The sequence below is a fragment of the Triturus cristatus genome, chromosome 6, assembly GCF_964204655.1.
Source record: "Triturus cristatus chromosome 6, aTriCri1.1, whole genome shotgun sequence".
Taxonomy (NCBI): Eukaryota; Metazoa; Chordata; class Amphibia; order Caudata; family Salamandridae; genus Triturus; species Triturus cristatus.
Genome location: NC_140589.1, coordinates 1,815,838,631 through 1,816,126,988, shown reverse-complemented (window position 1 = coordinate 1,816,126,988; position 288,358 = coordinate 1,815,838,631). Strand labels below are relative to the sequence as shown.

The 288,358-nt window shown below is 45.4% G+C and overlaps 1 protein-coding gene across 3 annotated transcripts; it reads right to left on the bottom strand.

Annotated features, from left to right (window-relative positions):
• Positions 1 to 70,145: 70,145 nt before the first annotated feature.
• LOC146822081 (fucolectin-like) lies at positions 70,146 to 190,864 on the bottom strand. Of its 3 annotated transcripts, none has more exons than XM_085613181.1 (4): positions 190,717 to 190,864; positions 179,911 to 179,978; positions 111,484 to 111,787; positions 70,146 to 70,627 (listed from the first exon to the last, which is right to left on the bottom strand). In XM_085613181.1, the coding sequence occupies exons 2-4, from the start codon at positions 179,975 to 179,977 to the stop codon at positions 70,483 to 70,485; spliced, it is 516 nt and encodes a 171-aa protein (XP_085469307.1). In that variant the 5' UTR covers position 179,978; positions 190,717 to 190,864; the 3' UTR covers positions 70,146 to 70,482. The 3 variants fall into 3 exon arrangements, with proteins under 3 accessions (XP_085469307.1, XP_085469308.1, XP_085469306.1); XM_085613182.1 differs by lacking the exon at positions 190,717 to 190,864 and adding an exon at positions 190,114 to 190,676; XM_085613180.1 differs by lacking the exon at positions 190,717 to 190,864 and adding an exon at positions 183,843 to 183,932.
• Between the last annotated feature and the right edge of the window lie 97,494 nt (positions 190,865 to 288,358).

Genomic DNA, 288,358 nt, shown 5'->3' with positions numbered 1-288,358 from the left:
GTAACAGCTCTCCTGTTTACATAAGGGCGTGTTTTCCTTGAGTTATGTAACAGCTCTCCTGTTTACATAAGGGCGTGTTTTCCTTGAGTTATGTAACAGCTCTCCTGTTTACATAACCTCTCAACCGCTAAGCATCCTGGGAGATGTAGTCCGTTTTCGCTGGTTACCGTTTTCCTCCCCTCGCATGACAGGAATTCTTGACACTTTCACTGGCCCCACATGTCCGAAGATACGAAGGAGTTTTGCCGCTCCTGTGTCACTTGCCAAGCCAGTGGTAAGTCAGGTGGCACGACAAAGGCCCCCCTCATACCACTGCCAGTGGTGGGGGTACCCTTTGAACGAGTGGGGATCGACATTGTCGGACCAATGGAACCCCAGACAGCATCAGGGCACAAGTTCATACTGGTGGTGGTGGACCACGCCACCAGGTATCCTGAAGCTATTCCCCTTAGGACCACTACAGCACCTGTGGTGGCACGGGCCCTACTTGGAGTGTTCTCCAGAGTGGGCTTCCCTAAGGAGGTCGTCTCAGACAGAGGTGCAAACTTCATGTCGGGATATCTGACTGCTATGTGGAAGGAATGTGGTGTCAACTACAAGTTCACCACACCCTATCACCCACAATGCAATGGGCTGGTTGAGAGATTCAACCGGACCCTAAAAGGGATGATTCACGGACTACCTGAAAAGCTTCGGCGGAGATGGGATGTCCTGATACCCTGCCTCTTGTTCGCCTACAGAGAGGTCCCACAGAAGGGGGTTGGCTACAGCCCTTTCGAGCTTCTGTTCGGACATCCTGTAAGGGGACCCCTTTGTTTGGTAAAGGAAGGATGGGAGAGACCTCTCAGAAAGCCGGCATCAAACATTGTGGACTATGTGCTCGGTCTCCGCTCGCGGATGGCGGAGTACATGGAAAAGGCGTCTAAAAACCTGGAGGCGAGCCAAGAATTACAGAAAGCTTGGCACGACCAAAAGGCTGTCCTGACTGTGTACCAGCCTGGACAGAAGGTGTGGGTGCTGGAGCCAGTGGCCCCAGCAGCACTCAAAGACAAATGGTCTGGGCCCCACACGATCATTGAGCAAAAGGGAGAGGTCACCTACTTGGTAGACCTGGGAACTCCTCGGAGCCCCCACAGGGTGCTCCATGTAAACAGGCTCAAGGCATATGTCGACAGGGAGGGCATGGGCTTGCTCATGGCCACAGATGAGGGACAGGAGGAGGAGAGTGACCCTCTCCCAGACCTGCTCTCTCAGAACCCTGACGATGGATCAGTAGATGGTGTTGTCTTTTGTGGCAGCCTCTCTGGCCATCAACAAGAGGATTGTAAACAGGTTCTTCAATCCTTTCGACATATGTTCTCTCTGACACCCAGTCAGACCAAGTGGTGTACCCATGAGGTCGACACGGGGGACAGTCTGCCCGTCAAGAGTAAAATCTATCGGCAACCTGATCATGTCAGAGACTGCATCAAGACAGAGGTGCAGAAAATGTTGGAGCTGGGAGTCATTGAACCCTCGGACAGCCCCTGGGCTAGTCCCGTAGTGCTCGTGCCGAAACCTCACACCCAGGGCGGTAAGAAAGAGATGAGGTTCTGCGTGGACTACAGAGGTCTCAATGCAGTCACTAAGACTGACGCCCACCCGATACCAAGAGCAGACGAACTTATCGACCGGTTGGCCTCGGCCAGCTACTTAAGTACGTTTGACCTGACAGCTGGGTATTGGCAAATCAGGTTAGCTGAGGAGGCCAAGCCCAAAACAGCATTTTCTACCCCGGGTGGGCACTATCAGTTCGTGGTAATGCCCTTTGGGTTGAAAAATGCACCTGCCACCTTCCAAAGGCTGGTGAATCGAGTTCTCACTGGGTTGGACGACTTCTGTGCGGCGTATCTGGACGATATCGCTGTCTTTAGCTCCACCTGGGAGGATCACCTGGTCCACCTGAGGAAAGTGTTAGAGGCCCTGCAGAAGGCAGGCCTCACTATCAAGGCCACCAAGTGCCAGATAGGGCAGACACAGGTTGTATACCTGGGCCACCTTGTAGGTGGAGGCCAGGTTCAACCATTGGAGAGCAAAATACAGGCCATCCAGGACTGGGCTCCTCCAACCACCCAGACTCAGGTTCGAGCTTTCTTGGGCCTGACTGGTTATTACCGGAAATTTGTCAGAAATTATGGATCCATTGTGACCCCGCTAAACGACCTGACAAGTAAAAAGAGGCCAAAAAAAGTTCAGTGGACAGCAAGCTGTCAGAAGGCATTCGATGACCTAAAGCAGGCCATGTGCACCGCACCTATCCTAAAGAGTCCAGACTACTCCAAACCATTCATTGTCCAAACAGACGCTTCGGAGCTGGGTGTGGGAGCTGTTCTATCGCAACTGAATTTTGATGGTCATGACCAGCCCATAGCTTTTATTAGCAGGAGGCTGACCCCCAGAGAGAAGAATTGGTCAGCTATTGAGAGGGAGGCCTTTGCTGTGGTTTGGGCCCTGAAGAAGTTGAGGCCATACTTGTTTGGCACTCACTTCAAGATTCAGACCGACCATAAGCCCCTCTTGTGGCTAAATCAAATGAAGGGTGAAAACCCCAAACTACTTAGGTGGTCCATTTCCCTACAGGGGATGGACTTCACAGTGGAGCATAGACCTGGCACTGATCATGGCAATGCAGATGGGCTCTCCAGGTATTTCCACTTAGAGCAAGAAGACTCACCTGGTCAAGGTTAGCTTATTGTCCCAAAGTTTGGGGGGGGGTCATGTAGGAGAGTAGGGTCTGCAATCCTATGATCACCCAGATTTTTTGCTTTTGCTTCATTGGTTTACGACTTTCTCCGGCTGTGGGCCTGCCAATCAGACCCACAGCCTAGCTGTTCTCTCTCGAAATTAACACACATGTACGTTAGGTGCATCCACTAATTGGAACTGGGCCGCCTTGTCAGTCCCTGTCTCAGCATACCACAGGTATCCAGGGCATCGGTGTACCCAGGGCCTACCAGGGGCTGAAGCATGTATTATGCCACCCCTGGAATGGCCGCCCAAATCTGACACAACTGGCTGCACGACAGCTGGGGCCACGTGGTGTAATCACCCGTTGCTGTAGGTGTAGTATTCCTACACCTAAACCCTAACATGGACACATGGGTTCCTATCAGTCACTCCTATGGCAGGCCTTATCAATCCTGAAGGCAGAGTGCAGGGGATCATGTGGGACGGTGCTCTGGCGCGAGCTGAGCCCGTCGACGGCTTGTGGAACCAAGTCCTAATAGCCGTTCCATGGTGACGCGGGCCAACTACTTTTAATGCCTTATAATCCTAGCGGTTATTTGCTAACTTTGGCCTCGCATCACCTACACATGTCGAGTAAGGTGTCATACGAATGGGAATACGAACCCCTCGCCAGTCCGGGTGACGGGGTTGGCATTCCCCCCCTTTTAGAGGGACACGACATGGAAGTAACCTTGAACCCCGGTTAAAGTTGACTCAAGCCTCAGCATCACAAAATGGATGCTGCCACCAGACACAAGTCTGACCTCCCGCTGCTGGGGGACCTTCCAGCAAAGGGAGCTTGGACAAAGGGTTTCCTGTCGAGGGCGGTGTTAGCACCGTCCCAGACAGGGTTTGTGTATCCCAGGTGGGCAGGGCTGAAAGGAAGGTGACTGCAAGTGGCACCCCGGTGCTCACTGTGCATAGCCCGGCTCAAACCAGTTTCGGGGGCACACCGGCCCCTGAGCTGGCGCGAAGCCGGACAAAGGATAGGGGTGTAACCACCCCCCTCCTGGCTCCACCCATAGGTAGAACCTAGTCACGGGCCAGCCCCTTTTCTTAGAATAAAGGTAGGAGCGAGTCCCCTTCCCAAATTGGATAATCGGATAATCAGATAATCGGATACCTCCGAATCACGAACCACTTTCCACGAAAGGAACTCTTGACTATTTCTGAAGACTCTCCCTTGTGGCTAAGGAGTAGCCACCCTGCACCAGCAGGCACCACCTAAGCGCTTGCGGTTTGCTGTAAGTCTCTCCTACGGATCAAGACTGCCCAGCTCGACGAGACCCGAGTTCCCTGCCATCTCTGACCTTTTACCTCCCTCATCAGCTCAGCTGAGAGTCGTAGGTGTGACGAGACCTGCGGGACCGGCTATCTTCAGGACCTGCACGACGCTTATCTAGCACGCCCACCGAGGGACCCTCGAGTGAGTGCACCTAGGGTTTGAGAAACCCTAAACCCTGAGCAGCTCCAGCATCGAAGTCTGTCTCCCCAGCATCCACGAGATCTGCGTGGGGGCCCTTCCGCTCCTTGCTGTTCACCGCGTTGTCCGACCACTTGCCGACCGGCTTGTGGCCCGCTTCACGACGCACCACGTTTTGTTTCATCACTAGTCTGGTTGCTCCAGACTGGCTCTTGCTCCCCTTCAACAGAGGAGTACCCCGGGCCCTCCTGGTCCACTCCCGACGCCATCTTGACTCCCCCGCTTGGGTGGCCGCTGCCAAGATCCGCTGCCCCTTCCTGGGCCCAGCATCATCGACAGCAGACACCTTCGTGGGACAGCTCGCCCTCCATCCTGGTCGCCGCCGCGCCTCCTGGTCCGAGGAACAGCCGAGTCCGACGTCACCCACTCACCTGGTCGAGGTGACTTCCGCCGGTACCCTCCTGGTACCCACACGATCGCTGGCTAGCGGTTGAGAACTGAGTCCCCTCTGCTTTCAGGTTTTCCTTCACCACCGATCCAGGCTTGGATCGCTCTGAACATCGTCACTGGTCGCCTGCCAGCAACTTCTTCTTTCAGGCTCCTGAGACTACACGAGGACTCCCGACATCTTGACGAACTTCACGCAGCCGCAGCCTCCGGGCTAGGTAACTCGAGCATCTCGGTGCTCCATCGCAGGTTCGCTCTACAAGTGTCCAGTTCCTTTTTCGTTTAGTCCCACTGATCGGATCACTCCGGGATCAGTATCTCCAGACTCTAACCATTCGCATTTCACTGTTAGTGTAGGTGGTTTCTCGTGCCCCTCGGGCATTTGTGTAAATTGTGCAACTGAAGTATTTTCCTAAGAGTTTTGTAGTGTGCTTAGCTCCCTGACTCATAAAGAGCCAGGGTAGTCCTGTTATAAATAAATATCCTTTTATTTTCATAACAACTTGTGTGGTGTCCTTTCACTTGGTGTTCAAGGGGTATATGTGATGGTAAACAGCTGGCTTAACACGCCTCTAGAGTTTAGCCTAAGACTGCTCGTATCCACGCTACTAGGATAGCTGGTCTAAAAGGTTGACTTACAACCAATCATCAATAAGGGTCGTTTGGAATGATACACAGTGATCACTAGAATAGTGAGCACTACATATCAGGCCAACTTCTCACACTTTTCTTCTTGAAATAGTCTGTGTTGCGTATTCTATCCTAAATACGAATAAATGACTGAAATCAAAAAAAGAGGTATCTATTTAATTCAAATATAGGACTATACACACTGGAGCAGATTCACGGTGGTCATTTTAGTTCAGAGCAGGTTTTGCCACAAGGAGAAATGTTTCCCCTATACAGATAAAAAAAAAGTGTTTCCAAGGCAGATTGAACTGAGGGTAAACTTCTGCACTGGTGAAAGGCCTACCAAAAAATAGGTTGCATGACATGTACAGACGTATTGCTTGAAACCTTCACCTTGGGCAGTTTGCCAAATGAACAATGGAATTTTCTGTGAATTTGAAAAAATCACATATGTCCATATCTCGGAGTGCATATATATATATTTTTTATTATTTTTTATTATCCACAGTATCAAAAACATCAATGAAATACATACAGAATAAAATAACATGGCAAAAAAACAACAATTGATTTCATTCCATTATACCACAAAACAAGAATTAATTTAATTTGGATTGGTTATCTTTCAACATTTCATATGATCAGCCATTGCCCCCCATATATATAAACCTAATTTGCGTTTCCTTGATCCTTTCACAGAATACAAACTGTGCTCCAAGTTATATATATTATAGAACCGGGCTCTCCACATTTCAAAAGATGGTACTTCCGACTAATAAGGAACTTCAGTTGGATACGCAAAATTATAATGGTAGGAAACCTAGGGTTTTCAAGGCACTATCTCATTTACTTAAGGATCATGGTTTGGTTGATGTGTGGGATTATCTTTGTCCACTTGATCCTGGCTTTACATTCTATTCCCATCCCCATCAAAAGCTAGTACGACTAGATTATTTTTTTGTTTCGCCGACATTATTCACAGAAGCTAAAATCCTAGTTTTTCCAAGAATTAAATCTGACCATGCACCAGTAGTCCTTGATATACCCGCATTAGGCTCTTATGTAAATCTACGAACTTTTACTTTTAATAGGAAATTGCTTCTGGAAAAACTCTTTATAGTTCTGGACCTGGAAATTGATTAATTATATGCACGTTGGGTATAGTTTCCCATTCTGGGTGATGCACATGAGAAATAGATGGAAATTGTACACCAATAAGTACTATGCTCTTGGGAAGCCCTTATTTGTGGCTTCGCTATTTGGGCAGTTTGAACCTGCGAATTGTGAGATTAAATTAATCAGGTCTTGTGTGCATGACATAAACTCTAGGCACTATGGGGCATATGTATCAAATGATTTTATATTCGCAAACGCTGCGATTCGCAAAAAAACAGCGTTTGCGAATATAAAATCGCAAAACGCGATGTATGAGCCATTTTCACTTCGCAATATTAAGGAATCGCTAATTTTGCGATTCCTTAATTTTGCGTAAGCATTTAAGGCATCGCAAATTGCGATTCCTTAAATGCTATGTATAAAGCACCCAAGTTGTGCGATTTCTCCTTAAGAAATCGCAAATTACCACCAACTTCAAGTTGGTGGTAATTTGCGATTTCTTTGAAAAATGCACTTTTTGGCATTTTTCAAAGTGCCAAGTGGCGCACATTCATGCCCTTAGGGCATGTATGTGCGCCATATGCGCACACATGCTCATTTCAGGGGTGCATCAGGGTGTCCTTATGACACCCTTGCACCCTTGAAATTATTCTCAATTTGCGAATCTCTAATTGCGATTCGCAAATTGAGAATGACTTCCCATTCATTCCTATGGGCCTCCTGGCCCATAGGAATGAATGGGAAGGTATTCCTTAATTGCGATTTCGCAATTTGCTAATCGCAATTAAGGAATAACAAGAAATCGCAAAAGATTTGCGAATTATTAAATACATCCCGTTTTGCGATTCTCAAATAGCGATTCTCAAAATATCGCTATTTGAGGATCGCAATAATGGATTTTGATACATATGCCCCTATATTACTATATAAAAGGATATACTGTTGCCTTAGTCAATCAATCATTCCTTTGTTGTTGGTGCAATCATAGTTTTAATATTGGAACAGTAATGCACAGTAAAAAAACGAACCAATCACGTACTAGATGCTACAATAACCCTAGATATTTGTATAGACATCCTTGTCCATGTCAAACCAGCAGTGACCTGTACGTTTCCGGGGAGAGACGCTCAGCCCTCAGAACTATCTTACCAGGCAGTGCTAAACAATCACTTGCCACACATCTGAGCTACACAACTCACAGTGCTGGTTTTCAAAAGCACTCAGTCCCAAGTACGTCTACATCTTTGCAAATTATCTTCCTAATCTGTGCCTTGAGAGAAGTGTACCATTTGCAGAGCACAGCTTTTTCATAAAGTAAACATCTACACAACCCGTGTAAACACGTTTACCAGACCTGCAGAAAGCCTCTGCAGAACATTTACAATGATCACTATCACAAGTAGAAAGGTGCTCCAGTGAACTTGTGCTGTCAGACCCACAGCCTGTCCTCGATGTACTTCAAAGGGAGACAAAAGACATTTCTATCCACTTCCCACAGAATGTGAGGCCTTGGAGTGTGTAGCATTGGTCTCGAAATCTGCATTATTATTATTTTTTTTGTTGCATATTTATATAGTGCGAACTCGACCCGAAGGTATTGGAGCGCTTTTCATGAGCACCGTATTTACATTACATATTCAGGCACGGGGAGATTAAGTGATTTGCCCAGAATCACAGAATGTGGACGCGACCTCGAGGCTCGAACCCTGGTTTCCAGCACCAAAGTCGGCAGTCTAGCCGAAGGACCACATCCTCTCCCAATCAATTATCACACATAAGAAGAGACAATTCGACTCCCCCCCCAAAAACATTGGTCTCCTTCTCTTTATAATGCTAAATAGCAGTAGATGGCATCTTTTGAAAAATGCAAAATATAATACAGTGATGGTAGTTGATATTGCCTTTTTATCTATCTTGGGGGCATATTATCAAGGTCCGGCGTTACAATTATCGCCGCTTTATCGGCAGAAAACTGCCGCTAAAGCAGCGATAATGGGCTTGATAATACGCCCTTGTGAATTCCCATAGAAGCCCATGTTCTGGTGTCAACATGGGCTTCTATGGGAATTCTCCAGGGCAAATTATGAAGGCCATTATGGCCGCTTTAGCGGCAGTTTTCTGCCAATAAAGCGGCGATAATTTTAACGCCGTGCTTTGATAATATGCCCCTTAGTTACATTACGTCAAACAAACTGACGTATAATGTTTACAAGCACTAAAACAGCAAAATTGCCTCATGCTACACCGTGTAAAACCACGTTATAATTTCAACAGCAAGAACATGCTCGTCATAATACGAGCCCTACAAATCAACTTTAAAGAAAATTAAGAAATGAAATCGCCATCCTTTCTCATTGGACAGGTCGAAAAGCAGGGCGTTAGCAGGTCCTTCTAGGCAGAGCAATTCCCTGGACAGCAGTCAAAGTGTTAATGTTTGCAGATCGCAGCCTTTGTGTTTCGGCTGAGCACTGTAGTGTTGCCTGAGTTGGACCCAACCACTGTTGGGGGGTCCCAGGCGTTAGGTAATGAGCCCCCCCCTGAGCGTGCGCACAGTGGACGTGCCCTACGTCCACACGGAAGGCACGTTCGCAAATGAATAAAGAGCCCGGAGAGCTGGGCGTGGACAGGCATTGATCTGACCATTACCTGAGTACACGTGTGGTGTGGTATAATTTATAGGGACGAGGTGGTCTAGCCACCCCATCGCGTGCACCGCCGCCTCACGCTCTTGCCCAAGGAGCGGATCGACTCCCCTCCTCCTGAGGCCGTGCACCTGCCCGCGTGTGGCCCCAGCCGTCTCCAGGCTGTGCACGCCCTGCCCGGACTTGCTGCCTGCCTCCCCCGCCTGGCCGAGCTCATTGCAGCCACTCCAGCCCCCAGCGACTGCCTCCTACCTGCCCGGGAAGCTTCTGTCCCAGCGGAGCCTGCACCCGCGGAACAACGCGACCGGCCTGCCATTCCTCACGCTTCTAGCGTGCAACGCGAGGTCCGGACCTGCCGTTTCTCACACATCTCGCGTGAGACACAAATTCATCCGTTTGGAGGCCTCCGGTCACTCCTCCTACTCCCCTGGACGCCCCTGGGCATCGAGGCAGCCCTAAGGACCCACGCACGACGCCCGGAAGACTGAGGTACCTCCCCCAGAGGTGTGAAGGTGAGGCCCTCCCTGCTGCTGCGCCCATCCTCAACGGCCATGGCCAACGTACCCCCCCTGGAGCCGTTCGCAGTCACCGGCACCTCCCCGTCACAAGCCGCACGGTGGAAGAAGTGGGTGGAACGACTGGAGGACTACTTTGTGGCAGCAGAAATCGCGGCTGAGCGGCGGCGTGCCATGCTTTTACACCTAGGAGGAGGAGCTATTCCCGACATATCGAAAGACGTAAACGAGGCTGGCCCACCCAGAACATATGCCACGTTGCGCGACACCATTACGGCGTACTTTGAACCTCTCGCTAGCGCTGACTATGAAAGATTCCTACTCCGCCAAGCCCGCCAACTCCCGGAGGAGTCGGTAGACGTCTTTTACGCAAGGTTGAAGAAGCTAGCCAGCACGTGCACCCTCCCCGATGTGGACGACGAAATCCGCGCCCAGTTCATCCAGGGCTGTGCGTCTCCGAAGCTGCGCGAGAGAGTGTTGGAAGCGGACAACATGCCCATGCGCGACATCCTCGTACTAGGGCGGTCAAAGGAGTTATCTAAGGCTAGAGCCGCGCACATGGAGCCAAAGCCGGCGGTCGCAGTCAAGACAGAGCCAGTGTGCGCCCTCAAGACCGACACCACGAGAACCACATGAAGCAACCCCGGCGGAGAAACCCAAGACTGGCTCAGCCCCCCCCCGGCCGTGCCTGCGCGTGGTGCGGAGGCGCAACGCCCCACAGTGGAGCATGCCCGGCACAAGGCAAAGTCTGCAGCGTGTGTGGGAAAGCCAACCACTTTGCAAGTGTATGTCTGTCGGCACCCAAGAAGAAACAGAGTGGCCCACCCAATAGGGCAAGACAGTTAGAGCCGCTACCCAGCACATCTACCAGCAGTGACATGGACGATGATGAAGCGGATGCAGCCTCCGTCCATGTCGAGCGGGTGCTTCACACCCTGGCAGCTACACCATCCGCAGGACCCATGTGCAGGGTCAACGTGCGAGACCAAGCAGTGGCGGCCTTGATCGACACAGGCGCGTCAATCAACCTGATGGCCGCCAGCGTGTACCAGACACTAGAAAATGCCCCGGCACTCAATCCCACGAGGGTACAAGTATACGCCTACGGCACCAGTCGCCCGCTACGCCTCTGCGGGATGTTCCGGACGGATCTGTCCCACGACGCCACTCGCCTGCAAACCAAGATCTATGTGTCGCAAGAAGGATCGGGATTCCTGCTTGGTTGCCGAACAGCCCAAGATCTCGGGCTGATCCATTTCGCACTCACAGTCCAAGCGCGCAGCCTTGACCATCTAGTCCTAAAACACACGTCACTGTTCGAAGAGATCGGCTGTTTGAAGGGACCCACCATCCACCTCCACATATACAAGTTGGTCGCCCCGGTAGCCCTCCGTCACCGACGCATTGCGTTCCACCTACGACCCAAGGTTGAAGCGGAGCTGCGGGTACTCGAGCGAGCTGGAATCATCAAAAAGGTAAGCGGGCCCACCCCGTGGGTGTCACCCATCGTGGTGGCCAAGAAGCCGAAACAGCCAGACGCCATGCGGATCTGCGTGGACATGCGCATCCCCAACCTCGCTATCAAGCGCGAGCGCCACCTGACACCAACCATAGACGACATAGTCGGCGAGCTGTCTGGCTCAAAGTGGTTCTCAAAGATGGATTTGAGGTCTGGGTACCACCAGATTCCCCTACACCCTGATTCGCACCCGATTACCACTTTCTCCACGCACGCGGGCCTCTGGCGGTACACCCGGCTCAACTTCGGGATATCAAGTGCAGCGGAGGTGTTTCAAAATATCATCCAGAACGTCCTGCAAGGGCTGGACGGCGTCTTAAATGTCAGTGATGACATTTTGGTCCACGCACCAACTTTGGACTAACACATCCGACGCCTCCAGGCAGTGTTTACCCGGCTTCAGAAGCGAGGGTTGACCCTCCACCGGGAAAAATGCGACTTCCTACGTAAGGACATTAGTTTTTTTGGCTACAGGTTTTCCGACCAAGGAATAGGCCCGGACCCAGAAAAGGTCAAAGACATCCACGCGGCTCCCGCCCCCACGTCGGTGACAGCAGTTCGCAGCTTCCTCGGGATGGTCACCTACTGCGGGAGGTTCATCAAGGATCTGTCTGACCTCACCGGGCCCCTCCGTGACCTCCCAAAAGCTGCTGCCACCTGGGAGTGGGGTTCGGAACAGCAAGAGTCATTCCAGAAGACCAAGGCGGCACTCTCAGCTGACACGACTTTAGCCTACTTCGATCCCCGAAACGAATCACAACTTGTGGTGGACGCCAGCCCGACGGGCCTAGGGGCCGTGCTAACCCAGCAACAGGCATGCGGAGAATGGGCCCCCATCGCATATGCAAGCAGAACCCTCACTCCAACGGAACAGCGATACTCGCCATCGCCATCCTGTGGGGGTGCCGGCACTTCCACATTTATCTGTATGGGCACCCTTTTGTGGTAATCACAGATCACAAACCTCTTGTCCCGCTGTTCCAAGGTTCCTCCTCACGTCCTCCTCCTCGGATCGAAAAATGGGTGCTCCAGCTCCAGGAATTCCAGCTTACCGTGGAGTATCGACCGGGCACCCGAAATCCAGCCGACTTCTTGTCGAGACACGCCCGCCCGGCCACTGACTCGGAAGCTGCAGAAGCCGCGGCCATGGAGGAGTATGTCAGGATGATCGTAGAAAGGTCACGGCCTCTGCCAATCTCCCTGGAGGAAGTGGTGCAAGCCACCAAAGATGACGAATGCCTACAGATCGCCATCCAGGCCGTCACGTCAGGCAACTGGAAGCCACTCCAAAGCCTACGTCATTCCGCACACCTCGTGCCCAAGCAACGCTAAAGGCGCTCTGTTAGAAAACCGGGCAACCGGGTCAGCAGTCACCCGGTCATTCCAAGCATAAAGGGGTAGCTTGGCTCGAGCGGTCGGGGGTCAGGCAGCGCGTTAAGCGTACGTCACACCCTCACAATAACCATGCATTCATCCATTCCAAAAACGACACTACACCGTAAAAATTTATGAAAGAATCTCTTTGTGTTTATCTGAATTTTCTCTTAGTTGCAGGGTTATGTCACAAATACAATACAAAAGGATTTTCTTCAGAAATAGCAGGTCAATTAAATAATAATACTTTGCAGGTGCAATAAATAGGATTAGATCATAAATACACAAGGATTAAATAGAGGTGCGATAAATACATAGGGCAAATAAATACTGTCAGACAATAAATACAAGGCAGGAATAAATACAGTCAGACAATAAATAACACACCTTCAATAAATAATATAAGCAGTCAACAATTGCAAATCAGATCACATTTATGAGGTAGATTGATTTTACCATGCCCAAGTACAGCTTGTGGTCACTGGGGTGGCCTGGGGATGTCCCACCTAGAGTGGTCAAGGCTGGGGTCTAAGCTGAGGTAGAATGAGGGTAACCTAAGGTTCTGGCTCACCAACTACACAGTCCCTCACACAGGTCCCTGCACCAGTCTCAGTTCACCCCCCCTAGCACTCTCAGGTTGGTCCTAACACCCCTCTAGCCCCTAGAATGGTCTTTTAGGGCTCCACAGGGCCTCAGATGCCCTTTCTACCACTTACTGCCCTTTTCTCGGTGTTCGGCTCCGCTCGGCGCCGGGTCGACGTCGATGGGCGGCTCCGGTTCGATGACGAGTCGATCGGTTCCACTTGACGCCGTGTCGATGCCGTCGGGCGGTTCCGATTCGATGTCGCTGGGCGGCCTCGGTTCGATCTTGCGTCGATCCGCTTTACCTGACGCCGGGTCGATGCCGTGAGGCGGCTCTGGATCGATGACGCTGGGCGGCCTCAGCTCGATGTCGGGTTCAGGCGTCACAAGGTCACGGTCTCCCCGCTTCCGGGCGACTCCGGAGTGCGACCTCCACTCCCGACCTCCGTCGGCTCCCATTCGGGTTCCGGCGACTCCGGAGTGCGATCTCCACTCCCGACCTCCGTCGGCTCCACTTCGGGTTCCGGCGACTCCGGAGTGCGATCTCCACTCCCGACCTCCTGCGCGCTTCGCCTCGACCTCAGGCGACTCCGGAGTGCGATCTCCACTCCCGACCTCCTGCGCGCTTTACTTCAGCTTCCGGCAACTCCGAAGGGCGGACTTCACTCCCCCGTCGACGCCTCACCTCGACCTCAGGTGACTTCTACTCGACCTCCGGTGTCTCTCCACGACCTCCGTCGGCGCCCTCACTCGACCTCTAGCGGCTCCGGGTACGACGTCTGCCTTCTGTCAGCGCCACTTCTCCACCTCGGCTCCAGGTCTCCAGTCTTCTCGACGTCGGGTCTCCAGGAGGATTCCACCAAACAGGTCAGAAACTTGCTGTTCTTCTCCTTTAAGGCCTGTTCCGGCTGTTCAGGTCCTTAGGATGATTTTCTGGTCTTTATCCCACACAGGGCTTTAGGCTGGGCTTGGTCAGTAGGGACTAGTATCAAGGGTGGGTTTCTGGACCCCAATCCAGGCACAAGTTTCCACCCCTGCTGCCTTACTCCTTCCTCCTGCTGTTTCTCTGTCCTCACTCTTCACTGGTCAGGTGCCAACTGCTGCCTTCCAACTGCCAACTGCCAACTCTGAGCTGGCTTCCCAACATTCCAAACCTGCCTCACACTGTCACAGGGTTCTAGAATGTTCTGGAAGGTACTAGTAGGTTCCAGTGATGTAACAGGTGACAATGGGTGGCCACCATTTTGTGTTTCAGTCCCTCAGACAGAAGTTCCAGGGGTAGGGAAAATGGCTCACTGACCCTGCATCAACACTAAAAAGTCTGGTGGTTCCCAAAAAGGAAAAATTCTAACAGGGTTTGAGGCAGAAGGGGGACAAAATAAATAATGATGAGGAGGGACCACCCAAAGGGCTGACAGGTCTAACACGCGTCCCCCCCAGCTGAAAGTGGGGAGAGCTACCCAACCCCTTGGGAGTTCTCATCACTAAGGCGGAAATACCTTGAGAGACCGTCTGCATTGGCGTGGTCCACTCCAGGCCGATGTTCCACCTGTAAGTCCATTCCCTGTAGGGAGATAGACCACCTCAACAACTTGGGATTCTCCCCCTTCATCTGCATCAGCCAACGAAGGGGTCGGTGGTCGGTCTGAACTAGGAAGTGCGAGCCAAACAAGTATGGCCGCAACTTCCTCAGAGCCCATACCACAGCAAAGGCTTCTCGCTCTATTGCACTCCACTTCTGTTCCCTGGGAAGTAGTCTCCGGGATAGGAAGACCACGGGTTGATCCAGACCCTCTTCATTGAGTTGCAATAATACTGCCCCAATGCCATGTTCTGATGCATCCGTCTGGACAATGAACTCCTTGGAAAAGTCTGGGGCCCTTAAGACCGGGGCCTCGCACATGGCTTGCTTCAGTCTCACAAAGGCCTGCTGACAAGCCTCCGTCCAGACTACCCGTCGAGGTTGTTTCTTGGACGTGAGCTCCGTGAGGGGGGCCACAATGGTGCCATACCCCTTCACGAAGCGGCGGTAATATCCTGTGAGGCCCAGAAAAGCTCGGACCTCAGTCTGTGTCTTGGGGGGTTCCCAGGCCATGATAGCCTCGATCTTCGCCTGGAGGGGTTGCACCGCTCCCCTACCCACCAAGTGTCCAAGGTACACTACCGACCCCTGCCCGATCTGGCATTTACTGGCCTTGATCGTCAATCCAGCTTGTCTCAGGGCCTGGAGAACAGCTTGCAGGTGACGCAAGTGATCCTCCCAGCTGTTACTGAAGACGGCTATGTCATCCAGATAAGCAGCAGAGAAACTCTCCATTCCAGTGAGGATCTGGTTCACCAGACGCTGAAACGTGGCAGGTGCGTTCTTGAGCCCAAAGGGCATCACGCAGAACTGGTAGTGGCCCTTGGGCGTGGAGAAGGCTGACCTTTCCCTAGCTCCATCAGTCAGAGAGATCTGCCAGTACCCAGAAGTAAGGTCAAAGGTACTTAGATATTGGGCAGCTCCCAGCCGGTCAATCAGTTCATCCGCCCTTGGGATCGGATGAGCATCAGTCTTGGTCACTGAGTTCAGTCCCCGGTAGTCCACACAGAACCTCAGTTCCGGTAGGGCACCCGATGGTACAGCTTTTGGTACTAATACCACCGGACTGGACCAGGGGCTGCTGGAAGGTTCGATCACTCCTAGCTCCAGCATCTTAGTGACTTCACTGTGAATGCTGGCCTTCACCTTGTCTGACATCCGGTAGATCTTGGACTTCACAGGTGGGCTGTCTCCTGTGTCCACATCATGGACGCACAGGTGAGTCCTACCCGGAACAAGGGAGAACAACGAAGAGTACTGTCCCAGGACCTGGCGGCATTCCTCTTGCTGTTCAGGAGTTAGAGATGGGGAGAGAATCACTCCCTCCACCGACCCATCCTTCTCTTGAGACGCAAATAAGTCGGGGAGAGGCTCGCTTTCCACGTCCTCTGCTCCATCAGTCACCATCATCAATATGACTTCGGGCCTCTCGTGGTGGGGTTTGAGGCGGTTGGCATGCAGCACCCGTAGGGGCTGGCGAGGGGTCTTAAGATCCACCAAATAGGTAGCCTTACCCTTCTTCTCCAATACCTCAAAGGGTCCTGACCAGCGATCCTGGAGGGCGCTAAGCTCTCCTGGTTCGATCACCCACACCTTCTGGCCAGGCTCCAATTCCACCGGGTGAGCGTTGTGGTCATACCACGCCTTCATTACTGCTTGGCTGGCTTCCAAGTTGTCAGAAGCTTGCTTCCACAACTTAGCCATTTGGCTCCGGAAGGCCAGCATGTAGCTCACCACATCCTGGGGAAGCTTTCTGGGAGTTCTTTCCCATCCGTCTCTCACCAGGTTGAGAGGTCCACGCACAGGGTGCCCATACAAAAGCTCGAAGGGGCTGAAGCCCACTCCCTTCTGTGGCACTTCCCTGTAGGAAAACAATAGACAGGGTGGGAGGACGTCCCATTTCCTCCGCAGGCTTTCAGGCAGACTTCTGATCATGCCTTTCAAGGTTTTGTTAAACCTCTCCACCAGACCATTAGTCTGGGGGTGGTAAGGAGTTGTGAACCGGTAGGTCACTCCACACTCCTTCCACATGGCCCGCATGTACGCTGACATGAAGTTGGTCCCCCTGTCGGACACAACTTCCTTGGGAAAACCCACTCGGGTAAAGATTCCCATCAGGGCCCTAGCCACAACAGGTGCTGTTATGGTCCTCAGAGGTATTGCCTCTGGGTACCGTGTGGCATGATCCACCAGAACCAGGATAAACCTGTGACCAGCTGTAGTCGGCGGATCTAATGGACCCACAATGTCGATGCCCACCCTTTCAAAGGGGGTGCTAACGACAGGAAGTGGTTCCAGGGGAGCTTTCAGCTTCACCCCTGTTTTCCCACTGGCATGGCAAGACACACATGTCCGGCAGTAGGTATCGGACGACACTTTCATTTGAGGCCAATAAAAGTGTGGGACAAGACGGGCGAAGGTCTTGTCTTGCCCCAGGTGTCCTGCCAAGGGGATCTCGTGAGCCAATTCCAGTAGGAAGGCTCGATAACGTTGAGGGACTACTAAGGCTCGTGACGATCCATGTAGGGGTGCCTTGGGTTCACTGTAGAGGAGGCCATCCTCCCAGTAAACGTTGTAGTTCCCCTCAACGTTCCCTGCTGCCTGGGCTTCGGCCTGTCGCCTCAGTCCCTCAAGGGTAGGGCACACCCTCTGGCCCTTGCAGAATTCCTCCCTGGTCGGCCCTCCCTCCACGTGCCACTCGGCCGGGATGGGTAGGTCCTCCAGTTTGGTAACATCCCCCACCGCGGACTCCTGGTCCACCACCTCCGGTGGCCTATCCGTCACACGGGGCGCAGATGCCAAGGCAGGCTCCTCCTGTCCTCGGTTCCTCCCTTGGTCGGCAGCTGGCTGGGCCTTTGTTCCAGGCTCCAGCCGAAACGAACTCCCTCTCCGGGTAGTCGCAGACCCTGTGCTAACACAGGCCCAGTCAGGTGTACCCAGCATCTCAGCATGAGTCCGGTATTCCACCTCCTTCCAAGCATTGTGCTCCATGTCATTCCCCAGCAGACAATCGACTGGCACGGCAGGGCTTATGGCAACTCGAAGTGAACCTGCAACCCCCTCCCATTCAAAGGGAACCTCGGCCACTGGATAGTGGCCTGTTCTGCTGTCAGCCATCACGGCTGGGTGGAGTACATCGGGAATTACCTGCTCTGGAGACACCAGTTGGCTACGTACCATAGTCATACTGGCTCCTGTGTCTCTCAGAGCCTCCCCTCTTTGGCTGTTGATGGTGACCCACTGCCCATACTTTACGGTATTTGCGGGCACCTGGATCTTAGGAACCATCTCCCGTTCTCCCAGGGACACTAAAGTGACACCCGCCCACTCCCTTCCCTTAGTTAAGGGCATCTCCTCCCCGAGCACTACACTAGCTACTCCGGGGGCCTTTCCTCCGATGGGAGGGGGTGGTCTTTTCGGGCACTTCGCATCTCCCTTATAGTGTCCGACGCCACCGCACTCGTAGCAATGGACAACCCTTGGCTGCTGACTCTGGCCAGGATTAGGGTTTCTGGGTGGGTTAGCCCTAGGGGTGAATCCTGTTCCCTTCCCTTGGAAACTATTTTGGGGGCATTTAGAGAACTCCTTTTTCTTTTCCCCTCCCTCTTTCTTCTGGGGGGCGCCCTGTCCGGCCTTTTGAGTATCCCCTCCAGTCCCCCTTGTGGACACCCGGGTACTAGCCCAAATGTCCGCCTCCTCAGCAAGCTTCCGGGGATTGGTCAGCTTGCTATCCACCAGGTGTTGACGCAGTTCAGGGAAACATTTTTCGAGCAGGTGTTCCTTCAACATTAAATCAAACAACCCCTCGTAGTCCCTCACCTCATTGCCCTGAATCCAACCCTCTAATGCCTTCTTTGCATAGTCCAGGAAGTCCACCCAATTCTGTGTGCCCAGTTTGTGGCTACCCCGGAACTTCTGTCTGTATTTCTCGGGTGTTAGTCCAAACTTTCTCACGAGCGCCACTTTCATGGTGGGGTACTGGGTCTGCTCATCCTGCTCTAGGGCCAATAATGCATCCCTACCAGCTGGAGGCATGTATTTGTACAATCCCCCTCCCCAGTACTTCTCTGGCACCCCATGGGCCCTTAAAGAGACCTCATAGGCCGCTAGCCACTTGGCAATATCATCCCCTGCACTATAGCTAGCTACTATGTCCTTCGGCAGATAGGGTTTGGGTTCCCTGGTGATTTCTCTACCTTCGCTGCCACCACTAGGAACAGTGTGTGCCCCGACTCGTAGGATCTGGAGATCTATCTCCCTCAGCCTCAACTCGTGAGCCATCCTCTGTCCCTCCTTCTCTTTCTCCAGCTTTGCCAACTCCCATGTGAGCTGTCTTTTCTCCCTCCGGTCAGTTAACTCTGCTTCAGATAAGCCACCGCCAGAGACAGTGCTGCCCTTCCTGGAAATGGTTCTGGGCCCCGCTAACAGGTCCCCCACCTCAGGTTGGTACAACCCAGCCCCCTCGCTGTCAGGCTCTCCATCCCTGTCTTCCTGCTCAGCCTTGCTTTCTCGTCGTGCCTCCCCCCAAGCCCTCAAGCTGGTCTGGAGTTCAGCCTTCTTGGCACCTGGGGGACAGTACACCCCCTCTCGCTGACAAAACTCTCTGAGTTGGGCCACAGTATAAGTTTCCAGGTCTTCCAACACAAACTCCATTTTGCCCACTCAGAATAAAGAACAGGTGTTTACAGAAGCTATGCAGGGGGGTACCTTTTGTAATACCTCCTCCCACCACCAGAGTAAATTTGGAAAAAACCAAACTCAGAATTAGGAAGTCCGCTTTGAGAAAACTCCCGGTGTAGGCCTATGGACTACCCACAGTTATTGTCGAGTGGACGCAAGCACAGCTGAATCCCACCGCTGAACACCAATTATGTTAGAAAACCGGGCAACCGGGTCAGCAGTCACCCGGTCATTCCAAGCATAAAGGGGTAGCTTGGCTCGAGCGGTCGGGGGTCAGGCAGCGCGTTAAGCGTACGTCACACCCTCACAATAACCATGCGTTCATCCGTTCCAAAAACGACACTACACCGTAAAAATTTATGAAAGAATCTCTTTGTGTTTATCTGAATTTTCTCTTAGTTGCAGGGTTATGTCACAAATACAATACAAAAGGATTTTCTTCAGAAATAGCAGGTCAATTAAATAATAACACTTTGCAGGTGCAATAAATAGGATTAGATCATAAATACACAAGGATTAAATAGAGGTGCGATAAATACATAGGGCAAATAAATACTGTCAGACAATAAATACAAGGCAGGAATAAATACAGTCAGACAATAAATAACACACCTTCAATAAATAATATAAGCAGTCAACAATTGCAAATCAGATCACATTTATGAGGTAGATTGATTTTACCATGCCCAAGTACAGCTTGTGGTCACTGGGGTGGCCTGGGGATGTCCCACCTAGAGTGGTCAAGGCTGGGGCCTAAGTTGAGGTAGAATGAGGGTAACCTAAGGTTCTGGCTCACCAACTACACAGTCCCTCACACAGGTCCCTGCACCAGTCTCAGTTCACCCCCCCTGCACTCTCAGGTTGGTCCTAACACCCCTCTAGCCCCTAGAATGGTCTTTTAGGGCTCCACAGGGCCTCAGATGCCCTTTCTACCACTTACTGCCCTTTTCTCGGTGTTCGGCTCCGCTCGGCGCCGGGTCGACGTCGATGGGCGGCTCCGGTTCGATGACGAGTCGATCGGTTCCACTTGACGCCGCGTCGATGCCGTCGGGCGGTTCCGATTCGATGTCGCTGGGCGGCCTCGGTTCGATGTTGCGTCGATCCGCTTTACCTGACGCCGGGTCGATGCCGTGAGGCGGCTCCGGATCGATGACACTGGGCGGCCTCAGCTCGATGTCGGGTTCCGGCGTCACAAGGTCACGGTCTCCCCGCTTCCGGGCGACTCCGGAGTGCGACCTCCACTCCCGACCTCCGTCGGCTCCCATTCGGGTTCCGGCGACTCCGGAGTGCGATCTCCACTCCCGACCTCCGTCGGCTCCACTTCGGGTTCCGGCGACTCCGGAGTGCGATCTCCACTCCCGACCTCCTGCGCGCTTCGCCTCGACCTCAGGCGACTCCGGAGTGCGATCTCCACTCCCGACCTCCTGCGCGCTTTACTTCAGCTTCCGGCGACTCCGGAGGGCGGACTTCACTCCCCCGTCGACGCCTCACCTCGACCTCAGGTGACTTCTACTCGACCTCCGGTGTCTCTCCACGACCTCCGTCGGCGCCCTCACTCGACCTCTAGCGGCTCCGGGTACGACGTCTGCCTTCTGTCAGCGCCGCTTCTCCACCTCGGCTCCAGGTCTCCAGGCTTCTCGACGTCGGGTCTCCAGGAGGATTCCACCAAACAGGTCAGAAACTTGCTGTTCTTCTCCTTTAAGCCTGTTCCGGCTGTTCAGGTCCTTAGGATGATTTTCTGGTCTTTATCCCACACAGGGCTTTAGGCTGGGCTTGGTCAGTAGGGACTAGTATCAAGGGTGGGTTTCTGGACCCCACTCCAGGCACAAGTTTCCACCCCTGCTGCCTTACTCCTTCCTCCTGCTGTTTCTCTGTCCTCACTCTTCACTGGTCAGGTGCCAACTGCTTCCTTCCAACTGCCAACTGCCAACTCTGAGCTGGATTCCCAACATTCCAAACCTGCCTCACACTGTCACAGGGTTCTAGAATGTTCTGGAAGGTACTAGTAGGTTCCAGTGATGTCACAGGTGACAATGGGTGGCCACCATTTTGTGTTTCAGGCCCTCAGACAGAAGTTCCAGGGGTAGGGAAAATGGCTCCCTGACCCTGCATCAACACTAAAAAGTCTGGTGGTTCCCAAAAAGGAAAAATTCTAACAGGGTTTGAGGCAGAAGGGGGACAAAATAAATAATGATGAGGAGGGACCACCCAAAGGGCTGACAGGTCTAACACGCTCCATCAAGTCCGGAACGAACTGTCCGTATCTCAGGAAGGATGCCTCCTGAGAGGCCCCCGCCTGGTGCTACCTGACTGTCTCACCCAACAGGCAGCCCTCCTGGCGCATGGCGCGCACCAAGGCATTGTAAAGTCAAAGAACCGCCTTCGGAGCAAACTCTGGTTCCCAGGCCTCGATAAAATAGTGGAAACAATCGTCCAGCGATGTCCGGTGTGTTTAGCGACCAGCCTACCCAACCCTCCGGCACCAGTGATCACCGAGGAAGGACCGACGTCTCCATGGGTGCGAGCCAACGCAGATTTTGACAGTCTCCCCGGGGGGAAGTACATGTTGGTGGTGGTGGATGACTTCTCACGGTAGCCCCAGGTGGAGATCCTGTCCTCGACTGCCGCCTCCGAGGTAGTTCCCAAGCTGGAAAAGATAATTGCCACCCATGGCCTCATTGGGGAACTGCGCACGGACAATGGTCCACCTTTCAATGGCTCGAGTTAGCGGATTACCTGCAATCCCACCGTATCAAGCACCGACGCATAACCCCGAGGTGGCCTCAAGCTAACGGGGAAGTCGAGAGGCTAATGAGAACCCTAAACAAGACCATTCAGATCGCACTGGTGGACGGCCAGGGCATAGAGCTAGCCCTCTATCAATTCCTACGCGAATACAGGCTGTCGCCCCACTGCACCACAGGGGTTTTCCCAAGCCACCTCTGTTTTGGCAGAACAGTCACAGACACCATCCCACACCATCCCATGTGGGCGTCATCACCAACCCCGCCTAACCGGTCCATGGAACACAGAACAAAAACCAATCGCGAAGCATCCCGGAAGAGGAGAGCCGCCGACAGCTCAATCCAAGTTGGAGACCGAGTGCTTGTGAAAGACCGCCACCCAGGTGGAAAATTCCACCTGCCCTTCGAGCTAGACCCTTGGACAGTCACGAACCTCAACGGAATGCTGATCACAGCGGTCAGGAGCGGGGAAGAGGTCACAAGAAATGTATCATTCTTCAAGAAAGTCCCAGGTGAAGGAGAAGAAGAGTTTCCTGAGCCAGGAGGCTACCGCCCAGCGTCACCCCCAGGCCCTCGAGAAGCCACAGAAGAAGAGACAGCCACGGAGGAAGAGACTCCACGCAGAACACAAAACACAGGGAGCACTTTGGCCACGCCAGCCCACGGAGATCTGGAGTCGCAAGGAACACAGAGACGCCCAGGCGTGGCGGATACAGGCTGTTCTGAGAACATGTTTCAAACCCCTCCAGAAGGGCGCAGCCAGAGCAGGTACCATCTACGCCCCTGTCCGCAGCCATCCCAGAGGTACAGAGATTTTGTGGCCCGCTGTCGACTGCCGATGTGAAAGTGAGCTGTACCTCCAACAAGACCAAGTAAGACTGTTCTTTTTGTTTGTTCAGAAAAACCCGCAGTGACTGTGTTTGAGACTTTAAAGATACTTTGTCGCTAAGCCTCATGTTTGTAAGGTTTTTGCATTTGTAGGTAAAGGAGGAATGTATTGTTGCCTGAGTTGGACCCAAGCACTGTTACGGGGGTCCCAGGCGATAGGTAATGAGCCCCCCCCCTGACCGTGCGCACAGTGGACGTGCCTTACGTCCACACGGAAGGCATGTTCACAAATGAATAAAGAGCCCGGAGAGCTGGGCGTGGGCAGGCATTTATCTGACCATTACCTGAGTACACGTGTGGTGTGGTATAATTTATAGGCCCAAGGCTGAAATTCTACAAGCACAGAGGTGAGCCTTTAAGTTAGGAATGAAAGGACCACCTCCCCTCCCCCGACCTCCAAACACAGGTTGATTGTAGCAATGAGAAACACTCTTGAAAACATGGGGGCTTACTCACAAGCCCCCTGCGCTGCCGGTGCTCACTCTTTTCCATTTTAAAAGTGACGCATCGGTGGCGCAAGGGGCTTGTAAATAAGCCCCAAAGTGCGGACACTGAATTTAACAACATAACCACGGAAGGCCCCTTTTAAAAAAATATATATTTTCCATTTGACAGTTTGCACAATTAATAGGTATTTTACAAGGGCCGCCCTATAACAAGAAACTGCAATTTATTAATTTCTTTGCAGTCTACCAATAACCACACGATTATGCACTACAAGCCCAGATTGACAACGCACAAACTAAAGACAATAGGAGCATATCATCAAGCTGGCGATAAAAATTATCGCTGCTTTTGCGGCCGATTTCGGCCGAAAAGCAGCGATAATTTTATCGTCTAATTAGCAAGGCCACGCTAACGCGTGAAACCTTGCATTAGCGTCGGGATTCCTAACGCCCAGCTTTGCATCTCTAATGAGATGCAAAGTGGGCGTTCCTGACCTGACATGACAGGAGAAATGTCGCTATCATCAAGCCCCACGCTATGAAGCATAGTGGCAGGAAAAGTAGCGATAACCCCTGTTATCTCTACTTTCCTTACGCCTGCTTCAGGACTGACTTAGCCATGATATCCTATGGAAGGTGGATATCATGGCTAAGTTTGTGAGTCCCTATCAGCAAGCTAACGCCACACTACGTGAGATTATCGCTGGGTTTCCAGCGATAATCTCACGTTAGGCAGTTAGCGCTAGGATTTTTATCGCTTTTGAGATAAGCATTGCTAATAGCACGCTATCTCAGCGATAAAAATCCACGCTAGCCGGCGATAATTATCCTAGCGCTAAGTGTGCTTAGCAATAATTATCGCCGGTTGTTGCTGATATGCCCCATAGTTTTTGATAAATTGTATTTTTGGTAGTTTTTGTTAGTGAAGCAAACGAAAGGGAAGACTTTGGTGCACTACATGCTGGCAAATAATTCAAGAGTCTAGTTATTCATCCTTCAATGTAAACATGTATTTTTTTGCAACTTGTCCGCTGTCCTCTGCCTTCCATCCCCCCCACCCCCCCCCCGCAACTCTGGACCAACTCTCGCAAACAAAGACACAAAAATAAATCTGGTACTCTTAAAAACAGCTAATGTGTTTCAGTTTATATATATCACAAATATAAGGCAACTATGCCCAAAGCTTTGCAGTTCTAACCTTTCAGGGCTGAAACCTTTGCAGGTTTATATAGCACAAACTCGCCCGTGAGGTGTTGGGGTGCTTTAAATGACCATCAGTTACGTTACACAAAGACACATTGTGCCTCATTTATGAGAAGTGACGCATCACTGCGTGAAAGCAGCGATGCGTCACTTCTCAGTGCGCCCTCCTTGCGACACAAATGATGCGTCATATTAATTATATGACGCATCATGTCGCAAGGAAGGACAGATACGTCAGTATAACTGACGTATCTGTCGGGCAAAAAGTGGCGCATTGCTGGAGTTGTGTCGGAAGCCTGACGCAACTCCAGCAATGTTCCTTTAACATGGGGCAAGCCCCATGTGAAAGGGCCTGCGTCACCCTTACGCCTGCCATGAGGCAGGCGTAAGATTTTGACGCATTGCCGTCCTAGAAGTGGCGCAGAGAAATCTCATAGATTTCGCTGCGCCACTCCTACGACCCTTTCTTGCGGGGGTACGTCCACCCTGCATACATTATACCTGGCGCAGGTATAATGTAGCGCAGGGGTTTACGAAGTGACGCATCTACCTAGATGCGTCACTTCGTAAATATGGCGCAACATGGCGCATGTTTTACGCCACTGGTGCGTCACAAAAAGTGACGCACCGGTGCCGTAAAAGTGACGCAGGGGCTCATAAATTAGCCCCATTCATTTTTGGTAGGCACGGGGAGGTTAGGTGATTTGCCCATAATTAGAGGATGTTGAGCGGACGCCGATTCGAACCTGGCTTCCCATTTCTGGAGTCGGCAGCTCTGGCAGTAATGCCACATCCTCTTCCTCTCCTTTCAGTTAGTATAAATGACCGAGCACCTGAAAATAAAGCATTGAGACTCTAATGTGCATTTCGCCCAAGACCATAAGAACGGCCCAGGGAAAGGAAGATGGGGAGAGAATGAAGAGGGAGGAAAACAGCCACATAAAGTAAGAGGAACATGGAGCGAAATGAACAACATCAGAGAAAAACAGAGAGATACAGGGAGAGAACCAAGGTGAGTCAGATTTGGGTAGAGAAGGATGAGGTAAAAGACAGAGAGACAAATAAAAAGATAGGCATAAACAGGAGAGAGAGATTTCGAAATAATGAAAGTCAAACAAAACCAGTGAGAGAGATTGACCGGGGAGACAGGGGAGGACGCAAGAATGACAGGAGAGGCAGATACATTAAAGATATTGAGAGACATCGAAAGATAGATATACAGTAATAGGGAAAAAGAAAGAGAGAAACAGAGAGACAAGGAAAGAGGGAAAATAGGGATAGATTGGGAGATATGAGACATATGGGTGAAAGAGTCAAGGAAAGACAGAGTTAGAATTTTGGAGAGAGAAATAAAGTTGGACAGAGTCATAAGGAGGGAGAGACAGGAAGGGGGACAAAAACAGTGGATAAAAGACAGAAACAGATGGGAAGACAGGAAGAGAGACAGAGAGAAAGACAGGGAGAAATATGAAATATGAAATAGAAATGGGGAGACGCAGAGGGAGAGACAGGAACAGTGTAAGACGAGGTGAGGGACAGGTTGAAGAGACATACTAGAAAGACAGGAAAGAGTAAAGAAAGAAGAAAGAAAGGAAAGATACTCTGAACTGAATCTAAATGCATTTCTATTCAGAGCTATTTGTCCCTCTATTTACCTCTATCCCGCCCTGTGTCGATCCCTCTTCATGTATCAGAGCCATCTTTAAATAAAATAGATCGCTCTTTGTCTATCTTTGTTTCTACTTCAATCTATCCCTAGTATTCCATCTGTGCACCTGTCCATCTATGTATCCCTCTGTCTGTATGTAAATCTGGCTATCCGTCTGTCTATCTAGCCGTCTATCTATCCGTCTATCTATCTATGTACCTGTCTGTCGTCTATCTAACAATCTATCTATCTATCTTATCTATCTATCTATCTATCTATCTATCTATCTATCTATCTATCTATCTATCTATCTATCTATCTATCTATCTATCTATCTATCTATCTATCTATCTATCTATCTATCTATCTATCTATCTTATCTATCTATCTATCTATCTATCTATCTATCTATCTATCTATCTATCTATCTATCTATCTGATTTAACAAAACTGTATCCACTATATATCTGGATGCTAGTTCGAAAGTGAGATCCCCGGCCACACTATTGGGAGGGGGTGAATTTCACCCAGTAAGTAACGTAAAAAAAGAGGATGGCAACCTCCCTCAGGCATCAGGTGCAGAGATTGTAGGAAGAGAGGAACAGCCAGGGTGTACATTCATGCTGAGACGTCTAAGATAGAAAGCACCAGCTTAACACAAGGGGACTCATCATGTTATGCAGTACTAGCAATAGATCTCCCTATGCATCTGTACCCTCCATCCCACCCACATGAAGTCATGCACACTCCTGACCATCAAGTTGCCAAGACCTGTTGTTTTCAAAACATAACCTCTTAAGAAGGCATTTTATTTCTTCTTTAGAAAAAGGCTAATCTTGACCCTCTCCTAGCTTCAGAACCCTATCACTCGTTTAGCAGCAGTGACTTAAAATATGGAGTTCAATTATGGAGTTCAAAAGCGCATTATTTTGGAAAATCCTCTATATAGTTCAGCGCTATATGTATGGCACTAGAAGATAACTTAATTTTGCATTGGAGCACGAGATTTCTTCAATGATCCCCATCTTTAATCTGTCACAGCTGCTGGACGGCGCAGGTAGGCAAAGGCCCTGGGGAGGGATTCAGCACCATGTTGTTTTCATTGAAGCCCCCCTCCACACTGCAGCTGCAGGACCAAAACCATGCATTTTGGCAGATTTATATTGTAGCGTTTTCGATTTTGCATTTCAGGCATTCTCATATTCAAGGCACCCCCATTTCTGCCCAGGATGCAGCAGGGCCATGGTTACTTTCTGTTGGCCACGTTCCCTGATAACGCTCCCCTGACTCCACCTTTGAATGCTTCTGAGATCTATAAAATGAGCACCAAGTTATGTAGTGCTGTCATCATTTATGATAGTGTTTGGAGATTGCAATATCTGGAAACGTTACATAGATTTTTCCTTGGTGAAGTACAGGTGATTCACGTAAAAATACAAAAACTACCTCTAACTCAATACAAGGGTCATTCCAAGTGAATATCAAAAGTTTCCTGATCAATTTTATGGGTGTTTTGTTTGTGTTGACTAAGCCACTCAGGGAAAAAACTAAGGGCCATATTTATGCCAAAGTCACGCAGGTCAGCACAGCGAGTCACCTTGTTGCGCTGCGTGACAGGGAAAGAGCAAGAATGTGCCCTGTATAAAACAATACAGAGCCCTTTTGGCTGCCTAGCGCCAATGCAGGCACCCTTTACCCAGCCACGGCCCGTGTAGGGCGTGCAGCCGGGGCGGTGACGTGGGGCGGGGTTGGGGCAGGGTGGGGGGTTGTAAAATGCGGCATACGGCCGAGTACAGGTAAGTAACGAAAAAAACGAATTTTGTTGCGCGTGCTGCATCGCATTTGGCGATGCAGCACGCGCAACGAAATTCGTTTTATTTATTTTTTTCGTTACTTACCTGTACTCGGCCGTATGCCGCATTTTACAACCCCCCACCCTGCCCCTCCCCCGCCCCACGTCACCGCCCCGGCTGCACGCCCTACACGGGCCGTGGCTGCCTTTACCCTTGGTGCAAGGGTGTCTGCATTGGGTGCAGGATTGTTTTTGTGCAGGAAGGGGCACCGTCCTGCACAAAAACAATCCCCTGAAGCTTTTTCCCTTTTCTATGTGTGCTGCAGAATGCAGCACACATAGAAAGAGGAAAAAACAAAGAGAAATTAAAATATTTCTCCTTGTTATGCCTCTCCTGGGGAGGTGTATCTTTTTGATGCATTCCCAGGTTTACCAGTTGTGGTAACTCTAGAAATGCATTTAAAACCATGGGAGTTGCGTGGGAACACCCATGGAATGCCTCCCTAGTGCAGAGTAAGGCAGTTCAGCAATTTGTGCTGTGTTGCTTTACTCTAGATTTATGAAGCCACGCAAGGCCACCTTAACGTGTGTTCTTGTGTGGCTTCATAAATCTGCCTTAAGAGTTGCATCACGTATGCACCCCGTTGCGTGGTGAAAGCATGATGCAACTGGGGTCATAAATATGTCTCTAAGTGTATGCACTCACCTACTTACAGTGCCAACTAACCACGATAAGAGTAAACTACTCAAGTGTACAGGCATAGAAAAAGCAGGAAACTCTGCAAACCATAGGTAGATCAATACATAGGAACTCAACAAGAGGAGGCTTGTGTAATAATAAGACTATGTATTGCACTGATAAATAGAGGTATTGGTTACTTTTTCCTAAAGATGTACATTAAAATGTATTGTTCCTTGTAAACTATGGCCGCATTTGGGTTTGATACAAACTGAACCATTTTCCATCTTGCAATTGCATGAACAGTGTGACCTTTAACCAATGCTCACCAATTTTCACTTTCAACAAAAGACAACATATTGGACATATATGTAGCCAAATAACATGTCATTTATTTACCAGATTTAGTACATTTTAGTTTCACCAAAGAACGGTAATTGAAATGCTGTTGCTTTACCATTGATCCTGATGTTTGCCTATATCCAAGTCATCCATTTATTCACATTTATGATACAGGAGACTCTGCCTCCGGCTCGCACATTGATTATTGTATTAGACTGGAAAGGAAAGTAGTGACAAAGTCCACTCAGAAACAAGCGTGGCCTCTAAAGCCGGACTCTAGGGCCTGCTGCACCTTGTTAGAATCCATCAATGTTTTCTTCCTGGCTGTTCGTACCAAAGAAAGACCAGGCATACAGCTATTTTCCTTCATTACGGCAAAAGTCAGACTGCAGAAATGTGGCATTCGCCTGTCTGGACACTCCCAAAACAAAAGTCACTTAAACACTTTTTGAAAATGTGTGATGAGACCTAGATCAGTGAAAGTGCAAGGACTATTCACTTATGGATTATAGTCAGGGCCAAAGAAATTACGAGATTCTGAAACCATGGCGTTATCTACATATTTATGGATTAGTCCCATTTATCACATAATCCTTCATCAGCTGAATTAATCTGCAGATTTTAACAAAACAATGTTTCAAGCTTAAACAGATCCAAAATTAATAAAACCATAGGGGCACACGCATCAAAGTAACGAATTGCGATTACTTAATAGCGATTATTAAGGAATCGCTAATAAGCAATCGCTTATGCATGTAGGCATCGCTAAAAAAATTGCGATTCCTACACATTCCCTAATAGCGAAACGCAAATTGCGATTCGCTATTAGGGAATGGCTTCCCATTCATTCCTATGGGCCTAGGGGCCCATAGGAATCATTGGGATTGCATTCGCAATTTGCGCGTACCAAATAGGTACTCGCAAATTACGCATGCAATTTCAAGAGAGCAAGGGGGACAAAAGACCTCCCTGATGCACCCCCAAATAAAGTAAGTATGCACATGTGGTGCACACACATGCCCTAAGGGGCATGCCCTAAAGGCATGTGAATGCACCACAAGGCACTTTGAAAAATGAATTTTTGTTGCGTTTTTCAAAGGAATTGCAAATTACCATCAACTTGGAGTTGATGGTAATTTACGATTCCAAATTGCGAAAACGCAATTTGCGAATGCATAATTCATAGCATTTAGAGAATCGCAATTTCCTATTCCCTAACTCCATTCGCAAAATAGGTAATCGCAAATTTTGCATTACCTACCTCTTGTAGATTTCACTGCGTCACTTTTCCGAGGCTTTTTCCGACGTAACGCCCACCCTGCATACATTAAACCTGACGCAGGTTTAATGTGGCGCTGGGCTTTACAACGTGATGCATCTCCCTAGATGCGTCACGTTGTAAATCTGTGGCAGCAAGGCGCTAGCTTTGCGCCGCCGCTGCGTTACAAAAGTGACGCAACGACGGCGCAAAAGTGGCGCATGGGGCTTGTAAATCTGCCCCATAGTGTATTAGCCTGGTTACTCCAAGCTCACCAGGGAAAAATTCAGGGATTAATCATGAGCTCATTTCCAGTGACAAAGGGCCAATTTCAATAAATGCAGGTTGGCATTTGCCATGCTGTCTAGAAAATGAATTCAATAGCAGAGTGAGCATGTTAATTTCACAAATCAAATATTGATGGGGTAAACAGACATCCTCTATCTGGGGGCCTTTCATCATATATCCCGACACATTTTAGAAAATTTAGGACCTGTTCCGGTTTCCAGAGATGGCCAACTGAACTCAGAGGAAAGCAAGTTTTCATGTGTTCTCGTGCACAAGTAGTTAGCTGCCCATCATTGTATTCAATTTCTTGTACCACATTGTCTGTGTTTTCTACCTTTGTGAGCACTGCCATTCAAGTTATTCTGTTACCTGGGTCAATGCAAAGTCATAGCTCTACGCTTGTGTTCAAGGAATGTTATGGTTTTTGTTTGAAAAAAATTGTTACCGTGAATATTGAACACTCCAAACAGTCGTTATTATTTTTTTGCATTATGTGGCTTATCGTTCTCATATTCACTGATAAAAAACAAAGGGCCTCATTTATGAGGCCCGTTGCGCCATCGGAGCGTCACTTTTTGTGACGTTACGTGGCGCAGAAGCCTGCGTGATATTTATCAGGCAGCACTGAGCCACTTTTTTTGGCTTAATGCTGCCTCATAAATATCAGTCCCTTTAACGCAGTGTTCTGCGTTAAAGGGGCGTGCAATCGGTGTTGCTGGGGGCGTTCCCAGCAACATCCATGGCCTTTTGACACTGCCCCAGAGACGCCTCCCCAGGGGAGGCGTAAGGGAGGCGCAACGGGGAGAAATATCGTTATTTCTCCTCGTTTTTCCTTTTTCTATGTGTGCTGCACTCTGCAGCACCCATGCAAAGAGGAAAAACCTCTTGTGAATATTTTTGTACAGAAAGGTTTCCCTTCCTGTACAAAAATATTCATCCCCGCAACGCAGGCACCCTTGCACCATGGTGCAGAGGTGCCTGCGTTGGCGCAGGCAGCCCATTGCGCGCCGGCGCAGGGGAAAAGGACAGGAATGCGCCGCATTTTATAGATACGGCGCATCCCTGCCCTTTTCTTTTGCCGTAGGGAAGCGCAGCAGGAAGGCCTGCTGCGCTTCCCTACGGCAAAACCTCATAAATGAGGCCCAAAGTTCCCAAATCAAAAAGAAAAAAAGGAGAATTGGATGTACTACTCTTTGGCATTTCAGTGTTTATTTACTAATATTCCTAATTAATCAAGGACAGGCTTGCAAGAACTTACTGTCGAGAAGTCATGCAACACATAATGGAAAGATTGTAAACAAAGTCAGATATTTGACCTATGCAAGAAAAGTAAGTGAACGCTCACCAGCATATACAAAACATTTCTCAGTCTGTGACTTTCAAAACACTCCCTCTGTAATGCAGGAATACATAAAACTATTTGCAGAATTGAAAGGAGGCATTTTGCGTTCCTCGAGTTATGTGCGCTCAAACATTTACCTAAATTGGTGCTTAGTAGCTGTCTCGTTTCCATATTGAATTTCCTAGCCAGTCCATCAAGGTGCAGAAATTGCAGTTTTCAGAGATCTGAGAACAGAGTAGCTCAGATGTCCTTTTCTTGACTGGGTAACATGCCTGGAATGTGCCTTCGACAAAGGCAGCAGATTGTTTTCACGTATCTTTGCAGATGTTATTCTTCTCCTTCCTCGGAGAAGAGCCCTTCCATTGCCCGTTCTCCTTGGCAGTCCTTCCCCCTATTGGGTGTGCAGGGTGGGGGGCCCTGCAAAGCAATTCAGCCTCTATGGTAATGCCCGTGGCCGAGGAAGAGGTGTGAAGAGCTCACCTCAGTGCTGCATGACAAAGACCTTGACTTTCCCGGCTTCTCCCAGGTCTTTTTTTTAACCTTTGCCCCCAGCCCCCAGTGTATGCATGGGAAGAGCCTTCCCTATCTTTCTGAATCGGTTCACTGTCCTCTTTGCTGTACAATTATTTTTTTGGGTTGAATAAACTGGGGTTCTCGTTTTGTTTTGTGCTGGTCGGACCTTCTCCCAGTAGCTCCCTTTGCCTCGCATTGTCTGTTCTACAAGTCCAGTATACTCAGGTTGTTTGTATGAGGCTTTGGATCTCAGATATAAACTTTACACATAGAAAAGCACAGGTTTGTAAAATCTCTAATATTTTAAACTCCGGGGGAGATTTACAAGCCCCGTGCGCCACTTTTCCGCCGCCGTTGCGTCACTTTTGTGACGCAGCGGCGGCGTAAACCCTGCGCCACGTTGCGCCCTATTTACATCGTGACGCATCTATGGCGATGCGTCACGGTGTACAGCCCTGCGCCACATGAAACCTGCGTCAGGTTTCATGTGGGCGTTTCTACGCAGGGGTGGGGGGGGCGTTCCATCGCAGGAACGCCCCTGAAAAGTAACTCAGTGAAATCTACAAGATTTCACTGAGTCACTTTTCCAACGCTGATGCGTCAAAACCCTGCGCACCATGGGGCAGATTTATGTTGCCTGGCGCATCCCTGCAAATCAGCAAGGATGCGCCAGGAATGATGCGTCACGCAAGTTTACCCTTGCGCCACACATGATGCGCCGCATTTATAGTGCGGCGCATCATGGCGCAGGAATAAACAGATGCGTGACGCATCCAATGGCGTAAGGTTGGCGCAGTGCTTCAGTTGCGTCGCAAGCTCCAGCACTGTTCCAACCAACCCTATCCCTAACATGGTGCGTCAAGCCTTACGCCTGCTTCAAGCAGGCGCAGGGTTTTGGCGCATCAGCGTTGGGAAAGTGACTCAGTCAAATCTTATAGATTTGACTGAGTCACTTTTCAGGGGCGTTCCTGCGACGGAACGCCCCCCCCTATGTCGACACGCCCACGTGAAACCTGATGCAGGTTTTACGTGGTGCAGGGCTTTACATCGTGACGCATCTCCATAGATGTGTCACGATGTAAATATGGCGCAACGTGGCGCAGGGTTTACACCGCCGCTGCGTCACAAAAGTGACGCAACGGCGGCGTAAAAGTGGCGCATCTGCGATATAGATCTGCCCCCATGTTAGGGATAGGGCAGGTTGAAACAGTGCTGGAGTTGCGTCGTGCTTTCAACACAACTTCAGCACTGCGCCAACCTTACCCCGGCAGATGCGTCACGCATCTGCTTGTCCTTGCGCCACGATGCACCGCATTGTAAATGCGGCGCATCTGCGGTGGCGCAAGGGCAAACTTGCGTGACACATCTTCCCTGGCGCATCCCTGCTGATTTGCAGGGATGCGCCAGGGAACGTAAATCTGCCCCTCCGTGTGTGCACACAGCAGCACCTCCCAGAGGCACACGGCACTGAAGCTGATTAAATCATTCTTAATAATGCTTTCATTTGTGAGATGGCACAATTTGGGGGCCTCACAAAAGCATTTCTAAACACATAAAACAGAATTTTATGATCGGGAATCTGTTTTTTTACCATGTGTGTCTCTTAAGCACCACTCTTTCTTGCATGATGGTGCTCATGTTTAAGGTGGTTGATAATTATCCCAGCAGATTTGACTGATTTCAGCAAAAATACAACATTCGCTGCTCAAACAATTATAAAATAGATATGAGGAATGCATGTAAAGTGCACAAAACTCTTTCACGCATCTAGCACTTGTTAATTAATATTTGTGGGATTAGAAAAGGGGTGAACATTTTTAACCATGAGTTAGTAGTCCTGTTTAAGCTGCCGACGTCTGTGGAGCTTTTTTATGAGCAGGAACAAACATGTACATGTTTAAGTGCATCTAAAATATGAAATGCTCTATTTCGGTTTCATAAAAGTGTTTTGGAAAGCATTTGTGCATAGTTACAATGCTGGTATCAACCACAATAAAGACAATATAATACCAAATTTGCTAAACCATTCCTTCTCAAGCACAGACTAGCATTCGATTATAGTTTGTCTACTTTTCACATTACTAAACCATGGACACCATGTTGCCCATGTTGATTGCCCCAACCCCTCCACTTTTGTCTGCATGTTTACTCCCAGCCCCTTACTCACATCCTTTTTAGTACAAGTTGTCCCTAGCTCAACCGGCCTCCCTCCTGTGTCACCTCAGCACTCATTCTCTCTATTGTGCCTCTTAATAGATGGGGACGTGCTTTTTCAGCAGAAACAAGAGGGTACACCTTTAACTACTTTTAAACTGGATAGAGACAAGTATTCACTTATAGGTAAATGGGCTTAATGTAATTAAATTTTTGGGGCATATTAAGCTCAACAGTGTTACAAAAATGATACAATTTAATGCTGAAGAAATAAAAAGATTGTGCAAACGTACGCATTTCATCTTGTAGACTCATGTCATATTTTGTTTATATTAGTCAAAATAATTTAAGGAGGTCATGTCTAACAGCCAGAGCTGGCAACACTGGACCTGGGGAACCAGATTTGGGTTCCTGTGATTCTAAGCAAATCTCACCTGTTTCTATCAATATTTGATGCAATGCACCGCAGCAAGTCATCGTGCTGCGGTGCGCTGCATGAAAGGGCAGGAATGCACTGTATTTAACATAAACCGGCGCATTCCTGCTCTCTGCCTGGCATAAAACAATCCTAAGAGGCATTTTCCTCTTTGTACGTGTGCTGCACAATGCAACACACTTAGAAAGAGGAAACAACGAGGAGAAATAAAGGTATTTTTCCTCATTGCGCCTCTGGTGGGGAGGCTGAATAATGCAGGATTATTCAGCTTTCCCATCGAAATTTGGCAATCCTTTCGGATGCTAGCATGTGTTTCTAGTGAGCAATGTGGGCCCAATTCACAGAAGTAACTTAAGACAAAATCCTAAACTTACTAGCATTTTCATATTCACAGAAGGCACTTACTCATTTTGGTATTCACAGAAGACACTTACTCACTTCGGTATTCACAGAAGTTAGGAGTCCTAACTTTAGGACTCCTAAATGCCTTCTGTGAATACCGAAAGTCTTAAAATTAGGATTTTTCTCAGTTTAGGAGTCCTAAAGTTAGGACTCCTAACTTTACTACTAATAAATTGAGAAAAATCCTAATTTTAAGACTTTCGGTTTTCGCAGAAGGCATTTAGGAGTCCTAAAGTTAGGTGTCCTAACTTTACTACTACTAAACTAAAAAAAATCCTAATTTTAAGACTTTCGGTATTCACAGAAGGCATTTAGGAGTCCTAAAGTTAGGACTCCTAACTTCTGTGAATACCGAAATGAGTAAGTGCCTTCTGTGAATACCAAAATGAGTAAGTGCCTTCTGTGAATACCAAAATGGTAGTAAGTTTAGAATTTTGTTTTAAGTTAGTTCTGTGAATCGGGCCCTGGGTGTTTAAATGCAAAGTGTGTTTAAGACTGCAGTACCACCTCTGGCCTACGGGGGAAGAGCTGAGCAAAAAAATAAACACACTTGATGAAACACAGGTCCCCAGAAGGCATGTTTTTTTAAAAGTTGAAAAAATTGACACAGATGTTCCTGAAGTCATTTTATATCATTTAGAAGACATTGTCTTGTGGGGACCTGGGTTCAGGCCCCCACAGTGCGATCAAGTCCCCACAGCGTGAGTGTGTTATCATGCCCAAGTCCTCACAAGGATAGTAACACACACACACACACACACACACACACACGCATACACGTGTTACCATCCTTGTGGGGACTATGTGTGAACACCTGCCTTGTGGGGACTAACCTTTCTGAATGTTTTTACAACAGACAAATAACAGAAAAATGTTAAGAAAAGATTCATGATACAGGATCCTGCTTCAAATTTGCAAATATATTGTTATTTAATCGTACGCACAGCACCATCCTTGTGGGGACTTGAACAAGTGCTACCATCCTTGTGGGGACCTAGTCCGTAACACTATTTGTGATTGAATTCAGTCAAAGGCACATGGCTAAATGTTTATTTTATCAACAATGTACACAAACAACATCATAATCTCTTCATAAGTGAATTGCTGTACTAGGGGTATACATTAAAGACAGATTATGTTAATGTGCCCGAAAATATCATATCATGGTTAAAGAAAGAGACTTAAGCTGTAGTTAACCTATTTATTAGTTCTTTAAATCTGAGGAGATAAGGGAACTAACACATAAAGAAATTAACATATGGAACCAAGGAATATGGTCAAGTGGAATCCAAAGCTTGATTAACTGCTTAAATTTTTGCCAAAATAGATGTTCAGGTCCCCACAGAGATAGTGGGTGAAGATTTTGTTTAAGTCTCCATAGAAATAGTGTACATTCAAAGGTTAAATCCCATTATAAAGAGTGTGAAAACAATGATGTCCCCACAAAGATAGTGTGTTATCATAGCGGTGTTCAAGTCCCCACAGAGATAGTGTGTTATCATAGTGATGTTGAAGTCCCCGCAAAGATAGTGTGTTATTACAGTGTTGTTCAAGTCCCTACAAAGATGTTGTGTTATTATAGCGATGTTTAAGTCCCCACATAGATAGTGCATGAAGGTGGTTGTGTTTAAGTCCTCATTATAATAGGGCCTGATTCACAAAGGTAAACTTCGACAAAAAGTCTAACTTTACTACTTTTTTCAGTATTCACAAAGGTAAATTTAGACCAAAAGTCTAACTTTACTACTTTTCAATATTCACAAAGCCCCATTCAGTGAATGTAAAGCTGATGATGTTCAAGTCGAAGCAAACACAAGGAGATGATGGACGGAGTGCTGAAACTTTTCAGTCACTCACCCCCAGTCACAGATCTGGGTTGAATCCATCATTGTTCTTTAGCTCACTTCGCCACCCCAGTTCAGACCCACTATACGCAAATCAGTCTGACCCTGTGCCTCATGGGAACATTCCAGCCAGAACTTCCAGGCCAGGTCTTCCCTGGACCGGAAACAAGCATCCTGGGACCAATTTCGGGTAACACCTCCTCATCAGCCAGGCTAGCTCGAATCCTGTGGCACAGTGAGCAAGGGACCCACGTCTGGGCATACCCTGCCAAATTAGGGCGAACAAAGCAAAAACAAGAAATTATGGACCGAGTGCTGAAACTTTTCAGTCACTCACCCCCAGTCACAGATCTGAGTTGAATCCATCATAGTTCTTTAGCTCCCTTTGCCACCCCATTTCAGACCAGTTATATGCATATCAGTCTTAACCCTGTGCCTCATGGCACCCCCTGGTGCTTCAAGTCAAAACAGAGCTTGCGTTTAATTACAGGAATGCTCAAGTCCCCACAGAGATGATATGTTTTTATAGTGATGTTCAAGTCCCCACAAAGATAGTGCTTTATTATAGTTTTTTTCAAGCCACCACAAAGATAGAGTGCTATTAAAGCGATGTTTAATTCCCCACAGATATAGTGCATGAAGATGATTGTGTTTAAGTCCTCATTAAAATAGGGCCCGATTCACAATGGTAAACTTAGACAAAAAATCTAACTTTTCAGTTTCAACAATGTAAACTTAGACCAAAAGTCTAACTTTAATACTTATCACTATTCACAAAGCCCCATACAGAGAATGAGAAGCTGATGATGCTCAAGCCAAAACAGAGCTTGTGTGTAGTTACAGGAATGCTCAAGTCCCCACAGAGATGGCGTGTGACTATAGTATTACCACGGTTGCCAAAGAGAATGTGTGCGATTATAGAATTAGTGCATGATAATAGCCATGTTCAAGTCCCCACAAAGATAGTGTGTGATTATATTGATGCCCAGGTCTCACAGAGATAGTATGGGATTATAGGGATGCCCAGATCCCTCCAGAGATAGTGTGTGATTATAGAGATGCTAGGCCCCCACAAAGAAAGCTGTCTAATTATAGGGATGTCCAGGTACCAAAAAGATAGGAGATGAGAGTCTAAACTTGCTGAACAATCTTTGCTCATCAAAAGGCAAATCAAACAATTGCGAATGAACATCTCCTGAATAAAATGTCATCAGAGAATGTCTAGGGAAACTTACGGCACATCTTGTCGTATCTTGTCACATTTGCTCTGTGTTCAAAGACAGAGGTCAAATGTCAGGCTTTGTCTTCTGAGGGAGCTTGGTGTTTACATTTCTTTTTCCGGCATAAAAGTGAGAGGAATTATGTGACACTCTTGCTGGATACTAGATGTAAGAAAGGTTTTTTTCTAGCATACAACATTTAAAATAACTGTGCAAGTATTTCTGAATATTGTAAAATAGCAACATACAGGAGAAACACATTTTTTGTTAACTCTGAAGTGTTTTGGAAACAAATTCTTTAATATGATCAAAACAAATCAATGCACTAGGTGATGGAATTTTCACACAATATTGTTTGTGTACTGTATAGCTTTATTTGTAAAATGGAATGTCTGTGCAAATGTAATGGACATTTCAATTAAAAATGTGTTGTCTGTAATGGCAGTGTCCTACCATACCATGCATACTCCACTCTGCTCTTCACCATTCCATTTCAATGCACTCTACTCTGCACCACTCCACTTTACACCACTCCATGCCACTGCACTCTACTCCACTCTGCACCCCATCAATGTATGCCACTGCACTCCACCCAACTACACTCTATGCCACTTCACTCTACGCTTCTCTACTCTATTCTGCAGCACTCCACTCTGTACAAATGAACTGTATGCCACTCTACTCTACACCACTGCACTCTTCACCACTGCCCTCTACATCACTCCAATCTAGCTCACGCCAATCTACTCTGAACAACTCCACTCTATGCCACTCCACTCTACACCACTCTGCACCACTGCACATAATGCTAATAGACTTCATGCCAATGCATTTTACTCTGTAACACTCAACTCTTTGCCCTATTCATTCTACACCAATCCACTCCACTCCACTCTACGCTGCTGCACTTTACCCTGCACCACTCCACTCTACGCAACTTCTCTTTACTCGGAAACAATCTATTCTATGCCACTGCACTCTATTATGCTACTCCACTCCATGCCACTCTACCCAAACCCATTGCACTCTACACCACTGCACTATATGCCAATGCACTCTATGCCAATGTACTCCACTCTGCACCACTGTACTCCATGCCACTGTACTTTACACCAATGCACTCTACACGACACAACACCACTGCCCTCTACGGGCCCGATTCACCGAACTAACTTAAGACAAAATCCTAAACTTACTACCATTTCGGTATTCACAGAAGGCACTTACTCATTTTGGTATTCACAGAAGGCACTTACTCATTTTGGTATTCACAGAAGTTAGGACTCCTAACTTTAGGACTCCTAAATGCCTTCTGTGAATACCGAAAGCCTTAAAATTAGGATTTTTCTCAGTTTAGTAGTAGTAAAGTTAGGAGTCCTAACTTTAGGACTCCTAAACTGAGAAAAATCCTAATTTTAAGACTTTCGGTATTCACAGAAGGCATTTAGGAGTCCTAAAGTTAGGACTCCTAACTTCTGTGAATACCGAAGTGAGTAAGTGTCTTCTGTGAATACCAAAATGAGTAAGTACCTTCTGTGAATACGAAAATGGTAGTAAGCTTAGGATTTTGTCTTAAGTTAGTTCTGTGAATCGGGCCCTACGACACTCTGCTCTGCACTACTGCACTCTATACCAATGAACTCTATGACACTTTACTTTGCATGACAGCAATCTGCATCACTCCACTCTATGCCACTGCACTCTGCACCATTCCACTCTGCACCACTCTATGCGACTGCACTCTCTGCCACTCTACTCTTCACCACTGCATTCTATGCCACTGCACTCTATGCCACTCTACTCAGCACACTCCACTCCGCACCACTGCTCTACTATGCACCACTCTAATCTACGCCACTGCATCCTATGACACTGCATTGCACGCCGCTGAATTCTATGCTGTCGCACTCTATGCCACTGCACTCTACCTAAACAACTCCACTCTACACTTCACTCTGCTCTGAAACACTTTACTCCACGCCACTGCACTATATTCAACTGCACTCTATGCCACTCAACGTCACTCTGTGCCACTACACTATATGGCACTTCACTTTACTCTGAAACAATCTAGTTTATGTCACTTTACTCTATGCCACTGCACTCTATATCACTCAATCCACTTGGCGCCACTGCACTCTGTCACTCTACTCGAAACAACTGCACTCTATGCCAATGCACTCTACTCTGCCCGATTGTACCCGTTGCCATTCTACTCTATGCCACTCTACACCACTGCACTCTGACACTCTACCCTGCACCACTCCACTCTGTCACTTCACTCTACTCTGAAACAATCTACTCTATGCCACTGCACTCTATGCCACTGCAATCTATGTAATTTTATTCCACTCTGCGCCTTTCCGCTCTATGCCACTGCACTCTATGCCACTGCACTCTAAACCATTATTTGAACCTGTGACCATGTTGTCAAACACAGGCCCCTACAGTAGACGCATCAGTCCACTAAGTCACCAGACCCGGCCACTCCATTCTACTCCACTCTACGCTACTGCACTCTGCAGCACTTCACTCTATGCCACTTCACTCTATGCCACTGCACACTACAGCCCTGTCTTCTATTGTGCGCCACTCTATGCCACTCTATTCTGCACCACTCTATGCCACTACGCTCTGCGACTCTATTCTAACCTGCACCACTGCACTCTACACCACTCTACTCTGCACCACTTCACCCTGCACTACTGCACTCTACTGTTCAACACTCTAATCTATGCCACTTCATTATACAACACTGTTTTGAATGCTGCTGAATTCCATGCCTCTGTACTCTATGCCACTGCACTCTATGCCGCTGTACTCTGCAACACTCTATGCCAATGCATTCCACACCAGCTCACTCTACGCTACAATCCTCCAGTGAACGAGACTCTATGTGACTCCACTCCGCCGCTCCAATTCAGGACACTCTATGTCACAAAACTCTTCTCCACTCTTCACCATTCGACTCTGACACTTCACTCTGCTCTCCTCTACATCACTAACTTTTAGCCATGCTGAACAGTAGCCACGCTGGTGTACAACATGGTTAAAACACATTGGCAAAATCAATGACTCTTGCATAGGCGAGATCCATTGACTTTGCCAATGCTTGGTTTGTATTGTCTTTGTCTTCCCACATATGTCTCTCCATTTCAACCTTCCATCATCTCCTTGCCATGACTCATGTTTTTTTTCCTCCAGGGTTTGAATTGAACTAATCAGCGAAACGAAGTTCTGTTGCTTTTATTTAAATTTGTAGTTGCATAGAGCACAATCTATACTCAAAGGTATTAAAGTGGTTTATTTGAGCCCCAATTTCATTACACAAGGTCACGTTCACTTTTCAGGCACGGGAAGATTAGGTTATTTGCCCAGAATCAAAAGATGTTGAGCCGATGCCGAGATCTCTAAATCCAATCTCCGTATACTTTCCTCTCCCCTTATCCTGTTGCCATGTAATGTTTTGCATTTGCTGAACCTCTGACATATAATTCAACGAATAGTTTTAAGGTGTATAAAGAATGATTTTATTGTATTAGTTTATTTTAAAACGAGATGCTGTTTGCAGAAAATATGTCTGCATTATCAGTAACGTTTTATTATAGAAAGCATGATGTGATAGGGACTGAGAGTAGCAGAACAGTTAAGAAGGGAGATAAAGGAACTGCGCAAAACTGAAAAATCGTTTTGCCTTGTGCAGAACTCCGGAATAGAACCCATGTTTCCAGAAGCAAAACAAAATAGCAATCTCAACATTCCTGTCACAATTGATTAGGGTCCTCAAGTATTTTACAATTTAAAATTAATTAGTGTAAAATAAAAATGATGCTAGCTAGCAGCATGGCAGCATTTCACATGTAGCGAAAAAGGTCCTAGCCTGAGAAATATCTTTTTTGTCATGAGAGAGAAAATAGTCTTAGCATATGTAAGAAGATGCACTTGATAACCTTTTGCTGGACAGCTGCCTTCCGTTCCCACAATGAAAGGTTGAAAAGGCAGAGATGCGTGTAAAGTTCATTTTTCAGCTTGGGTGTTTATGTTGAGCCCATTGAATCCCCTCCCACACGACTACAATCTGGGATGCAAGGTGCCCCGGGATGTCTTGCTGCTGTGCACGCCCTGGCTCAGGGTGTGAAATGGCCAGGTCAGAATGAAGCTGAGAGCGTCAAGTTTCCAGCCCTTTGTTATGCTGAACCTGGGAGAGCGCCCATTCACACCTGATTCACGGCCATAGTCATGACAACAAAGACAGACAGAAGAGGCTCTCTCCCCTGCATCAACCTGACTGTGGGGGAGGGTTCCACAAAGGATGGGCACTTGGGAAGGAGGGCGAGTTTAGCAACAGAGTACATCAGATTAACGCGCCTGTCCTCCTCAGTCAGGATTCATACACATTGTGTGTTCTCTAGTCAGCAGAAGGGGCAGGGACAGGGGCACGGGAACTTTCATTTCCTGGTTCTTAAAAGCGTGCATTGGAGCCTTGATATTTTGACTAGGGAATCGATTGTGAAAATCCAGTAGTAACTCTAAGGTGCTTTTAAGAATACTATGAAATTCAAATCGCTAAACTATATTCACACTCCTAGTAAATGTAATAAATTTAATTTCGAATCTCATTTAGAATAATACATTGTCTATAGGTATTAGCGAGAGGGAATTTTTGAAACGTGAACTAGTGTGTGCTTTTTCCGTATTATCAATTTTATAGGTCCAATGTCTATAAATATTTTTTTATTATGTGGTGTTGGCATTGGTTCTCAGCATTGTATTCATTGTTTTATTTTTTGCATTCTGATACTTGTAGTTTTCTTTTTACCCTGAGATATAGTACTACCAGCACCACAATGAGAAACGCAGATGGGTCAAGTGCTGAATGAAGAATAACTTGATAACTGTATGTATGTTTGTATGTATCTATGCATGTATGTATTTGTATGTATGTGTCTATGTGTGTATACATGTATGTATGTATGCAGGGCTTTAAGTGGCCCGGGTCTCACCGGGTCTGAGCACCGGCCCTATCGGGCTCTGTATTGTGCCCTGGCACATGCGGTCCAATTTTTTCCCTGACTGCAGTGACAGCAGGCACATCGATGTGCTTGTGTTCAGTGTTGTAGAGGAAGGGAAATCCTTTAAAGAGAGTCATTTTCTCTCTGGATTTCCCTTCCCTTTTTGAAACTCAGGAGCAGCAACATTGTCGTGGTGTCACCAGGGCTTAAAGTGGAAATGTTTTCAATATTATATACACACCATAGTTGCTGCTAATTTATCTTGTGCAATTAGCAACCACTGACAAAGCCAATAGTCCTGACTTTTAGGTATTTTTGAGTTTAAAGAAAAGTTTATTGGATATAAATAAGAAACATAACAGTTCAAAATACATCATATACCATAATATAAATCCAAAATTGGTTATAGAACAAGAGAGATGAAAGAAAGAAAAGGAGAGAAAGAAAAGAAAAATAGAGAGGGAAAAGTGGAAAAGAGAGGGGAAATCAGAAGATAAACAGCGATATCGTAACTAGGATACAGTATGTAAACATTTCGGTGAATGATAAAATTAGTATGAGTAACAAACGCGCAATGTACATTAAAATATTAACATTAGATAAAGTAAATTTTCTGATTAAAATTCATGGAGGCTTGGGTACTTCTTCATTACAGGGAGTATGTAACGGTATAGCACGAGCAGAAGCATTTAGGAAATTGGTGACTGGTAACCACAACAGATCTCGTTTAATGGCCAAAGCAATTGGATAAACATAAGCTCGGTCTAATCTGTGATTATAGCAGACACCATACCACCAGGCTTGGAATGAAATATTAGAGGCATTTTTCCACGATTTTGTAATTTGTTGAAATGCAACAGCTAAAAGTAAGTCCACAATAGAGGTGGAGGTTCCGAGAGAAGACCATTCCTCTGAGACACTACCTAGGAAAATATGAACATAAGAAAAAGGGATATGTGTGTGAAAGATTTTGTTGATTTGCTGCCAAACTCTGATCCAAAAGGCATGAACAGGAGGGCAAGTAAAGAGCATGTGGTAAAGGTCTGCATTGGGGGCAGGGCATGACCAGCAAGTAGAAGGAACAGTAGGATCTATACGATGTAGTTTGGTCGGGGTAATTAGGAGTCTATTGTAAAGAAAAAATAAAGTTTGTGTGATATTAGCTGCTCTAGACGACTTCCTTATTTTATTCCAGATCTTTTCCCATGTTAAGACTGAAAAAGATATACCCAAATCTACCTCCCAACTGCATTCTGTTGTAGACTTAGTACGGGAAAGAGATGTAGATCTTAATTTTTTATAAATAGTGGATGCCGAGGATGTGGTATGTATAGAAGAAAGTGTGAGAGGAGAAGCTATTGTATGGGTAGGGACTGAGGATAAATTATTGAAAGAATTTAAAGCAGTAGAAGTCAACAGTCGATATTTCGATAGGTAGGACGGAGGGAGAGAAAAGCGGGTGCGAAGTACAGAGAAGGGAATACAAGCGTCTTCTTGAAATAGTTGGTGGGTCCACTTAAGGTCAAGTGCCAGCCAATCTTTCCAAAAAAGTGTCCTATTTTTGATTTTAATATGTTTATTGTACCAAATTGGGGAATATAGAAAACGGGAACGATCATCAAGACCTCCAAACAAAAGAGGCTGAAAAGTTTTTCTGGCATTCTTAAGAATAGGGAGTGACATTTTCAATGGGACGAGAGTTAAAGACAAAAATTCTTCAAAGGAAAATGGATGGAAAAAGGAAGATTCTAATTCTACCCATAAGGGACGAGAATTAAAAGTGTCTAGATCTGTAGATAGTAGAAACGCAGAGTGTTTGAGAAAAAACGATGTGTGATAGGAAGAAAAGTCAGGGAAATTGACTCCACCCATATGCTTAGGTTGCTTAAGCTTGGAGAGAGACATCCGAGGATGTTTATTTTGCCATAAAAATTTTGATAAAATACCATAGATTTTTTTGAAGCAAGATTTAGGGATATTAACAGGTAGATTGGCTAAGTAAAATAAAATTATCGGAACTAACATCATTTTAATCGAATCTAATCTGCCCCACCAAGATAAGAATAAAGGGTGCCATCTTGATGTAGAGTTACTTAAGGTGAGTTGTAAATTTTTTAAGTTTAGAGCCACCGTATCTTTAAGGGAGGGAGTGAACCATAGACCCAGATATTTAATTTTAGAAGTGTTCCAGTGAAAGGAAGAATCTACAAAATCAGCGTGAAAACAGTATTTGTTTAGAGGGAGAATTTCGCATTTGTCAATGTTGAGTTTGTATCCTGAGACTAGAGCAAAAGCAGAAACTTCTGATAAAAAGGCTGGAATAGATGATTGAGGTTTTGAGATAAATAAAAGAATGTCATCAGCATAAGCTGAAAGTTTTAAATTGCTGTCTGCATAAGGAAAGCCTGTAATGTTAGAATTCAAACGGATTTTTGTTAAAAAGGGTTCTAACGCTAAAATAAATAAAAGTGGAGAGAGGGGACAACCTTGTCGAACCCCTCTATGGAGGGGAAAAGAAGAGGATATAAGGCCGTTGGCTAAAATAAACGATCTAGGAAAAGAATATAATAATGAGATATATGCAATAAATTTGGGACCAAAACCAAACCAACGGAGTGTGGAAAAAATAAATTGCCAGTTGACTCTGTCAAAAGCTTTTTCAGCGTCTAATGCAATGGCTGCTAAAGAACCTGGATGAGAATGGGATTTACTAAGAACATTAAAAAAGAGACGAGTATTATCTGATAAATAACGCCCTTTAATAAAACCAGATTGTTCTCTGCCAATTAACCGTGGTAAGATATTGTCTAGGCGAAGGGCTAAAATCTTTGCAAAAATTTTATAATCCAAATTTATCAAAGAAATGGGTCTATAGTTTTTACACAGAGTGGGGTCTTTGTTGTCCTTAGGAAGAAGACATATTAGAGCCTCTTGAAAAGAGCCTTCAGATTTTCCAGAAGAAATGAAAGATAAAAACAATTGGTGTAATTTAGGAACAAGGAACGAAGCAAAGTGTGCGTAGAATTCCATGGTAAAGCCATCTGGCCCAGGAGCTTTACCCTTTTTGAGTGAATGAATAGCTTTAAGAATGTCACTGGGGAGAATATCTGAGTCCAAAGCGGAGAAATCAACATCCGGGGGAGATGGGGAGGGGATAGAGGATAAGTAATGAGAAATGTCCGTCAAAGAGGGCGAAAACTCAGGAGTATAGAGCGTTTGATAGAAATTGACAAATTCTGAGAGAATATCTTTATCTATATGGACAGTTGTGTTATTAGAGGTTACAATAGAATCAATCTTTGTGCGCTCTTTTTTGACCTTAAGATAATTGGCAAGTAAATTGCCAGATTTATTCTGAGCGTTATAGTATTTAGCACTGGATTTTAAAAGAATTAGGTTTGCAAATTCTGTAGAGAGTTTATTAAAAGAGAGTTTGGCTTTAATAAGATCATTCAGCGTAGATTGATTTTCTGTTATATAATAAGAATGCTCCAATTTCTTAATTTGTGAATTAAGTGTTTGAATAGATTGCATAGATGCTCGACGCTTACGGGACACGAATGAAATAATGAAGTCTCTTGAGGCAGCTTTAAAAGTGTCCCAAATGAGTTGGGGGGATGTAAGGGGAGTGTCATTTTCAGCAAAGAATATGGTTGCAAATTCCAAAAATGATGATGAAAATTTGGGATCTAATAATAGAGAGTTATTAAATCTCCAACGTTTAGTGCCTTTGTTGGGGGGAAGTAGATCTAAGCTTAAAATAACTGGTGCATGGTCTGAAATTAGAATGGATCCTATGTCCGAATGGGAAATATGTTGTGTGAGAGATTTGGAAATAAAAATATAATCAATTCGGGATTGGGAGGAGTGTGCCGGGGAAAAGTATGTGTATTCCTGGGTTGTAGGATGACAAAGTCTCCAGGAGTCTACTAGAGATCTTTGTTGAATAGTGGACGTGAACTGGTTGTGCATGGAAGAAGGAGAAAATCGGGATTTGGATCGCCTGTCTAAAAAGGGGTCTAAAATCATATTACAATCTCCGCCCAATATCAAGTAATCATCCGTATATTGCATTAAAGACGAAAGAAGGTGAGGCCAAAACGTTTTGTCCAAAGTTGTGGGGGCATAAATATTGAAAATAGTTAAGGGAATTTTGTTAATCAATAATGATACAACAACCCACCTACCCTCAGAGTCATTTTCTTGCTTCACAAGTTGAATGTCTAAACGTTTGTGACATAGTATAGTCACACCATTTCGTTTCCCTGAGCCAGGCGAAGCATATACATGGCCTACCCATTGACGACGCAGTTTAGATAATTCACCTTCAGTTATATGAGTTTCTTGCAATAACGCAATATCTCCTTTTAGAGTAGCAATATGAGATAACACCCTTTGGCGTTTAATGGGAGAACCCAAGCCTTTGACATTCCACGATACAATATTCAAAGTCATCTAAAATATAAATAATAACTCTTCAATTATCGTAGAGACAATCATATGTAATGTGTACTAACTGTACAATGCACGTTAAATTAATACCAAAAGGAAGTATCATAAAAAACTGTTGATAAAAGCTAGACATATTTAAACAAGAAAAAGAGAAGTTATAACACCAAAGAAAGAGGTAAATGTATAAGATAGAAACTGAGAAGTTAAGGAATAAAGTAGAATGAGGAAAGGAAGAACAAGAGAGGAAGTTATAGATTATTACGAGAATGCCAGTAGAAAAAAGAAAGAAGGAGAAGAGGCAGGACTGAGGTAAGAGATACAAGATATGAAAGAAATAACAGAGAGCCCAACATAGAGAATAGGATAGGGAAGCGAGGGCAAAAACAAAAGAGAAAGGGGGAAAGACAAGGAGGATAAAACTAGAGAAGAACAAGATAAAAGAATAAATAAAACACATACCACAAAAAGACATGGACAAATGGGGATGGTGGAAGCCCATGAGGAAAACAGCACACCAAACGCGGGGTACCCCGATACAGAACGGAAAACGAAGACATCATCCAGGCATTGGAGATACGATCACGGAAGGACGACGATACCTTGCTGCTTCTACAATAAAGAAAAAGGGGGAGAGGAAGACCAATTACAAAGGATATACGAGACTTATGATCACCTACAATGACAAGAAACAGAAGAACAAAAATTAATATAAGCCACCAGCATTTAGAAAAGATAAAGCATTTAAAAAAAAAAAAAAAGATAAAACAATCGCTTAGTTATAAAGGCATAAGATATAAGCCTTGAATATCTTCAGGTCTTTGAAGTACAAGGAATTTCCATGTTGCCTTCAATACAAGAGTCAAGAAAGGCTTGTAGACGTGCTGGGTCTTCATAGGACGTGGTTTTGTTGTTAAGGGTGACTTTCATAAGACATGGGTGAAACAGGCCATAACGCGCATTGAGATTCCGTAGTGCAGGTCTCATATCCAAAAATTGTTTCCGACGGTCAGCAGTTGCTTTCGCATAGTCCTGAGCAAAAAATAAGTTGTTACCCTGCCAGGACACTCTCCCTTTACTTTTGGCTGCATGAAGAACTTTAAGTAAGTCTGTGTATTCTAAAAAATAAAGAATGACACCACGAGGCTTGGAAGTAGAGGAAGCAAACTTAGAGTTTGGGCCTAGTCGATGAGCTCTTTGAATGTTCAATTTTGGAGATTCAGGAATGTCCAGCAGGGTTGGTAAAAAAGACTGAAAGAATGAAGGCGCATCGGATCCCTCAATTCCTTCCACAAGGCCATAAATGCGTAGGTTGTTACGCCTATTTCGATTTTCCAAATTCTCAATCTGAGTCTTGAGATGAGCGACCTCTAGCTGTAATGGAGGTATTTGAGACGTGACAGACTGAATAGAATCAACCCGTTGAGAAAGCAGAGAGGACTGTTGCTCCATTTGAAACCATTTATCCTCAAGGTTTTGGAGACGAATGTTGGTCTCTTCCATATGAGGTTTAAGTGCGCGAATTTCCTGAAGAAGAAGTTCCATGGATAACGTCGTTGTAGAGCCTGTTGGAGACGGTGGGTCTTTTTTAACACGTTTTGTAGAAGTGGTAGATGAATTTTTAGGCAATTGTTTAGTGTTACCACGAGGTAAGTTGGGCTGAGTAGTAGCGGCATTGAACTGCGTAGGCTCAGGGTCTTCCGTACTTTCTTGTAATACACTGAAGGGATTAGAATCACTCATTGTAGCGTTGTCACCCAGAATAGAGCTAGTACGGAGTGCACGTGCTTTTGCCATATTAAACCACACAATAAGATGCAAACGTGTGGAGAAATGTGGATACACAAATGTTTAAATGCAGAAGTCCAGCCAAAAATGATGAAAGTCAGTGTAAAAAAGGAAAGAAATGAGGCAAAAAGGGCTTGGAAAAGTATGTTGCACAGGTTGTTTATAAACAGCAAATGCTCAGAAAAGCAAAGAGAGCGACCTTGCATAGGTAGAAAATAAAAAAGCCATGACCTCGAGTCAAATCTGAGGTGATAACATTCTGCGCCGAGATAAAAAACAAAATGGCGGCCACAGAAACGAGCGCGAACGAAAGTGCGCTGAAAGAGAGTGAAACAGCTCACCCTGAAGGTCGAAAATGAGTTCACATGAAAGCGCTATGATTCATATCATCTTGCCAGCGTCAGCATCATCCCGAGGTTAGAGAAAGGATGCCTGGTGAAAGCTCCGGTCTTCACGTCAGTGAGGAGCTCCGCGATCCGGCGGCCATCTTCTTTGGCGTCCAAGCCACGCCCCCCTGACTTTTAGGTATGATGTGACTTGTTGTATCATATATCTGGATGCAGTGACAGGAACAGTAAAATACAAGTCGGGCAGCACACTGTGCTAAACACAGATTTTTAGCTTGCGTGTTTTTAAGCCACGCCTTTAATTGCATTAACCACGCCCCTTTGAGAGAGACCCCAGTTTTTCCATCACACTGAAAGCCTTGTATGTATGTATGTTTGTGTGTATATATATATATATATATATATATATATATATATATATATATATATATATATATATATATATATATAATCTACTGGCGGTCGCCAGTAGATAGTTATAGTTAGGACCGTGTTTCCATAGGAAATCCGCAACATTCTATTTGGAATAACTTTGGCGCCGATTGACGAATCCTTGCGAAATTTTCAAAATAGGTGGGGCGCTCCGCTCCGCTCCTTCCCTGAAAGTCTCCGGTGGATTCGTCAAGCGGGGGCTGAGAAAAAGGGGGGGTCCCAAAACGCGTTTTCCCCATGCATTTTTCCATAGGACCTTTAGTCCAAGCTACAGCCCGAACGGCTGAACAGAATTACTTGAAATTTGGCAGAGAGGTAGTCCTCGGGTCAGGGATGTGCCTTTTGCAGGTCTGTTGTAAATATGTTCAGTATTTCCTGAGAAAATAGCATTTAAATCAATATATATATCTATAAGCGCGCACCGTGCGCGTACGGTAAAACTTACCGTACACGCACGCTGCCGTGTGCGAGCGCGATTCTGATTGGTTGTTAGATCTTAGTAAACATTCGAATCGGTCGAAACCAGGAAGTGTCGGCCGCCATTTTGCCTCTCGCAGTCTGAGGGGGTGAAAAACAAAGGTGGAGAACGTGAAAAGGGGGCATGGTGGATAGTTCCTGACCCCCTAGCCTTTGTCAGGGGGTCCCAGAAGGAGCCCCAAGGGCCAAAATTTCCTTAAATTTTTTGCGAAAAATCACGGAGTACACGTAGCATGCGTGTACGGTAGAAACGGAAAAATTCCGCGAACTGCGTAATGTCGGAGCGCAGTGCGCGAAGCGCACTGCGCACCCACAGCGCGCGCACGGTGCGCGAAGACATATGTGTCTTTCTGAAAAATAAATATTTGTAATATATGTATAGCTAAAGATTAATGGAAGAAGACATGGGTAAATAAGTGTCTAAATACAGTGATGTAATATCTGACGTCATCAGCAGAGTATTGCGGTCGCGTGAGTTATAGTTGCCTGCACTAACTATAACGGGGGAATTTCAATGGTTTTTCACGAGTGAAATGTCCAGCTAACTATAACATGTGTGAAACCTATGGTTTTTTAAGTGAATTTGCAAGGTTTTTTAAATGCTAATTCCTAACTATAACGTGTGTGAAAGCTATGGTTTTTTCAGTGAATATATATATATATATATATATATATATATATATATATATATATATATATATATATATATATATATATATATATATATATATATATATATATATGTATGTATGTAGCCCAAACCTAGCCAGAGGTAACGGCAAAATATGAAAGGCCAAAAACAGAGTATAGGCAGATATTATTTCTATGGTTTTAGGGTGGGCTGCAGTGCATAGAGAGGGGAAGGGGACTTTCCAAGGGATGTATGTCGTTACAACGCACACTTTTACAACGCATGCACTTACAACGCATTTTTTACAACGCAAAATCCATTACAACGCATTGCATTACAACGCATGACACTACAACGCATTTTTAAAAACTACCTTTACAACGCATTCCATTACAACGCATACTACCTTTACAACGCATACCATTACAACGCATAATATTAAATTGCATTTAAGGTAAGTATTAGATAGTATAGGGGTAAAAATTACTTTTCTAACTCCAGGGGGTGCAACAGTAGGGTAAGTGTTGGATAGTATAGGGGTAAAAATTACTATTCTAACTCCAGGGGGTGCAACAGTAGGGTAAGTGTTGGATAGTATAGGGGTAAAAATTACTATTCTAACTCCAGGGGGTGCAACAGTAGGGTAAGTGTTGGATAGTATAGGGGTACAAATTACTATTCTAACTCCAGGGGGTGCAACAGTAGGGTAAGTGTTGGATAGTATAGGGGTAAAAATTACTATTCTAACTCCAGGGGGTGCAACAGTAGGGAAAGTGTTGGATAGTATAGGGGTAAAAATGTACTATTCTAACTCCAGGGGGTGCAACAGTAGGGTAAGTGTTGGATAGTATAGGGGTAAAAATTACTATTCTAACTCCAGGGGGTGCAACAGTAGGGTAAGTGTTGGATAGTATAGGGGTAAAAATTACTATTCTAACTCCAGGGGGTGCAACAGTGGAGTAAGTGTTGGATAGTATAGGGGTAAAAATTACTATTCTAACTCCAGGGGGTGCAACAGTAGGGTAAGTGTTGGATAGTATAGGGGTAAAAATTACTATTCTAACTCCAGGGGGTGCAACAGTAGGGTAAGTGTTGGATAGTACAGGGGTAAAAATTACTATTCTAACTCCAGGGGGTGCAACAGTAGGGTAAGTGTTGGATAGTATAGGGGTAAAAATTACTTTTCTAACTCCAGGGGGTGCAACAGTAGGGTAAGTGTTGGATAGTATAGGGGTAAAAATTACGCATAATATTAAATTGCATTTAAGGTAAGTATTAGATAGTATAGGGGTAAAAATTACTTTTCTAACTCCAGGGGGTGCAACAGTAGGGTAAGTGTTGGATAGTATAGGGGTAAAAATTACTATTCTAACTCCAGGGGGTGCAACAGTAGAGTAAGTGTTGGATAGTGTAGTGTAATATTATGCGTTGTAATGGTATGCATTGTAAAGGTAGTATGCGTTGTAATGGAATGCGTTGTAAAGGTAGTTTTTAAAAATGCGTTGTAGTGTCATGCGTTGTAATGGAATGCGTTGTAATGGATTTTGCGTTGTAAAAAATGCGTTGTAAGTGTAGTGCGTTGTAAAAGTTGCGTTGTAAAGGTTGTTCCCCCTTTCCAAGCCATTAATTTGAAGTATAGTCCACGTGCTGGCAATTCTTTATACCTTTTTCCATGAAGAAGAGGATGATAGCATTGCACTTCTCTGTTGAACATGGTATTTATCTGTCTGGTAAGGGTTTGGTGAAATGATTAATTGTCTTGAAGGGCATTCCACTTTTGTTTGCTGCATCTTTGATGGTATTGATGCGAATGTGTAGATTTTAGTAGAGCGAGTTAATTGGTAGGCAAGCTTTTCTTCCATTTTTTTCTAGTCAATTAATGTTGGTTGACGTCGAGTTACGTGGAGTACAAGGCTGCTTATAATTTAGTTATATACTTATGTGCATTCATGTGTCCATGAAAGACTGCATAGTTTTCTCGGAATGTAGTGACGTTTGCAAGAAGGGTATTAATGTTGGAAGCTGGGGGGTTAGGTTTTGATGCCCAGAGATATGTTCAAACTGTAGATTGACAAGAGGCAGCATTACCCTGCAGGTGCATGGTGCTGTTCAGATGGAAGAAGAGGATTTGGAACTAGGGTCCACCATGATCCGAGGTAGAGGGCAACCCAGGGAGTGCTTTAAAGCAATGCTTGGCTTTGTCCAATTTACTAGAAGCAGGTCAAAAGATGGCGTTTGCTGGGAATGGTGGTTCTAAGTCGAATGGAGGGCTGTGGCTTTGTTAGCAGAGTTTGATTGGTGGGAAATGGTTTACACAATGCAGGGTTTGTAGTAGTTGTGGTCCTGAGCCAGGTTTCGACGGGAACGAAAAATTGGTCTGTGCACCAAAATAAGTGTCCCCTACTACCAAACCAGTCAGCTGAAAAGTGACCCCCACTCTTGGAAATCAGACCAGTGTTGAACTTGCAAAATCACGCTATATGGATACTTTGCAAGATATGGGAGACTGCATGCATTTGTGTTCGCTGCAGTCAATCTTGCAGTAATATCAGGGAAATTAACAATAAAACCAGCCCACCTTGCCATAAAACAGGCTCACATACTGACTTGTCAGGCAGGTTCATTGAGTGTCATTGGCTGATTGCCATGCATGAATGAGAAGGCTATTCCACAGGAGGGGCCTTACAACTGAGAAGTATCTGTCTCATGTGAACTGCAATTGGATTTGGGAGTTTGGAGGAAGTTGAAGTTGATGAAATGCAATGGTCTGGCTGGGGCATACTTTTGCATTCTGAACTGTTAGAGGCAGATGAACCATTTTTGCATTTGAAGGTAAGGAAACGTTCTTAAACATCTTGAAGAAATCTCAGGGGCAGTTCAATGCATTTTAAATTTGCTCTGAATAAAAGCCTTGTTTGGTTTTGAAGATAAGTGGTTCTGGCATGTTTGACGGAAGTGCAGGAAAACAGACAGATTCCAGTTGATGGATTTTCTTTTTAAGCAGTTTCAGCACTTTTGAGTACCACATATTGTGTATATTTCTTTTAGATAATTTTAGGTGTGGTAACATGAATCAGCAGTAAGGGAAATTGTGGAGTGTATCCGGTTCATGATACATTGAGGGGAATTAGCGGTGATCACTAGCAAGAAATGTATCCCCAGAAAGTATTTGAATGAATAGGACTTGATTTTTTTCTTGGAGCAGAAGTAGGAGGTGTAGTGTTTATTAATGATTGCACTGGTTACAGAGAGAACTATATTGAAGAATGTGGTTATCAAAGATGGTGTGATGGTCATACCAAATGGCAGGGGTGATATTATGAGCATGGTGAACTATAGTGTCAAACAATGGCTTTTGATTTAAGGGAATGCAGTGATTGCTATTTCTAGGCTGTTGCTATGGCATTTGCCAAATAACTCTTTGAAGGGTGGGATAGTTTGGTCCTTGGCCTGAAGTTAAATCCCCTATGAATAGGAGGTGATTGGATATGAGGAATAAGTTGATTAAGAGAAAAGAGAAGTCTTCAAAGAAGATTTGTGCAGGACTAGGTGGGTGAGAGCAAGTACAGATTTTGATGGAAAGGTTAGGAGAGTCTTTCCAAGGATTCAAAAGAGTTTCTGTCACAGATGGTAAGCTTCAGAATGTGAACATTACTCTTATGGATAATGAGTGAGACATGCACTCTACCTTTAGGTCTGTTGGTGAGTTTGAGGGAGTAATCTGTGGGCTAATGTGGTAAAATGTCAGGAGAGAGAAGGCTGTGACTAAGGTTTGAGTGACAATGGGATAGTCTGAAGCCAGGCTGATACTCAGGTCTGTGAAGTTCTCGGAATGTCTGGTGGCATGCCTAGCATTAATAAGGCAATACCTTACATTATATACGTTTTGCGCACATTTTGTGTTACACTGACAATTGGTAGAGAAATGATGAGAGTTTTGGATCCCTTGATTTTTTAGGAAGAGTATAAGAATTTCAGGGCTGGTGAAGTCGTAATTCATCAGATTGTGCAGGTGTTCTGGAGAGTATTTGATAAACAAAGATACTGTATTCAGATATGGTAGTTGTACATATAAGTAATCAATGGACGCTATATGTCTATGGCACTGTAGAAGGGTGCTGGTTGCAGACCTCCAAGGCCCAAACATTTAGTGGCAGGAGAAGGTAGTCATGTGACCAGATAGGATTTGCTCTTCCCATCAGCCTGCTTACAAAACTTCTGATCACAACCCTTAAGTTAAGTGGCGGCCTGGGTATGTGTTTTAATGGGCCAATTAGACTCACCTTGCTTTTCTTCCATACTTTGCTTTCTAGGGCTTAAGGCTGCTCAAGCTGTGCCGCCTCAAAGCACAGCCTCTTTTGCCTCTTTTCAATGGCCCGATGCTCTCCAGGGTACCTACATGGCTGTTCAGGCACTAGTGGACTGCGGGTTTTGCCTTCGTCTCTTGGTCCCCGCAGCTTTTATGGTTTAAATCTTTTATTGATTTTCAAGACAAATAAAGGAAGAAGGAACCAGACCCCCAGCTCCCAGATACAATGTATTACAGACACAAGTGTCGCGACTAGTAGCATTACCCAGGTAAAAGGCATGGAGCGGGTCTACAAAAGGGAACATATAAAAAGAACAACAAAAGGCAGCGCACCAAAGAAAACCCCCAACATATCCACCCTCCTCCCCCCACTCTCGTCCACTAACTAAAGCCCCACGGGAAAGGAAGGGAAGGGATTATGAAACGTGCAGAGAATCATCTTAGCCTGGTAACTCTACGTGAGGAGCCCTTCTGTGGGATTTGTGTGTCAGCAAGGCGTAGAAGTCTTAAGTAGCGGGGGCAAGTCAGTTCCCTGAATTCAGTTATGAGCAGAGTGAGAAAGGGACCCCACAACTCCGGGAACTTGGACCCTCTGCCTGCCAGAGTGAGAGTGAGCTTCTCCATCCCCAGTACCAGCCAGAGTCTCTGCAGCCATCCAGAGTGAGGTGGAGGCGGGTGGGAGCGCCAGTATATTCTGAATGGCCGCTCCGAGGGCGACTGCGATCAGGCAACCTCTTCGGGATTTTAGGGGATACATCAACGGATTAGGAAGGCCCAAGAGGATGTAGGCTAGGAAGCGTGGGAGCTGTGTATCCAAGTGAGTGTCTATTTCGTCAAGGATTGGCGACCAATATGGCTGAATGCGGCCACAGCTCCACAAAAGGTGTTCTAGGGTACCCACCTCCCCACAACCCCTCCAACACAGAGCGCTCTGACGGGAGTCAAAGTGATAGAGGCGCTCCAGCGTGTAATACCAGTAGGTAACTACCTTAGTCAATGTCTCAGTGAGGCCTGTGTGGTATGCTGAGTGTCGAGCCCTGTAGTAGATATTGTCCCATTCCTTATGGGTGAGGGACCGGCCTAGCTCCCGTTCCCTGTGTGCCCGACCTGCATTATATGTGAGTGTAGTAGTAGCCAGGAGGTGCTTGTAAAGATCAGAAATGAGCTTCTTGTCAGAGGTTCGGGTGACAAGCCATTTCTCAAATGTGGTTAGAAACGTTTGACAGGGCTAGAGAAATTAATAACTAAAAAGGGCAAGCCTCAGTATTAACGCTAAGCAACAGTCCATTAGTTTCAATAAACCACAACAAATCCCTTATAGAAAGTACATTTTACTTTTGGATATATCAATGTGTTTTCTTATGTTGAAAGTGAGTGTTCAATATGGGATTGGATGTTAATGCTAGAAGGACAACTGCTCAGTTTGCATTGAACACAAGAGCAGGCAATGTTGATAAGTAATAATTGCATTTTAAAATACACCTTTAACACTTAGTTAATAATATCACTTTTTGTACAGATATTCATCCAAAGTACATCTAGTTTCTGTCTAGTGGATTGCCAGGTGGTATGATGTCTGTGTGAGCTGCATGCTCACAAGTTTGAATCTGAGTTAAATATGTTTCAGCCTTCCATCGTTCTGGGGTGGGTGAATGTAGTACCATTAAACTGGATGATTGTAATAGTTTTCATATAATGCTTCAAACCCCATTGAGGAGTACAGAAGTGCATTATCAGAAGGTTAGCATGCTACAGGCTTAGCTTAAATGATGGTGTTTTGCAGTGAGAGCTATGTGGAAAGCATTTTGGTGCTGTGCATGAGTGACCAGAAGTGTTCTTATCCTGTCCTGGACAGTAGAGCTTATCAGTGAGAGGAGAGAAATAGTCTGCACAGTTTACATTAATTGGCTGCTATGATTTACTATTCAGTGTTGATCACTGTAATGAAAATGTGGCCACGGTTAAACTTTCATTACCCTTCATGCTGATCAGGCCTCTATGTTGTAGTGGCCCTAATGGCATTATTCTCTTTTCCTTGCAGCAATATAAAACACTTCAAGCAACAAACAAAGGTCACAGGATGTTTTCTTCTTGTGCATCAGGGCTGTTTAAAAATGTTCCTTCCTAGGACTGGCATGCTTCACATGGCAGCTCCAGAAAGACAATTTCAGTTATGGTAACTACAACCTAGGGCAAGTGCCAGTTTTAGCTGGTGGTTGTCTGGTGGAGAGACCACTGGGGCAATGGTTTTCACTGGAGTTGGTTGAAGCTCAACTGACAGAAACCCAGCGATCGCACTACTTGTTTGGCAGTGGAGAAGTGTTGCTAATTTATAGCTGCACTCTTGCTCCGCCAAACTATAAAGGACTGCCAAAAGGATTTTTGTTTTGTTAGCTATTTATGCTATTAACTTTTAGGGAGATGGTTAGTTATCAAATTGTTGCTGTCAAATGAATATATGTTTGCAAAGTATTACAATGCATGAATGTATTTGTCAGGATAATATCTCAAAAATACATGATTGCAAATGTCAGCTCTGAGATGGGTGAGGACCAATGGTTGTGCACAACACTTAGTAAAACAGAATAAAAGTATATCAAGATAAAAAACCGATTTAAAAACACTTTGTACTGGGGTTACAAGAGTGATGTTATTTACTTTGTTTAGTCATAACTCTCAAATAATGTTTGTTTCTTACTAAAGTTCTTTCTAAGGGAATGGCAGGATTTCCAGCATGCACACAGTTAACCATTCGTGTCATCGTAGGTTATTTTTAAGTGATATCTGATATTTCATATGCAAAAACATCAAGGTAGCCAAAACTGGGAGTTACAAAGACTATTTGCAATAATATTAGTGAGCTGGCGCTGTACATTCTAATATTGAAAACAGGTCAGCATCCTTGAGTATCAAATGTAAACACACATGGAATATGGACCAGTGAGCCTGTGCACGTTGAGTGACCTGGTCAACGAGAGCAGAAAAGAGCTGAAATTAGATCATGATCCCAAAGCTGTTCCTAACAGGGGCCCCCAAATTACATTTTGCTCAGGGCCTCCGAAATCTTTAAGATGTCCCTGTGTGCGTGCACTTGGAGTGTGATGGAAAACATAGGACAGGAAGTAGTGAGTAAGTGCAATCACTCTCTGTACTCTGGGCTCTTGTTGGGCTTCAGTGTGCCGATTATTGCCCACTCTGTAGTCCACTGGATTAATCACTGCTTCTATTATACTAATGAAATTAAAAGGTGGACTTCGAGGCGCTGCATGGCTTCTTGCATTTATGTGGTGCTCGCACTGTGCAGTCGAGGTAGTGAACAGGTTCGCATCAGACGTTGCTTTCTCGCCAATTAACATTAAATAAACAGCTTCAAGTAAAATGGTAATTTTGAAGAAATAAGTATATAGGTGCAGAGTTAAAATATTGTTGTAAAGGGAAGGCGTGGATGATTCCATCACTGAAATTGTATACTTATAACACCACATCCCAGCTAACAAACTACTAGAACAGCGTCAGCCCAAGGCAGCATTTTTCCAGCAGTGTTGCCTGTTACAGGCGGGGCAGGCACTACAGAGTTCAGTGATTTTTGTGTTTACAGAGAGATCACATAATATGGTACTGTTTAAAATAAAAAAAGAGATGGTTTGCAAATCTAAGTTGCAATAAGGGTTTCCATAGCCAAACATGGTCTGGCAAATTTCAAATGATATATTTTGTCTGAGCTTCTGAAAGCAACTGCAATGGTCAGAACAGGTGTAATCTCATGTAGGGTGCGACTGGAGTGTGGCTACACAATTGTTTTACAGCATGATCAGCTTTCAAAGCTGCAGTAGAATAGTGCCTTTCCATTTCAAGATAGTGGTTGATAATAATGTACAAGTCTCCTTAAAGAGTGTGTGACTGTAATGCTGTTTTAGTATCCGAGACATACTGTGGTCCTGATTCACAAAGGTAAACTTACACTTGCTTACGATTTTTCGAATTTCCCGTGGAATTTTAAGAGTAGTATCTTTATGACTGGGGAGTCTCTGCACTTGGTGCAGAGACTCCACTCATAAAAAGGTAGGGAGTCTTACAAATAACGCTCATAAAATTGCTTTGTGAATTGCAAAATGTCATAAACTTACACAAATGTTTAAGTTTACCTTTGTGAATCAGGCCCTGTGTGATTATGGGAATGTTCAAGACCTTCCACAGAATATGTGTGAAGTTAATCATATTCAATTCCCTACAAAGACAGTGTGTGGATATAATAGTCAAATCTCCCCACAGATAGTGTGTGGTTAGTGATCAGTTTGAGTCGCAACTGAGACAGCATGTGGTCATTAGGATGTTCAAGCTGCCACAAAGATAGTGTGTGTTTATTATGATGTTCAAATACCCCCAGAGATAGTATGCAACTATGTTATGTTATAACCATTTATATTGCTAACTACTACCCATAGGTGTCTATGGCAGATTGCGGACCACATACTGCAGAGAAGGATTCGTTTTTTAAAAAGCCAGGTTTTAAGATGTAGTAGTGTTCAAGTCCCAACAGTGATAGTGTTTAAATAATCTTCATGTTCTTACACAGATAGCATGTAAAGGTAGGATTGTTCACATCCAAACAGGCATTACAGACATGTTTAACCCTGCACATACATAGCGTTATTATAGTGATGTTCAAGTTTCAAAAAGATTGCATGTGAAGAAAATGATGTTCAGGTCCCCACACAGATAGTGCATGATTATAGGACTGTTCTAGAATTCACACAGATTGTGTGTGAAATTAATCTTGTTCAAGTCCCCACAAAGATAGTGTGTGAATATGATTTTGAAATCTCCCCATAAAAATTGTGTGACTATCAACATGTTCAAGTCCCCACAAAGATAGTGTGTGGTTATAGGGATGCTCAAGTCCCAACAGTCATAGTGTGTGGTTACTGGGATGTTTAAGCTGCCACAAATAGAGTGTATGTTTATTAGGATTTTCAAGTCCTCACAAACATAGTGTGTAGTTACAGGGATGCTCAAGTCCCCGCAGTGATAGTGTGTGGTTACTGAGACGTTCAAGCTGCCACAAAGATAGAGTGTGTTTATCAGGCTGTTCAAGTCCCCACAAAGATAGTGTGCAAAGATAATAATGTTCAAGGGCCCGATCTAGATTTTGGCAGAAGAATTACTCTGTCAACATCAGTGACAAAGATCCCACCTGCCTAAATATAAATCCCATAGGATATTATGGGATTTATATTTTGGTGGACAGGATACTTGTCATTGTTTTGACAGAATAACCCATCTACCGAAATCTAGATCGGGCCCTAAGTCCCTGCAATTGTAGTGTTTAAAGATAATCTTTAAGTCCCCACACAGATAGTGTGTGAAGATAATGATGTTCACATTTAAACAGAGATAGTATATGATTATAGACATGTTCCAATCTGCATATACATAGTGTGTGATTATAGGTATGTTCAAGTTTTCCCAAGATTGTGTATGTTTTTAGGTGCAATAAAGGCCTCGCAGAGATGGTGTGAGAAGGTAATGATGATCAAGTTTCCACAAAGATAGAGCATAAAGATGATGTTCAACTCTTCACAAGTATAGTGTGTGTAGATAATGATGTTTAAGTCCCCAAAGAAATTAAGCGATTTCAGGAAAGTTCAAGACCTCACAACGATTGTATGTGAAGGTGATCATGTTCAAGTCACCACAAAGATGGTGGTTGATGATCATGTTCAAGTCTCCACAAAGCTAGTGTGTGATTAAAATGCTGTTCTAATATCACAGAGATACTGTGGTCCTGATTCACAAAGGTAAAATGAATTTTTTGCAATTCGCAAAGGCATTTTATGAGTAGTATCTTTATGACTGATGCGTCTCTGCAATCGGGGCAAAGACTCCACACATAAAAAGATATAGAGTCGTAAAAATATCGCTCGTAAAATTGATTTGTGAATTGCAAAATGTCATAAACATACACAAATATTTAAGTTCACCTTTGTGAATCAGGCCCCGTGTGATAATGGTAATTTTCAAGACCTTTCACAGATAGTGTGTGAAGTTGATCATATTCAAGTCCCCACAAACATAGTGTGTGAATATATTGGTCAAATATCCCTACAAATAGTGTGTGGTTAGTGATGAGTTTGAGTCCCCACAGAGACAGCATGTGGTTATTAGGATGTTCAAGCTGCCACAAAGATAGTGTGTGTTTATTATGATGTTCAAGTACCCCTAGAGATAGTGTGCAACTATAGTAGTGTTCAAGTCCCAACAGTGATAGTGTTTAAATAATATTCATGTCCTTACACAGATAGTATATAAAAGTATTGTTCACATTCAATCAGGGATTATAGGCATGGTCAACCCTGCACATACATAGCGTTATTATAGTGATGTTCAAGTTTCAAAAAGATTGCGTGTGTAGTAAATGATGTTCAGGTCCCCACACAGATAGTGCATGATTGTAGGACTGTTCTAGAACTCACACAGATTGTGTGTGAAATTAATCTTGTTCAAGTCCCCACAAAGATAGTGTGTAGTTACAGGGATGCTCAAGTCCCAACGGTGATAGTGTGTGGTTACTGGGATGTTTAAGCTCCCACAAAGAGAGTGTATGTTTATTAGGATTTTCAAGTCCCCACAAAGATAGTGTGTAGTTACAGGGATGCTCAAGTCCCAACGGTGATAGTGTGTGGTTACTGGGATGTTTAAGCTCCCACAAAGAGAGTGTATGTTTATTAGGATTTTCAAGTCCCCACAAAGATAGTGTGTAGTTTCAGGGATGCTCAAGTCCCCACAGTGATAGTGTGTGGTTACTGAGATGTTCAAGCTGCCTCAAAGATAGTGTGTGTTTATTAGGATTTTCAAGTCCCCACAAAGATAGCGTGTGGTTACAGGGATGTTCATGTCACAGCAGTGATAGTGTATGGTTAATGGGATGTTCAAGCTACCACAAAGATAGTGTGTGTGTTTATTAGGATGTTCAAGTCCCCACAAAGATAGTGTGCAAAGATAAAAGTGTTTAAGGGCCTGATTTAGATTTCGGTGGAAGGGTTACTCTGTCACAACAGTGACAGGTTTCGCGTCCGCCAAAATATAAATCCCATAGGATATTATGAGATTTATATTTTAGTGGATGGGATATCCATCACTGTTGGTGATGGAGTAACCCGTCTGCCGAAATCTAAATCAGACCCTAAGTCCGTATAGTGGTAGAGTTTAGATATGATCTTTAAGTCTCCTCACAGATAGTCTGAGAAGGTAATGATGTTCACATTTAAAAAGGAATACTATCTGATTATAGGTATGTTTAAATCTGCATATAAATAGTGTGTGATTATAGGGATGTTCAAGTTTTCCAAAGATTGTGTGGGTTTTTAGGTATGATCAAGACCTCAATTAGATGGTGTGAGAAGATAATGATTGATCAAGTTCCCACAAAGATAGAGCATGAAGATGATGTTCAAGGCTCCACAAAGACACTGTGTGTAGATAATGATGTTTAAGTCCCCAAAGAAATGAAACGATTACAGGAAAGTTCAAGACCTCACAGCCATTGTGTGTGAAGGTAATCAAGTCACCACAAATATAGTGGTTGATGATCATGCTAAAGTCTTCACAAAAATGCTGTTCTAGTGTCACGGAGATACTGTGGTCCTGATTCATAAAGGTAAAATTAAACTTTTGTTTAAGCTTACAAATTTTTGCAATTCACAAAGGCATTTTACGAGTAGTATCTTTATGGCTGCAGAGCCTCTAAACCCGTGGCAGAGACTCCACATACACAGAAGTGTAAGTTTACCTGTGAAGCAGGAAATTTGTGATTATGGGAATGTTCAAGACCTCCCACAGATTGTGTGTGAAGTTAATCATGTTCAAGTCCCCACAAAGATAGTGTGTGAATATAATAGTCAAATCTCCCCACAGACATAGTAGGTGGTTGCTGGGGTGTTCAAGCAGCCACAAAGATAGTGTGTGTTAATTATTATGTTCAAGTCCCCACAGAGATAGTGTGCAACTATTGTAGTCTTCAAGTCCCTACAGTGAAAGTGTTTAAAGATAATCATCATGTCCATACACAGATAGCATGTGAACGTACAATTGTTCACGTTCAAACATGCATTATAGGCATGTTCAACCCTGCACATACTTAGGGCCTCATTACGATGTTGGTCAGAAACTACACCGCCCGACTCCTTGTCGGATTCGGTTCTGACTGACTTGTGGCCGGTGGTTCTTGCCCGACCAATAACGTTGCTTCCAAACACCGTTCGGAAGGACTCCCATTGACTTCAATAGGAGCCTCTGTTCCGACCGACAACACAGGCTCCTATTGGAAAAAAATGGGTGGCTGCGGAAAACCTTGCTCCCTGTTGTTGGCTCCCCATGGTGCCTGCCACACTGTGCATGGTTACATAGGGGGGGTCCCCTGGATATTCCCCTGAGCCCAAACCAGAAGACTCAGGATGAAGGGGGGCCTTCTAGGGGCCCCATAGTCAGTTTCCAACAGCATTTTCGTGTCAGACAGACCAAGTCAGAAAGGATGTTGGAATCAGACATCGTAATCAGTCAGGCAGAAATGCTGGCAGTTGAGCTGTACGAATCAGTTCCGATTCGGAATTCACCTTCCGACCGTGAGCATCATAATCGGTCAGTCGGAATTGTTTCTTACTGAGTCGTGCGGATGGGTTCCAACACGGTCTAGGGGAATCCGACTGCCGGTCAGATGCTTTCCGAACTACCTCATAATGAAGATTATAGGAATGTTCAAGTCTTAAAAAGATTGTTTGTGAAGTAAATGATGTTCAGGTACCCACCAAGATAGTGTGATTATAGGAATGTTTAAGATCTCAAAGAGATTGAGTGTGAAGGCAGTCATGTTCGAGTCTCCTCAACAATTGTGTGTGAAGATTATGATGTTCAAGTGCCCACACAAATAGTGTGTGATGATAGGACTGTTCAAGAGCTCACACAGAATTTGTGTGAAATTAATCTTATTCAAGTCCCCACAAAGATAGTGTGTGAATTTAATGTTAAAATCTCCTCATAAATAATGTGTGGTTACTAACATGTTCAAGTCCCAACAGAGATACTGTGTAGTTATTGGGATCTTCAGCCACTCTTGAGAAGTCTTCCCTGGCTGGCTGCAAATCTACAAAAACACCTGTTGTGGATGATCACAGTTCAGTGGGCAGACTAAGACTCTTCTTACTCAAGTTACATGCTTAAAGAGTCTGGAAGGCATGCCATCCTGAAGGGAGCAGTGTACCTGTTTTGAATTAACCCAGAATGCCTATGTGGGCATGAAATAACTTGAAGTACAAGTTAGTGAATAAACTGGAGCTAGCACAGCTCAGAAACAGGGGTGTCGTGTTGCTTCAGCAGCTACAGGGGGGCTATAGTTCTTTGTGTTCCTATTCTGTCTTCACCTGGGCGGACAAAATGTCGTAATTAATGCAATAAAGGAATACTGCCTCAATAGAAAAGCAAACAGGAGAAAGGAAGAACAAAAGATGGGTAAAGAGAAAAAGGAAAGAAAGAAGGAATATTTAAAGGAAGGATGGGTGAAAGAAAGAAAGATGGGTGTATGAGTAGGTGGGTGGGTGGATGGATGAGTGGGTGAAAGGATGCATGAAATGGATGGATAGTAAATGGCTAGATGGATGACCGAGGGAATGAATAGGTGGATGAACATGTGAAAGGGTGGCAGAGGTAAGACATGGATAGAAGGCAGAGTAAAGCTGGATAGATAGGTGAATGGACAGGTGAAATGATGGAAGAGTAAAGGTATTGCTGTATGTATGTATAAATGAATGAATGGCTATGTGGATGGGCGGGTGGAAGGATGGCAGATTAAAGTGATGGATGAGTGGATGAAATGAGTTAATGTATGGCAGACTGGATGAATGAGTAAATGGATGACAGAGTAGATGGATTGCTGAATGGATGGCAAAGTGGATGGATGGCAGAGTGGATGGATGGATGGCTAGAGGGAAGGCTGAGTGGGTAGATAAATGACACAGTGGATGGATGGATGATGATGGATGGCTGAGTGAGTAGATAGATGGTAGAGTGGATGGGTGGGTGTCAGAGAGGATAAATGGAAGAGTGAATGGATGGATGCTAGATTGGATAACAGATGGATGGCAATGTGGATGACGGATGAATGGCAGAATGGAGAGAGGGATGACAGAGTGGGTGGAAGGATGGATGGATGCATGGCAGAGTGGATGAATGACAAAGTGGATGGATTGATGGCAGGCTGGATAGATGTATGGCTTTATGGATGTAATGGTGAAGAATGAATGACGGATGAAAGAATAAATGACTGATACAATGTAAAGGTGAAAAAGTGGATATCAACCGATAGGGTGAAATGATGCCTGGATGGAAGAGACAAGGGAGCTCTTCTAGGGCGGGTTGGGCTCGCTTACTTGGTGCCGTCAGAGCTTGAGTTCAAAATCGGGGAGTATGTTCATTTTCTGGCTACTCTCTTGTTCAGAAACATGGAGCTGTGGTGCCACCCTGTGATCTAAATAAACTAAACATGGGGCAGTGCTATATAAACATTTGGAATATTCCATTGCACTCCCTTGGACAAATAGTAAAAATAGTACAGCACCATATTTTCAAAGAGTTGCATGCCAATGATGCCTTTTTGTGTGATTCTAAGCATTGCACGGAAGTGCTAAGCCAAGCTAGTAGTGTCTTTTGTGAAATGTATATACGATGAAGCTCTCCAGTACAAACTTCAAGACAATGTCAAGAGGCTAAGGGTAAGCTGTGTCCAGTGGATATTTTTGAAGAAATTACATCAGGAAATATCCTAGGCTTTTCCATATACCCATTGTTTGCTCCTGGTTTCATTTGGTGGTATAGCTTCATGCAAAGGCAGGACACATTAGTTAAGTAGATCTGGCTTTGTGTGGATTATAGTTGTCTTTGAACTGTTGCCACCCTGATAGTGGGTTGTGCACCACAGAGCAGAGAATTTGGTGCTGCACTCACATCAACGTTTGACACAAAAAGCATTTTGTGTGGCAAAGTTGAATTCCCCTCATTGCCACACGAGTACATGATCAAAATGTGAGTAAATGATGGCTGTATTTATATAATATACTGTCTACAGCTTAGCCACTAACTTAGACTATTTCCATGCTAGGGTATGAGCTGTAGGTAATGTAGTGCAATTACATTCCAAAACAGACACACATCTACTGTTTTATGCTATGGCTCTTTCTTCTTAGATGTATACCAATAATTTTCTAAGCTTACCCAAAATATTAAGTCTAGTGCCTTATTTTAAAAAGTACTGCCCTCCTTAAATGACAGTCTAATTACAGCAACATTCATGCTTCAATTCCAATACACGTATCGTAGATTCCTTGCTAAAGGTAGGCCTTCAAAACTTATAAACACTCTTAATAGTCTGCACTTAAGCGAATCCCACAATCTCTGCTCCCAACTGCTGACCAATATGATCATAAACAACATATTAGTCCAAAGGAATATTTCACTTCTAAACAAGACATTTTTCAACCCCTAAGTGTGATATACTGGTCCATTCTTTATGCACTCTGTCTGAGGTGAAAGCCCTTCTTCTCTTGGGTGGAGTATGAGGCTCTCCAGGATTGAGTCGTTTTTATACAGAATAAGTGTATAGTCATAGTAGGGGCTTTGAGTAGTAGCTAAAATATTTCAGCTGTGTACAGCAAATATGTGCTCTGGACATTTTGATATTGATGTTTGTTATGCCGTGAGCAAATGTTTTTGATCGGTGAGGCCTTTTAGATGCTTCATTCTCTGCCTAGTTGCTTTCAAGGTCTTAGGTCAGGCACAGCCCTTTCTGCTTCTCTTTCAAAGGTGTGCTCTTACCAGCAGGGCCAATCTCCCACTATGGGAGTGGAATCACCTTGAGGATGTTCAGGTGTACCGGCCTATTCTCTTGTTAATGGGAAATTTGTTATGTGCGAGGGTCATTGCCCTGAAGCCCTGACTGAGTTTCTCCTCAAGGCAGATATTAACTTTCCCAATTGAAGGAGGTCTAGTACTGATGTTGGACAGGCTGCAGCTACCTCATGGCAGATCTCGAGACCTGAGCAGTAGTCTATCTCATCCCTGCCTATGGCTGTGGTAGCATTAGTAGACTTGACCCACACAAAAGTTCTCATGGTGAAGCAACAGAAGCCACTTCTCACATACTTCTGTAAATGCCTCATTCCTACTAGTGATGTGCTTGGGTCACTCCACTTTGAAGCACTTTACATGTGCACCAGTTAAGTTGCGTACAATTTCTTTAGGCACGGGGAGATTAAGTGATTTGACCAGAATCACACAATGTCAAGCCAACATCAAGAATTGAGTTCCAAGTTTGTAGCTCTAGCATAACGCCACATCCTTTCCACACTTCCGGCTGGAAGACCTTCTTACTCATAAGGCAGGTGGTTGAGCACAGCCTATGCTACTGCAGTATGTTGTAGTTAAACTGGTAGGATCTTGGAAGGCAAACTTTATTTAAATACACAGGAAGGGCAAATTGAAGTGGACACCAACATGAGGTGGCCAATTTTTACAGCAGAACTTTGCACCTTAGCTGAAGCACTAAGTCCAAACTGTAATACGTGTGGGTGCCAATGCAGTAGGAAGGGCACTGTGAGCCCTAATGCAATATAGGGATTTGGTCGCCCATTCACCTCCCCTTTTTCGTCTTTTAAAACATAGCCACTAATTAAGGTGAACCAGGACCCTGTGCCTCTGCACCTACTTCACTAAGGTTGATATATATCAAAGTCTGCATTTTATAATTGAATAAGTCCAAGGAGGCTCTGACAACTTCTTGATATACTGTGATCAGTAGTGGCAGCGTCAGTGATTTTTCTTTTACCCACCCCCTCCATTGATAGTGTTGACCCCTCACACGCCCTCACCCTCCTGCCAGCAATAAAAATAAGTGTCATGATGTGGTCTGTTTTGGCTGCATCATATTGCTTTTTAAAACTTTAATTTCAATTTCATCCATGCGGCAGAGCAGGAACGCTGCTGTACAACAGGGCAAAAAAACTCTGTCAAAGCCAGTAGCTGTCTCATAGATGACACCAGTTGGCTTTGCCAATGCTTGTTATATGACTGTTCTTCACCCATCTATGGGAATGAAGCTGCTTTAATTTGTAAAGCATTGGGAACAGTTTGGAAATTAAGCAATACAAAGGATTTACATGTGATGTCATCTTACGGCAATATTTGAAAATATTATCTACGAATGTCAATATTCTAAGAACATGCTTTTTCTGTTAAAATTAAACTTACCCATGCTGTGGGCATGACATTACTGCAGTTCGGCGTTTAAGAGAGCATAGCTGTTAGCTAGATGAGTGAGTGCCTAGAGTTGCATTGTGCTATCATCTTAAGAACGTATTCCAAAGTGCATATTAATATGTAATCAAATTTGTAAAAAACTATCAGATCAGTTTATATTGTATCATGTTTTAATGCACCATCATTCTTTAATTGCAGATAAGGATCAAACGGCAATAGTGATGTAATCTGGGATTCAAAGCATCCCCAAATTGCTTTTAGCAATGTTTATAAAACCACTAACAATTTTTAAACTCAAATATTCTGAATTTAAAATTTTCATGTAAATAAAGTTTCTTTATTAAATGGGGAAAATGTTACTTTGCAGTTAAAATATTTTTTAACACAGGGTTTTGCGGCTTTTCCTTTGAAATATCTGTGCTTTCTGCTGCTAACTTGTGTTCCTGGTGAACAAAGTGTGTTTAAATGCAAAGTGTGTTTAAGACTGCAGTGCCGCCTCCTGTCTACAGGGGCAGAGCTGAGCAAAAATATAAACACACTTTATGAAACACAGGTCCGCACAAGGCAATTTTTTAAAAAGTTGTAAAAATTGACACAGATGTTCCTGAAGCCATTTTTGATCATTTAGAGGACATTGCCTTGTGGGGACTTGGGTTCAGGTCCCCACAGTGCAATCAAGTCCCCACAGCGTGAGTATGTTATCACACCCAAGTCCCCACAAGGATAGTAACACAAACCCACGCCCGCGCGCACACACACACACACACCCACACTCACACTCACAACAGAACAACACAAATAGCTTGTTACTATTGATACCATCCTACAAAGCCATGAAAAAGATGCGTTTTGTTGTGTCAGCTTTCTAACCAGTGCCTTCATAGTTTGTGGTCACATTGAAGAATATGTCTAACAGTATGAAAAACCATTTGCAATTATATCTTTATTGAATTAGACTGAAAGAAACATTTGAAAATATTTTGAATCAAATTAACAAAAATAAATCTAGAATATAAAAATGAACAGAATGAAATGAACGAAAAGGAATTTAATGAAATGAAACAAATGAAAGAAATGGAATAGCAAGATTTCATTGTGGCAATTTGAATTAGCAGTGCACGCTACAGCAACTACAGTACACTTGATATGTATTCAATACATTGATTCGGTGTTGCTCCAATACTCAATTAGTCTTCAAAATATGTTGACTATAGCTAATAGAATCTTAATGAAATGCCCTTATTTGCCATGATTTTGTGATTACGATTGTGCAAAGACCTCTACTTCACAAAGTGTGAGGTACTCCCATCGGCCTCGTATAATGACGTTCACATACCGACCGACAATTCCATTGCAGTAGAATGTCTGGGTAGCACCAGATGCGATACTGGAAATGTAGGCGCACCTGGGGAAGTAATAAACAGACAAAGATTAAATAACTCATTAATGTTTGAAACAATCTGCAACCCTGTGTTCTATTTATGTATCAATCATTCAAGGCCATTTCAGAGCATGTGTTGACAAAGACAAGGAAGACGTTAGGTTTTTTAATTGTTCATGCACAGCAGAGGCGGACACGGGACCCAAAGCAGCCCTGGCAAGTGTTGTAAGACAATCCCCTGTATGGTGCACAGTGAGTGCAACGAGCCAGTCCGACCACTACAAGGAGGGTTGGGTGGGAGGGGTGTGGGGGGTTCGTCCCTTTAAAAAAACTTGGGCAAAAATGGCACATTCTACAACACAGTGTTCATTCTTTATTCAATGTATTAGCTTCTAAAGCATAGTAAGTGATGACCTCACAGTGAACCAGGATAAAAAATTCTTTATTGGAGCCTTTTCAATGATTTTGTTCACTAGCACCCTCCAACAGAGCCTCTGGTATCTCCATAGCCCCTCTTTCACATGTATTTAATTTGTTTTATAGCGCTTCTGATACAAGTGTAGGGTGTCAGAACACTTTACATCACACACAAATACAGAGACAAATATTACGTTTGTAAATCAATGTATAGAAAACATTACAAAGACAGAGGGAATTACAAGGTGTAGGATTCCATACTGGTAGGCATTTTTTATGATTGCTTGGTGTGGAGAAGGACAAACCCAGTGTTCAGAACGTAACACAGTGGTTAGGGTTAGCTTTACTGATAAGAAACTATTTCTACCCAAACAAACCCTTTTTAGAAACATTAGGTTAATAAAAGACTCAGAAAGCAAGCATTGGCATAGCCAATAGGTCTCGCCTTTGGGACCTTATAAGTGTTTAGTTATCCAGCACAATATCCTTGGTGCAACAACATCAACTGTTGCATGGCTAAACACTTACAAGGTCCCAAAGGTGAGATCTATTGGCTATGCCAATGCTTGTTATTATATCTATGTGAGTGTAATTTAATGATTACGGGCCTCATTTATGAAAAGTGACGCATCACTGCGTGAAAACAGTGATGCGCCACTTTTCACTGCGCCCTCCCTGCGACTCCAGTGATGCGTCATATTTACAGTATGACGCATCATGTCGCAAGGAGTAACAGATACGTCAGTATTTCTGACGTATCTGTAGGCGCAAAAGTGACGCATCGCTGGAGTGTGTCACAAAAGTGACGCAACTCTAGCAATGAGTCCTTTCACATGGGGCAAGCCCCATGTGAAAGGGCCTGCGTCAGTCTTACGCCTGCTGTGAGGCAGGCGCAAGAAATTGACGCATTTGCACACTAGAAGTGGCGCAGTGAAATCTCGTAGATTTCACTGCGTCACTTCTACGACCCTTTTTTGCGTCAAAACGCCCCCCTTGCATACATTATACCTGGCGCAGGTATAATGTGGCGCAGGGGTTTACAAAGTGACGCATCTACCTAGATGCGTCACTTTGTAAATATGGCGCAACATGGCGCATGTTTTATGCCACTGGTGCGTCACAAAAAGTGACGCACCGGCGGCGCAAAAGTGACGCAGGGGCTCATAAATGAGCCCCTACATGTTTTATGCTTAATGCAATATGTTTTTTAACTATGTATTTATTATGATCTTCTTTTTTGACGAAATGGAATAAAGAATATATTTGATTTGATTGCCCAGTCGTATTTTGATCCCAAACCCACCTCACCGCTAATGACTGCGCTGAGGCAAACAAACTGAAGATACAGCCCTGGGTCCTTCCTGAGGTTCCTAAGCACAACTTTCAAGCATTTCTACCCAGTGCTCTAGATGGAAATTGGGGAGTGCAGGTACTCACTCTTTAGAGTACCTGCTTGTTCCTGAGAAGTGAGAAGTGCTGGTACTCTCCGATTAAGTGCAATATCGCAGCAGAGCTGAGAAGTGCAGATATTCTACCTTTCAAATTAAATAAGTGCAGGTACTCAGTACCGCACAGTACCTGTCCATTTAAAGCACTATTTCTATCAGAAAGAAATTAACCTTACGTCTGGCCTATCCTACGTACATTAAATTTTGTTTTCATCATCTCTTTGGGGCATATTATCAAGCCAGACGATAAAATTATCGCTGCTTTAGCGGCAGAAAACTGCTGGTAAAACGGCAATAATGGGCTTGATAATATGCTCTATGGAATTCCAATTGAAGCCCATGTTAGATGTGAAGGACATCTAACCTGAGCTTCAATTGGAATTCCATAGAGCATATTAACAAGCCCATTATCACCGTTTTAGCGGCAGTTTCCTGCCGCTAAAGCGGCGATACTTTTATCGCCTGGCTTGATAATATGCCGCCTAATGCGTGAACGGACTTCGGTGCGGTGACATATAAACGCCTGTAGGTGGCGGCCTCCACTCGTGCTATCGGCTGTCTAGGATTTCCCACTCGGAGCACGGAGAAACGACGCACAAACAGACCTCTCTCATCTTCAAAGGCACATGCTGTCTGCCCAGGGGCTGATTCCGTTCTCCGCTCACGTAAACAGTTGTAACTGGAAGCAAACATTGGGAGCGGTCTCGTTTTTTTTAACAATTGGCAATTAATGTGATTATTAAACAAACTGAACACAGTTACAATGGAACAAAGACAATAGAGCACATAATTCACAATTTTGAGATGTTCTAATTGAAAATAATGCTAATTAAGATTGGATTAATTCTTTAGAAATCAGAGGCAAACAACTCTTCATGCTTCCTCTTTCTGAACATTACGTTCCGGCATGGTGGTCTTTGACAAAGCAATGCCTGTTAATTCTTTTTTCAAGTTTCACTTTAGTGCAATAATTACTTTCCGCAAGAGGTAAATTATTGTTTCTCATAATTCTGCTATGCTCCATCTCTTAGACTTGCTTATTCCCTTGGGGCCACGTCAGCCTGTCAAGATGTGTCAGCCTTGTCGGCTATTTATTTATGTTTCGTGGGTCTTTTGTTTTGTTTTTACCGTCATGTCTTATATGTTGTAAAGTGCCACAACTTCCGCTTCAGAGAGGGCACTAGTTCAGATGAGTTTGTTAGTCCTACAACATCTCTGGTCCGTTGTGATACAACAATTAGTGAGATAGGTTGAGAACCAAACACAGAAAACTTGATGGGCAAGGGTTCAGAATTTTGATGTCGTTTTTTTAAAATTCTGGGTAAGAGGATGAAAAGGGCATTATTTAACTGTACTATAACTTCAACGTTTGCAGTCTAAAATAGCCCTTGGTGCCTTTTCCCTTAGATGCTGTGCCATCCTGTATTTGTCCAGCAGGGGGCAACAGAGAACGAGAGTCGGCAATTGAGCCACAAAAGGACTTTCTAGCAAGAGATACAAGCGCGCGCCCAGGGGACGCTAGGTGGCGCACTAGCGAATGGACGCCTTCTTGTAGGGCTCCCGCAGTCCGGCGCCATTAATCCGCTAATTTATCCTTTTGGGCGCACACCTGGGAGCCGTCCTTGTAGTCGCAGGTCCAGTTGGTGGTCGAGAGTAACTGGTCCGGAGTAGAGGACCCTGGCTGCTGGGAGACCGACGCGAGAACGCCTGCAAGCTGCGGCGGGAGCGACGCTGGAGGCTGCCGTGCTGAAGTTCCGGATTGAGCCGGAAGGCGAGGCCGGGGCTGGTGACGAGGGGCAAGGCCGCGGGCGGCCGAGACGATCCGGGAGGCCCCTTGGGGCTGATGGTGAACTGGCTGGCTGAGAGGAGTGGATCGGACGGCCCCAGCGACGGGTGAGAGTGCGTGGGGGCTGCTCCTCTTCCCCCCCCCACCCCCGACCCCCGAAGTGATTGCGAGGCCTGTGTGCCTGGGGCGGATCTCGTATCGGCTTGTGGTGGTGCGGGGCCATTGGCACAGCGGCGGCGGAGGCATCGATCCCACCCCCTCCCCCCCGAGTGCAGCGGAGGTAGTGCCAGCTTCGCGGTGGGCCTGGTGGGCTACGGCTGGCGGCTGGCGCGGACCGTGCCTGGACCGATCTCCTCGGACTTGGTGTGCTAACCCCCCCGGGCCTGAGGATCGCAGCTTGAGCCCCTTTGCTCGCGGGGTGGTGTGGTTTGCTGTGTATGTCCGGAGTGGCAGCAAGGACACTGGCGCAGCAGCGAGGAAGCATCACTCAGGGCCTGGATGCGGTAGTGCCTGCCAGCGCTGAGTGACGAGCACGTGGATCCCCCTGGACATTTGGAGAGGCGCAGGAAATAGCCGTACGTGCTCGTGGGGAGAAGGTGAGGGGCCCGCACTGGTGGTGTTGGAGAGCTCTGCCCTGGCACAGAGATGGGCAAGACGGACACTAGACAGCCCAAGCTTTCGTTTGCGGCTCCTAAGAAAGCGATAACGCCTGGGGAGAAGTCGAGCCCTCCGGATGGGGCGGCCGAAGCCTCGGGGGGTGCAGCGGACGCGGCCACGAGTATACAGGCAGTGCTGTGTGAGGTGCGCCAAGGGTCCGCGACAATCGCGGACACGGTGGATCGCCTTTCGTCACGTATGGATGCGGTAGTGCACAAGTTAGATGCGCACGAGGGTCGCTTGAAAGAAGCGGAGCAGCGCATATCGAACTCGGAGGATGTGGTGACCCAACACTCGTCGCAGCTATCTAGAATGGATAATCTTCTATGGGTCATCGCCGCTAAGAATGAGGATTTGGAAGCGAGGAGTAGGCGGAATAACGTACGCATCGTGGGTATTCCGGAATCTACCAATGTGGGCAAAATGGAGGAGTATGTCGAGAAGATGTTGGCGGCGGCGATTGGCTCGGAGGCTTTTTCTACACATTTTATCGTGGAGCGGGCGCATCGAGCACTGGGTCCCAGACCGAAGCCGGGGGCGACGCCTCGGCCGATCATAGCTCGGCTGCTGAACTACCGGGATCGCGATGCGGCCCTACGAGCGGCACGGGGTACGAGGTCGCTGTCGTATGAGGGCAACTCCTTCACGTTGTATCCGGACTTCACCCCGCTTGTCCAGGAGGAGCGTCGGAAATTCCTCGCAGTTAAGACTAAATTGCGCAACCTGCAAATAGACTACGCACTGCTCTACCCTGCTCGTTTGCGGGTCACATACCAGGGGAGGCAGAAATTCTTCACCAATCCACAGCAGGTGGAGGACTTTCTCAAGCAGCACAAACGGAATAGGCGGCTGGAGACGGGAGCAGACGACGAGCTGGCCCCTGGTCAAGAGCGGCTGGATGATGTGGACCCGTGAGTGGGCAGCACAGTCTATGTATATACACTCCTGGGTGAGTTCGGAGGGGGGCCTCTGGGCCATGCTTGGACCTTATTTATGATGGACATCGCCCTGAACTCCGGGTGGGAGAGGTAGGGGTGGGGGTAGGGGGGTATCCTGCTGGTCGATGGTTGCCGGGGTCCCCCTGGCATGGGACTCCTCTTGGCCTGCGCAACAGGACTGTATTGTTGCACTTGGTTTATGGACATCATTGGATGTGGACGGTATTCCTCAGGTGGCCGCTGATTATAGCGCTGGACACCCCCCTCCTGGTTGCCAGGCTGGGCTACACGTGTTGTGATTCGGACGGGCTTGCACGGAGGGGGTTATAGTGGTGCCGCCTAGAAATGTTACCCGATGGGAATTACCCTAGCATACGTTTATGGGGTTGAGGGCTGTTTTAGTCCTAGTTGTTGGGATGTGTATGGGAGGGACGGGGAGGGAACGCTGCTGGCAGGTTGGGGTTTGCTTCAGTGGGAGGGGGGTGGGTACAAGGGGAGTTGTGGATGTGTGTCTGATTGGGGTTCACAGATTGAGAGGAATGCAACCAAAAAGTACGGAGTGGGTCGGCCGAGGAGTAGGCGAGAGATTGCAGGGTACGGAGCCGGGGCTGCGGGGGTTCTTGTGGCCGCAGTGGATGTATGTTGCCGGGGATATGGCTGGGGGGGCCACTCGGTGGGGAAATCATTGAGGCTGGGAGGAGGCCGCGTGTTGAGTTATGGGTGGCTAGCTGGGGATGGCTGACCGGGATCGTATCTCTAGATTAGCGGTTTTGTCAAGGAATTTCCGTGGACTGAATGATGCGAGGAAATGTCGGAGGGTGGTGGCCTATTTGGATCAACATCAGGTGCAGATCGCCCTGCTGCAGGAAACACATCTCAGCCCCCGGGCCAACTATACCTTTGCGAGTAGATGGGCGAGTGTGCGCTGTTTCTCCTCATACTCTGGATATGCCAGAGGAACGGCGATTCTGATTAAAAAAACGGTGCCGTTTGTACGGTTGGGTGAACGCAAGGATGAAGAGGGTAGATTTGTATTGGTGTGGGGCAGATTGGGTACTGATACTGTTACTATTGTCAACTGCTATGGGCCTAATGTGGACACTCCTGAGTTTTACACCAAACTGTGGGGCGAGATACTAAATGTGGGGTCTAGGCATCTCATTTGGGGTGGGGATTTCAATGTCACACTGATGCCGGGGCTCGATAGATCGGATGGTAGCCCCCACTATAACAGAAAAGCGGGAGAAGCGGTGGAGGGTATAATGAGGGAGGGCGAGCTAATAGACAGTTGGAGGTTTGTGCATGCTGGGGTTCGTGAGGGGACGCATTTCATGGTGTATGCCAACACTTGGGCTAGACTTGACTATTGCCTACTATCCCGGGGACTGGCGGTTGACCTGGGCAGGGTGACCCACTTGCCACGGTCCTACTCGGACCATTGTCCAGTGCCGGTGCAGGTAGCCATCCCGGGATACGGCGGTGCACCATCGCGGTGGCGCTTGCAGCCCACGGCACTGTTGGATCTATTGTTCCAGGCAGAATTGGGGGAGGAGATCGCTGACTTTTTTCCACGCAACAAAGGGACTGTGGCTAGTGTTGAGACCATCTGGGAGGCGTTTAAGGTTACGGTCCGTGGCTTTTGCATATCTAAGAGCTTTGGAGTGTTACGTGCCCTACGGGGCACACTCACCAAGCTGGAGGCTGAACTGAAAGAGCTGGAGACTTCCATGGCCCGAGAGCCGATGGGTCCACTCCACAAGGAATTCAGGGAGAAGCTGTCGCAATATGAGCGAGAGGCGGAGAGAGAGGCCCGCTTCAGGGGGAAACATTGGCAGGCCCGTCGTTATTGTGAAGGGGAGAGACCTGGGCGGGCATCACCAGGCAGTTACGGGGCGCCTCACACATCTTAGAGATACGCACACAGGACGGAGCTATATATCATGATACACAGGGGATCTTGCGCCGGTTTACTGAGCATTACGAGGGACTGTACACTGCCCGCAACGTGGGTGATGTCCAGTTTGGGAACTTCTTAGATGACGTGGCGTTATGCTGGCTGAGCGATGAACACAGGGAATTTCTGGGGGCCCCGTTTGAGCTGGATGAGATACGGGAAGCGATTATGTCTTTAAGTAATGGTAAGGCACCTGGTCTGGATGGCTTGCCAGCGGAATTTTATAAAAGCTATATTGACATAATGGCTCCGGTCTTACGGGAGGTGTATGAGGACTCTCTAGAAGTGGGCGTTTTGCCGGGTTCGATGAGAGAGGTGGTGATTACCTCCCTGTTGAAACCGAATAAGGCTGCGGAGGACTGTGATTCCTACAGACCGCTCTCCCTGATCGATTGTGATGCCAAGATTCTGGCGAAGGTGCTGGCCACGCGGCTCTCCCTCTTGATGACTAAAATTGCCCTCCCAGACCAGGCGGGGTTTGTCCCGGGTAGATCCACCGCTAGTAATCTGCGTACGCTCTTCTCATTGATCCAAACGATCGCGCCGGAGCTGCCTGTCGCGGCAATATTCCTGGACGCCACTAAGGCGTTCGACTCAGTTGAGTGGAATTACTTGTTCACTATACTGTACCGAATGGGTTTTCCCAAAATCTTTGTCGCTTGGATAAAATTGCTATATACCGGCCCTGCGGCTAGAGTATTGGTCAATGGGGAACTGTCGGAGCCGATACTGTTAACTAGGGGTACCAGACAAGGGTGCCCGCTATCCCCGCTGTTGTTCGCCATAGCGATTGAACCTCTGGCATGTCGTATCCGCCAACTCCACAAGCAAAGTGCCTTCCGATGTTATCAACGGCAGATAGATGTGTCCTTATATGCGGATGACATAACGCTCTATGTGGTGGATCCGCAGAACAACCTGAACTCGCTGCTCCACGAATTTGTGGTGTTTGGGGGATTGTCTGGGATCCACATCAACTGGAGGAAATCACAATTTTTCCCCCTGACGACGGCGGTCGGGCGCTATGCACTAGATTACCCGTTGGAGTGGTGTGACTCTGATCTCCGATACCTGGGGGTTCGTGTCTCGACGAACCGGGAAGAGACTTTACGTCTGAATTATGGTACGGCCATAGATAAGCTGGCGGACGATGTGTCGCGCTGGATCTCGTTGCCGTTGACAATGGCCGGCAGGGCCTCATTGATAAAAATGGTAGTGTTGCCTCGCTTTCTCTATTTCTTCCAAAACATTCCATATTACCCAGGTGCCTTCTTCTTCCGAACACTGCGCTCTGAGTTGCTGCGATTGTTCTGGGCTGGTAAGCAGCCCAGGCTGGCCTGGTCGACTATTACCTTGCCATACAGCAAAGGGGGATTTGACGTTCCCGACTTTCAGGTGTACTATATGAGCGCGCAGGCACACTTTGCATATCATTGGTTTGCCCCTACGCCCTACATGCCGCAACTAGCGGTTGAGGACTGGCTGGCGCGACCGCTGCCGCTACAGGGTCTCATCCATGGTCCAGTCACTGCGCTCGACACACCGCTCACCACTGTGACGAGCACGATTGACGCTTGGCAGCGCTTAATGCGCAGGCTATCGGCCGGTCTACTATATGCCCCGCGGCTGCCGTTGGTTTATCATCCGGGCCTCTCTCTGTTGCAGGAAGGTGGGTTCCGGGTGTTATGTGCTAAGATAAAAGTCAGCTGTTGGGGGGATCTCTTTGAGAATGGTCAGTTCAAGACGAAGGAACAATTCTTTGCGGGATATCAGCTGAATCCACTGGAGGTCTTTTATTATCTCCGGCTGCGGCAGGGGATGAGACTAGTGCTACCGCACTATCCGGAGGAGCCCGAGGTGGTGACTCCGTTGCAGATCTTGCTCGCGTCTACGGACGGTCGGCACTTGGTCTCACAGTTATATTGCAGTATTCGCGGAGGTGGTGGAGATGTCGGCGGCAAAGCACTTCATGGCTGGACTGTCGAGTTGGGTAGGGACATTACGGAGGCGCAGTGGGCGTATTGCTGTGAGCTCACCTCCCATATCTCCTCCAGCTGCAGATTGCGTATTATCCATTATAAGTTTCTACAGCGCTGGTATTACACTCCTGTTAGGAAGTATCGATTTCGTTTGTCGGACTCTGATCGATGTGAAAGGTGCCGGTCGGAGGGAGCTGATTTTCTTCATCTGGCTTGGTTGTGCACTGGGGTAGCTGACTATTGGGTACAGGTCCATGCTGCTATTACGGCCATGGTGGGAGCCGTGGTTAAGCTTGACCCGCTTGTGATGTTGCTGGGTTATACAGCGTCGGTGCCTAAAGCACACCGTAAATTTGTCAATATTGTGTTGCTACTCGCGAAACGGCGGGTTGCGTGCCGGTGGGGCAGGGGTCGTGCACCTAAGTTCAAGGAGTGGTTGGAGGATGTTCTGTACTGCCAGGACCAGAATGTGATATATGCCGAAACGCAACCTTTGAAGAGCAGAGCCAAAGACATCTGGGATCCGTTTAAAGCGTATCTAGCGGCCCAGACTAGCTCCGCTGAGGGGGATGGTTAGGTCACCGGGGTATGTTGCGCGTTTGGTTGGTGTATCTGACTTGGGGGGGTTTGTTGGAGCATGGCCGTGTGGGTGAAAAATAGAATGGGGACATAAGTGGCGGGGAAAATTGCTGGCTTGCGCAGAGTGATTGGTGCTGGGATGACCCTAGACGGGCTCCGTGGTCGTGCTACGCCCCCCTGCTTGGGATGTGTGGATGGTATTTGACTCGGGTGGGCTTTCTAAATGCTCCCTCTCGCTGTCCCTCGATGCTGACCTGTCTTCCGACCCATTTAAGCTCAGAAGGGTATGTATACCAGTGCCGCCGGACCCCCGGGTTGTCGGCTAATTGGTTGTGTACACGATATTTGAACTTTTGATACAGTGTCTCCTGGAGCCGGCCGGAAAGGTTGTAGGCTGAGGAAATATGAATTTTTATGATCAGTTATGTCCCCTATCTTAGACCCCAACGGCTCCATGTACATACTACAAGTACATGTATGTTCCCTCCAGTTCCAGTTAAGAAGACGTAAATACATGTGCGTCCACCGTCAACATGTCCTCTTTCAGATCCGCCATGAATGGGTTGGATATTCCGTTCCTAAGTATGAAAGGCCACCGACTTTATGTGGTTCACTTTCCACGTTTTACAGTTCAGGCGAGTAGGCCCCGAATTCTGCCATTAAGCCTTTTCCTGCCTTCTGCCTCTGAAAGCTCCAGTCTGAGCTCGCATCTGTATCCATGAACTTTGTCCTACTCCCTGCGCGGCTAACGGTGCCTGATCCGGCCTGTTGCCTGCCAAAAACTGTATTTCACCTTCAAGATTATCTGCTCCGCTCCTCATCCAATGCATTCCTGTCTGGTAGTTTAGGTAAACATTCTTCCAGCTACCGAGCAAAGGGCCCGGCCACACTGTCCTCATGCAAGTAATTCATAGCCCCTGTTACCATGGAAGATTCCTGCCCCCTCACATCTCATGTAGACACTTAGACGCTTGTACACGCACTAACAGTCAGTATAGAATAGATTCCGTCCGAGAGACCTTTCCTTTTGGATAATACAGTTCTCTAAACATAAGATATTAGATATGATTTGGGATTAGGTTGACCTGACCCCCCAGACTTCTGTCTCCCCATGTAGAGCTAAATGTCAAGTCCCCTTCACCCTCTAGTTGTACGTCAATCACACGTCATGCGGCTGCGCGCGCATCTCTGCCAAGTATTTCTGCTGACATTGCAGGATTCTCTTATGGATCCACCCACTTGTGACATCATGTTTAATGACGTTTCTAGTTTACGCCTATATTTACGCCTTTTTCCATTACGTATGTGTATTCTTATCTGTATTATCAACTGTTACGCCTCCTGCATCTGTCTTAATGTAATGCCTTTCATATAAATATCTTTACCTGTCAATAATGTATTGCCTTCCCTTCCTGAACCTTCGTGGTGATGGAATTTGATGCCATGGTTCGAACCATAATTCCTTTGTAGAGGAATAAAGCCTTTTAGAACCTCTAATACCACGGATTCTGCCTCTTATTTTTACTGAGTTATTCTTACTAGACTTTACCGCATAAAAAATAGTACAGGTAATTAAATATTTACCACATAAATTGGCGCCCGAATAGGGACACTTTCTCATCTCACGCGCCGGAGGTGCGTTGCAGGCCCGGTCTCCTGCCACAGCTGGACGGACAACAACGCGTACCCGCAGGATTTCCTGTATCTCCCTCCGGCCAAGCGGGGGTGACTGAGGCTGCGATCAACACCCAGACGAGGCGGTGAGAAGTGCGAAGTATCCCGACCAGAGCCTAGCTGAGAGAGCAAGATCCGAGGTATACAGAGGCCCACCAGGTTCCGAAGTTCCGCGTCGAGTCCAGTCCGGTTCAGTCCAGTTCAGTTCCGAGGCCTTCCGTTCCGTGCTACCCGGTGAGTACCGTTGCCGGGGAGGCATTTAGACGTGCACATAGTTTGTGCCGGTCAAGACGGGTTTGGGTACACAAATCCGGTCTGCACTGTTTCAGCAGTGTATCTGTACTGTTTAGCAGTATATCTAGTATGTCTTGTATATAATCCAGTATTATTCAGTATTAGTATTATGTCAGTAACTAGTTTTCTTCTAATTATCATTGTTCGTTAAATGTTAAATGTTAAATGTTAAATGTTTTAATACGTTTTAAAAATTGTGGTGTGAGTGAGTGTTCATTATTGTGTTTATTGTATTAATTGTGTTCAAGATTAAGTAGCACGGCTTAAAGATGCCGCTCTTTTCAAAATTAAGACAGATCAAGACTAGAAAAGGGGTACTCGAAGAAGCTGTTCCCATTCCACCTAGGGACACTCCAGGGTACTTTATGTACCATAAGCATGGCCTAGATGCCGTATTATTTCTTGATTTATGGGTGGACTATACCAAGGATTTACCAGAAAGTCAGAGGTGGCCTGCAGCTGGGACATGGGATGCAGATTGCATCATGAGAGTAGAAGAAGAATTATGGAAAAAGAAAGCCAGACAGTCACAGAAAGATGCCATCGAATTATGGCGTAAAGAATCATATAGACGTACCGAAAAAGCACTCAGACAGGAAGAGAAAAGTAAGGAAAATTCAAATAAAGGTCGAGAAAATACATTAATTGAGGAAGGTACCAGAGTAAAAGCAGAACAAGTAGACAGACAAAGAAACACCCTTATGAATGGTATGTATCCTCTCCTGGCCGAGGGTCTACCTAAGGCCACCCCGGAAATACCGAAAGATCTGCCACCTCCATTACTCCCGACAAAGGCACATCCCAAAACCGCAAAAGATATTTTCCTTTCTTCCTATTTAGACGATGTAGCTCCCGAATATGCTAATGCTCCGCCACACACACCGCCTGCCGATGGGGCTCAACGCCAAGATCATCCACCCCCACCTCCGCAACAACAAACTCCTACACACATTCCAACAGGCCCATCTGTTTCTACCGCTTTTCCCGCATCTACAATTTCTATCTTACATCCAACAAATCCTTTCGTGCCTAGCGCCTCAGGCGGTGCAACGGGAGGTACGACAGACATTTTTGCCACGCCGCCGCGAGGAAATAAATTATCTCTTAGAGATTTAGCACTCCAACGTACACCCCAACTAGCAACTTCCGACTTGTTTAAGGAACATCTAGTGGATTGTAGATATGATCCAGTGCCCGGTAGACAGGACGGAATGCTACTGTCATCATTACGTATACGACGAGCTTCAAAGTATTTAGCGATTATACCAGGAATGACGGCACATTTAGACAATATATATCACTTTGTCCAATGGGGGCGAGGCCCTGAAAGTATTAACGAAGCCATGGAATACCAGAAAGCGGATGTACAGAGGCAACTGTTACGCTTCTTCATAAACTGCGTGATCAGGAACGAAGACAGGGCTGAGAAAGATCAGGAGGAAATGCAAGTACTTACCAGATGGGGTCAGAATATATCAGAGGGGAGACATGATAGACAGACGTGTATAGTAGCTATGTGCCGAAAGATCCGCAAAGAAGTAGAACGAATACATAAAGAAAGATTAGAAGCAGACAAAACTGAATCGGAGGGAGAGGAGGAGGAAAAATCAGAAATGGCCGCAGGACAATTAGAAACAATGGCTTATGTAAGTAAAGGAAGATCTTTTAATAATACCAGATGCTTTAGTGATCCAATACGTCCGATACGTCCAGAATGTAACCGAAATTTTCAAGCCCCTATGTTAAATACAAGGACTCCTGAACACCTATTTCAAGCTGCTGATAAATTACTCCGAGACCGAAGGGGGTATCATTTGCTCGATTCTATGGATGAACAAGAATTAGCCAGGTCAGCAGTACAATGGGCTGACAGTCCCGGAAAATATAGTGATGATGCGCTAGCACACACGTTTCTGAATATTAATCCAGACGAACAGCGATTAGCTGGTATATACATGATTCAACACCTCATTATTTTATATCAAAGCCAACACTCCGATCCTAGTCCCCTACCAGATATACTGATAGAATTACTCACGAATAAATGGAGAGGTTCAGGTACTGATTTAATTAAAGAAATTCTAGAATATCGGAACCAGTACATTGTCTTCGTATGCCCAGAACATGTTCCAGTTCCTACTATGGGAAGAAAAATGTATCACATAGATAGACAGAATCCCTTACGCGAAGTGCACCCAATAAAGGGTGACGACAATACTTTTAAACGCGTGTTTGTGTACACGCCCATAACTAAAATTGAATTATTAGAAATGAAGAAAGTAGTACCTAGCCATGATAAATATCCAGCAGGTTTTCACCGTGAGATAAAAGACATGTTACTCATGGGAGAGTATACCTACCCCGACATTATGAAAATATTAAAAGTATTAATGCCTGCCGGTATTTACGAAAAACTCAAAGAAAAGGATTGGGAGGTGGGAGATCAGAAGATAGATTGGACAGCGTTAGAAACGGAAGAAAAGGCCCGAGCTGCAGGTTCAGGGCTTGGGGAAAAGACTACAGCATTACCAGGATTACTAGTGCAAGTACTGCCACGCTTGTTAACTACGAAAAAGGAAGATTGGGATGCAATTTCAGCCTGTAAACAAAAACAAGATGAAGACACTAGTGATTTTTATTCCCGATTTGAAAAATGTTTTGGTATTAATAGTGGCATAAAAGCAAATAGCGAGTCGTATCCACATTTGTTTGTGACAAAATTAGTTGAGAATTCCCTGCCCCAAGTTAAGAATAGGGTATTAAAATTCGAGAGTACCTGGCAAGGTAACACCCCGTCACAGATGTTGCAAATGTTACAATATCACCACAATAGAATTAGAGAAGAACAAGAACATGAACAAAGACGTATGAAAGACACGAAAATGAAAATGCTTGTTGCTCAGTCAGTTCCAGCTGACGGTCACAGAAAGAGTACGACACAGTCCAGTGATTCAGCAGGTCCCGTAAAAGGGACATGTAACTATTGCAAACAGCCAGGTCATTATATACACGATTGTGCAGTTCTAAAACATAATATCTCTATGGGTAAAACCAAGGAGAGACCACGTCCACCTAGACAGGATCAGATCCCACAACAAGTACCTCAGCATGCACAATCTATGCCAGTTCCACAACAACAGACCGTAGCAACATCACAGCAGCCTATTGCTGCCACACAAGCAACGACACAACAGATGTACCAGTATGCACAAGCAGATTATCCCGATTATTAGCGATACACATGAAATAGCCTAGAGAGGGAAGTTGGCTTACCCCTTATCGAGGTTCCTGTAGATCAAGAGGGACCTTATGTACATAGTGAACTATTAGGGGAAGACAGAAAGTTTTTACTTGATACAGGGGCAAGCAGAACAACTATACGTCGCAGCGAAGTTCCAGGGGCACCCCTCTCAGGCTCACAGAATATTTCCCTTGGATTCTCAGGAAAGCCTATTATTAATGAAGTATCACTACCTCTTCCACTTACGGTTGGTCCATTGACACGAACTACAGATTTATTGCTTACTAAATCATGTCCAGAAAACTTGTTAGGCATAAAAACACTGAAAGCTCTAGGAGCTATAATATGTTGTTCTCCGGAAGGAGTACGATTATTTTTGCGTGACTTTAAAGGTCACTATGTGTCCAGAGACATGGATCACCGGTTACAGAATTTACCTACACATTTATGGGCACAAGGCCCTACTGATGTTGGTTGCATGCACATTACACCATATCGAGTCACACTCAAAACAGGAGTGGTACTACCACGAATGCGACAATACAAGTTACCCCCAGATGCTGTAGTGGCTTTGCTGCAAATCATTGACGAGCTTATTGCCCAAGGAGTGGTCATGGAAACCGACTCCAATGTATGTAATTCCCCGATAATTCCGATTCTTAAAAGGACGGATCCCAAGGCACCGCCAGTATATCGATTGGTTATTGATCTGCGCGAATTGAATAAATGCATTGTGCCACAATACCCTGTGGTCCCGGATATCTCTTCATTACTAACAGCCATTGATTCAGAAGCAACGTTCTTTACTGTAATTGATCTCAAGAATGCCTTCTTTAGCGTCCCAATCGATCCGGAAAGTCAATACTTGTTCGGATTCAGTTTAAATGGACGAAGTTTTAAATTCACACGTGCACCTCAAGGATTCACAGAGAGCCCCAGCATCTATAGCCAAGCACTGAAAAGAGAACTTGACAGTATCCACATGCCAGTTAACACTGCCTTGCTTCAATATGTCGATGATCTGCTGATCACCGCCCGAAGCGAACCTGAATGTGAAAAAGCATCACTGACGGTTTTACAATTTCTAGCCGACAAGGGGCACAAAGTGTCCCCTTCTAAGCTGCAATTCTGTGTCCAGCAAGTTGTTTACCTTGGGCACTTGCTGTCCAAGGAGGGAAGACAGCTTACACCCGACCGCATCCAGTTAATTGCTAACATGCCACCACCCAAGACACAAAAGGAGGTGCGGGCTTTTATAGGCCTCACCTCGTACTGTAGGCAGTGGATCCCTCAATACGCATTTCTAGCAAAACCACTCATTCAGTTGACAACACAGGAGGCAGCCACATCGACTGTCCTCCCTTGGACTCAAGAACATACACATGCCTTTGAAAGCTTAAAGAAAGCTTTATGTCAAGCACCTGTTTTAGCAACACCATGTTACAGTAAACATTTTACACTTTTTGTTACAGAACGCGAAGGTACTGCCTTGTCAGTACTCACTCAGGAACAAGCAGGATCACACAAACCATGTGCTTATTTTTCTAGTACATTAGATCCCGTAGCTCAGGCTCTTCCTGCGTGCCTGAAATCAGTGGCAGCAACAGCTTTAGCAATCAGACAAAGCGATGCCATAGTGTTAGGACATCAATTGACAGTACAAGTACCACACGCAGTGGAGGTTCTCTTGAACCGAACGCAAACACAACACTTGACTATAGCAAGACTTACCGGTTATGAATTAACATTGTTCCAGCCACACATAGAAATCAGACGTTGTAGTACTTTAAATCCTGCCACACTTTTGCCAGTAAATGGAACAGACCCATTAGCACATGATTGTATTGAAGTCATTACTTTCACGACGAAACCCAGACAAGACTTGACGGATATTCCACTACCAGATCCAGACCTGACATTGTATGTAGATGGTTCATGCATGAGAACAAGTACAGGAGAGTTAGTGGCCGCTTATGCAGTCACAACAGACACTGAAGTCGTTGAAACAAATTGTATTAACACTTTGTCAGCTCAAGCAGCAGAGCTCATCGCTCTGACACAAGCCTGTATTCAAGCCACAAATAAGAAAGTCAACATATACACAGATTCACGTTATGCATTCGGAGTCGTCCATGACTTCGGCGTGCTGTGGCGAGAGAGAGGTTATTTAACTTCTCACGGTGCCCACATCCTACACGGACCCCTCATCCAAGCTTTACTAGACGCCATTCATCTACCTACTGCAATATCGATTATGAAGTGCAAGGCCCATACGAAAGTTACCGATATCATTTCTCAGGGTAACGACCTAGCTGACAGAACAGCTAAACGAACTGCTCAGACTCACACAACTGACACGACAAAGACAATAGTTCCGACACCAACACATTGCATGACAGTTAAGGATCCCGCCCTTGATGTAATTGACATACAGACACATGCTACACCCGAAGAAATAAAGAAATGGACTGAATTAGGAGGGATCCAAACGGATCAAGGATGGATGACGAAGGGAAAATCTATATGGTTTCTCCCCGACTCTATGGTCCAAGTCATCATTAACACAATACATAGTCCAGCGCACCTAGGAGAAAAAGCTATGCTAGATAGCATTCAACACATCTGGTTCAACAAACATTTGCGAGCAGCAGCTAAACAGAAAGTACGTACCTGTATGATATGTTGTCAGTTCAACCCAGGTAAAAGCATTCCCGTAGAGCAAGGTGGATTTCAACCTCCTGATCACCCTTTTGAAGTCCTCCAGATGGATTATATCCAGATGGAACGATGTCGAGGATTCAAATATGTTCTCGTAGTTGTTTGTGCTCTTTCCCGTTGGACAGAAGCCTACCCGGTTTCAGATTACACTGCCCCGACTACTGCCAAACAGTTAGTTCGAGAATTCTTCCCACGGTACGGTTTACCACGTGTTGTATACTCAGATAACGGCCAGCCATTCTCATCCGAGCTAATGAAACACGTTTCACTTTTGTTAGGCTATCAATGGAAATTCCACTGTGTCCGACATCCCGAGGCAGCAGGTCTCGTGGAACGCCATAATCAAACTCTGAAAATTAGATTGTCCAAAGTATGTAGAGAAAAAGGTGTTGATTGGATAGTAGCCTTACCAGTTGCACTCTTTTACATGAGAATGGTAGCACATTCTCGAACAGGGCTATCCCCGTATGAGGTGATCTTTGGTAGACCACCAAATATGTGGGGGACGCCTATACCTCGTAAAATCACTGATGTTGACTGTAATATGCTGACAGATTACCTGGCTTCCTTGATGTCTGCACTACAATCTTTTCGTTCACAGGTAGCTGCAGCTTTTCCCGATAACACTGAGGTGAAGCCCCATGACGTGGTTCCAGGAGATCTTGTGCTAGTGAGGAACTTTGACAGAAGGACCCAGCTGGAGCCTCGGTGGCAGTCGCCGAAACTCGTCTTATTGACCACAAGGACAGCCGTGAAGGTTGAAGGACGTAAAGGGTGGTTGCACTCGAGCCATATAAAGAAATTTTATGGACTACCGTCAGACGTGAATACTCAGCCCTGCATTCCCTCACAGACTGATTCAAAACTTCCTTTGGTTGAAAAGACCGAAAGTGACATTTATAAACTGAAACTAAGGTCTAGCAAGTCAGACAATTTGATTGTTTAAGTCCTCTCCAAGGTGAATCGGTTGAATTTGTCTCTGACATGTATCCTCTAGACCGAAATAGAGAGAGAAAAAGACAGAAAAAGCTTAAGAAAGAGGCGTACTGTAAATCACTTCGTAGTCACTGCATAGTGACATTATTAATTTTGTTTTTTCTAAGTCTTCTAATAATCATTACCAGTGTATTGCTACATATGTATTACGCTATTTCTAAACGTGTTTACAATGCTACTGCTGAACATTCTTTTAGCGAATTACCTCCGCATGAGTTGTCCTATAGATTTGCGCTGCGCAACAACACTTTCATTAGTATGTTACATCATTCCCATCAGACCAGCAATGCTACAAATTGTTGGATATGTGGCCGACTCCCTCCCTATCAGAACTATAAGGGAGTTCTGCCTCTCTTTCCGTATCCGTTCACACACAATGGCTCCTGTGGAGCATGGTTTAGTTTGATTAATTCCCTAGATTCAAATTCAGTAGTTTATCAAGACAACTGGGTATGGGGAAACCTGAACCTAGTTTTGCTTAAAGTCTGCTACCCTAACAAGGAGGGACTTCCCAAAAGAACAGGAACTGATCTAGAAAATGAAGTATATGGATTAGGTAACTTTACACTTAACCTCATGATTCTGAATGTTGAATCCGAAGCTACACCAATCTTGCCCGCTATGTCAGTATTTCCAGTTAAAGGTGAATTATGTGTAAGAAAGAATGGTTCCATACACATGGGCCATAGTAAATGTACCACTGTAATAGAATTCAGTGATCAAGGCAAGTCTACATTCAGAGCGTCTCGTCATTCCTACTTCATATGTGGCCAGACCGCATATATACGTTTACCTCTAGATTGGGATGGTACCTGTTACATTGCATTCCTTCTGCCACCTGTTTTCCTAGCCCCTCCTGATTATCACAGAAATACCCATTTAGTACACAATAGACAACAGAGAGATCTCCCGATTGTCGATTACACTGAAACGGCATGGGAGCAATACACAGATTTCAATAAAGGTTTCTTTCCCTATATAGGTACAGTCACTAATAGTAAGCTGATACGTAGATTAACTAGAACCCTTGAAGCAGTAGTAAATGAAACTACTTCCGCCCTAGGCAACTTAACAGAGGAGCAGTCTGCGATGCGGATTGTTGTTCTTCAAAATCGTCTTGTCCTTGACGTCATCTTGGCCGATAGGGGTGGAGCTTGTAGGGTCATCGGATCAAGTTGCTGTGTTTTCATACCAGAAAACTCGCCGTCAGTATATAAAGCCATAACTCGTCTTCATAAGATTGTAAGCCAGATACACCAGAATCCAGGCACCTGGACTTGGTCCGGTTGGTTCTGGAGCGTGTTGTCAGCCTGGGGATGGAGGATTCTATCCTTCCTAGGTATTGGCTTTCTCATACTATTCAGTTGCTGCTTATGTCTACAATGTGGGCCAGCGATTTGTGGTCTGTGTGCCACATCGTGTATCCCGCCTTCAAGTTTTCGCTCAAGATCCCGGAAGAAGAAAGAAGAACAAATGATGCTTTATGAACAGATTGATGGATTGATGAAGATCGATATCTCCTAAGGGTCCGTAGGGGACAAGGAGGGAATGAGGAAATATGAATTTTTATGATCAGTTATGTCCCCTATCTTAGACCCCAACGGCTCCATGTACATACTACAAGTACATGTATGTTCCCTCCAGTTCCAGTTAAGAAGACGCAAATACATGTGCGTCCACCGTCAACATGTCCTCTTTCAGATCCGCCATGAATGGGTTGGATATTCCGTTCCTAAGTATGAAAGGCCACCGACTTTATGTGGTTCACTTTCCACGTTTTACAGTTCAGGCGAGTAGGCCCCGAATTCTGCCATTAAGCCTTTTCCTGCCTTCTGCCTCTGAAAGCTCCAGTCTGAGCTCGCATCTGTATCCATGAACTTTGTCCTACTCCCTGCGCGGCTAACGGTGCCTGATCCGGCCTGTTGCCTGCCAAAAACTGTATTTCACCTTCAAGATTATCTGCTCCGCTCCTCATCCAATGCATTCCTGTCTGGTAGTTTAGGTAAACATTCTTCCAGCTACCGAGCAAAGGGCCCGGCCTCACTGTCCTCATGCAAGTAATTCATAGCCCCTGTTACCATGGAAGATTCCTGCCCCCTCACATCTCATGTAGACACTTAGACGCTTGTACACGCACTAACAGTCAGTATAGAATAGATTCCGTCCGAGAGACCTTTCCTTTTGGATAATACAGTTCTCTAAACATAAGATATTAGATATGATTTGGGATTAGGTTGACCTGACCCCCCAGACTTCTGTCTCCCCATGTAGAGCTAAATGTCAAGTCCCCTTCACCCTCTAGTTGTACGTCAATCACACGTCATGCGGCTGCGCGCGCATCTCTGCCAAGTATTTCTGCTGACATTGCAGGATTCTCTTATGGATCCACCCACTTGTGACATCATGTTTAATGACGTTTCTAGTTTACGCCTATATTTACGCCTTTTTCCATTACGTATGTGTATTCTTATCTGTATTATCAACTGTTACGCCTCCTGCATCTGTCTTAATGTAATGCCTTTCATATAAATATCTTTACCTGTCAATAATGTATTGCCTTCCCTTCCTGAACCTTCGTGGTGATGGAATTTGATGCCATGGTTCGAACCATAATTCCTTTGTAGAGGAATAAAGCCTTTTAGAACCTCTAATACCACGGATTCTGCCTCTTATTTTTACTGAGTTATTCTTACTAGACTTTACCGCATAAAAAATAGTACAGGTAATTAAATATTTACCACAAGGCGAATGGTTGTATGGTTGCTGAAAGTTGCAATAAAGGTTTTTGAAACTTAAAAAAAAAAAAAAAAAGCGCGCACCTCGCGCAGCAGCAGGGGAGGGGGCCTGCGCGATTTCCTTGCGGGAGCGTGCAGCAAGGCACGAGGATTGCGACCATATGGCTCCACCATATGGCGCTGCGCGCTCCCGCAAGGAAATCGCCAGACGTGCACGCGTTGCCATTGCAAGCAATGCAACGCGTGCACGTTTTTGCCCCCAAAGCTGTGCCGATGGCATTAGGTCTCTCTCCTATGCAGCGCATGCGCGCTGCATAGGCGAGACCTAAAAATATATCTATCTAACCTGTACCATGCAGTTTGCATGTAGCTCTTTGATGACACGTGATAGCTCACTGCTAGAGTGATTGTAACTGATGAACTGTATAATAACGAAAAGATCTCTGTGACAAAAGCAGTAACCCACTAAGCTAGTGTTTCCCAAACTTTTTTGACCCGCGGCTCCTTTGACCAATTGGGCGTTGGGCGCGGCTCCCAATTCCATTACTAATTTTTGGTGGGGGCGGAAAATATAAGGCTGGCCTCGGTGGGACTTTCATTTTAATCCCTGAAAATAATATGGATGAAGGTTTGGAGAGCTTCTAATTTCATTTTCTAATAACCGTTCTCTTTTGAGGTCCTGCTCAACTGACTAAATCAAACTTGGTTTACTTAGAATGTTTCAATAAAGAAAGCCAGCAAATTTCCCAAGTGGCTAAACCGCATGTTGTGGGATTGATTTTTAAATGCATTTGTGCACCTATTGCAACCTAGGTTTGCAGGCAAAAAGATTTCCAAGGGCAAAATAATAATCATGATTTGTAGAATTTTACTGTCATAAATCGGATTTATGACTTTGTAAATTCTGCATATGGTAAAATGTCTACATTCTCAAATGTAGGGTTAGGTGTGGGATGCTTGGGAGGTCCTACCTAAAAATGGGGTGAGCATCGCAAAGTAGACTTTAATTTCCCTTTCCCCTGCACCTTAACAGGCCCAATAGAATTGAAAGGAGCCTCACCCTGCACCCCGACAGGTCTTAAAGACTTGGATGGAATTTTCTTCTCCTATCTCTACTACCTTATGAACTGGAATGGAGTCTCAAACGTGCACCCTGATTGGCCATATATAGTCTCAAATTGAGTCTGATCTCTGCACAAGTGTCTACAAGGATGAGACTGTGTTCAAATGCATGCTCTGTGGAGCAGCTCAGAATGACTAGCAGATTTTCACTTTATATTTGTATAAATATATTAATCTTATTAATCTCGTGATAAACTGAGCAAGAGGTGAACATTTCATCGAGAGGGCTTGTGAAGTTCTTGGAAAGAGTGAAACGCGGTGGAAGATGGCGGGGGACGAGAGAAGAGCACACTTGCTCATGGGTCCACGGGGCCCTCTCATCTTGGGCTTTCCAGTTTGGAGACGGCATTGCATGTTCCTTCGTATGCTGTGAGAGCTAGTGCTTAGAAACTGTTTTCAGTGCTATAAAGAAAACTAAGTGGTATAAGCGTCCCTTTGGCGGGCTGATTTAGTGGATGTGCAGCAGACACATATAAAACTAAGATTAATGGTGACATAAAAAGAGGGAAATAAAGACTGCATTCATTCGCATTTCTAGTATAAAGGATATTCAGATACGATATGAAGTCCTGCACCTTGGGGGTAAATACAAGCGAGAAAATGGAGATTTAACAGAATTTGGGCACTCTCTCCATCAAACCCATGAATATAATCTAACTGACATAGCTCCTGAGTGGGAGCCCCCCACGAGTAGAGGAGGGGCGATCTTAGTCGTGCCACAGGCAGGCGCCTCAGTCTGGCACAGGAAATGGCCACAGAGGGTCAACCGGTGACATCATCAAGCCACCGGACTATTTAAGCTGGCGCACCACGGAGAGGACCTACCAATTGCAGCAAGTGCTCCTATCTTCAGAAGAACAGTGGACCTCCACAGAGACCTAGGTGTTGAGATGTTGGACGACCATCTAAGCAAACTCAACAAGACATTCAACAAAGGATTGGATGAAAAAGAAAATCCATTGATCAGGAAACTTGCTGACATTTCTACAAACCCTTTTGACCGCTACCCGCGGCCTACCACAGCACTGACCTTGTGAAAGCAAAACAGTGACTCTGCATCCAAAACTCATCACTGCCTGAAGGCTACTGCCTCGGCAGACATCAAAAACTCATCACTATCAGAAGGCTACAGCCTCGGCAGGCATTCAAAACTCATCACTGCCAGAAGGCTACCGCCTCGGCAGGCATCCAAAACTCATCACCACCTGAAGGCATCGTGACAGGCAAAGACAAGACTCTGGGATGAAACTTGCTGACATTTCTGCAAACCCACTTGCTCGCTACCCGCGGTAATCACAGTGCTGACCTTGTGAACAAACTTCAACTGTGACAAAGTATCACACATCAATAAGAAAATAGAAACCCTACTGCCTCGGTATCCAAAAACTCATCACTGTCAGAAGGCATCTGACAGACGAAGACAAGACTCGATGGCAGAGCTTCCTCTTTGTACCTCTGCTTCACGCCTTCACCATATTAATTCACCACTAATCCTTTATGGGCTTCCGGAGTAGCGTGCTTCAACACCCCATCAGGGGTAACCAGCACTATATAAATACAAACCTTTTTTCCTCCTCTATCCTTCTGCTATCATTCCAAATCAAAATAACTGACTAACATATCCACCACTTAAAATGTACTTGCATGTTTCACTATACTAATTCAACATTAATCCTCTAAGGGTCCCGGAGAAGCGTGTTACTCGCCCAAAAAGAACTTCGACGCCTGGTCAGGGGTAGTAAGGGCTATATAAATGCAATTACAATTACAATCCCTTATCATAGATACCCTGTTGGATGCCTCTCATATCCCTGCCAAAGAGACCCTTACTTAAGCGTCTCTCTTCCTCGCACTCTGTCATTGCTAGATTCCCTTCTCCAAGAGTCATCCTCTTCTCCCAACGTACCCTACTGTTTGTTAGTTCTAGTGTTGATCCATGCTTGAGATGGTCCACAAAGTGATGAATGAAATGCTTGAATTAATCCAGTCACTCGTTTTTTTGCTCACTGTGCCACCTCAGTTTTGACCCGGCCATATGCAAATCATGTTTCATACTGATCCTCATGGAACAGTCCAGCCCAAACTGTCTGGCCAGGTCCTACCTGAACCGGAACCCAAGCAACCTAGGAGGAGTCTCGGCCTAGTTAGGGCTCTTCAGCCAGGTATTGCGTTGTTCGAGTGAGCCTGGGATGAGCATCAGACCTTTTAGTTAGCAAATATTGGAAGTCTTGTGATGTATTGTTAATTTATTGTTCCATACACTTAAGTGGCAGGTTTATGTATGCCTATGTCTGGCACTGCTGTGCTTACAGTATGCCAAGGTGTGGTATTGTTCATTTTTCTTGTTTTTACGGTTTCTGTCCACTTCCAAGGGGCAATACGATGGTGGACAATCTATTTGTTGTTTGCTCTTAGGCATACAGTTTTTGTAATGTAACTACAAGATCAAAATGGCAACTTAAAAGTGCAGTACTAATAGAATCTGCTGTCTGAATCACTCACACCAGCAGTTGGACAAACTGAACACATTAAGCTCTTTGATATTGTTCAATGTCAGTTAGCCCCCAGATTTGGGTAGAGATGCATATTTTTCTGAAACAGTGTCAAAATATGTTTAAAACGATTAGCAGTTTCTTCTTACATATCCAGAGTATGTATATTTATATGTTTTGGTAAACATACACTACTGTCTCTAGGGGCAAAGAAACTTCATAAATAATACTGTAAAGTGTAAGAAATTGGGTTATTAGTTGAGAGCAGGGAAAGCTTCACTCAAATAATACACACAATCCTTGTCAGGGTGCGCCACAAAAGGCAATAAATACATTTGTGATTATCCCACTGGTAGATTGGCATAAAAGTCATCAGGCTTAACTTGAAAGCAATGTGTAAAATAATTGTGCATTTTCAGATCAATTTACAAAATGGAGCGAATGACAAAATCCAATTAGTAGAACCTAAGATGGGTCTAAGGTTCACATGACAAAGTGAGTGAGGACTGGTCTTAAAAATGAGTAGCGTTAAGACAGGTGCCTAGTTAACTCTCTCCCACTATCTGTATATTGAATAGAATGTATATTTGTCCTTACAATTGTTTCTGATGACTATTTCTGCATAATTTGAGACTTGCTACTTTGGGCTGGTTTTGGGGCTGGAACTGGTCTGCATTGGGCTGGATTTGGGCTTATATTTGAGCGGCTTTGGGCTTGGGATGGGTCTCAAAATCTGGCAACACTGCTCACGTCATAGAGGATGATGATGAAGCATCGCAAGAGCACGGGGCACAGGTGATGCTGCACGCGCTGAGTAGATCTTCGCAGTAGGCAGCTTGTGGCAATTTAAAAATGAACGGCAGCAGTTTGACCGTCATTACGGGTGCACACAGGGGCAATATGTAAAATATACCAACTACTCACAATTAGTGCTGAAGTCACCGCAAATACTTCTCCACAGTAGAGACCTTACGCTGCTCTTGACAAGACTGGTAACTGGGGAGGCTCTGTGAATGTAGCATGAGAGGAACAGCCCTGATATCGTAGTTGCAGGCAGTAGAGAGGAAAGCCAGGCAGGGACTGGCGCACTGGTGTTGAGGGCGACCGGTGTCGCAGGAGCTGGCATGCAGGCAGGAACTGGCATGCGGACAGGAACTGTGGGAATGAACTGGGATGCAGCAGGATCTGCATGTTGGAAGTGGCACTTAGTAGTTGAAGGCGACCTGTGTCGCAGGAGCTGGCATGCAGGCAGGAACTGTGGGAAGGAACTGGAAGGCAGCAGGATCTGCATGTTGAAAGTGGCACTTTGTAGTTGAGGGTGACCAGTGGGAGGTCACTGATGAGGCTCGTAGTGCCAGATGAGTTGAGCTGCTGCTTCTGAGTTTTTGTATCTTTAGGTAGCTTAATCTTGAGGTTATTTGAAAGTTGAAGCGAAAGGCCTTTCCAAATCGTTGCCAAATGTAATGAAATAAGTAAAGGAGAATCCGTTCCTTGTAAAATCATTGATGTATTTATTCCAGTAGTATTCAGGAAGAGAGCCCCACCAGGAGCAGTCTGTGCTCTGCTCAGCCCATGCAGCAACTGACAAACCATACCAACGTTCTAACCTTCCGTATTCTACAATACACACATCCTGTCTGAGCAGCATACTACAGCGGGGATCAGGCGTGGGCCGGGGTCCACACTGCGTAGCTGTTCGATACATGTTGCTGCTTAATTTCTGGCCTTGTGTGGTGTGCATGATGTCCGTCTCACCGGTGTGGGTGGAGGGGGTAGTTATCCCCGGATAAACTACCGGTAGTAGGATTTACAGTACTGGGGTTCTAATCCTGCATCCGCTGCTTATATGACCACAATGGGTGTTCCTGGTCAAAAATGTTTCAAAAGTAGGCTTTGGGTGCTGTGTACGCAAAGTGTGCTGTGTTTGTCTTTGGATGAAATGCCTACGTCTAATATTGAAATGGTTAAATTCCGATTGCTGCTGTTCTCGGGTTCATTGGTTTATCTTCTTCCGATGTGCATTGCAACGTCGGGCGTCCCGGTCCTCCTAGCAAGTGTAGGAATGTGTCCCATTTACCTTTGGTTACATGAGTATTTTTGGGAATACAAAGTTTCTCGAGGACACAGTGTGGGGCATGGAACGTGCAGTGGCAGTTGGGGCTGCCCGCTGGGGAGGTGCTGTCAGCATTTGGAATGTGATTATTCATGATGACATATTAGAATGTTGGGTTCTGAGCTCTAGAGTTGGGAGCTTGGGACTGAGCTGAAAGGTGACAGCTCCTGGTGCGATTTACCTTGGTTTACTTTATATTTATCTTATTTTTACTATCTTAATATTTATGAATTATCACCTTGTACCATCTTACTCAATAAATACCTATACTTACAAGAACCTACGTCGACCTGATCCTCATTTACATCACAACACATTTTGTCGACAATTTGGGTACTTCAGCTTTATCTGACTTCTAATTTTCAAGCAACTACAAATGGCCTTTCTTCAACAAGGTAACCATTTAAATTTTACTTCCTTCAATTGACTTACTAGCATACTGGCACGCTAAAAAAAAAAAAAACACCAGTGACCATTCCACTCTACTGGTCGTCCTCATCCCGACCTGCCAGTCACTGCTACACTTCCTGCTATTTAAGTACTAGTATCTCATTGATCAACAGAAGCAATTTATTTTCATGCCTGCAGTGTCTTGCCTTCTACATTCTGCTGCCTGTCTACTCTAATTGGCTCCACATCAACTATTTGACTATTTTTTTCTTCACTTCGCGGATCTGCACGTGTTTCTCTTACAGCTGATGAGGATTTCACTGCTTTTCCGTTCTGCTTTTCACTGCTTTTCCGTTTTCCCAGAGTAAACAAGCGTCCCTCTCCTTATGCTCTATTCAAGGAGGTCCTGAAGTTTATTATCTGTGATTAGTTACTTATCTCCTGTCATTAGAGGAGCTTCGAATCGGAGTTACAAGGTTTTCTACAATTCTCATTGCAAGGTATTTGTTTCTGGGACCAGCATTCACTGAAGTACATTTATGATTAACATCTTAAGGGAATTACTATTTCGAGGTTAATTTTCAAATTAAGACAATATTTAAATTTGTCGGGTGCTTCAGTACATGGTGTTATATTTCACCCTCGCTGTGCCACACTTTTACGAAGTTTAAAAAAATATTATTACCATTTTCCATGTTTGTACAAAGGTTGGACTTTTCATTTAAAACTAAATTTTAATAAACTGTCATCTTATCGAAAATGTCCGTTGGAGCCAGCGCGAGCCTTCTTTCGCATGGAGCAAATCTTCTTGAGCTTGTGACTCCATTCATGACGCTTCCACTCCTTTTGCTGATTAGCCACGCTTTCCAGCTTTGGCGTGCCGAAAGCTTCCCGGCACTACGTAATGTGCGTACCTCCATTTTCTGGTGGGAGTATTTCGCAAGAATTGATAATACATTGCACAGGATGTACAACTGGATGTACAAGTTTCAATTTCTTGAAGTCACGTGAGTCTGTTGCCATTCAATACATAGTTATTCTTCAAAATGTTTTAAACATATCGAAATACCTGTTTCAACGAATATGGAGAGCCCGTCATTGCTCTTATGTGAAGTTTTATGGATGATTTCTATCGTGCTTCACTCTGTCTATCGCATAGACTTATTTCATTGGGCCTAATTATTTAAACAGTGCCATCTAGTGGTTTCCAGCGCTAATATACCTTAACATTCAACAATGCTTAAAATACATGAGAGCACCGTATCTTATATAATACTGTTATTTTTTCATCCCTGCTGATTTTAACGCCATGACAAGATTTGCTATTAATGTTTACGCTGCTGGGTCCTCTTCAAAGTCCTCTTCAAGATTCCTGCTCTATTCCTGACAACGGTGACTACATTAATTATTTTATTTCATTGTTTTTATGAAACTTATTTTAGTATACATGGTCATTGTAATTTCTAATGTGATTTCTAATGTATTATAAATACATCTGCATGTTAAATTTTACGTTCATGTATTAATGTTCATGTATTATTATCATTTTATCACCTTTTTTACGGCAGGAATAATTCACATAGTGTTATCAATTGAAATTACTGTTATATTATGACCTTAATTTTAATACGTTTTTCGTTATTCGCTGTTTATTTAATAACTTGGCACATTGTATTGATTCTACATTCCAGTTGTTCAACTCTTAATGTGCAGTTTCTATGTAATTTAGTTTCATAATGCTCTATATTGACATGTAATAGATGTGACTAGATTTACAATTTCTACATTTACCGGTTTCATATTCTATTTCCTGACGTCAGTTTTCAAGGTACCTGTTATTTTCCTTACATTGCGCATTGCATTATTTTCTGAATTCAGTTATGCTTCTTTCAGTTTCATGATGCTTCATGTTTCCATATGTACATATGTTAACTTCTTCTAAACATTTTCTTGTGCGTAGACGTACGCTACATGAAATTTCATTATTATTGAAGTTATTACTCATGACTTTTGATGTTATGTGCACGGAATGCTTTTAATTGATGATTTGATTATTATTATGCAAGATTTTCACCAAATTTTAAAGGTTTCATTCATAATTAATTATTCTGACACGCAATTGAGGTTTTCCTCTGTTCGTGCTCCTATTAGGTGTTAATTTTCACCTTTCTTCTTAATTTTATTGGAGAGTCTATTTGTTTTCTCTTGTGGTGCACTTCCTTTCTTCATGTATATTTCTCTGCGTAGTTATACCTTTCACTTCTTCGTTTGTTGGTTCACAATTTCACGAGTCTGGCCAATTGGTGTATTTTGCTTTACTTCAACGTGGTGTTCGGTGTCTACATTCGTACCATCTCCTTCCTTGTTGTCTTTTAAGAGAGGATGTGTTCTCTTTCTTATTTATGTATTATCTCCTTCTCTTTGTCCTTTAATGAGAGGATGTGTTCTCGTACTTTCAACGTTTGTGGTTGGTGTCCACCTTCGTATTATCTCCTTCTTTTTGTCCTTTAAAGAGAGGATGTGTTCTCTTTCTTATTTTTCCTTCCTTTTATTCACCTCCCTCATTACTTGTCTCAAATCTTCTTGGTTTAAATCTTTCTTCATTTATCACCTCTTGTGTTTAACTGTTCTTATATTTATGCTCTCCCTCCTTCATTTCCTTCTTACCACATTTCTACTTTTCTTTCATATGTTCATTGTTATTATTTGTAATTGCTTTGTTCACATCTAAGTTTTGGTTGCAATTGCAAAATGTGTAAAAGGGGAAGATGTGTTGTGTTTGGCTTTCCAGCTTATTCCCTGCTGTCATCATTTGGAATGTGATTATTCATGATGACATATTAGAATGTTGGGTTCTGAGCTCTAGAGTTGAGCTGAAAGGTGACAGCTCCTGGTGGGGTTTACCTTGGTTTACTTTGGATTTATCTTATTCTTACTATCTTAATATTTATGAATTATCACCTTGTACCATCTTACACAATAAATACCTATCCTTACAAGAACCTATGTGGACCTGATCCTCATTTACATCACAACAGGGCATATGGACAGTGTGTGGGTAGTGCTCCCTGTGCCAAATCCCTTTGAAAAGCTAAAATGTCTGAAAATGACCTGTAATTTCCCCTAGCTAAAGCCAAATGGCTACATTTCCTGAGTACAATATTAAACCATCTGGTAAAATACCAGGCATGGGACATGTTTTCACATAATTGAAGGCTATGTTGATTCGCCTGTTATCGCTAATCTTTGATGCTATTTTGTGGGTTATTACGAGGAGAGTGGGTCACACTCCCGTGAGGCAGTGGGTAGCTTTGGAAAGAGTGAATGATGGTCCCAGGGTTTGACCTTCTAATTTTGCTGTGGAGGAAGGGCAGTTTAAAAGCTACAACATGGGTGTTTTGTGCTTTTTTGCATGTGCTCATGCGGTGTTTTGTTCTTCCCACCCCCTCGGACTCCATGCGTTTATACTTTGTATTTCTTAATTGTTGATAGGTCATGATCTTGTCTATTTCAGAGGGCCGTTGCTTTGTTGGCCATGTTTCCGAACTATAATGGTACATTTTCCAGTCTGTTTCTCGCTCTGCTCAATGAAACGTTGCATGTTTGTCGATATAGCAGTTCTGTTTGGTGGGTCTGCACTATCTATGCGGGGCACAACAAGCATTAGTAAAGCCAATAGAAAGATAACCAACAAAAAAGTATTTTGTGGGGGCGTAGCAACAGGAAGATCAATTAGAATATGGTCTTTGCTGAGTGCTGCTACATACACCAGCTTCTGGTGAACTGAACGCAATTTTCTTTTTCTTTCGCTTCCATGCTTGCGGTAACAGAGAGGCACCTTGCTGGGATGGCGGCTGCTGGGTCGCGGGAAGATGGACGACATGTCCAGAGGGGGTATGGCCAGCTGCGGCATAAACCTGGTGAGAGCGTTCAGGACACTGTCCCGGTAGGTATATCAACTGCAAGTCTGCTTGGTTTTAGCAGTGAATGTATTATCATGCATGGCCTTTGCTGAGATATGGTGTACCCCTTGCACACAAAGGTACACTTCATGGTGCAAAAGCACAGCGTCGCACACAGCAACCGCACGCTAGTAGTGGGCATTCTTTCTGGGGAGTGTACGCTAATTACCGCACGGTGGTGGAGCATATGTATCAAGCCCTTTTCCCGTTCGCAAACGGGAAAAGGCCTTTTGGGATGTATCATCCCAAAAGGACCTCGCAAATTAGAGAATCGCAAAAGTTGGAATTCTCTATTTTGCGATTGCATTTAAGGAATCGCAAATTGAGATTCCTTAAATGCAATGTATGAAGCACAGAAAAAGTGTGATTTGGCCTTAAGGAAAAGCAAATTACCACCAAATTCAAGTTGGTAGTAATTTGTGATTTCTTTGACAAATTCACTTTTTTGCATTTTTCAAAGTGCCATGTGGCGCACTTTCCTTCCATTCAGGGCATGTATATGCGCCACATCTGCACACATACATATTTCAGGGGTGCAACAGGGTGTCCTTTTGACACCCTGGCACCCTTGAAATTGCATTCTCAATTTGCGATTCTCTAATTGCGAATCGCAAATTGAGAATGTCTTCCCATTCATTCCTATGGGCCTCCTAGCCCATAGGAATGAATGAATGGAAAGGTATTCCTTAATTGCGATTTGCAATTTGCGAATCGCAATTAAGGAAAGCCAAGGAATCGCAAAATATGTGCGAATTTTTTATTACATCCTGTTTTGCGATTCTCAAATAGCGATTCTCTAAAAATCGCTATTTGAGAATTGCAATAACGGTATTTGATACATATGCCCCTCTGTGCATTATGATGGGCAGCTCTCACGGGACAATAGCCACTAAATAAAAAATAAAAAAACTCTTAGTAATCCCAAAGCATTATCACCATTGTTGGAGGCAATTGATTATTCAATTTAATTAAGTTCCCGTTCTTATGGGCAGGGGCAGCACTGGTGTACATTACTCAACATCTTCTTCAGCCATAACCGGCCTAGGCTGGGCTATGCGGTACTGTTGCACCCAGGAATCCCATTGCACAGTGGTATGATGGGTACTATTGGGCACATCATGCTGGTGTGCTGGCATGACGTGCAAGTTGTTTATATTGGTCCTACCCAGGCAGTGGTATAGAGGCAAAGCTTGGAATACTGCCAGCTAATCCTTATTAGCATCAGGATGTGTATTTTCCTCTTTTTTACTGCTGGCTCAGGATTATTTGTGGCCGCCGCAATACGAGGCTCATCTGATTGTAGCGACTGGAGTGGATTATGACTCCATTCATCTAGGGGTTTCGCCGATAGCTACACACTACTGCTTTCGGTTTTCTAAGAACTACTTTTATTTCAGATCTGCGTGGCCGGTCCCTTTTGATCATTTAATTACGTAGTACTCCGTCAGATACCTGTGAGGGAGCTATTACAGCTAACAGACATCAGTCGGAATATTGTGCCAACACTATTTAGCCCTGATGAAGCTCCTATAAAAGGAACGAAATAAGTTGGCTGTTGTCCTGTTGTTTTAACCTAAAGAAGAATAAAGAAATTTGACTAGAACATATTGGCTAATGTGACTTCATTTCCTGGTGCTGCCTCCATTTTTCTTCATTCTAGACCTGTAGTCACCCTCGGTGCAGTTAGTTGCTCAAAGTCTCACCCGACCATCAATTACACACAGTATACACTGACCTCAGGTAGACACCGGTGACACCACTGGGGACGATTGAAGTGGCAAGGACCCTATGCAATGTAATGTGTGCTCACAACTTGGAGGATCTAGGTTCTCAATATCATTTCTCCCCGTATGCAATGGGGGAGTCATGGGCATCAATCCTAGACGCGAAGTTGGGCAGTGCTGATAACCCTGGCAATAAAGCGATCAACAGTTGGTCGCGATCATGTTGAGTACCGTCAGTCCCAAAACTCCTGCCAGTGGCAATGGTAGCTATTTTTCCTTGGAGTAGGAAGGTTCGGTTAGGGCAGCAAGCCATATCTCTACCGCTCAGAGCCTGGTGCTCGAGCGATAATTCCACTTCTGGAAACCGTTTGAAACTTTTGTCTTATTTCAGTTATTTGTGAGCCGTCCTGGTCAGTTCAGTTCTGGGAACATTTACTTCGTACCACTTACATACCAATGCTTACATCTACAGTGTGGGGTCTAGCAAGGGGGGGAATTGATCCCATCATGGGGAAGGGAGTTTTTCATTGGGTTCTCATGGTCTGACTGAGTCTAAAGAGCTGGTGCCAGATCCTGCTGAAGGCTCTTGTTTCAAGAGGACCCCCTCTCACCCACAGTTTCAAACCATCAGTCTGTGTCAATGCGGATCAGAACATATTGCTTTCTTCTAGGATGGCTGTGGAAACTTTCAGTGTCACCCCACTGGGGACAGTATCTGTACATAAGCACGGTAGCAAGACTGTTTGCTGAGGGCATGCTGAGCATCAGGGTATTAGGTTATGTTTGGCCCGACTGCTGAATACTGTTAAGTGGGTTACATGGTTTGGTTAGTCACCAGGCAATAATGAATGAAAATTATTTCTCTAACCATTGCTTGCCTTGAGCATGGCCACCACAACTGTTACTTAGTTTTTGGGGCACAAAGGTTGAGTGAGAATAATAGACTTAGGAGTCTGTATGAGAGTTTGCATTTCAACAAGATATACTATCACATAGAAGACATAGTGAAGGATTTATCTGGACCTAAGATGAGCCTCCGAGTTGGGGACACGATAACGGGATATGGCGCATGATTTAGATTAGGCAAAGGGCCCAGCATCTCTAGAGGTGGGGATGAGGTACAATTCACAGGCTTCATCTCGGTTGCTGCGTAATTAGGCAGCATGTGTTCTACTATCTGAGTAGAGCCAGCCATTTATACCCTTGAGGAGGCCTTTAGCCACGGGTCTTTACTCTGAAAGGACAAAGTATCACCCCGCACAGAGAGAGTAGCCTTAGTCAGCAGGGTGAGCGGTAGCTCAGTGGCAATATCTTCAGCTCAGGAACAGTACAGGCTGTCAAGGCGTGAGCAAGAGCTGGTCTGCAACATTCATCGGAGTGGCAGCATTCATTTTTTGGCTCGCATAGTGAGCCAAGGGAGGGGCGACTGCACCAGATTTTTCCTGATTATAATTATTCCCGATCCGACAGTACATCCAGCAAAAGGTGCGCCACATGTCCTATGGGTGTGTCACTACGTATTCCGGGTAGCAGTCTTGATAGGGGGATAAGCATATCTACAACCAAGGGCTGGTATGTATTGGAGGGTGCCAGCAGTGCTGAGTCTATGGCACTAAAGATCCGGCATTAGCCCCGGGCTCCTGCTGATGGGGGTCTATTGATGGTAATGGAATATGCAACATAGCTGAGTCGGTTCAGGGCGCAGGGAGGTGCCATGTTTTGGGCTGCTTTGGTAAGGGGACTATGGCTGACGTCAGCTGGTAATGTTAGTGGGGACACAGGCATGGCTGTAAAGAAAGGGGATTGGCCTGCTGGGGGTCCTGGCCCTTTCAGCCCTACACGTAGTCACCTGGAGTCAATTTTAGATAGGATTTGCCTTGAGGTTGGTCACAACGCAGGCACCCCAGCAGATGGTGTGTTGCGTGGCTCCTGGGAGACACTGGCAAGGAGCCTATGGCTGACAGCCCGTAATGGTTCCAGATTTGTGGCGCGATATCTTTGTGAGTTGCACCAGTGTTTAGGCCAGGCTTCCCCAATGGTTCGCTCGTGGGCTACGGGTAATTCTCCATCTACCTGTAAGTAGCTCTCCTGTGAGGAGCCCAGCCCACTAAATTACATGCTTTGCTTGGTTGAAATAATAAACATATAGCAAAATTGAGATTTTATATTCAATAGGAAGATGGTTTAGTCTCGGAACTCGTAAGCCGATCCCTGTAGAAATATATATGAATTTCCAAATCTACTTAAAATAACATTTGATTGATAAATCATGTAGCATTGGAGAGGTGTTTGGCAAATGTTATTACCTCAGGGCCGGAAGAATTTTAGCTATGGCTGTTATGTATTTCCCATGTAGAAGCATCCCATACAGACAAACCTTTTTCATATTTCTGCTTGCAACCATTCCTGATGCACTGAGGTGATCACTCCAAGTGATCTTGCATACGGTGGCCACCAATGTAATCTTGCCTTATGTGGTCTCTTTTACAACGCTAACAATAAAAGTAGCTCTTGAGAAGTTTCACTGGACATACGTCACTTTTTACAGGAGAGGTTGGAGACCCCTGGTTTAGGCACTCTGGCGAGGCCGATGCATTATTGGAGGCCCTGGATTGCTAGTTTCCTCTGGAATACAGGATGGTGGATATACGTCTGCTGACTCGTCACTGCTTCCCCGTCAGGTTGACATGGATCCCTGTATTGAGGCTGGGTGGGAGCACTCCAAGAGTGCTTTGAAGTCCTGCACTGGGGGCACATTTGGTGCCTCTGTGCATAGCCCAGTTCAAACCAGTTGCAGGGGCTACCAGCCCCTGCTCTGGCGCGAAACTGGACAAAGGAAATGGGTGTAGCCACCCCTCTTTCCAAAGCCTCCCATAGGTGGGTCCCCTGAGTTAGTCCAACCCCTTCCTTGGGTAAAAAGTAGGAACCCCTGGCAACTGGGCATGGACTTTAGACATCCCTGGATGAAACTCTGCAACTGAATCCTGGAACTTCGACGCTCTACTCAAGACTAGAGGACTGAAGAAATCTCCCTTGTGGTCAAGGAGTGACTCTCCTGTTTGGCAGGCACCAACAAAGCATTTGCCGGTCTGCATCTCCGAAGCTCCCGACGGACTCCAAAGTATATGCAGCCCAGGAAGAGGATTTCCAGACTTCTCAGAGGCCGACCCGAGTCAGTAGCAAAGCTGAGACCCGCTTGTTTCTAGTTGTCTCCTAAGTGTCCTTAAACTTTAAATTTCCAACCGCGACTTTCCCCATAGAAGCTAATGGCGCTCGCAGCTGTGTTCTCACACTGCACGCGTCCCCCGTGGGTCCTCTGTGTCACTACCTTGGGTGACTCCGAAGGGGCCCAGCGATTCTACAGGCTCTAGGCCTTGTGTCTAGTCAAGTCGTGGTTCTTATACCACTATTTTAGAATATGGTTTAGTACGCCCCTAGGGCTAACTGTATATTGTGCTATTTTAATGTGCTATTTGACTTGTAACTTGTGTACTTTGACCTCTAGCCTCATAAAGGGACTAGGGGGGTGTGTTTTAGAATAAATACATATATTTTATATATATACCTTGTGTGGACCTCTTTTCATTTGGTCATTCAAGAGATTATAGACAGGTAAAACAAGCTGCTTTACATTTCTTCAAGACTTAGGCTGAAGGCTGCTCTCCATAGCTATCAGCAGGATAGCTTTCAATAAAGGTTGTCTTTAACCTATCATCAATAAGGGTTGTTTGGACTGGTACAAGGTGCCCACAATAACTAGTGGACAGCATATACCAGGCCAACTCCTCACATTGCCATTGGAGGAGTCTCACTTGTTCTTCAAACCTGAGCACGTTTTCCTTTCAGCGGTGACTACTTTATTTGTTTTATTTTATTGTATTCTTGGGACAGTGTCATACTTCGTGTGAGAGGTCGCAAAATGATAGTCAACATCTCATTATTTATGCTGTGTTTCATTTTCCTTGTGTTTAAATGCCTTAATACTTCATTCTTGATTCCTTGTTTTCCCTAAGTATTAACGCTTTATTCTTTTAGTGTGCTTCATATGTGATGATTCAGTTCTGTGCTCGTTTTATGCAGGTGTTTCCTTCATGATTACTGATATTTTCTTTTAACCATGAGATTATTGTTTATTGGTGTATTCTTGGAGTTGTGTTCCCTGGGACGTAAAATTGTCATGTGTATGGATTTGAGTGATTGTTTTGCTGTTTTCCCACTTTTACGGGGTTATGGGTTGGTGCTGTATAACTACCCATCGTAGTACGGTTCCTTTTCTTTGATGTTGTGCTGGATATTCAGTTGTGCACTTACTTACCTTGTGTGCAATTACCGTAGCTCCATGTGGAGTCCCTTCCACACATCACACCCTAACTTTCTGTTAGGGGAAGTGCATTTGTTGTTATCTTATGTCTGTTTACTTACCTTATTTCTAGGTCACTCCTTATTTTGCCTCTATTACATTTTTTTTTCTTCCCTCGCACGTCAAGGTTTGCGTTGGAAGTGCTTTCCCTTGCACGTCAATGTCTGCTTTGGTAGTGTTGTGCTTTTCCCTCGCACGTCAACGTTTGTGTTGGGACTAAGTTCTTTCCCTTGCACGTCAAGGTTTGTTTTGGGAGTGTTTTTTTCAGTGTGGAGTCCCTTCCACACATCACACCCCAACTTATGTTGAGGGAAGTGCATATCCTCTTTTTGGTCCATTTTCCATAAAGTTCTCGCATGTCAAGGTTTGTGTTGGGTGTGTTTTTAGTTCCGTGTGGAGTCCCTTTCACACATCCCACCCCAATTTGTTGTTGGGGGAAGGTTTGCAATTATTTTGGTGTTGCATTGTTATTAAGTTCCGTGTGGATATCCTCCACGCGTACATATTGTTTTTCTCTACTGAATGGTTCTCCTTCACACTTTGTTGTTGGCACCCTTGTACTTTTCTTGTGTTTGCCTGGCCAGCTTACATGATTCTTGTACTTTGGTTTGTTGGTAGTTTTGGTGTGGGAATGTGGGTTGTGTTGTGATGAGAAGGGAGATGGTGTGTTCCTGTGTCTCTTTCTATCTTTTTTTTTCTTTCCACATGAATTTCCCACCTTTAATTTTTCATGCTACTTTTCAGAACCATGTTAAGTTATTTATTTCTTGCATTTGTTCTGATACTATTCTGAGAGGTTTTTGTATTCCCTTAAAGGGAGGAGATGTGTTATACTGCTTCTCAACCTGGGTGTCTGTGTGAGAGAATGTTGGTGAAAGGAATGCTCATGTGTGTGAGAGTCAGTTGGTGATGGGCTGAGCAGCAGTGAGGCTGCTCCTGGTGGGGCTCTCATCCTGTAACATCTTACTTGAATAAAGGTACCTGAAGACACTACATGGACCAGTCTATTTTCATTACTACAGTACCATCCAGCTCACTTGGCTCCCTCGGCTTGACTCTGCATTGCTGACACAGTCTGGCTAGCTGGCGTGTGACATCAGATCCTGGAAGCAGCCTCCAGAGTAGCAAACTCGATTCACCCGAGTAGCGACAGACCAAGAGCCCACAGGAAGTATAGGGGAAAAACCTACAACTGCGACTTTGAGTAGGTGGATCAAGTCTCTTATTACAAAGGCCTATGAAGTTGAGCGTCAAGTCTGTCCATTGTCAATTCAAGAAAGATCGACTTGTAGTATGTCTTCTACAGTAGCTAAGTTGAAAGGTGCTTTGATTTCTTAGATTTGCAGGGCAGCTACATGATCTGATTGAGCTGAGTTTTCGAAACATTATAGGCTTTCAGAAGTACAAATTATTCATTGGATACAGGGTTCTATTCCCAAAGAAGGAATAGGGGAGAGTTGAATTTCTGATTTCTATAATAAACAATTTCTGTTCAGCATGCACTGTCAGTTGTCTGTGTTGTGTTTGCTTGCTAAATCTCATTTGCTATGAATTCATGATAAGGAGGGGAGAAATGGCATTGCTTAAATTACATACCAGTAGAGTACTCTCTCACTTTAATTCATATTACCAGTAAATATTTTAAGCATGAGGCTATTCTGAAGTGCAAGTATTCCATATGTCAGTAAGACATATGTCAGTAAGATGCTCTGATCTCTGTGCCCGACCAAAAAGTGCAGAGTCCTAGAGGTCCTGAGGAGGGGTCCAAGGAAACTTCCAACAGCAAACTAGCTGAAGGAGAGAAACTCAATCCTCCAAAACAACTTGAACAGTTCAGGAGCACTATGCAAGAGGACATACATTTTGTAGTTTTTTTGTGCTGATCAAACTGGTGAAGGATGGTTATATTACTGGTACCCTGGGGAGAGTATATATTCTTGCTGGTTTGTAATGTGTGCATCTCCTCAACAGCAGGTCTGGAGAGCTGCAACCTGACGGGGATTCAGTGAAAGTGCACACATGCTTTAGTGTCATAGAGCACGTGTCCCGCAATGCATGTGCTCCCCTGATTACTGCTCGTAGCTTTGACAAGGCCAGGAAGCAATAGGATGAGAGACATTATCTCATCTCCGTGAATGCCTTGCCTTGCCCCTGTAAACTAATACCTAAGACTCTGAAGTCTCTGCCCAGAGTGTTGCACGCAACCCAACCACAGGTTTTGTGGTAGAGAACAGAGACTCAGGCAAGCAATGGGAATTGCGGTGGGCAATGTGACAGCTTGTGGGCCTGACACTCCAGATGGGTGGAGGTGTAAACTCAGGAATAGCAAGGTCATCTTACACCTAGAACAAGTAAATCAACACAGTAAGTGGTTATAGTCCAGAAGCATGTTTGGGCAGAAATCAAACTTTCAAAATATGAGTCAGTTCCCTCATTTACATCCGGTGTAAGGCACACCAGTCATAAGTGCTAAATTTGTACAAAATACACCCTGAAGGGAGCTGCAGGAAGCAGTCCAGGTCACATCTAATGAAAGATCATAGTTCCCCATGATGCCCACTATGGCAGCTTTCTGTGCCTCTGACACTATCTGGGCAAGGACAGCACAAACACACTTGCCCTTGACAAGCCCACGTCAAGCGTCCGCTGTGTGCACAATCAGTGACTTCCATCATAAACTTGCTGCAACAACCAGCTAGTGAATATCAGAAGAGGAGTTGAAGCTTTATTTGCAAACAAGATTGAAGTCCGAGTAGAGTTCCGCAAAGAAGAGGAGGACAAAGTAAGGAGCAAGTAGAGGTAAATAATTATGTAATAAAGTAAACTAAGTAAAGTAAAAATAAATAACGACTAAAACATTCCTCAGATCACAAGGAAATGAAGAAAGTGAGGAACTGGTTGTAGGGAATAACTAAAACAAACTGAAAGTATTTGAGGTACTATTGTTATTTCCAAATAAGTAACATTGTTTGTGACAAAACAATTATTAAATTAAGCTCTTTAAAAGTAAGATATAGCTCATAAACTTGCACTCACTCCCTGAAATATATCTTACACATGTGATCAGTGTGGAAATCATGTCACAGGATTGTACTTACTCTAACTTATTTTTCATATTATTCGTTTTTAGTAAATTGAATGCTTGCACTCTTCATTTCAAGACGGGGGATCCATTACTCTGATCACATGCAGGACTGTAATTGTAAGTCTTGTAATACAATAAATGCTACAGCTGAACCAAAGAACCTAGCACCTGTCATTTGTAAATGGCAAATAAAAGTGAGCAAAGTTTACACCTTACCTTGCATTGTTATTTCCATGGTTTGATAGGGAATTTCCTATAAGAATTTCTGCTCCATTCAGCCGATCAGGAAGAAAATTTCTGTTGGTGATGGAAATGGCATAAATTTTCTGTGGTTTCAGTAAATCTACCCTCCACCAGGGATTATGTTCATAATCTGTATGGGAGCAGGATCCATGCGAAAAATCGGGATCCTGATTTCCATCTATGGCGTTGATTGCATCTGACAGGAAACCTTCTTGAAAATATTTTCCAGCAAGAATAGTTGACTGAGTGGCCCGACCACCCAGAGCCACATTCTCACCTGAAAGTAGATAGAGCGGAGGTTAGTTCCAGCAGTGGATGCTTCAATAGGACAATCTTCATTCCTAAAACATATGTATGCCATGACATTTGTACTGCTTATTGTTTAGAACAGTACACAAGGTTTTTAAAATCAGTGGTACTATGTTAAATATATATTGCCATCATAAATGCAGCAAACAATCATCCTTCAGGTCCAGGGGGTGATTGTAACGAAGCATTTTGATAGAGGACACATTAAGGGTATTTTATAATTATATTGAGTTAGCACAATCATATCTATCCTGATATCCAGAATGCACCAACGTGACCATTCACAAAAAAACCTTTACTTGTTTTTCCCACTTCAATGACTTTGCACACGGCACATTACTTTTACATGCACCACCTTCAAGTGGTCTTAAGTAAAAGCACACTAAGCACCATTCATATTGGCCATGCTGTGGGACTGCTTCAATAACACAGCTATTCTACATGGATGTCATACCCTCAGCTGGGGCATTTTAGGGCCGGATTCTGAGGTTTTCACTTCTGTTTCCTGAGGGATACAGTCCTACTTCCACCATTGAACCATCCATCGTTTCTTCAGGTGGGACAGCACAGCCAGTGTGCATTGAAAGGTCAGGGATTTCCCAGTACCTTCCATAACTTTGCATGGGCTTCCTGTGCATCACAATGTATCCAGCTCCCTCAGTATGTCAAAACCCACATTGTAAACCAGGGACCTGTGCATTGTGCTCTTTTTACTGAAGATGTCTGCAGGGTACTTTGCTCATCCCGATCTGTGCTAAAGAATATGTGAAGTCTTTATTAGGCTGAACCAACTCTAGGCCTGCTTGCCAATACCCTTGGTCTATGCTTGTCTGCTATCAGTTGTAGGGTGAATTGTACATCCCTTAAAGTTAGGACCTACAACGCCTCTCATTTGTCAAAATTGTTTCACTGTATAGGGTGTATGCTTGATGAGTATGGAGTACTATGTACTGCAAAAGTTGAAAAATATAAAAAAAAATCCAACAGTAAAATTATTGGTAAGAAAATATTTTAATGTCCATTGCCAATGATCTCAGTTATCCAGAGTATCCATTTTGTTTTCAGATACACACAATATGATTCCAAATACTTCTTTTGTGATATATCCTGGTTTGATAGACCGATGTTTCCAATATAATTCTGGTATCCTTCAGTACGATCGTTATTATGGAGTTCATTGTCAGCTTTTAAGGCTGATGTGTTCCACCCCTTCCTTTTGCCCTGCAAGCCAGGGGTTTTCTCAAGGCTGGAATTCGAGGAAATATAAGATGTAACCAATAGTAGTTTATTTTAAAGAATTTTAAAACTCTGGTAATGGTGCCAAACTATTCTGAGTATAAAGTTCTTAAGTAATTGCACTGCACTCGTGATTAAACGTGAGTATGACTGATTTTTCAAGTGCTAAGTGATTATGTGCTATTTGGTGATAAATAATGCAGGAACTCTTGATGTGATCACATATTATATCTCCTATTTGTTTAAGCCTAAATTGTGGAATTTTTCAATGAGTGAGCATGAACATTGTCAAGAGTTATAAAAAATAACTTAACTAATTCTTTGTTTGGTTTCTCATGGTCACGCCTGGACCATCACACAATAATCGTAGCCATCAACCATATACCATATGCACACATATCAACAAAAATGCCACACTAATATTATGATTGAGCCAATTTCGCATGCAAACAACAAAGGGTCTGATTACGATGTGATCAGGAAAGACTCCAAATGGGATTCGGAATCTGCGAATCCGATTCAGAACCTATGTTTCCGACCAAATCGTCCACCTTTCCGGACGGCCAAGTACTATGCGAGGAAGCCGTCCTGGCTGACCAAATCAGTTCTGAGCGCTATTCAGGCAGTCCGAGTCATTCGGAGCCGAATCGTTCAGCTCAATGGGGACGGTTTCGGAACGAGCGAGTACGATGCCCTATTCGGACAGCCGTAGCGACTCGGTTTTGCCGAGATGAAACTTCTGTGGTCATTGGACCTCGGGAGCCCTTAGCAGGCCCCCCTCCACCTGTGCCCCTCCGAATCGGTCGCGGGGGTACCCATGGGTCCTCCCTTTCCATGCATGAACAGTGTGGCGGCACCATAGGGTGCCTGCCATAGGGTGCGTGATTTTATCCACCCTCCCCTTTTTTCAATGGGAACCTGTCTTCCTGTTGGGTACACAGGCTCCAACTGAATTCAATGGGAGTCTGACCGAACCTAGACCGTAAACATATGGACACGTCGTATTCCATTGGTGGGATTCGTATGGATGGCATCCCTAACCCTATTCGGTAGGAATGCTTTCCTAAAGAAATCATAATCTGGCCCAAGGTAATAATGCTGATGACACTACACACCTCTTCATTCCTTCTCCAAGTGATTTCATTATCCTCTTCCACATAAGTAATCTGAGACAAAATCCTAACTTTACGAATTATGGTATTCACAAAAGGCATTTAGGAGTAGTAAAGTTAGGATTTTGTCTTGAGTTTGACTTAAGACAAACTTAAGACAGGATTGCGTTTCACCCTTGCGAGCTTCTTTTTTTTTTTTTTTGTATTCCTCATATACCAATATGGGCATTCTAGATAGAGAATCCCGCCCTCTCTCCTCTACCCATGATGTTCCGGCTCTGTTGTTTAAGACCTGAGGAGAGATGGGAGGGAAAAAACCCTCTAGTAGCAACTGTTTTCTTGCTCCACTCCAATCCATTTAGTCTTCATGACCCTTCGATGGTTTGGAGACAAAGAACCAGCAGTGCCCAGGTGAAATCATTGGAATACTCTCATCTGTTCCGCCATGCCACAAGGGCCGCCCAGATCTTATCATAGCTAGTACTATCGCAGGCCATATCAGATTCACTTATGTATATGAGATGTTTCAGACACTCTGAGAAATTGGGAGCGTTCTCATTTTTCCAGGCCCTACATATTTCTCGCCTTGCCAGGATGATAACATAGAAAATAAATTTGGACGCCATGTCGTTGAGATGGAGATCCATAGTTAAACCAAACAAAATCATCCAGGTAGTAACCACTAATTGTGTGTCTAGTACCTCAGCCAGAAAATCTTGTATTTTAAACCAATAATTTTTTAACTTTGGACATTCTACAAACATGTGCAGATCGTCGGCGGCGAACAGATTGCATCTCGGGCAATGATGTGCTATACTTGTGATTTTGACTAGTTTTTTTGGTGATATATACACTCTGTACATAGTAAATAGGTGATTTCTTTTGAGAGGGGCAGACTTAACCACTGTATGGAGCATGGTAAAGGAGTCTACCCACAGTTCCTTTAAATTGTTAGAGACTGGATCTATAATATCACCCCACAGCCTTTGAAGTTCAAATTCTGTCACTCCCTCTACCTCAGTCAAAGCCCAATACCAAAATGATAGCTCTTTTTTCCATCTGCCCTTTCTACTTACTAGATCAAACTTCGGATTAGAAGCATTAGCATCCCATGATATGGTAGTCCACCATCCTGAAAGCTGGTAATACTTAAATCTAGTAAGAGTTCCCCCAGTCAGACTAGAAAGGGATTCCCAATCTAAAAGTGCTGAATCCCTTTGCAAGTCGCTCCAATATGTTAATCCTGCTGATTTAAGGGGGCGTGAAAGCTGATCCTTAAGGCAATCTGGTGTCCCCGGGGAGTCCCATATAGGGGCCTTGGGGGCGTAGTAGGGAATTCCCAACCTTTTCCTGATATACATCCAGTTTTTCAGAGCCGTGCCTAAAACTTTTAATCTCACCCTTTTATAGTACTTAGAATCACCGTATTTAAACAGAAAGTATTCCTGCCCTTGTGGAATACATGGAGAAGTGCCTGGAACAGTAAACCTAAGGAGGATGCGTCCGTCTTATCTGCCAAGAGTCTAAAGTTTTTTAAATGGAAGGAGTGGCAATATATGAATAAGTCCGGTAAAGCTAACCCTCCAGTTTTCAAATTTCTCCTCATCTTCTTCCAGGAGATTCTCGATGTCTTTGTATTCCATATAAACGAACCAATTTTCCCCTGAACTTTGGCTATGTCAGATGGACTGAACATTAGTGGAATGGAATTAAATAAGAAAGTGATCTTGGGTAAAATAATCATCTTAATTAGATTTACTCTCCCATAGATGTTCAGCGGGAGGCCTGACCAGCGTTGCAGGAGGCTACACACATCCTTATAGACTCTATTTAAGTGTACTTTGGGTATCTCTGAGATATCCTGAGCCAGATGTATTCCAAGGTACCTCATGCGTAATTTTACCCCCGGAGCTGCCACCTCCTGATTCCATTGCATGATCTCGGTTTTTTCCTTATTAATCTTGCAGCCTGATATTTTCCCAAAGGACTCTGCCTGCTCGAATAACCTAGGAATAGCTTCTTCCGGATTAGAGGTAAACATTAAGAGATCATCAGCATATAAAGCGAATTTTAAAGTGAGATCTGCAATGTTGAAGGATTTCATGACAGGGTCTAATCTTAACTGGCAAACCAAAGGTTCAATGTATAGATTGAACAATAGCGGGGAAAGAGGGCACCCCTGCCTTGTTCCACGCGAAATATAAACCCAGTCTGTGAGGAGACCATTTATCAGAATTTTTGCCCTAGGAGTGGAATAGAGTGATCTAATTGATGTTATAAAATTTTCTGGAATTCCAAAACCAGACAGTGTCGACCATAGATATGTCCAATTGACTTGGTCGAAAGCCTTAGCTGCATCGATGGCTACGATAGTCAAAGGATGTTTTTTATCGATAGCAACATCTATGGCAGCAATAACCTGAAAAGTTAATTCATTTAACTGCCTGCCTGGAATGAAACCTCTCTGGTCTCTGTGTACTATAGATTTTATAACTTTTGCCAATCTCGCCGCCAGAACTCCAGCAAAGATCTTATAGTCTGTGTTCAGCAGTGAGATTGGCCTATAAGACTCAAATATTACGGGGTCCTTATCCGGTTTCAAAATCAGGGTGACTATGACTTCTGACCAAGTCTGTGGAGTTGACTCACCTAACATATGTATCTTATTAAACAGGGCCGTGAGAGCGAAGGCAACTTTATCTAGGCCGATTTGGTAGATCTCTACAGGGAGTCCATCTGGTCCAGCTGCCTTCCCTTTTGCCATTTTTTTTATCTGGTTATGGACTTCACCCTCTTGTATTTCTGAGCTCAGGTAATCTCTATCTGCCTCTGATAACAGTGGTAATTCGAGCTGATTTAACCATTCTTCTGCACCTTGAATTGGAGGACCTGTTTCTTCTGCATAGAGATCCTGCATAAATCGTTTTGCCTCCCCAGAGATCAGAACATTATCGTAGGAAATGGCCCCTGTGTCACGTATAAATAAACCCTTGATCTGATTTCTGGCCCTATGAGACCTAACCTTCCAGGCAAGTAGTCGACCACATTTCTCCCCGTAGGAAAAGTTTTGCAGTTTACTTGCATCCCATCTATCTTTGACTATTTTATCAATATGGACCTGGTATTCGACTCTCAGAGAGTCCAGCTCACTCTGTGTGGTGGCTAGATTGGCCTGCTGATCTAACGAGGCCTTCTGCAACTGTTGTTCTTTCTGTTTTATTTTAGTGAGGCAGTCTTCTTCCCGCTTTATTTCTCCTGATCATTAAAGTGGTTAAATGCCCTCTCAGACAGGCCTTAAAGGCCTCCCATACCATTTGATCCGTCGCAGTACCACTATTAATCCTGAAGTACTCAGCTACCTCAACCTCTAGGTCCGCTTTCACTTCCTCTTTTAAGAGTATTGATTTATCCAGAGTCCACCTTCTTGATTGCTCACCTTGCTTAAACTTCATCTTTAATTCCACTATAGAATGGTCCGAAAGTGTGACTGGGATATAGGATATGGTATCTACCCCAGGAAGTAGTGTTTGGTCTAAAAGAAAAAAGTCTATTCTGGAATGATGTCTATATCTGCGACTGTAAAAAGAATAATCCCTGCCACTGTCATTTCTGACCCTCCAGATGTCAAGCAAGTTAAAATCTTTCATGATATTTTTTAGCTCAATTTGTGATTTACGTGGAGGGGTAAATTTGGCCCTAGAGGTACGGTCCAAAGTTTCATTGAATATCAAGTTGAAGTCCCCTCCTATAATAATAGGTGTTTCATAGTTCAGGAGACTCGTTTTAAGACTAAATAAAGCGCCTGGAGCATCTAAATTGGGCCCGTAGTAAACAGCGCATGTAAATCGTGAGCTGTCTACCACTAGGGATGCGGTCAGCCATCTACCTGAACAATCGGTCTCAAACTTCTCTACCCTAATCCTACTGTTTGCCCGGACTATGATTGCCACTCCCCTGGTGTTTCCTCTCTGATTCGAACAGAGAAGGTCCTGAATCCACCTTTGATTCCTGAAAGCTCTCTTACATTCTTGTGACTCCAAATGAGTTTCTTCGAGGAGACAGATGTCGGCCTTTGATTTATTTAGAAATTCGCAAATTCTAAAGAGTTTCCTATTTTCCCTTAATCCATTGACATTCCAACTTACTATTTTTATTTTGTTAACTGTACCTGTCATAAAGGAGGATATTCTAAAATAGGAAGCTCGGACATGCCCCAGATCTTATTTCTACAAAAGAGTTGCATCTTATTTTTCTCAGCCTTTATGGTTACATGAGGAATATTTTTTTTCTTTATTATCCCCACCCCCCCCTGCACCCACCCCCCCACCCTTGAGGAACCCTCCCTTACAAGCCTTGGCGATCATGTCGCCCTTGGGAGCCCTTACCCCCGACTTGGGATCTACCTCTGTGTCATAAGTGAATATAAAGAAGCGTAGTGCTAATTGAACCACCACCTACTACCCCCTTTTTTTAATTTATTTGTTTAACTTTTATATTTCTTTTTTTTTTTTCCTTTTTCTTTTCCTTTTTCCCTTTTCCTCTCCTTCTCCTCTTCCCCCTTCTTCCCTCCTTCTCTCTTTCTCTCTTCTCTCCTCTCTCTTCTCCCTTTCTTATCTTTTCCTTCCTCCTCTCTTTCCCCTTCCCTTCTCCTTTCCTTCCTTTCTTCCCCCTTTAATTTTCACCTCTTCCCTTTTCCTAACCTCTAACTACCCTATGTATTCTATGTGTATTCTATATCCATGGTTAATCTATGATTTCTCTTTTTGAAGAGACAATGGCCGGTGATGAAGTAGGGAGAAAAAAAAAAAAGAAAGATTCTAGCGTTGGGTCTCCTTCATACTGATTAAGAGAGCGTCAACCTCCTGAGGCAAAATAAAATTATATGTTTTATTTCTCCAAACCACCCTCAATGATGCAGGGAATTTCATTAACACCTGAGCCCCTTGACTTCTTAAATCTGCCATTCGAGACCCCAACTCCCACTGCCTTTGTGCTGTAACTCTGCCTACATCAGAGCGTATGAGGTATTTAGTAGAATCTATCTGCAGAGAGGGATCTACAAGGGCCCTACTCAGTATCAGCTCCTTTATAGCATAGGTATGGAAGTTGACCAATATCTTTCTAGGAGCTTTTCTATCAGGATGCTGTCTAAAAGGGTCCCTATAAGCCCGCTGTATTTCACTCTCTATATCTATATCCGGTTTGTCTTTAGCACTCCCTCTCTCAGTAATCTACAGACCAGGGATTTTACGTCTACATTTTCAACCCCTTCAGGTATTTTTAAGAATTTTAAATTATTCCTCCTAGCATGAATCTCTAATCTTTCCATGTCCATTTGAAGTGACCTGTTCTGTGCTTTTAGCTCCAATATATCTTTTGATTGAGCCTGGGAAACTTGGGCAAGGGCAGCAACTTCCCCCTCCAAAACCTCTGTTCGTGAACATGTATCGTCTAGTTTATTTTCCAAACTGGTACACTTCTCATTGATCTCCTTCTGAATTCCCTCCGAGATTTCAAATTTGGGCAGTAATTTCGAAAGAAGATCTTCACGTAGAGATTGCAGGAGTAACTCAAGCTGGGACTGGTTAGTTCCCTTTTCCATATCTTGAGTCTTGAGTCTCCCGAGAGACCGATGGAGATGGAGAATTATCAAAGATGGAACCGGCTTCTGGCGTTGAGCTATGCTCCAGTAATATCTGTCGTATTGAGCCCTCATCTTCCATTACCGTAGGCTCAGGTTCCTCTGCACATAAGTCTGTTTCTGGCTCAGAAAGCAGTGGGGAATACCTATTGTCAAGTATAACCGGAGCCTGAGAGATTGTAGGAGGGAGGACCTGCTTGCCCGCCTTGGACACCCTATTTACACTGGTAACAGAGGTAGGAGTGATATTTGGGGGGATCTTTTGGGCAGTCATTTTTTCCATTATTTTGAAATAAGACTTCAATGAGGGAGTGGGCTTAGCTATGTTTAAGCAGATTTTAGATTGCTTCACCTCCCCAACCTTGCTTCTCTCTCTCCTTTCTCTCTTTTTCTGTCGCGGAGTTAGGGGGGTAGGCCCCCCTACCTCGCCGGAGAGAGGAAAGAACTGCTCTTTCTCAGGCTGAGAGTGGAGGAGGTATCTGTTCCTCGCTACTGGAGGAGCGTTTCGGGCTTGAGATGTCTGTCTCCTACCTATCCTGCCTTCTCTCTCCCCAGTCTCTTCTATTTTTTTTCCCTGATGGGTTTCCAGTTCCGCAGGACTTTCTTCGCACAGGGTTATTTGGGACTGCTCTATCGCAAAGTCCATCCCTCTGCCACTCTTGCTCCCCTCACACCCAAGCCTTACAGTAACCTCGAACCGCCGTAAGGGTGACCCTCCACGGGGCCCTCTAATTTCAAAGACGTTACCACCGCTGACACCTGCGAGCTTCTTCAGGGCAAGTAATTTTGTTCACACCGTTGAGAAAGATGTCCTAAAAGTGATGGCCCAATTCGGTCGGCACTTTTAAATTTCAGTTGTTGAGTCTTAGAAAATTGTCTTAGAAAACTTTTCTTGTAACTCTGGAAGCGTCACAAGTCTCCCATATGGCTGCATGAAGAGGCTGGCAATTACGCGTGCAATACACCCATGTCCCTGAAGGGGATAAGTTATTACGGACTAATATACGTTGGAAACAATTTTCTGAGACTCAACGACTGAAATTAACAAGTTTAAAAGTGCCGACTGAATTGGGCCATCACTTTTAGGACATCTTTCTCAACGGTGTGAACAAAATTACTTGCCCTGAAGAAGCTTGAAAGGGTGAAACGCGTTGGCTGCTGTGTATTTAATTGTGAATAAAAGAATCTACAGATTCAACTAGTTGAAAGACTGGCCTTTTCTGTCATCACCATCCACCATCATCTGTGGGATTTGAACCCAATAAACTTTTTCTCTATAACGATGCCTCTCTCATCTTGCGTGTTTTCTTGCTGTATGTATTTATATAGTATTCTTACAGCGTGGACTTAGCCAACATGTTCAAAGACAAGCTTCAAACCAGGAAGCTGGTTTGTGGACCATTAATACACTGTGATGTAATCTTCTTTAAAGAGGTGAGTCTTATGTCATGCACTTTTACCTGCATCCTGAACCTCATTTTGCCCATAATGGTTCTCTAACACTCTGGATAATGATGTAAATGTTATGAGTATAGTAGAGTATCGTACAGTGTTGTGATATGTTATACAGTGTAGTGGCATGGTACACCACATAGTGGACTGGAGCAATGAGTTATGCAGGGAAATGGCATACCGAACAGTAGAGTAGGGTGTCGTAGACTGTCATAAAGTGGAATAGGGTGAAGTAGAGTGTCATAGAGTTGAGTATCATCAAATAGAGTGCCGTAGAGTACAGTGTAGAAGAGTGTCGTAGAGTGAAGTGATGTGTCATATAATGGAGTGGCGTATCACAGAGAGATATTGAGTGGGAAGTTGTCAAGTGTCATACAGTGTAGAGTGGCATAGACAGGATGGGCATAGAGTGGAGAAGTGGCATAGAGCGTAGTATAGTTTTGTTGAGTGGAGTTGCATACAGTGGAGTAGAGTGTTGCACAGTGGAGTGGCATAGAGAGAGGTATAGTACTGTGGCGTAGAATGGGATCAAATACAGTAGAGTGGAGTATAGTGGAGTAGAGTAGAGTGCACTGGAGTGGAGTACTGTAGAGTTGAGTAAAGTGTCACAGAGTGGGAGTGGTATGTCTCAAACTATTGTGGTGTGGAGTTCAGTAGAGTGGAGTGGTGTAGCATACACTTGAGTAAAGTGTTGTTTAAATCAACTTTATTTTGGCTCATTTGAACGGTAAAAGTAGACAATTCAAAACAGTATATATAGTTTAAAAACATTACAAATACACAATCCCAGTTCATAGCAATAAAATAAATAATCATACAACATCAATTGTCGAAGGAAATGCCATGAAGCGCAGATAAAACCAATGGAACAAAAACCTTGAAAAAGTCCTAAAAGGAAGTGTCATATATTGGAGTACTGTTTTGTACAGTAGAGTGTAGTGGAGCGTCGTACAGTATTGGAAAATAATGTACACTAAAGTAGAGTCGAGTGCCATATGGTCTCGTTAATTTTTGTAGGGTGAAGTGGTGTACAGTAGGGTGTTGAAGAGTGTGGCACAGTGGATTGTGGGACAGTGTTATAGAGTACAATGGCATTAAGTGGCATAGAGTGGAGTGAGGTACAGTGGACTAGCGAAATAGAGTGGCGTACTGTGTCAGAATAGAGTAGAGTATTGTGGGGTGCAGTGACATATAAAGAGTTGCGTACAGTGTTGTATAGTGGACTAGAGTATCATGATTAGAGTGGAGTGTTGTACAGTGGCATACAGTATAGTAAAGTGTTGTTCAGCGGAGTGAAGGGGTATAGATAGGAGTAAAGTGTCAGAGAATGGCATACAGTGTAGTAGAGTGTTGTTGAGTAGAGTTGCATAGATTACAGTAGTGTGTGAAACAGTGCAGCTGCATAGAGTGAGTTGTTGTGTAGTAGCATAGAGTGAAGTAAAGTCTCGAACAGTGAAGTAGAGTCAAGTAAGTGATGTAACGTGGTGTAGAGTAAAATACAATAGAGTGTATTAGTGTGTCGTAGAGTTGAGTGGCATAAAGTGAAGTGCACTGGCATAGCGTAGGTAGTAAACTGTTATAAATTGGAGTGGGGTCTCATACCGCATATTGGAGTGCTGTGTCCCATAGAAAAGTGTTGTATAGTGGAACAGAGTGTTATATATTGAAGTGTATGGGCCTAGAGTGGTGTATAGAGTTGGACAGGGGAGTGTAGGAGGAAAGAGTGAAGTAGAATGTCATAGAGTGCCATGAAGTGTGGTAGACGTTTATAGAGTGGAGTTAAAGAGAGTGGAGGAGAGTGTCATACATTAGAGCGGCGTACAGTGAAGTGGCGTACATTCTAGTGGCCTAGAGTGGGTTACCCTAAAGTGGAGCAGCATTCAGTGCAGTATCATACAGTGGAATAGTGTAGAAGAGTGGGGTGGCATAGAGTAAAGTGGTGTACAGTGGATTAGCATAGAATGGAGTGGCATACATTGAAGGAGCATAGCGTAGATTAGAGGAAGCTATTATACATTAGAGTGGAGTCTTATACAGTAGAGAGGAATGCTGTGTTGTACAGTGTTTGAAACTGTCAAGAGTGGGGTAGAGTATTGTACAATAGGGTTACGGACATAGAATCAACTGCAAATTCGGACAGTGGAGTGTACGGGGATAGAGTAGAGTCCAATAGAGTGGCATGGAGAGTAGTAGAGTTTTGTAGAGTGGAGTTATAGAGAGTGGAGGAGAGCACACTGGAGTGGTGTAGAGTGGAGTAGCATACAGAAGAGTGGCATAAAGTTGAACAGCATAGAGTAGAGTAGCGTAGACTGGAGTGCCGTACAGTAGAGTGGTGTAAAATGTAATAGCATATAGCGCTGTAGCTACAGTCTAGTGGCGTAAAGTTTAATAACGTAGAGTGTAGTAGCATAGAGTGGAGTGGCGTACAGTGAAGTCGTTTTGATAGAAGTGGGGTATTGTGGGGTAGGGTACAATGTAATGGCAACCAGTGGAGTGCTGTACAGTGGAATAGGGTAGGGTGGAATTCCATATAGTAGAGGGGCAAATATTGAAGTTGCGTACAGTGTAATAGCGTAGAATGGAGTGGCATTCAGTGGAATAGCATAGAGTGGAGTACAGTGAAGTGGGATAGAGTGGAATAGCATAGAGTAGAATACCATACCAGAGTGGAGAGGCATACAGTGGAGTGGTGTGGACTGGAGCAGTGTACAGTGGAGTGGGTAAGAGTGAAAAGGCATATAAAGTAGATTGGAGTGACATCCAGTGGACAAGCTTAGAATGTTATGTTATGTTATGTTATGTTAAATCCTTTTATAACGCGCAATAGCTACTCCAAAGAGTGTCCCAGCGCGGAACCAAGAGGAGAGTCAACAAAAGTGAGTGACTACGGAAACAGATGTGTTTTTAGTAGTTTCTTGAAGCAAAGCGGGTCTTGAGTATTGCGCAGAAAAAATGGAAGAGCATTCCAAGCCTGGGAGGCTTTAACAGCAAGCGAGCCGCCTCCCAACTTAGACCGGGAGAAGCGTGGCACTATAGCCAACAGAAGAGCTGAAGAGCGCAGTACTCTAGACAGAACATAGAAGGAAAACCTCCTCTGCAAATAAATGGGACCCAGATTATAAAGGGCCCTGTGAGCAATTACCAAAGCTTTAAGTTTAACCGTCTCCACCATGGGCAACCAATGGAGGGCGCGAAAATGAACACGTACACTACTACTTCTGGCAATTCCAAGAAGCAGCCTTGAGGCCGCATTCTGGATAACTTCCAGTTTATTCATGGAGTAGCCAGGTAAGCCAACATAAAGGGCATTAGCATAGTCCAAGCGAGACAAGACTAAGTGGAGCTGCATACAGTGTAATAGCATAGAGTGGAGTTGTGTAAAGTCTAAAAGTGTAGAGTGGAGTGGTGCAGAGCTGAGGGATGTACAGAGTAGTGGTGTATAATGGAGTGCTGTAGATTGGAGTGGCACCGTTGTGTGGGGTAGAGTGTAATAGCCTGCAGTGGAGTGGCATATATTGGAGTGGGATCCAGACGAATTGCATAGAATTAAATGGCATGGAGTGGAGTGCCATTCACTGGAGTGGCGTGGAATGGAGTAGCATACAGTGGAGTGGCATACAGTGGAAAAGCATACAATGAAGTGTTGTAGAGTGTAGTGTCATAAAGTGGAATAAAGTAGAGTGGAGTGTCATAAAGCAGAATGGCATACAGTGGAATAGCGTATAGTAGAATAGCGTCCAGTGGAGTTGAATACAGTGGAGTAATGTAGACTGTAGTGGCGTACAGTGGCATTGTGTACAGTGTAATGGTGTAGAGTAGAGTGGCTTACGAATGTATGTCAAACTTAGCAGCAATGTAGGTAATGGTGTGCAGAGTAACGCAAGACAGCGATTTGTGCTGCCTAACGTATCTCCAAATTTACCAATCAACGCAGGGCCACCCATGGTGGCCTTGTGCTCCTTTGTAAATCTGAATAAAGTTTTGCATTGCCCATGCAACACCATGAGTGATGCAAGGGTACCACAATCCATTATACAGCTAGACCATAGTTGTAGTTTGGGTCGGTATACTTTGCAGTATACCGTAGTATATGGCGGTGACAAACCAGTATATAATTGCGTAATGGATGTTTTTCGTGAATGAAAAAGCAGCCATATTGTTAATGCAGACACTTGCTTGAAACACGCAGTGAAACTGCATTTTAACACGGCGTTGCAGAGGGACAAGCAACCCCTCCTGCTCACAGATGTGTCATGACCATGAGCAATCAATCATGCCAGCGTGTATGAATGTAGGGGCAGTGACCCCCGCTTACGTACATGTTGCACATGTTTTGGGATCTGAGTCACTGGAGGCATCTCTGCATCAAGGTGGTACATAACCGACCCCACAATAAGCCCTGATGTCACCTGTAGGCCAGAAATGGCAGCCATAATGGAATGACCCTGGACACATGTGAAATGCCGAAGAGTGGGATACCCTACCAACTGTGACACACAGGACTGGCAGTTCGAATATGTGACACCCCAAACAGCACAACTGCACAGATGAGACACACCCACCATCCATGAATACATCACAAACTCACGATCAACACATGTTGCACTCACACCTGACTGAGTGACGTGCCGGTACAGATGAGTGACATGCACTTAGTGAATGTAGTTTTGTGAGGCATTTATTTGCAAATTCTGTGCCTGTGGTCAATCTATGCTGTCCCATGTCTGCATTGGCGCACTTTACATGCAGGCTGCGTGTCATTGTACATTGTGACTGTGTGGAGATGCCTATGTGATGCAGGATGATGGTCATTTGTTCTACGTCACGGATGTGGGAGCGTGCTCGTACATTGTCATCTCGCAGGTTTTTTGCTCTGCTTTTGTGTTGCGTCTTCCCGCATGAGGCGTGGGAATTGCAGGCCTGTCGCTGGTTATCGCTGAGTTATGTATCGCGGTTGGCCTCATCGCTACTTTTTTGGCATTGGTGTTTCGCATTTTTGCGGCGTGGCGTTGTGTTTAACGCGGTCATTTGTCGCGTTATCGTGTGACTATCGCATGGTGCCGCCGTCTTGTGAATACCACGTTAATATGGTGTTGTTTTCCCGCGATGGACTGCGATATGCAAAGTTATGCTAAATTTGCGATGGTTATCACACGTTCTTGAGAATATGCCCCATAGTATGCTAACCATATTTTGATGGTTCGATTTTCCAATGCATTTCCTAGTGGGTTGGAGGCAGATTTATGCCACTGGGTTGCCTGCAAGCAGTGAAAAGTAGCAACAACAAACATGCCCTTTAGGTTTCTCAAGGGGTATTGAAAAGGCCTAACTAAGTACCAATCACACACAATACAGAACAATGTTTAAAAATGAGAGACCCATGGGAATCTAGGGCACAATATATTGAAAACAGATTGTAAAAAACTGGTTGCAATTTGCAAACAGGTGAAGAATTTTAAGAACTGATTTATATACCAACAGTTTGGTTTGTAAAATTCAGAGTCGGAGTGGGTCACAATCCATCCAACTTCATTAATATTAATGAGGTATAAGCCATTCTAACTTGTTGCCATCATGGGACTGGCGGCCCACTTGGGTCAGCAGACCATTATGTCTGGGATCACCATTAAATAATGCTAACTTTTATTAAATAAATGCAGCAAATTTACCTTAAAGGAAACAGGACTGTGGTTTAAAAAAGTTTTAGTTATTAAAAACATTTCACTTAGAGTTGGCAGTTGTCTTGTTCATAACTGTCTCCACTCCCTAAATATTTTTTTCATATTCACAAAATGGGGAAGGGATGAAAAGGGGACTTCTTCGGTCTTGTGAATGTTTACCAGCCAAGCTTGGGGGTCCGTTACTTTTCAATCGTTTACGGACAGAATTCTGGTCACGAACAATAGATACATTGCACATTCAGTATTTGGAAGGTACGACCAAAACACAGCCCTTTCAATTGCTGAATTAGGGCCTGATTACGACTTTAGCAGTTCAGCGCTGGGTCTGTCCCACTGCCTCACTGCCAAAGCCCTGTTTGGTCCACCAACCCAATTACAAGTGTAACTCGTGTCTGGCGGGCTTTTGTTTTGATGTTCCCACAGCGGTGCCCTGAAAAATGGCACCGCTATGGAAAGGCCAAAAACAGTTCCTCAACGGCATGAATTGTAAAAACCATGCACTGCAGGAACTGGTGTGCCTGCACACAGGAGGGGCACATGTTGTACTACCCTGTGTGCATCCACATGGCGCAGAGGCAAAAGGGGGCACAGGGCCCCCTTTGTTTCCTCTCTGGTTTTCATGGCGGTGGAGCCGCCATGTAAACCATAGCGGAAAGGAAACTTGTAATATACTTGGCAGGACCATGGAGGTCCCACCAAGAATATTACTGCCTCCTGAAATCCAGCATTTGTAAAGCACACAGCTACCCCCGAAGAGGTGTCCCAGCGCTGGGGGCCGTCGGGAAAATTAAGCAAGCTTACCTGCCGCTGGCATGGGGGATCGAACCATGAGCCCCTGTGGTCCAGAATCAGGTGCCCTGGCTGCTGCACCATACCTCTTCCTGACCACCCAACACTTCCAGGAAATGGTGGTTCCCTGGCGGCTGCGGCGGGGCAATGGCGGTCCACCCGCCCTTATTGTAGTAGACCGCTATTACTGGGTTTCCACAAGTCTGGTGGTCTGTGGACTGCCAGACTTGTAATTAAGCTCTTAGTGTCCATTCACAAACCAATTTTAGGGGTCAGTAAATTTTACTGACTCGTAAAATGGAGATCATACATGGCCAGAAATGTTTTTACAGTTGCAAATGCTGTATTGGTGTGGTTGTGATTGGAAAAACGTTTTATACATCTGTCCCATTGGGAGATGTCCCTTGCATTAATCACATAATTTTTTCATTCCCTTGATGCCATGTAAATTTCAATTACCGCTAAAAATCATAAATTTCCAACCCCCCACATCTTTTGCTTCGTATTTGATGCATATTTGACTGAAGTGTACTGGGTTCCTTATAACTAGGACCCCTTTACTAATGTTCTTTCCTTAAATATGTGCAATTGTTGCCCCCAATTGGCAAATCCTTTAGCACCCCTGTAAGTCCCTAGTAAGTGGTACCTCTGGCACCTAGGGCCTGGGGTACTTAGAGGGTCCCCAAGAGCTGCAGCATGAACTGTACCATCCTAACCACTGACCAAGCACATGCAAAGACTGCCACTGTAACTGCGTGTCTTGGTGCGGATAAAAATGAAGAGCCAACATGGCACACATCCCTGTGTGCCATGCCTATAGCACACTACATGTGGTATAGGTAAGTCACCCCTACATCAGGCCTTACAGTCCTAAGGCAGGGTGCACTATACCCCTTGTATGGGCATATCTGCATGAGTGGATGTGGCCCTGTGATCTCTAAGCCAATTTTTAGATAGCTCAAGTGCGCAGGGAAGCCATTCTGAGTACATAGACTGGACACTCGTGATTATGAGTTTTCCACCTACAGGATGGCTACACTGTACCCACAGACGTTTGGTGCCAAACATCTCGTATTAATAAACCCACACTGATGCTAGTATTGGATTTATCAATAAATGCACCCAGAGGGCACCTTGGAGATACCCCCTGAAAACCTACCGACTACTAGTGGCTTGACAGACAGGTCATGACCAGCCTGCTGCCACAGACATGATTCTGACCTCCTGAGGTGAGAGCCGTTGCTCTTAGAGGCCAGGAGCAAAGCCTGCTCTGGGCAGAGGTGTTCATACTTCCTCCGCGCAGGAACTGCATTCCAGAGCAGGAAGCTTCAGAGGCTCTGCCGCCTTTGTTATGCAACTCCAACCTCTCCAGATAGTGGAGATGCCCACTCCCCTGTCCAGACCCCACGTTTGGCAGCAGATGGCCAGGAAAATTAGTAAGATTAGAAGGTGTGTCCCCACTAAGCCAGCACCACCCCCAAGGTGGACTAGTTGACGTGGATACCACCTTTTCAAATTCCTCCATCATGTTTTGGATTGAATTAGTATTCTAGGGTCAAGGTTATGCCTACTTCCCACAGGAAGTAGTCATATAGAGGGTGTAGACACCCTAAAGGTAGGCAGCCCATTGGCTACTACCTCAACTCCCCTTAAAACCACTAAATTGAGTGGCACCCCTGAACCCAAAACTCAGATTCGACGGATCAAGAGAAGAAGAACGTAGAAGAGTCACTGCCTGGTGAGAACTGCAGAGAGCCCTGTGAACATTTGGTGCACAACTCTACCTGTTCTCAACTCTCTTGCTAATCGGAGCAGTCCTGAAAGCTGGCAAACTACCAGAACCTCAGGTAGCCTGCCGGCACTGCAAAAATCGACCAACGGTCTTCCTTGGAGAAGAGGAACTCATCCCCTGCAGTCTGCAGGCACCAAAGAGCAGAAGCCAGTGCACTGCCTTGCGCCTTGCAGCTCTCTAACCCAACCGACACCTCAGCCAACCAAGAATAGGTACCCATGCTCTGGAGGGTCAGATCTGTCTCCCCACCAAGTGTGAAGACACCAGGACCAACTGGAGCCGTGCAGTACCAATACCCAGGGTACCAGATGCCCTGCGACCAACACCGACAGTGGGAGTCCATTCAGGATTCGTACTGCACCACGACCAAGCAGCCATTGAGGGACGTCCGCATCACTGAGACCCACTTTGAGAGTGACCCAGCAGCCTGTTTCCAGGTGACCCTCTTTACCGTAGCGCACAGCTAACAGCCTCACCAATACCCTGCTCTGGGATGAATCTGGGCAGTTCCTGAAGAACTGCTGGTAGTATTTTTGGTGAACCCCTGAAACCAACTGTACTGTATGCATGCATGGGATTGCATTGTGTGTAAAGGTGTACGACTTTGAAAGAATTACTTACCTGTAAAAATTGATAACAAAAACAGCATTGACTTTTGAACTAAGTTTTTGGTTTTACAAAATACATAAAAAGAAGTTTTAGTTTTCTAATTTGGGCTCAGCTTTATTCTTTTAGTCTGTGTCTTATTTATTGCCTCTGTGAGTATGATAAATGCTTAGCACTACCTGCTGATAAAGCCTAACTGCTCGCCCACACTGTCACAAAAGAGAGCATTAGTATTTTCTACTTAGGCCTCTCTAAACCAGTTTGGGGTCCCACTGGACCCTCCGCACAATACGCTATATAGAATGCCAGCTTCCTTCATACAGGGAAACTGTGTTCTATATAGGCATAGTTTGAAGTTGTTTTTTCAGACAATGTGGATAAAGAAAAGGGATCATCATTCAAACAAGTCAAACCTTTCTGACTTAATTTGGGTTTGTAATATTAATAAATGTCATGTTGGTCGGGTTCTCTGGAAGTGGCTCAATGGGCCAAATACTACAGGCATACATCATGGCAACGTTTCTTTGAAACTTGCTTCTCACAAATTACCCTGATGTGGCCGCAGTGTTGGCCCCTTCCATTTAAATGTGACGGTACCATTTTTATCTAGAGAAGTTTGGATGTTAGGACTGTTTTTGCTGTCAGGAAATTCCTTTTTCAGCATGTAAATATGATGAAACCTTTTTTTTCATTATGGTTTGCAGTGTATTTGCAGTTAACCTAATATTGAAGCCATTCCACATTACACATCTCGAGGAAATCCCCCCTTCTCAAACTAATTTGATCCATTCCTCTCTTGCACAATATTCTGTTTCAACAGAGAGAATAGGAGGACATTCCAGTATGTGCAGGCAGCCATGGAGAATGCGCTGTTCCCATACATTGTCATTCTTGTTTTGGAATTTACCTCTTGAATGTGCACACAGGAAAGTGAGAAGACTTGTAGGCTGTACAATGCTTAATGATCACGTATTTAAACAATATCGAAGGACAGGCATAATAGTTTCCCATTTGTTCAGACCAGTGGCTAGCCTTGCAGTGGCATTCTGCACAAGTTGGAGCCAATAGACTACCTTCTCCCTAGTATCCATGTATATCCCATCGACCATGGCGCAGTGCAATTGGACAAGGGATTAAAAAAGGGATTAATAACTTGGGGTCAGATGTATGAAGGTATTTTGCATTGGCAAAAAGTCTGATTTGCAAAATGGGTCCATTTGCGACTGCAAAAAGTCCTTGTGGTATTTAACAGATCCAAATTGTGATTCCTCAACACATTACCAAATTTAAAACTAAATACGAAACCCTTTTAGGATGGGCAATACTGATTCAGAATGGAATATATTAATATTTTGCGACTGAAATCCTGTCACCTAAAATTCATACTTTACAGACTGCACGCACGTAGAGGTAACCCATTAACAAATAGGAAGGAGTCCTGAAGGAACCCCTCCCCTTTGTGAATGTTAAAAAAACATAATAGTAGTTAAAATTAGACAAATATCTTTTTTTTAAAAAGCCTTACCTTTTCCCTTCAGGAAAAGAGGATGCATTTAAAAATAATGTTTGCTTTATTTAAAAGCAATCACAGACACGGTGGTCTACTAACCCCTCCAGGCCACCATCCCAGTGATGGCTGTGAATCATAGTGGATCGGAATTTACAACCTACCTCATTAATATTCATGAAGTATATCAAATTGCGACCCACTACGATTCAGTATTTTGATAACCGACTCAGTAGTTCATTGGTCGGTTCCAAAAATGCCACACTGGTCACAAAAATACTCATTGCAAGTTGCAACCAGTATTTTGCGACTAGTGCTTCATACATGTGGCACAGGAGTCCTTAGAAAGAGTCAAACAAATCAGCCCGGTGAAAGTCTTTGTTAAAGGGAGATTATTTACTTCAGTTTGTGTTTTTTTTGTTTCTCTAATCTGGGTGCTACTTCTCAACCCCCTTAGACCGCTGCATCTTTTTTTTCCTTCCCCTGTCTTAGTTCTCCTTCCCCGATCTTATCGCTTTCCTCCCTGCCTTTGTACCGCTCGTGCCCCCCTTCGATCAGCCTCCCCATTTCATCTCACCATCCTCATCCACTATTGCTACTCCGTACTACACCAACCCAATACTTAAAAAAAAAAACCTTTAGTTCTTACAATTCATATGGTAGTAGGAATTGTGTGAATTTGGTTCTTTTTGAAGTCTTTGGTTTCTACCCTGCAATCATTATACCTTTCACACTTAACCAGGCTATTTTCATAGAACGGGTATTTTGTCATTTTGGTGTTTCTCAAGCTTGAAGGTTCATTTTGTCAGTCTGACTGTCTTCATTTTGGAAATTCCTTAATATGATGGAATTCTGTATGAATGAGACTTACTCCTGATCGCAGATTGTAATACATCATTCCAAAATGTAATGCTTTACGTGGTACCTAGTTAGTATTTTTCTTTCTTTTGAGTGTCAATAATGCATGGTTAGTAGATAATGAAACATTATTGTAGGCCTTAGCTCAGTTGTTCGCTTTGCGTCTCTAGAATTTTTGGCCTACGGATAAAAGCTCTACATCAGTAGTTCTTAACCTGTGGTCAGGGGACCCCTCGGGACCGCAAAGACAACGCAAGTGGTCATCGACTGCTTGGAAAATTAAATATTGTTAACAGATTAAGAAACTGAGTTCATTTTTAAAGGCTCATAGTAAGTCTTAAACTGCACCACCACAGGACTGCCAGTGCATGTTTCTACAAGGCATGGACTGTGCAGTCAGTGCTGTGCAGGAATGAGGTGCATGAACACAGCGGGACACAACATGTGCCCCTTGTATGCTCTCCCGTGCACAGGGCTGCATGGCACCAGCAAGCATATTGCAGCCTCAAGACCACCGACAGGGATCGCGGATCCTTAGTGGTTGCTGCTGTGCTAGGGAAGTCCGACCGCCGTACTTGTAATATGGCAGTCGGACCGCTGGTACCGCTGTCCCAGACCGCAACCGCACCTCCAAGTTTGGACCGCCAAGCTTGTAATTAGGCCTTTAGTCATGACATAGTGTAACTTTGAAATATGTGCCCAAACCATGCCACATAGAACTTGCGCACCCAGCATTGCCACATGATAAGGTATGGTGCAGGAGATTTCAGCAAATATTTAGGCCATGATTAGAAGTTGAAGAATGATACCTGTGCAAATGGTGTGCACCCGGAATATTGTAATCAGAATATCAATGAAACAGAAAATCAAGGATAAATTATCAAAACTGGAATATCAATAGGTAAGTAAGTATAGATTTTGTACATCTAATTCCACATATGTGTACCTTGGTGATATTTATAATATCAAGGAATGTAAAGGTGGAGCTAGGAATAGTACATCTATATTTTCCTATATGCACTTAACTTTTTTGATATTGTGTTGCTCTGTATTCTGTCCACCATATTCTTGTAGGTCCATATTCTCAAAGTTGATATTCGGTAGTACAATTTGTACAAATCGAAGTTTGCTCAAAGATCAAAATGCCTTTTCTTACCCACTTGGAAGTCATGGCCTTAGAGTGCTACTGAACATCGGTATACCCAATGAAGATGTTAAGGAACGTTTTGCATTTGAACTTTTTTTACAATTGAAGCTAAAATAAAGTGGTCACTTTGTAATGTTGTTCACTGTGAACTTGTGGTGGTTTATTGTTTGTCTTATTCTAAACACTACAATTGCTTTATTATGAAAATACCAAAGGTCACACATAACTCTTTTGAAATACCCAGTTTTTCTGAGGTCTCTGTATCAGATAATACGCACTGAGAGCCCCGCCGCACATAAAACACCTGGTCACTCAGAGTCCCAGTCCATCATTATTTTACACACTATGCCATCTCACTTTGGACCCAGCTATATGCAAATCAGACTTGTCCCTGCTCCACTGGTCCAACCGTTCCTGGATTGCTTGTGTTCTGGTTCAGTAAGGACCTGGCTTGACAGTTTGGACTGGACTGTTCCCACTTGCGCATGGTCTAGAATGATTTGCATATAGCTGGGTCTAAACTGAGATGGCAAGGTGTGCAAATTAAGGATGGATTAGGATGCTGCCCAAGTACTTACCAGAGGCTGAGATAAATTCAACCGTTCCATCCATCACTTTTTATATACTTTTATATGTTGCCCTAAGTGGGATGATAATGCGCAACATGGGTCCTGTGCACACTGTGTCACTGGAACCAATCTATGCCCAGCTGATGAGCCCATAAGAAAGACAAAACTGGTCTTGCGTTGCTTGTGTTTTGGTTTAGGGAGAACTTGGTTTGGCAGTTTGGGCTGGACTGATCCCATTGGAGAAGGGTCAAGATTGATTTGCATATAGCTAGGTTTAAAGTGAAGAGGCATGTTGTGCAAAATAAGGATGGATGGGATGTGGCCCTGTGTAATTACCAGTGACTGAGGTTAATTCATGCATTCCATCAATCACATTTGTAAACATTTATATTGCCCTCTGTGGGACGGGTATGCTCAGATGTGGCTCCAGAGCACACTGTGTTACTAGAACCAAGCTATACCCACATGATGAGCTCATAACAAGGGCGAAAAAGGTCCTGGATTGCTTGTGTTCCGGTTCAGGGCGGGTCTGGCTTGGCAGTTCAGATAGACTGTTCCCATTGGAGAATGGTCAAGACTGATTTTCATATAGCTCGGTCTAATAAAAAGTGGCATGGTGTTCAAAATAACAATGGATTTTGATGTAATTACCAATGGCTGAAATTAATTCAAGCATTCCATCCGTTACTTTTTGTATACTTTTATACATGGCCAGCTTTAGAGCTGTGTGACCGGTGCCACGGAACCTAGTGCCGAGCTCATGAGTCTTGTGTTTTGAAATATCTTACGGGATTAAAAGCACATACCAGAGTTCCTTGTGTTTCTAGCAATTTTCAAGTAACAATACAACTATCAAGATAAATTTAGTCATTAAGGTGCCTGCTGGAGATAGATGGGAATTTTGCCGGAAGCAGTTTTGACTCATCATAAAGTAGCGCAGAGGGTTAATATGCCTGCTGTAAACTAGGTGTACCATGCAGATCACTCAATTGTATTTTACGTAGATAGCTCAGACCTTTTGTTAGTATAGCCAACTCAGACCACTGTATTACATATTAAATCCTGAGTTTGTGCTACTTTAGACCAAGCACACATAAATTATACTGCATACCATTACGGGTTATATAAGATTCCTACATTTTATAGTCCTCGAATCACTGACATAATACTGATTACAAAAATCTTGATTTTCTAAAATATCGTAAATGTAATATTGTGATCAGAAACATCACTTCCGTATATTTTATTTAAAAAATACGCAAATATCATGAACCAAAATAACGTTGTTAACAATATGTATTTTTAATAATATCGATAGCACAAATATCTTTCATAAAAACATAGTTACATTTAAATAAACATATAACCGGTGGAAAATACACCCAATATCGACAACATCAATATCGCAAAAAATACATACATATTATAACAAACATTAGAAAACTATTTAGGGCCTCATTTCGATGTCGGTCAGAAAGCCTCGGACCGCTGGTCAGAGACTTTCCAACCGACATGGACAGTTTACACTCCAACCACCGAATTACAATCTCTGCAGCGGAGTGTAAACCAGCCGGGGAAACTCACTCAGTTCCGATGGGCTCAAGGAGTCCATTTGCCAGCCGGAACCTACATATAATACCTTGAGGATGGCGTTTCCGCCATCGGGATTATGATGTCGGTTTCTGACAGCCTTTCCAACTCAGCCTTCACAACATGGAAAGACTGTCAGAAATAGACTTTGGGGGCACCTAGCAGGGTCCCCTTTTCCCCTGTCCCTGCAGTTGTGGCACTGGGGAGCACCTATGGTGCCCCCCTTCACATTCCTGCACCGTGTGGCAGCCACCATGCAGGGATGTGCCGAAACTTCCATTGTACAATGGGAGCTTAAGCCTCAAGTGCTTTGTAACGCCGCACAAGCTCCCATTGTAAAATGGAAGTTTGCATCCTAATTGCGGTGTCGGGACCGCCGTCCAGAGGTCTGTCTCTTCCGCATCCGTGGCAATGTTGGTCAGAGGCAACTCCAACCAACATCGTAATGAGGCCCTTAATATTTAGCATAACATCATAATAACTTAAATAAACATATATAAATAATGTAACATTTTTACAAAAAGAAATGTTAAAAATACCACAAAAATACACACTTAAAAATACAAATAATTACAACTAATAAAACATTTTCAAAAATTTACATTTATATGTATATATAATATATACAAAGCAATGGAAATAAAATATTTTGTAATATGTTTAACATTTATAAACACCGTTCCTTTGTTTATCAAACAAGCTGTGCATGTGACTCTATTTATATATATAAAAAAATAATAATGATGTATGTCAAATATGAAAACCAAATATAACATACAGCACTTCAGGAAAACTGTAAAGGGATGAAATTTACCATTTCCACTCCAATCTGAAATAGTTTGGTAAGTGTTGCAGATTAAAGAGGTGCCATTTACTAAGGGGGTGACATATACTATTCCCACTCCAATCTAAGCCACTTTGGAGAAAACAGAACACTAAAGGGGTGTCATTCACTATTCCCATTCCGATAGAAATCACTTTGAGGAAAGTGTGTGTCCAATCCTTTCTGGTGACATCTACTATTCCTACTCCAATTTATGTCGGACAGTAAGGTGCCAATTATGAGTCTGGCAGTCCCCAGACCACCAGACTAATGTTGGCACAGAAGCATGGTCTCCCAACTGCTCTATGACGATTAGGGCAGTCGGACCATCATTGCCCCGCCACAGCTGTCAGGGAACCGCCATTCTCAGGCGGTGTCGCACTGTTCAGAATGCCGCAATATGCTTGGCAGAATCTCCTGTGTGCAAGCACCTCAGTTCCTGCACAGCATGTACTTTTCAGTCCATGATGTGCAGGAACTGTTTTTGGCATTTCCATTGCAGTGCCCATTTTCTGAGGCACCGCTGTGGGAACGTCAAAAACCAGCCCGCCAGACAGGAGGAAACTCTTATCAGGTGAGGGGTCTGGCCACAGCTTTGGCAGCACGGCGGCGGTGTGGACCCGGCGACGTTTCGCCAAATGTATAATCAGGCCCTAAACGGTGACATTTGCTGTTTCAACTCTAATCTAAACTATTTAGAGTGAGAGTTGGAGACTAAAAAGGTGCAATCCAACATTTCCTCTCCAATCTAAAACACTTTGAGGAAAGATTACAACACTAAAGGGGTGAGATTTACTATTCCCACTCCAATCTAAACCACTTTGAGGAAAGGTTTAGACATCTAGGGGCCGATTCAGATTTCGGCCAGAAGGGCTCCGAACGATTGTCGGAGCCCTTCTGACCGAATCGGAACATGTCGGAATATTCCTTTCCGACCGAGCCATTCCGATGGGCTCGGTCGGAAAGGAATCCGACTTGGATTTCCGGATGGCTGACGACAGGCTCGGAGAGCCTGTTCGCTGTCTGGAGATCCCTCAGTACTCCCCCAGCTGCCTCTTTACGACCGAGGGAGTACGATGGCAGTTTTTCACTGCCTTTTCGTGCCGGGACTTTCCGGCACAAAAAGGCAGTAGGAAACTGTCTTTGGGGGCCCCCAGTAGGGCCCCCATGGATGCGAGGCTGCCGAATGGCGGCCTGGGGACACCTATGGTGCCCCTCTGTGGATCCCTGCACCCGGGGTGCTGGCCACAGGGTGCAGGGATGAACTGCACCCCTGCTTTTCACAATGCAAGCATGCATTCCGCTCGGAATGCATGCTTGCATTGTGAAGTATACGAGTGCGACCGAACCCTGTTGCGGGCCCCCCTTGTGTTGAGAGGGTGTGTGGGTGCACTAGGGGGTACCCATGGTACCCCCCTACATTTCACTGCACCAAGTGGCAGGCACAGTGTAGTGCCTGTAATAAAATGGAAAAAAGAGGAGGCACCCTATTGACTGCATTAGGGAAAGGGTAATGAAGCGTCAAAACTAAAAAAACTCCCAACCTCAAATTCTATATGGATCATGTGTTGTTAGTGTGGTGCTGCTAAAACCTAATACTTGTCTACTGACCCAGAAGAGGAAAGACGTTCGTAGAGTGCAGGGAGATCACAGTTTTTTAATTACTTCACTGCCAATCCATCTCTGCATACATAACCAGTTGGGTGTTCGTCACATACAAGACGTACCTGACAGACTGAGGGCACTTTCACGGCTCACCTGTATTGATCAATAAAAGATACCTTTTTTTTTTGGGATCTCTAATTATAACCCCCTACTACAACGGTTGCTCCTACGAACGCATTACAACGAAATAGTACTACATTAAAAGGCTATTCCCACCTGTTACTCATCAAAAGGAAGGATTATCTCCCAATTGATTAAGGGTTGATGACTTTCCTCCTAGTACCACAATAGAAAACTCTGTCCTGAGAAAGGTGGTTGATCCATGTCTCACCGAAACGCCGCGTCGACTGTTCCGTAGTTTTCTTAGTTTCTATCAAAAACTTTTTTGTGTCAAATAGGATATGATTATTATTCTTGTGCTCAAGATGATGAAAATGTTTTTTTAACTTGCTTTTTAACTGTGTAAAGTTCTTTGTGTACAAATATCACTTTTTAACAATCAATAAATATTGAACTATTCTATATACTGTTTCTGTTCTAAATGTTATATTTTCATTATATTTTTATTATGTCAATTCCTTTGTAACTGGTGTTAAAGTAATTGCTGCACAAGTATTAGGTTTTAGCAGCACCACACTGACAACACATGATCCATACAGAATTTGAGGTGGGGAGTTTTTTTGTTTTGACAGTGTAGTGCCTGCCACATAGTTCAGTGAAATGCACAACATGCTCGTTTTTGGTGGTGGCAGGCCCATCATAATAGCAAAGGCAGGACCGCTGGACGCATGGCGGTCGGACCCAAACGCCGCAGCGGTGGCTGCCGGAGGAAATCCGACCGCCATCGTAATGAGCCCCTTAGTTTTTTGTTCCAAGTGATAGTGGGTATGCGTTGAGGCCTTGGATACTAACCCCATACCTAGCCCCAGCAAACCAAAATGAAAGGCTGTACAACATTGCTAATCTTGCTCATCGAGCTGATCATTGCTCATCGATGGACCAGAGGGTTGATTGAATGAGCATGTGGCATGCTGAAATCAAGCAGGATGCTCCTGAGACAGCCTGCACAATTGTGGTAACATGTGCCATGTGGCACAACATAGCGACCATGTGTGGACTACCCATCACTTTGGAGGACACTGATTCTGAAGATGAGGATTCTGAACCACTTCTTCAGCAGCCTCGAGACCAGAGACTAGAGTACAGCGGAGAAGAGGAGACGCCGAAGGGATCACATTACAACAAATTACTTCTCAAGGTAAGTGCTATGAGACACTACACTCATTTGAAATGATGAAAGCAGAGTCAATGCAGCAAACTAAAGCAACCTTTAATGTCAGGCTACTATATCCAAAGTTTAAGGTGTAAACTGTATGATAATTAAGTGGTCAGTTAAGTACAAACAAATGTTGGTTAAATCACCAAAATAAGTAAAACCATGCCAATATGATCTTACAATATGTTAGCTTTCTGCTGCTACACCCTACTTGGCCTGCCCTTACTTGTTCTTCAGAAGGAGTCTGACTGTCAAACGGGGCATGTGCATCACAGGCAGAGACAATGCTAACACTTGAGATGTCCTCACTAATACACGTACATCTCATACACCACCTGCTATCTGTAACACTTCAACTGCAGACATGATTGCCCTAGGCCCCTGGAAACTTCACTACTAAAGTGTCCCATTTTCACCTGTAATGTAACTGTTTTCCTTGATAGGGTGAAAGTGGGATTGGCCAATGGACTGGGTTAGGCCGTCCATTCTAGCCACAGCGCTACAATCTAGATGACTTTGATAGGCACGGGCCGCGCCAATGTGCTGGTATAATTCCTGTATGGAGGTGGTGAAGCCGACCACATTGGTGTTCATGGTTGCCAATTGTGTCCCAATGTTCTCAAATCCAAATGAAATGCATTGCTGCATGTTCTGCATCTTCCTGTTCATTAGCCTCATTTGCTTGTGTTGCAGATGCTGAATTTGGATCATTGATTCCTCAAGGCCTCAAAACGACAGTGCTATGTCTTTAGGATCTACAGTGTGATGTACCTCATGGCGCCAACTGCACCCACGCCCTGAAACATTCTATTGTCATTGCCTCACACATGGGTGCTGACTGGTGCTGGTTGGCAGAGTGACTTTGCTGTCCTCCACTCATGCTGTCTGTGGTGACAATGAGGCGGTGCTACAATGGGCTAGCATTGTGCTTGGGTGACTGGCAATGGGGATGCGTTCCTCAGCTAACAAGGTTGTGTCCTCCACTCCCTCCATATTGGAGTCATCACTATGTACCCTAAACACAAAATATGAGATGGGAAAATAGTAAGGAATTGACACTTACCGTGTGATGTTCCAGGTGCTCAGGTGTGAATGTTCCAAATTCTCACAACCGCCTCAGGCTCCAGGGTGGTTTCAAGCATGGTCTCCAGTAGAGTGAGAGTGGGTACAGTTGCCCGAGATACCGACAGTCGTGTTCCCACCTTTTTTTTAGTACGTGACCTGAGGTCATACTGCCTCTTACGTATCTCTTCTATGGATCTGAGGGTTACTCCAACTGCATTTATTTTTTGTTGCATTATGGTTAGCATTTTTTTATTTTCTGAGTCTGGGACTGTCATGGATGCCCTTCCAAACAGTACCTCATGGTTCTCACAGCACTCTTCAGTCAGGATCTCCAACTCCTTTTCAGTGAATGTCAATTTTCTTGTTCTGCCTCCTGCACCCTTTTCTCCACGTTGGCTGGCCATTACTGCAGACGGACCTTCTTTGGCTTACTATAGCTGTGCTGGAGCTGGCAGCAGCACTCCACCTCCACTCCACATCCACTTAGGCTGGTGTCAAGGCAGGTACTGTGAGGCATTTCCTTGTTCAGAGGTGATTAGCCATACCAGGAAATATTTTTTCCCCATTTGCAGTTGCGTTTGCAATTTGCTTCTCTGTTCACAATTTGCAACTCCATTAGCAATTGTGGCCTCAAATTGTACGTGCATGCAGAATTGCGCTTTCCTGAATGCGCTTCACAGAGATTCACAATTATGAAATTGCATTTCTTTACATTTGTACATCTAGCCCCTAATTCCTTAACCTGTTATTAAATTAAATGCTTTACATGTTGTTGCTCAAAAGCATATGTTGAGCTTCGTAAGGTTTGACATTCATCAAATAGTTGCATCGCCCTTGGGGCGCCAGAGTGACCCAATTCTTGAATTAGAGTTATCAAGCCATGCAAGGCCACCTTTGCGTGGGCCTGCATGGCTTGATAAATCTAGAGTAATGCAGCGCAAATACCTGCGTTGTGTTTCCCTGTTCCAGGGAGGCGTTCCATGGGTTGAGCGTGGGTTTTCACACGCATTCACTCATGGATTTTAGTGAATTCTCAGATTTGCCATTACTGGTAGACCTAGCAATGCGTCCAAATGCTACGCATCGCCAGGGGAGGCGCAAGGAGGAGAAATGTCTTTAGTTCTCCTCGTTGTCTCCTCTTTCTATGTATGCTGCATTCTGCAGCATACATAGAAAGAGGAAAACTTCTCAGGGGATTATTTCTGTGCAGAAAAGTGTCCCTTCCTGCACAATCTTACATACAATGCAGGCACCCTTGCACTACTATTGTGCAAGGGTGCCTGCATTGATGCTCGGTAGCACATTGTTCCCCACCACAGAGAAAAGACAGGAATGCATCGTATTATGTTAAATTTGGTGTATTTGAGCCTATTCCCTATCATGACTTCCGGTGTCAGGGGAGGTCGCCATTCTGGGAATCCTTGAGGCCCGCTCTGTTCACCAGCAGCATGTTGCAGTCCTACTGTCCCCCTCCTCCAAACACCAGACACTACAGCCATTCATCATTTTAGCATAATACTCATGGTATATTTATACAGAGCTACTTTCACCCAAGAACTGGTTCTATTGGTGTTATTGAGAAACAAAACTGAATACACTTCAACTTCACATTTCAGGGGTACCTGAATGGCTCTAACTTAGCAGACTGGGAAGAAAAGAAACATATTTTTAACTTCTTCCAATGACTGAGGTGGAAAGCTTATTGCTTGAACTCACTGTGGACAGTGTCCACAGCGCTGCTCCTTGTCTCCTAATTTATCATGCTTTTTCTAAGCTCTCGGCAGTCTCTCCCAGGGATGCCAATAGACAATACTTACTCATCTTTCCGGTCAGAAACCTGGGGTTCTGCCCATAACAAGCTTAGTGCATGATACCGGCCACCTCAAATTTCATCCTTTTCAGTATAGGCAGCCAGTGGAGCTGCAGGGAGAAGCCAGAAAGTGACTACGTTTCCGCAAGCCTGACTCTGAGAACATGGGTTATTAATATACAACTCCCAGTTACGCCGCAACAGAGTTCTCTGAGACTCCCTGCTCAACCCCTGGTAGCTGTAGCACAAGCAGCAGGCAATTCCCATGGGAAAGGTGAATGAGGCAGTACCACTAACTTACAAATCAAGAAAGCAACAAGATACAATTTCCAAACCAAGTAAGAAAAATAGAGATACATTTGATAAGCAATAATATACCAAAACCATCAACATCTAAAAAGAATCGCAACGTTTTGAGGCAAAAAGTGCCAAGAAACCACAATGCTCAATATCAAAGTTTAGTTTGTGTCTGACCAAGACCTAGCTTCCATTTCAGATCATTTATGATGGATTGGGAATTGGGTGAGACAATTGGGTCACACTGGCCAAAGTTTTTAGCTTAGGACTCAGAGACAGATACTGTGTCTGGACATAAGGCTATTCCATCCCTAAACGTTGTACATTTTATTAAAGGTTGCCAGATGAGTTAGATACTTTTTCCACTGTTTATCCGGCTTTAAATGCATCCTGTGGTCAGCCTGTGTCTCGCCTCGCCACTGATTCCAGAACTTAACTGCGACAAGGTGAGGGGAGAGCAGAGAATAGTGGGCAGATGAGGGCAGAAGGAGGGGACTCCTTGCTTAATTTGTGCCAGTGTCTGTCGTTGCTGGACACCAGCAATTATTCCGTAACACTGGCACTTCGTTATGACAGTCCGCCACATGGCAGCGCTGTCAGTCTATTAAAAAAAAACTATGAGCAAAGTATTTACAATTTCAATATACCATTAAAAAAATTTAATACCAGGGTCGCCAGGCCATTCTTACAGCCTTGGGTCACTGAGAATATTCCAAATTATCACATTGAAAGGACTGTAGGGTTTAAGTAAGTGTCTCTTGTACTAGTATTTGGCAGCGCTGGCTGGGACCATAGGTGGTTCAACCTGCAGTGGCCTTTTGAGAAATATCTTGGGATCTGGCATTTATGTTTTGCAAATTAAGCCTCGTATATTGAGTAGAGTGGGCAGACTTGGTTTAAAGTGGGCAAGTGAAAAGAAATGTTAGGAGTCTTGGGGGGGGAAAGAGTATGCTGCGGAAAGAGGGCAGCTAGGCACAGAGGAAACTGTGATTCTCTGAGCAGAACAGGTAAGTGACAGACTGGGGTGAAATCAGACAGGTTGAGGGAGATGTGGGCAGGCTGAGAAGAGAATAGGGCTACTCGAGGGAGAATAGGCGGAGTAGGAGAGAGGGCAGACTAAGTGGAAATTCAGCAGATTCGGGAGGTAAGGGGGGACTGGGAGGAAAGCAGGCAGGCTGAGAGGGAAGCGGGAAAGAAATTGCACTCTAGCAAAAGAAATTGAAGACTCTGGTGGAAAGTGGGCAGACTCAGGGGCAACAAAACAAGCAGTCTGAGAAAAAAAAGTAGAATAACGTGGGAGGAAATTAGCAAATTTGGGGGAGAGCATGGAAAACAGAAGGGACATGAAGCAGCCTAAGGGGAAAAAGACAGGTTCAAGTAGAACCGGAAAAGTGGGGGAAAACAGGAAGGCTGAAAGGGTAGTGGGCAGGCTGTGGGGAAAGTGGAATTACTTTGGGGGGAGAAAGAGTAAACTGAGGGGAAAGCAGGCAGACTGGGTGGATGACAGACACACTGAAGGGAAAGAGGACAAAATTGGGAGGGCGGTTTTGTCAAAATCGGAGAGACTCGAGGGGAGAGCCCACCGGCTAGGAGCAAGTGAGTGGCCCCAGGAGAAAACAGTAAGAATCTGTGGAGAATAGGGAGACCGGGCAAAGTGGGCCGGCTCAAAGGGAGAATGGGCAGACTAGTGTAAAGTGGTTAGACTGAGACATGGAGCAGGAAGAGGGACAGTAAGCAGGCCTGGAAAAACTATCCAAATTTGGGAAGAATGGAAAGGCTAGAGTAAAGTGGGCAGACTTGGTGTAGAGAGTAGGCAGCTTGGGCAAAGTGGACAGGCTAAGAGGAAAATGGGCAACATCTGGGGAGTAGTGCCAGAATAAAAAAAGCAGGCAGGCTGCTGAGAAAGTGGACAGACTGGGAGAATTGACACACTAGAGGAAAGAAGTCAGGTGGAAGGTGAAGAGGGCAGACTCGGCTGGAGAGTGGGCAGACTCTGAGAAAGCCAGAGGTGAAGGGAAAAAACAGAATCAAAGACGATTTGAAAGTGGTTTATTAGTAGTGACTTACCACTAGTAATAAGGCCACAAACAGAATAAAAGGGTCAGTTAGGGTCTCAATAAATTAATCCTTTGCTCAACCCTTTTTAGCTGGGAACGAGCAAGCAGGCCTAATTTATTGAGACCCTAACTGACCCTTTTATTGTGTTTGTGACCTTATTACTAGTGGTAGGTCACTTCTTGTCACTACTAATAAACTACTTTCCAACATTTGGTGTTCAGCAGTGAGGATACATGCTTGTGTTTAAATAACACCTTACAGTAAATTAAGTTAATATCTTTAAAAAATCCACTAAATTGACTTAGAACAAAACTTTTGATTTTAGAATTTTTGAAATTGGGACTAAACTGATTTTTAATCCATATTTTAGATTTTTCTAAATGTGTTCTATTTGTGATTTGCAAAGTTTCAGTGACCCAAAACTAGGGATATCATGGCGTTCGATCCGGCTAACATGAACAAACTCACAATAGCCGAGCTTAGGGTTCAGTGTAGGTCTATGGGGATACCGGCTCCCAATAAGATTAAGAAGGTAGAGTTGATTATGCCCCTGAAGGCCTTCCCAAGGTCAGCTTCAGAATGAAATGGAGGCTGCCCCGTCCGACAATCACCTCCTGGAGGTGGATGATGATAGCATGTCCATTACTTCCAGGACTAGATTTTTACTATCATTTAGGGGAGGGAGGGGAGGTTTACCCTCCCCCCACTAGGACCAGAGCTGTCCTTTGAAAAGAGATAGCAAGCCCTAGAAGAGAGGAAGGTGACCCTAGATGAGAAGAAGTGGGCAAGGGAGTGAGAGAAAATAAATGGTGGCATCAACAATGATGAAGATGATAAAATGTCCCAGCTTGGTGGATTTGACCCTAGACTTCCCAAGGGAATAGTTCCCAAGTATGTTGAGGGGGATTCTAAAATTAGGGTGGGGAACTCCAAATACTGGGGTTCACTCCTGTGGGAGTTGAGATTACAGTAAGTGGGAGAGATAAGCTCCTGACCCTAGTGGGGGATGACGCAGAATCCTACGTCCGCAAGAAAGTCTTGCAAAGAAATTTGGTTTGACCCCAGAACAGTACTGGGTAAAGTTCATGGACACCCAGAAGGTAAACACACAGTCATGGGTGGCCTTTGTGGACATCTCAGTGAAAGCACTAGAGGGCTGGATGGAAAGTGAGTACTTGTGAGGGTTTGTATAATTTAATTCTTAGAGAGTACATCCTGACTCATTGTGCACAGGAGAAGTTACGCAATTACCGAGTGGATTCCAAGATGACTAGCCCCAGAGAGCTGGGGGAGTTAGCTGATGAGTGGTTGAGAACCTGGGTTTTCAATCAGCACCAGGGGGGGTGATCAGAAGGGAGGACAGCCCCTCCCCCACCCACCTCGCCCTGTGTAAAGCCCACATCGAAAGAAGGTCAAAAACAGAAAGAGCCCTCACAAGACCCACAAAAACCTGCACAAGCTAGAGAGGGGCCCAGCCAATCCAACTTTAAGGGGAGGGCATTTCAGGGAAAGCCTAGTAGGTTATTTGATGCCTCAAAGGTGGGGAAGTGCTTTGACTGTGATCACTCAGGGCACAAGAGAGGAGATGCTGTCTGCACAAAGAAGCCTCCCACTGGTGGGCAGACCCAGGGGATTGTCAGTGTAAGTGTGGAGGTGAAGATTGTCCCAGATATGGGGAAGGGTTTGACAGAGGCAACCTTAGTGTCCTTGGGTGGGGTGGATATTGCAACCCTGGCCTCCTTGCCTCCCAGCATGTAAAGGTACAGGCAGAGGCCTAAAATCAATGGCACTGAGGTTGAGACACTGAGAGATACAGGAGCCAGTGTGACTGTGGTCACAGAGAAACAGGTTTTGCTAGAGCAGATCATACCTGGTGTGTATCACCAGGTAACCTATGCAGAGAACAAAGCCAAACTCCACCCAGCGAAATCATGAGTTTGGAATGGGGTGGTGTGACAGGCCCTAAGCAGGTAGTTGTGCCTCCTGCACTCCCAGTACAGTGTTTACTGGGAAATGATCTTGAAGCGTCTGGCTGGTCAGGGATGAAGAGAATGGTCCATGGAAGGATGCTGGATCTCCCTGAGTGGGTATTTGTTGTGACCAGGTTACAGACTATCCAGAAGGGAAATGCTGGACATATGCCAGTGGATATTTGGCCCACAGGGTCCAAGAAAAATGGGTCTAGTGAGTCATCCCCATGAACTCCAGAGGTGTAGCAGAAATCTGATCCTGAGGTGGAGGATCTGACCTCTGAGGTAGGGACTCCATCCTGCATGATCTGTCAGAATTGACAGGAGTCATTGGACCCTCCTGTGAGAGAGCGATCCACCCTTGAGAACTTGATGCAGACCACCCCAAAGCAAGAGAAGGGGGTGACAGTGGATTTCACATAGTCTACTGGAAGGATGGAGTTTTCTACACTGAGGCCAGAAACCTCAAGGAAGGGGCCACCAGGCAGTTTTTGGTCCCCCCGAAGTACAGAGAATTCCTCCTGACTTTCAGTCATGCTATCCCCTTAGCAGGTTATTTGGGGAAGAATAAGACTTGGAACCGGTTGGTAAACCAGTTCTACTGACCCCATATGTCTGAAAAGGTAAAGGAGTTCTGTAGCTCCTGTGTCACCTGTCAGGCCAGTGGCACGATTGGGGGCAAGCCAAAAGCTCCCTTGATACCACTGCCAGTTGTCGGGATGCCTTTGAGAGGGTGGGGGTAGACATTGTTGGTCCCCTAGAACTACCAACTGCATCAGGGAAGAAGTATATCTTGGTGATAGTGGACAATGCTACAAAATACCCTGAAGCAATTCCCCTCAGGACAGTCACTGCCCATTCAGTGGCTAGGGCCCTACTTGGTGTTTTCACCAGAGTGGGTTTCCATAAGGAGAGGGTTCCAGATAGTGTCACACACTTTATGTCCAGCTAGCTGAAGGTGATGTGGAATGAATGTGGTGTTACCTACAAGTTCACCACCCCAGACTAATTGTCAGGTGAAGAGGTTCAGAAAGACCCTGAAGAGCATGATCAATGGTTTTCATGATAAACTCAGGAGGAGATGGGATGTTCTCCTCCCATGCTTACTGTTTGCTTAATGGGAGGTCACACAAAAAGGGGTTGGCTTTAGACACTTTGAGTTGTTGTTTGGGTACCATGTGAGAGGGCCATTGTGCCTGGTGAGAGAGTCTTGGTAAAAGACTCTCAAGGAAGCTAAGGACTATGTGCTTTACTATGTACTAGGCCTTAAATCTCGCATGGTAAAGTACATGTGCAAAGTAAGCAGGAAACTGTAGGCCAGCCAGGAGCTCATGAAGCACTGGTATGATCAGAAAGCTGCTATGCCTCAGTACACTCCAGGATAATTGGTGTTGGAGCATGTAGCTCATAGGGCCACCCAGGACAAGTGGACTGGGTCCTATCCAATCCTAGAAAAGAATGGTGAGGGTACCTACCTGGTAGACCTGAACACCCCCAGGAACCCCCAAAGGGGACACTGTCTTCAAAATTAAATTATACGCAAATTTTACTTTGGATTTAAAGTACTTACAAAGTATTAAGCTACCGTACTTTTTTTATATAAGCCACACATAGGTCTCTCCTAGGTGCCCCATGGCTAAGGGTGCCTTGTAACTATAAGCAGGGACATTATGAAATATGTTTTATAAGCCATGGTGAGGAAAAACTTCCAATTTCGTTTTTACCCCATTGTAGCCAACGGCTCTATAGGCTAACATTGGAATATTTTATTTAAGTATAAATACTGACAGGAGCAAGGTAAAATATCATTCAAGGTATCAAAATGCTAGTAATGATAATTCCACCAGCATGCCACTGTTAGATTAATAACAACTAACACAAAAAATAAGTTATTAAACTTTCTTTTCTATAAGTCAAAATCTAGCCTTCCAACTGCCCTCTCCTGATTGGCTAGCCCCTGCCAGGCTGAGTCAAGCTGTCTTAATGAGGTGTGAAGTAGCCTGCTGTGAGACAAAGGATATCCTGTGGATTTAGAACCACAGCTGCAGAAGCAGATGGCAGGATGAGGAGGAGGTAACCAAATTGGTCTTGAAATAGAGAATAACACTTTAGAACAGCACTGGCTCACCCCCACATCCTGAATCCCCATCCACACCGGAGCCCCTGTAATTAGATTAAGAAAGGGGGTGGAAAGGGTGTGCTAGGGAATCTTAGCTATGCCAGCGGGTTATCTTAGCGTGATCTAACCTTCAAGGAGAGACTATCTCTATTTTAGATTTTGTGAGAAATGTGCTTTCTGGGATAAGAATATGCCACACATTGGATGAAGTGGTCACACCTGAGGGTGGCATCCTGCATCCCATTGGTCAGGGGTGCCCCTGCCTTATCTGCACCCCAAAGGTCTGCACTCTGAAGGCCTGCGCCTACTGCACATTCTGAGACTACAGCCCTAAGGACTTTGCCTTGCTTCAAAAAGGATTAAGGAGTGTACTCCCTGCTAGGGGTGGGCGAAGAATTACGCTCCACACGGAGTTCTGAAAAACTCTGCGAAGTGATGCGGAGCAGAGTTTTTCTCTCAAGTAGCTCGCAAACGTTGAGTTGGCATGCGATCACGAGAAAAAAAGGTGCACTAGACCTCCTCCCAGTGAGATTTCTCAATGCGGGAAGTCACGGCAGCTCACGATAGCTCGCATTAAGAAATCTGAACTTTTGTTGAGGAAGGTGACGCATGAGTAGAATACCTACTCGAGCGGCAGATATCTTCAATGCCCTGGCGTGATACATAGTGGTGTTTTACATCACAGAACAAAGTCCCGGCACCAAAAATCAGTGCAAGCAGCATTGCCACTGGCGGATCTCTGCAGGACCGGCAGAGATTTCCAGCACTTCGCAAAGTTCTGCGGAGTAAAACTCCACAAACTCCACCCAGGCTTACTGCATGCAAGCTACAGGTCAACAGAGTCACCTACATCATCTCCACTAAGAAGTCAGCATCCAGGAGTGCGTTGAGTGGACTTTTAGAGATGTGGCCAGGTGCATTGTGGGAATTGCAGCTGCAACATCCTAAGTACCATCTCAGAGATTCAAGACCCCTAGACCTAAATTGGTTTTGTGGACACTTTGAACCCTCAAGGATAAGAAGAAGATCCAGACGTTTGGTGAAGTTTGGGAATTTTTGGGTAAAAAGCTCTACAAAGTGACCGACTTGACGTCGAGAGTCAAGCCAGCAACGTTGACCTGCAACCTGGACTAGATTTCACGTATGTCCCGCTGAAAGCTCCAGAGATTAAGACTTCCAGGAGTTACCGGGGGCTTCCGCTGAACCAAGCCGACAAATCCGCTGCAAAACCAGCCTGCTGGGGAGGCCTGCTCAACGTCGAGAGAAAATCATCCAGAAAAGTTTCTTAGTGCGAAGATAAAATTTTGACTGAGGCCTCCCGCTTAGTGTATCCAACCAGGGCTCCATCGCAGTCGGTCTCAAACTTTGACTTTGTCCCTGTCAGCGTGACCAGATGTCCCAATTTGGGGCTACTGGTTTTTAAGCGCTAGAAAATGTTTATTCTTAAAAAAATAATTCCTCCGGTTCCCAACATTCGTTTTTTTTTGTTTTTTGGTCTATTTGTTCATAAAAATATAATATATTTTTATAAATTGGTGTTGGATTTGTATTTTTTGGTGTGTCTTGTTTAATTCTATTGATGTTTTGAAATGCTTTACACACTTGTTTCCTAAGTTAAGCCTGCCTGATGTTTGCCAGCTACCAAGGTTTGACCAAGGGATTAATTTATTGAGACCCTATCTGACCCATTTATAGTGTTTGTGGCCTTATTTTTAGTGGTAAGTTAGTACTTATAACTACTAATAAACCACTTTCCAACAAGTGTACTGGATGAAAATGGGCAGACTGGAGGGGAGAATGGGCAGACTAGGGGAAAGTAAATAGGCTGAAGGGAAAGTCGGCAGAATCAGAGGGTGATTCGTGGAAGACTTAGAAGACTTGGGTGAAAGTGGGTACTCTGAGAGGAGAACAAGCATACTGTGGTGATAGTGGGCAAACTCAGTGAAAACAAAGTCTCGAGGAGAGAATGGATGAACATGGGGACAGCGGACAGGATCAGGAAGGAGAAGGGACAAATTGAGAGAAAGCAGGAAGGCTCAGGGTAGAATGGGGAGACTTGGATGAGAAGCATTATCAAACTAGGGAGAAAGTGGGAGGACCTTGGGGGATAACAGAGACATTGGAGAAATGTGCAGGCTGAGGGGAAGTGAACAGACTAGAGGTGATGAGGGACAGACTGAAAGGCAAAGTAGCAGACTCAGAGGAGAGTGAGCAGACTGCTGGCAAATTAGAAGACGCAGGGAAAAGTGGGCAGTGTTTGGGGAGGGGAGAATGGACTGAATGGGGGAAGAGTGGGCAGCTCAGGAGCAAGTGACCAGGCTCAGAAGAGAAAAGACAGACTAGATGGAAGTGAGTGGGATTAGGGGAAGTGAGCAAATGCTAGAGGACAGTGGAAAGAGCTAATGAAGGATGTATGAATGTGTTGAGAATCTCAGACAGCCTGCAGTGAGGGTTTGGGGAGGCACATAGGAGCTCTGGATGGGTTCTTGAACACTCGTAGATGTGTGGCTGAGGGGCTGCAAGGGGCTTAGGGGAGTTTCTGCTTTATCAAGAGGTGTCTGAGATATTGAAAGTGTTCCTCACCGTGTATGCTAGTTGAATAAAATGCTTTTAACCGATCTACCTCAAGTAACATCATGTCTCGTTTGTTAACCCACCCCCCCAATTTCAAATGTTTGTGTTGCTTTCCACTCATCTTCTACCATCCCTCTCCGCTCTTCTTTTCCTTTTTAACCCTCACCACTGCCTCTGTTGCTCTGCCTCTCTTCCACTCTCTCCCATTGTATTTCATCCTCCATGCATTGCATAAAAATGACTGCCAATGTGTGTGCATGTGTTGTGACACAGCAGCAGTCATCTTGGAATGGGCTTTTCTCATAAAGACAAAACATTTCAAGATGGCTGAGAATGCATCCATGTGTGAATTTTGTGTCTATTTAATGTTTTTCACTATGCTTTACAAACAAACACCACTATCATAGTCAATAGCTTATTAGGCCTCACTTATTCAAGGTGAGGCCTATGGACTTTCTCAATGTATGTTGCTCTAAGCTACTGCTATAGCAAAGAGGTTTAGAAACAATTATTTTTGCTTTTGACATTCACTTTAAGCACATATATATTTGTGTTTTATTCTTTATCTAAATTTACAGTGTATTAAATACAGCTACGCAAAGTCAAGTCCAGGCCTTTTACTGATATGAGTGACCTCCAGTTGCTGGGTGATTAAATGCCTCTGGAGTGTGCCTGAGGCTGAAGGGGCTGAGTCTGGAGTTTTAGATCATTTTTTTAGCTCTTAGACTCTCAGTGGCATCCGGTTCTTGAATGCTTCTGTTAAGCCTGGTGTATTTGTATAGAATATCCAGGTTACTATGTTTAAATTACAGAGTCTGGGTGGCCTATGGCCTCCAGCAGTTGTTGCAAACCCTGAAGTTTTTGGCTGGGTTTCTAGGTTATTTTGGTTAAACTACTGAGTCTGAGGGGCATCCAGTCCCTTTGTGTTGTTATAAAGCCTGTTGTTTTTCTCTAGTATATGTAGGTTCCTATATTGAAATTACTAATTTTTAGTGTCCTCTTGACCCTGGGAGTTGTTAATCCTGTTGTGTTTGTTAAGATATCTAGGTTATTATATTTAAATTTCTAATTCTCAGTGTCATCTTTTTCGTGGTTATTGTTGCATAGCCTGTTGAATATGTTTTGGGATGGACCGTCTGCTTTGACACTTTTAGGTTCTTTTAGTTATTGATTCCCTGCTGTTGTCAATGGTGTGTTAATAAGTAGGTCCACCTGCACCACCTCAGGTCTGGCAGTTTCACTGGGAAAGAAGTATTCCCTCTCTTATATTTGGACATACTCAGATCAGCTATTACAGTAGCACATACTTGAGTCTCACTGGCTATTTACACATACTTTGCAATGTTACAAGAATTTGAACTAATGGACTCCCTCATCTGACCCACTCACTGGACCCTGGTCTTGGAGGCCACAGTGAGATGAAGGTTTATACACTGGGGCATAATTCTCTCTTAAGGCCATGCAGCATGTTATTTGAATAATTTAGGGGCAATGTTTTTCAATGCACTGAAAGTGTACCATACTGCACAGTAAACATGATGCTGCCATTCAGCATATTTTCAATTCAAAATCTTGCCACATTTTGTATGGCAATGTGTGAAAGGAAAAACTGGGTATTTGTCTGCCCATTATAAATAGGGCAGGTGGAGAACCGGTCAAATCTCCGAAGGCCCTTACACCAGGGGTCACCAGAGGAGATTGTCAACCACGGAGTCAGTGTAGTCTCCGTTGCTGAGATACTTAAGTTCTGCTCGACTCTAAATGAGCTCAGTTTAGCAGAGAGGATACTCCATCACTGGTGCGACAGAGTACCCTCTCTGCAGAACCCTAAATCAGGCCATTAATCTTTTTTACTTCACTCTCTGAAACCTCTGGGATACATCTTGCGTCCTTTCATCAAATAGTGTCTTGTTTACTGTCTCTATGTCAGATAACATTTTCTAGACTTAGGAATCTTGATGCCACTAAATATTGTGCACAGTGCACACTATCGAAGGGCACAATACCCCATGGTAAGTAGAGATTTTCTATATGTAACTCTATATATCCAACAAAGCTCCACACCTCCACATGGCGAGAGTTCCACAGCACCGGAGGAAAGAGCCCACAGGTAGTTTTACCCAAAAAGAGTGTTTATTTAGTACACCATTTGTGCAAGCATGGACGGTCAACGCGTTTCGGCTCCCGCCTTCAACTGGACCATAGAGTCCCGCTGTCTAGAACATCTATTTAAAGTGAACATGTGCATTTAGATCCCTTGTTTGTTTCAATTATTTACAATATACTAGACTGCTAACCCTCATTTTTATCAAAGGCAATGGTAACTCATGGCTGCCATTTTTTACTTAACTCTATATATATATATGTATATTGATATATATACATATATATAGGTGGCAGAGGTATGCACCGTGCCCAAGTAGGGACCACCACTTTAGTAAGGGTAAGACAGAAAAATACTAATAGATAATCTGTGCGCCACCTGTGGTAGCTTGGCATCGATCAGTCAGGCTTATCTAAAGAGGCAATCTGTAACACTAGTTTAGAAAAATAGACAATATTTTTATAAATAAATCAAGCCCTAAACAACATAAATCCAATAAGGAAAAGTCGAGTTATGAAATTTTAAATAATAAAAAAGAATTCCAGTGCCTTAGAAGCAATAAACACTAATGGGGGTTATCTGATCATGCTAGACTGGCTCAAATTCAATAGCCCAACCTGGCCTCAATAGACCACATCCGGCTACATACTCCACGCAGGCCCCGGTGAACAAAGTACCTTATTCTGGTTGCAACAGTGAGATGTGGGGTGCAGTCGAGTGATGCGTCAATGTCGATCCCATAGTGGTGGCGCTGCATCAGTTCCGTTGACAAAGTGCAGAGGCCAAGATGTGTTGGGTACTAGTGCGATGCACCAGGTTTCTCCACCCAGTCAAAGGATGCGTCGATCGCTGTAGACTGCTGTGGCGGCAATGCGTGGTTCCATGCGACAGTTTCTGCAGGCGCTGTGGTGGTTCCAATGCGATGCACCGGGTTCTGCTCCTTCCACAGGGACGATGCATTGATTTCTGCTCATGCAGTCAGCAGATGCATCGGTACCTCTGGAACAGGTATCTGGGTGCACTTGGCTCAGTGAACCAGGCTCAAAAGGTTGGGGTGGAGACTTTGAATTCACAGTCTCAACAACAAGACTTGGAGAACACTTTGGAGCACTAGGCAGAGTCAAGCTCTCCTTCAGCGGGGTCAGCACTAGGCAGAGTCAAGCTCTCCTTCAGCGGGGCAGCAGGAGGCAGCAGGGCAGCACAACAGAAAAGCAAGCTTCCAGGTCAGCAGTCCAGCAGAGTGTCAGTCCTTGATGCAGCACAGCAGTTCTTCTGACAGAGTCCAGTTGTAGTTCCAGAAGTGTTTGATTTGGTTGGGTCAGAGACCCAGTACTTACACCAAATGTTGCCTTTGAAGTGGGGGTGACTTCAAAGAAGGGTATTTGAAGTGCATCTTTGAAGTGCACTGAGGTCCTTTGTTCCCAGCCCTGACTCCAGACTATCAGTAGGGGATAATCAGCTCTTTGTGTGGGAATAGCGCACTGTGTATTCAGGTGTGTCACCCAACCCAGATGTGTATTAGAGACAGGGTGCAGGTACACAGACCTGTAAAAGCAGAGAAATGTCCACTCTCTAATCCTATTTCTAAAATAGTAATGTCAAATATAATTTTACCAGTAAAGTGAATTTGTCATTACCATTCAAAAGATATAAAACATGACACAGATACTCTTTTCTAATCAGGAATTACATCTTAAGATACACTGACGTGCTGACGACACACTAATGTTCTGGTGGGTGTAGAGGTGCTGCTGCCACTGTCACTGCCCCCTGGCCCCGGCCTTGGCCTTGGACCCTGATCCAGACTCAGCCCTTGATTCCCCTCGGCTGAGCCAGGTGTAGTCCAGTGCAGCTCTGTGCGGGCTGGCATGGTGCTGTGCAGCACAGCTCGCAGACCACTAAGGGTGTCCCAGCTCTACCTTGACCTCGAGGTCTTGCTGGCCGGCCCTATGCCCTTGTTTGACCGCGAACCCATCCCAGCCTGTTCTTCACTGTTGGTAGCTGGTTCCTGAAGCCCTGCCAAGCATAGTTCCTGGTGCTGCGGGCTTGGAGCTGCTGTGTGTGAGCTGCTGGCAATTCCTTGAGAGTGATGGAGAATGGCCTGTGAAGTTTGGAATTCACACCCGCACTTGAAGCACTACAGACCAACCTAGACCTGGGTGAGTGATGTTTCCATGCTTAAGGCAGCTGCTGAAATCGAGCAGAGTATAAGGGTTGGTGCCTTGGAGCACCAGCTTACAGCACAACCTCCCATAGTGCGGAAGCGGCCGGCGTTAGGCCGGTGTGGCTTGCACACAGCGAGGTGGCTTGGGCAAACTCCCCACACACCACAATTGCATTACAACTTCACAGCGTCTATCTCCAATAGCCCTTGATTGCTCCCCCATGCCCAGCAATTCAACAATTTAGCAACCGCTATTCCCCACAATGCTCTGCAGGCTAAACCATGAAGCTACTAAGAATGAGCCTGCAATCCCAAGACCAAAGATTAAAGTGTCTGGTATTCAACTTCCACTTGACAGTGGTAACCCAACACGGCATGCTCATTCCCCCCTTACTACTATGCCAGAGGTCGTCACCAGGGGGGGGTAAGAGGTGGCGTTGCTGGAGGAGATCAAAGCCTTAGAAGATCTTCCTGTGCTCAAACAGCCAAGATCCCCTTAAATTATAAGTTGTGCAAGTGGGGATTATGAGGTCTGGAAGGCTGAGGAGAGAGCCACCAACAGCTTCGAAGCGGAGGAAGAACAAGTCAGGCTGTGTGGCGAACCCTCTCTCGAATGGGGAGCCCATAGTCTCAGCCCCTAAGCCTAGTCAACAGTGCTCTGCTCTCACTACTGCACCAGACCCCGACTTAGCAAACCCCCAGCACCCCGACTCAACCTCTGCCACCGATCACATTCTAGCCACCCCAAGGGAAGGGTGGACCACTCGGCCCTCATGTAATCACACTTCTTGGCTTTTTTAAGAAATCAACTATAGTGGACAGTGCAGATACCTCCAAAGGAAGTGAGTTTGAGCTCCCCACCTATATCAACCCAGTGCCGGGGGCGAATGGGCCCTCTAATGCTCAAAGTCCAAGCCACTGTCCACACGGCCCCGTCAACTTGGTCTATCCTAGATACAAAACTTAGATATCAGCGGTAACGCCAATGAAGTTCAGAAGACTGGGCCAAAGAAACCTCCTGCTCCGTACGCCTTATTAGCCACAAGTCTGTTAACTTGCCCTCAACTCCCTCCCCCGATTGCCATCCCCTCCTAGCTTTTCTATCAAGCTATCCCCCTCTCAAAGACCATCTCTTCCTCCCGTGCATCGGAACATGACCACACAACATCGAACCCAGCAGCTAAGACAAGCAGCCTAGATGCCTATGGCTTCCAAACAGGTGTCCGTTTTCATCCAGTGGCTCATCTTCTGCCAGAGCTAACCTTGGAACTAAGTGCAGACTGCCCCTTTAGCCTGGCAGTGGCTCAATGGGCTTGGACTCAAGCTGGGAATAGAGCCTCACTCTCACCTATGAAATCATCCAACTGGATGCCCTTGGAAAATCTAAACATAGACCTGGTGGCATGGAACTGAATGATCAATCCCTCCAGGAGTTGTCACTTCTCCTTACAGAGGCACCTCAAAGCCCTGGGTTAGCTGGCAATGCCACATCAGGCATCTATATGGCCACTCCTTGTTCAATCTAGCCACAACTTCTGCAGACACTCCAGTCTACTATTTCTGCCATTAATTACCATTCTGATAAGCTGGACCTGCAACTTGACCTCCTGAACTCGCTTGCGGTCTTTACAGCAGGGATTGACTGTAAACTCGACAATTTAAATAAATTAATCCTTAGAGCTCAATCAACTGCCCATCTCGCTCAATCTGTTTGCTGTTGTTCCTCTATCACAGACAATCTGTCTTCACTTCCAACCTTTCTCAATGCTGTTTTAATGGAGATCAAAGGGCTCACTGCTAGCCCACATCTATGCCAACCATCAGTAAAAGCAATCTCTCTTCAAGACTCCGAAGCCTCCATCGTCCAACCCCAAGATGCGCACATCATGTCAATTGGCTCTAGCCCCGAGCACGCAGGCCCTCGGTTGGCTATTAGTCCCTTAGTGACGATAAACAAAAATGATTCTCGTGCTTGTGATGACCTTAATTGCCCCTCATCGAAAGTGCATATTTTGTCAATAAGCTTACGTTCCGAGCAGGCAGGCTCACCACCTTTGTCCACCTCGGCAGCCATTTCCACCATTGTGTCACATCCAGCCAATGGAATCATTGACCTGGATGCAACTCAGCCTCTATGTCCTCTTAGCAGGAGGGAAAGGAAGCACCGCTGGAAGCAGTGAAACAAAATCAGCAGGAACTCATCTTCCATCACTCGCAATCCACAGTTTACAAAAAAAAGAACACAGCCTCCCATGCCCAACGAAGAAGAAAGCAGCCCCAAACGCATGTCTCATCACAGGTTCAAACTGAAAGATCAGAGCCTGTTGGCTCAAATCCTTTGCCAAGCTTGCCCGGAATCGGTTTGCACCAACCACCAAGGCAAATTGGCTCACGCTTTGAAAGCTTAACATTACGGGCAAACCAGGTAGACACGGGGTTCCAGTAGGGCCAGGGTTCACGTGAAATCTAGGCTGCCTCGCTGACCTGCCCAGGTTAATAGTGAACCTACCGAGTTATGATCATAAGGGCCTGGGAAACCCTGAGCTGACCGTCTAAAACAATTCACACCACTGAGCCTCTTTTGACTCTTCTTTCAGAGAAGGACCCCTCGGGAGTTCCATCTCTGCCACCCTCCACACAGATCACCCACAGTTCTCCTAGAAGACATGTACCATCAAAACAAGCAGCCCTGCAACTCTCAACTGTTGTTTGTCCCGGAATACCACACAGAAGGCCCTCATGACATTTTAAATAAGGAAAATATAACAAGGCTACTGACGGCCATCCCTGAGTTCAGCTGTTTGGAATCAGATGGCATTGTGTCAATTAAATATCTGGCAACTAGGGCCAGAAGCTACACTCACGACCTTTGCCTTGGTGACCCTCGCACAGTCTATTCTATCCAGAACAGAGGCTTTCAATGCGTGGGGCATCAAGATCAGCCCCCTTAAAGTAATTGGCTACCTTTTGGTTCTGGCAAAAACCCCAGACACTACGAGAGGTGCCCAGGAAAGAGCCATAGTCAATCCTAAAAAATGCCCTGGGCAGTACCATCACAACCTCTAGCGATCAAAGGGTCACTACAAATGACCTTTTAAGAAATGACTGGAATTGGATGCTGTCAACCCTGTCCCGTAGGCGCTCAGAATGAATCAAGATATGAGCACGCTCTCATCCAGAGTCATCATCTCTATCTTTGTGCTCCTGGAATGTCAGTGGCTTCTCACAGAATCTTCAGTCCCCCTATCTCACAGCCTTTCTGAGGGACTTTGAAATCATTGCCCTACACTAAACATGGTCTGTGTGGAGTCATACTATCACCGGCTTTATCGAGCTCAGTAAATCGGCTTCCAGAGAGCACAAGTACGGTAGATCAAAGGGTGGTCTGACAGTATACATTTCTGCAAAACTGCAGGTGAAAATGGAACCAATATTATTTCAAAATACCTTTTTTTTTTGCAGTTTTTTATAGTGCGAACTCAACCCGAATGTATCAGAGGTCTTTACATGAGCACCAGTTGCATTACAGACGGGCACAATAATTTTTAGGCATGGGGATATTAAGTGATTAGCCAGAATCACATGATGTTTGAGTCTCCTGCCAAACTCAAACAGGATTCCCCAGCTTCAAAGTCGGCCACCCTAGCCATTAAGCCACACATTGGTTACAAGAATAACAATTTGCAACTGGAGACCACAGCGCTCGCTTGTGCTGATTAACTTCTAAACCAATCCGAGTGCAAGGGAGCCTAGGTCAAAACATAACTGGCTAATATTGGTCCTGTGTGACCTGGCCGGGGAACTTTCGCTAACTATCTGATTGCATGATAACAGATGAATTTAACACGAACCTCCTCCAAGATGCCCACAAGGTCAATGATGAGATCTCTCCTGAGGGCTTCCGGAACATTGTTGAACAAATCAGGCCAAAGGGCTGCTCACGAAGCTCGCTACGGGAATTCCTCATCCTGCAGCTCAGCAACATGGACTTGAAAGTACTAAATGGCCGGTTGTTACAGGACATCCCCCCACTTGGTCAAGAACCGATTAAAAACTTGTTCCTATCTCAACTACACCATATAAACCGGAAATGTTCCCCTCAGTGGAAAGCTACTGCAAAGTTCCGCGCACCGAGAGGAACCACTGCCCCCAGTTCACAAGAATACATTTCATTCTGTCCCACCACACCATAGCCTGTGACACAAGCAAGAGTATTTACACCAAAAACCTCAGGCTCCTGGAAGGGAGAGATGACAAAATCATGGCTGAATGTATAAGATCACCCCCAGGGTCAGACTTAGGTGACATCTTGCCGATTGTTGAGTAAACACATTTTATTAACCAACTTCTCATAAAATTTCCATGATCAGCTACAAACCTTGTTCAGTAATACAATCACACCAAGTCATTTTCCCCTATGGCAACATTTCAATGCCTAAAGAAAGCTCACAACACTGCCAAGAAAGGAGTTAAAAAGAAAACCAGGAATAAAGAGCAAATCTAAGTATTCAAGCTGGTGCAGAAAAATTATAAGCATGCTGTTCATACAAAGAAGTCTAGTCCCTCAAACCACTTCCTGGCGATTCTCCTATGTGAGAGCAAGAAATACAACTCAAGGACCTCTGAGCCTTGGTGAGCAGGCAAGTGAATGGGTCTGTCAGGACCGGCTGTGCGACCATCACTGAATCAAAATGTTCATCTTTCCTCCTCAGGCATTTCACATCAAGCGGCGACTTAGATCGCTAAATGGACGGGAGATTCCCTAGCCCAAATGTACCCACCACCTCAGCTATGCCCCAAGATCGAGACTGCCTGTCCCTTGCCCCCATGGATTCACCATCTTTGTTGAGTCGGCTGCAACAGGTTATGTCAAAGGCCAGGTCAGATGGAGTCCCTGGGCCTAACGGCCGCCCTCAGGGCCTTGTCAAGCAGGACATCCCTTTCTGGGCCGGCAAGCTCTTGTTGCTTTTTGGTTACTGCTTGAGGAGCTCGGCAATCCCGGAGACATGGTGTGGGGCTATCATACAACACATTTACAAAGGGGGCCTAAATCAGATCCCAGTAATTATAGACTGACTGCGCTTCTGGACAACAAAGCAAAATTAATTGCCAGTCTACTGCTGAAGAACCTGCAGCAATGGGTGGAGATGAGCAGGCTTTACAGCAACATCTGGTACACTAGTCAACTTTTTAGTCATATCTATTTTATCGGCCAAAGCAATCACAGCCTGTTACGTTACTGTTTCATAGACTTCAAGGTGGCATTTGACCGTGTGCCCAAGGTGGGCACTCCGGTCCAAAGTAAAGAAATGGGGCATGCTATATAAACTTCAAGAGCCCATTATCCAGTTACATTCCAAAACCTGGATTTGCATTACACTAGCTGATGGAGCCTGCGCGACAAGAAAAATCTCTACCACGTGGGGTGTAAAGCAGGGGTGTGTGTTAGCCCCCGTCCTTTTCAAACTGTTTATTTCTGACCGGTCTAAATCCCTTGATACTATCAACAGCCACTCCCCAAATATTGACAGGGAACACATCAGCAACCTGCTTTGTGCAAATGGCCCTGTTCAGCTGTACATGAGTATGGTTGCAGCATTGTTAAACCAGTTGCACTCCCAAAACTGCCTCTAACAGCTTGGAGGTTAACCTAAAGAAAACCAAAGTTGTTACACTCGGGAGGAAATCTTACCGGGGGATGGCTGGTTCTGCAACGGCAATGAGATCACAAAGAATCACTCTTATTAAGAAATACTTGGGGTTCTTATTGACCCAAGAGGCTCTAACGCTCAGCAACAGAAGGAAGTTGAAACAAAGGCTCTGGCCCTTCAGATGTCTCTGTCAAAGTAATCAAACTCGATGTGGGCGCCAAACCTTTTCCCTCTCCTGAAAGTCATGAGGGCAAAAATGATTCCATCACTGTTTTACGGTAGTGAAATACTACTGGGTAAAGATGGCAATCTTCTAAACTAACTTGTAACCAGGATATATAATTTTGTCCTTCACTTACTGAGATTGTCTTCCGCTGCCCATATTGGGCTGGAACTGGGTCTTTACGATCAGCGGGCTGCTAGAGCTGGCACCTTTCGGGCTGAGGAAACCGCACAACCAGTTCCTTGAGGACTGACTAAGTACCCTGCATGTGAGAACATTGGGTCTTCAACCTGAGTCAACCCGTGTTTAAGCAATGCATCAAATTATGTGTACACGTCTGTTCATATCACTCTGACAGGAAAGGATCAGCATCAGTTTTAGTCACAGAATTTTGCCCTCTGTAATCCACACCAAACTTCAGTTCAGGTGTGGTGTCTGGTGAGGCAGTTTTGGTACCAGTACCACACGACTGGACCAGGGGCTACTGGAGGGTTCTTTCACCCCCAACTCCAGCATCTTGGAAATTTTGCTCTTGATGCTGGCTCTCACCTTATCCTACAACCTGTAAGATTTATTTTTGACAGGGAGATTGTCCACGTGTCCACATCATGGGTACACAGGTGGGTAATCCCAGGAGTAAGGGTAAAAAGAGACAATTACTGTTCCAACGCTTTGTGACAATTGCTGTGCTGTTTAAGAGTCAAAGTGGGGGAAAGGATTATTCTTTCTACAGACCCATCCTTCTCCTTGGAAGCCAAGTGGTCAGGGAGAAATTCACTCAATTTTTTCTCCGCTCCATCCGTCACCATGGTGAGCTCAGACTTCTCAAAGTGTGTTTTGAGGTGATTGATGTGAAGCATCCTATGGGGTTGCCTTGGGGTCTTAACGTCCACCACATAAGTGGCCTTACCCTTCCTCACAATTACCTAATAAGGCCCAGTCCAACAGTCCTGAAGCACACTCAGCTCCGTGGGTTGGATGACCCTCACTTTCTGCCCAGGCTGTAATTCCACAGCAGTAGAATTTTAGTCATTCCACTCCTTCATTACAGCCTGGCTGGCTTCCAAGTTGTCAGAAGCTTGCTTCCACAACTTAGCCATTTGGCTACGAAAGGCTAGCATGTAGCTTACTGCATCCTGGGGAATTTTCCTGGGAACTTGCTCCCACCCTTCCTTTACCAAGCTGAGAGGTCCAATGACAAAGGTGCTGAAGCTCACTACATTCTGCTGTAACTCCCTGTAGGAAAACAACAGGCCGATCAAGAGGATATCCCACTTTTTCCTCATGCAGACCTCTTATCATACATTACAGTGTCCTGTGGAATCTCTCAACAAGCCCATTAGTTTGCTGGTGCAAAGGTATGAAGAACTTGTAAGTAACCCCACACTCTTTCCACTGTAACTGCATATATGCAGACATGGAGTTCGTGCCCCTGTCAGATGCAACTTCCTTGGGGAAACCCACTTGGATAAAAATCCCCATCAGAGCCTTTGTCACCGCAGGTGCAGTGGTGGTCCTCAGAGGGATTGTCTCTTGGTACCGGGTGGCATGATCCACCGGGACCAGGATGAACATGTTGCCTGAAGCAGTCCATAGGCCCAACAACGTTGACGCCCATCCTTTCAAAGGGGGTGCTAACGGCAGACAGTGGTTGCAGGGGAGCTTTTAATTTTTTCTCTGCCTTCCCACTAACCTTGCAGGTCACACAGGTCCTAAAGAACATATCTGAGGATGTCCTGGATCTTGGGTTAGTAGAAATGTGGGGCAAGTCTTGCAATGGTCGTTTAATGGCCCAAGTGTCCTGTTCTTGTGAGCCAGCTCCATTAGGAAGACTCTAGCATTGGGGAACCACCAAGGACCTTGATATCCCATGCAAAGGAGCCTTAGGTTCACTGTAAATGAGGTCATCATCCCAGTTAATATGAGACATAATCTGCTGCTTGTGCTTTGGCGTGGTGCCTCATGCCTTCAAGCATTGGGCACTCCCTCTGTGCCCTACTGAATTCCTCCCTGGTGGGTACTCTATCTACATGTCAATCATCAGGTGTAGGCAGATCCCACAGGGTACACACTGTACAGAAAAACACACAGACACACACACACACTCACACACAGGGAACACACACACAGGAAACACCCAGGGAGCACACAGATACAGACTAATAGATAACTTGTGCTCACACTCTGGTAGCTTGGCACAGAGCAGTCAGGCTTATCTAAGGAGGCAATGTGTAAAGTATTTGTGCAACACACACACACACACACACACAGTAACACAATGAAAACACCAAAAAAAGACTCCATAATGGTTTAGAAAAATAGGCAATGATTTTATAAATATATCAAGCCCAAAGAGACAAAAATCCAATAAGTAGAAGATTGAGTTATAGATTTTTAAAGAATAAAAAGAGTTCTAGCGCTGAGAAGCAATACGTGCTAATGGGGGGTTATCTGATCGTGCTGGACCAGCGAAAAGTCAATAGCTCAGACCTACCACCATGGAGCACAGGCCAGCTACATGACCAATGCAGGCCTCAGTGAGCAAAGTACCTTATCCTGGTTGCAACAGCGAGATGTGGGGTGCAGTCGATTGATGAGTTGATGTCGATCTTGCAGTGGTGGCGTTGCATCGGTTCCGTTGAAGAAGCGCTGAGGCCGAGATGCGTTGGTTCCGAGTACGATGCTCTAGGTTTCTCCACGCAGTCAAAGGATGTTTCAATCTCTGTAGACTGCTGTGGCGGCGATGCGTGGTTCCGTGCATTGGTTTCTGCAGGCGCTGTGGCGGTTCAGATGCAATGTGCCAGGTTCTGCTCCTGCCACAGGTACAATGCGCCGATTCCTGATCACACAGTCAGCGGATACATCAGTGCCTCTGAAGCAAGTATCTGGGTCCACTTTCAGTGAACCAGGCACAAGAGCAGGGGCTTTGATTTCCCTGAGTCTCAACAACAGGAGGCAAACTAACAAGCCCTTGGAGTACACTTTGGGGTGCAAGGCAAAGTCTAGCTCTCCCACAGTAGGGTCAGACAGCAGCAGGGCAGCACAGCAGAAAAGCAGGCCTTCCAGGTCAGCAGTCCAGTGTCAGTCCTTGATACAGAACAGAAGTTCTTGTGATAGAGTCCAGTTGTAGGTTTAAAAGTGTCTGATTTGGGAGGGTGTTGAAGACCCAGTACTGCCATTGAAGTGGGGGTGCCTTCAACAAAGGTTCTTTGAAGTGCACAGAGGTCCTTTCTTTCCAGCCGTGGCTCCAGACTATCAGAAGGAAGTAATCAGCCCTTTGTGTGGGGACATGGCACTGCCTATTCAGGTGTACATGTCAGGCCCTCCCTCCCTTCCTGCCAAGCAAGAGACATCAGAATGCAGTTGAGTACTCAGACACACCTAATCTTCCTGTGTTTGTGGCTGTCTAGAGGGAATGCACAAAGTGTAACTGTCGCCGACCCCAGACTTGTATTGAAGACAGAATGCAAGCACACAGAGCTGTAAGAGCAGAGGAATGCCCACCTACACTTGCTCACCTTCTTAAAGTGGCATTTCAAACATTGTAATGTCAAATCCAATTTTATCAGCATAGTAGATTCGTTATTACCATTTCAAAGGTATAAAACATGACATAGCTACCCCTTCTCTAATCAGGAATTACAGCTTAAAATTGTATAATGGAATTGCTAATGTTAACCTATAAGAGGATTAGGCCTCACAGTAGTGAAAAGCTAATTTGGTTGCTAAGAGATACATGACCTACCTTTTCCTTACACAGCATGCTGCCCTATAGGCTTCCTAGGGCCTACCTTAGGGGTGACATATGTCTAAGGGGAGTATAAGGCTTGGCACAGGGTTTTAAATGCCAAGCCAAAGTGGCAGTAACACTGCACACACAGGCTCTGCAGTGGCAAGCCTGAGACAGGTTTAAAGGGCTACTTGTGTGGGTGGCACAATCAGTGCTGCAGGCCCACTAGTAGCCCTGGGTATATGGTATACCACTTTACAAGGGACTTACAAGTAAATTAAATATACCAATTTTGTATACACCAATGTTAACATGTTTAAGGGAGAAGAGCATGCACTTCATCACTGGTCAGCAGTGTTAAAGTGCTCAGAATCCTAAGGCCAAAAAAAGAATCAGCAAAAAGAGGAGGTGAGCAAGGAGAGCATTTGGGGGAAGACCATGTAGTGCTAGAGTCACTCTTGTGGTTTGACGCCTGGTGATGACCTTTGACTGCCATTATTTTATCTGAATTTAGTGTGTTATTTGATCCTAGTCTGAATGTACGATGGTCCTGCATATGCCTGTTTCACTTACAGGTTTCTTTCTTGTAATCTTGCAGTCTTTCAGTGGGAGCTGTCACAGAGTAGGACAGCCTTGCCAAGAATAGCTTTTCTGCATGCACAGCAGCGCTTGCAAGTTGCCTGGGTTATTCACTTTCAAGGTCTTTTTGTTTTTGTGAGGGATTGCTTATGCACTCGGAAGGCTTAGATAAAATCGACAAGATAAAATCTGGAACATGCGAGATTTGGAGAAGGAGACGTGAGAACTCCTTTCTGCCATGGGAATGCTTGCTTGGAACCTAGCTAGTTCTGGTAAGATTCCTATTGCCCCGGGGGGAGGTCTTTCCCGAACATTCTAATGTGTTTAAAGGTGAGGGTTGTAGACTCCAGAGACCGGGAGTTTGGAATCTGAGTGGGGGCGGAGACATCTACCTCAAGAGAGTGGAACTCTGGTTGCTGAGGTTCTTAATCACAGCTGTTTACTTCCCCAGTCTGAGATGCAGTGTTTGAACCAGGTGATGTATTGAGTTTTTGTTATTGGCATGGTGAGCAAAGAAACAATGGATTTAGGCCCAGATCTCTGTACTGGGGTGAATGTATGACATTTTTCTGCATTCTGTCCATCAACAGTTCTTTTTGCATTTGTCACCCCAAGTGGGATGGGTATGCTCAGACGTGAGTCCCGTGCTCTCCATGCCAATGGAATCAAGCTATCCTGGCTGAGGAGGGGTGAAACCCCGAAACCGGTCCTAGGATGCTTGTTTCCAGTCCAGGGAGGACCTGGCCTGGCAGTTCGGGCTGGACTGTTCCCATTGGGCACAGGGTCAAGACTGATTTGCATATGGCTGGGTCCAAACTGGAATGGCATGGTGAGCAAAAAAACAATGGATTTAGGCCCAGATCTCTGTACTGGGGTGAATGTATGACATTGTTCTGCATTCTGTCCATCAATAGTTCTTTTTGCATTTGAGTTTTTGTTATTGCCATGGTGATGTTTGGCCAGTGGCTTTGATCAATTGAGGTATTTTCTTTGTGATGTGGGAGTGAGTTGAGGTGCACATCCAAAGTAATCATCTGATGTATATATATATATATCTTTCTGATCTCTTGCAGGACGTCCAGTGTATTTGCTTGAGTCTTATCTCATATCATTTGCTGCTTGTTTATTAATCAGTATTATGAATGCATTATATTTACCAAGTGTGTTATTATTGCTTGCATATAAACATATATATATCTCTGTGTATTTGAATCTTGTGCATTTGGCATCTTGGAAAGCCTTTCTGTTACAGAGCATTGTGTAAAATAAAACCCCAAGCCTTATTCTAAAACACTTTTCTAAAGGTAATGTGTTAAAGTCTTTGCTTCGCCGGTGTTGACATTTTCAAGAAGGACGAGGAATCCATGAGCCAATAAGAGCTCCACGTAAGTGCATCGGCAGGTGAGGAGGTGGATGTACTAAAGCCCCTCTACCTTGAACATTATTTGCGGATATTTTGGACACAGAACTAGAAATCTGGGGTTACGTATTGAACCGTTCAAGAATATACGGCAGTCGGAAACAGTGATTATTCAAGTCTGTTTAAGAAGGGGGTCCACTAGCAGACCCCTTTTCGAGTCTGCAAAAGAAAAACAAGAATAAGTGCAAATATCCACTCCCTTTCATTCAGGGTATAACAACCTAATAAACCACAAAGAAAAGTGAACATAATGACTGTCTTGATAAAGATGGAATAATCAGATACCCATCAAAACACGTTGACGCATTTCTGTACATTATCCCGAGGACAAGTTGGACCTGTAGATACAAAATAGAGTATATGTATCCAGGCTAATCTTGCTAAAAGTATTCCTAGGGAATTGTTGAGCTAAAAGACAAAGTATACTGTCTATCATTGTTCTTTTCCCTATTTTCTAGGGTTCTCTGTGGTTAAAAGTGTTATAAGATGTTATGTTATGTCCTGATCTGATGAATTGTATTGTTTTTAATTATGTTGAACTGATGCATTGTGTTGTATTATAGGTGTTTTTACTACATAAATTGTGTTTTTAATAACATTCATATGTACTAAAGAAATACATTGACTCTTTTGCACTGTATGTTAGAGTGTTGTCATTGCTTGAGTGTGTCAGGGTTTTTCAGTGAGATTTTTTTTTAAAGTTTATCTATGTGCTTTATATGAATCAAGAATTCCACTAATGATAGGGTGTTGTTGTTGATTGAGTAAATCAAGGGACAATTTGTTTTCTGTTCTCGCCGGGTGTTGAGCCATCGTGTGGGAGCTGTTTTATCTGATAGACGAAGCAAAACAGACCACCCTAAGGCTGACAGGTCTAACATGTACCTTGGTGATATATCTTCAAGGTCCATATATGTGGAGTTAGTAACTCTACATTACCTCTATAACCACTTACCTTATGTTTTCCCTCATGTGGAAATATGGATTTTTATGATCAGTTATGTCCCCTATCTTGGACCCCAACGGTTCTATGTGCATGTTACAAGTACATGTATGTTCCCTCCAGTTCCAGTTATGAAGACGCAAATACATGTGTGTCCACCGTCAACATGTCCTCTTTCAGATCCGCCATGAATGGGCTGGATATTCGATTCCTAAGTACGAAAGGCCACCGACTTTTTACGGCTCAGTTACTCCATTTTGCAGTTCAGGCGAGTAGGCCCTGATTCTGCCATCAAGCCTTTCCCTGCTTTCTGCCTCTGACAGCTTCAGCTTGAGCTCGCATCTGTATCCATGAACTTTGTCCTACTCCCTGTGCAGCTAACGGTGCCTGCCTCGGCTGGTCTGCCTGCCTGCCAAAACTGTATTTCACCTTCGAGTTATCTGCTTCGCTCCTCAGCCGATGCATTCCTGTCTAGTAGTTTAGGTAAACATTTCCTTCAGCTACTGAGAAAAGGGCCCGGCTTCTCTGTCTTCATGCAAGTAATTCATAGCCCTGTTACCATGGAAAGATTTCTGCCCCTTGCATCTCATGTAGACACTTAGACGTTTGTGCACGCACACACAGTCAGTATAGAATAGATTTTGTCCAAGAGTCCTTCCTTTGTGGATAACATAGTTCTTTAAACATAGGATGTTAGATATGATTTGGGATTAGGTTGACTTGACCCCCCAGACTTCTTGTCTCCACATGTAGAGCTAAATGTCAAGTCCCCTTCACCCCCTAGTTGCACGTCAATTACACGTCATGCTGCTGCGCGCGCATCTCTGCCAAGTATTTCTGCTGACATTGCGAAATTATTTCATAGGTCCACCCATATGTGACATCACAACCAATGACGTTTCTTTGTTACTCCCAATTACGCCTCTTTTCATTACGCATGTGAAATGTTATCTTTGCTATCAATTGTTACGCCTCCTGCATTTGTTTCATTGTAATGTATGTTCTATAAAAGCGATTACTTGTCAATAAAATGTTGTACTTCACTTCCTGAACCCCCGTGGTGACGGAACATGGAGGCCCCGATTCGAATCGTCCATTTGGAATAAAGCCCATTCTGAAACCTCTTATACCACGGATTCTGCCTCTTATTTTACTGAGCTATGTTTAATAAGATTCCGTATCAAATTCAGTTCCGGTAATTAAATTATTTACCACAGGATTGGCGCCCGAATAGGGACACTTTCTCATCTCACGAGCCGGTGGTGCGTTGCAGGCCCGGTCTCCTGCCACAGCTGGACGGACAATAACGCGTACCAGCAGGATTTCCTGTATCTCCCTCCGGTCAAGCGGGGGCGACTGAGGCTGCGATCAACCCAGACGAGGCGGTGAGAAGTGCGAAGTATCCCGACCAGAGCCTAGCTGAGAGAGCAAGATCCGAGGTATACAGAGGCCCACCAGGTTTCCGAAGTCCCGAAGTCCCGAAGTTTCCGATGCTCCGAATTTCCGAAGTCTTTCGAGTCAAGTTCAGTTCAGTTCCGTTCTGAGGCCTTCCGTTCCGAGCTACCCGGTGAGTACCATTGCTGGGGAGGCGTTCTGACGTGCACATAGGTTGTGCCGGTCAAGACGGGTTTGGGTACACAAATCCGGTCTGCACTGTTTTAGCAGTGTATATGTACTGTTTAGCAGTATATCAAGTATTCCGAAGTATCTAGTTATTGTCGAGAATTATGCTTAGTGACTAGTTTTCTAGACTCTCATCATTTTTTTGTTCATTTAAATGCTAAATGTTAAATGTGTTAATACGTTCTGCATATTGTGGTATGAATGACTGTTCATTATTGTGCTTTTGTATTAAGTGTGTTCAAGATTAAGTATCAGATCAGTTGTCAATATGCCGCTCTTTTCGAAATTAAGACAGATCACAACTAGGAAAGGGGTACTCGAGGAAGCTGTTCCTATTCCTCCTAGGGACACTCCAGGGCACTTCATGTATCACAAACATGGCTTAGACGCCATATTATTTCTTGATTTATGGGTGGACTACACCAAGGAATTACCAGAAAGTCAGAGGTGGCCCGCAGCTGGGACCTGGGATGCAGAGTGCATTATGAAAGTAGAAGAGGAGTTATGGAAAAGGAAAGCTAGACAGTCACAGAAAGACGCCGTTGAGTTATGGCGTAAAGAATCGCATAGACGTACCGAAAAAGCACTAAGACAGAAAGAGAAAAGTAAGGAAAATTCAAATAAAGTTCGAGAAAATCTGTTAATAGAAGAGGGTACACGAGTAAAATCAGAACAAGTAGATAGACAAAGACATGCCCTTATGAATGGCATGTATCCCCTTCTGGCCGAAGGATTACCTAAGGCTACTCCGGAGATACCAAAAGACTTGCCACCACCATTGTTTCCGATAAAGGCACATCCAAAAGGGCATCCCAGAACCGCAGAAGATGTTTTTCTTTCCTCATATTTAGATGACGCAGCTCCCGAGTATGCTAACCCCGCACCACCTAGACCGTCTGCTGGGGGGGTTCAACGTCAAGACCATGTATCTGTATCTGTGCAACAACAAACTCCGACACAAGCTTCGGCAAGCACATCTGTTTCTACATCTGTTCCCACAGCCGTTTCTACAGCTGTGTCCACACCTGTAGTTGCTGTAGCACGTTCAACGAATCCTTTCACGCCCAGTACCCCAGATGGGGCTACCGGAGGTGCTACCAGCGTGTATTCTACGCCACCCAGAATAAATAAACTTACTTTTCAAGAATCAGCACATCCAGGTACGCCCAAACTTATAAATACCCGCACGCTTAAGGAACTTCTAGTAGATTGTAGATATGACCCGGTGCCCGGCAAAGAGGACGAAATGGTCCTGGCATCATTACGTATCAGACGAGCTGCGATGTTTCTAGGGAAGCTACCAGGAATGACTATGCATCTAGATAATATATATCATTTTGTTCAAACAGGGAGAGATTCTGAAAGTATTAACAGAGCTATGGAATACCAGAAAGTGGAGATACAGGGGGAACTGTTACGTTTCCTCATAAATTGTGTGATCAGAAATCAAGACCGACCGGGGGTAAACCCGGAAGTAATGCAAATTCTTACGAGATGGAGCCAGAATATATCAGATGGGAAACATGATAAGCAAGCATGTATAGTAGCCATGTGCCGAAAGATCAGAAAAGAAATAGAACGAATACATGAAGAGAGATTGGAGGTAGACGAGTTTGAGCAAGACGAGGGGGGAGAATCAGAATTATCCGCAAGACAGTCAGAAACCATAGCCTATGTAGGTAGAGGAAGATCTTGTAATAATACTAGATGTTTTACTGATCCGATACGTCCGATATGTCCAGATAATAACAGAACTTATCCAACACCTATAATAAATATGAGGTCTCCCGAACATTCATTCCAAGCCGCTGACAAAGTACTCCGAGAACGAAGGGGTTATCACCTACTCGATTCTATGGATGAACAAGAACTAGCAAGGTCAGCCGTTCACTGGATTGACAGTCCCGGAAAATATGGTGATGAAACAGTAGCACACACGTTTTTGAACCTCAGCCCAGATGAACAGCGTTTAGCTGGGATTTATATGATTCAACAACTTCATATATTGTATAAGCACCAACATTCCGATCCTGGTCCCTTATCTGATATATTAACTGAATTACTCACGAATAGATGGAGAGGTTCAGGTACTAAGTTAATTAGAGAAATACTAGAATCCAGAAAGCAGTACATTCTTTTTGTATGTCCAGAACATGTCTCACTACCCATCAAGGAAAGAACGCCGTATTACATAGACAGACAGAATCCCTTGCGAGAAGTGCACCCAATAAAAGGCGATGACAATGAGTTTAAACGTGTATTTGTATACACACCCATATCTAAAATAGAATTGTTAGAAATGAAGAAAGTAGTACCCAGTCATGACAAAGACCCAGCGGGTTTTCACCGAGAAATTAAAGACATGTTACTGATGGGAGAGTATACCTATCCTGACATTATGACAATATTAAAGGTATTAATGCCTGCTGGCATTTATGAAAAACTTAAGGAAAAAGAGTGGGAAGTGGGAGACCAAAAGATAGACTGGACAGCATTAGAAGCAGAAGAAAAGGCCCGAACTGCAGGTTCAGGGCTTGGGGATAAAGTTAAAGCACTACCAGGTTTACTAGTACAGGTACTGCCACGTTTATTAACTACGAAAAAGGAAGATTGGGGTGCAATCTCAGCCTGTAAACAAAAACAAGATGAAGATACCAGTGACTTCTATGCCCGATTCGAAAAATGTTTTGGTATAAATAGTGGTATAAAAGCAAGTAGTGAATCATATCCACATCTGTTTGTGACAAAATTAGTGGAGAATTCCTTGCCTCAAGTAAAGAACAGAGTATTGAAATTCGAGAGTACCTGGCAAGGTAACACCCCATCACAAATGTTACAAATGTTACAGTACCATCACAATAGAATTAGAGAAGAACAAGAACATGAACAAAGACGTATGAAAGACACAAAAATGAAAATGCTAGTTTCCCAGACAGTTCCAGCGGATGGTCACAAAAAGGGTGTGACACATTCCGGAGAGTCAGCAGTTTCTGTAAAAGGGACATGCAATTATTGTAAACAGCCAGGTCATTATGTACACGATTGTCCAGTCCTGAAACGTAATATCGCCGTAGGCCTTGCAAAGGAAAGACCACGACCACCTAGACAGGATCAGAATGAACAAGGAGCTCCGCAGCATGCACAGTCCATGCCAGCTCCGCAACAGTCTATGCCAGCTCCACAACAGTCTGTACAGTTTGTGCCAGCTGCACCAGCGCTGCCTGTTGCTGCTACACAAACCACGACACGACAAATGTATCAGACCGCACAGTATGAATATCCTGAGTATCAACGATACGCATGAACCAGCCTAGAGAGGGAAGTTGACTTACCCCTTATCGAGGTCCCTGTAGATCAGGAAGGACCTTATGTGCACAGTGAATTATTGGGACAAGATAGGAAATTTTTACTTGATACAGGGGCAAGTCGAACAACAATAAAACGTAGTGAAGTTCCAGGGGCACCCCTCTCAGGCTCACAGAATATTTCCCTTGGTTTTTCAGGAAAACCTATTGTTAATGAAGTATCACAGCCTCTTCCACTTACGATTGGACCCTTGACACGAACTACAGATTTATTGCTTACTAAATCATGTCCAGAAAACTTGTTAGGTATAAAAACTTTGAAAGCTCTAGGAGCGATAATATGTTGTTCTCCGGAAGGAGTAAGATTGTTTTTACGAGATTTCAAAGGTCACTATGTATCCCGAGACATGGATCCCCGACTACAGACTTTACCCACACATTTATGGGCACAAGGCCCTACTGATGTTGGTTGCATGAACATTACACCATATCGAGTTACATTAAAGACAGGAGTGGTACTACCACGAATGCGACAATACAAGTTACCACCAGATGCTGTAGTGGCTTTACTGCAAATCATTGACGAGCTTATTGCCCAAGGAGTGGTTGTGGAAACCGACTCCAATGTATGTAATTCCCCGATAATTCCGATTCTTAAGCGAACTGATCCAAAGGCCCCACCAGTATATCGATTGGTTATTGATCTGCGCGAATTAAACAAATGCATTGTGCCACAGTTCCCTGTGGTCCCCGATATCTCATCATTACTGACAGCCATTGATTCACAAGCAACGTTCTTTACTGTAATTGATCTCAAGAATGCCTTTTTCAGCGTCCCAATAGATCCGGAGAGCCAATACTTGTTCGGATTTAGTTTAAATGGACGAAGTTTTAAATTCACACGCGCACCTCAAGGATTTACAGAAAGCCCCAGCATCTATAGCCAAGCATTGAAACGAGAACTTGACAGTATACACATGCCAGTTAACACTGCACTGCTTCAGTATGTCGATGATCTGCTGATCACCGCTCGAAGCGAACCAGAATGTGAAAAAGCATCACTGACGGTTTTACAATTTCTAGCCGAAAAGGGGCACAAGGTGTCCCCTTCTAAGCTGCAATTCTGTGTCCAGCGAGTTGTTTATCTTGGACACTCGCTGTCCAAGGAGGGAAGGCAGCTTACACCCGACCGCATTCAGTTAATTGCTAACATGCCAATACCCAAGACACAAAAGGAGGTGCGGGCTTTTATAGGCCTCACTTCATACTGTAGGCAGTGGATCCCTCAATATGCATTTTTAGCGAAACCACTCATTCAGTTGACAACACAGGAGGCAGCCACATCGACTGTCCTCCCTTGGACTCAGGAACACACACTAGCTTTTGAAAGCTTAAAGAAAGCTCTATGTCAAGCACCTGTTTTAGCGACACCATGTTACCATAAACATTTTACACTCTTTGTTACAGAACGTGAAGGTACTGCCTTGTCAGTACTCACTCAGGAGCAAGCAGGATCACGCAAGCCATGTGCTTATTTCTCTAGTACATTAGATCCCGTAGCCCAGGCTTTGCCTGCGTGCCTGAAATCAGTGGCAGCCACAGCTTTAGCAATCAGACAAAGCGATGCCATAGTGTTAGGACATCCGTTGACAGTACAAGTACCGCATGCAGTAGAGGTTCTTGTGAACCGAACGCAAACACAACACTTGACCATAGCAAGACTTACAGGGTACGAATTAACATTGTTTCAGCCACATATAGAAATCAGACGCTGTAATACATTGAATCCTGCCACACTTTTACCTGTAATCGGAACAGACCCACTAGCTCATGATTGTGTTGAAGTTATTACAATAACGACGAAACCCAGACAAGATTTGACAGATGTTCCATTGTTATATCCAGACCTGACGTTGTATGTAGATGGTTCATGTATGAGAACAAGTACAGGAGATTTAGTGGCCGCGTATGCAGTCACAACAGACACTGAAGTCATTGAAACAAACTGTATAAATACTTTGTCAGCCCAAGCAGCAGAGCTTACTGCTCTGACACAAGCCTGTATTCAAGCCACAAATAAGAAAGTCAACATATACACTGATTCCCGTTATGCATTCGGAGTTGTACATGACTTCGGCGTGCTGTGGCGAGAGAGAGGTTATTTAACTTCTCACGGTACCCACATTCAGCACGGATCCCTCATTCATGCTCTGTTAGACGCAATTCATCTGCCCACTGCTATATCGATTATGAAATGCAAAGCGCATACGAAAGTTACTGATATCATTTCTCAAGGCAATGATTTAGCTGACAGAACAGCTAAACAGACTGCTCAGACTCGCACATCCGACATGACAAAGACAATAGTTCCGACACCAACACATTGTATGACGATTAAGGATCCCGCTCTTGACGTAATTGACATACAGACACATGCTACACCAGACGAGATAAAGAAATGGACCGAATTAGGAGGGATCCAAACAGACCAGGGATGGATGACGAAGGAGAAATCTGTATGGTTTCTTCCTGACTCTATGGTCCAAGCTATCATAACTACAATACACAGTCCAGCGCATCTAGGAGAGAAAGCTATGCTAGACAGTATTCAACACATTTGGTTCAACAAACATTTACGAGCAGCAGCTAAGCAAAAAGTCCGTACCTGTATGATATGTTGTCAGTTTAACCCAGGTAAAAGCATCCCCGTAGAGCAGGGTGGATTTCAGCCTCCTGATCACCCTTTTGAAGTCCTCCAGATGGATTATATCCAGATGGAACGATGTCGAGGATTCAAATATGTTCTCGTAGTTGTTTGTGCTCTTTCCCGCTGGACCGAAGCGTACCCAGTATCAGATTACACTGCCCCGACCACTGCCAAGCAGTTAGTTCGAGAATTCTTCCCACGGTACGGTTTACCACGTGTTGTCTATTCAGATAACGGCCAGCCGTTCTCATCCGAACTGATGAAACATGTTTCACTTTTGCTAGGATATCAGTGGAAGTTTCATTGTGTCCGACACCCCGAGGCAGCAGGTCTCGTGGAACGACATAATCAAACTTTGAAAATCAGATTGTCCAAAATATGTAGAGAGAAAGGTGTTGATTGGGTAGTAGCTTTACCAGTTGCACTCTTTTACATGAGAATGGTAGCGCACTCTCGAACAGGGCTATCCCCTTATGAGGTGATCTTTGGCAGACCACCGAATATGTGGGGGACGCCTATACCCCGTAAAATAACTGATGTTGACTGTAATATGCTGACAGATTACCTGGCTTCCTTGATGTCTGCACTACAATCTTGTCGTTCACAGGTAGCTGCAGCCTTTCCTGACAACACTGAGGTGAAACCCCATGACGTAATTCCGGGGGATCTCGTTTTAGTGAGGAACTTTGATCGAAAGACTCAGCTGGAGCCTAGGTGGAGGTCGCCACAACTAGTTTTGCTTACCACAAGGACAGCCGTGAAGATCGAAGGCAGAAAAGGCTGGGTGCATTCAAGTCATATCAAGAAATTTCATGGACTACCATCTGATGTAAATACCACACCTCGTGTGTCTTCACCCATTGACTCAAAGCTCCCTTTGGTTGAAACCAGTAGCCAGGAACAATATAAACTAAAACTCAGGTCTAATAAGTCGGACAATTTGATTGTTTAAGTCCTCTCCAAGGTGAAGCGGTTGAATTTGTCTCTGACATGTATCCCTTAGACCTGAATAGAGGAAAAACTCGAAAAATGTTGAAACGACATGCGTACTGTAAATCACTGCGTAGTCATTGTATAGTGACGTTATTAATTTTGTTTTTCTTGAGTCTTATGATAATCACTGCAAGTATATTGTTGCACATATATTATCCTATTTCTAAACATGTTTATAATGTTACTGCTGAACATTCTTTTAGTGACCTACCCCCGCATGAATTGTCCTATAGATTTGCGCTGCGCAATAACACTTTCATTAGTATGTTGCACCATTCCCATCAGACTAGTAATGCTACCAATTGTTGGGTATGTGGCTGACTCCCTCCCTATCAGAATTATAAGGGAGTTCTGCCCCTCTTCCCATATCCGTTTACACGCAATGGCTCCTGTGGAGCATGGTTTAGTTTAATCAATTCCTTAGATACAAACACAGCAGTTTATCAAGACAATTGGGTATGGGGAAATCTGAACTTAGTTTTACTCAAAGTCTGCTACCCTGACAAGGAGGGTCGTCCCAAAAGAACAGGAACTGATCTAGAAAATGAAGTATATGGATTAGGTAATTTTACACTTAATCTCATGATTCTGAATGTCGAATCCGAAGTTGCACCAATTTTGCCTGCCATGTCAGTGTTCCCAGCTAAGGGTGAATTGTGTGTAAGAAAGAATGGTTCCATACATATGGGCCATAGTAAATGCACTACTGTAATAGAATTCAGTGATCAAGGCAAATCTTCATTTAGAGCTTCTCGCCATTCCTACTTCATATGTGGTCAGACTGCATATATGCGTCTGCCTCTAGATTGGGATGGTACCTGTTACATTGCATTCCTTTTGCCACCTGTTTTCCTAGCTCCTCCTGATTACCACAGAAATATTCATTTAGTACACAATAGAGAACGGAGAGATCTCCCAATTGTCGACTACACTGAGACGGCATGGGAAAAGTATGTAGATTTTAATAAAGGCCTCTTTCCCTATATAGGTACAGTTACCAATAGTAAGCTAATACGTAGATTAACTAGGACTCTTGAAGCCGTAGTGAATGAAACTATTGCCGCCCTAGGCAACTTGACAGAGGAGCAGTCTGCGATGAGGATTGTTGTTCTTCAAAATCGTCTTGTCCTTGACGTCATCCTGGCCGATAGGGGCGGAGCTTGTAGGGTCATCGGATCAAGCTGCTGCGTATTCATACCAGAAAATTCGCCATCTGTATATAAAGCTATAACCCGCCTTCATAAGATTGTGAGCCAGATACACCAGAATCCAGGCACTTGGACGTGGTCCGGGTGGTTTTGGAGCGTGATATCAGCCTGGGGATGGAGAGTTCTATCCTTCCTAGGTATTGGCCTTCTTATACTATTCAGTTTCTGCTTATGCCTGCAATGTGGACCAGCGATTTGTGGTCTGTGTGCCACTTCGTGTATTCCACATCAAGGTTTTCACTCAAGATCCCGGAAGAAGAAAGAAGAACAAATGATGCTAGATGAACAGATCAATGGATTAATGAAGATTGATATCTCTTGAAGGGCAAGTAGGGGACAAGGAGGGAATGTGGAAATATGGATTTTTATGATCAGTTATGTCCCCTATCTTGGACCCCAACGGTTCTATGTGCATGTTACAAGTACATGTATGTTCCCTCCAGTTCCAGTTATGAAGACGCAAATACATGTGTGTCCACCGTCAACATGTCCTCTTTCAGATCCGCCATGAATGGGCTGGATATTCGATTCCTAAGTACGAAAGGCCACCGACTTTTTACGGCTCAGTTACTCCATTTTGCAGTTCAGGCGAGTAGGCCCTGATTCTGCCATCAAGCCTTTCCCTGCTTTCTGCCTCTGACAGCTTCAGCTTGAGCTCGCATCTGTATCCATGAACTTTGTCCTACTCCCTGTGCAGCTAACGGTGCCTGCCTCGGCTGGTCTGCCTGCCTGCCAAAACTGTATTTCACCTTCGAGTTATCTGCTTCGCTCCTCAGCCGATGCATTCCTGTCTAGTAGTTTAGGTAAACATTTCCTTCAGCTACTGAGAAAAGGGCCCGGCTTCTCTGTCTTCATGCAAGTAATTCATAGCCCTGTTACCATGGAAAGATTTCTGCCCCTTGCATCTCATGTAGACACTTAGACGTTTGTGCACGCACACACAGTCAGTATAGAATAGATTTTGTCCAAGAGTCCTTCCTTTGTGGATAACATAGTTCTTTAAACATAGGATGTTAGATATGATTTGGGATTAGGTTGACTTGACCCCCCAGACTTCTTGTCTCCACATGTAGAGCTAAATGTCAAGTCCCCTTCACCCCCTAGTTGCACGTCAATTACACGTCATGCTGCTGCGCGCGCATCTCTGCCAAGTATTTCTGCTGACATTGCGAAATTATTTCATAGGTCCACCCATATGTGACATCACAACCAATGACGTTTCTTTGTTACTCCCAATTACGCCTCTTTCCATTACGCATGTGAAATGTTATCTTTGCTATCAATTGTTACGCCTCCTGCATTTGTTTCATTGTAATGTATGTTCTATAAAAGCGATTACTTGTCAATAAAATGTTGTACTTCACTTCCTGAACCCCCGTGGTGACGGAACATGGAGGCCCCGATTCGAATCGTCCATTTGGAATAAAGCCCATTCTGAAACCTCTTATACCACGGATTCTGCCTCTTATTTTACTGAGCTATGTTTAATAAGATTCCGTATCAAATTCAGTTCCGGTAATTAAATTATTTACCACAATGCTGTCCGGGATAATAGTGTTTCTTTATATTCCTAGCCTAAATATTCAATAATATAACACCTTCAGAAGAGCAACACACATCTGGTCTTCCAGTGTCTAGGAGAGGAACCAGGTGCTCCCCAGGAGAGCACTGTGGAGGGGAATTCTATGAGATGCCAGTGCTCAAGGGCTTAAACAATGGGAAATATAATGTGAAGATAATGAAAATTTAGCTTTGTACATTGCAAAGAAACACAATAATGTCTGATAATGGCTATTTACATTACCTCGATGTACTGAATCCACGACAAGCAGCAGTGTGCAGACAAACGCAGCTGTAAGTGCAGCTTTCATTCTGCAATAGAAAAACAAATGTTTTAACAATTTAGATTTGATTGAAATTGGATAGGAAACAGAGGCCCACTGTGATCATGGGCGAGGCTAGTGAAACAGATGGAAGGGTGGAATGGGAAGACAGGAGACTCATTTGATTAGCCCACCATATATTATGACAATCACAGTTGACTGAAACTTACTTTCTCCTAGATCGGTTTTCAACTTTTAAGCCTCACAGGAGTCAGAACGCTTTGAGCAGCTTATTGCAAGATATCACAGACATATAAGAACAAAAAACGATTCACATTTTAAGTAAATGAACTATGGCAGAAATCCACCTGTAAATCGTCATTGGTAGAGAGGTAGGAGTCCCCCATAAGTTTGTGAAGAAAGGTGCTTCTATGTTAACTACGTATCTCATTGCTTTGTCATCAAGTAGTCCTTAAAGGGTGTTTTACAGAAGGCTCATGTAAGGTGTACTTCCTGCTGATGTATGCCCTTTAAATCAGACAGAATTCTGGTTTAGCAAAGACCTTTTGACTTTACTAAAATTATTGCCACTGGCTTACGTCATTGTGAGTGACAAGCATTCTGCTCTTTCACTTGAGGCACATCCACCCTAAAAGTAGTTCCCTTCAGTGCCCGGGACTCCTATGGCAATGTATACTTTTGGAGAACCAAAAATATGTTTGCTTTTAGACAATTTTTCAAAAATATTGGTGAGTGGCCAGCAGCTCCCACAGCGATAATTTTTTAAGAAAACTATGACAAAACAAAAAAAACATTGACAAAGCCAAAAAGGATTTCCATTTTCCTCCAATGCCAGACCATAGGCTTTTCCAAAGCTAGTCTTTTTTTAAAATGAGGCATGCTGCACAGTGCATGCAAACTTCAGGGAGTAAAGAATACTTTTGGAAGGCCAGAAGGAGGAGATTTTGACAGTCAATTAGGGAGATCACCAGAGTTTTCAATACTATGTCGAGATCTTTTTTGCCATGAATGTTTTAATGTGACTTCATTGTCTGAGTTGATATCCTGCACTCCTCGCCTTAAGTCAAGTTAGAGAGTTTCTATGGTAAAGTTATGTATTGGTAACAGTGGTGGGTGTAAGAGAAAACATTGGATCTGGTGTGATCCAAAACCTTTTTATTTTAATAGAAATGTGTAAACCTTCAAATACTTATGTACAGGGTTTCTTCAGGTAGCCCTCTTCATCCATTCTTCAGTTGTACTGCCAATCATGTTTCTTCTGCCCACCATAGGACATAGCAAGAGTCGGTGATTGAGACCACTTCTGCTATTGGTTCCCTCATGGTTGAGTAAATGTAAATGTAGTGCATTTATATAGCACTCCACACCCCCCCAAAAGGGTCTCTCAGGCACTGTGCACATACCGCTGTGGAACCCTTCCTGGCCTTTCCCTGTGAAGTGCCCACTCCTGGGCACCCCCAAGGTGAAGCCAGGCATCCTAGCGCTGTTGGGGCCATTGTGGAGATTAAGCAAGCTATTGCCCAGAGTTGCAGAGTGAGACCCATGATTAGAATAGGCACCGAGGTGAGAATTATCGGGTCTGGGGAAATTGAGCCCAAGACCCGCCGAGGCGGGAATTGAAACCTGGTCCAGGCCAGACCTCGGCATCAGGGTCTGCCGCTCTAACCATTGAGCCACACTTCTCCACAAGTGAAAGCATTCTGCACAAGAACAGTGTCGACCCTCCACACACACACAGAAAGTAGTCGTGTTAAGTTGCACGGACTGGTGAGTAAATGGGTCACTTTGGAAAAAAAAAAAAAGTATAATATTATATATTTTTCCGTTTTTTGTGTGTTTTATAAATAATGATGTGATGCCATGGCACCCGCAAACACTGCTACCAGGTCCTTACTGGTGCTTGCAGTAAGCCACATACCTGAAATGAATTGTAACCATGACCCATATTTGAATAGGCTTTGAAACTACTCAAAGATGGCTGCAAAACCATGCACAGGGAAACATTGGACTGGCTTTGGGGGAGCAGACAGTGTTTCAGTGGACTATTGCATGGTCCCCCTGATGTCTTCCAATGCCCTAAACATTCCTACTTTAAATGCAGCATCTACCCTTCTAAAGGACACTGCTCCTTTAAAGAAATGTTAGCAGACCTCCATCCGCGTCATTTTATTATTACTACAGCAGGCCCTTTTGTGAGGTTCTGTAAATGTACATTTTATGATGCAACTAGTCCATTAGTGACTTTGCAAAATGCAGCCCTGTTTGCAAATCAAAATACAAGGTGATGAACGTAAGGCTTGAGTTAAACTCAGCACTTTACGACAGGTTGACCCACATTCCAGTCCATTGTTTTTCGCCCACTGTGCCACTCTAGACAGAAAGACTTGATATACGTAAATCACTCTTGGTTATACCCATTGCACATAGGGAGTCTACAGCACACAAAACAAGGTGATGGAAGGAAGGCACATTAGTCGATGTGCAATTGGCACCTACTTCTTTGCAACCATGATGTTACACAGCAGGCCCTGGAGAGGGAATAGGGTGTGACAAAGACCAACACACCCCTGTATTTTCAGAGGTGTTAGAGATAGTTTTTACACGTGAAGAGCAAAATGCGTGCACATGCAAATGCACATTTCCACAATACTACCTCCTGCAGATTATTCACACTGCAAACAATCTGCAGTAGAAATCTCTGGATATCTACCGTCAGGGAGTCCTGAGGGGTATCAAGTGGATCTAGATGCTGCCCTGGTTTACAGTTATATTGTGTTGACCCTGGGATACCGGTTACAAAAAATACATTTACCCACAATCAGCTGACCAAATCCTAGCCCCAGATGGATCAAAAAAGTCCAAGCAAGGCTCCCACCTAGATGATGCGATCCCAAACCAGAAAGGTGTCCTGCCTGCAGGCAAGAAAACATTTTCCATTACTCCCAGTGATAGGCTGGTGGTAATTGTGTGGCAAACTGGGAAATCAGGGGAATCATATTACAGAAGGTGCCCTGGGGCATAGTTGGTATCCGTGCTGGTTTTTACTGAAGGGATTGCAGACACCACCTTCTGTGTCATGGATCCCAGGCAGGTGTCTCCTTTGTGGCATGGGGCACGGCCCCCTTAAAAATGAGGGAAGGCCTCTGCCCATGAGTGGTATTACAGATGCAGGCACAAGAGCAATAGTCCATCTGGTGTCTCACTAATTTTGTGCCACAAATGAAGTGGTGCCCAGTCAATGCATCCCATTGAGGATGCCTCTTAGCAGGACCTTATGGGCTCCCAGGGATCTTCCCAGTCACCCTTGCGGTGGGTCCAGTGACGCGTTGCACTCACTTGTAGAGGGTCCCTGCCTCATCCTCAACGTGCTCCCACTCCCTCTGTATCAAAAGACAGAATGGCAGCCTCAAGCCTCCTTCAATGCTGCGCTTGACGCAACAGAGGCGGAATTGCCCCATCTCTGGGGACAGCACATTTGTTATGTACTTTGGCCACTGCTCCTACCTGCACTGGGTGTAGACAATTGTAGATGCATATGGCCCAGACATGCATAGTGTGCCCTTTTCCATAATACATCCCAGATTTTATTTTGCCATTTTACCACCCTAACTGTAAATGCAGCCCCAGAATCAATACTCACACGGAATCAGTTCCCTGGGTCCATGGGCACTGGGCTTCTTCTGAATACACACTGCCACTTCTCATTCTGAGTTACTCTCTTTCCATGAGGGACACCAATTGAGCTTTTGTACTAGAGATTTCTGCTTCATACAGCTCTACGAACCCCACACATGTACTGATGTTTGCAGGTTATCTTATAAAACTATGTAATGTTGATCAGCTTTTATCCCTAACTAAACTCCAGAAACTAATAAGCAGAGTGAGTCCTTACCTGTTTTGATGGGGAAGACGAATCTTCAGCAGATGTCTGTGGTTTCTATTCTGCCTTAAACCTTAACACATGAAGCACACTCCTTTATATACTCCTTGTTGTCCTATGCAGAGCCATACTCTATTTGCATTGACATTGCACCATCTGTTGTCTGTTAACACAGGTAAATCATTAATAAGTACTTACTTTGGAAATCATTTAACTAGAAGAACTTTATTTAGCATAACTCATTTCCATACAGTATTTTTTACGGCCTGTCAATCAGTCATTGATGAATTAAATACCTAATCAATGTTCCTATAAGCAAACAGTCCCAAGAGTAACAGCTGTTTGCTGCGGACCAGGTAGAAATATAGCTGACAGGGAAATTAAAGCTCAGCAAATATAAAGATGGAGTCAGAGTGAGAGGTCCATAAAAAGGGAAAAAAAGGTTATCAGACAAACGATTACATGAGATGACAAGAAACAAAATGAACCAATAGAAAAAGCATAGGATTAGCACAATCCAGGTGTAAACTATGACGCAAGATTAGCTGAATTATGTAGCAAGTACAATGGTAATTATCATCATGGTATTTTATTAAAAACTAGGGACCTAATTCAAAAAGTCATTTAAGACCATGAGGAATAGTTCTGCTGTAGCACTAGTTCACATACTTAGAGAGCAACCATTTTGCTGCCAGACCCTCCCCCGTGCCACACCCTTTTTTGGCTATTTGGGGTAGTTTGCACTTAAACCCCCATAACATTTTGTCCATGTAAGATATTGACGTTAAATTGACATCCTTTTTTTCCAACATCCTGAGAATTCTAAAGCTACCCTGGGTTTGTGGATTCCCCTAGAGGGGACCAAACATTAGCCAAAATACAGCAAGATTTTGCTTTTGGGGGGAAATGGGAAAAAAGTGCTGCAGAAGAAAGTGTCTGTTTTTTCCCTGCAAATGGTATCAACAAAGCGTTTTCGGTGCTAAAATCACCATCTTACCAGCTTTCAAGAACAGGAAGACGTTTGTCAGAAAACAAACATTTTCTACACAGTTTTGGCATTTTATTGGGACTTTGCCCATTTTTCCTATTTTTGGTGCTTTAACCTCCTTCCAGTTAGTGGTAGAAATGGGTGTGAAACCAATAATGGATCCTGGAAAGCTAAACATTTCTGTAAAGTAGATAAAGTTTTGAATTCAGCACGGGGTCATTTGTGTAGATACTTCAAGGTTTTCCTATAGAAAGCAACAGCTAAAATTATTAAATTATAAAATATTGAAATTGAGTCGAAAGAAACAGCCACATGTGCCTTCATTTTCTCCTGTAACTCATTCTAATTATGGCAAATTATTGATAGCAATATACCATCAGATCCGTTTGACCCTTATGGTTGTTGGGATATTTCAGGCTTCTAGATTCACCGAGAACCTGAGGTGCCCAGAGCCAATAACGGAGCTGCACCTTGCAATGGTTTTTGAATCTGTATCAGGAATACAGCAATTCATTTGGTAAAATATAAAGAGTGAAAAATAGGTATCAAGGAAACCCGTGTATTTACAAAATGGGAACAAGATATGGAGTTTAGAAGCAGTGGTTATTTGCACATCTCTGAATTTGTGGGTACACATACTAGCATGTGAATTAGAGGACATTTTTGAAAATGTCTTCTCTTTTATGCACTGTCTTACATTTGGAAGGCAGAAACACATAAAAAGACGACTGATAATAATACTTGTTCTACTACTCTGTGTTCCCCTATATCTCCTAATAAAAACTGTACCTCACATGTGGGTAGGCCTAGTGCCTGTGACAGGAAATGGGTCAAAACACAACGTCACATCACATTTTTCCACGGAAAACTGACCCTTTTTTTGCAATGTGCTTCACTGTGGATTTTGAGCCCTCGCTGAGCCGGCACCTGGAGAAACCTAGCAAATCTGTCCATTTTTTAAAACTAGCCCCACAGGGAATTCCAGGATGGTATTAAAATGTGTGGCTCCCACCAATTTATGTTACCCAGAATCCCTTGCAAATCTCAACATTTGTAAAAAAATGAAATTAAAATAAAACACGTTCCTCATATTTCTGTGATGGAAAGATCTGGAATCTGCAGGGAACCACAAACTTGCACCCATCCAGCAGTCTCCCGATAAAAATGGTACCTCACTTGTGTGGGTAGACCTTGTGCCCGCGACAGGACTCCCAACAGGACTCCCCTGTATGTGTAGTTTTCAGAAATGTCTGGGTTTTGGTAGGTTTCCGTAAAGGTCCACGAGCCCAGGAACCTAAAACGCAGCTGACCCCCTTGCAAAAAACAGGTTGTTTTGTGATAGATAGGGGAAACCTGTGTTTTTGGTCGCAGGCTCGGCGGCCTTCTGGAAAAACCAACCAAACTCAGAGATTTCTGAAAAGTAGACACCTGGGGGAGTGCAGGGATATGTGGCTTGCATGGATCCCCCAATGATTTCTTCCCTAGAATCCACTGCAAACCTCAAATTTAACTAAAAAGTCACATTTTCCTCACATTTCTGTGTGGGAAGGTTATGAGATCACCGTGCCAGCACAGATTTCCCTCCATTCAGTGTTCCCCTCAGTCTCCAAATAAAATTTATACCTCACTTGTGTGGGTGCCCAAAGCAGAGTTAGCCTAAAAACTGCTCTTTTGGACCCACGTTGGTTCCCCCTCAGTTTTTCACTTTATACGTTTTTAGGTTATCTGCTTTGGGCACCCACACAAGGAAGGTATCACTTTTATCAGGAGACCGAGGGGAATGCTAGGTAGTTGGAAATTTGTGCTGGTGCAGTGATCTCACAACTTTTCCACACATAAATGTTAGGAAAGTGTGACTTAGCTAAATTTGAGGTTTGCAGGGGATTCTGGGTGATAAAACACTGGCAGGTCCACGCAAACCACACCGCAAGCCAAGCGCCATCTATGCACACTGCCAGCCAAATACCATCCTTTCACACCACCGGCACACCACCAGCCAAGCAATGGTCCATGCATACCGCCAGCCAAGCGCCACCCAAACACACAATCAGCCAAGCTCCATCCATGCACCCCACCAGCCAAACATCATCCACGCACACCACCAACCAAGCGCCATCCATGCACACTGCCAGCCAAGCGCCATCCATGAAGATCCCTAACCAAGCAACAGTCCACACTCACTGCCAGCTAAGCACAGGTCCACACATAACACCAACAAAATGCAGGTTCACACACAGCCAGCCAAACGCCAGTACACACAGACCATCTCCGAACTCCAGCTCACAGTAGCTTTCGCTAGTATCTAGTGTTTTTTTGCCCCATTGGATGAGCCTAAAAATATCGCTGCTCTGCCCCCAAGGGGGGAAGAAACGGACAAAATGTGTGCACAAAAAAAGGGAAGTGACCCTTGCCAAAGGAGCAGCTCCCTGACATGCCCATAAACATATCTCTGGTTCCTAGCAGGCTTTCCACATCCCTGGGGGGGGGGGGCAGATTGGGGACTTTTGGGGGCAGGAGGACTATGGCTATTTTGGGGGGCATTGGCATGCCCATTCTGGGCATTCCCCTCCACTAACATACAAACAAAAAGTCCCTGGTCCTTAGTGTGCTTTCTGCCCTCCCAGGGGTGCAGATAGGGGCTACTGCCCCCATATGCAACCAGGGGAGGCAGAAAGATTTTGACCATTTTGATTTTGAGGTGGGGTGGGGGCATTCACATGCCCATTCTGTACAGCCCCCATCCCTACTCTGGCTAAAAAACTACTACCTGGCTTCCTAGTGGGCTTTCTGCCCCCCCTGGGGGGCAGATCATAAGCCTTTGCCTCTCTATGCCCCTGGAGGGGTAGAAAGACTTTTTGAGTGGGGTGGGGGCATTGGCAAGCCCATTCTTGGCAGCCTCTACCCCTACTCTAGCTAAAAGAAAATACTCCCTGGTGCTTAGTGGGCTTTCTGCCCCCCCCCCCCGTGGGGGCAGATCAGGAGCATTTGCCCCCATATGTCCCCCAGGGGCGGCAGAAAGACTGATTTCCCAAAAACATTGGTGGGGAACAAAAGCCCTTACCCAGGGGGTTGCTCCTCCCCTTTGTTTAGTGGCAGATCCCTGCTTGGAGATTGCCCTCCTGCTGCATTTTCCAAGTAGGGATCCACTAGGGCAAGGTACTATTGTAAAGGGAAGAGTATCTCCTTTTCAATGATACCTCTCCTTTGTTTTTCAGTGCTTGGGGGGCTTAGATAGCCCTTACGAGCACCGAAGCAGTGAAACTGAAATGGGCCGATCGACTCATTTCAGTTTCACTTTCAATGTTATGAGTCAGCACAGCTATCGTCATTACATGGAGAAAAAAAACATCAGAAGGCTGAGGAAGTTGTTCCCCAGCTCCCAAGGCTCAGAAATAAAAAAGGAAATCCCTCTGCTGCTTACAGCAGAGGGATTTGTGGGTGGTGTGCAGAGGAAGCAGGTGCAGAGGCACAGCCTTTCTGGATTTACCTGCAGCCGTTCTTCCAACCTGTCAAGGGCCTTGGAACATGGCTCCAGCACCTCGCGCCACCTGTCTCAACTCTCTCCCTCTTGCATTCTCTCTTTCTCTCTCTCTCTCACTCTCTCTCTCTCTCTCTCTCTCTTTATCTCTCTCTCTGACTTTTGTGCAACTTTACTGACACTTTGTGCTTTTTCTCTTGCTCTTTTTGGGTTTTTCTCACCCTTTCTACAACTATTTTTGTGCCTTTTCTCTTGTTCTTTGTGCCTTTTCACTCACCCTTTTTGTGACATTTTTTAAACTTTTATTGCTCTTTGTGCCTTTACTCTTACTCTATTCTTTTCGCCTGCTCTCTCTGTGAGTTTGTGCCAGTTCTCTCGCTCTTTGTGCCTTTTCTCTCACTCTTTCTTCCTTTCCTCACTTTGTGCCATTTCTCTCTCTCCTTTTCTGACCTTTGCCAAACCCTGTCGCTCTTTTAGTGGCCTCTGTGCCCTGTCTCTCCATTTTTCCTGCTTGTCTCCTTACCTCGCCCCTTTCCTGCCTTCTCTTCACCCCTTCTCTCCTCACCCCACTCCTACCTGTCCTCCAGCCTCTCCCTTTCCCTGCTGTCAAGCTCATCAACCGCCCCGCCCACCACCTCCTGCACTCCTTCCCTACTCCCAAGACCTATATAATGGTGGCTGCAGTGCAGGCCAGCCATTATGCAAGTGTATAGGTCCAGCTCCCCAACCCCAGGACTCTCCTGGGATCAGTCCTCTGACTGTTTAAAGTCCTGTGGACCCAGCTCCAGTGCCTCAAGCCACCTGTCTCTCTCGCTTTCACAATTTTTGTCCCACTTCTCTTGCTTTGTGCCTTTTCTCTCACTCTTTTAGCCTTTTCTCTCACTCTTTTCGTGAACTTTTTGTGCTTTTTCTCTCACTCTTTGTGCCTTTTCTTTAAATCTTTCTGTAACTTTTGTGCTACTTCTCTCGCTATTTTTGCCTCTTCCCTCATGCTTTCAGTGACTTTTGTGAAACTTCCAGCTTGTGCTTTTTTCTCTCACTGTATCCTTTTCTTCAACTCTCTCTGTGACTTTTGTACCCTGTCTCTCGCTCTTTCTGCCTTTCCCTTGGTTCTTTGTACCTTTTTGCTAATTCTTTTTGCCTTTTCTCACTATTTGTTCCATTATTCATGCTAATTTTCTGACCTGTGCCATCTCTCATCTTTCTCTGACCTTTGTGCTGTGTCTCTCTGTCTTCTCTGTGTGCACTCTTCTGGCACCCCTTTCCCACCCTTTGACACCCACCTCCCTCCTCCATCCCCGCTCCATAACTGTCCCTCAAACCTCTAGCCTTCCCTGTTGTGGCACTGCACCTCAGCCTGCGCATCGCTTACTGAACTCCTTTCCCCTACAGGAGTTACTTAATGGCAGATGTAGCACAGATGTGCACAGCCTGCATACCGCTGGCATGCTGAAGGTGTGCCAATGGCAAGCTCCTATGCACCTGGCTGCACCTGGCTGCGCTCAGCTGCAGAAACCATGGAACTCCCCGACTTCCCTCTAACCCCTCACTCTCTTTTGCTCCTTCAGCCCTGGAGTTTGCACCACCCTCTGCTGATGGGCCACACCACACAATACGCAGGGAGCTTTCATCATCATCAATAATCTTTATTTTGGAATCAAAAAAAATTCTATAAAAAGTCATGCTATATATCATACAAACATAAAATTCAGATAAAGTTAAAAACAATAATAAAATCCATACAGGATGTCACAAAAACAATCAACGAGTTAAGCAATCAACACCACCTGTTAGTGATCAGAAATAGCTAGATTCACCTATTGATCCCTGAATGAGTCCCATGCACAGCTTCGGATCTAGTCCTGGTTTACCGTGAGACCCGCTGTGAGAGCGGAAGAGCAGCAGCAACCAGCAGCGGCGGCAGAGCGGAACCCGAGAATCGCAGGGGTCTGAGAACCGTGAATCGAGAACTGAACCGCGTTGGAGCCGCGGGAGGCTGCTGGATCCTGGAAGCTCCGGCGAGCCCCGGTGAGCCCCAGTGAGCCCTACTGGGAGTGGAAACAGCAGCTGCAGAGCGGCAGCAGAACCACGGGGGTTCTAAGAACTAGGAACCAGGAAGAAGCGCCAGGAACCTCCGGTGTGCCGCACGGGGGAAGCCAGGACACCGCGACATGGGTGCCGTGATCAGAACCGGCGGCGAGAGGCAGTGACCGGTGAGGTTGAGCGGGCGTAGCAGGGGCAGTGGGAGGTAGCCAAGCCGAGGCAAGCCGAGCCCGAGCAGGTAGAGCTGGTTGCGCGGGGCAGTGTGGCGGCATCATCTCATCCCGCCTCCGCTCCCGCACCTCAAACACCTCAAGCAGAGTCCAAACAGGCTGAACGCTCCTGCTCCTGCCCCCTCCCTCGCTCCCCCAGTTCCTCACCTTCCCAAATATCAGTCAACCGCATTTCACTGGTGATTAGCTGCTGGAGGAGCTGAATGAGAGCTGACTGATGCCCACGCTGAGACTGGTTCGGAAAGCAGAGCAGTGTAGAGCAAAGACCGCTGGAGCATTGATCTGTAGTTAGACTGCCAAAAACAGCCAAAACCAGCCAGAACAGCCTGAACAGCTTTCAACTGCGACAAAACAGGCACCCTTCCCCTTCTGGTTGCCCTACTTGGAAGTTCTTGGTAAGAAGTGCCTACAGAGCTTCCAGCCCTGGTTAAGCTCTGGTCAAAAAGGGCCACACTGGTCCACAGCCCAAGCGAGTGCCCGCCATATCATGCTCAGCCACCGCTGGCTAGTTTATCCACCTGTTGGATCACCTGCAATCCCCCGCCCAACTTAATGAAACCAGTCAACACGCCGTATAGCAGGGAAGCCATTGAGAGTGGCTTTGGAAGAGGGACCACACAGAGCTGGAAACTGATCTACAAATTAAAGTACAAATTTCCTTACAAACTAGAGGACAGGGTAGCGAAAGGCAAATACAACCCCAATCATAACCATCCTCATACACAGCAAGAGAAGCAAATGAGCAAGAATAAGTCAAACAAGAACATGAGCAAATTCACCAAACTTACCAGCTCAGGCAATAGAACAAAACCGGCAACAAGGAGGCAAGCACGGCTGGCGTCCACCCCACTGCCGCATTCATCAAATTCAAGCCCCATAATTGACACCAAGTCAATCTGCAAATATTTCATACCAATAGCGCTTCAACAGGACACACTGGGAAAAAATGAGTTATACAGCAACGCATTAATACACACAACGTTACAAGCCAAAAGGCGCATAAGTCAGAGTCAGAGCCAGGAAATGACCCAGGAAACGACTGAGGAGACGAGAAGCCAGGGCAGTGGGAGACCTACAGACGCGACACTATATCCCACCAGGAACATCCACACAGACTCAAACCCACTCTGGGAGAAGGTGAAAGAAGGGCCAGGGCACGGAGACATGGGAGTGTTTGAAACCTCAATCTCACCCGCGTACCCAGCATTCCAGGAGGAGACGCAAGCCGCATCAGGCCAGACTCAGCGCGAGGAAAACACCCAAGACACACAAGGGCAAGTAGACCCAGAAGTCCTTGAACTTTCATCAGCATTAGAGTACTCGGGAACCCAGGGAAAGAGGCTCGAAGTATCAGGCCTGGGAACCTTGGATATCCTAGAAATATCTTCCACTCAGGAGCCAATAAATAAAGGTAAATATTACCATCATACGCACGGGGAGCTTATGACGGACTCACAGGCAGAAAGCGGAAACAACCCGCATGTCCTGTCTCCATCCCCTTCCCACTCACGGAGCCTATCAGCAATTATATTTTTTACCTTCAATCAAAGCCTACTCCAGATGGAAGAAGAATGGAGAGAAAATAGCCTCTCGAGAGAACAGAATCTCCTCCCCTCCACAGTCAAAACTAAGTGCACACCCCAGATGGAATGTCACAACCAAAATTCTCTATTGTCTTCAATCAACTCCACTTTAACAACGGCTATCAACGAGCTCACCTGGCAAACGCAAAAATTGGAAATAAAAATGGATACCATGCAGGCAATTGCGATGGCCATGATTAACATTGAAGCTAAAATCGACATGCTAACTGGAAAATTAGATCTGCTGAGGACACTACCATTCACCAGGTGTTCATGTTTACCGATAGTGGAGAAGCTTAGCTCGCTTCCAGAGGTTTTAACATCTATTATTACAGAACTTAAGAAAAGACTTCGGACCACCATAGCCCAGTCCCAACAAAGAACCCCCGAAAGAACATTGAAGGATGTAAATGGAATTAATGACCCAGTGAGTGCAGCAAGCACCCCTAATGCGCCACCACAAACAGCAATGAGTAATACGAACCTCTGTACAGGCAACATATGCCCAGTAGAAAAGACCACCAAGCAGAATAAAATTCAAGTCGGCATACGCACCCGGTGCAAGGACAATCCTCCTTCATCTTCACAACTGGCAGCAGTGATGCATCAAAGCACATCCCTACATTCCGAACAACCCCGCTACTACATTATCAATTACTTACCCAATTAAAACAAAATAACAGTTCAAATTAGAAATTATATCATAAAAAATTTATAGCAATTATACTGACAATTGTAATGCCTAAAATTGATATTATTATCTGATTACACAAAAACAAAATGTTTGCAATTATATTTAAGTAAAAGATATTAAATAATACAATATTATTTAAAATAATATTACACCAAAAAAGCAAAGTTCATAACATTGAAATTCTGTGACACAATATTTCTGCACTAAGAATATTTTTATCTCACAGTATTAAAAATGCAATATTTTGTCCGAACATCCGTCAGAAAGACTCTCTGGCAGCACAAAGCGTTCTAGGATTTTACCGAACCTACGTTACAAACAAAGTATGTCTTCAGTTCTTGCAGCAGACATTTTAAATTTTGCGCATCGTCAAGGCACCAAGCATTCCGATACCAGATCGGTTGACAGCTAGTTCCAGGGCCCCCAATACATAGCATAACCTGAGAATGGCCCTAGATGCCCCTGAGCAGGATGTGCGCCGCAGTCGTGCATAGCACATCTGTTGCTGTGAGGAAGAGATTGTCAATTCTGGACATATTTCAATGCACCACAGAGCGCTGAGTATGTTCAGCCATGTTGAATGCCAAGTCCTCCAGACATCAAACAGGCCCAGAGATTCTGCCCATTCAGCCAGCGTAAATCTGCTGTAGCCGCACTGTTCTAGCACTGGTCCCGAGCAGGATCCAACACTCTGGTAAAATCCTAGCTCACAAAGGTAATTCCCTGAATTAGGCTTGAGTGTGCTTTACAGAGAACCTTAAGAGAATAGAGATTTTCATGAGATGTGGGGGGATATATGCACTAAGAAGGTAACCCTTCAATTGACCTTCCCATCACATATCTAGCTCAAATGACAGTTGTGTCCTGGGTAGCACCTCTAGAGCCCTTCATTTGCCCAGAATGGAAGACTCTATGATAGCAATATTGGGTCAAGACAGGACAGTGTCACCCTAGGTGATGCGTTTCTTGGAGGAATAGCATTGCAGGATCCTGACTCTTTGCAAACTTAAGGACCTGGCTTCCCATCACTGAGGCCATTTAAATTCCATGACATCGTCGAAAAGTATGTTGGCTGGTAGTGAAGATATATCCTGGCGACAGATTCTGGACCAGGCCCTTTGGGCTAGGGTTTTATGGTGTCCTTCGTATTGTGAAGTAGATTCGCTGTGGGTAGAACTGATGCTACCTAACCTTAAAAACAAGTCAACTGTAAATCCCCATACCCCCTAACTCCCACCAGTCCACATTTCCATCCCAGATTACAGATCACCTGGGAGGTGGTGGAGGAGGTGGTCTGGAAGGGGCCCTTTAACAGACCACTCTTTTAATCCTACTGGAGACAACATCCTGCATTTCATAAGGATATGCTGCTGGCAAGAAGAGAGCTAAATAGGAGGGCTTCGCGTTGAGAAAAGGTCAACATCCAGTCCCCAAAATGCAGAGTGTACAGAGTCATAACAGTGAACAGGCTCAAGGTTTAGGGTCCAACCTTTGCACCAGAATGGGAGATCCCTTGTCTGACATTCTGATGCAGCGGGCCCTCTCCACCTGAGATCTAGTTAGCCATCAACTGGCCTCTGTCCCGGATGAGTTTGAAAAACCTCTAGGGCCCCGCTCTGCCAGCACGATTGTCTATGCCATCCCATCCAGGTTTACCAGCACCAGCATGGTCCATTCCGCCAGCAATGCTAGTCTTTTTTCCAGCGGGGACGGGAGAGTGGCACCCAGTTTAGGCTGCCTCATGAGATTAAAATAAGAAAGAGCATTAATTGCGAACTATTTTGGGTCTGACCTGAAGCATGAGCCGATACCTGAGGTTAATTGTTCGCAGTTTTTGTTTCACCACTTCGAAGGACTTCCTTTGCTCCTGGACTGGGCAAGTGTAGTCAGGTAAGATGAGGATGAAAGTGGATTGAATGGAGAGGGAGCCCACTGCCCTCACACTATTAAGGATTGTGTGGCTGTCTTTAAAGCACAGGACTTTGGAGATGAGTGGCCAAGGGCAGGCCCTCGGGGTGGCTTTTGTGTTAGCAACCTATATATTAGTCCTAGTAAGAAGTAGTGTGACAGTTTATCGATTAGCATCCATGATGAGATCCAGGTTTCGAGGAATTTTTCTGTGGAGGGCATTCTACTACCGGTAAATCAAGAAAGCACAGGCCATTCCTTCTCGCCCTGTTTTTCATATCTGCTGTCCGATCCTCATAATCTTGGATGCCAACGTGAGTTTGGCGAGCTAGGATTTCAGTTCAGTGACCGTATCTTTGAGTTAGGCTATGCTACCTTCTTTTTCATGCACTCTGCCGGCCACATTACGCAAATCCTTCACAGTAGGGCCACATCTGTGCTTAGTTCTCCTTTTCTGGTCTTGGTCTGGGATGCCTGTATTGCATAGAGTATAGCATCATATTAGATATGTCCGAAGGATGGTGCTGCAGCGCAGAGCACCAACAGCTTTAGCAGTTTCCGTTGGTGGGGAGGTAACTTTGAGCATTCAACTACCCTGGAAGGTCTTCCCCCATGGCAGAGGCGCCCATTACGTACAGCCTAGGGGCCCCAGAGCAGTCTATAGGTAGACGAATGCTGGTATGAGGAATGTGTGGCTCATGTTGCTATGTTGGTTGTGGTGTGGTGCGACTGTGAGGAGCCCCAAGCAATAGAAGGGATGATGACTTCCTGTCAATAGTGCTGTGCGGGTACATGATTACTGCCTGTTTTGGTTTGTCACCAAAGCTCCAGATCTGTGGTTGATATCCATTTAGGATTGACCACTACTATGCAGTAGTTCAGCTTCACCCTGTCTGGGAAGCAAGGGCAGTGTATCTCTGAAGCAGTGTGAGATGTGGGGGTTGGCTGGTCAGTCATAACCAGTATACTCCGGTGTTATACACCCAACTCGTGTGTCACCAGTTTCACATTGAGGTAGGCCAGAAATGCCACATTAGCCCTCTTGAAGTGCCCATAGTAGACAGCACGAGCAGCCATACAGCCTCCCCAGACATGCTGAGCAGGTCATATTCGATGTCCCATCATGTGGAAAGGGTCAACTCCCGGTGGCCTACAGTAGACTCCTGGCCGCCGGCACCGTCCTAGCAGAGTCTGTCTGTCAGATGTCCAGGTCATGGGCGATTGCAGAAGGCCCCTTTCCAGACCACCTCCTCCATCGACTCCCAGGTGACCTTCAGGCGCAGCCCCCAAGCCTAGTGTGTCTGCATCACCTCGGAAGAAGACAGTTTCCACTGGAGCATTGGTCCCACCACAGTCCAGGGCAGCACCCCCCAGGTCACCACAGATAGGGGTCACCTATTTCCTCGCCTTGCTGCATTGATGAAGAATAGCAGTAGCACCAAGACCTGCTTGCTCCACTTTCCCATATAGGTTTACAGGGGAGGGAGGGACGACTCTATTCCATCACCCCACCTGGCACCAGGACCCGTTCTGATAGTATGGACAAACCTAACTTGCAGCAACGCATCAAACAGGCAGAAAATAGGTCTCTTGCCCTCTGGCAGATCTGGTGAGCTGTCCACACCGATTATGTGGGAAGAGTGAATGAGGAGGGCAACATCCCTCACCAGGACAAACCGGATGCCATCTTGGCAGCTACTGAGGAGACGTAAGATAAACCCTTGAACTAAAAGCACCCACAATTAAGGTTGATCTTAATCTTAATATGCTTCAAGCAAATCAACACAAGATATCCATCAAAGTCACTGTATTGAAAACAGCCCATGCTTCAGAGCTATCTGTGGATGACTGGTAAAAGCAGATTGGGGACCTCTCTGAATGTGTCCCCCAATTAGGGCACGGAGAAACACAGAAACACAGAAGACTACTCCATATGGAATAACCTGAGGGTTTTAGATCTTCCAGAGAGAATCAAGAGTTAAAGTATGGAGATGCACTTTGAAAAGTGGCACACCATTGAAATTGCACAACATACTCTCTCCAATCTTTTTTCTCCATGGTGTCGCAGGATGCACTATGGCCATGGAGTGTGCGCACAAGAAAGGATCTAATGAAGTTTAAGGCAATAAGGTGTTTCTTTACCCAGATTAAGGCACCAATACAACAGCTTCAACATTCTTTCCTAGAAGTAAAATAGTCCTCGGGTCAATGACCTTAAAATTCCAGCCAAACCAAAAGTGCTAGATGCAATTGGCTCACAATTCCTTACAGATACAGAGATAACCAGGGAGTGGGATGACACTTTGACAGTGGAATGTTATGTAGTAGTGGACATGCAGGCCATGCTGATGGCGTTTTATCAGGGCCCCTCTCTAACCCAGAAGAGCACAAGCTATGACTGGACCTAAAGAAACTCTGGCACAGGCCAATTTATTCTTGTTTCAAATGCGTTGAGCAGGGATAGTCTGGAACAGGACCTGGGGGGCCTTATGAAAATGAAGATTTGGGGACAGCAAGGTGGCCCCGTGGTCAATGATAGCATTACATATAACCACATGGCATAATGGGGATGAATGTATCCAAGTTTGTCATTTGGAATATTTGAGGATTAGATAACCTGATAAAGAGAAATAAGATGCATTGCATACCTATCGCTATAGAGGACAAATAGACATCAAGTATCAAGCTGCAGAAATGCTGGAAAGGGCAACTGTTCTTTACAACGTATTCCTCATATATAAGAGGAACAGTGCTCTGAGAGTGCTGCTAGTAGACCATCATAGTAAGTTAGAACCATACTGCATGCATGTCCTAGTGAAGGGTGCCCTGAATAGTATAGCCATAGGAAAAACTACCGTACTTGGACAAGTTGAGAAGTCACTTGACCTAACTGGTTCACACACATACCTGGCTAGAGCGGATAGCAGTGTGGGAGACATCTTGCTAGATACATCAAGACCACCACTGCAAGTAATTTCAGTGATGAAAAAACATGGCGGAATTTGCAACTTTGCTCTGGCTGTTGACAGTTGGAAATTGTCAGATATCTCCCATTTGCATAACCCGACCAGATCAAAATCTGCTTATTGCTCACCTGCGCATGATTTTTTCTCCAGATTGGCCTTATAGAAACAATATCAAGCAACACAGTCAACCATTTCTCTGAAAGTCCAGAATGGACAGGAGACCTTCTAGCAGAATGGGAAGCCTTCAAAGTCTATCTCAGGGGTATGTCTATTAAAATATCACACAAAGTGAAGTCAGCAATTATTAATATAGTGAGTTAGCTGGAGAAATAAATTAGAAACGTGTAAATTATAGAAGGGGCAGATCCACAGGTGGAGGTGGATTTTACTCACGTCAGAGTGGCTTATAGAACAATGACTGATAAAATGCAAGTTATTTGATCATAGAAATAGTTAGGCAGCATGCTGAAGGGAATAAGATGGGCCATCCTATGGTCTAATTCCTACACACTGGCAAAAAATACAGCCCTATACTGGCATTCAAAACTACTGATGACAGGCTAGTCAGTTCATAAAATGAAAAAAACAAAGAAATGCAAGCTTACTACAGCAGGCTGGTGGTTGCACTTGGCATGTAGACAGCCAGGAACATGATAGATAAATAAGTGGGGTAGGGCTGTGAGTGATGATGGTAGAACAGAGGACAGTACCGAACACATCTCTGGCATAGAAGAAATCACAGCAGCAAATAGGGAGTTTGCAGCGGGAAATACATAATGCTGTTATGGCCTCACATAAGAGGTTTATAGCATGTATGGCTCTTTTCTGCCTCCCAGGCTCCTATCTATGTTTCAAGTGGCCAGAGAATGTGGGTGTTGCCACGGTGAGTAAAAAAGCTATATTAGTGGTTTTACTGAAACCAGTTTGGGATCTGCTAGAGTTGTCCTCATATAGTTTGCTATCAATGATGAACCTGGATTGCAAAATTCTGGGTAAAGCACTGGCAGCTAGGATTTCAACACTGTTGCCTGAACTTTATACCTCAAAGAAACACAATAGTTAATCTGAGGAGACTCTTCCATGTTACAAGAGAATGATCGTGAGATGCCAATCTATTGGCTTCAATAAACATGAAGAAGGCGTTTGATGCTCTCAACTGGAATTATGTGTTCTCAGTCCTCCATGTCATATCTTTATATGTGGATGATGCACTATTGAATCTTGGAGATGGGGTGACTGGGTGATTGATACAATTTGAAAGCTTTTGTCAGGCCCCTATCACAAGGGATTCATATTGATTTCTAGCACAGGTATAGCATTGTAGCTGGATATGGGAGAGGGGCTAGGAAGGTTAGGAAGTAAACACTAAAATTGTTCTTTGTTCCTATAGGTCTCCCTCCTCACTGTTCCCTTCCAATATTCCCCTTCCCTCACTTGATCATCTAAACTTTCTGTGCTATAACAGCAATTGGGGATATTGAGAGTGGACCCTTTTGAGCATCGCGCTGATTCCAAGGAGTTCATCTGGCTGACAGCTTTGCAGATATATCCGGCTAACAGTGTACATAGACAAGTGGTGTATATACCATCTGAAATTGTTACCAGAGATTGGCCTGCAGCATGGGCTCGTGGAGTTGAAGCTCATGACTATCCAATATCTGGGTACACAAATCTATCATATAGATCAGGCCCTGATTAATGGGTACATATCAGCAGCACTTTTGGGCCCAAGCAAATGGCATGGAAGATGTTGCCCCTTTTGATTTGGGGCAAGAAGGCTATCACCAAAATGGTAGTCCTGACCCATTTCATTGAATATTTCAGCATTATCACATTATGTGTGCTGAGGTATCAATTAGTTGCAATAGACATCATACTGAAAGATAGACTATGGGGTAGTTATTGACATAAAGGGGCATATTTCCAAGAAAAGTGGCGGAGCGTAGCATTAGCATTTTTGGATTAACGCTGCACTCCGCCACTTTGGAAACGCAAGGCTGCACCGTATTTACAGCAGCACACATAGAAGTTGCAACTCCTTGTTTTTAAAATTGTTTATGTGAAGGAAGGGAAACTTTCCTGCACATAAACAATTGTGCATGGTGTTCTGCTGTTTCTATGTGTGCTATACAATGCAGCACACATAGAAACAAAAACAAGGAGATATACAGCATTTCTACTCGTTTCGCCATGTTAAGACCAGGTTTTTTTGGTCTTAATTTTGGCTCTGCCCCATATTTACGCCACCCTTTTAAATATGGGGCAGTGTAAAAATTAATGGGTGTTGTGTCGGAATGCCACAAATCCATTGCCCTCCCCTTTCACGCTAAGCATAGCGTGAAAGGTTGCCTTGTTTACAAGGCAGCATTAAGCCATATTAGGTGGCTTAACGCTGCCTTGTAAATAAAACAAAACCTGCATCGCCACAGGAACGTCAAAAAAAGGTGACCTTTCTGTGGCAATAGGGGGTTGTAAATATGCCCCAAAGTGTCCCTTAGGAGGCTTCAATTCCTGAGTCTGGGGGCACCCATCTTAGAGCACTATTATCTGGCAGCACAGTTCCAATGGATGGCAAGATGAGTGCAGGACCCTGAAAATCCAAAGATCCAATAAATGTATGAAATAACAGGAGAATCTTCTCAAAAACAGTAGAAGAGAAATCTCCTACACTGCATGTGGCCAAGTACTCCTGAAACAGGAACCTTCAGCAAACGTTATGAAGATAGTATATCCACCTAAATTCCTGCTATGATACTTACCAAAGAGGCAAGACTGTTGTCAAAAATGAACGTAACTATACAGAGAGAGGCCAGAAGCTGGACCTGGCCACCTCTGCATGATCACCCAAGATTTGTGCATTCCTTTGCTGAACCGGTCTTTGTTGTCATATAGACCTCTGTGCACTTATTTCCTCCTAATTAGTGGTAAAGTGCTTCTGCTGTCCCTTATAAACATGTCATAATGGTTATATTCTTGACTGGTACATTTAATTTACTCATAAGTCCCTAGTAAATAATACTAACTGTACCCTGAGTATGTAAATGTAATGCTACTAGTGGTCAGAAGCATTCTTTGTGCCACCCACTAAAGTAGCGCTGTAAAACAAGTCTCAGGCCTGCCACTGCAGTTTGTAGTGCAGTTCTAAATTGACATTTCGACCTGGCAAAATAAACCTTTTGCCATGCCTAAGACTTACTTTTTAATGTGTATAGGTCACCAATCAGCAAGGCCCTAAAGGCTCATAGGGAAGGGTACATGGGATTTAATAATATATAAAATGCGGGTCTAAGCTGTACATGTCCTGGCAGTGAGAAATTCCTAAAATCATTTTCACTGGGGTAAGGCTGGCTTCTCATAGACTAATACTGGTGTACTTCATTCCATTCAATAAGTGATAAATACTGTTTAGGAACAGCTGGAGAAATGCTTCATCTATACATTTTGATGGCAGTTGAAATCCTCATTAATGGTAAAGGTGGATTTGACATTACTACTTTAGAAATGTCCATTTTAGAAAGTTTGAATTTCTCTGCCTAATGTGTCTAGGGCCTTTCTGTGGGTGGCCAGTTGCCCTTGGGCTTGTAGTGGCTTTCCCATTGGGAAATGTGGATTGGAGCCAGACTGGAGACAAAAGGGCCTGGGTGTAGACGGGAGTGGGTCTTACTGACAGGATGGCTGTGATAGAGTTGTGCCCTGCCCTTAATACACTTCAAAGAAGCCTACCTCCAGGCTTACCTCTGCCATAGTCCCCTAGTCAGATTGGAGTCACACCCAGGAAAAGGAAGAATGGGCTAGAACTCGTTTGGAAGTAGACTAGCAATTGTGACCCACCCACAGGTTGGCACTGGGTCTATAAAAGGCAAACCCAAGCCCTGAAATCAGAACGCTCTTGGACCTGTGAGACTCTGAAGATGGACTGCCCACATATCTGATCTCTGAAGGAAGGCTTGACCTGCTTGCCTTGTCTCCAGGACTCCAGACGTGACTCCAACAGTCAGTTGACCGACCTCCTGTGTGAACTATTGGGACACAACAAATTTGCAGAGTGTTAGAAGCCAGAACTCATGAACTTGCACGAACCTGGGGATCCGGCCCAGCAGGAGGGATGGTTAAAGACAATCTGTTGTAGGAAACTGGCTCTATATATTCTACACCAAAGTGAGGTATTGTGTGATAGAGTCCAGGTGACCCCAAAGGTAGGCAGAGGTTAAAGTTAGATAGAACCTTACTCTCTATTTGTGGTAGAGTGGTTGAGCAGTAAGGCAGTATCAGAGGAAAGTGTTAAGCATTTGATGTAGCCACTCGGTCAGCAAATGAATGCACACACTCAAGTACTGAACTCCAGACCAATTGTATTAGTATAAAAAATATACTGTTGTTTTATTCTTAGAACCAAGCAAGCCCGGCACAGGTAGGCATTACATACTTTACAGGAATACGTTGCTGATTGTAGAACAGTTTGAAAATGCAATAGGAATTGTACTTTGATTTACAGGGGATGCAGTATGTTGCAATACTTAGCAAATACAGTACATTGAAATGAATAGTCTTTTTCAGTAAATTTCATGTAAATTACTTTTTACGTTACTTTCCTAACTCAGTGCTGGATACCTAGATTCAGCACTGGGACATTTCCTGCAAACAGGTAAGTAAATACGTTTTGGTTATTTGTGCGATTTTTAAAGAATATTTTTAGATTTCAAAACTCCACACTTAGAAACTTTTGGAAGAAAAATTGTCAATGTTATCCTATGGAGGAAAAACCGGTCATCGGTTCACAGGTAAGTTATCGACTGTGGGAGTTAAGGTTCTGGGGTGGGGTTAGACTCAGGGGTCCCCCATGGTCAGTGATGCACTCTTGTTAGACCCTCAGTGCCACTAGGGCGGCCGGGTGCAGAGTGTTGAGGCCCAATGTTATCCAATGGGGAATAGGGGGCCTTCGGTTGGTGCATGCTGGCAAGCAGGCCACTGGGTTGTGGGAGCAAAACTCCTAGGGTTTAGGTCAGGGCAAATGGGGAAACAAAGTGCTGTTTCAATGTAGGGCGCCCTGTTGTTTTCAATGGAGAACCTCCGGTTTGCAAAAGTACTGATGGCAGGGAGACAAAGGACTTCTGGGTGCGACCAATACTTCGAGAGGTAAGTTGGGAAGTTAGGGGTTGGTTAGGCATTGTCGAGTTGGGCACACAAGGCCGAGGGGCGTCAGGTGCAGGGGTGCCTTTTGGGGTCGGATCTTCTTACCAGCTCTGGGTCGCAGTTAGTGGGGCCTTCTGGATTTATGCTGCCGGCGTCAGCTGGAGGCTTGAGGGAGGTCAGGGGTCGTCGGATCTCGGGTCAGGATCACTGGGGTGACCTCCTCGTGGTGTTTTTCCACTTGAGCTCGGGCCGGGTTCAGCAGGTACAGAGTGGGCTGGATTCGTGGTCTCCGGCTGCTGCCAGAGGTTGCAATTGAACAAATCTGGTGTTCACGGGAGAAGCAGTCTTTGGAAGTGAAGGCAGGCAGGTCCTCTGGGGTTTTTGAGGTTGCTGGATGAAGGACACACCGGGGTTTTGCAGGAGCAGGTTCGAGGGGAGACAGGCCTGTAGGGCTAGGGCCAAGTCAGTGAGCATCTTCCTCTTGTAAGCTGGCTGTATGGCTGTTCGGTCCTTCTTCTTCTTGTCGTTTCTGGATCTGAGGAAGCAAGATTCAGGGTACCCCCTAAATACTAGAATATGGGGCGTTACAGGTAGGAAAAGGGCAGGGACCAATGGGTCCCTTCCCTGGGGTGGGTACATCCCCTATCGTGCCACCCTCCAGTGGGAGGGGGGCAGGAGCCTGTCCATGGTTGGTTGGGTCATCCCATACTCAAGATGGTGGGGAGTCTGAGTTGTGCTTAAGCTCGCCTCCCCCACCTGAGGGGTGGAGTTGGCAGAGGTGGGCACACCTCTTTCCCTCACCTGTTTTTCCCACCAGTTCTCCCGGCCAAAATGGGGGGTAGAACCAGTGGGGACCAGTTGCTGAAAGCAGCAAATGGTCTTGGGAGGCTCATAAAGACAGCATGCCTTTGAAGCTTCCCCTTCGTGAACCCTGCCCATCCTGGGGGAGGAGGCTTGGCACCTCGTCCCAGGATGTGGATTGTTTCAGGTCCCTGAGAGCAGTAGGCTCTCCACCTAAGGGTCCAGAAATATGTCTGTTGGTGGCAGCCTAAGCAACCCCTCAGTCGGTACAGTAGAAGTTGGTCGAGTTTCAGGGGGCATCTCTAAGATGCCCTCTGTCATGCATTTCACATTAAATCCCACACTAGCATCAGTGTGGGTTTAATGTGCTGAGAAGTTTGATACCAAACTTCCCAGTCTTCAGTGTAGCCATTATGGTGCTGTGGAGTTCATAATGCAAATCTCCCAGCACCATATACTCTTAATGGCAGCACTGCACTTACACTGCCCAAGAATGGACTTGGGCACTGTAGTGGTACAGGACTCATGCACCTGTAACCTCACCACTGGCATAGTGCACCCAGCTGGAGGGGTGGCTGATCTAGGTCAGGGCAGTGGGTTGTGGGCATGGCACACAGGGATGTGTAACAACAACAAAGAATGCGCGGGTCTTCAAGAGGAATATTTAAACAGACGTATGGGCAGTACACACCCCAGGAGAGCACAAACAGAGAGGAGTCTCAATTAAGAGGATGGAATCCCATCTCCCACCGAACTGGCATGCTTCATCATTTGGGATCTCCTCTTGGCTGCACACTAGTGCAATCAAGGAGCTACATCTCCCTGCTAGTGTAAAGGAAGAGCTTGCGGATGTTTTGATGTAATCCAGAACTAGATCACCTAATATTGATGAAGCATAAGGCAGTGTGGTGAGAATACGTGGTGCGGTGTTGGTGCAAAGGCTGAAGGCAGCGGGGATTGGGGAGGCGGCTCTGTCCCTCCTCTCTTCCTTCCTAGAAGATAGAGAGCAAACTCTATACTGGGAAGGTCTGCAGTCAGATACCTTCCATCTACCATGCGGAGTCCCACAGGGCTCGGCGGTGTCACCGACGCTCTTTAATATCTATGTGACCCCTCTCGCCAGTCTCATCAGACAGCATGGGTTCTCGTTTGTGTCCTATGCCGACGATACCCAACTCATCATCTCGGTATCAAAAAAGTCAGAGCAGGTAGCCGCTAGATTCCATGCGTGCCTAAGTCACATCATGAGCAGGATGAGTAATAATTACCTCAAGATCAACACGGATAAGACGGAGGTCATGGAGTTTGGTGGCGGTCCGTCCCTGTGGGATCATACATGGTGGCCGGTCGAAGCAGGTACCTGCCCAACACCTTCCATAAAAGTAAAAATCTGGGGATCATCTTCGATGATAAACTGGGCTTTTCGGCACAGACTAACCATGTAACTTCCACCTGCTTCTATATCTTGAGGTTATTGTGGAAGGTGTTTCCTTTTATTTCGCAGGAGTTATGAAAAACTGTGGTGGTAGCCTTGGTCCTATCCCGATTAGACTATTGTAATGCTCTTCTCGTGGGCAGTGATAAGGCACAGAAGATCAAACTGCAGTCTATACAAAACGCGGCCGCTCGAATACTCCTAAATAGTCATTACATTGACTTACCATACAGCAACGCATGGAATTTAAGGTCCTGTGCCATGTGCACAGGACTTTATATGGTGAAGCAGAGACCGATCTGCAAAGAATCTTTCAGTGGTACATTCCTACTAGATGTTTAAGGTCGGCAAATTCCGGCCTCATTTGTACTACGAAAGTTCGCAGAGCTAGGTGGGGCGGAAAAAGTGTGTCACTGTGTGCAGCTAGGTTGTGGAACCAACTGCCTTTGATACTCAGACTTCAACCATGCTTGACAGTTTTTAGGAAGCAGATAAAAACATGGTTATTTCCAGCGTCTTAACTGTTTCAGTATAATACACCTATAGCTCTTTTCTCACCTTAGCGCCAAGACGCCTCGGCATTCGAGCGCTGTATAAACTTAAATCCTATCCTATCCTATCCAGTGTGTGTATGGGATTGGATGGGGCTTTTCCCTTGCATCCTCCATGCGCTGCAAGAACAGTTGACTTATTAGTTCTGTATACAGATACGACAGACGAGCCTGTGAAACTACACCTTTTAGTCTTGTGACACCCTCTGGTAGTTCATTGTACTCACACGAGATTCTAGGTCTCGGACTTTCATTGTATTGACTTTACGTATATATATGTATTTGACATTGTTTCCCTGAACCGAGTTGTAGCAAATTTGGGGTTTCACAACTATTGCAGTCCGGTGTTTCAATAATGTACCCATCACAGGGCTCCAGCTGATGCCTGTATTCAAATACGCCAGACGCTCATCTGACACTACATTTCCCAGGTTTCCTATACTCTTGAGTAGTTCTCTATGACCGCGTCGTGCGTCATCAAGCCGCGATGTGTGTCACATGGTTTAGCACTCCAGTTCTCGGCGTTCCCACGATGTCCTCCAACAGGTGTGGCTAGTTTGTGACACCCGGCACTTGTATTTAAGCTCGCGCCCCGTTTGGTCACCACCGCTTGTGATACTCAGGATCCGGCCCGGGGTAACGACGGAGTAGGTAAGCGCAATGGCTGTTGCACTGCTGCTTTTTCACTTGCTCAAGTTTCGAGCTTGTCACTCTGTCGTACACTCGTGTGATTCGGCAAGGTTTCCAGATGTAGTGCACATCTAGAACATGAGCGTTCTAACACGTTGCATTTATTTTTAAGTCTGGCCCGCATCCCGTGCCCTAATATTGCCTTGAGCCCTCATTTGACGTATGCATTGCATGCACATCCTCTAACTGCATGATTGTTCTGCTACTCACTAGGAGAGGGCAGTGCATAACTGACTGCTTACTTCTAAAACACCTAGCAGTGAATTCTATATACACATGACGGTGCTCCTGATAAACGCTTTTGAATCAATCTGAATGTATTCATAGTGGTGGTGCAATGATGGCCCACCATTTTTAATATAAATCACCATTCTTTGTGGGTTTAGATCTTTTTCCTTTTCTCTTTATTCACAGAGCGTTGCCTCACGCCCTGACCTGTTGCCAGGAGCGGTGGGTTCCCTCCCGATTTAATACGGGTAAGGTGTTTGATACAGTGTTCTCGTGCATTCATTTTGAGAACTGTAGTATTTCTACATTGCTGTGAAATATTTTCTACATATATATACAGACTTATATTTAGCATGTACATATGAACCTTTCTTTTCTTTCAACAGGAGTGCAACACCTATGCCTGTAGTGTCAACATAAAGTATTACATAGATATATGGTTGTATCGTTCCTAAAAGTTTGTGTTAATTTTTCACATATTTAGAGTGCAGTAGTTACAACTAGGTCCTGAAGAAAGCCACGATCAATGTAAGATCTAGGTTGACTGAAACATGTAGGCCTTCTCACTAGAGCGCTCGCACATTCATTCAGATTGCGCCCTTACTGCTTTTTAACCCTTGACACCACGAGATACCCAATAAAAACATTTCTCTCCTGGTAGTCAATTTTAACACACTTATTACACGCACTGCACCACGTATTCTCACCACACTGCCTTTGCAGATCGGTCTCTGCTTCACCATATAAAGTCCTGTGCACAAGACATAGGACCTTAAATTCCATGTGTTGCTGTATGGGAAGCCAATGTAATGACTTAATGGCCGCAGAGGTAGGGTGTCCCTTTGGAATATTTAAGAGCATTCAAGCAGCCGCATTTTTTATAGACTGCAGTTTGATCTTCTGTGCCTTATCGCTGCCCACGAGAAGAGCATTACAATAGTCTAATCGGGATAGGACCAAGGCTACCACCACCGTTTTTCGTAACTTCTGCGAAATAAAAGGAAACATCTTCCGCAATAACTTCAAGATATAGAAGCAGGTGGAAGTTACATGGTTAGTCTGTGCCAAAAAGCCCAGTTTATCATCGAAGATGATCCCCAGGTTTTTTACTTTTATGGAAGGTGTTGGCCAGGTACCCGCTTCGACCGCCCACCATGTATGATCCCACAGGCACGGACCGCCACCAAACTCCATGACATCCGTCTTATCCGTGTTGATCTTGAGGTAATTATTACTCATCCAGCTCATGATGTGACTCAGACACGCATGGAATCTAGCGGCTACCTGATCCGACTGTTTTGATACCGAGATGATGATTTGGGTATCGTCGGCATACGACACAAACGAGAACCCATGCTGTCTGATGAGACTGGCGAGAGGGGTCACATAGATATTAAAGAGAGTCGGTGACAGTGCCGAGCCCTGTGGGACTCCACATGGCAGATGGAAGGTATCTGACTGCAGACCTTCCCAGTATAGAGTTTGCTCTCTATCTTCTAAGAAGTAAGAGAGGAGGGACAGAGCCGCCTCCCCAATCCCCACTGCCTTCAGCCTTTGCACCAACACCACACCACGTATTCTCACCACACTGCCTTATGCTTCATCTATCTTAGGTGATCTAGTTCCGGATTACATCAAAACATCCGCGAGCTCCTCCTTTACACTAGCAGGGAGTTGTAGCTCCTTGATTGCACTAGTGTGCAGCCAAGAGGAGATCCCAAATGATGAAGCATACCACTTCGGTGGGTGATGGGATACCGTCCTCTTAATTGAGACTCCTCTCTGTTTGTGCTCTCCTGGGGTGTGTACTGCCCATACGTCTGTTTATATATTCCTCTTGAAGACCCGCGGATTCTTTGTTGTTGTTAAATATGGTTAGGGGATTTATCCGCGCAGGTCTGTAAACTTCCCTCAGACCCTCTTTTCTCACCTGGTAACACAGGGATGTGTGCCATGTCGACTCTTCACTTTGTTCTGCATCAAGACACGCAGCCTGCAAAGGCAGTGTTTGTGTGAAAATGTGCAGGGCCTCTAAGGGTGGCACAAGAAGTGCTGCAGCCCTTAGGGGCCTCCCCTGGTCACAGTGCCCTGGGTACCTGTGGTACCATATACCAGGGACCTACCTGTGGCCAGGGATGCCAATTGGGTTTAGGCTTCAATGCAGTTTTAGGGAAGGACCATAGGCCCTGGGTACCTGATTAGCAGGAGCCCAGTGTGCACTCAGTCTAAGAACATCAGCAATTCAGCAAAAAGTGGGGGCATGCCATGCAGAAAGAGGGCACTTTCTCACTTCTGTCCACTCACCTCAGTACTCTGCAAGAGAAACAGATATAATGCTCACCAGGAAGCGCATCTAAGGAAATGGGGTTGTGGATAGCATGACAGAAGACATCCTATTGGTAATCTGCCATCTGGGTTTTTTTCTTCCTTTTTTTGCTACCTGAAATTGTCTCTAGGAAGCGACTTGTATCTAGGATTTGGGTTCAGGAAGATTACCATCTAATATTGGAGTAAAGAAGAAGAGATTAGCAACCTGTTCTTATACCTCCCCACTCACACTTATCCATGTATGCACGCTTCACTTACACATTACTTTCACTCGGTCAGACTCACTCACATGTGTTGTGAAGCTGTTTTAGCTTAATCGCTGATTGTGGAAGAGGAGAATTGAGAGAACTCTGAGTCTTTTGTCCATTTATTGTCTCTCTACTGGCTATAGCAAATGCTCGAAGCACCCAAGCTCTTGCACCAGCTTCCTTCTAAAGAAAAATGCTCTATAGTTTAATCAAGCTTTATACTTTGGAATAGTTCTTAATTAGTATGCTCTCTAGGGTTGAAAAATTTCACTCGCTAGCATGGATCTCCATGCTTCAAAAACAACCACTTAAACAATGTGAGTCATGTGCGTGCATGCTTTCAGGTAAGTTGAATTTAGCTTAATCCTCTCTTTTCAGTCTTTTAGGTATTCGGGATGAGGCAGCGGGGAAGACCGGAAGCGCTGAACCCAGAGACCCCCCTCAGTCAAGACCGGTCAGGTAAGTAGGTTGCCAGGCAGGAGCTGGAAGCTGAGACACGATGGACCGATTTCTTGTTAGACACACATTGCCTAGAAAGGGTGCGGTCAGAGGTAGTGGTTCTTATACCCTCCCAGTTTCAAAATGGCCACAGAGATTTCATAATCTCACGCGACCTCGCTTACAGGTCTTTTTCAGCTGAGATTTATGGTCAAATGAGTCCTTTCTCACTTAGCGCTTCTTTATCATGGACTAACACATTCATGTGACCACTTTCTTTACCAGACTTTCAACAGCGTTCACTCATATTCTTGAACACTCTAATCTACCACTCATTGATAATTCTTTCAAGGGCCTTTCTTTGCTGTGAAACACTCCATCGGCAAAACTAGCCTATCCAGTTCTTACTGGGGGGGGGCGCAAACTGGGTCATGGTCTTCACAGGAAAGGTGGATTGTGTATGCATGAGTTTGCCCATAACCCGAGGCCATATTATGTAACTTTTCTGCTTTTCCTGCTGGCCATTTCCAGCTGGAACCACCTTGGGCCTCGCTATAGGCCTCTGCTGGAGTGAGTCCTAGCCCCCAAGAGGTGCCCTCCAGGTCCTGTTCCTGTGGCTGGTGTTAGAGAGTACTCATCCTATCCACAAACTGGACACATACTTTTTTCAGAACTTTTTCCAAAAAGAACCAGAGGCTACCATGGAACTGCGGCAGAGCTGCAGCCGCTAATGTTGAATTACCAGTGGGATTCAACTTGCTGCTTTGCCCCTCTGAAAGCTGTCCTGATTTCAAGAAAAGTGTCTACATCTGCATGTAAAGGACTTCACCAGGATCAACGCCAAGGAGAAGCCCATCGCTGTCAACGCATTCCTGACTGGAACATAGAGGCCTTCACCTGCCCTGAGCGTTCTCGCCTTCATTGAGAGCCTCGAACGTTCTGCCAGAATGCCGAGAACCCTTGCTTCACCAAACCCCCATTGACAAGCACTGTTTTGGATCCAGCTTGCAGCTTGCCCCCTCTGACACCCCGTTGACAAGTACTTTTTCCATAAAAGTGCCTAAGTGCAAAGGTAAACTTCGCAAAGGGTCGGACCTGGTCGCTCTATCCGACTGGTGATCTATTGTGGTCTGCTTAAACTTTGACTTTGACCTGGTCTACCGCGATCGAGGCTCATGCATTGGTGCTTTGTGCTTTCTGTCGCTATTTTCACTGCAAACTTTAAAAAAAATTAGGTCCACTCTACGTATTGGATTTTTGTCAATTTGGTGCCATTTTGATTTTTAAAATACTGTCTACTTTTCTAAATTGGTTGGGGATTTTTCTTTTACTGTGCTTCCCTTTAATACTGTTTGACTGCTGCCAAAATATTTTTTACATTGCCTTTAAGTTAAGCCTGACTGCTTCGTGCCAAGGTTTATCGACAATTGTAGCTCACCCTGAAAAGAATTGTAATTATTTCTTTAAATGGGTGCACCCCTACAGCAACAAATAACCTAATTTCTTACAAAGAGGAGAAGAGGAGCTCAACAAGAGGCAAGGTGCATTGAGGTCAATTGGGGGCTGGGAAGACTGGTCCTAAAGGAATTTCTGACTTTGTGCAAATAAGAATTGGGGTGGAGCCAGGAAAATGTAGGCCAGCTCTCCCCTCTTCTGTATAGGCAGTTGTTCCTTGCCAGTCATTGAAATGAGATGGAACTGACAGAAGGAGAGTTTACTTCTACTTTCTACCTTCTATCTTGCAAGCAAGTGGATCAAATGAAAAGTGAGGCTAGAGAAAGGTACCAGGAAATATTTGCATGAGTGGGAAGAGAGATAAGATTGGACTGACCAAAGGAGAACTGAGTTACAGCTTGTACCTGGCAGGGGTCCAGCCTCTCCACACCATACCTGATCCCAACTTAGACAACAGAGAAAGGTGCAGGATATGACCCAGGTGCAATGGAGTGTTGGTCATAAAGGCTTTAACTAATGAAGTATAAAGTAATTGGGATATTAAAACTGGAGGAGAAGGTGCATAACGGATTTCTACTAGGCCAGATGTAAGAGAATGATATGCAAGCAAGTATTAAAACAATCAATTTAAACAGAACTTCAGTTTGATTGCCTGTTCCTCAAGTGTACAATTCACAATTCTCTTTGAGACTTTTACTCAAAAAAAGACAACATAACAGTTTAAAAGCTAGAGGTTAAAACAAAGTTTCTCAATCTAAAGCAACATTAACCTTATAAAATTTCATATCATTGGAATTTAGCTCTAAAGACCTCAGCTTTATAAAACACCTCAAGGTGTATCTTATGAGGTTATCTTTTTGGTCCAGGTCATCCAATCTCCCCGTGCATGGATGCCCTAAGGTGTTGTGCGCATTACGAATAAACAGCCTCAATGTTTATCTGCTAGTGATCTTGCACCCTCGCAGGTACCTTTTGTGGAGTGTGTCACACTGTCTGCAGTCTACCTTAGTTTGCAGAAAATAGATATTCATGTTAATGCAGTCTTACTCTCCAAATGTTCCTGTTACCTAAAATTATCATAACATTGCATTTGATTGTGTCATCTGAGCTACCAGCATCCTGTGCAAGAATAGCAACAGATGAGAGGTGGGATCTTCATGTCTGGTTTTTGTTACAAGCCGTGCAGCATGATATTGCCAGAAGAATAGGTGTGACAGATAAAGTAAGCCTCAGGACAAAGAATTCCAATAATCCAGCTTTGACACACTAAGATGATAGTTATCTCATTTCTCATTTTATGCTGGTCGTTCACGTCTTGATTTTCTCATTCCATAATGAGAAAGTAATAGCCACATTGCTTATTTGGGAAGAATCAACAAATTATTGTCAGTTGCTTGTCATACATTCCTTGACGCTAGATCACAAGAGATAATAATGGCCGACTGAGTCTGCAGACCACAGGTGAATCTCTCTCCCATACGGTGCATCTCTCCTCAAATGACCTCTGTAGGTGTTGAAGACTTCCTGATGCTTGGTGTCACAGGGGGAGGACTCCATGGTGCATCCCATCCTGTGTACAGTATGAGCTACTCTGGTCTTCTGCTTTTAGACTTGTAGACTAATCTTAACTTCTTTCAATGGATGGGCATCCAGGAAGAATTCTGAAGAGAGGTCTATACTTCTCAAAACACTGGCATCTCAATTCTGATTTCTCCACTGCACTTTCATGGTCACAAGCTGGCTGGATAGATGTCAGGCCTGTGCCAACGGACCACTGACAGAATATCGGAAACACAAATATCGTGTGGACAGACCATCTTGTCAAAAATATCGAAGAGCAAAATATCAAAAAGGTGTGTGTCAATAGGTAAGTATAGATTTACTATTGTTAACTCCATATCTACGTACCTTCAAAATATATATATATATATATCATCAAGATACATATGTATAGAGTTGTATATAGTAAAACTTTGCTTACCTATAGAAAGCTAACTTCACAATATTTTTGTCCTCGATATTCTTGACATGATATTTTGTTCACACAATATTTGTTCTCTGAAATTTTGTTTAAATACAAAGCACTGTTAACCATTCAAGATTCTAAAATCATTTGTACAGCCTATGGAGAGGAGTTTCCAAATTATTTGATCCCATATTCTGCAGTTTTGAATGTTATTCGAGTAGATTAGTCAGTCTTTGTCCCATGCCTTCGGCCAGACACTGAGCTAAACTCAGCATGCACCACTTAGAGACCTCAGCAGCAGAAGGCCCTGCTCAAGGTTCACCTTTCACTTTGCAAACACTAGCTGACATAAGGTGAAGAGACCTAGTAATAAATGGCCTCTGAACTTTGGGTTGGTGTCTAACTCACCCTCACAAGGTCACACATATTCCACAAGGCAAACAATTAATGACACAGACTGGATTGTAGCAAACATTCGCTAAAGCGCAGTGGTGCCCACATTGTAAGAAGAAGGGCCGCATATGAGCTGGTGGCCCCAGTGTCACTTTCTCCGGAGTTGTACACATAGCGCTGAGAGGCTTACATTCCATATACAGAAGGGCTTCACTTAACTGTGTACTGATGACATAACACCTGGGTTTCCAAAGAAGAGGCAGGCGGCCAGAATATGCAGTATAATTAATTATAAATACATTTCTCGGGAACTCAAGCTGTTTGCCGATAAAATACGGGCTGACACCTCGACTCCCACCAAAATAAATAAAACATATTCCCTGTGTTAGAATCCGGGGTCTCTGGTTGGCGCAGGTATGCACTTGCGACAAGCAGGGACCCTTTCCTCTAAGTCAGGGCAAAGGATCACCTCTTTAAAAATAACCCCTGCTCACCCTCTAGGTAACGTGGCGCGAGCAGTCAGGCTAAATTTCCAGAGGGCATAAGGTTAAGCGTTCAAGTTGTCCCACACAATAATCACCACCCCACCACACAAAGACGCAAGGCTGTATTTATCAAAAATATAATTCTTTATATAAAATGTTTTCTTTCAGGCAGGTTGCACAAATACAGTTCTCTTGGGGAATATCAATCCAGTTACTCTTGAAATGCTTAAGGGCAGTCCACAGGTCTTAATATGGCACAGTTCTAGTTAAAATCAGGTTCTTAGGTCTTCTGGGCACTTCGTAGCGCCTTTGTGATGCTCTGGGCAAGGTTTTTACAGTGCCTTGCCGTTTCTCATACTTCTCGCGTGAGCCGGAGTACGCTTGCCGAGTCCCACGCTTCTCGCGTGAGCACCAGCAATATCTTTCAATGCGGTACGGTCCGGACAGCCAGGGACGCGCCGTACATGGATTGAAGCACCGGTACGGTGCGAACACGGGTTATTTCAAAGTACAGTGCGAACCCAGAGTCTTTTAAAAGGCAGTACGGTGCAAACCCAGAATATTTTAAAAGCAGTACGGTGCAAACAGTACGGTGCGAACCCAGAATATTTTAAAAGCAGTACGGTGCGCACAGGGAAGCAGTACGGTGCGAACCCAGGGTGTACAAAGGGCAGTACGGTTCGAACCCAGGGGGGTTCAATGGCAAGTACGGCTCAGACACGGTACGACTCGAAGGCAATATGTTTAGCGGAAAGTACTGATCGTACTTTTACCGCGATCGGCACCGTACCTTTGCAGCTTCACGGAGAAGGTTCGTGGCGGCCTCGCGGTCCAGTCCAGGGGTGTCCCACGTCGCGCTGGCGTCCCAAGTGTCCAGGGGACGGCGGTGTTTCGTGGGGCGCTCGGGCAGGATGCAGGTTGCCACGAAGGGGGGGGGGGGCAGAAGCAGGAGGGCAGCCTCGGGGTGAGTTCACAGCGCCGCGTGCTGGTAGCTTCGGCCGGGGACGCGAACCAGGTCACTTGAGTCTTCGGCAGCAGCCTCTACAACCCGGAGGGGGTCACAGGGGCTTAGCGCTCAGGCACAAAGATCTCCACCTTATTTTGCGAGCTACGGCTCGAGGGGGCAGCAGTTTACTTTGCTCAGGCTGACAAGCCTTTACGTTGCTCACAGCCACTCCAGCAGCAGAAGTCGCGGTGCTCAGCGAGATCAGGCGATGCACAGGTTCTCTGGGAGTCAGCTTGCAGAATCACTCCTTGGCACTTATCCTCTTCTTCAGGAAGGTAGCACCCACTGTTCCTGGGGCGCAGATCAGGGGGAAAGTTCACCAGCAAGCCCTTGGTGATTGTTTAAAGCACAAGTTGATGCAAAGTCTTTTCCTTAAGTCTTTTCCTCTCCTTCTTGCAGCAAGGCACCCACTGCAGGCCAGTCTCTCAGGCAGAGAGACAGTATTCCTCCTTCAGCTTCTCCAGGTCCTTCTCTTCGGGCAGAGTTTCTTCTTGGCGCGAACAGGATCTGATTTCTTAGGAGCCAGGCTCCTACTTTTATAGTGCGATTCTTTTGTTCTTTAGCGCCAGGGGGCCTGGGCCTGGCTCAGTCCAGTTTTGGAGCACTTTGTTGTGGTGACTCTGCTCTTTCCTTTCAGCAGCAGGGCAGAGACATCAGCCGCTCCACAGGGGCGGAGCCGGCATTGTGGTGGCAGGGCACTGGTCTATTCAGAGTCAAAGTGTACTCCTCCCACCCATCCTGGTGTAATCTCTCTACCCACCACCTGGCAGCCAGCCTGTCTCTGGGGATTCCCCAACCCTGCTCCTTACTGTTGCTAGGCAGAACACACACACACAGCAGAGGCGGACTGAAATGGCCAGGTCAGTAAATACTAACTTTCTAAAAGTAGCATTTACAAACACAGGATATTAAAATAAACTTTACTAAAAGAAGTATTTTATTATTCTGAGTTCAGGCATACTAAACTTGACATTCTACCATGCTCTATGAGTTCACTGGGGTCACAGCGTGTAGTGACTCCAGCAGCCCATTCTGGCCTATGGAGAGCAGGTAGCCTTCAACAGTGAAAAACGAAAATGGCTGTAATTCACTATTAGGACATGCCACACACATCAGGGCATGTCCTACCTTATGCCTACAATGCACCCTGCCCTTGGGCCTACCAGAGGGGTGACTAATATGCAGTTAAGGGAAGGTTTAGGGGCTGGCAAGTGGGGGCACTTGCGCAGTCAGCGCGACAGTACCAGACTGCACGCAGGGTCGGCGGTGGCAGACCCTAGACACATTTTACTAGGCCGCTTCTGTGGGTGGCACAACCAGTGCTGCAGGCCCACCAGCAGCATTCGCATTTACAAGCCCTGGCACTCCTGGTGCACTTTACTAGGGGCTGATAGTAAACCGAATAAGCCAAACATGGACACCAATCAACATATACATTTTACCATAGGGAGAGCATATGCACCTTAGAACTGATCAGCAGTGGTAAGGTGCCCAGAGTCATAAAACAGCCAACAACAGGTCAGAGAAAATGTAGGAGGAAGGCAAAAAGTTTAGGGATGACCCTGCAAAAAGGGCCAAGTCCAACACCCTGTCTCCACCCTGATAAGATTTCACCCAGAAAACACCTGCCAGGCGATCCAGGAAGGAGGCAGAAGTAGAGAGGGGGCTGAAGGATGAGAGAGAGAGAGGGGGAGGGAGGGAGAGTGGAAGAAATAGAGAAAATAAAGGCAATACAAGGAAAGGGGGTAAGAAAGACAGAGACACAAGAATGCCAACTTCTGTGAGTCAGAGGTGCTCAGACCCCATCTACATTTCAGTCTTAAGATATTTTGGTGCAGATCGAGACAAAGAGACAAAATGGCCGGATCTGTCTGAGATATCAGAGAGCAAACAGGGTTCAGAGAGTGTTCTGTACAATGAATATTTGTAACTAAAAATATCAATTAAAAGACGTGATATAAAATAAAATGCCCAAAACCTATAGACAACATATATTTTATTTGAAAAGTATAAAAGCAGAGACGTTTTAAGACATGCAGAAGGCAAACAATTACCTTTGTAGGGACCTTCTGGTAAAGTGATCAGGAAGCTCTTGCTGTAATAATTAACATTACGGGGCAGATTTACAAGGACTGGCGCATTCCTGCATATCAGCAGGGACGTGCCAGGCAAGATGCGTCACGCAAGTTTACCCTTGCGCCACCACAGATGCACTGCATTTACAATGTGGCACATCGTGGCTCAAGGATAAACAGATGCGTTACGCATCTGATGGCGTAAGGGCGGCGCATTGCTGGAGTCGTGATTCAAGCAGGTTCAGGGTTTTGACGCAGCAGCATCAGAAAAGTGACTCAGTGAAATCTTGTAGATTTCACTGCGTCACTTTTTGGAGGCTTTTTCCGAGGGAACGCCCACACTGCATACATTAAACCTGACGCAGGTTTAATGTGGCGCAACATGGCGCATGGTTTACGCTTCCGCTGCGTCACAAAAGTGACGCAACGGCGGCGTAAATGTGTCGCAAGGGGCTTATAAATCTGCCCCTATATGTTTAGTGTTAGGCAAGTCAGCATTAGGGTGGCCTTTCCCCAAACCTTTTACCTTCACCACCTATTTTGAGGAATGTGTTTTTATTGACCTTAGGACTCCGGCACTTTACCTCTGCTAATGAGCGTTAAGTGCTCACTCCCTAAAATCTGGTAAAATTTGTTTACACCTGATTGGCCAGATTAATTTACTTATAAGTCCCATTTAAAGTTGTATACCATACACCCAGGGTCAGTAAATCGAATTCTACTCGTGGACCTGCAGCACTTATTATGCCACCCACTTGAGTAGCCCCTCAAAACATGTCCCAGATCTACCATTGCATCCTGAATGCAGTTTTAAAACCCCAAGTCAACTTAGCAAAATAATACCCTTGCTAAGCCTTAAACTCCCCTTTTATTACAAATAAGACACCTCTAAGGTAGGCCCGATATACCTCATATGGCAGGATGCATTGTAATTAAAAGCTTGGACTTGTACTTGTACATGGATTTCAGATCATGGTAGAAAAAAACTTCTAAATTTGTTTTTAACTGCTGTGAGGCCTACCTCTTCAATAGAATAGCATTGGTTTGCCATATTATATTTAATAAGTGCTAACCTGTTATTGAAAACATGTGAAGATTTCATGATTGGTGTCTGAGAAATTGTAATTAAAAATCCTCTTTAATGGTGAAGTCAGATTTTAAGTTACAATTTTGAACATTCCACTTTTAGAAAGTTGGCATTTTCATACCTATTTGGTGCCTGCAGCCTGTTGCAGGGTTACAAGACTGGGAGTAGTTGGCAGTTGGATTTTGTTTATTCCTCCCAGACAGCTAAACAATAGAGGGATTAGGTGTGCCTGTATAGGCCATTACTGGCAGGAGGCTGACTGTGCTGGGCACAGCCCCACTTGCAAATCAATAAGGTGTACTCTGCCTTCACACCAAGGACGTGTCACCACTGCTTTGTTCATACAGTGAGCCTAAAGCCAGGGTAGGGTAGGCAGGAAACTTCAAACACTTCAAAGGGAGTTCTCTAGAAATCTCTTCTACTTAAAAGAAGGAACAAGGTATAAAAATAAGACCCTTAAACCCATTCTTCAGTTCTCTTTCTGGACCTGTTGAAGGATTGTCATATGACTGCCTGCTGCTGTGGCCTTTTGTGTACTTTGGAAGTCTGCTTTGCTGCACCTGGAAGGACTGCTCTGCTACTTAAAACTTGCCTTGAACCCTCAGAGGCCTGTCCTGCTGTGAGCCCTGTTCCACTTTTTGAACCCAGGACTGCTAGAATTACTCCAAGCCCTAGTAGGCTAGCCTCCTAATCATAGCCTCAGGGACAACCATCTTGAACCCGCACCTGGACTCAGCCTGAGTGAGCCACACTCCCCCCTACCCTCCGAAGTGGTGTCCTTCCAATCCACGACCGTTGGTGGTGGTGTTACAGGTGCCCAGATAGGCAAAATTGAAAAATAATGACTTTCAAAAGTTTTGGCAAAAGACTGCTCTGAGATCAGAGAGGAGACCAGGGTCAACATCCTTATCTATCTGCCCAAGGCGCATTGCCAAATAGCCTGGATTTGCTGCAGCTCCCACTACATTCTACTCCACAGCACCATATCCTGTTTAGCGGTTCTTCTCATTGCAAACTTGAAAATCTTCCCTGTGACTTTGTCCAGCGGCTCTTCTCAATCTTGATGTCACTTCTTTGGGTGTAGAGGCTGAATTTGTTTAGGAGGAAAATGAATCCAATGCTGTTAATTTCACACTGCAAGATGTAGAGAGATTTAAATGATATTTTTCCTGCAGCAGGTACCTGGTTTTCGACCCTGAGGGCAGCGACAATAAGTTCACATTTCCCTAGGATGAAAACTGATCTGGATTAGGCGTTTTTAAAGTCCAATGTAGAATCAGTTGGCATAGTCTAGGCAAGAGAGTTCCAGGGCTGTTTTAGTCATGGACCCTACAATGATAGTCTGGTTAAAGGAAAGGCTATTGTATTGTTCTCATGAAGGTATAGCTGCTCCTCGTGACACTAATAACCTGTATGGAGTCAGAATTTGCTTCTGTCATTATAGTAGGAGGCAAGCAATTTCCATTGGCCTAGCCTTTGTTGGGATATATATTTTCTATATATCAAAAATTAAAAACTCTGTTTTTGAGGGGTGGCATGACCTGGTCAGCGACCAAGATGCTGCATGGCTCTGGAGCTCTGGCAAACCTAGAACAGAAAATTGCTGGAATGGGCCCAAACTCTGATCCCACATCATCTGGGTCGCTGCACTGAGCCCACCAGCTCTTGGGGATATGAGGCGGTCCCCCTGGAGGTGAGGGATTAGCCTCACAGCATGGGGAAAAGGAGGCAGCTGCCAAGTTAATCCCCATTGGCAGCTTGGCACATTGTTTTGGCCCGCTGCCTGATCTTCGCCACCTTCCTTCATCCTGGAATCACCGTTTGCAATGCTGGGCCCGGACGGCTTCCGCGGCCTTCAACCTTGTGGGCTGCCAACCAGGTTTGCCTAATTCCTGACCCCTAGAGCAACACGGCTCCATCGACTGCTGCGGCGACAGACATTGCTGTGCCCCATCGGATCCTCGCACCTGTCTGTGCGGCTGAAGGCAACTGCCTCAAAGCTACAACCGCTCTGGCACTGGCGGCGGTAATGTGCTGTAGCCATGGCACAGGGGTGAGTTATTGTGATGCCCCAGGACATGGCATAAGGAGACTGACCGTTGGTCCTCCCCTCCCCTGTACACTTGTACCCTAATAGGGGTGCCTAATTCTCCTTCCTGGCTTGACCTGCCCCCGTCTTCTGTAACTTCTTGTGGTGATTATGGCCTGCCTCTCCTGCCGCTGTGCAGCCAGTGTGGCCCGCGATAAAAAAGGACCGCTACCAAAGCTGTAAAACAAAGTCATCAATGTGCTTGAAATAGAAATGTAGACCTGCAGGTACTCCTTGCCTCAGAGTACCTGTGTGCTGCTGAAAAGTGTCTGTACTTTCCCATTAAAAGTATTGCACAAGTGCTGAGAAGCGCTGGTACTAACCCTTCCACATTAAAGAAGAGCAGGTACCAGAGAGCTCCTGCCCATTTAAAGCACTGACACTTCCATAATAATGTGGGCCTATCTTGCCACATAATTCCAAAGGCCCTGCCTTTATTCGTAAGTTTTCTGTAAACTGACTTTGAATTGCCAAGGAGGGGTAGGTGGAACTGAAGGCTCACTGGAATATTTTGTTGATAAAAGTTGTGCAATGTGATTATTACTTACATTCGAATTAGAAAAGTGTGCTTTAAGAAGGAGGTAAAGCTAATGGCCTGTTTAATATCCTGTAACAACAGCGGCATTAAGGGTTTAACCACATGATATGTATAACTAGGAGGAGATATCAAAGCGTCTTGTGGGAGCACTACATTAAATCCATATGGAGTTACAGGCAGATAACAGCATTGAATGAGAATGCTTGTAAGCACTTATAATGTCTAGACTCTCCCATTACACTTCTGCATTCTCAAATGCCCATTGAATGATACACCCATTTGATGAATTCAGGCCTAACACAGGCCCAAAAGTACAGAGGGTTCGCCCTTCTATACACGAAGTACTGGAAGGAAGTTGGCACGGAAACTGCAAAGTACAAAGACAAAGTTTATTAACCCTTAAGGGTGGTCCTACAACCTACACAACACTCTTTAGTATTGCATAGAGTAGCACACAGAACTAGAGCACATAATCCCCTTTTATACAAAATAGAGGAGCTCATAAGTGGGTGGGTACAACATAGAGCAAATTCATTACCATTTATGGACATTTTCGATACAAGATCAATATGAGGGCGGAGTTGCAATATCCTGAGCCCGCGAAAACATATTCAAGCAAGAACTAACTGATAACAGATGTGGTCAAGTCTGGGCATGCGCCAGACGGACAAAGAAGCTATTTATAGACTGTTACTAGGCAGATTACAAGAGCAACTAGCAAGAAGGTAGGACTCATCTCACGCGGAACACGTGGAAGCATGACCATACAAAATGGAGTCCGGACAATAGTCAATGTAAAGCAAAAGCACTCGATTCAAACGTGAAGAATACATGTCTTCAGTAAATGCTTAATCAAATCGCTATTTTGGTTTCAACAGACGACCCTTTCAGCATTTGCTGAAGACATTCGGTTTGTTAGGGTAATCATCATATATATCAATTGACATTATTGATTTAACTTCCTTGTCTAAATTCCTTTGGTAAACAACATTAGTAGCAGCATTTTTATCGGGAATACAGAATGAAATACATAGAGAACATATCAGAGGGCCACAATGTACGCAGAGGCAACATGAAAACAAAACTGCAACAATGATGCAGAGGCCTGTCAGAACTTTCCATCCCCATGTGGTAATTAGTGTCCAGAACCATCCAGAAAAGGTCCAAGTACCATTTTCAGTATGAATATCGGCAGCGATTTTATGCAATTTGTTAATGGCTTTATAAACTGATGGCGTATGGTCAGGAATGAAAACGCAACAACTACTTCCTATAATTCTACATGCTCCACCTCTATCTGCTAACATAACATCCAATACCATACGGTTTTGCAAGGCTACAATTCTAGTTATTTGCAATTCTTCAGTAAGATTCCCAAGAGCAGTAGCAGCCTGATTTGTCACAGCTTCTACAACTCTTGTTAGTCGTCAAACCTTTCTACTGTTTAGGGCAGCTCCAACAAAGAAAAACAACCCCAAGTTAAAATCAACATATTGCTGTAGGCTAGTATCAGTCTGGTCAACATCATCAATAGATAGAGTACGTTTATACCTATTTATAGTCACATTGTTCACTAACTTCAAATCTTTATGATAGGATGCGGGTGCTAAGAATACAGGGGGTAACAGAAATGCCACATAGCATACTCCGGACCAGCCGGCAGGCAAACGATAATAAGCTTTATTTCCACATACAAAATAAGTATTGTGGGAAGCTAAGAAGGTACTGTTATTAAGCCCATCTATATTCAGAACAACAATGCAATCGCTAACACCAACAGGAATATAACCAACACTTTGGACACACAGGTCCGCTTGGGCTTGAGCCACTTGAATTACAAACTTCTCATTTCCAACAATGTCTCTGGTGTTCGTGAAGATGTAGGGAGTTGATTCATTATCTGGTCGATATTCTTCCCTCTCCCAAATTGTTCCATTAGCTTGTGGATAGCCTTCTTTATCTTGATGACACTCTTTATTAAGTCTAAAAAGTAATCGTCCCACTGTAGGCTTCCGAGTGGCGAAAAGCAACGTATACCATGCTCTACAAGAGCCATTATGAGAAAAAGGAAGAGGTATGAATGGCGTTCCTCCTTTTTTCTGATGAGCTGGCATCATACCACATATCCAACAGTTTGTAGCATTTGTAGCAATATGGGTATGATGCAACATCTGGATAAAAGTATTGTTCAGATAAGACTGGCGATGCTTCAATTCTTGATAAGGAAGGGTATAAAAAAGTGCTCCTCAGGCACTGGAGTAGACAAAACAAGCAACTCACGGGCAAGAATCACATCCTCGACAAACCACGTGGTTGTAGCAACAACTACTATAGCACCAATGAAACCTATCGCACAAAAAATCTTCTTCTTTTCCATGGTACAAAGAACTCTGGTATCTTCCTGAAACTAAAAGTGTTGTCAAAACTCTTTCCCCTTAGGCAGCGGTTGATTTCTTCACCAACGGGCCAAGACGGGTGTCACTACACTAATGCAGGGCTGATCCCCCCCCCCTTGCCTCATTGGCTCTCCGTTTCACTAACCTAAGGGCCGTTCTGACAACTTGTCCCACTGAAAAATTCACTTCCTTGGTCTGAGATGATATCGCCTTACTCCTGGAATCGTTTGGTCCGAGAAGAGCTCCTCGCTGTCGTTCGGTTCCACCTCACGGCCTTTCTTCGCAGTCAGGATTTCTCGATGGTCGGTCAATACAGCAGGCTCCACCAAACCTGGCGGCACTTTTCGACAGTGCGTGGAATGAATCCAGTTCTTCCGATTGGAGACTCGCACCGCTGTTTTTGTCGCCAACAAAACCTGCTCAGGACCCGACCACCTTGGCTCCAGACTGTTCGTCCTCTCAAACGCTTTGATTAAGACATAATCTCCGGGTCGGAGAGAATGGCCTTCACCAGTGGATCGGTCAGGGAGCGCTTCTCGAACCTGTTGATGAATAGAAACCAAATTATCAGTTAACTGTGCCAAGTAATCGCTCATCATTATACAAGGTATATCATACACTGATTTTGGCTTTGGTGTACACCAAATATTCATTGGGCGTCCGAACACGATCTCATACGGCGTGAGACCGGTTCGAGAATGTGGTATCGATCTGATTGACAATAATGCCAGAGGTAGAGCATCTGGCCAAGTCAAAGAAGTGGAAGCTTGGATCTTAGCAATCTTGAGCTTCAACGTACCATTGTACTTCTCGACTAATCCCGCAGACTGAGGGTGAAACACTGCATGAAATTTCTGGGAAACTCCCAGTCCTTTTAGTACATACTTGATAATGTCTGCTATGAAATGGGGTCCGTTATCACTCCACAACAGTCTACAAACGCCATATCGAGGGAAAAACTCCTTCAGCAGCACCTTAGCCGTAGTAATTGCAGTATTGTCTTTCGTAGGGTATGCCTCAACCCACTTGCTGAAGGTACAAACCACTACTAGAACATATTTCAGATTATTACAGCGTTCAAACTGAATGTAATCCATTTGCAATACTTCAAAAGGTGCAGTGGGTGTTATAAACCCTCCTGCTGGAGTTCGTGTCCCTTTTCCAGGGTTGTACTTCAGACAAATCATACAAGTCTGTACCACCCTTTTTGCCGTACTAGCAATCTTTGGATGCTCCCAGACTTGGGTAAGCAATTTTACAATTGCGGAAGCTCCAACATGTGCTAGCCCATGTGCCATCTGAACCATAGGTTGTACAAAAGCTGTGGGTAACTTCCATTTGTCCATCTGCTTATTCCTCCAACAACCTTCATCAACCAATTCTCCGTTATTAGACCATTGCTCCCGCTCCTTATCGGAGGCGGTACTCTGTATCTCTAGCACCTCTCTTCTGGCATCGTGCCATCTCTCTGTCTGTGACTTCACAACATACATTGCAGTGGAGTCGGGCTGCATCGCAGTCTCCCGTGCTACCCGATCTGCCATAGCATTTCCTTCTCCCACCTTATCAACCACCTTTCTATGTGCATTGCATTTAACTATAGCAATCTTCTTTGGGTACGTTAACGCAGTCAAGAGATTATAAACTAATTCTCCATGCATTATCTGTGCTCCATGTGACGTTAGAAATCCTCTCTCTTTCCAGAGTAGGCCGAAGTCGTGCGCCACTCCAAAGGCATAGCGGCTATCTGTATAAACATTCACACATAATCCTGCACTAAGCTCGCATGCTCGTGTTAATGCTATTAGTTCCGCTGCTTGGGCTGATTTCTGTGGTATGCGTGCTGTCTCCACCACTGTTTGTAATGTGGTAATTGCATACGCCGCTGAAGTCGTACCATCTGGTAGCTTCAGGCATGACCCATCCACCCACAGTTCTCCATCAACATCTGTAAAGGGCGTATCCTGGAGATCAATACGACCCTTTGTCTGTTCTTCAGTCACGAGAATACAATCATGTGCTTGTTGTGCTTCTGACTGAGTTTCTGGAAATGGCAACAATGTGGCTGGATTTAACGTTGCACATCTCCTCAGTGTAATATGAGGAGCCAACAGCGTCAACTCATATCCTGTTAGACGAGCACTAGTTAAGTGCTGCGTCTTTGTCTGATTCAGCAGGGCATCAACAGCATGGGGGACTAGTACCAACAACTTATGAGATAACACAATTCCCTCGCTTTGGCGTATTGACACAGCTGTCGCCGCAACCGAGCGAAAACACCCAGGCAATGCTCGGGCGACAGGGTCAAGTACTGCCGAGAAATATGCACAAGGGCGCTGCTTGTCGCCGTGCATCTGAACTAAGACTGATAATGCACATCCATCTCTTTCATGTACATATAATGTAAAAAGTTTCGTGTAATCAGGAGCGCCTAACACTGGTGCTGAACAAAGAGCCCGTCGTAATTGCTGGAAAGCAGTTTCACATTCATCTGACCAGGGAAGAGGGACTGGGGTGTCTTTTGTCAAAAGTGCTAACAATGGTTTGGCTATGTATGAAAATCCTAATATCCATTGCCTGCAAAAGGAAGTAAGACCCAAAAATGCACGCACGTCCTTCTGTGTAGAAGGTACTGGCGTGTCCAAAATTGCTTGAATACGGTCTGATGTAAGTGCACGCCCCTCCTTAGACAAAAGGTGACCCAAATAAGTCACCTTTGGTCTACAGAATTGCAATTTCTTCTTCGACACTTTGTGATTATGAGATGCCAAAAAAGAAAGCAAAGCTAACGTGCACTTCTCACATAGCTCAGGAGTGTCGGCCGCCAACAAGATGTCATCGACATATTGTATAAGGGCCACACCGACAGGCAAGACAAAAGAATCCAATTGTCTTTTCAATGCCTGGCTATAAATACTAGGACTCTCTGTATAACCCTGAGGGACTCTACAAAATCTGTACAAACGATTATTCAAAGTGAAGCCGAAAAGATACCGGCTATCAGGATGAATTGGGATGGAAAAGAAAGCATTTTTCAAATCAATCACAGAAAATGTGGTCGCGGTTGGCGGGACCAGGGTAAGCAATGTCGTAATATCAGAAACCACTGGATATTGAGGGATCACTATCTTATTCACTTCCCTTAAATCAATAATAAAACGGTAAACCCTAGTATCAGTATCTTTCTTGAGAATGAGAAGAATAGGACTATTACAAACATTATATGGAACTTCCTCCACTACCCCCACATTGATTAAATCCTGCACGATGCGTGTAAGTGCCTCCTCCCCCTCCTGTGAAATGCGATATTGAGGGAGGCGTGGCAACACAGCTCCCTCCTGGACGCTAATGTGGACTGGGGGGATAACCATCTGCCCCACATCAGTATCCGAAGTAGCCCACAAAGTGCTAGGAAGGGAAGCTAAGGCAATATCTTCCGTCATTACACACATTCGACCCTTCATGGGATTATTGTCATTTAAAATCACCCGTACTCCATCAGGGGAGCAACGGATCGTTGCTTTAAAGTGCTTAAGCATATCAAGACCCATAATGTTGTCAGGCGTATTCGGAGAAAGTAAGAACGGGCAGGATGTAGAAAACCTGTTAACATAAAACGCCAAAGGTTGAGACAAAGGGCTATGGGAAAGTGTGCCATCAAACCCTACCGATGAAGCCACGAAGCCGGATGGGGGAGCCCTCGGAACCAATTGTTTAGACAGCGCACTTCGAGTAGCTCCGGTATCACCTAAAAACGGATCAGAAGAGCCCAAAACAGTAGCTGTAATATAAGGGCCTCTCTGATCTACAGGCACTTCAACTGATTCCAACCCCCATCCAACGCAATCCTATGCATGCTGTGAATCATGATATCCAGGCCGCTCATATCCTGATATTTGATACTGATTTTGACGATCAAACACATTTGGCCTATCACGTTGCTGCACGTTAGGGTCATACCGGGCACGGTCAGTTGAATTCCCTCTAAAGTTCGAAAAGCCCCCTCTGCCTCTCATCGGCCCCTGGCCACGTCCCTGACGTTGCACATGCAGGACCGGACAGTCTCTGGCCCAATGGCCCGTCTGCTTACAATACGCACATTGATTTCTTGTAACGTCCGACCGACCCACAGAGGGGCCATAAAATCCTCCTCTACCTCTCTCTATGCCTCGACGAGGCGGACCATATACTTGTGCTAACATCACCTTCGTCTTGAGGTCCTTCGCCTTTTTCTCCTCATTACCCTTTGCTTCTTGCTCCTGACGCTCATAATATTGAGCCATAGTCAGGAGAGATGCCGGCGACGATGTTGACCAGGAGCTTTCACTCGCTTTTAATCGAGCTGCTACTCCCGGTAATAGATTCGCTACATATTTATCGACAAAGAGATGCCGACCCGTATCATCCGTAAGCGACTGACCACTAAAATCATGAAACGTCTCCTCAAAACGCGTAAAGAAATCAGAAACTGATTCATCAACCTTTTGCTTACATGATGCTAACATATTCCAATCTATCTTTTTAGGGGGAATAATCGTTTTAACTTAGTCAAGATAGCAGCTGGGAGATCTAAAATAAGCTGAGGCGGCTTCTGCGCTGGTTTTCTCTCTCTATCCTCATCCTCAATCTCAGACCATTTTGCCTTAAAAACGGCTTGATCATCCACCTTCCGCACAGATCGCCACATATCCGGTGGTAGGATAAGGCCGAAGAACAGATCTATATCTGCCAAAGTCATAGTACACGAATTTAAAGCCCCCTCAACTTCCTCATAGAAAGCTGCAGGGTTCTTTCGGGGATCAGGCAACGCATTTTTCAATGCCATAACATCAGCCCTATGCCAGGGAGTATAAACCCAATTATACACAAATTATCCTCTAGCATCGGGGGAAGAGGTGTCCGGGCTAGTTCCCGCACCCTTAGGGGGAACATACAAAGGAGCAGCCTCCCGCATCGGTTTAGCATGCACTATTTCATCCTTATCTGACTGAGAGGAAGACGGCTGCTGTCCGTCCGCCTGTGAGTTCAACTGGTCCTCCTCCTTTTTCCGACGCGCTTTTTCCCGGAGCTGGAACATCTCATCCCGTAGCGCAAACAGCCGTCGAACCGCATCAGGCACCTGAGAGGGAGAAAAAGTACCATTACGTAATGCTCTAGAAGCTAACACTACCTCCTGAGGTTCAAAAACGTCAGAATATTTTCGAAAGGCGGTAATCACTTCTTTGGAGAATACGTCAGCAAAATACAACTTTTCCCTATCCTGCCATCCTTCCATGGACGGCAGTAAATCTGCGAGAGATAACTTATTGGAGACCGCCCGAAAAGAAATTTTCCGAAGCTCACCCGTCCGTTCGTGGGATAACATAGACCGCGTGTCTACCTTGTCTTTACCCGATCCAGAATCCTGAACTGCCGGAGCAGACGCACCAACATAAGGTGGCGGAGAACGATCTAATAGGAAAAAGTAATCATCAAGATTAGTAAGGACAGGATAAAGAGGCTGCCGAACAGCATATTGACCCAACACTTGCAACCTATGCTCTTTCTCTTGCCTTTCCGTCAATTCTCTTTCTTCCCGACGTTTTGCTTCCTGTGCTTTCACATGATCACTTTTCCGATATTCCTTATCACTCAGCGCTTTCTCACGCTTCTCACGCTCACGCACTTCTTTCACCCATAACCGTGTACATTCAAACATGTCTTGTCTTGCACGCCGTTTACACATACACTGCTCCACGTACTCAATCTTGCGAATATCAAACGATCCATACAAAGGCCATCTCAACTCAGGATCCTTTGTGGTGTATTTCCTCCATAATGCGCTGTACATTATAGAGGAAAGACCATGCTTCACATACATATCCCTATTAGGAGTCCCCTCTGCGGGAGCTGGCACAGATTCCTCAAGACTTAACCGGTTCCCAAAACAGCAGCACCACTTACTGAGTGCGCTCAAAGCAGGCATGTTCAAGAATAATGCAAAATATGCAGTATTATAAAAAAAAGGGCACTTAAGACGTTGTGCCGTTCAAATTCAGAATAGCTCTGGAGAAATATCTCCACATTACCTGCCTATATGTGTTGCAACGCATATATTCACTTTACTCATTCCAAAATATGACCGGTCATCACAAACAAATTCAATTAGCCAACCCAGGCTTCAAAAGCTCGGAGCAAGTACCGTACAATGGTTCTTACCAATCAAGAGCGTTCAGGTTCCAACTGCCAAGTTCCCAAAATTCGCCCAAACGACAGAAGAGGTCTCAGTCGAGGACCGGCGCCACCCAGACGGTCAGTTCGGAAGGGAAGGAAGAAAAACCTCGGGATGCCAGGACTAAAAACGCCGCTGGCAGTGATCACATCCCCGGCCAGATTCCTCACCTTCGTCACGACCGATCCTTCGAGCATCCGAGTCGCCGATGAGCCCCACGTTGGGCGCCAATTGATGAATTCAGGCCTAACACAGGCCCAAAAGTACAGAGCGTTCGCCCTTCTATATACGAAGTACTGGAAGGAAGTTGGCACGGAAACTGCAAAGTACAAAGACAAAGTTTATTAACCCTTAAGGGTGGTCCTACAACCTACACAACACTCTTTAGTATTGCATAGAGTAGCACACAGAACTAGAGCACATAATCCCCTTTTATACAAAATAGAGGAGCTCATAAGTGGGTGGGTACAACATAGAGCAAATTCATTACCATTAATGGACACTTTCGATACAAGATCAATATGTGGGCGGAGTTGCAATATCCTGAGCCCGCGAAAACATATTCAAGCAAGAACTAACTGATAACAGATGTGGTCAAGTCTGGGCATGCGCCAGACGGACAAAGAAGCTATTTATAGACTGTTACTAGGCAGATTACAAGAGCAACTAGCAAGAAGGTAGGACTCATCTCACGCGGAACACGTGGAAGCATGACCATACAAAATGGAGTCCGGACAATAGTCAATGTAAAGCAAAGGCACTCGATTCAAACGTGAAGAATACATGTCTTCAGTAAATGCTTAATCAAATCGCTATTTTGGTTTCAACACATTGAATGATATACCTTCTGTACAACTGACCTGTATGTAGGATCACATGACAGAAAAGGGAAACATTCGGAGAGCCCAGTAATTGGGTTTTCATTGGATGTGATGGCTGGGAACATGTAATGGACTCTTCCGGGCCGAGTAACCCTGTGTTGTTCCCATTGAAAAGCAGTGTATCTGGTGTCTGCTCCTGGTGCTCAGCCGCCCTTGTTCCCAAGGCATCTGCTGCCCAGAGCCAAGTGGACTCCCCCGAAAGGCACGGGGAAGTGGTTTGGCTATTTATCTACCATGACTAGTGAAGAGCACACCTTACCTTACCAGTGTGTTATGTGCCCTGTGCAATGGTGTGAAATGGGCCCTGGTGCAAAGAAGAAAATGGCACCCATGCCGCGTTTGAAAAGTGAATTTCAGCAATAATCATGGGCCTCTCAGGCCTCTGGATCCCGGTGCCACTGCACCTGCTGCAACTATGGAAGAAACGCCTCGGTACCTTAAATGTTTTTTTGGTTCTTTTGTTCTTTAAAGCAATTTAAGCAGTCACTTTCTTTTCTAATTAATCACAACTGCAAACTACTTGCAAAAGCAGCCAGACAATGTACACAATTTAGCTCCAGTTCACATTTGATGTAAATGTAAAAGACAATAAAATATCTCCCCCTGTGAAAAAAAAAAAAAAAAGTACCGCTACCTCAATACTCGCTGGGGGGCTCCCCTCCATCCTGGCAACTGATAAATTGATGTGCCCCCCATTTGCTGTGAGACGCCGCTTTCTCAGAGTTCCCACGAGGGCTCCATACCATCGATTTAGAGACCATGCTTCCCTTCCTCTTCCATGGGGACATCAAAAGGGAATTGTGCTGCAGAGTAACCACTGGGCCTTAAAACAAAGTTGGCTATCGGATTGTGCGCACCCCCCCCCCCACCCAGTGTTTTGAGCTCCTACCACTCTGGCAGCAGCTGAGAGACACCACAAGTTGCTTACAATCTTCGTTGGGATCAGTGTTGCAGTTGCGACCTGGACTTCAACTCAGCTTTGAGACAAGCCACCCAGGTGCCTTCCATGCAACCTGCACTGCTCCCACACCCCTTCCAGTCCTAAACCTGTGGCCCCCAGCGCTGGCACATGTATCATGCAGCAGGAACTGGCAAACTATCCCTCATTTACCCTGTAGACACCTCTCAATTCATTAAGGGATGCACCCATCCTACGGTGCCCCACTTGCTGCTCTCGTCCCATCTTGCTATACACAGTAAATTCTCCAAAAGGCACCTTCTCCACATGCTTACTCACCATCTATAGTAACTTCCTAACTCAATTACTACTGCCACCTGAGCTGCTTGAATTAGGTGCAGAACTACACAGCGTTGGTGCGTACTGGGGTGGTCTTGCTCCCCAATGCTGTCCACTAGATATGGCCATTAAGTACAAAGACCTGTAGGCGAGGGGTCGACATAACAACCAACCTACACATACTAGGGTTTGCAGAATCCATTCACTGGGCCCCAGACCCAACCCCCTATGCCCTTGGAGATGATAATAGCCAGACTGCTAAACTCTGGGACCGCAAAGTGGTCATGAGACTGGCTCGAGAGAATGGTCCACTATAATGGCTAGGTTCCATGATCTGGTGGTACTAAAGGGGGTGGTGATGGACGGAGCATCAGAACCAATCAAACACTCACACCCAGTCAACAGATCTGGGTTTGATCCATCACCGTTCTTTAGCCCACTCTGCCACCCCAGTTCAGACATGGCCATATGCAAATCAGTCTGACCCTGTGCCTCATGGGAACAGTCCAGCCCGAACTGCCAAGCCATGCCTTCCCTGGACTGGAAGACGTTGAGTCCCTTGCTCACTTTGCCACTGGATTCAAGCAAGCCTAGCTGAAGACGGCTGAAATGCCAGAAACCGGTCCTAGGAAGCTTGTTTCCTGTCCAGGGAAGGCATGGCTTGGCAGTTCGTGCTGGACTGTTCCCATGAGGCACAGGGTCAGACTGATTTGTATATGGCCATGTCTGAACTGGGGTGGCAGAGTGGGCTAAAGAACGGTGATGGATCAAACCCAGATCTGTTGACTGGGTGTGAGTGTTTGATTGGTTCTGATGCTCCGTCCATCACCACCCCCTTTTGTACCGCTTTGTTCACCATAAGTTGGCAGGGTATGCTCAGACGTTGAGTCCCTTGCTCACTTTGCCACTGGGTTCAAGCAAGCCTGGCTGAAGACAGCTGAAATGCCAGAAACCGGTCCTAGGAAGCTTGTTTCCGGTCCAGGGAAGGCATGGCTTGGCAGTTCGGGCTGGACTGTTCCCATGAGGCACAGGGTCAGACTGATTTGCATATGGCCATGTCTGAACTGGCGTGGCAGAGTGGGCTAAAGAACGGTGATGGATCAAACCCAGATCTGTTGACTGGGTGTGAGTGTTTGATTGGTTCTGATGCTCCATCCATCACCGCTCCCTTTTGCACCGCTTTGTTCGCCATAAGTTGGCAGGGTATGCTCAGACGTTGAGTCCCTTGCTCACTTTGCCACTGGATTCAAACAAGCCTGGCTGAAGACGGCTGAAATGCCAGAAAACGGTCCTAGGAAGCTTGTTTCCGGTCTAGGGAAGGCATGGCTTGGCAGTTCGGGCTGGACTGTTCCTATGAGGCACAGGGTCAGACTGATTTGCATATGGCCATGTCTGAACTGGAGTGGCAGAGTGGGCTAAAGAACGGTGATGGATCAAACCCAGATATGTTGACTGGGTGTGAGTGTTTGATTGGTTCTGATGCTCCGTCCATCACCACCCCCTTTTGTACCGCTTTGTTCGCCATAAGTTGGCAGGGTATGCTCAGACGTTGAGTCCCTTGCTCACTTTGCCACTGGATTTAAGCAAGCCTGGCTGAAGACGGCTGAAATGCCAGAAACCGGTCCTAGGAAGCTTGTTTCCGGTCCAGGGAAGGCATGGCTTGGCAGTTCGGGCTGGACTGTTCCCATGAGGCACAGGGTCAGACTGATTTGCATATGGCCATGTCTGAACTGGGGTGGCAGAGTGGGCTAAAGAACGGTGATGGATCAAACCCAGATCTGTTGACTGGGTGTGAGTGTTTGATTGGTTCTGATGCTCCGTCCATCACCACCCCCTTTTGTACCGCTAGGTTCCATGATCTCCCAGTTTCCAGACATCACCATTACTTTCTTAAGCTGGCCAACCACAGTATAAAAACAATGAATGATTGACTTCACCATGGCGGTGCAGGAGGCACGTCAGAAATTCACAGATGTCAAGTTTACACTGCGTAAAATGGTGCTTCGATATGGCATATTGTCCCCAGCACACCTCAGGATTGATGTGGAAGGTAAAGCTGACTTTTTTACACCCCGACAGCAGCGCAGACTTTCTGTAAACAACGTTCAAAGGAGCATATGTCCTCTCAATGCTCTACCCCGTTAGATCCCCTCCTAATTTGCACACTATTGCCAGTGCAGACATTTTCCCTATGAGCTAATGTGCACATCCCATTGCTGATATTACTACTAATGGATCCAGCACTTGACACCACGGCACCCTCCTCAACTGGTAAACCTAGACAAATTCTGTGTTTATCTTTCACATATGGTGCTTCAAAGACACAAGTCAAATGACAGGCAATATGTCTTCTGATAACCTGCTGCTTATGGGATTGATGTTTACTTTTCTTTCTCCAACTGCAAAGTGAGAGGGGTTTTTAAAGGGAATTATGTAACTCTCTTGCTGGAGTTCAGGAAAGTGTGATGTTGTGTTTTTTGCATCACACAACAAAATGTAGATACCTGTAAATTAGATTTATTTATTCAGCAGTTAGGTAAAGCATTTTTTTAAATTCTGAAGTGTCTCGGAAACATAGATTTTAATAGGAAAAAAAACAAATCAAGACACTTAGGGGGCGGAGCTTTGCTTATTCCAAGATGGAAGCGAGTTAAGCGATCTCCGCCGATACCCACCAATATCCGCATAATCCTGGCATATATCTTGCCTGCTGTCCTCTTCCGAGGGGTCTTTACTGCACTGTCGACGGGGGCTACTTGGGGGGCCGGACGATTTCGTGATTGAAGCTCGCTGGCGGACACATACGTCAGCGGTGGCCAGAACAGCGTGAGTGATCCTGAGACCTTCGCTCCGGGACAGCAAAGCTAGCCCCTGCATTGGCCTGGAGAGCTGAAACTTGTGCCTCAACTTCGCCGAGTGGATTCCTGAGACGAGGTGCTGGAATAAGGGCAGCGAGGTGATAAGCGGTGATCCAGCCTGCGATGAAAGTGAAGATATTCCCAGGCACTCGGGTGCGATGTGGCCTGCTCCGCCAGCTGGTGGTACTGAGCGCATCCTGCAGTTGCGGTGCCATGCGAGCCCAGGGGCAAAGGCCCAGTGGGGTTTGAAAAAACTGGAACTTTCCCACTAATTGCGCCCATACCGGTGAGTGGGCGCGAGTCACTCATGCAACAGGGCGAGGAGTGAGGGGTGGATGCAGCTGCATTACCCCGACCAATCCTCCGCAAAAGAGAAGCTGTGCCCCTATACGTACTGTGGTCTAGGCTGGGGCCCACGAGCGCAATGTGAATGCTCTTTTTGCGGGGGTGTGGTGAAGGCACCGGGCAGCAGCCCATCGAGGCTCTTCCGCAATAGTTACATCTGAGACCCATATCGCTGTGGATCCCCGGACATTTTTGGATTCCCCTGGCCCAGTAGCGGTCAGGCAGACTGGGCCTGACCTGGAGCCTGCGACACAACACATAGCCACACACAGGTGTGGTCCACGCTGAAGTCAGGGGCCAAAAATCGGTGTCCTCCCTGTGGCGGCCCCCCTGAGACACCTAAGCCCCACCACTCCAGCCCATTCTTTGTTTTGAAGCACAGCTACACATAAAAGCAGGGGGCCTCAGAGACTGATCTAAGCCCACTATCTCACTGCATAATTGGTAAATCGGACAAACTCCAATCGAAATTTCAGTTCGAGCTCTGCAAAACCCCCAGGTCACAGGAACCCACCCCCACAGATCCTGGAGCCACATCAGACGACCAGGAGGCATCAGCAGATACAGTTTTGAAGCAAATATTGCATACCATGCAACAAAGCCTCTCCAAAATAGACAGTAAAATTGATGCCTTGTCGTTCTGCATGGACAGGATGTCCAAACGCCTCGACAAACATGGCAACAGACTCAATGTGGTGGAGCAAAGAATATGGGATGTGGAGGATATTGTGAAGGCGGACTCGGAGACAGATAAGGAGAGAGACACAATTCTGCAAGCGCTGCAATCCAAGACAGAAGACTTCAAAGCAAGGTCGAGGCGGAACAATATCCGTATTTTGGGGGTGGCGGAGTAGCCAAATATAGGGAACATGGAACGGAACGTGGAGAAACTGCTTGTTACACTCCTGGGCAGAGAAACCTTCTCAGATTTATTTATAGTGGAGCGGGCCCACCGTACCTTGGCGCCCTGACTGGTCCCGGGAGAGGCTCCACGACCTATAATATCATGACTGTTAAATTATCGAGATCATGATGCGGCCTTGAGGAAGGTGAGTGATCTGGGGACACTGCGACATGAGGGCGCAGACATTTCCCTACTGCCAGACTTCACACTACAAGTTCAGGAGGCAAGACGACTCTTCATTCCCGCAAAAAAAAGAGATGAACCTGGAGTACAGCATGCAATATCCAGCTAAGCTACAGATCGGATGGGAAGGTGCATTTCTTCACGGACCCCAAAGCTGTCATGTGCTTTTTAAAAGACAAGGAACAAAACTCGAGGCGGCGGGGGTCACCCAGTGGTTCTCGTCCTAACACAGAAGCCCACCCAGGCACAGACAAGGAGCGAGGAGAGTGAAAAATGCTGTGGTCGGCACCTACAGATGACAACGTCGAGTTTGATGGGATGAAAAGAGCTACACAAGGAAAGGGACCCTAGTGCAGCAGGAACTGTTGAACAATGCCGCAGCACGGATGAGTAGCTTACTCTCTTTATGTCTGTTAAAGGCAATGTACTGTGGAGGTCTTTTTTGTGCCACTGTGTGGGGGCATGATATAGTATAAACAGGCTGTCCACATCAGATTGCTATGTTACCAGCCCGGGGGAATTTTATTTGGGTGGGGTGGAGTTGGTAAAACTCAGAACCAAGCAGCTGCGGTAAGATTTATACACCACAGCAAAGGGGAGTGACGTAAGGGTGGCGTTAAGATCTAGGAGAGATGTCAACATCTTCCCCCAAGTATATCACACTATGTCTTATGTTTTGTTGGGGATTATCAAGTACTAGATGGATGAAGGGTGGGAGGAGGGGATGTTGGCAGCCATGGAAGTTGCGGGTTCCCATGACGTGGGAGGGATGTTTATTTATACATGCATTGTCTTGATTAGATTAGAGGGCAAGATGTGTCATTATTATTTTTTTTAACATTTTAATGGCATTTTGCAATTGTTGATATTCATAACATAGCATTAAATTTAACGCTGCATACACGGTGTAGAAAAAGATCATATATTACATGGTTAAACTCCTGTATTATTTATCAATTTATGACCCTTATTCATTGACAACATATCTCAGAGAATTACAATAGACAACATTTTATCTTTGGCCCAGATCCATTATTCACTGACATCTGATATTGATTCCTCCTGAGGGGGCTCACAAATGTTGCACCGAAAAGCATTCTATTTCCCCATACCCGTGTCCATTTATTGGGGCACCCTCTATGTATATAGACTGCCCCCTCTGCTATCATTGCGCTGTCCATGTCACAACCCCATTGTCGATAGGTGGGAGTCAGCCCTGTTCCCCAGTTTTGGACTATATTTCGTTTTACTATCAGCATACCCAGTGTCACCCAGTCTTGAGTCATATGGTTCAGATCTGTGGGCTCCCAAATATTGAGGAGACATCTCTTTGGTTCCGGCAGGACAGTAGCTCCACCAACCTGCGAAATCGTGCGCATGACCGCTTCCCAATAAGGTGTGATCCCTGGACAGTCCCATATTATGTGATAGAATGTACCTGGCAAGTCAAGATGCGTCATTATTACACCCGGCATCTCACACGAACACTGATCCGGACTCCAATTATTTAATGCACAGACTCAATGACACCTGAGGGCGGGAGGGCGCAATCCTTACACCTCATGACCTGGAATGTTGGGGGTCTGAACGATAATAGGAAAGTGCAGAAGGTAGTGGCGTACTTAGAGACACTCGATTGGTTTCTCAGTTTTACAAGAGACACATCTCAGTGCAGAAAATAGCGCTGCAGTGCAGCGCAAACTACAGGGCCTGTGCTATTCAGCCGACTATACCACACATGCTAAAGGGGTGCTGTTATGGCAAGATACGCGGGCCGGGTGGACATGACTGGACTTTTTAGGGACCTGCAAGGCAGGTATGCATCAGCTCACTGCAGCAAAGGAGATCTCAAATTAATTCAGGTCGGTATATACAGGCCAATTTTTAATTCACTAGCAGCGAAACTGGTGAAATGGAAGGGCACTCCACAGGTGTGGGGGGGAGACTTCAACTGCATCCTCAACCCGGAAGTGAACAGATCCCAAGGTCCGCCCTGGTGACCAGCAGCAGCGGCGTTAGCCATAATGGATATCATGCACAGAGGTGGCCTTTAAGACATTTGGAGATATAGATCACCCTGAATGAGGGGTTATACGCAGTACTTCCCAGCTTATGACACACACATTCGCATTGATTATTGGCTATTGTCAGGGGGATTAAGCACGAGGATAACGGCTTGTACTCACCTTTCCAGGACATACCCTGACCATTCCCCTATCCAGCTCACATTTGAATACAGGTCACCTCGAGTCTCCTCATTCACCTGGCATTTCCTGCCATATTTTTTATAAGACGTTGTCTTCAAGACAGACCTGATGAAAGCAATAAAGGAGTTTTTCACGAATAATCTAGGCCGTGTCCAAAAATTTGTCACAATTTTGTAAACCTTCAAGGTGTATATCAGAGGGGTGGTGAGTTACTCACATGCGGGAGTCCTTCTTTCCATACGCAGCAGGATAGCGACCCTGGAAGAAGAAATTGGAAATATAGAAAGGGCACTTTCGGGGCCCGGTGGACCCCAAACCTCTGTGGCGCTCAAGCAAAAACCGGCAGAATTTCAAGATACAGCGAATGATGAAATTAAACATGTGGCAAAGTATGCCACTTCACGCTGTTATGGGGAACGTGATATGCCTGGGGCCATGCGGGCAGTGATCCTGAAGCCCAAGAGGGACTTGGACAAAATGATGGCCATGACAGATGACGAACGGTCGCGCCTTGCGCACTTCAGAGGAAATCGCGGCTCATTTTTGCACTTATTACCAGACACTGTATACATCTCAAATTCCGACTGATAATGATGCGCTTGATGAATACTTGTCCTATATTAAAATGCTGTGGCTAGTGACGGAGCACAGGGGGCACTTGATGGCTCCTTTGGAATCAGCGGAAATTAGGGATGCGCTGCGTAGTATGGCTGCAAGCAAAGCGCTGGGGGCCGATTGCCTTTCGTGACTTTTGCGCAAAGAGTTCCAGGAGCTGCTGATCCCCTAGCTTAAGATGCTCTTCGAGGAAATGGCGTAGCCCGGACTCATGCCCCCCTCCTAACGTGAGGATGTAACAGTAACGCTGTTGAAGGCTGGAAAATAACCCACTCACTGCTCCTCGTATAGACCCATGTCCCTACTCAACGTGGATGTTAAAATCTACGCAAACATTCTGGCAAATAGGCTGGTGCCTCTGTTGCCCGGCGTCATCCGCCGGAGCAAGCAGGTTTTGTCCGTGGCTGTAACTTAACACAGAATTTGAGGACACTTTTCGGCGTGATGCAGCGACTGAATCCGGAGGTCCAGGCTACCGCGGTATTCCTTGATGCCCAGAAGGCCTTTGACTCGCTGGAGTGGGGGTTTATGTTCTCTGTTCTGCGTAGGATTGGGATTGAGGAGGTATTCCTGCATCTGATCTTAGTTTTATATACATCGCCCTCTGCTAAAGTGAGAATCGGGGATGCAGTCTTCCACACATTTAATATCACACGGGGCACAAGACAGGGTTGCCCTCTGTCCCCACTGTTGTACGCGATCGTGGCTGAGCCAGTGGCCTGTGCCATTCGTGAATATCACTACAACAGGGGGCTGGGGCTCCCAGGGTATACTCTGAACATATCTGCATATGCAAACAACACCCTGCTGTATATAGGCAACCCAGAAGAAAACCTTTCCCCCATACTGCGTGAGGTGGTTCAGTTTGGTGGGCATTCGGGACTGCGTATTAACTGGGACAAGTCCATCATATTTCCACTAACTCCTGCCACTGCGGCACCGACGTTGGAGATCCCCTTGCAGTGGACCACGGACTCTGTAAGGTATTTGGGACTCAGGATCCACACTGACCCGGCTGTGGTAATCTAAGAAAATTATGGAACGGCCGCGCAGAGATTAACAGAAGACGTGGATCAGGCTCTCATTGTCACTATTGGGAAGAATTGCATAATGAAGATGGTGGTTCTGCCACGGTTCATCTTTTTGTTTCAAAACATACCAATCCCATTACCGCACACTATATTTAAGCAATTGCTTACACAGCTTATCCTGTTAGCGTGGGTGAGGAAGCAGCCCCGGATAAGGTTGAGTTCCCTCACTTTACCCTACGAGTTGGGCGGGTCAGGTGCCACAGACTTGGAGAAGTGCTACATAGCTGCGCACAGTACATTTGCACATAATTGGGAATATGGCCCACATGATGTACCCTTTTTGTAGCTGGAAAGGAATGCAGCTGATCCGCTGACCCTACCCCAGACACTATTTCAACCATCATCTAGCCGACAACAAATATTTGACTTGTTGGCCACCACATCGCAGGCGTGGCAAACATTGCTCCACATGCAGGCAGGGGCTTTCCTGTACTCACCAGATATCCCATTAGACCGGTACTTCTGGTTCCCTCTGGGGCAGGATGGTTGAGCAAGGCAGGCGCTGGGGATGGTTGGCATCCAAAAGATGGGAGACTTCTTCAAAGATGGATCGGTGTGTAGTTGGGAAGCTCTCCAAAGCCCAGTAGCGCGGCCGTCAGGTGCAGCAGTGTTTCACTTTTTTGGGGCTTAGCACACTTGGCACTCCCTCTTGGGCGAGGATATGATGGAGCAGCAGGCTATGAGTTCCCTCACCACCCTCATTAAAGTCAGTGAACCCTTCAAACTGATCACCAGGTTTTATTCTAGTATGCAGGAAACACGGTGGGCGGAAGAACTGAATGTCAGGCGGAATGGCAGCGCAAATTGAGTTCTCCATTGAGCAATAAAGACTGGCAATATTGCTGCACCTGCACTAGGTCCATCTCTGTTAATGGGAGGCAGGCTCATCCTCTTTCAATTCTTGCACAGAGCTTACTGCCCCTCAAAGAGGCAGTTCCGATATGGGCTATCAGAGAACTCCAAATGTCAAAGATGAGGGAGAGGTGAACCGGGTCTTGGGCACCTAGCGTGGCAATGTCTTGGAATTCAGTCATTTTGGTGCGCAGTGTTCCAGGAGCTTGGGATCATTATGAGTACTGACCTAGAGCCTGATCCTAAGATGGCATTGTTGGGTTGGGACTTGAACGTGGAAAAAGTGGGACACCCCTTGGTGACCATTGGCCTTCTCTTGGCTAAGCGCTGTGTGGCAATCAGATGGGCGGGGGCCCACTACCAACACTAAAGGAGTGGCATGCTGACATGCTCTATTGCAACACACACACACCGATGCATACAATGAGCTACTCCCACCCACAAGTCAGCCCAAGAGTTGTTGGGGTCCATATCAAACATATCTCCCTAGTAAAAATGTAAGCACAGGACCTGATAACACTGAAAGCATTGACACGGATGCAACTCTGGAGTAAAAGGTGTAGGTGGCTACCGGGTATATGGGACGAAGGTGCACTGCAATCATGAAGGGTTAGTACATGGACGGGGGCATGCGAGAGGGACAGTTGTCAGCTAAGCCTAACGGCAGTAGTGTCGGATTGTGGACTTTATGAAGGTACTCCATGTGTTCTAGGCGATGATTATATGAACTGTGTCCTTCTCATACTCGCCTTATTATGTATCGGACTGTAAGAAGCCTCATGTATTGTTATGCCTGGTCACGATACATCTGTCTGTTAATTTGTTTGTTCAATAAAATTCAATCAAATCTTTTTTTTTGAAATCAAGACACTTGGGGATGTACAAATGGTAACTATTCACAGAAACCAGATTTCCGCACATTATTATTTGTGTGCTGTATAGTTTTATCAGTAAAACTGTATGCGTGTGCAATGTTAGTGCCCACTTCAATGGAAAATCTGCTGTCTGTAAATGACAGAGCACTACCACATGATGCTTTAGTTCCATTAAAATAATCTTCCTTCCTCATGTCCATTAAAGTTAGGTAGGTCGCAAAAGTTTGTTGTCCTAAAAAGTGGGTTGCGATTCTAAAAAGTTTGGGAACCACTGCTATAGACCCTCATTGCTCCTAAACGTTGACAATAAGATTTTGGCCAAAGTGCTTTCCAATCATCTGGCCCTCCTGAAGGAACACATCATATCCCCTACCCAATCGGGATTTGTCCCCCACAGCTCCACCTCTTTAAATCTTCAGTCCGTTTTCTTTGTCCTCAGCAGGATTTCTGCTGTTTGCCCATCAGTGATGTCCTTGCGGGAAAACAGTTGATTCCCTAGAATGTTGCAGGGATTCAGCTCTGGAACAGAACTATGCTTGGGAGCATAGAACATCAGTATGTAGGGGCTGAGTCATCATACTACATCATTATCTATGAGCCCAAGTCCAACTAACTATAGTGCCTCACTTGCCCTCCTAATCTGTCCCGAGAGACAGGTGATTTGGCACCCCAGAACACAGCACTCCCGACCCTCTCAGAGATTGCACTACCAGGACACACCGTTTCGTTCTCTCACTCATACTTGTCCACAATAAGATAAAAAAGAGACACGAAGTAAGTTTGCAATGTTTATTTAAAGTATTGTGCTCTAAGATGCAATAATTGTTCCACAGTTATTAAACAGATACATGTCAAGAATGTCATTAACATGGTTAATAAACCAATATACAGTAAGGAGCCCTGTCATGTTATCTGACAGATCTGCCTAAACCCTATCCCACTACTAAAGCTAAGCAGTTGTAGATTATGGATCTCTGGGATTAGAGGCGGACCCCGTACATTATCATATATAGAGGTGGATGTTCTACAGCTCGGCTGAGGTAGCACTCTTGTTTCAGGACCTTCACTTGATGAGTCTGTTTTCAGAACCCCTGTCCTCAGTTATGACACGTTATGTGTATTCAAAGCAGCAGCTGCATTCTTTTATTATGTGTAGGTGCTAGTGTCTGACCAGAGAGAATAACAAGAAGCAATGTTGTTTGACATTGCCTAGGCTGTTTAGACTAAATACCAGTAAAAGAATAAAATGCGAATACATATGCTGGTTCTGTGTGAAAATACAATGTGGTACAAAAGTAAGCTTGATATTTAGTAATGTGTGCAAAACAAAAGTGGCCTACAATGTGCATAATTAGGCTAACATAGGGTGAATGACAATGGGCCATACAGAAACACACTACACTCCATGGCACACTCTGCAAACTGGGCATCCGTCACAGGTTTTCTTCATTGATAGGACTTTTATATTCCAATCCTACAGCATGCACCATGGATAATGGTTCATTAACCCCTCCTTTTCCTGTTACACATGGCACAAGGCAGAGCTGCCCCAATCCCCTTTACTTTGTATAATGGCCATGGACCCTGTGGTCTAAGAACTAAATTAAAAGCATATACATCACAGACTAAAATTTAAGTCAAGCCCCTTCTTTATCCCATTATACACCAATTATCTTCTTTTGTTTGTACGGAAACCGTAACATAACTTGCTCCCAATTCTTCAAGAGGCTATTCTGGTCTTCAGATCAATTGGTCTAAATCCAAACATTTTCCTCTTACTATCGCTACAACACCCATCCAATGCACACTCCAACTGACTTGGTGAAACGGTACAGTTAAATACTTCAATTTTGGTCCCGCTATTGACGCGCTATCCACACAAATTGACAGCTGGATTGACTGCCTCGCTTGCGCCTTTCAGATAATACAGCTCCCACACAATGGCTCAACACCCGGCGCAGCAAAATACTTTAACACAAAACAAACCACAGCTTTAGAAAAGGGTTTTATTTTACAAAATGCAAGGACTCTCTCTTTTAGAATAAAGCTTGGGGTTTTATTTTACACAATGCTCTCTAACCTAGCCTGGGCCAACGTGAGCATCGATGACACCATCAAAATCATGAGCACAATCCACTCCGGCTCCACGTCAGACCCATTCCCGCACAACATCTTCAACAAAGCCAGCAGCTCTATCGAACCCTATCTGCGCAACGTCATCAATCTCTCTCGAGAGAGACCACAACCTTCCCAGAGAGCTGGAAACACGCCGAGATTAACGCCCTACTCAAAAAACCCAAGGCGGACCAGAGAGACCTCAAGAACTTCGGGCCCATCTCTCTGCTTCTGTTCCCGGCCAAGGTCATCGAGAAGATCGTCAACAGACAGCTAACCCGATACCTCGAAGAAAACAGAATCCTGGACCCTTCCCAGTCAGGGTTCCGCAGCAACCACAGCACTGAGACTGCCCTCATTGCTGCAACCGACGACATCAGGACCCTGCTGGACAACGGTGAGACCATGGCCCTCATCCTCCTGGACCTCTCCTCCGCCTTCGACACCATCTGCCACCACACATTACGCGCACGCCTCCACGCCATAGGGAGCCGAGACAAGGCTCTGGAATGGACCACCTCCTTCCTCTCTGGCAGAACCAGAGTGTCCGCCTCCCCCATTCCGATCCGAAGCCTCTGAGATCATCTGCGGCATTCCCCAGGGATCTTCGCTCAGCCCGACACTGTTCAACATCAACATGGCCCCGCTCGCACACGTCGCCCGACCACATGATCTCAACATAATCACCTACACCGACGACACTCAACTGATCCTCTCCCTCACCAAGGACCCCATCACCGCCAAATCCAACCTCCACAAAGGAATGAAGGCCGTCGCTGACTGGATGAAGATCAGCCGACTGAAGCTGAACACGGACAAGACGGAGGTCCTCATCCTTGTATCCAACCCTTCAGTCTGGGAAGACTCCTGGTGGCCGACGGCACAGGGGGCAGCCCGACACCCACCGACCATGCACGCAACCTGGGAATCATCCTCGACTCAATGCTCTCCATGACCAAGCAAATCAACGCCGTCTCCTCCTCCTGCTACAACACCCTCCGCATGCTCCGCAAGATCTACAGGTGGATCCCGACAGATACAAGAAGAACAGTCACCCAGGCCCTCGTCAGCAGCAGACTCAACTACGGAAACGACCTCTACGCAGGAGCCCCGACCAAGCTCCTCTGCACGACTGACTCTCGACGTACCACGCCACAGCCACATCACCCCCTACCTGAAAAACCTGCACTGGCTCCCCATCAACAAGAGGATATCCTTCAAGCTCCTCATCCACGCACACAAGGCCCTCCACAAGACCGGCCCAGCCTACCTCAACAGAGGACTTTCCTTCTACATCCCCAACCGCCAGCTCCGCTCCGCCGACCTCGCACTTGCCACCGTCCCTCGCATCTGAAGAACAACCACCGGCGGGAGACCCTTCTCCCACCTCGCCACCAAGACCTGGAACACCCTCCAACTGAGCCCACGACAGACCCAAGACCTGCTGACCTTCAGGAGGCTACTCAAGACCTGGCTGTTCAACCAGTAGCACCACCCCCCCTCCCAGTGCCTTGAGACCCTCGCGGTTATGTAGTGCGCTCTACAAATGACTGATTGATTGATTAACAGAAAGTCTTTCCCAGATGCCAACTGTACAAGATTCAAATACACACAGAGATATATATGTTTATATGCAAGCAATCATAACACACTTGGTAAATATAATACACGAATAATACTGATGAATAAACAAGCAACAAATAATATGAAATAAGACTCAAGAAAATATACTAGAACATCCTGCTAGAGATCAGAAAGATGTATATATACATCAAATGATTACTTTGGAGGTGCACCTTGACTCACTCACACATCACAAAGAAAATACATCAAATGATCAAAGCCACTGGCCAAACATCACAATGGCAATAACCAAAACTCAATACATCACCTATTGCAAACACTGCATCGCACCCACTCCTGACTGGGGCAGTTAAACAGCCATGATTGAGAGCCTCAGCAACCAGGGTCCCACACTCCGAGATAGACACGTCCTTCCCCACTCAGATTCCAAACTCCAGGTTTATGAGTCAACAACCCTCAGCTTTATGATCTCAAAGCACACTCAAAGGTTAGGGAAAGACCTCCTCCTGGGCCAAAGGAATCTTACCAGAACGGTCCAGGTTCCAAGCAAGCATTCCCATGGCAGGAAGGAGTTCTCACGTCTCCTTCTCCAAATCTCCGGCATGTTCCAGCCTTTATCTTGACGAAGCTCACAAAGCCTTCAGGATACATTAAACAAAAAACAATCCTTGAACCTGAATAACCCAACTTGCAAGCGCTGCTGTGCACGCAGAAAAGCTGAAGCAAGGCAGAGTAAGAAAAAAGGATGACATGAGGCCATGTTAAAGCCAATAGTAAGAACTTCATAATTCTCATTAAAGGACAACACAGTGCACAATTGTGCACTACTGCTTATAGATTCACATACTTCATCTCTTAATGTACAACACCGAGCACATGTGTGCATCAGTGCCCACAACACTGCACTTTGAGACCAAAAAGTACATTCCACAACTCTCTCTCCCTCTCATGCTTTCAAATGCACATCCTACGCGTTCTGTTCTTGGCAAGGCTGTCCTACTCCGTGACAGCTCCCACTAAAAGACAGCAAGATTACAAGAAAGAAACTTGTAAGAGAAGCAAGGCATATGCAGGACCGTTGTACATTCAGGCTAGGATAAAATAACACACTAAAGTCAGTTAAAATAATTGTAGTCAAAGGTCATCACAGGGTGTCAGACCTTAAGAGTGCCTCTAGCACTACATTACACCCCATGACCTTTGACTATCATTACATACATATATAAAAAAACTGCATTTCTTAACTGAAAGCACAACTATGGTTGAAACACATGTTAAAGCAGTAACATTGTAAACTCATGTGCTGAACTGAAAGCACAAGTATAATTGAAACACACATTAAAACAGTGAAATCATAAAAGCATGTAATAATCATTTCAAAGCAGGTAAAAGTAGCTCATGCATATCTGGATATTCAGCAAGAATAAATGTTTGATGGATACACAAAATAAATGATGCAAATAGAATCGAGCATATGAACTCAGTAATGCGCCTAATGTCTCAAATGGCTAATACTGGAACTTCTACTGTTGAAACAGCCAAACATATATATTATGTGCTTGAAAATAAAGGCAACATCAACACCTTCTTTTTATCTTTAACTAAAAAAAAACATTTTCTTCAATTTAAATTTCACAGCATCTTTGATGTTCTTTTTAAACAAATAACGTCCTTCTTTGTGAAAGACACACAGCCTTCTTGTATTTAAAAATATAACTGCGTTTTATTTCATGTTTATGAAATCAGTTCATGATCAGTTCTTTAGATAGGTCGTCTGGTTTGGTCAGCCACAGGATGTCAGCTTGCACCATCCGGTAATCATTCCAGGGTTGGGGAGGAGAGGGGTCCAACACCCATGTGGGGTATACAGACAAGGACAGGGACATCGGGCACACCAACACGTCGCAGTATGATAATCTGGAAAAGAAACAAGCATCAATCTTCTTGCAAAAAACATTTTTCAAAAAGCGCACGTTTTCCTTTCTCTGTTTTGAGTTTGAATCACAATATTATCATTCCTGTCTGTACAGTTCTCTGCTGGCTCTGGGGAATTATCTGAGAATTCTACCCACACTATAGCCTCTGAATTCTTGGTATAAGGATGAAACTCTCCTTTTCCCTGCACAGTAAGAAGGGCTGGGGCAGTCTCCTTCCTGGATATGTTTCCACTCGCTGCTGAATACGTGCTTCCTTTATCAATTGGCAGAAGCCTAAGGCAATCCATCTGCTCTGGTAATTTTCCTTTCTTCAACTCGCTCCTCACCTTCTGTGGGACTGGTCTGGCTTGTGCATACTGACACATAAGAATCACAGTTCTATGTAACTCTAGGGGGATATGCATCCCTTCATTCTCTGCCCACCTGTTTGTATGGTCTTTCTCTCCTAATGTGCTCTTATTTAGTCATGTACACCAAATCTGAATCGTGTGTCACCACCTCTGTCTCCAAGATTTTAGCCTTTTCATCTGTAAGGGAATTAAAGGTTCTGTCTAGTGAATGTATAGGAAGACCATAAGCATGCACACGCTTTGTAGTACAATCTGCCACTTCACTGGGGAATTCTGTGTCTCAAACACCACCCCTGGACTTTATTGGGACCTGCACTAACTGTTTATGCAAAACTGCAGTTTCTGTCTGTATATGCCACTTTATCACAGTTGCTTCATCCCATTGCATTTGAATCACATTATGTTTTATTGTCATCTGCCCAGTGTCTTTCAATGCACAAAAGCACAAAAGCATCTGTATTTGTCCAGCATTTAAAAATGTTTCAGTCCACAGAAAGAAACTTATAAGAGAAGCAAGGCATATGCAGGACCCTTGTACATTCAGGCTAGGATAAAATAACACACTAAAGTCAGTTAAAAATAATGGTAGTCAAAGGTCATCACAGGGTGTCAGACCACAAGAGTGCCTCTAGCACTACATTCACTTAATCACCATCGCAAACGTATACACTTTACATTTCTGTGACAAGCTTATGTCACCCTAAGAGATCAAAACAGATATGACCAAACACGATCTTCTGAATGCTCCAACTGTCATATCATGGGTACAAACGTCATACACATGGCATGGGCATGTAGACACATTGCAAATTACTGGGGTGATGTCTTCTTCCGCCAGATGGTGGATGTAAATCTTAACCCTAATCACTCCTTGCAGTGCTGGGCTTTGTACAAGATTTTCCAAAAAGCATCTGACACTTTACTGCAATGGCCCTGCTTTTAGACAAATATTAGATTGCTTTACACTGGGTCAGTAGACACCTGCCCAAGGTCAAAAAGTGGCTGCCCAGCATAACATCTTGCGATACTAACAGCAAACTCTTAACTTCCCTTCAACCACAACGTCCAAACCAAGGGATATATGGCAACACCTACGTGATTACTTACTTTCGACAACCGTGGCTTCCCAGACCTCGCATGCTACTCAATCCAACCCTAATCCCTCCACACTACAGTTACTCGGCTCCACCCCACTGGACCTCCATGGATGACATGTACATGTCAGACAGACTGCACATCTTCATAGAGGACCTTCCTTCCTCCCTATTAGCCCTCTTTCTTGATTAGACTGCTGGTTCCTGTACAGTTTAATGTCTACATTGTGTTATTTTGTATTATGCGGCTCGCTATGTTGAATTCGGAGAAACTTTTTTTTTCCTTGATATTTTTATTGCCTCCTTTACAACTAGATTGATCTCATTATCTTTCCCAATGCTCCAGTATTTTAAGGGTAGCTAATACACCTTTTTATATGCTGTACTATTCTCCTTTCTCGGATAGCCTACTTTATTGTCACCTGTACATTTCTCAATGGCTGAAACACCAGATATTCTTTGATATGGTCAATTGCATAGCTATCTCCTCTGATGCCACTGGATGAAATGATGCACACTGATGCACTATATGTGTGTTTTACTTAAAAAAAACAATAAAGAAACTTTAAAAAACAAACCTCAGTTTTGAGGGGTTTGTATATTTTGTAGCATCTAGCTATGTAGGCATTTTGTAAGTCCAGATTTCACAAGGTATGAATAGTTCTTTCCTTTTATGGATAATCTGAGTATCACCTGCACAGTTGCAACAGGTGAGCTTGACAGAATTTATAAGCTGTGAGTACATGTATGTATATTTTGAGCAGCAGAGGGCAAATCATTGATCCTTGAGGGTGACCAGTCTTTTCAGAGAATAGTGCAGATAGGCATAGCAGTAGTGTTCTATCTTTTAGGTAGGACTAAATACATTTTAAATTGAACCATATATACTTTTAAACAGCAGCTCATAGTCTCTAGTATCAAAAGCTACAGAGAAATGCAGTAGGAGGCCTCTGTCTCTACCTCTACTATCTTTTATCTATGGAGATATCTGGTCCAAGTGTGAAGTTCTCCGCACATGTATGCTTACATTTTCATCGTAAATGTGGGAGAGAATTTTATTCAAATTAATGCTATACATAACTTTTAGTAATTTTAAATGCATAATAGATAAATATAAACATTTGACTCCAGATTTTTTTTCAATATCTAAAAAATTATTTTAATATAATGTCACATAGTTGAGTTCATTAATCTTGAAATTATAATTAAGGTCTAACAGGCACATGCATCAAGAAAAGCTTTTGCGAGTCTTTAACTGCGATTATTAAGGAATCGCAATTAAGGACTCTCAAAAGCCTATGCATGTAGGAATCGCTATTAAAATAGCGATTCCTAAACATTTCTTAATTGCAACTCGTAAATTGCGAGTCGCAATTAAGGAATGCCTTCCCATTCATTCCTATGGGCCTACAGCCCCTTACGAATGAATGGGAGATTGCATGCGCAATTTGCGAGAACCAATAGATACTTACAAATTGTGCATGCAATTTCAAGGGTGCAAGGGTGTCCAAAGGACACCCTGTTGCACCCCTGAAATTGCTCTGTGCACACATGTTGCGCACACACATGCCCCAAGGGCATATGTGTGCGCAACATGAAACTTTGAAAAATGCACTTTTGTGCATTTTTCAAAGTCTTTGCAAATTACCATCAAGTTCAACTTCATGGTAATTTGCGCCCCCTGGTAGCAAAATTGCTTTTTTAAAGTGGTTCTTGCATTGCATTTAAGGAATCGCAAATTGCGATTCCTTGAATGCAATCGCAATTTGAGAAATCAGTGTCTTGAACCTTGATGCATTGCAAATGATCTTTTTGCGGGCGCAAATGGCCTATTTTTGCGATTCGCACCGTTTGCGCTCACAAAAATGGTTGATGCATGTGCCTGATAGTGCTGTAGCATTTTTTTATATATTTGAAATAAAGATATACCATTAATTTATATTATTATTTAACATAAAAATATGTTGACTGTTTTTTTAAAGTTGAATAAACTTTTAAAAATATCCGTATACTTTATCATAGAAAGATCAGTGCACCGGCGAAGGGGACCTGTGCCGAAATGTGAAAAGTTAGTAGTAAATATGTTTCAACCGCTAGTTTCAAGGACTGGAGGCACATGTATAAATGTACTCACGTATAACTTTATCTTTGTGAACAGGGCCCTATGTGTTCTTTGGATCATTTTAAGCTACACTTAATTATGTTTCAGTGCCTCTACTGGCTTGGAGATCTGTTTGTTGGTTAGAGAGGGGGTTGTTTTCCCTTAGGAAGTCTAAGATGTAAATGAATGGATATTGCCTTTTTAATCAACTTACCCATAGATGGCATTTCAATATTGATTTGTAATTTGCTCAGTCTTTAAGGTCTAATTCTTGCTTCTTTACGATTGGCTTAGTGTTACTTGTATTAGAAGCCTGGAATGATGTGTTGATTATTGCTCAGGGCAGTATGGCCTCGTAGGTAGCTTTGAGAATGTTCTTGAAAATGTTTGGGGGGGCACGAATCAGCAGGCGATCCAACTTGTGTTTGTTAATGGATAGAAGTTTAAAGGAGCATTGTTTTAGGTAAATGTACTGTGGTCATATTTAGTTTAACTGGCAGAATAGCATTAGTAGTGGGAAACTTAGCTAAGAGGTGAGTCTCAGGGTCACTGGTTTTTCAATCAGGTGTTCTGCAACAGAGTTGCATAGTTCCTGGACATAGTAGGCATGGTCAATAGTGCAATCTGTGTTATGGAGTTGGCAGACGTTACTGAATTGCCCTCTTGTCAAATTGGCTCCATCCAAAATGGTTTGGGAGTAATATGATTTCTTAGCTTTTTAAATGGTTGCTTTGTAAATTCTGTATCCTTATACATTGCATTTTTATCTTTCTGTTGTGTATTTTCTTCCATTATTGTTACAGGACTCTGAAGCTCTGTTTTTGAATTTGGATTAACAAGCCTTCCCTCATTCATGGTAACCTATGTTTGAGGTTTGAACAGGGAGCCTTTGCCAAGAACCTGAGTGAGCTAATATTGAACTTTATTCACATACATCAATGTATTCAGAAGTTGCATCACCACTAATACTGTCTGGAAAAGCTCTATGCTGAAACTCCTCCATTCTCTGTTTGGGACATTGTGAATAGGTGTTGTTGATGGCAGGGGATTATGGTGCAACAAATGAGTTGGTGGTCAGGTAATTTTGTTGAATTTCTTTGATGACATAAGACTTTTTGAAGCCAATATGACACTTAAGGTATGGTCCAGCGCCATGTAGGACTCCATTGGCAAGTTAGTGGCTGTTTGGAGATTCCTGGTTAGGTGTAAGTGTGCACTGTGGAATAGATCAGGTAAGTCAAACCAGATGTTGCGGTTTCCTAGACATGTAGTCGGGTAATCAATAACGATTTCTGATACTAAGTCCAGGAATGCATCCTGAAAAGTTATGGGTGTGGGGGGGGGGTGATTTATTGAATAGGAGGAATGAGGTATTGAAGGTAGGGAAAGGGGATCACCGAATAAGCAAGGAATAACACTCTGATGTTAGGTGACTTTACTCATTGTAGTTGTTAGGGACAATAACTAGATTACAGCTAGTCCTCGACCACATCAGTTGTTAGGTAGGTTTCTGTAGAGGTTTTGTTATTATCTGTAAATGGGCTCAAGTGGAATTGGTTGGAGCATCGTCTCCCATTGAAGATTCAATAATAAAGAGCAAGTAGGGCCGGATCTTGTACATTACGTTGTGCATGTATGTTCTAGTCTTTCTTTCTTAAGGGTCTAGAATTAATGCGGATGCATGGAAAAGTTTTGTTGTGGAAGGTCTTTTGATTTTTAGTTTTCCTAAATGTGTTGATAATTGAAACTCTTGATGTTGAAACTATAGTGTATGGGGGCAAAGAGCCTTGCACTGGTGTTTTAAGTTTTTCAGTGTGTAGGGGTCAGTTGATCAATCTGGAGCTGTTGTGTTCAATAAGCTCCCTGTACATGCAACCTTTGCTCTGCCGGAGTCCTGGTGATGGTGGATCTGTACAGCCGACTATAAAAATCTAGCAATATTTAAATAACTTCTGTTTGTATGTGTGCTTATCTACTATCATCTTTGTAAAAAGTTGTTATGGGGTGGTGAATCTTTTCTAGTTCATCCAGATGAGCTGGCATCCCGCTTTTGTCAATCTCACTGTGTTTCTTGGCTAGGTATTCCATGTAATTCTGATTCTGGCCAGCAGTTCGGAGTATTCTGCCATCTTTTGTAACAGTAGCTCTCTTGTTTGACACTAGCAGTCTCTCTAACTACCTCATTCCGTCTTATATTTTAGTGGTACCTCTGATTATCATCATCCTAACACCATGTGTCATGCCTATACTGGTTCCACCCATATAGACCTTGTTAGATGTGGGGGTCTCTAGTTGGCAATGGCTGGCCACTGTCCAAGTAGGGACCCTTCTTCCTAAGTCAGAGTAAGCAGACTACACCCTTTGATAACCCCTGCTCAACCCTGTGGTAACATAGCACGAGCAGCTAGGCTTATCTCAGAGGCAGTGTGTGAAGCATTTATGACCATACACAGTAACACAGTGAGGAACACTACAAAGGGACAACACACAAGTAGTTATAAAAAAATAAGTATCTTTATATATAGACTTAACACAAGACCAATAACGGTAAAAAGCCACAATGCTGTATAATAGGATTACTCTTGAAATGCTGCAAAAATAGTTCAAAGTGTGCAAAGAGGAGTTCGGTTCAAAGCAGTGGTCTCTGCGAACCTTTTACTTACAAAGTACCTGGATTCTGTAGCAAAACAACCAAAATGTCGCTAAGGAGCTGTAGCGATGATTTTCCTCACGCGAGATCAGCGATACGTTGAATCCTTGCCGCAAGAGAGGATGATGCGCTGATCGGTGTGCAGGACAAAGCGACAAACTTCTCCACACTAAGCCGGCGATGCGTTGAAATCCTTGCCACGAGGGAGGATGATGCGCCGGACCTGTTGCGTGTGCGATCTTGTTACGATGAAAAGAAATTGCGCTTCGCGAGGGAGCGACGATCCTGATGCGATGCGATGAAAATGGCAGATGCCCGGCGTCCGCGCTGTGATGTCGTGAAGCGATGAACTCGATGCGATGATCTTTGGTTAGCGAGCACTTGGAGGCCCACAAACATGCGATGCGATAATCTTGAGGTCAGCGAGCATTTGGAAGCCCGCAAACGTGTGATGCAATGATCACCAGTAGCAAGCACTCAGCGGCAGCAGCACAATGATTTTTTGTACGCGCTTCACCTGCGGCGGCTCGCAAACGGGCGTTTGCGACGATTTTCAGCACTCTCTTCTCTGTAGTAGAACTAGAGGCCTTGGAACTCACAGGAGCCTCACCTGCAGATAGAAATCCTCGCTGGGAGGAAACAGGAGGCTGGAGGTGGAGTCTAATGTGCCTGAGACCCCAGCAGGAGGCTAGCTCTTCTTCTAGCCCTTGGGTGATTGCTTTAGAAAGTTGAAATAAAAGTTCTCTCCAAAGTCCTTCTCCTCTTCTTCCAAGTCCAGTAGTAACCACTGCAGGCCAATCCAAGAAACAGCACTCAAGGACAGTCACCTCCTGCAGATTCCTTCAGTTACACGGACAGAGGTTCTTCTTGTTGTCCAGGACCAATACAAATTGTAGGGGTTTCAGCACAGATATTTATACCCCAAAAGTCTTTGTTCTAAAGAGTCACAAGTCACTGAACCCAGCCAGAACCAGTTCTGCTCAGTCCTGGAGCACTTTGTTTACCAGGCTGCATCCTTCCTTTCAGAGTGCAGGGCAGAGACATCAGACGCACCACAGGAGGTGGAGCCAGCATTGTGGAGGGAAGGCACAGCCCTATTCAGGTCCCAGGTGCAACTCCTCCCACCCATCTAGATGCAGATCTCTCTATTCACCACTGGGACACCTCACCCTGTCTCCAGGAATTCCCCAGTCCTGTCACTCCAGAACCAGACAGCCAATACACATTACAGCAGAGCACAGTGGAAGGCTTAAGCAAGAAAATACCTACTTTCTAAAAGTGGTATTTTCAAACGCAGAATATAAAAATAAACTTCACTAAAAGATGTATTTTAATATTCTGAGCTCAGGCATACTAAATTCGTTTTTCTACCATGTTCTTTGGGTGAGTTAGGACTATAGAGTGTAATAGTCAAACTTCCCATTCTGGCCTATGGACCACAAGTAGCCTTACAGTAGTGAAAAACGAAATTGGGTGTAATTCACTACCAGGACATGCTACACACATCAGGGCATGTCCCACCTTACACATACAATGCACCCTACCATAGGGGTGACTTACATGATGCCAAGGGAAGGTTCAGGGGCTGGGAAGTGGGTGCAATTCACAGCCAAGATGGCAGATCTGGACTGCACACAGACACTGCAGTGGCAGGTCTGAGGTACACTTTACAAGCTGCTTCTGTGGGTGGCGCAAACCAGCCCTGCAGGCCCACCAGCAGCATTTGGGTTACCAGCCCTGGGCACACACAGGCCACGCTACTAGGGACTAACAGATAAATCAAATAAGCCAATCATGGATATACCAATTCACATGTCATATTTATACAGGGAGAGCATATGCACTTTAGCACTGATCAGCAGTGGTAAAGTGCCCAGAGTCATAAAGCCAACAAAAACAGGTTAGAACAAATCCAGGAGGAAGACAAAAAGCGTAGGGATGACCCTGCAAAAAGGGCCATTTCCAACAGACCTTAAATATCTCCCACTCGACCATCACACTTCTGCCTGATATAGCATTCATCAAGAAATATCGCTGCATTGAGTCTCTTAGGGGGTGTCCTGAAGGGCCATTTCCTACAATCACCTGGAAAATATTTGCGTCAGTCATCTGCCCCACTGGATATGCTCTGAAATTGTTTCCCTCAATTATTTTGTGATTGTTACTTGGATCTGCAGGTCTGTAATATATAGAAACATGTCTATACTGGTGTGAAGGGAGTGCACGTGGAAAAAGAAGGTATAGTCCCAGTCTTCAGGGCATGTATTGTGCTAAGCATCCAACTGACCTATTTGCAAGCCATGCAGATAGGAGCTTTCTGAGGTACCCAGTGGTGGTGAAAATGATCAATGTCTGTGTTGGAACACAGATTTTTTATATCATAGGCAAACAGTGATCATGCGTGTTTGCCATGACATAGGCCGGTATCCCATGGATTGCGGCCTTGTTTGACCAGGAAGGTAGTCCAAAGTGCTACCCTCATAGTGGTAAAAGGCTACTTACCGGGAGTTGGGCAGCACAAGCGCCATGATGACAGCATACTGTGTAGTGATCTCTAGGAGTGAACAGGTCCTTTTAAACCTGTGTCACTGGAATGAGGCCTCCAGGCTCACTCACTCAAAGGTATGCTGCTTTGTGCTTAACTCACCCTTGGCCTACATCAGTTTGGTGTGTAGTTCTCTCCAGCACTTGTGTGGTGTACCTGCCCTGGGTTTATGTGTGACTGTGAATGGTAAAATACAGCGATAATGCAATACTGTGAAGCACAATTGTCTTCAGTGCATCGCTAGGTGTATGTGTGCCTGCGACTGGTACAATACATAAAAGATATAGTGCTCTGCAATGTGTGCATGTTAAATAAATGTGCTGAGTGTGTGTGCCTGTGAATGCTACAAAACACGGATGATGCAGTACTGTGAATTGCATGCATGCAAAAGACATGTGCTGAGTGTAGGTGTACCTGTGAGTTATACAATCCATGAAGTATGTAGTAATTGTGACCAGAGAGAGCCTTTAAGGGCTGCAGCATGTATTGTGCCACCCTCAGAGACCCCTCACCCCACCTCAACACACACACACTGCTATTGCAGGCTGTGTGTTTTGGTGCAGACAAAACTAAAGAGTCGACATGGCACACATACCTGTGTGCCATGCCCATGAACGCTGCCTGTGACATAGGTAAGTCACCCCTCAAGCAGACCTCACAGCCCTAAGGCAGGGTGCCCTATACCACAGATAAGGACATAGCTGCATGATCAATATGCTCCTATAGTGTCTGTGCCATTCATAGGTGTTGTAAGTGCAGTGAAGCCATATTGAGCACATGGACTGGGAGTTTGCCATTACGAACTCCACAGCTCCAGGATGGCTTTACTAAAAGCTAAGATGTTTGGTACCAAACTTACCAGCTCAATAAACCCACACTGATGCCAGTGTTGGATTTATTGAAAAATGCACTCAGAGGGCATCTTTGAGATGCCCCCTGAAAAACGACCAACTCCTTTGTGCCCAGCTGACTGGTCTGCAACAGCCTGCTACACACAGACATGTTTCTGACCCACTGAGGTGAGAGCCCTTGTGCTTTAGTTGGTCAGAAACAAAGCCTGCCTGGGGTGGGTGTGCTATCACCTACCCCCAATCAGGAACAGCATTTGGGTGATGAACCTCAAAGGATTCCTGCCCTTTGATATTCTAACCAGGGATTCTCCAGCTATTGGAGATGCCCGCCTAACTGACCCAGCTCCACTTTTGGCCTCTATCTCGTCAGGAAAATTAGTAGTCAGGAGCCCCCCCTCTGCCAGGACCACCCCAAAGGTGCCCTGGACCGAGGTGACCCCTCCTTAGAAAATCCTCCATCTTGAATAGAAGGATTCTACCCAATCATGTTAGGGGGATGCAGCCTCCCCAACAGGAGAGGAAAGGCAAGTAGCCCATTAGCTACTAGCTTCCAGTGCCTGTGACACCCCTAATTTCAGTATTTAGGGCTCCCCTTGAACCTTGATCGTCAGATTCCTGCAACCTAAAAAGAAGACGGATGAAGAGGATGCCATGCAGCCCAGCAGGAAGATGCCTACTGCTTTGGCCCCAGCCTTACCATCTTGTTTCCTGCTTCCCAAGCCTGCAAAGAAGCCAACTCCTGTCCCATGGCCAGTCACTTCCAGGAATCCCAGGAAGACTGCCACTATTCAATAAAGACCAAGATCTCCTGAGGACAGCAGCCCTGTTAAAAAAAACTCTAACTTCAAGGACTCTGGATCCAGGTGGATCTGCGACCTCTGCCCACCCTGCACTCGACGCCCACGAGTCTGAGTGGCTTACCTGTCCAGTGACATCTCTCCAGCAATCCATACTTCAACTCCATTGGTAGCTGACCTCTCCTGGACCCGTCAAAGTCTCCTGCAGTCTCTTCACAAAGGGTCCCCCTGAACGTGACCGGCTCTGACCAAAAAAAGTTACCCTTGAACCCTCAGTCCCCCAGCCTTGGGGAGACCAACCAATGGTGCCTCAACCTCCCGCAACCCTCCAACTTACCTGCCAAGCTGGTGGTCACCTTCAACCAGCCTCCTGGCCCAAGCCTGCAGCCTCTTTGTGCAACTGAGATTCCCAATTACAATGCATTGGGAGGCCGACGCAGAATTCGCACCCTGCAACCGGCCACCCTAGTACAGCTGGTGGTGGAACTTTAGTGCTGCCTTGTGGCCCTATGGGCTGATCTTAACCCCCAGGGCCTGTGCCATGAAACTGCAGGTGCTTACCTGCAAACCGTGCCTCTCTCTGAGGTGCTCCCAGCCTCCATTGATTTACATTGGGCCCAATGACCTCTATGCCTTGCCTCCCCTGTGCAGCTGGTGGTGCAGTACTTACCTTGAACTGAACCTTGCCCAGTGTCAATCTAAATCCCTAAAAAGTGGGAGAGTAAGTTGTGTACTTACCTGTTAATGCATACTACTGTTTTCATCCCATAGGATTGTATTGCATTTACAAATCTATTGCGTACACAATTCTACCCACTTCTATTGCAAAGTCTACTGTTCTAAACTAATTCTTTAACTATTCTATCACTGTAAATCATTGTATACTGCCTTGCAAAACAATCCTTACTGCATTTAAAAAGTATTACTTCTTTTGAAACTGTTACTTACCTACAACTGAGTTCCGCTTGGTTCTAGAAATAACATAACAATGTATAACTTTTTATACAAACAATTGGACTGGATTCAGTCTTTGAGAGTATGCTATCATTTCTTGCCTGAGTGTGTACAGTAAATGCTTAACACAGCCCTCTGATAAGCCTAACTGCTCAGCTACACTACCACAAATAGAATATTTCGTATAAGCCTTTGTGGGCCTCTGAGGATCCACTGGAGTCTGTACAGACTATACCTTACTTTGGTATAGTATATAGAGATCCAGCTTCCTACAGGTAGCTACTTTCATGTTTAATAACTTTGGAATGGTGATGATAAATCCTCTTTAATGGTGAAATTGGATTTGACATTACCATTTTAGAAATGCCACTTCTAGAAAATGGACATTTCTCTCCTCTTAACTTTGCTCTGTGTGCCTGCAGCATGTCTCCAATACACATCTGGGCTGGGTGACAGCTACACTTAGTGCATTTCCTCTGGACAGTCAAACACAGGAAGGGCTAGGTGTGACAGAAGATTTATTTGCACTAATCTGCATACTGATAGCCTTCGTGGGCAGGAAGGGGGAGTGGTGGCTCACAGTTACATCTGAATACATTTGGTCCTACCCTCACAAACACAGCTGATTTACCCCCTACTGGTAGTCAGGAGCCAGAGCTGGGCTGAATGGGATCCATGTGTACTTCAGAGAGTTCCTTTGAAGACACCCCAACATTAAAGGCACTTTTGGGTATAAGTGCAGGGGCTCTGGCAGAACCAAATCAGTACACTGATGGAGCTGGGAAGAACTCTGATGGTGCAAAGGCTACTGCGCTGAAAGATTGCCACTCTACTGTGACTGACTGTTCTGAAAAGCTGCTTCCCTACTTTGCTGAGATGCCCTGTTGAGGCTAAGGACTGAACCTAGAGTGACTCCAAGGGATTGCTGGCTTGTCTCCTGTTTTCTGAAGTCTCTGGGACACAAAAGACTTCCTGCAATCTGCTGGACTCTGCTGGACTCTGCCTTCTATGATTCCTACCCTTGCATGATGTGCCCCCTCAAAGCTCTTGGCTTCAGAAGTGGGTTCTGCAGCTGCTTTCATCATCTACAGGTCCTGGGTCCTTTAAATCAAGCTTTTGAACTCTTTGCAAATGGGTCTGTTAGCTCCGGAACCTAACCGTGGGCAATGAACTGCGCTAGCAGAGATTTGTTAACTACGCATTACATTGAAAACACGGAATTCATGCAATAATTCCGACTCTGCCACGTAGCAGAGTTAGCTACTGCACCCACAGCCCTTTGTTAAGACAACTTTAAGTTTACATGCTAAAAAGCATATAACCAATTCACAAAAGTGAACTTTTAAAAATACCAGGCGATGAGAGAGGTGATGATTTTAAGGTCACCCCTAACCTAGGGGAGGGCAAGCAGATGCTTTGAACACAAAGAGCATGTCATGTTAAATGATTCGGTAGTGGTTTCATCCTCCTAGGACCACCCCAAGCAAAGTTATGGGCAAAAATACAATGCCAACTAAAGGCCCAGCAAAGCATTATAGGGCGAGATTCTAGAGTGCAGTGAATTTTTCAATGTACAACAGTGTCTCAGACACTGTTTGCGATTCCCAATGGGGTCGCAAATTGCATGCCTCATCAATATTCATGAGGCAAGCGCAATTTGCAACCCCATTGGGAATGGCTAGCACTCACAGGGATGGTGGCCTGCTGGGGTCAGCAGACCACCATGTTTGTGACTGCTTTTTCAATAAAGCAGTTTTAAAAACTATTATCGCACCCATTCACAGAGGGTGCGATCCCTTCCCTTTTGCGATTGGCTTAACACCCTTTTGAAAAGGGTGGTAAACTGTGAGTGTTTTGCGATGGCAAATGCGGTCGCAAAACAATCATTCATTGGAGTCAGACTCGCTATTAGGAAGAGATGCCCTTGGCATGCACCTTCCTAATAGCGAGACATAAACCATATTTTGCGAGTTGCTAATAGGTTAGCGACTGGTAAAATATGGTTTGTACATGGGGCTGACCAATTTTGCAGTTGCAAACTGGCTAAATTCCTGTTTGCGACCGCAAAAAACAGTTGTACATCTGCCCCTTTATCTCTGTGTATTTATTAAACATTAATAAGTTAAAATATATTTAAAAAAATGTAACTCATTATTGTATTATTTACAATTGTAACATATATTTGTAATTTCTTTTTAACAGGAATTACATTGGTTTCCATAGAACAAAATTGTCTTTTTGGTTTTCATAAAAAACTAAAATTCTTATATAGACAGTTTTGTATGTTTCTTCAGTTGGTGGAACATCGTGGATAAGAGAGAATGTGTGGTGTGCCATGCTAAAATAAGTAGCTTATTTTTTTAAATATTGTAGTCAAATTAAAAGTCATTTTATATTAGAGTAATGAGAGTTTTGGTTAGTCAAGTGGTAAACATAATGGGGCCTATTCACAAACTGGCCATTGTAGTATGTGAAGTTCTACAGTAGTACGACTCCTGTACTACAAAATGCTTTCTTATGGCTGGAGATCTCCACCTTTCTTATCTTTTCTGTATACGTTGTAGTAGTACATGTGGGAGGGACAAGAGAGAAAGGCTTGAAAATGGGTAATACTTATTTCTAAATGATGGGGTTTAGGGAGGGGCAAGATCTGGCTTTTTGGGATAGACAAGCATACATCAGAACATACCAACAAAAGAGTAAGACAATTTCTATTAACGATCTACACCTTTAAAACTATAAATAGAAAGGGCAGAAAACAGTAATAAGTATAGTCCAGCCAAGACTTGGAGTAAGTCTAGCGCCAGGGTACAACCGATCCTGGGTTGCTTGTGTTCCAGTTTAGGGAGGATCTGGCTTGGCAGTTTGGCTGGACTGTTCCCATGAGGAACCGGGTCAAGACTGATTTGCATATAGCTGGGTCCAATCTGAGGTGGCATGGTGAGCAAAACAACAATGGGTTGTAGTGCTACCCCGAGCGACTGTCAGTGGTTAGACTTTTTGCAAGCAGCCTCTCATCACCTTTTGTGTGTTTCTCATATGTCTAGCACCACACATGACACTCACAGGTACTGCAGCACGCTCCCATAGAAAATAATGAAGGCGCCAAATGCCAAAAGGGTCATATAGTAAATAATGGAGAATTGTTTATTTTATATTTGTTTTTATAAACCAATTTTAAGAAAGACTTCCACCTTAGGTAAGGTGCCATTGATTGTACCCATGTGCAACTTCAGCCACCTCCCCACACATCACATCTCCTTAGTAATAGACACCTGTGACATTCTGTCAATGCGCAAGCTGTCTGTGATGGTAGGGGCTGATTCACTCATGTGTACGCTACCTTTCTTGGAAGCACACACAACAACAATTTCTTCTGCCACTCACCAATTGCACTTCGATTCAATGCTGAGGATTTCAGTGAGATATGGCTCTTTGGTAAGTAAGAGCATCTCACACCAAGGCTGATGTCCATGTGGGAGATGACATCTCAAATATTCTCATTACAAACACAAACAAATAAACACTACATTTTCAGCCAATGCATGTATATATGCGTAATGCCTGAGATTTCCAATTCAGCCACATTTTAAACTGAAACATATTTTTGTTGTAGGTGATGCCAGGTATGTGCTCTTTGCCCATCTCCTCCTCACACCCCACAGACATCCAAACACATAACCTCAACAGAGGTACAATATAGCACACACATGTACAGAAGCCATTACTAAATGCACTTTCGGGATAAGTCACATTTCAGACGTCTTGAACATACAGGGGTAGGATTTTTATGGCCTCCCCACAAGTTGTGCATAAGACTATTATAGCCTGCTGCATGTTGCCCAACGTTGCGATACAAGGTAGCTTACATATAGACATAACTTCTGATTGATAGCCACATCAAGGAACCTGGAGCCTGGGGTGGAGTACAGAACTAAGGTCAGGGAATACAATTGTGCTAACTTTACTTCATTGTCATTTAAATATTGAGTTTGACTAACAGGTAAAATATAAAATGTTCATCAACATGGGGATACAAATACTAATACAGAATCCTTTTTTTTGCAAATAACAATTTACCCTAAAGATGTGTATTCTTCTACTAGGGAGCCTTTTAGCATATTACATTATCCTTGATTTTGCAAATCTGGAGATCCAGGACCCCATTAGGATGACGGAAGGACCGCCACCGCAAGACCGGCGGTGGCAACCGCCGTCCCTGCGGTGGTGGTCCTTCTGCCATCCAACAGATTTTTCCCACCGCCAGATTAGGATGGCGTTGGGAACTTGACTGCATCCGCAGCAGATGCAATGACCGTCAACCGCCAACAATCATTCTGATTGCCTGGCGGACGGTGCAGGGTGCCTAAAATGGTGGCGGTGTCTAGCAGGTACCGTCCACCAGATTAGGATATCTGAGAAAAGCGTCCTTTCCATGGCAGTGATGCCGCCATGGAAAGGCATACCGAGTTGTGTTAGGGTGCCCGTTGCGGGCTGCACTTGGGGGTACCTACGGTACCCCCCTGCATTACCATGCATAAGGTGGCAGGAACCATACGGTGCCTTCTACATTATGCATGGCAAGGCACAACATGACTCTTTGGCATTACGGCGGGTGTTGCTTACAGCAGCACCCGCCGCAATATTAGAGATTCAGGATACGACTGCCAGGGTGGTGGTCGCATCCTAATCGGCAAAGCAGGACCGCCGCACCCCTGGCGGGCGGTCCCAGCACCGTTAGGGTGGCGGGCGGACTGAAGTCTGCCCGCCATCCTAATGGGGTCCCTATTTTGTTGACTGTTATCATCAACAGTTCAAAGTAAAAAAAATTCAGGATGATAATTTTTGTGTTCTTTCAGCAACTACCATTAAAAATACGATGTAGGTGAAATAATGTTCTGCTGATCCACACACTAAAAGTAATTTGTTGTTGTTAATTTTTCCATGCATGGTGTTTCTGTGACTGAAGGGGGACATATTTTAATTCATCATCCAAAAACTGCTTTTTTTAGGGTTATCTGGTGTCTGTAGTGGAACAAAATAAGTAAACATTTTTAGCTAGCTTTTTTACCACACAGAAGGAAATGTTCTTTATAGAGTCTTATTTGGAAATGGGCTCGGAGATTCCTATCTGAGAAGGATTTGGGTTAGATTTTGTGATTCCTACTAACTTCTTGTTTCCAATTAATCGTTCACTTCACATTTTGTATTCCTGTGAGTTATTTAGCTTCATGGGGGATCATTACTTGTTGCTTTCTTAAGGATTAAGGGGCTCATTAGTATTTCGTGACGTTCGCCACCGCACAGCTGGCGGTGGCGACCGACACGATATGGTAACAAGTGAAACCCCCCGCCATATTACAATGGCTGGTGGTTTTGTGGCGGAAGCAAAGTGCGTCCGACACTTTTCGGCTGGTCAGCAATTGTTCCGTATGTTAGTTTTTATTGGGAACATTCTTATTTGTAAACATATGTTTTTTTTTGTTCTTAATTACATTGTTTTAAATTGGTTTTGTTATAAAAAATAAAAAACATGATTCAGAAATGTTGATGTTGTTCAGATTGTATTATAAAGTATAATATATTTTGAACATACACTTTTCATGTACAATTGCAAAATTAAAAATATATTTTTACATACATATTTCTTTTTACCAGTTTCATAAAATGGTATATTTTATGTAGTATAGTCATGCAATAGTAAAGTAAAATATTTTTAGTTCTTTAATTATAAACAGTTGGATTTTTATTTATTATAATTTTTTATGACAAAAAGTAAACATTGGTAAACATTTCTTTTTACATTTTTTTAATGCATTTTATATAATTTTATGTTTTTTGTAAAATTATATAATATGTATTTTACATGATTCTATTTTGTATATTTTATTATTTAGTATATAAAATATTATTTTTTACAAAATATTATTTAATATATTAAATCATTTACAAATATTTTAACAAATATATTTTGTTATGATATATTTTTTTATTAAACATTTTCATATTGTTTGCACATTTACAGTACATGAAACAAACATATATTTTAATATATATTAAATATTATATTTTTTGTTTTTGGTTAATATAATATAGAGGGCCCGATTCTGATGCGGGTTGGAAAAGCTTCCTGACCGAATCGGTTGGGAAATAGTTTCCGACCCACTCAGATCGGGAGAGTCCGACCGGCGGAGTACGATGCATCCGGATGCTTCCAGATAAGATTTGGTAGGACTCCCATTGACTTCAATGGGAGCATATGTTCCTAACCGCATCATAATTGTGGCCTTGGTCGGGAAAACACGTTCCCAATCCGATTTGAAAGGAACAAATGCCATTAGGAGGCCTTCCTAACCGCATCAGAATCAGGCCCTAGGTGGGAATGCTTTCCTAACCGTATCAGAATCAGGCCCTTAATGTATATATTTTTTTAAATTGTATATTTTATAAACCCTTTAATTTTTTTACAATAGATAAAATTATACATTTAATTTTTGGCATTTTGTTTATATTTCTCCATTGTTGTCTAAGGGGAGTCAGTCTTTTTTTCTTTTTTATTATGCGGCCACTTTTTACCCCATTAACTCACTTTTCTGTCTGTCTGTTTCGTTTTTAGGTCATTTTGGAAGAAGGAACCTTGCGGTTTAAGAGCTGTGTTTTGTCAGTTAAGGTAAGTAAAATTTAATTTACTTTTAAGGTAGTCTTACGGTAGGGGCGAGGTAGTAGTAGTGTAATTCAATTTGTTAGGGTGTTATTTGTTTGTTTTTGGTGTAGTTAGGTGTTGTTTTGGTAGTTTATTGTTTTATGGGGTCGATTCGGATCCGGGTCGGACAGCTCTCCGAGAGCTGTCCGTAGCCTTACCGTGCGACCGACACGTACCCGTAGCCGGTCCGTCCTGTAGATGAAGTACGATGCGCATAACTGCCAAAAATACGACCGACACGTAGGCTGTGATTCAAGCTTCATTCTCCGTCCGAGCCGTAACTCCGAACGCCGAACCGAGTCGCCTGGAAGCAGTATCCACAGCAGTTTCCGTCCTGACAAGTACTATGCGTACTTCCTACGCGCCGGACGGGTCACCACGTACGTCACGTCACAGCATCCGGAAAACAAGCATATCAACTATGATTTGTGTCACAACTCAATCCACGGCTACGAGACGGACCAGCTTGCAGCGGTTACGAGACGGAGCAACAAGCAGCGTCTAGGACACGAACATATCATGAATCCCATCGTGCAGGTCATACCAGTACTCTACATCTATGACCGGATCAGGAACCGACGACGCAGACAGTAACACACAAACAAACAACACGTACCTGCAAAATGGTACACACACACAGGGGATCCACATCCTGGCCACTAACAACAGGCCACCATAGGGGTTGCATGGCCAGCACCACTACCACCCCCACCCATAGGGCTTATGTTTCCCATCACCCCTGCCACCCCCACCCATAGGGGACCTGTTGCCCATTACCCCTGCCACCCCCACCCATAGGGGACCTGTTGCCCATCACCCCTGCCACCCCCACTCATAGGGCTTATGTTGCACATCACCCCTGCCACCCCCACTCATAGGGCTTATGTTGGCCATCACCCCTGCCACCCCCACTCATAGGGCTTATGTTGCTCATCACCCCTGCCACCCCCACTCATAGGGGACCTGTTGCCCATCACCCCTGCCACCCCCACCCAAGGGGACCTGTTGCCCAGCACTACTGCCACCCCCACTCATAGGGGACCTGTTGCCCAGCACTCCTGCCACCCCCACTCATAGGGCTTATGTTGCCCATCACCCCTGCCACCCCCACTCATAGGGCATATGTTGCCCATCACCCCTGCCACCCCCACTCATAGGATGGGTGATGCACCACACATCCATCATACTCCAACATTAGGTATGTCAGCAAAATACATCCCCCTTAACATCATGAAAACAGTGTGTAGTCTGTGACAAATTCCCACAACAGTGATTATGACTTTGAACATACAATGTAACTAACAGCAGATGTGTGACCAAAAAATGAGTGTGCCCTACACAAGGCAAGCATCACTATAGCACTGCGTCAATGTAAAAACAACACCCCCTCACTGTGTAGAACAAAAGTTGAGTGTGGGCTTCCAAACTGCAACAAATGTCAAGCATTGTGTTGATGGGGTCTAAACCCCTCCTCATCACAGTGACCAAAAGGTAAGTGTCATCATGGTCAAAGCTGCAAATGTCAAACAGCATGTATGATACCCGGTCCCAACACATCAAACACTCCTGGGGCAAAGTAGTGGTTGTGTCCCATACTCACAGAGATGTGGTTAGGCTAACAGTGCTGTGAAAACATAACATACTCTCTGGTATGTGCAGACAAGCACCACCCATGGGGGCTGACAATGCATATAGCGTTTGGGGGGCACATTTGGTTTGTTGGGTGGCACTTTTGTGCAGCCACTCCCAGGCTGTGCACGTGTACATGGGGGCAGAATCCTTTGTGTGTGGTGCACATTACCACTGTGATGTGCAAATGTACAGTAATGGGCATGAGTCACGGACACAGTTTCATGTTGGATATGTTTGGGCCATGTCACATACACCCTGAGTCCTGGGGGTGATGGCATGTACGTCACAGTGAGATCTGTAGCCACAATACTGATGTGCATCCACAGTCTGTGTGCATGTTGTGTCTCAGATGTGTCTGATCAAATGTGCCCAATGGGTGACAGTCTCCACATCCATGTGGTATATGCATCAACCTTGATGGTGTGTGTGTGTCTAAGAGACGTACATGTAGGGCCTGCAAGGACAACAGTGGACACTACCTGTGGGACTCATGCTTGCCTTGTGGTGTGTACATGAATACGCTATGTCCATGCCAGTGGCAATACAGGGACCCTGGGTTTCTGCATGGCAAAGATCTGTGATGCCTGGGAGACATCAGGCCTCAATTGTCACTGTGGTGTGTGTTTGGAATGTTACAGCAGTACATAGGTCGGGTGACATAGCCAGATGATTGGCCATTGCACTACATGGGACTCATGTGGACAAGTGGAATTGAGATATGAGGTGATGGTCATGTAGGTGACATATGTATCCATGCCCAACAGCACACACCTCAGTACATTGTGTAATGTCATGATCTATCATGTGATATTGAGCCTGGTCATGGACACATGGGTGGATGAACCGACAATCTTCCTTTGTTCATCTCTGTTTTGCAGGGCACCAGCTGTCCATCGACCATTCCCAGACCTTGCAACCATGCAGGAACGCGACTGCATCCGATGGTACCGCTTCACCAGGCCACTGATTGAGGAGTTGGCGGAGCAGTTGGCGCCACATATGCTACCTGGCCGGACATACCATACAGCACTGACCCCAGAGGTGAAGGTGATGGCAGCCCTGCACTTCTTTGCTACTGGTACCTTCCAGTACACTGTGGCTACTGCTGGTGGGATGTCGCAAACTATGTTTAGTTGAGTGCTACGCGATATCTTGGAGGGGATGTTGCATTTCCTAGACCTGTACATCAAGTTCCCGAGCCCAGATGAACTCCCTGAAATAAAGGATGCCTTTTATACACTGTGGAGGATGCCGAACGTCATCTGATCTATTGATGGGACACATGTGGCCCTGATACCACCACAGGCACATGAGCAGGCATACCGTAACAGGAAACATTTCCACTCGATCAATGCTCTGGTGGTATGTCTTGCAGATATGTGTATCACACATGTGTGTGCACGGTTCCCTGGTTCTGCGCACAATGCCTACATAATGAGGAGTAGTTGCATTGCAACGCTGATGTCACAGATGCCAGCTCAGCATGCCTGGCTTGTCGGTGTGTACTGACTGTTTATCATTGTGTGTGTTTGTCAATGTTGTATTCCGCACTCCTACAAAACTCAGCTACTTGTTCATTTTTGTGTGTGTAGGTGACTCCGGATACCCCAACATGCCGTGGTTGCTGACACCCCTCAGGAACCCTGTGACACCAGCCGAGATGCGCTACAATGAGGCACATGGTCAGAGCAGGAGGGTGATTGAGCGGACATTCGGCCTCCTGAAAAGCTGCTTTCGCTGCCTGGACAAGACTGGAGGGGCCCTCCCATATGAACCTGCAAAGGTGTGCAAAATAATCCTTGTATGCTGCATGCTACACAACATGGCAGTGCAGAAGAAGGTGCCTCTCATCCAGGATGACGATGACGATGACCAACCTCCGGCACCTGTGGAGGATCCCGGCCTGGCCCAAGATGTCAGTGATGATGAGGATGAGGGTGACGTCCGCTCACAGTTCATCAACAACTTCTTCACCTGAATGTGAGTTTCTAGGGTTGTTATGTCAATGTATGGAGTTAGCCTGGAATGTGTTGTGGCTGCTCTGTTGCTGTCTGAGTGTGTCTGTGTGCCACTTCACTGGATACGTGTAGTGATGTGTCCATTCAGGTGGTGTGTACTCCATAATAGGGTAGAACTGCTAACTTGTTTTTGTTTAGGTTTCTTGCGACATGTTTTGTGCATGTGTATTGCATTTCTCTACTGTTCTGCTGTGCTTTTGACTGTGTCTTGTGTCTGTCCTTCACAGGGTAATTTGCATGTTGTATATTCAACACTGACCCCCAACACCCAGAATCCGACACCAGTGAGGGAGTAGACAATTGACATCAAGTGATGTGCCACACACCCCTGGACTACAATTCTCAGAAACTCTGTGACCGTGTGTCCACCGTAACGTACAATTGCCTTGCAACTATTTTTGAATAAACATGTTGCTTGTTAGACCTGGCACCTTGGCGTGAGTCTCCCTTCCACTTTTTTTGTTGCTCTGCCTCATGTGTTTTACTGGTGTTAGCTGCTCAGAGCACTGTGCCACTGCCAACCAGTGCCACAGTGCAAGTGCTCCCTGTATAAAATGTATATGTTGGTTGGATTCCATGATTGGCTTATTTGGTTTACTGTCAGACCCCAGTAAAGTGCACCAGGAGTGCCCAGGGCTTGTAAATCCAAATGCTGCTAGTGGGCTTGCAGCACTGATTGTGCCACCCACAGAGGCAGCCTTGTAAAATGCGTCTAAGGTCTGTCATTGCAGAACCTGTGTGTAGTCTGGTACTGTCATGCTGACTGGGCAAGTGCACCCACTTGCCAGTCCCTAAACCTTCCCTTTACTTCATGTGAGTCACACCTATGGTAGGCCCAAGGGCAGGGTGCATTGTAAGCATAAGGTAGGACAAGCCCTGATGTGTGTGGCATGTCCTAATAGTGAATTACAGCCATTTTCGTTTTTCACTGTTGCAAGGCTACCTGTTCTCATAGGTCAGAATGGGCTGTCAGAATTGTTACATTCTATGATCCTAACAGACCCAGGGAACATAGTAGAAATTCGAGTTTAGTATGCCTGAACTCAGAATAATAAAATACATCTTTTAGTAAAGTTTATTTTAATATTCTGTGTTTGCAAATACCACTTTCAGAAAGCTGGTATTTGCTTGCCTAACCATTTCAGCCCGCCTCTGCTATGATGTGTATCTGCTGTCTGGCTTCTGTGAGTGACAGGGCTGGAGAATTCCAGAGGGGCAGGGCTAGGTAGCCTGGTGGTGAATAGAGAGATTGACATCCAGATGGGTGGGAGGAGTGCAACTGGACTCTGAATAGGGCTGTGCTCTGCCACCACAATGCTGGCTCCACCTCCTGTGGAGCGGCTGATGACTCTGCCACCCTGAATAGAAAGTCAGAGTCATGTCAACAAAGTGCTCAGGAACTGGTTCTGGCTGGGCAAAGGCCCCTCTACCCCAGAGGAACAAAGGAATTAGGGGTAAAAGTATTGGGACCCTCCTCCCAAGAAATTAGATCCTGCTTGACAAGAAGAACCTCTGCCTGAGGAGAAGGAACTGGGAAAGCTGTAAGGAGGAGTACTTAGCTTCCCCCTGAACTCTGCTGTGTGAGTTCTGCCCCTCCTAGAGTGCTGGAACCAGTTTTGGGGCCTCTGGGAGCTGTGCCTGCTGTTGGGAAGCTGGCCAAGAAGAAAGAAACCAAAGATCTCCACTTTTTCACGCACAGCCGGCTTAGCGATAAAATTTCAGTCGCACCGCTCGTTAGCGTGCAGAATTTTATCGCTGAGGAAATCGTCGCAGAGCCTGCTGCTGCTGAGCCCGATCAGCGCTGGGAAAATCGTCGCCCTGCTCGTTAGCGGGCTGAATTTGATCGCTACCAGCCCAGATCCCCGCTTCGCCTGTTAGCGGGCAGAATTCTATCGCTGCGAACATCGTCGCAGAACCTGCTGCCGCTGAGCCAGATCAGCGCTGGAAAGATCATCGCCCTGCTCGTTAGCGGGCCGAATTTGATCGCTGCGGACATCGCCGCACATCCAGCCAAGATCCCCGCTCCGCCTGTTAGCGGAAAGAATTCTATCGCTGCGAACTTCGTCGCAGAGCCTGCCACTGTTGTGTGAAATCGGCGCAGACCAAGCCAAGATTATCGCACCGGTCGTTAGCGTGAGTAATTTTATCGCTGAGAAAATTGGCGCAGACCCAACCAAGATAACCGCTGGTGAAATTGTCACCCCGCTCGTTAGCGGGCCGAATTTTGTCGCATTGTGCCTTAGCGAGTACATTTCTACCGGATAAGCTACACCTTGATTTTCAACGCTGAAGCGCCGCTAAGAACTTTTATCGCATCACCAGGTACTGTGGGTTAAAACTGACGCTAAGGTGAATGATTTTGTCGATAACCTAAGAACTCTTTCTGAAAGCATATTCTTGAACTGTGAATGTCCTTTTTGTCGTTATTTGGTCTTGTGCTAAGTCCTTATATAAAGATCACTATTTTTTATATAAATCTAGTGTGGTGTCCATTTGTGGTGTTGTCACTGAGTTACTGTATGTGGTCACAAATGCTTAACCTATAACGCTCTGAGATAAGTTTTGTCTGCTCGCGCCAAGCTACCTAGAGGTTGAGCAGGGGTTATTTTAGGAGTGTACCCCCTTTACCCTGACTAGAGGAGAGGGTCCCTGCTTGTCACAAGTACCTACCTGTGCCAACCAGAGATCCCCAATTCTAACATTGGTGGTCAGCGGTGAGGATCCTGAATTTGCCTGTGTGGTTCATGTACAATGATTGGTGAACACCACTTAGTGAGTTCAGACCATAACGCAGCTACATACTTTTTGATTTTTGTTTGCCAAGAAACCTCCATTTTTTAAAGTCATGCCTGGTTTAGTCAATGAGGAAAGGGCAGCATCTGTAATCTCTGACCTTGAAGGAGTAGAATGGGAAGAGGAAAAATTAGAGGACTACACATTAGCCCAGCTGATGGGCTTCTGCAAAAAGTTTGGAGTTTCCCCGACTGGGTGCAGAAACAAATTCCAATTCCAAAGGGCGCTGAGGGCCTGGATTGAGTCAAGGTCACCTGAGGATGTGGTAGTAGTTGAACAAGCAGAAAGCGTCCATAGCTTTGGCAGAGGCCTGTTGCCAGAAGAGTTGGCAGACAGGAAAGAAACCAGGATGCATGAAATGGAGATGGCAAAGCTCAAATTTAATGGGCAACTGGAGCTGGAAAGCAAAAAGATGGCTCTGGAAGAGAGAACATTCCAAATGGAGCATGAAATGAAGTTGAGGGAATTGAATCTAAAGGCTAAGAGTTTAGAACCTACTCCCTCTGGTGGCAGCACACCGCCAGTGCAGGTAGAACCAAGGGTATACATACCAAAAGATGTGGTGAAAGAATTTTTTAAGAATGATGACATAGGGCAGTGGTTCAAAGCCTATGAGGTAGCCATGTCTTCCCACCGGGTCCCTGAGAGAGATTGGGGAGCGGGGTTGTGGGGACGGTTCCTTAGTGAGGGGCGGAACACACTGCTAGACTTGCCTTCAGATGATTATAATTCTTATCCCCATATGAAGGAAGCTTTGATGACTAGGTATGGGTTGACCCCTGAGTTGTATAGGCAAAGGTTCAGGGGTTGCACAAAGATTCCAAACAGTACGTATGTTGAGTATGTAACTTTTTTTTGCAGAGCACTGGATGGTTGGGTGAAGGGTAGCAAGGTTGAATGCATGGGAGCACTTGTCCAGTAACTGTTTTCCTGAGCTACGCCAGCACCTGATTGATAGTAGGCTGACTAACCCTAGGAAGCTTGCTGAGGAGGCGGACCGCTGGGTCAGTACCAGGGTCCACAAGGGTCCAGTGGGAGACTCCGCCAAAGGTGGGCAGGGTCCCCAGCAGAAGAGTGGGGGGACAGGGGTAAACAGATGGAGTTCCCAAGAAGGCCCCAAAGTAATCCCCAAGGGAACCAAGGGAAAGGTTCTCAGCCTCCCCCACCCCAGAAACCGACCGGGGGCCCGACAGGTCTCCCTGTTCAGAAGGGGCCCCTAAAATGTTTCAAGTGTGGTAACATGGGTCATTTTGCCTCTGATCTAAAGTGTCCCTTGTTTGGTAAACCAGCACCCACTGGTGCTCCACCCCGGCAGATGGCTAGTGTAGCCTTGGGGAAGGAGAGGGCAGTCCAAGGTGGGTGGGGTCCCACAGAGATGTCCCTTGTCTCCTTAGGAGACTTAGAGATGGTCCCCCAAACCCAGCTGCCTGATAACACTAAGAAATACAAGCAGTGGGTGACCATCAATGGCCATAGAGTTGAAGCTCTGAGAGATACAGGAGCCAGTGTAACAGCTGTCTAGTGTCACCTGGTGTCTCAAGAGCAGGTGGTCCCAGGAGAATTCTATCCGGTTGTTGCCGCTGACAACACAGAGAGTCACTGCAAGGTGGCTCAGGTTCCCTTTGAGTGGGGGGGGTCTCTGGTACTCTTCAGGTAGCTGTGAGGCCCGCCATGCCTGTAGACTGTCTGTTAGGGAACGATTTGGAGAGCTCACCTTGGGCTAAGGTGGAGCGGAGTACTCACCTGGAGATGTTGGGTATGCCGGATTGGGCGTGTGTCACCACACGGTCCATGGCAGCAAGTAGAGGTGCTCAAGAGGTCCTGGAGCCTAAGAGGGAGGCCCAGGGACCGGCCTTAGAGAGAAGAGGCAGGGGGCGCGGGAAACCGGCCCCTGAAGTTCCCACGGCTCAGGAGGAAGCAGACCTTGAGGGGGATGCCCAGGAGCCTACAGGGGAACAGATAGCTGAACTGGGGGACCTGCCTGAGCTGACCCATTGGCAGCAAGAAGGAGGCTCCTACAGGGAGGACTTTTGTAGGGCGCAGAAAGAATGCCCTTCTCTCGTGGGTATGTGGCAGCAGGCTGCAGACCAGGACGCAGGTGATCAGTCTGGGTCACATTTCATTTACTGGGAGAACGACCTCCTGTATACAGAGCCTAAGGTTGCTGAGCCTGGGTCAGCCCGTGTGCTGGTGGAACCCCAGAGCTTCAGAGCCTTCCTACTGGGGCTGGCTCACGATGTACCATTGGCAGGACATTTGGGGCAGGACAAGACCATTGAAAGGCTTGTCACCCACTTTTATTGGCCTCAAATGCGCAGGAATTCAGACACTCACTGCAGGACCTGTCAGACTTGCCAGGCAAGTGGAAAGAGTGGGAGGAAGCAGAAGGCTCCTCTCCAGCCATTCCCTGTGGTCAGTACCCCATTCCAGCGATTGGGGATTGACATTGTGGGGCCACTGGACCCCAAGACAGCCATGGGCAACAGGATTATCCTGGTCCTGGTGGACCATGCCACCCGGTAACCGGAAGCCATCTCTCTGAGGACAGTGACAGCCCCGTTGTGGGACGTGCACTGATGGGAATTTTCTCCAGAGTTGGATTCCCTCTAGAGGTGGTGTCTGACCGGGGTACCAATTTCATATCCAAGTATATGAAATCCCTTCGGCAAGAGTGTGGTGTAACCTACAAGTTTACCACACCTTACCACCCCCAAGGAAATGGGTTAGTTGAGAGATTCAACTGTACCCTCAAAGGCAAGATAATGGGTCTGGAAGAACCCAAGAGGCGTAAGTGGGATGTCCTCTTACCATGCCTTCTCTTTGCTTACCGCGAGGTGCCACAGAAGTCTCTAGGGTTCAGCCCCTTTGAGCTCCTGTATGGCCACCCAGTGAGAGGACCTCTAAGTCTGGTCAAGGAAGGCTGGGAGCAATCTCCCAGGAAACCTCCCCAGAATGTATATAGCTACATGTTGGCCTTCAGGAATCAGACTAGGCGTTTCAGGCAACTTGCTGAGGCAAATCTGGAAGCCAGCCAGGAGGAGATGAAGCAGTGGTACGACCAGAATGCCACTCTGGTAGAGCTTCAGCCTGGACAAAAGGTGTGGGTCTTGGCCCCTGTGGAGCCTTGTGCGCTCCAGGATAAGTGGACCGGTCCCTTTGAAGTTGTGGAGCGCAAGAGTCCTGTACTCCTGTTACCTATTTGGTGGACTTGCGATCTCCCAGGAACCCCTTGATGGTCCTACATGTCAACCGTCTCAAGCCCCACTTGGAGTGGTCCCAAGTGGGGATGCTCTTGGCAACAGATGCTGGGATGGAAGAGGAGACCGAGCCTCTTCCTAACCTCCTGTCCGCCCAGGAGCAAGATGGGTCATTGGATGGTGTCATCCTCTCTTCCACCCTGACCCCTGAGCAACAGAATGATTGTCGCCAGTAGCTGGGACAATTTTCTGATCTGTTTTCCCTGATTCCCGGTGTCACTGATTGGTGCATCCATGATGTGGACACTGGGGATAGTACACCTGTGAGGCACAAGGCCTACAGGGTGACTGACAGGGTGAAAGCGTGCATCAAGGAGGAGGTCTCCAAGATGTTTGCACTCGGTGTAATTGAGTTCTCCAGCAGTCCTTGGGCCAGCCCAGTGGTCTTGGTCCCAAAGGCTGCAGCGCCGGGAGCCACACCCAAACTCCGGTTCTGTGTGGACTACAGAGGTCTCAATTCAGTCAACAGGACTGACGCACACCCCATCCCCAGAGCTGATGAGCTCATAGATCGGCTAGGGTCTTCCAACTACCTTAGCATGTTTGATTTAACGTCTGGGTACTGGCAGATCGCCTTGACCGATGGGGCCAAAGGGAGGTCAGCATTTTCCACCCCAGATGGGCACTACCAGTTCCAGGCTATGCCCTTTGGGATGAAGAATGCCCCTGCCACCTTCCAGAGGTTGGTCAACCAGGTGTTGGCTGGACTGGATTCGTTCAGTGCTGCCTACCTGGATGACATCGCAGTGTTCAGCTCCACTTGGGAAGAACACCTGCGCCACCTCTGGGAAGTGTTGATGGCGCTGCGGAGGGCAGGCCTCATGATCAAGGCAAGTAAGTGCCAGATCGGGCAAGGTTCCGTGGTGTACTTGGGGCATCAGGTTGGGAGCGGCCAGGTGGTGCCCCTTCAACCCAAGATAGAAACACTCCTGAATTGAGAGTCGCCCAAAACCCAGACAGAGGTGAGAGCCTTCCTAGGTCTCACCGGGTACTACAGGAGGTTTGTCAAGGGGTATGGCAACATTGTTGCCCCCTTGACAGCGCTGACTTCCAGGAAGCAGCCCAGGAAAGTGATTTGGACTGACACCTGTCAGAAAGCTTTTGAGGCCCTGAAAGCTGCTATGTGCACGGCGCCCGTACTCTTGGCTCCCAACTTCTCCAAAGAGTATATCGTTCAGACAGACGCTTCAGAGCATGGTGTGGGGGCTGTTCTTTCACAGATTAATGAAGAGGGCCTAGATCAACCTGTAGCCTTCCTTAGCAGGAGGTTACTTCCACGGGAACAGAGATGGAGTGCTATTGAGCGTGAGGCTGTTATGTTATGATTTATTATTGAGGATTTGTCTCATTTGCTGTGGTCTGGGCACTGAAGAAGCTAAGACCATACCTGTTTGGGTCTCACTTCCGGGTCCAGACAGACCACAGGCACCTCAGATGGTTGATGCATATGAGGGGTGAGAATCCAAAGCTGTTGAGGTGGTCTATTTCCCTACAGGGTATGGATTTCACAGTGGAACGTCGCCCTGGTACAGATCACGCCAATGCTGACGGTCTGTCCAGATTTTTCCGCCTTAGTGATGAGGAACTCCCTGGGGTAGTTCTCCCCACATTTCAGCTGGAGGGGACACGTGTTAGACCTGGCACCTTGGCGTGAGTCTCCCTTCCACTTTTTTTGTTGCTGTGCCTCATGTGTTTTACTGGTGTTAGCTGCTCAGAGCACTGTGCCACTGCCAACCAGTGCCACAGTGCAAGTGCTCCCTGTATAAAATGTATATGTTGGTTGGATTCCATGATTGGCTTGTTTGGTTTACTGTCAGACCCCAGTAAAGTGCACCAGGAGTGCCCAGGGCTTGTAAATCCAAATGCTGCTAGTGGGCTTGCAGCACTGATTGTGCCACCCACAGAGGCAGCCTTGTAAAATGCGTCTAAGGTCTGTCATTGCAGAACCTGCGTGCAGTCTGGTACTGTCATGCTGACTGGGCAAGTGCACCCACTTGCCAGTCCCTAAACCTTCCCTTTACTTCATGTGAGTCACCCCTATGGTAGGCCCAAGGGCAGGGTGCATTGTAAGCATAAGGTAGGACAAGCCCTGATGTGTGTGGCATGTCCTAATAGTGAATTACAGCCATTTTCGTTTTTCACTGTTGCAAGGCTACCTGTTCTCATAGGCCAGAATGGGCTGTCAGAATTGTTACATTCTATGATCCTAACAGAACCAGGGAACATGGTAGAAATTCGAGTTTAGTATGCCTGAACTCAGAATAATAAAATACATCTTTTAGTAAAGTTTATTTTAATATTCTGTGTTTGCAAATACCATTTTTAGAAAGCTGGTACCTACCATTTCAGCCCGCCTCTGCTATAATGTGTATCTGCTGTCTGGCTTCTGTGAGTGACAGGGCTGGGGAATTCCAGAGGGGCAGGGCTAGGTAGCCTGGTGGTGAATAGAGAGATTGACATCCAGATGGGTGGGAGGAGTGCACCTGGACTCTGAATAGGGCAGTGCTCTGCCACCACAATGCTGGCTCCACCTCCTGTGGAGCGGCTGATGACTCTGCCCTGCACCCTGAATAGAAAGTCAGAGTCATGTCAACAAACTGCTCAGGAACTGGTTCTGGCTGGGCAAAGGCCCCTCTACCCCAGAGGAACAAAGGAATTAGGGGTATAAGTATTGGGACCCTGCTCCCAAGAAATTAGATCCTGCTTGACAAGAAGAACCTCTGCCTGAGGAGAAGGAACTGGGAAAGCTGTAAAGAGGAGTACTGTCCCTGACCTGGGGGATTGGCCTGCAGTGGTTGCCTTGCTGCTTAAGGAGAGGAGAAAGACTACAAAAGACTTTATTTCAACTTGTGCTTAAAAAGATCTCCAAGGGCCTGAGTAGAGCTGGCCTCCTATTAAGAAGTCCCAGGAACAAAAGGACTTCACCTCCAGCTTCCCCCTGAACTCTGCTGTGTGTGTTTTGCCCCTCCTAGAGTGCTGGAACCAGTTATGTGGCCTCTGGGAGCTGTGCCTGCTGTTGGGAAGCTGGCCAAGAAGAAAGAAACCAAAGATCTCCACTTTTTCACGCACAGCCGGCTTAGCGATAAAATTTCAGTCGCACCGCTCGTTAGCGTGCAGAATTTTATCGCTGAGGAAATTGTCGCAGAGCCTGCTGCTGCTGAGCCCGATCAGCGCTGGGAAAATCGTCGGCCTGCACGTTAGCGGGCCGAATTTGATCGCTACCAGCCCAGATCCCCGCTCCGCCTGTTAGCGGGCAGAATTCTATCGCTGCGAACATCGTCCCAGAACATGCTGCAGCTGAGCCAGATTAGCGCTGGAAAAATCATCGCCCCGCTAGTTAGCGGGCCGAATTTGATCGCTGCGGACATCGCCGCACATCCAGCCAAGATCCCCGCTCCGCCTGTAGTGGGAAGAATTCTATCTCTGCGAACTTCGTCGCAGAGCCTGCCGCTGCTGTGTGAAATCGTCGCAGACCAAGCCAAGATCATCGCACCGCTTGTTAGCGTGAGTAATTTTATCGCTGCGAAAATCGGCGCAGACCCAACCAAGATAACCGCTGGTGAATTTTGTCGTATTGTGCCTTAGCGAGTAAATTTCTACCGGATAAGGTACACCTTAATTTTCAACGCTGAAGCGCCGCTAAGAACTTTTATCACATCACCAGGTACTGTGGGTTAAAACTGACACTAAGGTGAATGATTTTGTCGCTAACCTAAGAACTCTTTCTGAAAGCATATTCTTGAACTGTGTATGTCCTTTTTGTCGTTATTTGGTCTTGTGCGAAGTCCTTATATAAAGATCACTATTTTTGATATAAGTCTAGTGTGGTGTCCATTTGTGGTGTTGTCACTGAGTTACTGTATGTGGTCACAAATGCTTAACGTATAACGCTCTGAGATAAGCCTTGTCTGCTCGCGCCAAGCTACCTAGAAGGTGAGCAGGGGTTATTTTAGGAATGTACCCCCTTTACCCTGACTAGAGGAGAGGGTCCATGCTTGTCACAAGTACCTACCTGTGCCAACCAGAGATCCCCAATTCTAACATTGCTGATGTGTAATGAAACTGTGCTATGCTTTGTTAGGTGTGTTGTCTGTCTTCCCACATCTGACGGACATTTGCTTACCTCACCTGTGGACTTGTTACCACTGACTGTGGATAGGTGTTGTTGTTGTGCATACCTATGTGTTTCAAGTCAACATCATTGTGTGGGATGAGTAACATGGCCATGGTGAGTAAGTGTTGTGGTGCCATAGTGGTGTGTCTCCCTCACATGTGTCACATCACCATGACTCACCTAATGTTGGTCACATTGTTGCAGTATTTGACATGCACTGTGTTGTGTAGCAGATCGACATCTCCATGACACATTCGAACATGTGTGAGGAAAGTGCACAGGATGGTGGGTGCTGTACATTGGTTTTGGAATCCAAAGTTCGCATTAGAGTTGGAAGTGCTGGTAGATGAAATGTCCAGATTAAAGGCCACAGACATCTGCTACATTGGCCCAACATGAACCCTCCATGTCATGTGTGCGTGTTGTGTGCGATTGAACAAGGTGAACGGGTTGCGCACAAAGAACATTGTCCAGAACAGTTTAGAGGCCCTGGGGGATGTGCTGAGACATCTGCCTCTCACATGTCCTTCTTCGGACGACCCCTCTTCTTCCGGGGGGGGGGATCCTCAGGTGTAGGGGACTCTCCACCAGAGTCCTCCTCCCTCCCTGTGGCGCTGGCAGATGGTGTTGCAACAGATGTTGTAGCCACACAAGGAGGTGTGGACAGGTTTGTGTTGATCTGACGGAGGCATTGGAGTATGTCCCGATGCACCGCAGTAAGGGCATCCCACTTGGCCTCCATGCGGATCCCCACTACCTAGCCAAATCCTCCGGTGCTATCCTGGTACGCATCTATGATGCGTGCCAGTTGGGGGTCATCATGCAGTCCAGACCCCTCTGCAAGGTGCGTCCTCTGCCTCCCACCCCTCCCAGCACCCCTATCCACATGGGCAGGACCAGCGGCGGGACCCACAGGTGACACTGGGACCCCTTGGGTGGTGTTGCTGGTGGTGTTTGCTGTAACTTCCGTGGGCTCCTGTGTCCCTGTGCTGTGGGTGTTCAGTGGCCTTGGTCTGTCCGTGTTGGCGGTGGTGCCCTGTCGGTTTCCAGATGCTGGAGGCGTGGGTACAGGGGATGCAGATGTTGATGCTGCTGGTGCTGCATGATTACTCACACCGGAGGGGCCAGGTTGGTCGTCGTCATCCGAAGAGGACAGAGACAGAGTCAAACCAGAGAGCTCAGTGTCCACCAGAGTCTGGGCCTGGGAATTCTCTTCATTTGGTGCTGGTTCACCAGCACCACCTGTGTTTGGAAGAGACTCACGATGTGAGTTATGTTTCTACATGCATTGATGGTTCACAAACATGACATTTTCTACTGTACGAACAGATGCCTGCCTGTACCCTGCTTTTTCCCAGCTTGTCACAGACAGAGTTTGATATTATTGTTGCCCATGTCCCAGCATGGCCTTGTGCTCCCCACAACAGAGCCCAGTGCCAGACATCCTGTCAGTCCCTTCCCACTCCCTGTGGGGCGAGTATGGTTCAGTTGGAACTTGCTGGGCCATGTGGGTGGGTGCGGATTGTCTGTGACTGCAACTCCCACCATGCTCTTGCCTACACCCACCTTCCCAGCATGCCCATACTTCCTCCCTCTTGACTCTGCTTCCCTGTCAGGGGGTGTGACAGCAATGGAAAGATGGCTGACTGTGAAGTCCTGGTGTTTGTTGTAGCCCAGTTCCCAGCAGGGCCTTGTGCTCCCCACAACAGAGCCCAGTGTCAGACATCTTTTCAGTCCCTTCCCACTCCCTGTGAGGCGAGCATGGTTCAGTGTATGCTTGCTGGGCCATGTGGGTCGGTGTAGATTGTCTGTGACTGCGACTCCCATCATACTCTTGGCTACACCCCCCTTCCCAGCATGCCCATACTTCTTCCCTCTTGACTCTGCTTCCCTGTGAGGGGGTGTGACAGCAATGGCAAGATGGCTGACTGTGAAGTCCTGGTGTTTGTTGTAGCCCAGTTCCCAGCAGGGCCTTGTGCTCCCCACAAAAGAGCTCAGTGTCAGACATCTTGTCAGTCCCTTCCCACTCCCTTTGAGGCGAGCATGGTTCAGTGTATGCTTGCTGGGCCATGTGGGTGGGTGTAGATTGTCTGTGTCTGAGACTCCCATCATACTCTTGGCTACACCCCCTTCCCAGCATGCCCATACTTTCTCCCTCTTGACTCTGCTTCTCTGAGAGGGGGTGTGACAGCAATGGCAAGATGGCTGACTGTGAAGTCCTAGTGTTTGTTGTAGCCCAGTTCCCAGCAGGGCCTTGTGCTTCCCACAACAGAGCCCAGTGTCAGACATCTTTTCAGTCCCTTCCCACTCCCTGTGAGACGAGCATGGTTCAGTGTATGCTTGCTGGGCCATGTGGGTGGGTGTAAATTGTCTGTGACTACGACTCCCATCATACTCTTGGTTACACCCCCCTTCCCAGCATGCCCATACTTCCTCCCTCTTGACTCTGCTTCCCTGTGAGGGGGTGTGACAGCTATGGCAAGATGGCTGACTGTGAAATCCTGGTGTTTGTTTGGCTACAAGTCCAAAGAGAGCCCCTGTGCTTCACACAGCTGCACCCAGTACAGGGTGTCTTTTGATGATGTTTCACAGAGGTGTGGGTCAATGCATTCTACCCAGTGAGTTGTGTGGAGGTTGTGTTGAGGAGGGTGTGTGTCTCCAGATGCTGGTAAGTATGGTCAGAGCTGTCAGTCCTCCTTCCCACAGATATCCCACCATGAAACATGCTTCCATTGGAGGGTGTGCAAGTTGTCTTTCAGGATGTCAGTCAGTGGTGTCCTGCTTCTGATTTGCGCACATGTCCTAGCAGGGCCTTGTGCTCCCCTTAGCAGGACCCAGTGTCAGCCATCTTGTCAGTCATTTTCCACTCCCTGTGATGTGGGCATGTTTCAGAGAGGTCTTGATGGGCCAATTTGGAGGGGGAGCATTATCTGTGCCTACAAACCCCATCATGCTTTTGGATACACTCACTTCACCTGCATCCCCACAATTCCTTCCTGTCAGTCAGCTAGACTATTAGGTAGTGTGTTTGTGGTGGCAAACTGTCTGGCAGTGTCTATTTAGCATTGTGCCACTGCCTTGCTCTATTTGTTTGTAGGTTGGTGCATGTCATGACACGGTTCCAAGTCACTATGAGATGGAAGGTATTGTGTTTGTCTGACTGGCATACACATCTTGGGTTGATTATCTATTGGTTACTGTAGCTTTGCTTGCGGTGCATGGTTTCACTGTCCCCTTGCCACACAATCTTGGGTATGTTGTTTGTGTACTCACCAGGCTCTGGTATGTCTGTTAGCCCATAGATGCTCTCTAGTGGAAGGATGTTCCGCACCTTCTCCTCCCAGGTCCTGAAGTAGACTGGTGTGGCAGGAGGGCCACCGCTGGTGCACTGACTCAGGGCGTAATCTTTTTCGATGAGTTTCTTGACCCTCCTGCGCACGTCATACCACCTGTTCTGGATATCGTCCTTTGTGCTCCTTGCTGGTGCTTGGGCGTTCACCTTGTCCACAATACTCGCCCACATCTTTGTTTTCTGTGACATGGGGGTCCTTTGAACCAATGTACCAAACAAATGTGGCTCTACTCTGATGATCTCGTCTACCAGCACTTCTAACTCACTACCTGAGAACTTTGGATTCTTCTTTGGGGGCATGGTGAGGGGTGGTGGTGGTGAGGGATGTGTGTGTGAGGGTGCAAGTGAGGGTGGGTTGGTGTTGGTTTTGCTGGCTGTATGTGTGTGTGAGATGTTGGATGAGGTGCTGATGGTGTGTGAGTTGTGTGATGGGTGAGTTGTGAGTGTGTCTGTTGTTGCTGTGTAATGGTGTTTGCTGCTGGCTGTGTCTCCTGTTTGCAAGGGATGAAGGTAGTGATTGTAGTCCTTTATATATTTGGAGTTGTGGGTGTGTCTTTGTCCCAGGTTTTTTTTATTTGGTATTTATTGGCTTTGTCATTGCTTGTTTGGTCCTCTTTTTGTCTTTTTTCCTTTGGGTTTTGTAGGCATGAAGGAGACGTTCATCTTATGGATACGGACGCTGAAGTTGTCTCGTGCGGGCTTCTCCGCCTCGTTCATGCTGCCTATCTTCTGTGTTTCATACGCATCGGTCGCGAAGGTCTCTATTGCTTGTGGGCCCGGTTTTTTGTGCGTGTCGGTCGTGCGGCTTGGTCTCCGTGCGAGTCGGTCTGAGTTTCCACGCATTGCATAGTACTGCGCGGATCAGACATCGCGGGTACAGGTCGGTCGGATTCATTCCGGGTTTGTGTCGGTCGGTCAAAATCGTGTCGGTTTTCCGTCCGGTTCACTATTTTCCCTACGGCTCGGTCGTATGGCTTGTATTCCGTATGTGTCGGTTGTAATTCACACGCGTTGCATCGTACTGCACGGGTCGTACGGCGCTGGTCTGTGTCGGTCGGTATCCGGTCCAGGTCCGTGTCGGTCGGTTCGTTTTGCGGCCGGAATCAGAATCGGCCCCTATGTGTTTGACATAGTGCTGGAAAGAACTAGAAGGTTATGTAGTGTTAGTTATGTGCTGCTTAATTCTGTTATCTTGTATTTAATGTTGATATTAATGCATGTGGGGTTGTATTTGTTCTTGTGAGAGGGCGCTTTTTTTTCTTTACAGGTTTTCTGTTTGTTGAACAGATGGTACTGACTATGCATTTATTTATTTTTAAAAAGGAAAAGTACTTTTTTTTTAAAACAAGTTACTTTATATTTTTTTTTTCGGGTTTGTTGGAGCATAATGTTTTTAAGGTAATTTTCTTAACTAATTGTAGTTGATGAAGTTTATTTCTTTGATGTGGTTGGTTGTTTTGTTAATTATATTTGCTTTTTTATTTAATTAATAGTTTTTTATTAGTTTGCACTATTTGTTGGTTAATTTATACACTTACTAAGTCTGGGTGGTGAACTTCGCTCAGCTCACAGAGTTTGCAGAGTTTTCCGCACTCCGCATTACGTGGAGCTCGGTGAGTTTAGAAAAAGTTACTTTTTTTCCTAACTCGCCTTTGTCAACATCATTTTGGCGAGTGCGAGCGAGGAAAATCCACCTCCGGCGACATTTTTCCTTGTTCATGATCATCAACATCAAGTTGGCGAGAGCGAGCGTGGAACATCAACCTCCCGGCAACATTTCTCAACACGTGCGGTCAGATTTCTCACTGCGGGTGGTCGCATACATTCGCAACCGCTCATGTTGAGGACCCGGCCTGTTCGCGTTTAGAAAGCTGGCGCTCAAGTAAAAGTCTACTCAAGCGGCAGAAACAAAGCAACGCCCGCTTGCGCTGTGCATGGTGTCATTCGAGAAGATTACACAGTGCGGACAAGCATCTGTCACTGAAAATCACTGCGAACAACATTTATCTAACACAAACTCCGCCCAGGCTTAGTATTTACTTTTTTTTTAATGTTGATTTTGTACTTGTTTTCAAAGTTAATGTTTGTTTTGAGGTATTTTGGTGGAGTTATAATGAAGTGTAATCTGTGAAACATAAAAGAAAAGGTTATAGTTTTAGTTAATTTTATTACTTTGATTATTTCATCTCTATTTTTATTTAGGGGCCGATTTCGATAGCCGGTCGGACAGCTGTCCGTAGCCTTACCGTGCGACCGAAATGTGCCCGGAGCTGGTCTGTCCTGTAGAGTAAGTACGATGCGCATAACTGCCAAAAACCCGACCGACACGTAGGCTGTGATTCAAGCTCCATTCTCTGTCCAAGCCGTAACTCCTAACGCTGAACCGAGTCGCCCGGAAGCAGTATCCATAGCAGTTTCCAGCATGACAAGTACGATGCGTACTTCCTACGTACGGGACGTCACATCATCCGGAAAACAAGCATATCAGCTACGATTCGCGCCACAACTCAATCCACGGCTACGAGACGGAGCAACAAGCAGCGCGTACGACACAAACACATCATGAATCCCATCATGCAGGTCATACCAGTATTCTACATCTATGACCGGCTCAGGAACCGACGCCGACGGCGCAGGCGGTAAGTCAGACACCTACAACATAAACTAACGACACGTACCCGCAAAATGGCACACACACACAGGGGATCCACATCCTGGCCACTAACAACAGCCCACCATAGGGGTTGCATGGCCAGCACCACTAACACCCCCACCCATAGGGCTTATGTTGCCCATCACTACTGCCACCCCCACCCATAGGTGACCTGTTGCCCATCACCCCTGCCACCCCCACCCATAGGGCTTATGTTGCCCATCACTACTGCCACCCCCAGCCATAGGGCTTATGTTGCCCATCACCCCTGCCACCCACACCCATAGGGGACCTGTTGCCCATCACTACTGCCACCCCCAGCCATAGGCCTCATTTTTCCCATCTTCCCTGCCACCCCCACTCACAGGGGACCTGGTGCCCATCACCCCTGCCACCCCCAGCCATAGGATGGGTGATGCGCAATACTTCCAGCATACTCCAACATCAGGTATGTCAGCAAAATACATCCCCCCTAACATCATGTCAACAGTGTGCAGTCTGTGACAAATGCCCACAACAGTGATTATGACTACGAACATACAATGTGAGTAACAGCACATGTGTGACCAACACATGAGTGTGATATAAACAAGGCAAGCATCACCATAGCATTATGGCAATGTAAAAAGAACACCCCCTCACTGTGTAGAACAGAAGTTAAGTGTGGTCTTCCAAAATGCAGCAGATGTTGAGCATTGTGGTGATGGGGACTAAACCCCCCTCATCACAGTGACCAAAAGGTAAGTGTCATCATGGTCAAAGCTGCAAATAACAAACAGCATGTATGATCCCTGCTCCCAACACATTAAACACTTCTGTGGCAAACTAGTGGTTGAGTCCCATACACACAGAGATGTGGTGAGGCTAACAGTGCTGTGAAAAAATAACACCCTCTCGGCCATGTGCAGACAAGCACCAAACATGGGGGCTGACAATGCATACAGTGTACAATGACACAAGAGCAGAAGTGACCATCACCAAGCATACACACATTTCGAAAATAGACACACCGATCAAAACAACATGTGTAGACTGTAGGTGTCAGCTCACAAACTCACATTCCATGCCAGCAATGGCACCTGACAACCAGGATGAATGTGCACAATGATGTGATATGACTCACAGGGACAGCAGGCAAAATCACAGAAACAGCATCCAGACAAAGGCCCACAACAGCAATACCAATGCACTGGTGCAGATGCACAAACCCAAACAGGCAAACTCACACTGCACATCTGACACAGCATGTGTGTGTCACAGTATCCCCAGGCAGCTACACAACACATGAGGGGGGCAGAACCACAGTGACACAGATTTGGACACAGTGCCATACAAAAGTAAACCATCATTGGGACACCCTCAGTGGGCAATCAGGCATTGGGAGATGAGAGGGAGCACAACAGACACATGTGACACAAGCTGGAATGTAAACCAACTAACACAGCAAGAGACTGACACACAACAGCACTACCCCCAGGGACCAGACATTGGGGTGACACAAGCATGCATGACACCTCCACTGTGATAACAAAGGCAGATGTCGTACAAACTGGGAAACCCAGACATGTGTCCTGTGCCACAAACGTACATCACACATACACAAACACAAATCACTCAGCATGGTCCCTCATCCATGGACAAACAGGAGCTAGGGGACCATCCATGCAAACATTTACATCAGTCTACCCTCAACACCACACACCCTGAACTGCAACAATGTGTATCTGTGAAGCCCACATGGACAGGTGACATTGCACATGCACCCATGACAAACACAGGAATGTTGGGAGGAACTAAGGTGCACAGACACATCACACGAGGACAGTTTACAACCCTGGGGAATGACAGACATACTGCACAGTATGCGGTACATGTCCATGACCTCAAAGCTCACGTAACCTTCAGAATCCCTGCCACAGTTCCAGGACAATGCAGAAGCCAAGGAGAACCACAAGGCACACATTCTGACACCTGCCAGCATTGCAGCCATGAACCCGACAAGTGGGAGCAGTCACACACACATACAAATGTCTCAATCGCCGAAAGGTACCACCTAGGGACAACTACATGATTTGGCAAATAAACAGGTGCCTTGAGGAACCCTGACTGTGTCCCATCTGTGTCTGACAACATCATCACCACTCAGAACTGACAAATCCCAATGATGATACACCAATTAACAGTAGTGTGTCATGCACCCACACATCTGGTAGCCCATTGGAAAAGTAGTGGGATGAACCCAGTACCACTCAGCAAGCATCAACAACAGGAACATATCAAGGGAACACTGTCAGTGTATGAACAGGGATGTGGTGGACACAAACACATGCTCATACAACACACACCATGGGCCCAGGCCATGTCACTGGACAACACACTTACTTGAGGGGACCTAACTCCTGTGGAAGCCCAGCTGTGCCAAACCTATTCACCGCAAGTCTCACTCGTGTCTGCAGAACACTTGGTCAGTCAGCCATCAGTTACCACACAATGAAGGCTCTGGTCACAACAGCCTGGGTACGTGAGTCTCCCCTAAGTCATCTGAACATACCCAAAAAATATGTCTAGCAAGTTGCACAGAGGACCCAGTTGCTCCTATACCAATGATGCCCACACCTGTAGGTCCAGAGTTGATGAGCACAAAGTCTGTGGAAGTGACAAATTGGACAATGTGAAGCACATCATATGTGCAGGGGTGCAAGCCAGAGATGTGACCATGCAAATGAAATGCTCACAGAGAGATGTCCACAAATAGTTGATCCTAACACACTCAGGTAGCTGCAAAGGATGACATGGATATCCACCAGAATAGGATACATATCTCATGGACCACAGGGAGTACCTCACAGCAACACATCAGCATTCAACATTGTAAACAAAGCATCACAGGGGCAAGGGCATGTTAAACATCATCGACATAATGTACAGCTAAATCTAGTTCACAGGGATAAAGAAAAAAGCTTTATTCAGCATATTAAAAGTTAAACGTCTGTTCAAACAAAAGGCCAATAGCCAGTCCATGTCCAAAGGCCAAGGAGTGAAGTAGAGTGACAACTGTCACAACTTGCTTGCCTGCACTGCTAAGGACTGGGGTCATCCCGTCGGAGGGGCATACATGGGGGCAGGCCAGGCACTACAGGGACTGGATCAGGGTGCAGCAGAAGGAGGCAGTGAAGAGGTGGTGGATGCAGGTGAGACACTTGCAACTGCAGTGGAGTTGACTGAAGTGGTGGGTGCTGTCACAACTGTGGGGCACAAGTCAGATGGGCTGGGTGCCGGCACAACTCCAGTGGGCAGGTCAGATGGAGTGGATTGGGTCACCACTGCAGTGCCCAAGTCAGACGGGGTGGTCGTGGACTCCAATGCAGAGCCTACATCCATGGGAGCAGAATAGGGGGCAGCTGAGGTCGTCAGGGAAGGGGGGGGACATGGTCCCCACATCAGTGCCACTAACCGTCTGACCAGGTGTGGAGGAGCAAGTGCTAGGGGGATGGCCTTAGCATTTTGGGGATGGTGTATCTGTGGGTGGGGGAACTC

Bases quoted from the DNA above. Each gene is read 5' to 3' on its own strand.
- LOC146822081 (XM_085613181.1), bottom strand. From the start codon at position 179,977: ATGAAAGCTGCACTTACAGCTGCGTTTGTCTGCACACTGCTGCTTGTC. The intron at 111,788-179,910 runs GTAATGTAAATA...ATCTACTTTCAG, and splicing joins CGTGGATTCAGTACATCGAG to GTGAGAATGTGGCTCTGGGT. The intron at 70,628-111,483 runs GTAAGGTGTAAA...TTACTTCCCCAG, and splicing joins CATGGAAATAACAATGCAAG to GTGCGCCTACATTTCCAGTA.